Genomic DNA, 288,358 nt, shown 5'->3' on the forward strand with positions numbered 1-288,358 from the left:
CAATAGGATTTCCATGCAGTCTTGCAGAAGTAGTGTTGTCCTTCCAACGGAAAGACAGTGCTGACTCTTGACTTGCTGACAGGTAATGGGTCACAACAGAGCAAACCCACCGCAGAGTCAGTCGAAGTTTTGAAGAATATTGGTAGGTAGGTCATCACAGAGCATACCCACTGTAGTCCTGGTAGAGATTATGGTATTGGTGGGCCACCAGAGATGCAGACCCACTGCAGTCCTTGTAGAAATAATGGTATTGGTGGGCCATCAAAGATGCAGACCCACTGTAGTCCTTGTAGAGATGGCCAGCAGCCATCTGTTGCGACTGTGCAGGTGCACAATCACCATCAAAGAGTCTTGCGGACAATATAGAAAGTCCATGAAACACCACTTGTGCACTCACAATTTTTTTTAAATGTCCTTAGAACCAGCAATGCTGTTATCCAGTCCTTTGTTGAGTTATTAACACACATGCAAACACTATCAGTCCCTACTTCTCTCATATTGTCCTTATACTATGACCAACAGAAACGTTTGCAGTGAAATGTAACTTGATTTGAAGAACTGGTGTCTGTACAACTATAAATTTACAACATAAGAATACAATTACAAAGGTACAAAATACATCATTAAAGAACATAATAGTACAGATAACATTTGTAGTAATACAGGCTTTACAAAAGAATCGAAAGAACATGTACATCAGTGTTACAGGAATTATGACATAAGTACATACATAAAAGGTCAGAATAACTTTTGAAACCTCAAAACAAAACAGAACAAATAATGGCTAAACATTTTTACGAAGTAAATAACATTATTAATGCAAATTAGATTTGAGGATAACAGTATTCCTCATCATAGTGAATGTAGCTTAGTATTAGAAGAGAAAAAATTCTATGAAACAGTACACAGGGACAGGAAGAAAACAAATACACAAGAGTACACAAACACATAGTGGGATAACACAAATGAAAAGGACGGAGTTCGTTTTCAGTGTAACATTTGGTACTGCAGCCCAACCCAAAACTACATTCCATAGATCGTCCCTCTTATTTCAACATTTGCTCCAGCCAAAAAAAATCCTATCCAAGCATGCTTTCTGTATTTATATGTTCACACATTTCAATCCTACCTAAAACTGTTGTCCCTAAACCGTACTTTTTTGTTCATATCCTCTTTCAAATACTTTTTTGGCCAAACCATTTTCTAACAGCTTCTCAATGCATTTCTTTCCATTCATCACAACTTGTTCTCTTATATAGCCTACCCCATTTTAAGCTAACTTTAATCTACTGAGCTCAGATGCTAAACTAAGGGACGAGGTAATGCAGCAGCACAAAACAATTAATACAAACAGCAATGAAAAAAATGGAAATTGTCAAAGCAAGCAGCAGCAAATGCAATAACTTATATCTAACCATGACAAAGCTCAAGCAGAAAAAATATTACAGTAGAAACAACAATGCAGTTAAGGGAAATGTCTATTCACAGCTTAATGTCTATATAATTAAAGTGGCGCACCACAACTTATTCTATGAAATAAATTACCAAGTACTTGAAACGCTCCCTCATTTTTTGGAAGTATATCTCAAAATTAATATTTACTGGATCTGTAGACAGAAAACGTTTCTATTAGTTGTTATCGTTGTTGAGGTCTTCAGTCCCGAGGCTGTTTTGATGCAGCTCTCCATGCTACTCTATCCTGTGCAAGCTTTTTCATCTCCCAGTACCTACTGCAACCTACATCCTTCTGAATCTGCTTACTGTATTCATCTCTTGGTCTCCCTCTATGATTTTTACCCACCACGCTGCCTTCCAATACTAAATTGGTAATCCCTTGATGCCTCAGAACATGTCCTACCAACCGATCCCTTCTTCTAGTCAAGTTGTACCACAAAATTGTCTTCTCCCCAATCCTATTCAATACTTCCTCATTAGTTATGTGATCTACCCATCTAATCTTCAGCATTCTTCTGTAGCACCACATTTCGAAAGCTTCTATTCTCTTCTTGTCTAAACTATTTATCGTCCATTTTTCACTTCCATACATGGCTACACTCCATACAAATACTTTCAGAAAAGACTTCCTGACACGTAAATCTATACTCGATGTTAACAAATTTCTCTTCTTCAGAAATGCTTTCCTTGCCATTGTCAGTCTACATTTTATATCCTCTCTACTTCTACCATCATCAGTTATTTTGCTCCCCAAATAGCAAAACTCCTTTACTACTTTAAGTGTCTCATTTCCTAATCTAATTCCTCAGCATCACCCGAATTAATTCGACTACATTCCATTAACCTCGTTTTGCTCCTCTCAAGACGCTGTCCATTCCGCCGGCCGCGGTGGTCTCGCGGTTCTAGGCGCTCAGTCCGGAACCGTGCGACTGCTACGTTCACAGGTTCGAATCCTGCCTCGGGATGGATGTGTGTGATGTCCTTAGGTTAGTTAGGTTTAAGTAGTTCTACGTTCTAGGGGACTAATGACCACAGCAGTTGAGTCCCATAGTGCTCAGAGCCAACTGTCCATTCCATTAAACTGCTCTTCCATTCCATATTTCGGGGGCCTTGTTTCGACTCAGGTCTTTCAGTGCTCTGTCAAACTCTTCACGTATCTCCCATTTCATCTTCTACATCCTCTTCCATTTCCATAATATTGTCCTCAAGTACATCGCCCTTGTATAGACCCTCTATATACTCCTTCCACCTTTCTGCTTTCCCTTCTTTGGTTACAACTGGGTTTCCATCTGAGCTCTTTATGTTCATACAAGTGGTTCTCTTATCTCCAACGGTCTCTTTAATTTTCCTATCTGTCTTACCCCTAGTGAGATGTGCCTCTACATCCTTACATTTGTCCTCTAGCCATCCCTGCTTAGCCATTTTGCACTTCCTGTCGATCTCATTTTGAGACGTTTGTATTCCTTTTGCCTGCTTCATTTATTGCATTTTTGCATTTTCTCCTTTCATCAATTAAATTCAATATTTCTTCTGTTATCCCAGGATTTGTAGTAGCCCTCGTCTTTTTACCTACTTGATACTCTGCTGCCTTCACTACTTCATCCCTCAAAGCTACCCATTCTTCTTGTATTGTATTTTTTCCCCCCATTCCTGACAATTGTTCCCTTATACTCTCCCTGAAACTCTGTACAACCTCTGGTTTAGTCAGTTTATCCAGGTCCCATCTCCTTAAATTTCCACCTTTTTACTGTTTCTTCAGTTTTAACCTACAGTCAGAACCAATAGATTGTGGTCAGAGTCCACATCTGCCCCTGGAAATGTCTTACAATTTAAAACCTGTTTCCTAAATCTCTGTCTTACCATTATATAATCTATCTGATACATTTTAGTATCTCCACGGTTCTACGCTGTTTATAGTATCTTACCCGCACTCCTATTTTTTTATTCCTTATTAAACCTACTCCTGCATTACCCCTATTTGATTTTGTATTTATAACCCTGTATTCACCTGACCAGAGGTCTTGTTCTTCCTGCCACCGAACTTCACTAATTCCCACTATATCTAACTTTAACCTATCTATTTCCCTTTTTAAATTTTCTAACCTACCTGACCGATTAAGGGATCTGACATTCCACGCTCCGATCCGTAGAACGCCAGTTTTCTTTCTCCTGATAACGACATCCTCTTGAGTAGTCCCCGCCCGGAGAACCGAATGGGGGAATATTTTACCTCCGGAATATTTTACCCAAGAGGACGACATCATTTAATCATACAGTAAAGCTGCATGCCCTCGGGAAAAATTACGGTCGTGTTAGTACATCTATTAAATTTTAATTTAAACAATGCTGTGGTGCAACAAGAAACTAGTTATTAAACAAAAAGAGCAATCTCTCAACTGCAAAGACAATAGATATAAAATGTTTCTTATTTCATTAGGCATTTTAGTAAATATCATAAATTAAGAGCTCCACAGTGTAATAATATGTTTTTAAGTTTCAGCGTGTCGTATTTGCGATGCTTTCGACAAAGAAATGTCAATAGCGAAAATAATGGCCTCCTTTTTTTCCCACCTAATGGCTTTCTTTTGTCAGACAACTATCTCTCAGCTGGGCGCCCAAAACGCATTTCGTGCAGGTGGTCACTTAACTTTCTTACCGAAATATTTACGACAGCACTTTGCGCTACAGTGACAGTCTCACATAAATAATTTCACAGGTCGAGAATTTGCGTTTCAAATCTGTAGAAACAAAATCCTGTAAATATAACAGTGTCCAATTTTTCGCCAGCATAGTGATACATTCACGCATACACACACATTTCATCACTCTTAAAGTACGATTCTCGGTTTCCTACATCCTTTTTCACAAACCAGAGTCCTTAACCACTACTCATTATTCCTTGCTTTATTACACATATACATATTCGTAGACACTTCTTCAATATTTCATCATAATAAATACGTAGCATAATCAAATTCCTCATATAGCATCAGCTTATTGATCATAAACATATCGCAACAGCGTAATACACATCGTCATCATAGCATAATAAAACCTCAGCCAAATCTCCAAATCGTCGTTGCTTCCTCCAATAATTTCAAAACCTAAAAAATTCTCTGTTCATTTCAATAGTGTCATCTACCTCAAAAGTACTTTAAAAATCATGATCTCATACCAAATACAACATTCAGAGCTCTCATAGTATCACAATGGTTCCGAAAAAATATGACCATTTCTCAAAGGACAGACAAAATACAATTTCATAAGTGTGAAGTTATCCAACTGTGTAATTGCGTAAACATCTGTCACTGATGTAGTAAAATAAATGTTTGTCTCTCCCAGTTAAATGATCCGATATCTGTCTAATTTATGTGTTAGAGAAATATGGTACCGATGTGTAAAGTTGTATAAGCAAATACCATATTAGCTAGGGCTCCTTGTGCTTGCCAAACACATGGTACACAAAGTAAGCGTGTACCCCTCTGAGGATTAATGTAATTGTACCCTCAGGTGTTACAGATTACAGCAATGGAATGAATATCACGGAAAACTTTCTTTGTAATTCAAAAATCTTGAAAAATAAATGGTTCAAGTAAAAATAAATCACTCAAATGTGTGTCATGTAGTGCTAAATGTGCGTCTTGCTGTTAGATAAATCTGTGGAAATGTCTTAGTTATCGTCCTCCGAAAGCTAAGTTCTGCAGAAGTCAATGTACCTCCCTCATGATAAACAAAAGTGAAATGCTTTGCGTATAAATATCTTAGTTATTACGCTTATTGCCATGATGAAGAAAGTGCTGTGCTGTAACATATTGTTGTGCTACGGAAAAGGCTGTCTCATTGTAGGTATACCACTGAAGTTACTACTGGAACATATTTTCCTTTCCAGAAGAATTCAGAAAAACTGTGCAGATATAAAACAAACACCGCAAAAGCAACATTGTAAATTGTCACTCATCAGTAGGGTCGTGATAAAATCGTGTAGCTGTCAAATAAACCAAATACTAAGTCATCTTTAATGTCACAAAAACTACTTGACATAAGGAATGTCTTTTCAAGTAAACCAAAATGTTGCATTAAAATCTCATTAGGAGTATATGTTCTAAGTATGTAAGCCTTATAGTCGTTAGTAATCGTGCAACTATTAAGCAAGAATGTACACACACAGTAACACTGTGTCCTCTATTCACTATCACAATGCAGTGGTAATTACTATCTAAATATGTTCCGTAGGTTCTAGACTGGATAGTTAACTTCAAAATATTGTTGCAGGATAACAGTTTCAAAGTGTAACAACGCATACTAGTGACGTGAAGTGTAAAGTTTTATTGCAAAGACAAAGTTAAAAAGCAGATTATCTCTCAATAAACGGTTTTACGTGTGAAATGTGGTGTAAATCTTTACTCTTCCTAGTACGCAGAGTTTCAACGCCAACGCAATTATCATGTGGTATACGTTGGATTCTGTAAGGTCCATTGTAAATCAGAAAGAATTTGTGACTCAAGTGTTTCTTCTTATCTGACAATGAATGAGCTTTCATGAGAACTTTCTGTCCAATATATAATTTCTTTGCATTTGCTTTACCGTGTAGTCTTCTTGTGTCTGCTGCAGAATTTATATTTTTAATAGCCAAATCAATTATGTCTGTGTCAAAGTTTACGTGTATTCGGAAAAGGTACAAGCTCTCTGATTCTGTTCGGTGGTTCTTCATTCTTCAGTACAAGAATAGGTGGTAAAGCAGTGGAGTCATGAGGCATTTCATTCAGCATGTTTTGAAGTAAGTGTAAATATCTGTCCCAATGCTGATGCTTTCTGTGACAATAAAGTCTGCAAAGCTTATTGATTTCTTTCATAATCCGTTCACATGGGTTGCAATGTGGTGAGTACAATGAAATAAAAACAGGTTTGATTTTATTGTTCCGAAGCATGCGTGACCAAACACCAGATCTGAATTGTGGTCCGTTATCTGAAATTACTTTACTAACGTGTCCAACTTCATGTAAGATATTTTTAACAAATCAGACCGTGCAGTGGCTTTACGTAACGGAGTGAAAGAAACCAATTTTAAAGTAAGTTCAACAGCGACTAGAACGTACGAAAATCCATTCGATGTTCTGACAAGGGGTCCCAGGAGATCAACGGCAGCAAATTCTTTTAATCTAGAAGGAATGATAGGAAACAACGGAGCACGATGTGAGATAGTAGCTGGTTTCGCCTTTTGACAAAGTTTACAAATAGACAAGACTCTTCGAATTCTCTTTTCCATATTAGTAAAATAAGTCGTTCGAAGAATATGATAACATTTTCGTGGACCAAAATGTGCGTAGCTGAAATGAATGTACCAAATGAGCTTATTAACAAAACCGTATGGAATGCCAAGTGCCCATAGCTTGTCATCAACAGTGCACCTTGTAGTTTAATCTTACGTAATGGAAGTGTGGGGCCATCGTTCGATTTGTTGCATTTGCTAAAGGCTGTTTCACTAATTACTGAAATGGGACTGCCGGAATCAAGTACTGCCGTAAATTTTACGTCATTTACTGTAATGTGAATCACAGGATATGCAATGTTGTTATGTTTTACGTCGTGTTCCTGGAGTAAGATGTCCCTAATGTCTTCCATTTTTACGTAATTACTAGCTACGGCAGCTGCGTCGTCAGTATCATAAGTACGTTTTGTAGCTGCCAGCGGTATGAGTCATTGCCTATTGTGTCTTTGTTGGCGCGCGTCGTTATTGGGATTTTGAGACCTAACATCTACAAATTCACCTTGTCGAGAGGGCCCTGCTCTGTTTGAATCCCGCCAGTTCTGATGCAATTCAGGTCTGTCGTTACGATCATATCGTCTGTAGTCATGTCGGTAGATTCCATAGTTACTTTCTTGTCGGTCACGTGGTGGAGAATTTCTCTCTGAATGGTAACTGCACGCTGGTCCGTTGCGTCTAAAGGTTTTCTGTCTCCCTTGATAATATTTATTTTGGTTCCCATATTGTCTGTTTCTCTGATTGTCTCTGTGATAGTCACTACCATGGAGAGGTGATCTTTTCCTGTAATTGTTACTACTCTGCCAACGGTTGTCATACGGTTGGTGTCTGTTTTGGTCACGATTTGTGTTGTGAGAATAGCCTTGTCGTGTCCAGTTATTATTTCGTTCATCGCAGAATTGCGACGGATGTGACCTGTAATTGTTGTGTTCCTGTTTTCGCGTTCCGCGATTGTCAGTGTCAATTTATAATTCTTGTAACACTCCCTGAAAAGCTTCAATGTCGTCTTTGCAACGTCCTGCCAAAATAATATGTCGTAAATGTTCAGGTAATTTGACTAAACAAATGCGGATGAGTTCTGAGGGGCTGCTTGGGTTTGACATGTACTGATTCTTATGCAACATGTCCACAATTATTTCATGAGACTGGAAAATTCAGATTGTTCGAAATGTTTTATCATTATGATGCTATGTTTTACTCGGTCTTGTGTGGCTTGAGACCAATATGCTGAGAGGAAGGCATGGTAAAATTCTCCTTCACTGTGGAAATCGTGAATGACCGATCGCATTCTTACAGCTGTTTCATTCTCTAAGTAGCCACACAAATTCTAATCTGTGCTCTAATGACCAGTTGTTAGGGAAACAATGAGAGAATTGATGGAGCCATGCTTGTGGATGAATGTCGTTGCCAGAAATGTTTTGAATTTACGTGTAGTAATGAACAGCTTATAGTCAAAATCATCATGTCGGCGGCTCGCATGTCGGTCATTGTTACGTCGTTTCGGCGGTTCCATCTCAAAATTAAGTGTACCTTGCCAATTTCTTTAATAATTTTCGAAGTGCCCTGTGTTATTATTTTGTGGCTGTTCCGTATTTCTATGTCCCTCTTCCAGTATTGGAGCGCGAGTGTCCTCTGAAATACGTAATTCTTGTATTACCTACGTCAGCTGATCTTGTACTTCCCGGATTTCTCTTTGGTGTTGCGTATTAATTTGATTCTGATTTTGTTTGAATTTCCTAATTTGTTCGAACTCTACTGTGTCATTAAAGACTACCGGTTGTGTCATTCAGATTATCATTTACCTTCGTAGATATATTATTTAGCTGATCTGAAAGTACAACTACTTTCTCTGATAATGAACTGATTTCCTCCATGTGTCTTTCTGAACAAATTTTCAGAGTATCTACTGTGTCCTTTAAGTTTTCCTGCGTTTTTGCAAGTTGCGTAACCGAATCGGTAGATGCAACTGAGTCAATTTTAGCTTGCAAAGCCTCATGATTTTCATGAACAATAGTTTGCAGTTCTTTTATGGCTCCTTCGTGATTCTGTAATGCATTTTCATGTCGCGAATAAATAGTTTGGAAATGCTCACAAATTTGTGTTTTCACATCATCACAGACTTTTTGACATTTCGATTCGATTCTATGTAACTCAGTAGTTAAATCTTCACGTGTTTGTTTAAGCGTATGTTCCACCGAGTCTAACTTTTGAAACTTTTGTTTCATTGAGTCTCACTTTTGAAGCTTTTGCTGTGTTTGTTCTCTGGTGTTGTTCCATTGTGTCTAAATTTTGAAGCTTTTGCTGTGTTTGTTCTCTGGTGTTGTTCCATTGTGTCTAAATTTTGAAGCTTTTGCTGTGTTTGTCTCTGATTTTGTTGCATTTGCTGCATTAATTGCAATAATAATGTATTAGTGTCTGGAATCTGTTTCTCTATGCTTTTTGGCAGTGCATTTTCACCGGCAACATTCACATTTTGACAAGCAAAAAAATGTGTCTCGACTCATTTGAGAAAACGGTGAGAAACCAAAACATGAATCTACAGTATTTACAATATTATGTTCTGTTATTTCGGATTCCTGAGGCAAGCTGTTGCCGACCGATCGATCGATAATGCTTCCCTGTTCACTAATTGTTTCACTTCCTACAGCATTATTTGCTGCCCACTCCATTTCCCTATGCACATTTACCAAATTACTACTTTGAACATTAGTCAATTCATTACTCGGCGGCGCTAACACACTGCTTTCGTCTTCACTCATTTCTCAGTTTACTTTGAAGTCTAGTATTACGTTTTTCACACGCCATGATTGTCACAATATTTCACACAACAACACAGAAAAGCACAATTTGAAGAGCAAAATAACAAAACACATTAACATAGCATTGAAAATAATATCTAGTTAATTGCAAGCGCAGCTGCGAAATACTTGGTAGAAATCTACATGCTTGCCACAACTGTGACTGTACAACAGCGAAAAACTCCGACTCCAAAGGAAATTCTCTCTATAATTACGCGCTAGCAGTAAACAAAAGCTACACTAATTACACAAACTACAAGAAAAAATAAGATTCCAGTGAGGTATCCTCGGCTAAGGGTCGACATATGAAACGTCCCCTTAGAAAAATTATACAAGACTGTGCTTAAACTGACAATATTTTTTTAGCGCAACGCAATCTGACTTTCAGTAATCCCTACAAGAGAATGGTCCTAACTAACATTAACCTATACGTTTCACAAATCACTTACCTCACAAAAATCTTAGTTAGTCGAACTACTGCAGTACAGCGAGCGCCACTACTGCCAGCTAACTAAAAGATTCAAGGCCCTAACTACTGATAGGCATAGTTAGCAAATGAAAGATTTTGATAGAGAACAAACAATGTATTTACCTCAATAGTGTTCAAAAGTCATAATGTATGTAGCAGTTCATGAAATCCAGTTTTACAAATTTCTAAACTCCGCCATCTCTCCCCACATCCACCACTGCTAGCGGCTCACCTCCAACTGCGCAACGCTATGCGCTGTTAACATCCAGCTGCACAACACACTACAATGGCAGACAACAATGCAAACTAGCCACAGACTGCACACAGCACAGCCAGTGATTTTCACACAGAGCGTTACGGGGCGTTACCAATAAAAAAACCTAAACAGCCTACTTACACCTTCTACATCCTCATGCCGTTGATCATTCCTGATTCTTCCGTCTTAAAAGGGGCTGTTTTCCACCTCAAATGCAAGAGAGTGCCCTGAACCTCTCCTGTCCGATGCTCCATGCTCTGTGACAAGGCCGTTGGCAGAATGAGGGTGACTTCTTGTCCCGAACGTCTTCGGCCGTCATTGCTGTTGATTTTTATTCAAAATTTAAACGGTGGCGGGGTTCAAGGCTGTGGCCGAAGTGGTTTTGACCAATAATTTAATATATCACCACTAGTCTACAGGCTGTCTACATGCGCCGTAAAACAGCGTGTTGGTTTTGTGGCGTGGTGTAACGTTTTTTGAAGCAACTCCCTTTGGAATTTTGTGCATTATATATTCGTGTTTGATATCTGGAGTTCTGGTTGTACTTTTTCCATATATATATCGCGAACTTCGATGAAAGTCGGGTCATTTTGAAACTTTTTAAAATTTGAGCGTCATATCTTTTTGTGATACGTTCTTGGAGCACCGGATAAGTTGTAACGAAAACGATCGTTTTCAACATAGAACTTGGGCCATTCGCATTCGATAGTTGATATCTACATGAAGGCCAAATAAATAAATAAGAAATTGCTATCTGTGATACTGTCACGTTGTAAACAGAATCAACTGCAAATTCGAAAGCAGTGACGTCAATTATGTATGACACTTATCACTGAAAGCACGTTTATTACGGAAATTAACGTACAACCCGAACATAAAAATATTTAATTACTGGAGAGGGAGTGGTGTTACTCAGAAAAACATCGAGTATTCGATAATACATGACAATTGCAAAGATTAAAAATTTCAAGAACCTTTCAGAAAATGATAAATACGACGTAACATCTAACCCCTGCTTGGTGGCTTTGACCTATTACGTACAACACTCCAGGAAGGGACACTAACCGCTACGCCACGCTTATACGGCGTTGCGCCTGGCCATATGATCCTATTTATAGCGAATTCACAGAGTCGAACATCGAGGGTCAACTTTGCACTCAGTTGTTGACATCCGATTGCCATTAATGTAGGAGCGTAGCTGGTAGAAACTTTTCAGAGATCAATTTTAAGCTGAGAACATAATGAAAGCGCCGTGTCCTTTTTAGCTGGGGTATTGAGGTTTAAAATTACTTCAGCAGAAATTGTCGTTTGAAGCACTGACGTTGGCAGCACTTAAATTTACGGTCAGTTTTGAAAAATCGCAAATACCAATGCATCTAAAGAAGTAATCATTTCAAAACAGATTTGCAACACTGAAAACGCAATCTAATCCAATGAAAGTTGTATTTTGTGCAGAAGGGTCAATTAAGTCCGAGTGCTTTTCCATGTAAATGATGTTTCACGTGTTCGCGAATTTTGCAGCTGCTAACATAACGGAACAACATCCCAAGAGGGCTTTTTACCAATAAAACTACAAATGACCGGACGTGGTGTAATGAGTATGACCCAGAAACTAAGCAACGGTAGTGGTAGGAAGATGGGGTAACAGGTACAATTTTGATATCAAATTGATATGCAAATTAATTACTTTGATCAATTAATACCCCCCAACCATGTCCACCTCCACCCAGAGCACGCCCACCCCCATGCCTGGGTGACGTCATGTGTTTCTCAGCCTACATGTGAGCCCCAGCCGCCTCCCCCCCCCCCCCCCACCCCCAACTCATGGAAACTGTCCAGATGAAGGAGAGGAAGATTATGTTGTGGTTGGCAGGAGAGCAAACCGTGTTTTTCTAAAGGAGGCCGAAATGCACGCGTTTTAGCTCACGCAGGCTGGCGTGAGGTCTGGAACATGGCAAAGAATTAGAATTGAGAAAAACGGACGTAGCTGGTGGAATACTTAACTATAATCCATTAATGGAGAATGTCGCTCTTTATGGTACATGATTCACAATATCAATAATACGGATACTGGCGCCTTGCTAGGTCGTAACAAATAACGTAGCTGGAGGCTATGCTAACTATCGTCTAGGCAAATGAGAGCGTAGAAGTCAGTGAACCATCGCTGGCAAAGTCGGCCGTACAACTGGGCGGACTGCTTGGAAGTCTCTCTAGACCTGTAGTGTGGCGGCGCTCGGTCTGCAATCTGATAGTGGCGACACGCGGGTCCTACGTATACTACCGGACCGCGGCCGATGTAAAGGCTACCACCTAGCAAGTGTGGTGTCTGGCGGTGACCACATTCCTCCCCCGCAAATCGGCCTACGGTTGTGGCATAAGGCTTCCGCCCGCCGTTGGAAGGACCGCATGTTGACGCATGCGACGAGGTGGGGAGCCTAACAACAGGCGAGGCTGTGCCACCCGCACCCTGCCATTCGGACCGCGGGGAGCGAGGAAACGCCTGAAAACCAGCTCCAGGGTGCACGCCAACATGCGGTGTATGCGCCCGTAGAGAGACAGGAGCGGCCAAAGGGTCGACCTCCATCGGGCCGGGGCACCCGACGGGCTAAGACGACATATGGTCCGGAGCGGGAAAGAGTTCCATGTCGGAGGACAGCTGGTCACGGGAATCGGTCGGCGGCGCGTGACCCAGGGAGGCGCCCGGCGGTTGCATCGACGCGTCCACTGCGGACGTCGCCGGCGGGAGAACAGGCGGCGGCGGAGCGTCGCCATGGGGCAAAATGGAAGGCAGCGTCGGTAACACCTGGGGCTGAGGCGAGCCAGTAGATGGGTCCCCAGGACGGCACCGTCGCTGAAAGCAGACGGCGAGCGGCAGATCCCGTGCGACGACAGAGGCGCAGCAGATTGAGATGCCGACGCACCTCACCAGAGGCCCCAAAACCAGACACATAGCGCGTCCGTGGCAACGAAGAATGCGCCCTTTGAGCCAACGCCGGATGTAGCAAAGACATCAAGGTTCGATGAGGGCGACCGTGGAGCAACTTAGCCGGCGAGCGACCATCTCGGGGCTGAGAGCGATACCAGGACAAGAAGAGCAATAACGCGTCCTCCCGAGAATGCGACTCTTTCATCTTCAACATCTGTGACTTGAAAGTCCTGACCAATCGTTCAGCGGCACCGTTTGACTGGGGCGAAAACGGCGCGGACGTCAGATGTTGAATACCATTGGCCTTGCAGAATTGAAATTCTGCGGACATGAATTGTGGGCCATTGTCAGAAACAATAGTTTGTGGAAGAGCTTCAATGCAAAAGATAGCGGATAACGCTTGGATAGTGGGAGATCCCGTCATGGAAGACATCCGAACAACAAAAGGAAAATTACTGAATGAATCTTCCACAACCAACCATCGAGCATTCCAGAATGGACCAGCAAAATCGATGTGTAAGTGTTACAAGAGGAAGTGGCTTTTGGCCATGCAAAGAATTTCCGCGTTGGTGCTAATTGTTGTTCGACACACACGATGCAAGAAGAGCACATATTCGTAATCGCGGCATCGATTCCGAACCAAGTACCGTGCTGACGAGCAAGTTGTTTCGTTCTCACTATACCCCAACGTCCTTGGTGGAGAAGCTGTAAGACAGAGGACTGTAACGAACGTGGTACCACGACCGTGGACTGATCATTATCAGAACGCAACAGCAAAACACCATGTCGCTCAAAAAGTCTCTCCTTGTGAGCAAACAATCGGCGAACCAACGGGTCCCCGATCCGTGACTTTGACAAGGGCCATTGCGTACCAACAAAACGCAGAACGGTAGCAAGGACAGGGTCGGCAGCTGTGGCTGTAGCTACACGACGAAAAGCAATCGGAAACGATTCGACGACGTCTTCGGTTTCCGCATCAATGAACATGCAAGCAAGTTCGGAGGAATCGAATGCCCTATCCTCAGCAACAGGCAAGCGGGACAACGCATCGGCGTTTTCGTGCTTATCAGTGGACCGATACAAGATATCGTAGCGGTACAGCGAGAGGAAAATAGACCAGCGAATGAATTTCTGCGCTGTACGTGGAGGTACAGGCTTGGTCGGATGAAAAAGCGATGTCAAAGGTTTGTGGTCTGTGATTATGGTAAAGTGACGACCATACAAGAAATCATGAAACTTTGTAACACCAAATACGAGAGCCAATGCTTCTTTCTCGATCTTTGAATATTTTCTTTGCGCAGACGAGAGCAATTTGGATGCAAAGGCAATAGGGCGATCGTGCGATCCATCTTTGTGCGCAAGCACAGCACCGACCCCGAAATCCGATGCATCCACCATCAACAAGAGGGGCTTCTGGGGATCGAATGGCGTAAGGCAAGTATTGGAAAGCAACGCCGATTTCAACCTGCGAAAGGCGCGTTCGCATTCCGTCGTCCAGACGAACGGAACACCCTTACGGCGTAAGCGATGAAGCGGCACTGAAATGGAAGAGGCATGCAGCACATATTTATTGTAATACGTAATTTTTCCCAGCACACTCTGTAGCTGCTTCAAATTCTGCGGCGACGGCAAGTATTGTATGGCACGAAGGTGCGTGGGACTGGGACGTATGCCTTGGGCATTGATTACATGTCCCAGGTATGGCAAGTCCCGAGCAAAAAACACACATTTGTCCTTCCGCAAGCGAAGACCATTTTGTCGCAAGACCAGAAATAATGTTCTGAGACTGGCCAAATGTTGTTCATCCGTCTTTCCGGAGAGCACAATATCGTCCAGATAATTTGCTGCAGTAGGGACCGACGCACAAACAGTTTGTAGATATTGCTGAAACAGTGCAGGGTCGGATGTACACCAGAATGGCAGTCGTTTGAATCGATACAAACCAAGATGCGTGTTAACCATCAAAACGCGCTGGGATTCTTCGTCCACCAGTATTTGCATGTACGCATCTGCTAGGTCCAACTTCGAGAAATATTTACCCGGGCACAGTTTGTCAAAAAGACCTTCCGGGCGGGGTAAAGGAAAAGTTGCAACCACTAGTTGTGGGTTCACTGTTGCCTTTAAGTCCACACGAAGTCTCAATTTTCCGGATGGTTTTGGCAAAATTACTGAGGGTGATGCCCAGAGAGACGCCCGCGCACGTTCAATCACACCTTGTGATTCCAAATCGTGTAATGTTTTTGCGACCTCATTACGCAATGAGTGGGGAACATTGCGCGCTCTGAAAAATTTCAGTTGGGCGTTTACTTTCAGTTCTAAATGTGCTTTATAGTTCGTAGCGCAACAGAGGCCCGGTGCAAAAATGTCTGCAAATTCTTCACATAGACGAAAAACACTATCTGAAGGCACGGTCCGGTTCACTGATAGGATCTTGTTTAGTATAGATAAGTTAAACGACTGACATAAATCGAAAGAACGAAGGACGTAAAATGACACAAGTTTTGTTTGTCCTTTGTATGTTGCAAGAAGGCTGCACTGTCCTAACACAGGGATACGTTGCCCTGAGTATCCTTGGTTCGAATCCAGCGCGATGCAAAGGGCCTGGAACGGTTTTGAGCTTCCGATCTGAGATTTTTCTGGCAAACACTCTGAACATGTCCTTTCGTGTTACAATAAAAGCAAATAGCTTGGCGTGACGGGCAATTTTCACGCTAATGTTTAGTAGCACACCGCGGGCATGATTTGATCACTGCATTTGCTTGCCTGCGCGCCACACGTGGCTGAGAGCCTGGCGGCAGCGGCGCGGCCGGGCTCGAGGGCTGTTTATTGCTCCGTGCAGCTCGCCCGGCGGGCCGGTGAACCTGACAGGAGGGATTTACTAGTTTCAAAATCTGTTCCCTTATACGAAAATCAGAAACGTTCTGTGCAATTGCATCACGTACCATAGTATCTGAATAAGAGAGTCCACATTGACACTCAAAAGCACAATCCCTAGTAAGGCCTTGCTAGGTTGCAACCCACTCCCGATTAGTCTGACCTGCCGTACGTTTTGTACGAAAGAAGTTATACCTTTTTGCAACTACATTGACTGATTCTTTGAAATATGCGTCTAATGCAGACAAAATTTCTTCGTAGGACAGAGTTGCTACGTCGCGTCGGTGAAATAATTTGACTATCACACGGTATGTGGTCACCCCGACGGATGAAAGCAGAACAGGCTGCCGCCCGTTACCTTGAATTCTGTAGGCGGTGAGATGGAATCCAAATTGGCGTGACCACTCCGTCCAGCTTTCCAGTGCAGCATCAAAAGGTCAAAAAGTGGGTGCAACAGCGAGTTGTGGCTGCGTTAGCGGTGAAGTGGCTGCTGCCGCATCGTTTTGCATCGCACGTTGACCCTGGACGAGTTGTCCAAGGGCATCCAGTAAGGCCTGCGTCTGCTGATTCTGTAAGCGATAAAATTCGTACAGTACATCTGGAGATTGTGGCGAAGCCATTACACAAGTAAATCAGGGCAATATCGATAAGAACACTTTCACTCTCGTCGCCAATGTTGTGGTTGGCAGGAGAGCCAACCGTGTTTTTGTAAAGGAGGCCGAAATGCACGCGTTTTAGCTCACGCAGGCTGGCGTGAGGTCTGGAACATGACAAAGAATTAGAATTGAGAAAAACGGACGTAGATGGTGGAATACTTAACTTTAATCCATTAATGGACAACGTCGCTCTTTATGGTACATGATTCACAATATCAATAGCACGGATACTGGCGCCTTGCTAGGTCGTAGCAAATAATGTAGCTGAAGGCTATGCTAACTATCGTCTCGGCAAATGAGAGCGTATGTAGTCAGTGAACCATCGCTAGCAAAGTCGGCTGTACAACTGGGGCGAGTGCTAGGGAGTCTCTCTAGACTAGACCTGCCGTGTGTGGGCGCTCGGTCTGCAATCACTGATAGTTGCGACACGCGGGTCAGACGTATACTACCGGACCGCGGCCGACGTGAAGGCTACCACCTAGCAAGTGTGGTGTCTGGCGGTGACACCACAGATTATGTTAGTGAACTTTATTTATTTGGGTTTGGTAACTCGAAGTAAGGATCGGTCCTAATTACATAATTAATCACAAAGATCGGGCCTAATTACACAACTATGTGCATCGCGCTACACAAGCACTGCCTAAAATCGAAATACAGCTCAAAAATTGACGCTACCATACAACTGGTGTTACGCTGCTTGGAAAAACCTTCACAATACCACTCGAAACTAGTGACAGACATACTCAAACTCTACCCTTCACCTGGAAGCTGGCGGGAAAATAAAGGCTGAGGTGTCAGGTACTACCTCTATTCGTTTTGGCGAGAAATATGTTCAACTGAGGAGATGCTGGTGTTCGACAAAGAAGGGTTCAATAAATATATTAACTGTTAACATACAGCTGAGGACAGTGTGTATCATTGTTTGATGTCAGAGTTCGCTACAGACGCACTCAACCCACGTAATAGAAGCCAATACACGCTACCGCATCTGATGGACAAAATGCCTCGCTGTTCTAGTTACACTTGGAAATTGTAGTGAAAAAAAGAGAACTTGTAATGAATGGGACATAATGCCCAGGGGGTGGTAGCTGAACGTGTGTTTAGTTCAGAAACTGCCGAAATGAAGGTCGTCTTACACCCCCTCATCCCTCCCCTCCCTCCCTCCACCCATCCATCCATCCACCTATGTGGACAACACAAACTCTTTCAAACAGCCAACTGCTACAGCAGAGCGCCTCACCGGCACTGCCCCCACTGGGCCCTTCACCACAACCCTGTGGACGCTGTCCGCTTTGAGGCGATGGTCATTCACCAACGCAAAAGCAGCTGTGGTTAACTAAACAATAGCAGGTAAAACGACAGCCGCCCCACGGCAAGTTGTTTGTGTAAAGTATAGCGACACAGCCCGCACATGCCATCCGTTGGTCAGGGTGTGCCTGTGTCCAGCGACCACCCACAGTAGACCGCCTGTGTCTCCAGCAGCCCGGCGGTCTACAATGGAGAATTATTGTCTTTAACGTCAACACAACTCTTTCTTGCAATCTGTTAAACGTATTTCTCAGAAAGACTGGACCCCTCTGGAACAACAAAGAAATTCTGGAGAACGCTCCAGATGGCTTTTTCAAAAATCATCTGCTTGGGAAACAGTAAGCCTTCCGCCTAAAGCTACCTCAGCCTCACATCGCAGTGTCTTCAGTACAACGCGCCACCGCAAGCACGTTGCTGGGTGATGAGCATTATCGCCACCGTCAAAAGCTACACATACAATAATGTACGATTCCTTCATTCGTCAGAAGAAAACCTGATAAACGACGACAATCCTGACTGTGGGCTATTATTCTAAAGGGACAGCCCGACCTCTTACGGAACTCGGCCACCAAGCCGTTCTGAGCACTGGACTGTAACATTTGCATTTAGCAACAACACATCTCCTATAATAAAGCACCTATTAAAAAATGAAAACACTATCATGACGATAATAAATGTCCTCTTCCCACGAAAATAAGCGCATCCCTTTTCGCAACACACTACTCTTCGACAGCCAGCGAGGTGCATCGCCGCTGACCACACATGAATTCCACTATTTTGGTGCGGAAATTACCGATCACCGCAAAATGTCCTTGTTATTTCAAAACCATCATCAGGGTGAAGAAAAAGTGAGAATTTAAACTTTAAAGAAAAAACATCTATGTTGAGCAATTTCTTTCAGTGTGATGGACAAATTGCACGATCTGAGAGCGTCTCTTGCGTTTAGATCATTTTGTACACTATAGCATGTCTCGCTTTACCTATGCAATGCTACACCATACTAGCATTTACGAAAGAAACCGTGAGAGACTGTGTCGTCCTGTGTAGGTGGGAGTTTGATATTTCATTAGAAGATAACTCCGCAACGAAAGAAAAGAGATACGCCTGTCAAGAAACATGCTGTGATGCCCTAACCATCTCTTCCACCCACTAGGTGGCACGTTATAGTTACCAAATTGCTACACCAATTAATTAAACTGATCGAAGTGTCACTTTGCATGGCGCGTAAATTTATTTTATTTTTATTTATTTATTTATTTATTTATTTGTTTATTTATTTATTTCTTTTTTTTTGCAGTCGGATTACAAATAAACGACATTTGAAGCTGACCACAGAGGGATTCTACAGCCCACAACATACATGTGGAGTAATGACCGCGCTATTCAAAAACGATCGTAACGACTATGAAATAAAATGCAGTCTTGAGTCTAAAGGAACACACAGGTCGGTGATAGCTTTCTGCTTTCTGGTAGAAATTTTGTCTGGGATTTGGAATCAAGTCTATCCATTCAACCACGTACTTGTGTTGGATCCTGTAGAGACGTCTAGTAATGATTACAACCAATTGCGAATCATATTCATGCCACTCTCATATCTCCAATCAAGTGTGGTGTCACAAAGCTTAGGCCTGTCCTATCCTCATTAAATCGACCAACACTTACACGAATTATTGTAAGAACAGTTATTATTATTATTATTATATTCTACAAGTTTGTTTTGGGGTTTTCAGAAATACTGTGGGAAGAAAGTTTACTTATGTTGCAGATAACGTGGAGGACGTCGCCCAACGATCACCACACGAAAGTTCGACGTAGCGGCAAGTGGGCAAGGAATAAAACGAATGCTGCAAACTACCGCAAGCCATGGAAGAGCCTAGATCGTTGTTGGACGACGTCAAAGGAAGAGTCTGCTTTCTCTTTGTAAACAGATCGATCGAGTCCTGTAACAATTGCACAGTTATTAAAAAGTTGTTAAACGGCAAAACCAATGGTTCATCATTTATATAGATAAAAAGTAGTAAAGATATAGGAAAGGAAGAGTTGCGGCGTCAGAACGAAAAGTGATACATCGCTCAGCAACGTAGAAGGACCTAAACAGCGGGCGTTACGTGGTGAAAACAAATCAACTGATAAAATAGTTAGTCTGTAAGTAAGCATAAAGCCACGTAACAAAGAACAAGTCACTTTTTTCGAACTTACATGCTAAATATTCGATTTAGTAAAAACTCAAGCGCTGTTTTCTTAGACAGGCCCTCTGCGTCTTGTAACAGTTCCTCAGTTTCTGCCCAGCCCTCCCTGCAGTTACGTCCATGTGATCGTTCCAATTTCTGTCGGACCTGAGTGTAAGTCAAACAGCGCTATTCTAAGACCTTCTGCATTCTTGGAGAAACAAGATGAGCTGAGTTAACGCAACAGGACCGCGCTTTGACCCCTCGTTGGAAATGAGAACATATAGCTCTGTCAGTGTGTACAACGTATAAGGCCAGTGCCAAGCGAAGCTTTCCCTAGCAACACGAATTGGTAGAAAATAGGGTAAGAGCAGTTATGTTGGTGTTTCTTGTTGGGAAAATTAGGAAGACTCCACATCATTCAGGGCATGGAATAAGGATAGGGATTTTGCTGCCGCACTGCGCTACATCTCAGACTACATACTGGTACTGCATCCAAAGGAGATCTGGGTCTCTCAAGGTGCATTCATATCTGTCACCCAAATTGTTACGCCGTCGCCAAGGTAGCCCCTGCGGGCCGGCAACTCACCTAACACGACACAGGATTGAGTTTGCCTATGCCCAAAGGCGTAAGCAATGGCAAAGATCGGCTGTTTTGGAAACAGACATTCCGCTTACTACTTGATTCAGAGGGAGTTCGAGATGGCCTGCTGGAAGTATTACTACAGCAACATCTGATTGGCTGACCAATACTTTTTAAAGGCTAGAACCAACACCGGACGTCAGTTCACGCCGAATACCGACCTCAAGGACGTCTCCACGGAAGACTACGTCTTCGCCATCGAAATAGGACTTGGAATTAAGTGTATGTGTGTTATCTCAGACTCTTGCGGGAAACTTAGAAGTTATCTTTTGTTGGCTCTAGTAGGAAATTCTTACTGGCTTTGTGATTGTGACTTTTCGTTGTTATTCAGTCATTTCCCCGTAGAGTCACGTAAATAACCGTTGTGTTGTAAAAACTTAGAATTGTCAATTATAACAAAAGTATTCTCTCCCACCTCAGTATTTTGTGCCATCCAACAAAGAAAACTGACGAAATATAATATCTCCTCTAACTTCGTCTTCTGATAAATCCGAAACAAATGCAGTGTGCTTTCCGTCGTTGACCATATGTGGCGACCCTATTAAATATACACGTATCGGTTCATTGGGGAAGGTTGCTCGTGATCTAAGTGGGTTCTAAAGACCAATGTAAACGTTCGTGCAGCGCGGGATTCGCCGAGCGGTCTAAGGCGCTACAGTCACGGACTGTGCGTTTTTTCCCGGCGGAGGTTCGAGTCCTCCCTCGGGCATGGGTGTGTGTGTTTGTTCTTAGGATAATTTAGGTTCAGTAGTGTGTAAGGTTAGGGACTGATGACCTTAACAGTTAAGTTCCATAAGATTTCACACACATTTGACCATTTTTTTTTTTTTTTTTTTGTAAACGTTCGTCACATGTACTGTAGGAGGACCATATCCGGCAGACTATCAATCACACGAGAGGATTCGTGTATTGTTCCTTCATAAACACTGTAATACATTCGTTTGTCACACATCCAATCTGTGTACACCGCCATACACTTTGCTTTTTTCTAGAATGACTTGTAGATCTGTGTTACCTGCTGATAAACTGACCTTAACGCATTTCGATCCTTTGGCTCTCACAGAAAGATGAACATTACATGCCGTAAACTATACCGCTACCACAGACACGGGCTGGTAGAAATAAAACACAGTGGCGATGTTTCTCATTGACAAAAATGTGGAAGACATTGCAACATAGGGAAACTAGAAGAGCTTGTGGTATTGTAGAGAGCTTCCAACAGCTATCCGACTGTACAGTGAATCTCATCTTCTCCAGCGATAGGGTAGCGAATGTCTCGATCTTCCATTTGGAAGAGCATTGCTCCCTTATTCTGCAATAATGTACATGATTACTGTTTCAGTGTTGACCATCGCCGGAAGGTGCTGTTCACAACACGTGTGAGGTGGTAGAAATAAGGAGTAGTACTGTTATGATGTTGGCGAAAAACATAAAAGTAAAAACATGTGGAAGGCATCGCACCTTATGAAAACAGGACGAGTCTGCAGCGTCAAGAAACGCTTCCAAACAATTGTATGCTGCACAGCGACACGTAGCAGATATTCAGGGTTCTGCTAAGGCTCCCTCCATCTCAACCGAGTGTTGTCAGTCAATCATTATGCGGTACCCAGAGGACGAACGGGATGAGAAAGACATCGTTGATATGAGACGATGTTCTGTAACACAGACCATAGTTGATAGCTTGATTAATTTTAGCAATTTTACATGTTGTTCCGTAATTTCGACGTCAGTCAGTGACACGGTAGAACAATTCCCAGTTTCTGAATTACTGCTAAATCACCCCTCCACTACTTTGCAAGTTCCATACACTAGATTGCAGATGCAGGTAGATTACTGTGCAATACGTCCATACGACCATATACATCAAGGTATACCAGACGGCGTTCTATACCGATGCAAAGAGGTTATATACATAATTCAAGCACATCGAAAGTCAGTGTCCAGAAGCTAGAATAGTTTGGATAGTGACAGTGCTGCCATCATGAGGTACATTGACGAACTGACTGACGGAAGATGGCGTGGCGTTTTTATCTCCTACCCCACCCGCCAACCGGCGAGTCGCTCTGTCCACCATCGACGTTCAGCATATTCTCCCATAATTAGTTGGATACAAGTTTCTGACAAGAAAAATGTACAGAATAACGGAAAAGAAAATTGAGTAACCGTCAGATCACGATGGTATGGAGGGTAAAGGCACCAGAGGGGCAGGTATGATGTTGCGGTTGAAAACGGAAGCAAGACTGAAGGAAAACCAAGAAACGTTCATAGGATTTGTCGACCTGGAAAAGGCGTTCGACAATGTAAAATGGTTCAGGATGTTCGAAATTCTGAGGAAAATAGTGGTAAGCTGTAGGGAAAGACGGGTAATACTAAATATACATAAGAACCAAACTGGAACAATGAGACTGCAAGAACAAGAAGGAAGTGATCTCATTAAAAAGGGTGTAAGACAGGGATGTAGTATTTCACTGCTGTTGTTCAAGCCATATATTGAAGAGACAGTTACATAAATAAAAGGAAGTTTCTAGAATGGGACAAAGTTTATGTTGAAAGGATATCAATGATAAGATTTGCTGATGACATTACCATCTTCTGTGAAGGAGAAGAAGAATTACAGGATGTGCTGAATGGAATGAAGAGCATGACGAGTACAGAATATGTATTGAGAGTAAACCGAAGAAAGACGAAAGTGGGAAGTAGCAGAAATGCAAATAGCCAGACAGTTAACATCAGGGTTGATGATCACTAAGTAGAGGAAGGTAAGGAATTGTGCTGCCTGGGCAGCAAAATAGTCGGTGACGGAGCACAGCATTGGATGGTAATGAGACTTGGACTATGGGAGAACCCGAACAAAAGAGACTAGAAGCATTCGAGATGTGGTGCTACAGAATAACGTTGAAAATTAGGTGGACTGATAAAGTAAGAACTGAGGACGTTATGCGGAGAATCGGCGAGGAAAGGACTGTATCAGAAAAGCTTATAAGAAGAAGGGACGTCTGTTCCGACAACAGGGATTAACCTCCATGATACTAGAGAGAGCTGTAAAGGGTGAAAATTGTAGAAGACAGAGATATTGAAGCATCAGGCAAATAACTGCGCAAGTAGCTTACAAGTGCTACTCTGAGATGAAGATGTCGCCATAAGAGAGGAATTCGTGTCGGGTCGCATCACAGAAACCTGATGAACCCCCCCCCCCCCCATACACACACACAAAAAATAAAAAGTGCATAAGGCACACGGTGGGTACACTTGAAGGTCATTGCCGAGCACACTAACGGCATGCCAGCTTGAAGCAGCCTAACAAGCCGGCAGTCGCAGAACATGGCCTATCGGAATTACATGGAATGATTACGACCAGACCAAGGTTCTGACACAGATCTATAAGTTCTAAGACTGTGCAGTAATAGAATTTACAGAGGTTCGAATAAGGGAATTCGTCCGCAGCTCGTGGTCGGGCGGTAGCGTTCTCGCTTCCCGCGCCCGGGTTCCGGGGTTCGATTCCCGGCGGGGTCAGGGATTTTCTCTGCCTCGTGATGACTGGGTGTTGTGCGATGGATGTTCTTAGATTAGTTAGGTTTAAGTTGTTCTAAGTTCTAGGGGACTGATGACCATAGATGTTAAGTCCCATAGTGCTCAGAGCCATTTAAGGGAACTGATGATAAATAACGGTAGTGGCTACTGCCTAAGTTATGCACGGGAACCGGCCATTGATCTGATTGAGAAGAGGAAGGCTTCATCCCACAACAAACTTACTTTAGCGTACGTGGGAGGAACAGGAGAGGTACCTCAGTACTTATATCTGTGGACGAACCGAGGACGTAGCAACCTGTCTGTGGCAGAAGTGAGGGAGGAGATGTAGGGCACGGACGGATAGCAGAAAGGCGGAGGGAGGCGGTAAAAGACAGAAGCACCACGCTGTCGCCTCAGCAGTCAGTTCATCAGCGCATCTCATGATCACTTGTCGAGTGGGGCAGCCGCAGCTGTAGAGATACATTTGAATAAATAAATAACCGTAACAGCTGTCGTAAAAAGATTTATTGACTTCCTGCTGATTCACAACTAGTACCGTGACTATAAAGTCACATGTTCAGGTACCAAAAAATTGACCTTTTTTTAGATATGTAAGCCGTCCTTCAATAAAACACAGCTGCCCTCTGTCCCCATGCTGATCATAGCGTAAAGCCGCAGCCGTCCAAAAACTTGACAGTGGAGTACATGCAAATTGCATGACGAGCAGCAGTGGAAGAATGTATGCAGAGTGGCACGGCCCAGAGCACAGCAAGTAATTCACCTCCACCTAATGATGGCAAAGTGGTAGCTTGCTGAAATATTGTCTGTTGGACACTACATCCAGCCATTCACCTGTGAGCTATTTCGATACTTTGGTGCATACTACGTTAATTAATAACGTATTCACTTATTTCATCTTTACGTTGCTAGGGGAGTGCAGAAGTAGCGTTGTTCAGAAACGAACATAAATATCTTTCACCAGTTGCTGCAAGTTACAGCGCCGGAAAAAAAGGTGTACACCTGGAAAGAAGACGTCGGTTCTGATCCGATGGCAGCATATGCTACCTGAGACATAATAGATGTACTGATAATAGTTTCAACGCCGTCCTCCAACAGATAGCATAGCGGCATAGTTCTCAGAGCACCATCTGTGTCTACCCGATAAGACGGACTGCTCACAGATAAACCCCTTCCTCCTCACGAGTTATACGATCCTGTTAGACACCACCCGATCCTGCGCTCAATAGTGCCGAGAAAGGACCTAAATCTGATAAATCGCCACCCTGTCTCCACGCCCTCTGACTGGGAACACATTTTTGTGGTCTCAGCCAGGTGCGTGTCTGCAGGGGAGTCCAATTCCTGTACGCGGCGATCTCTGCAACTTGACTTACCACCAGACCCAGTCAGTCCCCAGGCTTCTGAGTCGATCTTAGAATTTATTAGGAATTCTCAACTCTTCCTGGACGCCTTGCTTCCACCAGATCCATCCAACCAATGAGTCCCACGTTTTCCCATCTACCTCAAGATCTGCAGGCACAGCGACTCAGTTTCGCTTATCCTGCTCAACGTGAGCTTTAGTTGCTCGTTCCAGACGTAGCCACAGCCGTAGCAGAAGGCTCAGTGTGGTGCAAACGTGTGAGGCAAGCAGGCGACTGTACCCTAAAGAGCACTCGTGCCTCATACAAGCAACTGAGCGAGTTTGAAAGGCGTCATATTATGGTTCTTTCATAGAAATGTCAAATAAGTTGGACATGCTGCATCAGTTGTGCAACGATGGTGGTATCAGTGGTCACGTGAACACTCTCACAGTTGTATATGAGGCCCTAGACATCCATGGAGAACAGACGCCTTCCAATTGTAAGGGCAACAATTATAGATCGTACAGCCACCGCAGCACAGATAAGAGTGGTTGTAAGTCCAGGCGTGTCAACACAAACTGTTGCGAACCGGTTACTACCAGTGGGACTACGGGCACGCACAACTCTAGCCCATTTTCCACTCACGCTATAGTATCAACATGCACAGTTCTACTGGTGCTGTGATGCTGTGTGTGTGTGTGTGTGTGTGTGTGTGTGTGTGTGTGTGTGTGTGTCAAATCTTTTTGGACTTAACTGCTAATGTCATCAGTCCCTAAGCTTACACACTACTTAACCTAAATTGTTCTAAGGACAAACACACACCCATGCCCGAGGGTGGACTGGAACTTCCACCGGCATCAGCCGCGCAGTCCATGACTGCAGCGCCTTAGACTGCTCGGCTAATCCCACGCGGCAATCAGATTTTACCTTCACGCAAGTGATGGTAGTTTGAGCCTGTAACATAGACATGCTGAGCGCTGTCTCTTAGAGTACATACGTCCAAGATACGCCGACGCCACCCCAGGCCTTAGGATCTGGGATGCGATAAGCCACAACTCTTGTTCATCTTTGGTGTTTCTGAAGGGGACGCTAACCAGTGCTCGGTATCTGCAGAAAGTTCTTACCCCGTTCTTTTGCCATTCTTGCAACAGGAAGGTGATATGTTGGTCCCACCGGATAAAGCTAGTCCACACAAGGCCTGTGAAACTCGGAAGCTCTCTATAAGTGGTGCAGCAAATTCCGTGTCAACCACGATTTCCAGGCTTGTCCTCAGTCGAGCATAAGTGAGATACCATTGGACGAGAAGTGATTTATGCGGCTCGTCAACCAACGATTCCTACAGAACTAACTGAACAGGTTGAGCAGGAGTGGTATAAAGTGTTTCAGGACAGTAGTTGCCATCTCTACGATGGACTGTATGCCACAGCCAGCGTCGCATTGCCACCCATGGAGGCTACACGTCGACGTAACATGGGTGCTAAATCATTGGTCGATACTGATACGTCATAACCGCTTGTCCTATTGATCTGTAGATGTAATCGTTTCATATTCTCTATAAACACTGCTGCAGCAATAAATTATGAGCGAATCGGAAACATCTGCAAGGTTGCAATAATTTTTTTTTCCAGCTGTGTCTTTATGAAAAGTCGTGTCAACTAAGCTCCAGAATTTTTAGTTCTGTAACTGTGCTGCACTCTGTAAGGATCGAGAAGTTACCAACATCTTGTGAGGACATCTTCCTGACCTACGTAAATGTCTGGGATACAAATCCTGATAGGTCCCAGGATTTCTATCTGTCATTTGTCACTATTTCTACCTTAGATGGTATTTTTAATTTGAAACCTACTGACCATTTGGTACGGGGTCAGAATTCTGCAGTTTCCATGTATAACTGGCTGGGTAAGTCAGTTAAAAGGCGGAGGAAGGCAAGGGCATACCACCTCCAACAGGACCATGTCTAATAAAGCATTGTGATGGCTTTGGGTTGATAACAAAGTTCTTAAAACTCCATACTTTCCTCCCTCCTCTCTGATACAGTTTGGGTCCATAGATATATCAGGGCACTTGGAAATTATCACAGTCGTGAGTGTTCTTCAGGGTCTACTACAATGGCTCTGGTGTGTTGAGATAAACATAGTCTCACCAAACCGCCATTTGTCTTATTAGTGCAAGTATACTAGTCTGATACACAAGTACTAAGCAATGAAGAGATACGCTTGAAGAGGAATAGACATCTCAAAAAGTCCAGTCAGTGAAGCTGGAAGGAAAACATTGGTACAAAGAAGTTAACTCTGAAGAAATCATGGGCAATGGAAGAAATACTTCAGTTGAACGACGAAAGGAAGAAATCCGAAAACGTGCAGTGAAATTCAGGAATACAGAAGTCAGTAAGAAACGAAATGAACAGGAACTGCAGGGACGCTAAGGCGAAATGGCTGCGTGAGAAATGTGAAGAAACCGAAAAGGAATGACTGTCGGAAGGAGAGACTCAGCATAAGAAAAGAAAAAAATTAACTTTCAATGAAATAAAAGCAAGGGCGGTAACATTAAGAATACAAGGGAACTTCCACTGTTAAATGCATGGGAAAGAGTAGATAGGTGGAATAAGTACACTGAAGACCTCTAAGAGAGAGGGAACTCGTCTGATGATGCGATAGGGGAAGAAACAAAAGTTGATAAGAAAGAGATAGGGGACCCATTATTAGAATCAAAATTTAAAAGAGCTATGAAAGACTCAAGATCAAATGAGGCAAAAGGGATATGTACCATTCTATTAGAAATTACAAAAGCATTGAGGGAAGTGGCAACAAAACGATGATTCGCGATGGTGTGTAGAATATACGAGTCTAACGATACATCATCAGACTTTCGAAAAATACATCATCCACACAATTCCGAAGACTGCAAGAGCCGACAAGTGCAAGAATTATAGCACAATCAGTTTAACAGCTCTTGCACATAAGTTGCTGACAAGAATAATACACAGAAAAAAAGGAAAAAAAAAGTTGAGGACCTGTCAGATGACGATCAGTTTGGCTTTAGAAAACGTAGAGGGACCAGAAAGGCAGTTCTGACGTTGCAGTTGAAAACTTAAGCAAGACTGAAGAAACACCAAGACACCTTCATAGGACTTGTTGACCTGCAAAAAGCGCTCGACAATGTAAAATGGAGCAAGATCTTTGAAATTCTGAGGAAAATAGCGGTTAAGCTGTAGGGAAAGGCGGGCAATGCACAATAAGTATAAGAACCAAACGGGAAAAATAAGACTGCAAGAACAAGAAGGAAGTGCTCGGATTAAGAAGGGTATAAGAGAGGGATGTGGTCTTTTGCTACTATTGTTCCCCCCATATATCGAAGAAGCAATTACAGAAATAAAAGGAAGGTTCTAGAATGGGAAAATATTTATGTTAAAAGGATATCAATGATAAGATTCGCTGATGACATTATTATCCTTTGTGAAAGAGAAGAAGAATTACATGATCTGATGAATGGCATGAAGAGTCTGACGAGTGCAGAATATGGATTGAGAGGCAAATCGAAGAAAGGCAAAAGTAAGAGATGTAGCAGAACTGCGAACAGCGAGAAATTTTTACATCAGATTTGCGGACTACGAAGTAGACAAGGTAAGGAATTCTGCTACCTAGACAGCAAAAGAACCCACGATCGAAGCAAGGAGGCCATAAAAAGCACACTAGCGCTGACAAGAAAGGCGCTCCTGGACAAGAGAAGTCTAAATCGGTTTTAATTTGAGGATGAAATATCTGAGAATGTACGTAGGGGGATACCATTGCATGGTAGTGAATCATGGACTGTGGAAAAACCGGTAAAAGAGAATGGAAGCAATTGAGATGTGGTTCTACAGAATAATGTTGAAAATTAGATGAAATAATAAGGTTATGAATGAGGAGGTTATCTGGAGAATCGGCGAGGAAAACACTACATGAGAAACACTTACAGGAAGAAGGGATAGGATGATAGGACGTCTCTTACGACAGCAGAAAATAACTTCTATGGTACAAGTAAGAGTGGTAGAGGGTAAAAACTGTAGAGGAGGACAGAGACTGGAATACATCCCGAAAATAATTAAGAACGAAGATTGCAGCTGCGACTCTGAGATGAAAAAATTGGCCCACGAGAGGAATTCGTGGCTGGCCACTACATTTCTGCCAGAGGCAGGTCTCCTATGGCCATGTTTAAATTCTTTAAATACTGCTGACGAGGGAGAAAAGAAGTATCTTGGTAACTGTCGTCAGACAATGTGCTACAGGGTACTGGACCGGTCCTATATGGCAGCTCAAATAGTTTGAATCGCGAAGCTAAAGAGAAAAGTACGGCAACTCTATTTCGACTATGTTCTACCAAAGTTCGCAGCCGCTTTGACTGCAGGATACCGCCGGAGCCGTCTTCTCGGTCCCGGGAAAATTCCACTTCACTAGTGTGAGTACCAAACAAACTGAAATTAAGTAGCGAATGCTAAAGACATAGTAGTTGTCCCTCACAGCAAAAATGAATCTTTACGTTCGTAGAATAGCAATCATTTGATAAATTTGTGATGAATTTAAAGTCTGTACATAAGATTCCAGGAAGGGGCAAGGGTCTGCCTTGCTTATCACATCCCTGCCTTTCGGATCCCTGTGGAAGCAGACCAAAAGTTTGATTGCAATCTGCTCCAGCATGGTGACTTAATCTGAGGCAATACTTCCTCCTCATTCTCCTTCCTTCTGGCTCTATTCTGGGTCTCCATAGGGTTAGCATGTTATATCGGATTTGGTTATCTTAGTGGCAGTGGGTGGTTGTATGCGCTTCCTGATACCGCCTCTCCCCCTCGTCCCCACCCACCCCCATAGCCAGGGACGGAATTTGTGAATCGCGTTACTGAGGCGGGACATGGGTACCAACCCAGTGTTTACCTAATTGGATGTGAGAAACCGTCTAAAAACCATATCAAGGCGTTCCGACACACAGACCCTTGCCGGTGATCTATCGTGTGGATTCTGTCTGCGGCTGGTGCGTCTCCCGGTGTCCAAGAAGTGGGCAGGTTACTTCCTTCTCATTGAACACTTTTTAGTTAGAGTACGTTGTAAATCTCATTTTGCAGGACAGATGTCACTACCTGTATATGTTGTGTTATCATTTTGTTCCTATTTTCTTTTGCCATTTTAGACAAAAATGCGGCTATGAGATCAATGTTCTTCCCAGGCGTATATGTTGCCTTATGGGTTTCAATAATTTTCTGAAAATTTACAGGAATTTTATTATAACATAAGGAAAAAATTACTATCTTAGAGAACACGATATTTATAACAGAGAAAATGTCATTCCGAAAAATTGCTGCAAGTTTTCCTTTTATATAGAATTGTGTGGCTTTTTAACAAACGTTTTCTTATCCGTAAACAGTCGTCTCATGACCACCAGAACTTCACTTGAAACAATGGTGGGAATCTGTTTTAAACATGTCCACAGGAGTGAGTTGGCGCACTGGTCGCGACACCGGATTCAAATCTGGGAGAGGTGGTGTTCAAAACCTCTCGTTTAACTTTTCCGTGGTTTTCTTTAATCACTTCAAGCGAATGTTAGGATGATTAAGCAACGAAACCACGATCGTTATCTTACTCCATTTTTTACCTTTTGAGATTATGTCCTGTCTCACTCGTTACATTGTCGTTTCACGTGGTTGGTTGCAAGACTTGAATCTACCTGTATTCTCTGCTAATCACTATGAAATGTGCAGTATATATCACTTTTAACTCTTGCATTCCAAGATAGAGTATGGGATAATGACTGCTAGTATGCCTCTTTTTTTCTTTGTTCTAATTTATTTCACTTTTAGGGCTGGCTGATAGTGGCTACTGCCGTCCATCAGCTGTACTGTTACAATTTAATGAGGAGATATATTAGTACTACTCAAGTATACAAAGTACAGGGTACGTCATCCTAGCTGATGTAACTGAAAGAGAAGGCATCAATGCAATACTACAAAAGATGCTACCAAAATATGTTTATAATAAAAACTCTTTCTCTAGAAGTGCGAAAATTCATCATTACATGGTTCAGCCAGAATGCACATATACATCAGAAACATTTACTTTACGAACAACAAAGAAAAAGAAGAAGTCAGAAAACACGGTTTTGAAGAAGATATTAGGAAATAGAACAACAGTAGAAACATTTAAATTAAAGTAACACAGTGACGACCGTGTTTACGAGTGTGGCTGTAGTGCACTGTTGTGGTTTGGTCTAGCTGTCGCAGTATCCGCATGTAGCGCTTGCTGCTATTGTTATTCTGCATTCGTCTCCGCAAGCAGACAAAGTGTAGTACACCGTGTTATCAGACGTCTGTGATAGTGTAGTGTTGCAGGAACTGTGACCATGGTGTATTCGAACTCTGAAAAGACGGAGATGATACTCATTTATGGCGAGTGTCGACGAAATGCATCTGAAGCGTGCAAGGTGTACGCAGAACGGTACCCGGACAGAGAGCATCCAACGTGCCGCACATTGCAAAACGTCTACCGCCAATGTACCGTCGTAGCACGCAAACGGGTCCGTAACAGGTCCGTCAGAGGGGAAGCGGGTGCAGTTGGTGTGTTAGCTGCTGTTGCCATGACCCACACATGAGTACACGGTACACTGCGAGAGCCGGTGGACTGAGTCAAAGTAGTGTCATGCGCATACTGCATCGTCACCGCTTTCACCCGTTTCATGTGTCGCTACATCAGCAATTACATGGTGATGACTTTAATCATTGAATGCAATTCTGTCAATGGGCATTAACAGAGAATGCGTTGCAGTTCTACCCGTTTACCGATGCAGCGGTTTTCACAAACCAAGGGGCAGTGAATCTACGGAACATGCGTTACTGGTCCGTGGACAATCCTCGCTGGCTCAGACAGGTAGAGCGACAGCGACCGTGGACTGTAAATGTATGGTGCGGAATCATTGGCGACCACCTAATTGGTCCTTATTTCATTGCAGGGGCCCACACAGCTGCAACATACATCGCGTTTCTACAGAATGATCTGCCAATGTTGCTCGAAAATGCCCCACTGGAAACGCGTCGACGTATGTGATATCAGCATGATGGTGCACCTGCACATTCCGCAATTAACACTAGGCTGATCCTTGACAGGATGTTCGACGGACGTTTCATAGGACGTGGAGGACGCATAAATTGGCCAGCCCGTTCTCCTGATCTTACACCTCGGGACTTCTTTCTGTGGGGTACGTTAAAGGAGAATGTGTACCGTGATGTGCCTACAACCCCAGAGGATATGAAACAACGTATTGTGGCAGCCTGCGGCGACATTACACCAGATGTACTGCGGCGTGTACGACATTCATTACGCCAGAGATTGCAATTGTGTGCAGCAAATGATGGCCGCCACATTCAACATCTATTGGCCTGACATGTCGGGACACTCTCTATTCCACTCCGTAATTGGAAACGGAAACCACGTGTGTACGTGTACCTCACCCCTCATGGTAATGTACATGTGCGTCAGTGAAAAAGACCAATAAAAAGGTGTTAGCATTTGGACGTAATGTGCTGTTCCAGTCTCTTTTGTACCTAAGGTCTATCACCGTTCCCTTCGGATCCCTACGTAATTCGGTGCTCTCCGATACACACGATCGAACAGCGGAGGAGTGGTACTCAAGCGTCAACTTTAGGTTACAATATCTCTGGATGTAATTAACATTTTACAATGCAACAAACGGTACTGATTACGTATTTGTTTGTATGTTCAGATGTGCTAACAAAACTAACGGGGTTCCATTTCAAAAAGCGTAGGTTTGTGTTAAAAAACTTACTTCCGTGCATTTTTTTATGGTTTGTATTAACCAATTAGACTAGCCCCTCTCCTCACGTTCGGTCTGTGGAATCGTTCGTCAGTATTTGATGTGGTTTACGAAATATATCCAGCGGTAATGTTAGGTATATACTGGGTGGTTCGCAAAGGTAGTCAAATATTCTAATATGTTATTCCACAAGTAAAACTAAAGAAAAAGTTCTTATAAACATACGTCCACAAATGTTTACTAACAGACTTACGGCTAATAAAAGATTTTGTCTGAAATTTAGCAACTTTGCTAATATCCATTGCAAAACTGTTCAAGATTACTTGGCCCAATTTGTTTTTTTAAATTCCAGACAATTTCACAATGCTTTCAACAGAAGTTGTAGAAAATTTAATCTTGGAAAAATGGTGTTAATAACGTTAACTGCAACTGTATGGATCTGTCAGATAATCTGTTAATACCACTGCACACGTGAATTATATTAAACCAGAAAAATGAAGGTCAGTGTTGAGGAAGTTGTACAGTGTACATACAGTTTCACTATACATTCACAATAAATGTTCAAACATGTCTCCACCGAGTTCAACGCATTTAACTGCACGTGTGTGACAGATTTTGTTGCTTGTTTCAGTCTCACAGTGTTGCTCTTTATTTCGTCTGTTGCATTCATAATGCGAGCAAGTAATGCCTCACGTCTAAATTCTTTGTCCTCATAAATTATGTCTTTCATCCATCCCCATACACAAAAATCCATTGGTGTTAAATTGAGCGATCAGCGTGGCCACGGACTTGTAGCACCACGACCAACACATTTCTGGGGAACATGTTCACTTAAATTTGTAGTAATGGAGTTGGTGAAATGTGGTGGCGCGCCGTCATGTTGAAAATGCATCCGCAGTCGCGTAGCAAGTGGAACATCTTCGAGCAAGTGGGGCATTTCTTCTTGATGGAATTGTAAGTACGTATGTCAGTTAGATGTCCTGGGAAAATGAAGGGTCCAATAAAGTGTGTGTTGATTGTATCATACCACATATTTATGCTAAATCGTTGCTCGAAATTGCGTTGCACTGCTACATGTGGGTTTGCTTCAGAACATATGTGTTCGTTATGTAAACTGTTTATACCATCTCGAGTAAACTGTGCCTCATCAGTAAATAAAATGTATTTGTGTAACTGCTGATTGGAATTTAACCAGATGCACAACTCCAAGCAAAGAATGTTTATGGTAAGGATACAGATTATTGTACTTTATTGTATGCCGTACCTTAGATACGTTGTGTACTGATACCCAGGCTACGTTGAACAGCATCCATAATATCTTCATCATCGTCTTCATGTATCAAGCACTCGTACTGAGTATGAACTCTAGGTAGAGGACCTGTCTCCCGTAACATAGGAAATACTTCGCTAATTGTTCGTGTATTCGGAATTCTCCGAGTTGGATAACGCACACGATATTCGTTAACTGCAGCCATAGCATAACTATCACATTTGCCATAAATAGGCACCATAACGGCGTATTCCTCTGTCGTAAATTTGAAAGGCATCCCTATTTTATAAATAATTTACAAACTACAACAGTTACTATGTGGTTTCACTTAAATACACTGTTGTTGCTATTCTTTCTCTGAACAATACAGAAGACTAACTCATTTCCAGGTTAGAAAACGACTGAAGCAATTCACTAACGTTTGCCAAGAATAGCATATACATATCTACATTCTTAATGGAAAGTAAACAAATTTACTTGTATAATAATCTTTGCTTCTCTGGATGTTCTGGAAAACTACTGCAGATTCACATCTGGGACATGTTTTATTAGATTCACCAGACCATTAACAAAAAATTAATGGAACTCATGCTTTACTTTAGTGTTGTAATCTTGTACAGTTTTGCAATGGATATTAGCAAAGTTGATAAATTTCAGACAAAATCTTTTATTAGCCATGAGCCTGTAAGTAAACATTTGTGGACGTACGTTTATATGAACTTTTTCTTTAGTTTTACTTGTGGGATAACATATTAGAATATTTGACTACCACCCAGTATATATATATATATATATATATATATATATATATATATATATATATATATATATATATATTTCTTTTGATATATATGGAATGAACATGAATACACAGACTGAAAATTATCTTGAAAATATCAGGTTACTGATAATTTTCAGTCTGTGTATTCATGTTCATTCCATATATATCAAAAGAAATAACAGAGAAATTCACCATTATGATACCAAAGATATAGCAAAATTTCCGTATAACGAGAGCCACATGGGAACCATACACAAAATAAGCACACCAGATCATTTCACAAATTCTCACTGTATCATCAGTGTCTGCATATCACAGTTTTAATAGAAAGTCATATTAACAGGCTATCAAGCAATAAATCTCGCAATTTAAAATAGTTTTTTGACATCCCAGTTACTGAGATTAGCTTCTGAGAATATTACTGCATTATACTATCCATACTTATTACATCAATGTGTAATATAACAATGACAACACCAGCTGTTAAGAAGTTTATAACTGTCCTTTACAATACGATTCTCCTATTCATTATTATTATGTGCTTAAGAAACCGTGACAGCAATTAAGTAACTTTAAAGGGACCCACTCGTGAAAAATGACAAAAAATGTTTCTGCACTATAGAAAAAGCATTTTATGTCGATTACAAAAATGTGGAGTTTATGAGCATTTTCATTTCCGTTTCATTGTGAATGTACTCTGACTGCAATGTTGCACGCCTCTGTCATTTTAAAGTGCATCGGAAGACATGACATATTCTACTTTTCCATAATTTTTCAGCTTCTATGTATGGATCGTAAACACTGGCGTAGTCTAAGAGGCTCACTCTTCTAGGAGTAAGTACAGGTGTATCTAGAAGGCTGTGCTTTAGCTGCTATCAAACATTTTGTTACGTATGTGTTTACTTACATATGTTTTGTAGTTATTGCTGTGTTGTTCTATTTCAGTGTTTGTGTTATCTGTGGTAGACATGCTAAGAGTAAAGAAATTTGTCAGCAAACAGAGGTTTTGAGACAACCAATTCAAAGCAATATTGAATAATACACATCATTTGGTTCAACAGTCATATGCAGTAATTGAGTGTACAAGCATACAGTACACTCTCAATCATTCCTGGCTGTTTTGAAAGCAAATTTTCTTACGAAATACCTCCATGATCTCTCATAGAATTCGATCAAAAGCTAAAACAGCTGCATAGGGGAGAAAATACTGAAAGCTGTACTGGTCAGGCTCACGGTGTTGAAGTCCGGTGAATGGATGCAGTAATAACTTTCAGAGATGTGCAATTTCTAGAATTAATGCTCTGAAAAGTTAGATGACCAGAGTGGAAGTAACTAAAGCGGAGAGAGCTGCAGAACCTGCTACCTAGGAAGCAAGGGTAAATAAAAGAATGAAGAAAAAGAGTATTTAGGATAAAAAACAGGTGCCTGACATGAATGTGCAACTAGAATGTTCTAAACCTGCCATTTTACAACAGATTTCTAACAAATTGTCTCATGGTATAAAAATATTGTTACAAATTGGACCATACATCATTAATAATAGCTGTATCAAAGTATTCCATAAAACCAAAAATTATAACAAATAGCACTATGGAGTCTCATGTTACTTTATAATTGTAGCAAGCTGCCCCATTCTATATAAAAATGTAAAAAAATTGCCCATGTATCAGCATATTTCTTCAGAGTTGTAACAAATTTCCCCATACATCAAAATGTTACATGAAACATTTAATGAATTTCCTCATGTTATAACAAACATGTAAAAGGAACGTCCAAACTTTACCATGTTACAACAAAATTATAGTAAATTGCCTGTGATACATAAAATGTAACAAAATACCGTATGTTGCAGTATAAATGTAAAAAATTTCTCCTGTTATAAAAAAAGTATAACAATTCCTTCATTCATTCAAGTATTACATTAAAATTTCAACTGTTTCTACCCCATGTTAGGGCAGAATCGTAACAAATTGCCCCATAAATCACTATTGTTACAGCAAAACCAACAAATGTTCCCACCACCATATCACAGTAAAAGTAATACAAATTAGCCCATACTGTTACAGCAAAATTATAAAAACTTCCCTCATCCATCATTATGCTACAGCAGAGTTGTAACCAACTGCATGCTACATCACATGGTGCAGTATCACATAGTCAAGCATTACATTCACCTTAACTGCATTATGTCACAATACAATGGTTGAATCCATGCTATCACAATGGTGTTATATCAGTTATGAACATGAAACAGCCAATCACAGTGCGACAAACACCCATGCTTTACAATAAATACCACAACAACTTCATGGATTCTGCCATCATGGATATTGGCGTTATGTGAATAAGGTCATAGATCCATGTCTGATACATGATGCTGTCATAGTAAAGAAGGTGTCGTCTGTGCTGTCACGGATTTCGTTATGATCTGGCAATGTGATGTTATGTACCTGGCTAGTCGTTTTATCTTGTTGGAACAAGCCTGAACTTCTGAAATAAGGGATATCAGTAAGTATCATTTTATTGACTGATTGGTTTTGATTACTGGAATAACTCGCAACTTAACAGAAGTGTATGAACTTGCTTGGTATACATCTAGCAGTTTGTTACAATTTTGTGTAACAATGACGATGTTTGGCCATTTTTTCTGCAATATTGCAATGCATGGGATAATTTGTTACAATTTTTGCTATAACAGGAATAATATTGTACAGTTTTTCTGTAAAATGGGCATTTCTTTTTACAGTTTCGATGCATGAGGCAATTTATTGCAATGTCATTAGCTGCTTATTTGTAACTAAATAAGTTGCTGGCATCTCCAGTAGCTGTATTTGAAACCTCCAGTAGCAGCCATCCCTGATAGCTGACACCACTGCCAGCAACTGCAGTCACACACTGCCAGATCGTAGTGTTACAATTTGTTTAAAAATTTTCATTGAACCACCCTGAAAGGTGACCATTATTGACCCACGCTGTAAACTGGTCATCAATGGCCGACCCCAGAAAATTACCATCATTGCACCATCCTGTGTTATCTGTTATGCTTGTACTCTTTTGTAATAACTTAGAAATGGATAGGACAATCTGCTACAGTTTTGCGGTAACAGCGATTATGGTACAGCCTGTCACAATTTGCTGCAATAAACTATGTAAGCAGGATTTTGTAACAATCTTGCATAACAATGATAATGTATGAGGCACATTATTACAGTTTTGCCGTAACATAGTGGTATACAGGGTGTCCCAGCTATCTTGTCCACCCAAAATATCTCTGGAACAACAACAGCTATTGGAAAACCGGTATCAACGTAGGGCTGGGGCCCATGAATGTACATATTTGGAAACATTCTAAAACGAAAGCGTATGTGTTTTTTAACACAAAATTATGTTTTTTTAAATGAACCTCCTATATTTTTTCTTCAGAAAGCCATAGTATGAGAAAGCACATACACAATGGCGTTGATTGCATCTCAATATTCCCATTACACACCGAGATATTACGACGTGAAGTTGACGCTTGAAACACCCGACATGCGCCTAGCGCACGTCCTGAGGCTCAGGCGTGAACCCCATGCTGCCCGTAATCGCCATGCGATTGACATGAGTAATCACACTTCCATACTTATCAAGAAGTCCGAAACGAATAATACGGTCTGCTGCCATCCTGCATTAACGTCGTACATTCCAGCAGGTATTTATCCCATAGGCTTGGGGTGATGCGGTTCTGTATCATATCTGTCTACCGCAACGTTAGTCACAAAGTTAACTTCGCTTATCGTTAATCCGTTACTAAAAAGGTAATGCCGTTCAACGTTAAAACTTTGACTGTCACTTGCGCTAGATCTACAGTAAAGTAATCATTCACTCGTAATAGTAAAATTCATGTTGATGGTTTTAGTGAAACGAGCAAGTGGTCTAAAAGTTTTACCGTTGTTTAGGTAAAAATGCTTTGATTTGGGAAGTTCAGGTAGGGCATATAAGATGAGTGTAAACATGTTTAACCAATTAGTTTTATTATCACATAATTATCAATGTTATGTTTATCTAATGCGTTAAATGACAAATTGTTGCATAAACAAATGTTTCTTACCATCACTGGGTAAAATGGCCCATTGCAGAAACTTCCACTGTGATACCAGCACTACGTACTAAACATAGCGTTCACATCTCATGCTCAAAGTGATGTCCGTGGCTTGCATACATAGGGTCACTCTGATGATGAAGGACGCCCTACTTCGTGCTGCTGTTTCCTCTTTGATGGCTGTACAGTCATCAATAATGCGTTGCTTCATGTCCTCTCGTGTTGTTGGTTCATGTTGATAAACAGCATCCTTCACTGTTCCCCAAAGAAAATAATCCAGCAGTGTAAGGTCCGGAGATCGGGCAGGCCATCTAACTGGGCCACTTCGTCCAATCCACCTACCAGGAAACTTACGGTTAAGAAGTCGTCGTGCTCGTAAGGCGTTAAGTGCAGGGCATCCGTCATACTGATACCACATGACCATTCTCCGGTTCAGAGGTACGGTGTCCAAGAGAACAGGAAGATTGTGTCGTATAAATCTGGAGTGTTGTCTGCCATTTTGGATACCATTTATAAAGAAAGGTCCGATAATGGTATCTCCAGTAATCCCACACCAAACATTAACTTTCCACGGGCGTTGATGCTCTACCTGACGGAGCTATTTTGGATTGTCTGCGGACCAATAGTGCATATTCCTCATATTGACAATTCCTTTGTTGGAGATGATGCCTCGTCGGTAAAGAGAACATCTGCAAAAACATTTGGATTAGTCAGAAGTATTTGCTGAGTCCACCGACAAAATGTTACCCTATAGCGGGAGTGATTTCCATGAAGACCCTGGTGTAAATGAACATGGTAAGGATGAAATTTATGACGTTTAAGAATACGCTGTGCACTTAATTTCGACACACCAACTTCACGTTCAATTTCACGTGTGCAGATTTGAGGATTCACAGCTATGGTAGCGAGCACAGCAACTTCTGCACGTTCATCTGTGCGTGTTCTAGGACGATGTCGAGGTCTTGGATTTAAGCTTCCCGTTTCACGTAGATGAGATGTGAGACGACCAAACATCCGGCGATGGCTTGTCAGGGAATCGTCTTCTGGACAATCGTTCTGCCTGAACAGCATTTCGTCCACCTACAACAGGGTACAGTACAGGTATGTAGAGTAGGGTAGAAAAAAGACATATTAACTTAATTATCATAATGTTCGCTAACAGCACTATCAACAAACAAACAATCTTATAACGAATTTCCCGTCAACGTACATTCTCCATAGATCAGCAGCATTTCTACCATATCTTCATGTGTGTACATTATACTGTATAGTATAAGTTCCTCAACACAACGTTTATTCACAATGTGTACTACCTCCGTGCCGTCACTAGATGACTCTGATGCACGACTACACTGGCAAGCGGTGTACTGCACGCCAAAGCAACAACAAATGGGATGTTCGGAGGGTGGTGGAGTGCAGGAGTTTGCATGGATCGCAAATCATAAACAAGGCGAAGTGGTAATTGTGGCAGAAGTGGGAACTACGTTGGCCACTTGACTAGGTACAGCGAGGCCCTCCACGACAGGCACAATAGATCATATAACGCATTAGATAAACCTTATTTTGAGTGTGCAGGATAAATAAGACAACCTGACGGGTGTACACCGATCAGTACTGGTTCATATTGTGTACGTAGATACGTAAAACGTGCAAGAGGGAAATCATTATGTGCTTATGAGAGTTGATGGCAGCAGACCATATTATTCGTTTTGGACCTCTTGATAAGTATGAAGTGTGATTACACATGTCAATCACATCGCGATTACGGGCAGCATGGGGTTCATGCCTGAGCCTCAGGACGTGCGCTAGCAGCGCATGTCGGGTGTTTCAAGCATCAACTTCGCATCTTAATATCTCGGGGTGTAATGGGAATATTGCGATGCAATCAACGCCATTGTGTATGTGCTTTGTCATGCTATGGCTTGCTGAAGAAAAAATGTAGGAGATCAATTAAAAAAAAAGTAATTTTGTGTTAAAAAAACACATATGCTTTCGTTTTAGAATGTTTCCAAATATGTACATTCATGGGCCCCAGCCCTACATTGATACCGGTGAAAGTCGTTTTCCAATAGCTACTATTTTTAGGTTTAATAGCACAATTTCTTATCAAGACAGTCCATTCTCCACCTATTCATGCAATAACTGAAGCTAAAATTGTGCTTAGAGAAATGAAGTGCTTAAATAAAAGAGTACAACTAAAACCAGTCATAAGTTGCAGATCTTACGTTTTTTTAATCACTCGATGACTAGTTTCAGGCTAAGACCCATTTTCAGATAATATTAGGAAGATGTGATAACTTAGGAATGGATGGGACAATTTGTTACTATCTTGCTGTAACAGCGATTATGCTTCAGTTTGTTTTAATTTGCTGCAATAAACTATGTATGAGGCATTTCGCGACAATCTTTATAACAGTGGGAATGTATGAGGCGCATTATTACAGTTTTGCTGTAAGGTTGAATCAAAAAAGTAAAATTTGCAATTTTGGATTAGTTGTCGTTGTACTTATTAAGAAGTTTCTGACCCAGAGCTATTCCAGCATGCTTGAAGTTCGTAAGTGAAAGAAATTTCTGTTTCTGGTTGGGGCAATCGCCATTTCATGAACCAGTAACATCCATTAACTGGTGGCAAGCAGTCAGATCGTACAGCTATGGTAATTCCAATACGTTTGATCAGTAGTTGTGCTTAAGCGAGTTTTGTAATGTTATGTGACAAATTTTAAATGTGCTTTGGTTTATGTTCTACAGATGTCCAACTGTGGTAACCGCTACTGTACCTTACCTATGAGTTTTATCAGTAGTGCCAAGATATAGTCATAGTATTGTTTTTAAAATCCTCTACAACAGTTAAGTTACGATAATAGTTCCACTTGTGTGTTGTACTCAAAATCGTACATATTTTGAGAAATTTTATTTTTGTGGAAAGTTCAAATTTTTGTTCAAAGTCAGAGGTCTTTAAGCAACCTTCATGTATTTTTGTGCTCTAAGTCTTTACTTATACAGATAAATAATTTTATTTTGGTCCAAAGATCGGATATTTGTTTTCAATCGGATATGAGGGGTGCAAAGATATGCCAAGTTCAATATCTGTGTGTGGAAATTTGTCCATCTGTTTTTTTTTTTTTTTTTTGGCTTTGTCACCTTGTACATGGTGCATTACGAAATTATATTTGTATATTGTGGAAACATGTAGTTCATATATAACAATGCTATAGAGATCTCAGCAAATCAACTTCTACGTTAATAAAATGTTGCTTGGCCATGTTGTGTGTTTTTAGTCTCGTATTTGGAGCAATACAATGAGGTTTTGGTATTATTTATTAATCGATAATGGATGTAAAGTCCGCAAAAGCTTTAGTAAGCCTTGGCACGATAGATCCAACCCGTAAATGTCGCTGCCTTTCTTGGAAGCTCTGTTTTTGTTCATAACCTTGAGTAGGCTTAGATGAAATGCAAAACATATCAATATCAGCCAGTGAATAAAAACGATTGTATTTTTATACTGTAGAAGTTGATTAATTTTGTTTCCCTCCACCCCCTAAAGATTTATTGGTGATGTGACACATTAGTGAAAAGCTTCTAAATGTTTTTGACTTATGTTTTTGATATAGAAATGCTATAAATTTAGCATTTGCTTATTTTGATCGAAATTTTGAATATGAAGTTAACATTGTGACACATGAGTTAAACTTTGTGTGTTTTGTTAACTTCTTCCCCTGAAGGTGGTACTTGGTAAGATTTCTTTAGTTCATACCTCCATTTATGTCTGGGATAAAATGTCAACTGCTTACTTAGCATACTAAATGTGTTTTCTGTTGGTATAATAAATTGAATGTGGAATTGGCGCTGTGACAATTGTTTACTAGCAGAAATACAGCTGCTTATTTGTTTGTGTATGTATTTGCCTGCTTGTTAGAGTATTTTAACCTATATGTGTTTTGTGTAATTATAGGCTTGGTAAGCCTCATTCACGCCTAAAAATAAAATGCCGAACTCCCTATGTAGGATGTTGATTTTCATCACATATATTATTAAACAATTTAGACATTGTTGTGGCACTGATGCAACTAATTTGAGAGGCCACAGTCATGTTATAGGCATCAAGTATGATGATTATTTTAGACTTGGAAGTGACACTGACATAACCATTTTACTGACGAATTGTATGTATTTTTGCTGACCTTTTAGGTGTGCAATTAATATTGCACTTCATGATAAGCTTCAAGTCTTTTACAGAACAATTAAGATGTGGAAACATTTAATTCAAGGGACATTCAACAAGTGCCGCTTAACCCACAAATAAGATACAATTGAAAGTTGAAAACGGTGCTGCCAAAATTTTTAAGTATTTTGATAAACAATAGAAGACTTGTAAACATGATTCCAATTTGTGCAATATTCAGAAGAATCTTAAGAATTGTTGAAAACGAAATGTTGCAGTATTATTAGGATCATATTTTTGGAAACATTACGTAAACTTCAAATAGTTAAGGTACTTTTAAATGTAGCATCTAATGGCTACTGCCACAAGTGAACTGGTTCCATCATTATAAATTATTTTCAGTTTTTATTTTTTTTAAATATCCCACTATAACAACTGAGTTAGCTCCGTTATGCTGCGTCTTTGACTTCCCCACCACTCCGATCTTGATGACATGTGTTGCAGGTCATTCATGAGTTTCTTTCCAGTGGCATATACGCAACGCACTCTAGCTCTTACACTTTTGAAGGCGCAAAGTGTGACAGGTAACAGGTGGCTATATTAATTATGGGATGGCAACTAGTTTTAGAACTTTGTTCTTTCCAGCTAAGTTCTAGCTAGCAATGAATGGAGACAAATGTGCTTTTTTATCTCTCAAGGTCTCTCATGTGTTCTGATATCATATTTCTTGTAGAGCTCAGTTCTTTTCCAGCAGAACATAAGGAGCTGGTACTTACGTAAAGAGGTTCCCATTTTGGAATATTTGGGAAGAGCACCGGTTTCGGTACCTTCCATGCACCAAGTAACCTTCTCCTAAATCTTGGTCTTTCCTTAGAGATTTTATGTAGTTTTGAAAAGGTTGTTTTAAAGTGAGGCACATTTTTATTGTGTTTGTGGGATAATATGTCTCAGAAAAAAAGAAATGAAGGCACAGTGGATATGCGTATAGCAGAGAATGAGTGAAACCGATACAACTCCACGATTTTCTCGATATACAGGAATGTTTCTTTATACTATCATAATACAATGCTTTCCTCCACCTTTTATTCAAACAGATGTTCAAACAACAGTCAGATCCTAGCCGGAGGGGGGGGGGGGGGGAATGGAAGTAAGGTAAAATGTCTTATTAGATTCACCAGACCAATAACAACAAAATATACGGAAATCGTGCTTTACTTTAAGCTTGTTCCGTTTTACGAAGGCTTAATATATTAGCGAAATCGCAAAATTTCAGGCAAAAACTCTGGAACTTAACAATGCTTATCTGACCGATTCTTATTTGAAAATTTTTCCTTTAGTTTACTTGTGGAATAACATATTAAAATATCTGCATATTTTGGTGAATCACCCTTCGTAAACATATATATTCCTTAGAAAGTTTAGGTTACTAACAATTTTCAGTCTGTGTATTCATGTTTGTACAGTTTACATACAAAATAATGGCTACACATATTAAATTATATATATATATATATATATATATATATATATATATATATATATATATATATATATATATAATTTTCAAAAGCAACCTGTTCATTCGTTATTTAGTATTTAGGATTGGTGGACTTTGTTGTGCCTTGTGAGGGTTGAACATTAATGTGTGTGTGTGTGTGTGTGTGTGTGTGTGTGTGTGTGTGTGTGTGTAAAGAGACAGAAATTGCTTTCGAATGGACATTTTGTCAAAGAATACATAGCTTTTGTACAACCGGCAACCTTTACACTTCGCTGCTGAAAGCTGGCAACACAAGTTTCTCTCGTCGTATGAAGGACATTTGCTCAAAAACATCACGTCACTGTACCTGCCAGAAAAGGTGTCAGATAATGGGAAAACTGAAGGATTCGAGCCCTCTTTTGCCTTCTACTCTCACATCTAAATAAATTTAGCTGGAAATCGTTAGAGCATACTATATCCGTAGATGAACATTTTACAGTCGTTCAGAGGAGGCATATACTGACTGAAACATTGTGTGGTAAAATGTGTGGAATTCTCAAAAGGTACAATTTAAAACAAAAAGCCCTTTTCAACTTCTAAAACCGTATTTCACTGCCAGTCTGTGAAATTTTTGTCCTTAAACCCAAAGTGGATACAGAGACATAAGTTTAATGAGACTTGAGTAGCAGAGTACTTACCAACAATTAGGCGCACGCCATCTCATTGAACTTTGTGATTGCATTGTAACCCGATGCCTCAGGCTGTATGAAACGCAAACATGGCATGGCGCTGAGTTTACCTCCAGCCATGTCGAAGGCGCGAGAACGCGCGTGAATGAGGTCAAGCAGCGTCTGCAGGTGCTGGTCACCGTGTGGGAGGCGGTATCCTGCACAGTGCGATGACCAAAGCTCAGTCTACCGTGTACTCAGCACTGACAGCAGTATTGTACTATTGTCATGCCATGTCTGTAGTACTGAAAATGTGCTCCTTTTATGCTCTTTTTAACATGTTGTTTCGAGCCTTATGGGTTGTAACTCACTTATTAATTAATTATCGAGGTATTCTGAAACTGAATGTGACTTCTTGGCTCAAAGGATAAGTGTCAAACACTAAAATGGCTGGTATGGGTTCATGGCGGTCAGCAGAAATTTAGCCAAGAGACAGGAAAGAATTGGTTTCGAACAATTTCAAGAGGGTATTTAATTAAGCTAACTGGATGTTTTATGGAATTCGTTTTGAAAATGGAAGGATAACTTCATGCAATTTCATTAATCGTAACCCAAAAGCTTTTGTATGTTAAAACTGCATTATAAATGAGAAGTATCCAAGAATGGAGGACTTAGCTGCAACGTGTTTCGTAAGGTAACGCACTTTCATCTGAATGAAAACTATCAACAAGAAAAAAAAATGCAAAGGCAGTAAGCGAACTGAGAGTGAACATAGACAAAAACTGAAAATAATGAAGAAGGTGTAACATAACTTCACGGAACAGACAAAGACTACCTATTAATACAATCAAAGAGCTTAATATGACATTATAATGGTTTCTCTGTTCTACAGGACAATGCGGTCTCAGTTTTTGTGAGCCCCATACCTCAGAAAAAAAGCAGTGCTCTCCAAGATGGTGAAAAACATTGACGTCCTTTGAGGTCTTTACACAAGCATTTCACCAACCATACCAAAAATATTCTAATGTAAACCTTAATAATAATATCGATAACAATAATTTACTAAAACATGGAAAATATCGATTGCATTCATACCTGCCTGTGAGTTAAACATATGTCCGCCATGTACCTATAAGCTTCAATGCTGTGCAGCGTGGCAAGGGGGTTTACCGTGACGTCTAGTGTCCGTCATTGTGTTACTTCACTGGGTGTTTAGTGTCGGAAAATTTATGTGGCGAGCCAAGCGCCAACCCCTGCACCAAACGTCAGTCCTCTGCAGGTCTTCCACCCTATTTCGCAACAGTTTTATAAAGAAGAACTTCTCTATATACGACAGCATTATGTGCGAACAGTAACGGCCGTGCAACACTTCGGTCACAGCCCACAGTTATTTTTATGTCTGAACACCTTGCTGAGAACTCTTGAGTCCAGTAACAATACTGATACGAGACGACTGTTGTCCAGATACAGTACGTAGCAGTATCAAAAGTGCTCCTAAAAGTCAAGGATGACATCATCAAGCTATGCACCAGTATTCGCTGTGTTCTTGGTCTCGTGGACGAGCTGAGCGACACGTTTTTCACACGATTGTTGTTTGCGAAATCTGTGTAAATTTTTACAGAGAAGATTTTCTATTAGATACATGAAAAGGAGATGAAGTACCACCACTTACGAGGTGCAACACAACATTTTCTAAAATTTTAATACTGCGCCCAAACAATCAGTAGCACAATCTTCTGCAGCTGAAACGCTCCGCATGCTAAAGGAGGCTGTTGGTGTGGAAGCCTTAAGCCAAGCAAGAAAATCTGTTTTAAGCGAATAAAGATGGCCGGGAGTCAACCCTCGGACCAACGTCATTATATCCGACTCCGGGAACAATCGCGAAAGTACCAGGTTGTTACAAGTAAGGTGCAGCTACTCGCAGAGATCCAGTGAGAGCTGTAATTGTCGCGTGACAGCAAAATTTGGGATATGTACCTTTGCGTTAATGTGGAATCGATTTACAAAGGAAAAATATTAGTTACAATTTTGGCCACTAGATGCAAACGTGGCGCTGGAACAAAACAGCAATGGAAGATACCATCCTCTTCACAACCTAAAAATTCGCGCCAAGTTCACAGCAACACCAAGTAAATGCTAATGTTTTTTTTTCTTTTTCTTTTGTAAGGTCCATGGAATTGAACATAAGGTATTTCTTCCATGTGGTCAGAGAGTCGCAGAGATGCTTTGATGAGATTAAGGGAAGATGTTACATGCAAACAGCCTGAGTGATGGGAGAACAAAGACTGGTTGCTGCTTCATGCACGCACCTCGCTCACTGTGAGGGAATTCCTGGCAAAATATAACAAGGCAACCGTCTCCCACATTTACTACTCGCCTGACCCAGAACCTTGTGTTTCTTCCTCTTCCAGAAAATAAAACAAAAGTTGAAAAGGCAGCTTTTTGATTAAATAGAACAGATTCCAATGGTATTGCAACAACTGAGTCCAATTCATCCAGCAGACTTCCAGCAATGCTTCCAGAAAGGGAAGTCGGCCACAGTGGCAGAGCGGTTCTAGGCGCTACAGTCTGGAACCGCGTGACCGCTGCGGTCGCAGGTTCGAGTCCTGCCTAGGGCAAGGCTGTGTGTGATGTCCCTAGGTTAGTTAGATTTCAGTAGTTCTAAGATCTAGGGGACTGATGATCGCAGAAGTTAAGTCCCACAGTCCTCAGAACCATTTGAACGAGAAAGGGAAAAATACCAGAAAGTACTACATACAAGCGGGTGGAGACTACTTTGAAGGTGACAGTGGATATTAAGATATGGTGCATGTTTTATGATTATTACAGGGGGTTCTCGAAATTTTTAGGCAGAACATCACAGAGACTAGTTAGCACTCCATGAGTGGACAGGTGTACTCACCAGCACAGAATTGGAGGATGACGTTGAGCACGGAGGGCGCCAGCACCTTCTTGAGCTGTGTTGGCCTTTCACAGTTGTTGTTTAGTACGTACAGCAGGGCACGCACCTCCTTCCCCACATGAGCCTGCATGTCAGCTCCACTGAAGTCCAGTGAGCGCAGCTGACGCATCACGAAAGCGCGTTGCTCCTGCCACAGCTTGCCGTCCACCACTGATACACCTCTGCAACCGACACACATATCGATCAGCAACTGTTTGACGTCAGTCAGACCCGAAATTCTGTATCAGGGCAAACAGATAAAGAAAGGAAAGAATAATGGGACAAATCGTGTGAGGACGTTGGAGGCACAGAACAAGCTCGGATAGCAGGGGAGTATTTGGACGTTATTTAGCTTGACATTTATTGATGGAGTCGTTTAATGTCGTCGTGAGAGGTACCATGCCAAATTCTGTCCAATTTACCCGTTATATAGTCAAAATCAGAAGCTTGCTGGAGTCCTCTGTCCATAATGCTCCAGAGGTTCTCAATTGGGGAGAGATCCAGCAACCTTGCTAACCAAGGCAGGGTTTGGCAAGCACCGACACAAGTAGTACAAACCCTCTCCATGTGAGAGTGGATATTATTTTGCCGATGTATAAGCCCAGGATGGTTTGCCACGAAGAGCAACAAAATGGGGCATGGAATATCGTCGACTTACGTCTCTGCTATAAGGGCGCCATGGACAGCAATCAACGTGGTCATGGTATGTAATGAAATGGCACCACAGAGAAGCAATCCTAGTTGTCAGGCCATATGGCCGGCGACAGTCAGGTTGGTATCCCACAGGTGTCCGGTGCTGCTTCAGACACGTCTTCACTGTTCATCGGGGTTCATTTCTAAGCAGGACTCATAACTGAAGACAATTCTACTCCGGTCAATGAGATTCCAGGGAAACTGAACCCGACACCAGTGCAAACGGGAGCGTTGGAGTACAGAGGTCAACAGTAGTCGGCTCAAGAGGCGCCATTAGTTCAGGATCTTCACTATAAGCTGTTTATTAATTGTCCTTGTGGTCACTGATGCATCAGACGCATGTCGGATTGTTGATAACAGTGATTCTAGGGCTCTGAGCACCTCCCTGACGATTGCTCTGTTCTCACGTTCTGTTTTCGCCGTAGGTTGTCCGCTTCCTTCTTGACATTGTGTTTAACCAAAGTTCACCCATTCCTGACAACATCGTCAGATAGTGGTATCGCTCCTTTTCAAATGTCGGGCGGTTGGACGATTGCTCTAAGCAGCTTCTTTGAACCTAGCTACTCGTCCTGTCTCAAACGCTGATACCTGTGTATATTATTCATGTGACTGTGTGTGACTAATAGTTACTGTCCAGCTGAGCACATGGAATAAAATTCGCAATAACATCATGTCCTAGTATTGATATGTCCCCTGTTCACTACCCATGTCAGGTATGCTGTGGAATTGGGCTGCAAAGTCATGTATTCGTCCACTGGTAACAGAGTTTGTAGTTTTGTGTTTTGGTCAATAACCGTATGAATATTAGTTTATGACCAATTTGCATACCTCCTTTTTCATGGGTTGTTCTTTTTTTGTCTTATAGTGTATGTAAAAAGAAAAATTAGCTCTGGTCAGTTACATTCAACGAAAACATCTGAGTGAAACTGAACTTCCAGTGGCTCATAGATAACTGTAACATTCACACAATGGAGAAAAACTATTTTCTTGTCCACTTTTTAGAAAAACTGCTACACATGAGATCTTCATTTTGACATAAAAAGTAAATCTTGAAAGTAATCAGTTATAATTTGCCAACACTCATATACTACTGTCTTACACCGAGCCAGATGGTGCAGTGGGTAGCGCATTCTGGAGGATAACGGTTCAAATTCATGTCCGGCCATCAAGATTTATGTTTCCCGTGATTTCCCTAAACATTTCCAGGGAAATCCTGTGCTATTTCCTTTGAAAGGGCATGGCCAAATTCCTTCCACATCCTAGAAACATTCCGAGCTTGTGCTTCATCTGTAATAACCTCTAAGTCGACAGAACGTTAAAGCCTATTTTTTCCTTCCTCCTATGTTCTTGCATTGTCCGTCCTGAGTGGCCGCTTGGTTCGAGGCGCCATGTCACGGATTGCGAAGCCCTCCCACGGGAGGTTCGAGTCCTCCCTCGGGCATGGATGTGTGTGTGTGTGTGTGTGTGTGTGTGTGTGTGTGTGTGTGTGTGTGTGTGCGCGTTTTTAGCATAAGTTAGTTAAAATAGTGTGTAAGTCTAGGGACCAGTCACCTCAGCAGTTTGCGAAGCCCTCCCACGGGAGGTTCGAGTCCTCCCTCGGGCATGGATGTGTGTGTGTGTGTGTGTGTGTGTGTGTGTGTGTGTGTGTGTGTGTCTGTGCGCGCGTTTTTAGCATAAGTTAGTTTAAATAGTGTGTAAGTCTAGGGACCAATCACCTCAGCAGTATGATCCCTTAGGAACTGGCTCAAATCAAATGGCTCAGAGCACTATGGGACTTAAGCTCTAAGGTCATCAGTCCCCTAGAACTTAGAACTGCTTAAACCTAACTAACCTAAGGACATCACACACATCCATGCCGGAGGCAGGATTCAAACCTACGACCGTAGTGGATGCGCGATTCCAGACTGTAGCGCCTAGAATCGCTCGGCCACTCTGACCAGCCCTTAGGAATTCACACACATTTGTTCTTGCAAGTTTACTACGCATGAATAATCTCTGTTGTCGTATCTGGATCCAATGATTGATTTTCCGTGTATTCACTTCAACATCTGTCACGCTAGTTTATCTTGCCTAAGATCTTCGAGAGGAGAACGGCATCAACCAATGACAACTGAGGGCGCTGAGACGCTCTACATGGCTTGCACGTCTGAAGGAGCGCAAAACCTTCTTTTGCGTGTGTGTTCCATTTGAGCTGTTCTGAAATGAAGGTGTGCATTTCCTTGTGTGCAATGGTGTTTGCTTTTGAGCGTGACTGTATTGAATCTTACTGAAAAATGTGGAGAGCGAAATATGAAAGTAGCTTACAATTCAAATTCACGGCATCATACTGAGAACTGTACACACTATTACTCCATACAACTAATCTGGAATACAAGATAATGTTTTTACTTTACTTATGATTTGGTGGCAACATCAGAAAAGTAATACTCCATGGTTATGAAAGCAGAATAAATAGCAGATTAATATTCTTGGTTACGATTAACATGTTGTTGTTGTTGTCTTCAGTCCTGAGACTGGTTTGATACAGCTCTCCATGCTACTCTATCCTGTGCAAGCTTCTTGATCTCCCAGTACCTACTGCAACCTACATCCTTCTGAATCTGCTTACTGTATTCATCTCTTGGTCTCCATCTACGATTTTTACCCTCCACGCTGCCCTCCAATGCTAAATTTGTGATCCCTTGATGCCTCAAAACATGTCCTACCAACCGATCCCTTTTTCTAGTCAAGTTGTGCCACAAACTCCTCTTCTCCCCAATCCTATTCAATACCTCCTCATTAGTTACGTGATCTATCCACCTTATCTTCAGCATTCTTCTCTAGCATCACATTTTGAAAGCTTCTATTCTCTTCTTGTCCAAACTAGTTATCGTCCATGTTTCACTTCCATACATGGCTACACTCCAAACAAATACTTTCATAAACGACTTCCTGATATATAAATCTATATTCAATGTTAACAAATTTCTCTTCTTCAGAAACGCTTTCCTTGCCATTGCCAGTCTACATTTTATATCCTCTCTACTTCGTCCAACATCAGTTATTTTACTTCCTAAATAGAAAAACTCGTTTACTACTTTAAGTGTCTCATTTCCTAATCTAATTCCCTCAGCATCACCCGATTTAATTTCACTACATTCCATTATCCTTGTTTTGCTTTTGTTGATGTTCATCTTATATCCTCCTTTCAAGACACTATCCATTCCGTTCAACTGCTCTTCCAAGTCCTTTGCCGTCTCTGACAGAATTACAATGTCATCGGCGAACCTCAAAGTTTTTACATCTTCTCCATGAATTTCAAGACCTACTCCAAATTTTTCTTTTGTTTCTTTTACTGCTTGCTCAATATACAGATTGAAAAACATCGGGGAGAGGCTAAAACCCTGTCTCACTCCTTTCCCAACCACTGCTTCCCTTTCATGCCCCTCGACTTTTATGACTGCCATCTGGTTTTTGTACAAATTGTATATAGCCCTTCTCTCCCTGTATTTTACCCCTGCCACCTTCAGAATTTGAAAGAGAGTATTCCAGTGAACATTGTCAAAAGCTTTCTCTAAGTCTACAAAAGCTAGAAACGTAGGTTTGCATTTTCTTAATCTTTCTTCTAAGATAAGTCGTAGGTTCAGTATTGCCTCTCGTGTTCCAACATTTCTACGGAATCCAAACTGATCCTCCTCGAGGTCCACATCTACCACTTTTTCCATTCGTCTGTAAAGAACTCGCGTTAATATTTTGCAGCTGTGACTTATTAAACTGATAGTTCGGCAATTTTCACATCTGTCACCACCTGCTTTCTTTGGGATTGGAATTATTATATTCTTCTTGAAGTCTGAGGGTATTTCGCCTGTCTCATGCATCTTGCTCACCAGCTGGTAGAGTTTTGACATGACTGGTTCTCCCAAGGCCGTCAGTAGTTCTAATGGAATGTTGTCTACTCCAGGGGCCTTGTTTCGACTCAGGTCTTTCAGTGCTCTGTCAAACTCTTCACGCAGTATCTTATCTCCCATCTCGTCTTCATCCTCTTCCATTTCCATAATATTGTCCTCAAGTACATCGCCCTTGTATAAACCTTCTATATACTCCTTCCACCTTCTTTGCTTAGAACTGGGTTTCCATCTGAGCTCTTGATATTCATACGCGTGGTTCTCTTCTCTCCAAAGGTCTCTTCCTGTAAGCAGTATCTATCATAACCCTAGTGAGATAAGCTTCTACATCCTTACATTTGTCCTCTAGCCATCCCTGCTTAGCCATTTTGCACTTCCTGCCGATCTCATTTTTGAGACGTTTATATTCCTTTTTGCCTGCTTCATTTACTGCATTTTTATATTTTCTCCTTTCATCAATTAAATTCAGTATTTCTTTTGTTACCGAAGGATTTGTAGCAGCCCTCGTCTTTTTACCTATTTGATCCTCTGCTGCCTTCACTACTTCATCCCTCAGAGCTACCCATTCTTCTTTTACTGTGTTTCTTTCCCCCATTCCTGTCAATTGTTCCCTTATGCTCTCCTTGAAACTCCGTACAACCTCTGATTCTTTCAGCTTATCCAGATCCCATGTCCTTAAATTCCCACCTTTTTGCAGTTTCTTCAGTTTTAACCTACAGGTCACATCTTCCCCTGGAAATGTCCTACAATTTAAAACCTGATTCCTAAATCTCTGTCTTACCATTATATAATCTATCTGATACCTTTTAGTATCTCCAGGATTCTTCCATGTATACAACCTTCTTTTATGATTCTTGAACCAAGTGTTAGCTATGATTAAGTTATGCTCTGTGCAAAATTCTACCAGAGGGATTCCACTTTCATTTCTTAGCCCCACTCCATAATCACCTACTATGTTTCCTTCTCTCCCTTTTGCTACTGACGAATTCCAGTCACCCATGACTATTAAATTTTCGTCTCCCTTCACTACCTGAATAATTTCCTTTATCTCGTCATACATTTCCTCAATTTCTTCATCATCTGCAGAGCTAGTTGGCATACAAACTTGTACTACTGTATTTGGGCATGGGCTTTGTGTCTATCGTGGCCACAATAATGGGTTCACTATGCTGTTTTGTAGTAGCTTTTTATTCATTATTAAACCTACTCCTGCATTACCCCTATTTGATTTTGTACTTATAACCCTGTATTCACCTGACCAAAAGTCTTGTTCCTCCTGCCATCGAACTTCACTAATTCGCACTATATCTAACTTTAACCTATCCATTTCCCTTCTTAAATTTTCTAACCTACCTGCCCGATTAAGGGATCTGACATTCCACGCTCCGATCCGTAGAACGCCAGTTATCTTTCTCCTGATAACGATGTCCTCCTGAGTAGTCCTCGCCCGGAGATCCGAATGGGGGCCTATTTTACCTCCGGAATATTTTACCCAAGAGGATGCCATCATCATTTAATCATACAGTAAAGCTGCATGTCCTCGGGAAAAATTACGGCTGTAGTTTCCCCTTGCTTTCAGCCGTTCGCAGTACCAGCACAGCAAGGCCGTTTTGGTTAATGTTGCAAGGCCAGATCAGTCAATCATCCAGACTGTTGCCCCTGCAACTACTGAAAAGGCTGCTGCCCCTCTTCAGAAACCGCATGTTTGTCTGGCCTCTCAACAGATACCCCTCCATTGTGGTTGCACCTATGGTACGGCCATATGTATCGCTGAGGCACGCAAGCCTCCCCACCAACGGCAAGGTCCATGGTTCATGGGGGAGATTAACATGGGGCAGCTTCAATTCTGCTTACGTACTGTATTGGTTCATAAATGAGCAAGCTAGTATTTTGTTCACCAAATCGTTTTTGCAGATTGTATATTTCTTGGCTATCCAGAAAAGTAAGTCTTTGTACGACAGCGGCGTGTACTCGTCTACGACATGACTCATGTAATGTTAATCATGTTGTTCTATGTAAAAAAAGATATATTCATTGGAAGCTAATAATCACAATTCAAAAGAGAATGTCATATCGATATTAATATTTTGTTTCTTCCTTCCGTTTGTCTGAAAGAAGTATACTTCCCATGAAGGTGGTAGTGAGTAACCATCGGTCTCTGCACCAGTGCCTTACACAGGATTAATAAGAGATAAGACCTTGTGGACGCAGCCTAATTATTAGTTTGGTAATAACCACTTCTCGTGTTGTACAGCCAGCAAGAACTTATATTGCTTTATTAACACATGGTTTTAGGTGTAGAATGTATAAGATATTTGTAAATGCAAAACGTTGAAGTGTTGCTGTCATTTTTTTTGCTTTCTGTACGTACGCCGAGATCTCGTGTGTTGAAACTGATAGGACTCTTGCTTTAACAAGTATATTTATTATAAACATCTATCAGAGAAATATATTCACAGATTTGTGTATCAGGAATGGAATGCCTTGATCGTGGAGGGGCATATGGCTGTAGACAAGAGGAATATTGTTCAACAAATAAAGGCAATGCAAAAGAATGACAAGAAGAATCATTACCTGACTGGGTGCACTGATATAACATTCTGCATATGCTGGAATCGTATACCCTTTTTAAAATGTCTGTCCAGGCCTCCACCACACAAGCAGCAAAAACAACAATATAACAAAATTGCATTACTTCGGAGGACCCTTGCTGCAATTGCTGTAAGTACTCATCCTTCTAAAACAATTATTAACATGATGTGTGCATAACGTTGTGCTTAAGTATGTTTTGTTGTCATTACGGAACTCTCAGAGCTACAACAGGAAAAGAAATGGAGGTGTTCCTCATGATACAGCAGCAGCAACAGTTCACAAGTGTGTATAGAATCAGGAGGAATATAGTGTAATTGTCGCTATGTAAATAATCGTATCGAAAAAAATTTGTGTTATTATTTTCAACCCAGTCAATCAATAACACCACACAAACACACCTGCACTCTATAAAATACCAACTGTGCACAGCCACTGCACAGACATCTTTGGGTGACACCCGCATCTGTACAGTATGTGTACATTTTTGATCTGAGCCCCATAAACTCCATGATATGCAAGCCATCCACCTCATCATTCATCAGGCCGATGACTTTCTTCATCTAAGATGTTAAGCTGCAAGGAATATCAGCTGCAAGTCCAGTAAGGTCGAATTCCTCAGGATTGTAGCTAATTACTTCATATGAATCATGACCTTTAGCCTAGTATATGAAATTGTATGAATCCTTATAAGGTAACACGAGAAAAGTTAGCAAACTCGTACTGGAATCCGTACATTTAGAGTTCGGAGAGGTCCATAATACACCTACCCATATAGATAGGCTTCGGTAACTCTACTTAAGCCTTAGCCATCTCCACAGTCACCAGTTCTCCATTGAAGATTGTGGCCCACTTAAAATTTGGCCTGGCAACGTAACCTATAGCGTCATGACGCCAGTCCTAAGAGTGAACTACATGAATCCCGTAACTGAATTAGTCACTAATTTATAAAAAAATTTCCCATAATCACTCTCTTCGTTATTAACATCAAAGTACTTCTTTAACCAGGCATGCTGGTCAAAGGAGATAACGTAGGTGATTCTAGCGAGTTGCATCCCCAACCTGAGACTCTACTGGATATTCCTGTAGTGCTGGTATAAGGAGATAATACAGATGATTGTAACAAGTTGCATCCCCAAGCTGAGACACTGCTGGAGATTTCTGAAGTGTAGATTTTATCTCTGCTTATTTCATAGCATTATCATGGGGCCAGAAGTATTTTGTGGGATTATTCACTCGAAACACAGTGTTAAGACGTGTGCAGATCATGCAAAGTGATGAGATACTCCATGTCTTCCTCGTGGAGATATTCATTGCCAGCATCAGTATCACAGTTTGGATCTCATCTTTCAATCTGACGACAGGTCGATTCAGTTGTATGTTTCTTTTCTAACAGTGCATGACACGAAAGTCCTGGCGCAGGTGAATAGAAGGCAGGATCCAGAGTGTATCCACCCAGATATACACTCTGGAATTTCTCAAAAACGATCTTCTAGAAATGATTCATTTGGAGAATGAAAATGCATTTTTTTACATTGTCAACAATAACACTGACCTGCCCAGCCTTCAACACAAAATCATGTTAAGTGCTCAACAATAAAATGAGAATCACAACTGCCAAAATTACGAAAAAAAAACTGTTTTCGTCGTGGCAGTTGGTACTTCAAGTAGCATGTACTGTTAGCTGCACTGCAGAACTTTCCCATTAGATGACAATGGTATCTACGTGCCGTTTCGTCTGTTATATCCAATGGCAGGCCACAAATATAAAATTCAACAGGGAGGGGGTGGGGGGGGGGGGGGGGAAGGAAAGGATAGTGGCACGGAAGTTATGGGTTTAAGAGAAGAGGGTTTTACATTGAAATTTCTAGAGGTCAATTATGTAAAAAAAAATCCTTGTCTAAAATACCAGAATGAATGTGTAAAAATGTGAAATGGAAATGCCGTGTGGCTAGGGCCTCCCGTCGCGTAGACAGTTCACCTTGTACAATTCTTTCGAGTTGACGCAACTTCGGCGGCTTGCGTGTCACTGGGGATGAAATGATGATGACAAGGACAGCACAACACCCAGTCGATGAGCGGAGAAAATCTCCGACCCAGCCAGGAATCGAACCCAGGCCGTTAGGTGTGACACCACTCAGCTACCAGTGGCGGGCTGTAAAAATGTAAAAAGGGGACAGATAGTAGATTACGAATGTGGAAATAAAGTAATGAAATCTGAATAGTATCGTAAGATATGTAGACTGTGAAAATAAATCTGTATAAAAATTTTATCTTCGTAATATTGCAAGTATAGGCTCACAAAAATGATTGGATATATAGCAGAAGACAAAAAGATCGTGAAATTACGTAAGTGGAATTATGTAAATGACCTAGAACTGTATGAAATGTCATAACAAATTTTTAAAAACATTAGAAGTATACAACCATAAAAGGTGTAAAACAATAAATTATGAAAATGAAACTGTGCTGCAACTGAAGTTACAGGGAACAAGGTGCGACAGTTTTGGTTAGTTGTATTTGTTTCGGCTTGGTGGCGTTGTTTGGTGTGAGTCTGCAGTACGTATGGAAGCCAGTCTGCATGCTGGCTAGGACGGTGGCTGAGCCAATGCGCTGCCAATACTCTTCTTGTTGGTGAGTGGGGCTGTTCATCATTTCTGCTCTGTAGTGAGGTGGGCGACTGAAAGACGCTTTCAAAGGTTCTAACAAATGCACTGTTAATAAAATGTTATGCTGACTTAATGTGCTGCTAGGCTGTTGCAGATGATCTGTAAAAATCTTTAGTTTCTCGAAATATTTTCAGTAAATGCCCTCGAACTCAATTTGCAGCACTTCCAAATGCATATCAGTAGTTCAAACAGCATTCTTTTGTGTTACCAAATTTTCACCAAATACTGTTTTATTATTCTGAACTGAAGTGTGATGTTTGAAGAGTATTTCAAACGTTCTGGCAGTCTGACCTACATAAACTTTTGGATAGTTAGATTATAGACACCTGCTGGCGTTAATTTCAAGGCTTTTCTATTCGCATGGTATCTGAATCTGAAGCGAGTAATTTCATTAGGCTTACAATTTACGAATTCGTACTGTGAAATTGCCTAGCACTAATTTCTGAAACCGGTCCTTTATAATTCATGGGCATGTAGAGGACTCTCCTGTTTTCATGTTCGCCTGTTAGTGTGGTGACGAGGAACCACTTCCAGCAGGGTATTTTTGTGAAACTTTCTGCACAGTTCGTCTGACAAATGTTGCGTTATATTTTTTTCCACATGCGTTTCATCGATTCTAGTGTACCAAAGAGCTGTCATGCATTTCCATCTGCGCGTGGAAAGCGATCCTGGTAAAACAATGATGCCATTCATTGTTTCGTGATCATGTGTACACAAGTGGAAAATGAAGACCAGCTCGAAAGAGCCTATGATGTTGTAAGACGACATCCTTGGTGGTACTGCTGTGCTGGGGGCAAACACGTGTGTTGCAGTGCTTATGGTACGTGATGCATGTGGATGACTCAGCAAGTTTCTTCCAGCTCTCGGCCAACTCCGCTTCAGACACAGCTGAACCACGAGAATTTGAGCCTGCTGGCCCAGGAGGCAAAGAGGCTACCAGGAGGACGCACAACATTTTTTAAATACTCATCTAAAGCCCATAAGTGAGGAAGTGAAAAAATATGAACTGAATAAATGAATACAAAGCTTATTAGAAAAAGAACAGTTTAATTATTGGTAAATAAATTAAATAGTAATTGTACATTTTTTGAAGCATTCAGAAACTCGTCCACATTTCAGCTGGTTGAGGTCTGGATATTCGGGTGTTTTGAAATTCTGAACAGATGCATTTTTATTACTGTCTTGGAACCAGGTCATCTTCTCACGACCTTTGACATAAACTATGCTGAATCTATTATCATTAGTCCGAAGCCATGACACCACACATTCACTCACCACTTCATCATCATCCCAGGGTTTTACATCTTAAAATCGTGCCACCCACACCTCTGTTTTCTGAAGTTTAGCACACGACACTGAACTAAACGATTTTGGGGGAGTTTAGATTGTAGAATACCATGTTAATACTTACCTGGTTCGGAGAATGTGATGAATGTAACATCTTCAATACAAACTGCTGTAACTCATCATAAAACCCTTGTGCATTTATGATGATGTTTGCAAATCGAGACGTCGTTGTAAAACACTCTACATGTGGGTAACCTCTACATTTACACTATACATTGCACAATTCCAATTAGGGACGAGTAGTTTATGAGGCTATCATGCAGAAGTAATCCGTACGCTATAGTGCCTGCAATGAAGTTCTGCAATGATTAGAATTCGATATGTACATTCAACTTCCAGTCTTCACGACCTCACATTGCTTTGAACAATTTATACATGATGAATCCTTAAACTTCTGTGTGCTGAGTTTGAATCCTAAACCATCATCAGACTTGTAGTAAGATGACTAAAACTTTGCTTATATGTCATACAACAAGCTATACACGTTTTTGTCCCAGAAAAACTTTAAGTTACCGAGTGGGAAAAAGGCTGGGAGTTGTCAGGTCACAGATTTTTTCCAGTCGACAGCAATTGTTCGAACATCTGTGTAACATCTTTCTTTGTCTTTACCTTCACAAGCAGAGCCTGCACGCGTTTAGGATATATGTCTACTGAACCAGCATTAAAATTTACTTGCAACCTTTATTTGATAATGAGTATTCTCACATTTCTATGAGATCAGCCTGTCATATCACCCAGTCCTTGTATATTACATGTCTACACGATAATGTATTGTGTACTAGCCTGTGGAGCTCAGTAACAACTGTCACCATAAGTACTAAATGCTACACCTTTCTTGAATCTCTGAAATGACTGATGTGACTTCCCTTATCTGAACTCTATTCCTTGCAGCAGTACAACAACAGGCGTTCTTTCAAATTACTCATTCCCAACTTGCTTTGCACTTTTGGTTAAACGTGTAGGGTGATTACCAAACATATACGATTCCCTTTTGATGACCCTGCACGTTCTGTCTAACGCACAATCACTGTGATGGATGGTGAAATTGTAATAGCACATCCTCCCTCTTCTTCTTCTTCTTTCCTACCTCCATCCATAGTGTTACTGGTTTAAACATTTAAGTGGGAGACTAAGCTTGTTACAACTGTCATAATTTTAACAACTGCAAGTTCGTTGAACAGCATTATGTTCTTCAATAACTTAATACTCTGTCCCTAAAATGCTGTTATGTGATATACGACGTGCATGTTCTCTGAGACTACTGGGGGCGTGCAGTGAAATTTCCTTAGATATTGGCTGTATAAAACTAAGGGCATCAATTGTTTCCCTGGAACAACGTTGAAATATGCTTTGACACATAGCATAGTTGACGTCTTTCACCTTGGATAATATTGCGTTTATGTCTTTAAGTGGAGATTTTCAAATGCCACCACTGGATAGAATTCCTGGATTTATATCACGCTGATACTGAGATGCTAACTGCCATTGGTGTTTAAACTGTAGGTTCGATTGAACAGCAATATTTCCATGCAGCATCCTCGCCTACAAGGAAATGAATTATTAGTTAAGCATATTTGTTTTGGCGCCGTCATAACCTATTCACCACAATCTGTGCTAATACTTAAAATGTCCCATGTCAGGGAGCCTTGATGTGTGTGTCTGCAACTTTACGCTTTGATGGTCCCCTCACAAGTGGGTGAACTACTTATCGATTGCTGTGAGTATATACTATTCGCAAATTTTTTAAAAAAAAATAATACTCTACCTATACTATCGGTTCATCATCAGCAAAATGCATAGAGCTATAATTATCTTTGATGCTAAATTCAGAGCGATCATGCTCATTGTCAAGCTTCCTGAGGACACAGTGCACCTGTTACCTAGAAGTGATGATGACATGTGCTGAGTGCTGAATATTGCAACTTGTGGTTGACAAGCATCTCAGAGTGAACGGTAGCACATTCACACAGCGCCATATTGACATGGCATCTAAAGTTATTATTATTACATCATCACAAGCATTGCACTGTGCAACGACAGTTGGTCATATCTATTAGTTAGCAAGTCCTACATCAGTGTGTTTATCAACAAGGCTCAGACATATTTAGAGGCAATTCAAATGTCGCCATTTTATAAACTGCAAGTTTGTGTGTGTGTGTGTGTGTGTGTGTGTGCTGTTAATTGCTTGGGTTGAAAACGAAAAAATAAATAAATAAATACATTTTTGTAGGACTTATCTATTTCCATAGTGACAATTTTACAGCATTGCTCTTGATTGCTATATACACCTGTTGACTGTTGCTACTGCTGTCAAATGTGGATTACCTCCATTTCTTGTTCCAGCTGCAGCCCTAGTGGCACTGTAATAATGATACAAAAACCAAAAGTATAATGTCATATACACTTCATAATAATTATTACAGATGGATGAAAATATACTGTAATCGCAGTCAGGGTCTTTCTAGGTAATTTATTTCTGTTATATTGTCATTACCGCCTCTTGCGTGGAGAAAGAATGAGCAGACATTTGAAAAAAGGTGTATAGTTCCAGCATATGAAGAATGTTGTGCTGGAGGACCTACTAAGGAAATCCATCGACTTGCCAATCTGTTGAATTGCCATTATTTGTTGAACAATATACCTTTTGTCTACATTCATACAATCCCACATTATCATACATTTCAAATCTTGATGCAGAAAGCTTTGAGAACATTTATCTGATAGATATTTACAACAAATAGACTTGTTAAAGCCTTTCTTGACCAAAAGAAGCGTCTCATCAATTGAACAAATGAGATCTAGACAGTGAGGAAATGACAGTGACAAGGTAGCATTATGTGTTAAGAAATATCATACATATCAAGTCATTCTTGTGATGGCCCAGTCATAGGCTTTGCCAGCAAACAGCTTTTCTACAGTAGAGCAGGAGCAAAACAGCACTGCACGCACATTGATTCTGCATTGAATGGGGGAGTAGGGGGAGGAGGTAACAGGTCATGGAGGTGCTGGGGGCTGCGGACCAGGGTGGTTGCCTTCACAGAGCAGTAACACAATGATGCTAGAATTCCAGAAGTGATTATGTCACCGCCTTGGGGGTGTGATTATGCCAGAATTCCTGGCACAGTGCTGAAACAGTCTTGGTGAATCTGTATGGATACGTTGATGTTATAATTCCAGGACTGTTGATGCCACTACCGTGCTGACTTTAGCATTTGTGACCACAGTGGCAAGTGATCCTCTACTATCTAGATTGTACCTTTGAGATCGAAGGTTCGATTCAGTATTCTAGGGGCCTGCGGGGAGACCCTTGCTGTTAGGATGGTGAAGCTTGGAGTGTGCAGTGGAGCAGGTAGGTCAGGGTGCTGGACATTAAGCGTACAACATTAACAGAACACGAATTTATTATTTTGACGTTGACAATCGTGCATTCCTCTGTGGCGGTGTCCAAGCAAACGGAAGTGCATTGGATGGCCCTGGAACATGCTTACACTGTCTTATCAATCTTTGGAGGACGTCGCCCCAGCAGCATCCATTCACATGAACTTGGTGTTAGGCAGCGACAGGTCTCACTGGCGGCCAGTGTAGACTGTAGAGTAGGTGTTGCTGTCCAGGACAGTGACTGTGTATCAACAGAGCACTCTCATGGACATTGAAGGAATGTGCGTGGGTAACCCCTCAGCAATTCTGCACAGTGTCACCCTTCCACCAAGGAGGGCCAGGGAAGTAAGTGACTGCTTACATATACTAGTCTGGAGCAGCAGCGTTTAGCATGACTCCCAATTTCTGGGACAGATGGATGAGGCATCAAAGACTATCAGTTTGGCTCAGCAGGCCAGAGGTAAAAATATCCTAGTCTTCTCATTAGAGGTTGCAACGTCAGCAGCTCACAACGACCAACTACGGCAGATCAGACAAGTATCAGTTTCGGAGTTGGAAGTCATCTTGGTGAATGGTGGCACCACATCACAAGCTCAGCCTCATAGCTGGTGTATTGCAACGCAATTTCTCGGATGGCTTGGGAGCTTGGTATTTGCTACTGATAGTCTGAAACAATGACGTCATGCTTGGTTGGCAATGACCAAATATGGTCTATTTCGCAAGAATGGCTTTCAGGCCTTCAGCCGTATCAGCAGGCTTATAGGTGTTGTTGTGAAGCTTTTACTGTCTCATGAAATCAGGCTGAGAAGTTAGAATAACGTTATGTCTTTTCCTTATTGAGGTCCTGTCGTTGAGTCAACGATTTACGCCTCTTGCTCACATGAGATGACACAATATCTTCCAGGTTTGTTACTCTGTTTTCAATGTCAGGTCTTTGGCTGTTTGTCGTTCTGATTGTCACATGGGCCTTGGAATCGCTTGCCTGACTGGAGGGGACACTGAAAAATTTTACTCCTTCTTAATATTATACATTCCCGCTGAGTAACGCAGGCATGTTGCATAGATAATTCCACACTGTACATTTTTACGTTATTTAAATATTTGAAAAATTTACTGAAAAAGTTTCTTCTCTTCTCAATCTTATATTGTGTCTGTCGAGTTCTATTTTCTAAGACAAATTTATATTTTTGCGTTATGTTACATTATTTTACTATGATACTAAATTTGGGCAGGTGTTTGGTGGATTGATGATTCCGGTGGAGTATTAATTTTATGTCCCAAACAAGAGCAGAATGCACGACTTGTTAGTAGAATCGTGAGAGTAATGTTGGCGAAAATGCTTATCGTCATGATGTACTGTTCTTTACCTGTATTGTTCTGAATATGTTGAAACATTTGTTCTGCCAAAATTCATCCTGTGTATGATGCTATTAGCTCAGCTACTGAGGGCAATAGGTCGGAATTTAACGTGTTGAGGAATGGGCGAGTAACACTTCTTGCGGTTTTTCCAGCCAATACAGAGTATGTTATAAGAACTGGATCGTGGTTGAGCCTATGGTAGTAGATGGAAGACGAAATTTTCTCTTGCTATATCACATGTTGTGCTATTTATGATCACCCCACTGTTTTGTAGTCTACTTTGGACATGACAGTAAGCTTTTCATTTTGGTAACAGTTTATGATGACAATTTCTAGTGAAAAAACTGACTATATTCAGTATGATAACACATTCTGGAAATGTGGTTGTGGGGCAAGCGCTTCTCATTGACACTTTGATACCGCAGTTTTCCTTAATAATAGTTCTACCTCAGATGCTTGTGCATTAGTCTGTATAGCTCTGGCTGGGCGAATCGTCGTGCTTTCCCTTGTACATCCGTGTAACTGTGCTATTGATGGAGGTTGCAAACTTCCCTTTGTTCTGTGATTAATAGTAGTTCTTGCGTTTGTTCTAGTGTACTATCTAGGTTTCATATGGTTTCGCTGTCTGCTATGCCAAATACGGTTTTCAGTATATTCCCTCTTGCAAACAACCATCTTATTTTCCTTTCTGATGAACGTGTGTTACTATATCCGTCAACTGGTTTGGATGTGTTCTCTCTCTCTCTCGTATCAGAGTCTTAGCTCGTGATACTCGTTTTCCATTTCCTTCAAACATTCGCTTCCTGCACTTCCTCATATCATATCGTCAACACCTTCTGTAACCTGCACACATCATTTCGGATTTCCCACATTTGAAAGTTTTATCGTAATCTTCACCGATGACTATTTAATCCATCCAATTGTCGGGACGACAATATTCCAGAATTGGGCAGCTCTTCCAAATTGTACTGAGTACTCTCCCCTTGACTAAGTTAAGTGTTATCAGGATAAAAATAACCTCCCTATATGCCCATGGTGGTATGGTATCTAATTAAAGAATGCTTCATCAGTTCCTGAACTCTTTCATGATACGTCAGTAAATACATAGCAACAATTAAACATAACGTATGTATAGTAAACTCTAAAACAATGCAAATATATCTGACCAAAATATTTTATTTCGCGATTTGCATGCATAAGGCATATTGTACATAACTTGGTAGTCATTAGACGCCTGTGTCCTAGCGTTTTTGGATGCTTTTTTGCAGACGTGTAACTGGTGGAACTTGTTGTAAAGCATCAGGAGCTCCATTGAATGGTTTAACCATATTAACGTGAACTACAGAGCTTGTAGTTGGCAACTGGAAATTAAAATTTGCAGTGAGGTCATTTCAATGACTTGTTACAGGCTGTGGTACTCAGTTAAAAATTTGTTGTTTTTGTTTTTTGGTGAATATGAGTTAGTTAATAATACTAATTGACCTACTCTGTGTTACTGTAGTTTTCCTATACGTTTCTCTGCCTGTTTCAGAGGTTCTAAAGCTTTTCTATTGGCCTGTTTTACTCTTTGCCACACTTCCCATAGACGTTTTGTGAATTCGTTTACTGACTCACTGCTGGCTTCAAGCTTGCATTTTATCGTTTCAAAAGGAGATGTTGTTTTCCAGCGCTATACCAACTTATATTGTGCAAGACTGGAACTGGAGTGAACTTTAGAATTGTTAGCTGAATTTATGAATTTATATTTCTCCCAATTATCATATTGTCTGTTAGCGTAGTGACTTAACATTTTGGAAATCGTCCTGTGAACCCTTTCTGTTTGTCCATTTCCTTGTGGATATAAGAGGTTTCTTCTTGCCAATGTAAAGCATTAGGCGTGATACAACATTTATGCCCTTGGTCTGTTATTATAGTCTCCAATACTCCAAACTGGAGGATCCTCTTATTTACTATGGCTTGCGCTACTGTGTTAGCTTGTTTGTCTGGATTTGTCTGGGTTTCTTTGTACCAGGAAAAGTGATCATTATTGTTAACATGTAGTTATTCTGTTCAGGAGTTACATGAAATAGTCCTAGGAAATCCTATCCAATCATTTAAAATGGTTTTTCGTTTTTGGCAATTTTTGCAATGAAACTTTTGGATGGCTAAGATTAGCCCTTTGTGCACAAAGTATACATTTTTATGTGCTCTTCCATATCAAGTTTCCTAGTTTTCCACAGCTTTTCCAGCAACTCTCCTAGCCACAATTTTGCGACTGTCATGACTTGTGTGCTCCTGCATTTGTTGCGAAACTTTGTCTCTGGACACAGCTCAACCTGCAATGTATGGTACACACTTTATTGATCTGCATAGGAAGCCATTTTTTTTTTTTTTTTTTTTTTTTTTTTTTTTTTTTTTGTCATCAGTCTACTGACTGGTTTGATGCGGCCCACCACGAATTCCTTTCCTGTGCTAACCTCTTCATCTCAGAGTAGCCCTTGCAACCTACGTCCTCAATTATTTGCTTGGCGTATTACAATCTCTGTTTTCCCCTACAGTTTTTGCCCTCTACAGTTCCCTCTAGAACCATGGAAGTCATTCTCTCATGTCTTAGCAGATGTCCTATCATCCTGTCCCTTCTCCTTATCAGTGTTTTCCACATATTCCTTTCCTCTCCGATTCTGCGTAGAACCTCTCCATTCCTTACCTTATCAGATAACCTAATTTTCAACATTCGTCTGTAGCGCCACATCTCAAATGCTTCGATTCTCTTCTGTTCCGGTTTTCCCACAGTCCATGTTTCACTACCATACAATGCTGTACTCCAGACGTACATCCTCAGAAATTTCTTCCTCAAATTAAGGCCGGTAATTGATATTAGTAGACTTCTCTTGGCCAGAAATGCCCTTTTTGCCATAGCGAGTCTGCTTTTGATGTCTTCCTTGCTCCTTCCGTCATCGATTATTTTACTGCCTAGGTAGCAGAATTCCTTAACTTCATTGATTTCGTGACCATCAATCCTGATGTTAAGTTTCTCGCTGTTCTCATTTCTACTACTTCTCATTACCTTCGTCTTTTTCCAATTTACTCTCAAACCATACTGTGTACTCATTAGACTGTTAATTCCGTTCAGCAGATCATTTAATTCTTCTTCACTTTCACTCAGGATAGCAATGTCATCAGCGAATCGCATCATTGATATCCTTTCACCTTGTATTTTAATTCCACTCCTGAACCTTTCTTTTATTTCCATCATTTCTTCCTCGATGAAGAGATTGAAGACTAGGGGCGAAAGCTACAGCCTTGTCTTACACCCTTCTTAATACGAGCACTTCGTTCGTGATCGTCCACTCTTATTATCCCCTCTTGGTTGTTGTACGTATTGTATATGATCCGTTTCTCCCTATAGCTTACCCCTACTTTTTTCAGAATCTTGAAGAGCTTGCACCATTTTATATTGTCGAAGGCTTTTTCCAGGTCGACAAATCCTATGAACGTGTCTTGATTTTTCTTTAGCATTGCTTGCATTATTAGCCGTAACGTCAGAATTTCCTCTCTCGTGCCTTTACTTTTCCTAAAGCCAAACTGATCGTCACCTAGCGCATTCTCAATTTTCTTTTCCATTCTTCTGTATATTATTCTTGTAAGCAGCTTCGATGCATGAGCTGTTAAGCTGATTGTGCGATAATTCTCGCACTTGTCATCTCTTGCCGTCTTCGGAATTGTGTGGATGATGCTTTTCCGAAAGTCAGATGGTATGTCGCCAGACTCGTATATTCTACACACCAACGTGAATAGTCGTTTTGTTGCCACTTCCCCTAGTGATTTTAGAAATTCTGATGGAATGTTATCTATCCCTTCTGCCTTATTTAACCGTAAGTCCTCCAAAGCTCTTTTAAATTCCGATTCTAATACTGGATCTCCTATCTCTTCTAAATCGACTCCTGTTTCTTCTTCTATCACATCAGACAAATCTTCACCCTCATAGAGGCTTTCAATGTATTCTTTCCACCTATCTGCTCTCTCCTCTGCATTTAACAGTGGAATTCCCGTTGCACTCTTAATGTTCCACCGTTGCTTTTAATGTCACCAAAGGTTGTTTTGACTTTCCTGTATGCTGAGTCTGTCCTTCCGACAATCATATCTTTTTCAATGTCTTCACATTTTTCCTGCAGCCATTTCGTCTTAGCTTCCCTGCACTTCCTATTTATTTCATTCCTCAGCGACTTGTATTTCTGTATTCCTGATTTTCCCGGAACATGTTTGTACTTCCTCCTTTCATCAATCAACTGAAGTATTTCTTCTGTCACCCATGGTTTCTTTGCAGCTACCTTCTTTGTACCTATGTTTTCCTTCCCAACTTCTGTGATGGCCCTTTTTAGTGATGTCCATTCCTCTTCAACTGTACTGCCTACTGCACTATTCCTTATTGCTGTATCTATAGAGTTAGAGAACTTCAAACGTATCTCGTCATTCCTTAGAACTTCCGTATCCCACTTCTTTGCGTATTGATTCTTCCTGACTAATGTCTTGAACTTCAGCGAACTCTTTATCACTACTATATTGTGATCTGAGTCTATATCTGCTCCTGGGTACGCCTTACAATCCAGTATCTGATTTCGGAATCTCTGTCAGACCATGATGTAATCTAATTGAAATCTTCCCGTATCTCCCGGCCTTTTCCAAGTATATCTCCTCCTCTTGTGACTCTTGAACGGGGTATTCGCTATTACTTGCTGAAACTTGTTACAGAACTCAATTAGTCTTTCTCCTCTTTCAATCCATGTCCCAAGCCCATATTCTCCTGTAACCTTTTCTTCTACTCCTTCCCCTACAACTGCATTCCAGTCGCCCATGACTATTAGATTTTCGTCCCCCTTTACATACTGCATTACCCTTTCAATATCCTCATACACTTTCTCTATCTGTTCATCTTCAGCTTGCGACGTCGGCATGTATACCTGAACTATCGTTGTCGGTGTTGGTCTGCTGTCGATTCTGATTAGAACAACCCGGTCACTGAACTGTTCACAGTAACACACCCTCTGCCCTACCTTCCTATTCATAACGAATCCTACACCTGTTATACCATTTTCTGCTGCTGTTGATATTACCCGATACTCATCTGACCAGAAATCGTTGTCTTCCTTCCACTTCACTTCACTGACCCCTACTATATCTAGATTGAGCCTTTGCATTTCCCTTTTCAGATTTTCTAGTTTCCCTACCACGTTCAAGCTTCTGACATTCCACGCCCCGACTCGTAGAACGTTATCCTTGCGTTAATTATTCAATCTGTTTCTCATGGTAATCTCCGCCTTGGCAGTCCCCTCCCGGAGATCCGAATGGGGGACTATTCCGGAATCTTTTGCCAATGGAGAGATCATCATGACACTACTTCAGCTACAGGCCACATTTCCTGTGGATACACGTTACGTGTCTTTAATGCAGTGGTTTCCATTGCCTTCTGCATCCTCATGTCGTTGATCATTGTTGATTCTTCCGCCTTTAGGGGCAATTTCCCACCCGTAGGACAAGAGAGTGCCCTGAACCTCTATCCGCTCCTCCACCCTCTTTGACAAGGCCGTTGGCAGAATGAGGCTGACTTCTTATGCCGGAAGTCTTCGGCCGCCAATGCTGATTATTTATCAAAATTTAGGCAGTGGCGGGGATCGAACCCGGGACCGAAGACGTTTTGATTATGAATCAAAATCCGGCCACACGCGACTTCGGGGATCTCACTTTTTTAAATTTAATTTTTTAATTTTTTTTATTATTTTAATTTTTTTAAGGAAGGGAAAATAAACATTTGCTCTGATTTGTAATGATAATAGAATGGACATAGTATATATCAGTTCTAGGCTGCTGTTGCGCAATATAAGAAGGGAAAGGAAATGTCTTCTTGAGGTGTACAAAAGACTATCTCTTCATTGTCGAAGGAAAGTTGCTCCGCTGCTCTGCGAGAGAAGGAAAATGTTGAGAGGAAAATAGGTAAGAAAAAAATGCCTTCTGCATTGGTGAGCATCTGAATAGTATCTTAAAATTCCGGCAAGAACCAAAGTCCCAGGAAGCAAATAGGATTCATACATACAGGCAACTGGCAACCTCTACTATCCAAATATTGTATTTGAGGCATTTAACCGTCAATTATGATTTTCAGCATATTTCCAAATATCCTCCAGTAGTCACAATGTTGACTTATTGTAAAGTGTTCAATTTCTATGTAAGAATAATACTTTAGGAAAGTAGCATGCGTATTCTGCATAATAAACGATGCTGTGTGGCCCATGATCCACGTTGAAGCGTTGTTTGTTGCTCATGGATACCTCAGTTTTTGTGGCTGAATGATCTCTAAAAGGTCTACACTACTGGGCGTTGACGAAGAAATGTTATAATTTCTTCTGCATGTCCGCACGTGAACCTATGAAGAAGCGTATCGACTCTTCCGCATGCGTCACAGTTGGGCGTTGGATGAAGGCCTATTTCACGTAGCTTTCCATTCGTTGCTACTTTATCGTTGACTGCGAGATACCAGTCGGTTATGACGCGTGATGGTAACATGTCGCTGTGCACATTCCGCCATATTATACTCCAATGTGTATGTGGATGTTTTTCTTCGAGACGATTCCTGTGGTTTGTTGTCATGAGAAGGTCATAAAGCTTCCTGTTCATCAGGCTTCCGTTATCGACGATGTTGTGTCGAATGTAGCTCATTTCCATGTACTACAGTCGCACATGTCGGTAAGAAAGTGGAATGCCGGCGATATTAACGGGTGGGTCAAAGCTATGAGGCTTCCACCGCTGGATGAGGTTTCTGATGAGAGTGGTCCTCCGGGTACGAAACTCCTTCCTGATGCGATTTAGGAGCAGGGTGACACATTTTTTGTGTACTTTAATGAGGTTAAGGCCACCTTTGGACGAAGGTAAGGTTAAGGTATTGAATTGAACTTTGAAAACATGCCCTCTAAAAATAAACCAACATAACGCTTGTTGTATACTCTTGGCTAGGTGGTCGGAGATTGGAAGAATTTGCGCCAAATAATTCATCTTGCTCGTAATGGCGATCTCGATGGTCTTAACTTTCTGTAGTATGTTCAAGTCACGGTCGGAGTGAAGCATCAAAGCAGCACGTAATTTATTAAGCATGTGTGACCAGGTCTTCGTCAGGAATTTGTCTGGTTTGGCCTCAGTGTGAGAATCCTTTATCTTGCACCAGGTAACATGGGATATGTCTCCGATACCGCCACCAATCTGCAAAACTGTGGTTTTGGTTCTATTGAGTATTTCTCCTGAAAGAAACGTGAATGTTTGTAGAAGAGTTGCTGCTGACAGAAGTTGTTGCGATGATGACACAGTTACGCATATATCGTCAGCATACGCAATGCATGGGATAGTGACAGACTCGACGCCAAGCCCGATCCCGCTATGCGCTAAGTTGTTCAGTACGGCTCTACTGCAACGGCGTACAAAATCATTGACAGAGGACATCCTTGGCGGATGGATTGCTCAATGGAAACTTCTTTTGTAAAATGGCCATTAATGAGAATCCGTGAAGAGGCGTTTGTAGTAAGTTTGCGAATTAATTCTATGAGATGAGGTCCAAATCCTAGTTTCTTCATGCTTTGAAAGAGGAAATCATGACGTACACGGTCATAAGCCTTCTCAAAATCTAGAAAAATCAGAGCGCCCTGTCCTTTAGTTTCAGCATATGAACAGATGATATCCCTCAAATCGCAGGCAGCTGAGATTGCACTTCGGCCTTGCACTGCACTGTACTGGTAACTGCCTAAAACCTTGTACATAACTGTTTGCATCCTTAGCTTAATCGATCTGGTGATGATTTTGAAGTCGGCATTCAGGAGTGTGATGGGTCGCATGTTTTCGACCTTCCTGCTGTTCCCTTTTTTCGGTAAGGGCAGGATGATACCTTCCGTAAATGCCTTGGGTATGACCTCCAGGTGCCAGAGTTCATTCGCTATCTCGAGGAGTGTCGGACCGAGGAGGTTCCAGTATCGCTGGTAAAACTCAGCGCTGGGACCATTGGGTCCTGGTGATTTCCCTTTCTTTGCACTGTGGACCGCCAGTCGGATTTCGTCCTGTGTGAAAACAGATTCCAGCTTTGCATTATCCTGTTGTGACAAGCGACAGCTCAAGGTCCTACGAAAATCCTCGCACGAGTGTTCATCAACGAGTTGCTTCTTGTAAAGTTGACTATAATAGTCATAGACGGGCGAGATGATGTCACGTTGCTTCGTGATGGCATTCTCAGCGTCATCAACGACGGCTTCAATCAACATGGCTTTACACCGTTTCGTCGTTCTCAGGATGTGGTACAGAGAGGCCCGTTCTTCGGCGGCAACGTCCTTGGGGTGGGCTCGCACAATGATGCCATGCATTCGTTGGCGTTGTATCGCCGTGATTTTCGCTTTATATCGTTTGATCTTTACGTCGATGTCGCGAGAAGGATTGTTAGTGCGACTGTACAGTTCTCTCCAACAGTAAAATTCAATAGTCTGTTTCTGCCAAAAGCTTTTTTGTCGGGCGTAGCTCTTGAGGGTCAGACATAATTTAGGCTTAGCACACTGAATCCACCGCTGTAGAACGCTAGCGTAACGACGTCGGTGCCGCTGGAGCTGTTGCCACGTTATGTTCACCTCCTCTTCAAGTTGGGCATCCTGCAGAAGGCTGACATTCAATTTCAAGTAGCCCTTCCCGCGATAAATTGGCTGGCGTTGTAGGTTGAGGTAACACTGATTTGCACAATGGTCGGAGATGTTGACAGGAGCTATGTCACAGTTCACAGTGTGTCGCTGGAGGGCTTCGGACACATAGATCCTATCCAGCCGACTGGCAGAATGACTGGTTACGAAGGTGTACGCTACCCGTTCACCGTGCAGTTGTTCCCATGTATCGTGAAGACGCATGTCATGAATTAAATGTTCAAGTTCGCTACATCTGTTCGTGTTAGGAGTTTGGTCTCTGTCGTTGAGCACACAATCGAAGTCACCACCAAGGATGAGATGTTCACGATAACCGCTAAGAAGAATGGGAACCTCGGTTTTATAAAATTTTGAACGATCTCTCTTATGAGTGCTACCTGAGGGGGCGTACACGTTAACAATCTGCACACCATTCACTCGAAGAGAAATGCCACGACCACTGGGCAGCCGCTGCACGTCCGTAAAGGGTATACCGTCGCGCAGAAGGATGGCAGTGCCTACAGCATCCTGAAGATTGATGTTATCAATAAGAACGTAACCGGGCACTTCTAAGGCTGTGACTACTTCCTGTAGGAGGGCACTGTCAACGCTGGTACCATACAAGAAATCAGTTAGCGAACGGAGTTTCACCGCACTTTGAATTCTATTGACGTTAAGTGTGGTAATGTTGTAGGTTTGGCTGTCACACATGATGGTTCAGAGGACAATGAGCTCTGAGTTTTGGATCGTCCTGCTCTCCGGCTTTGAACCAAACTCGTTGGTAACGTTTGGAGTACGAAACGAAATGTCAAAACCAATAACGGGTCAGGGAGGGGAAGGTCGCAGCGCGATGGTCATGCGCGAGAGCAACTACTGCTGCATCTCCTCGTTCTGCTGCTACCACGGCTCATACCTGTCGGGGTTCTGCGCGGTGCGCGCGCCGCCCTGCCCGCCACCGCCGGTTGAGTCTGTCAACGTGGTCGCATCCGCCTGGCAACCACGCGGGGCTGCGACTGACGTCAGCGAGTTCCTGCGGGAGCGCTGCTGCAGCTGCTCGCTGCTCTGCTCGCTCTTCCTCATAGCCGTTACGGTGCTCTGTTCCCTCTCAGCGCTAAATAGTGCCTTCAGGTGTCTGCTTTGTTCACGAATGCGTTCTTGCCTCGCGGTGTACTCGCAGCGCACGAAGATTGAGGTTCAGTCTCGCTGCCACTTTCTGACATGTGTACGGGTCTCAAATCATTCGACTTTTCCTCTTTGCTACTATTCCCTTTGCGTCTCCTTCGGCGGCCTTTCTTCGTGTCTGCTTCAGTCTCTACCAATAGGGGTTGTTCAGGCAAACTGATCTGCACCCGCTCCTGTATCTCACACGGCTTAGTTTCAGAGGTGGCTGGCGCATCGTTGGTATCCAGCGGTAACTGCCCCGCTGAGGATGACGGTGCCGAATCGACGTCCGTCCTACCGCGAATGTCTTTGGCCCTGCAGTCCCCCTGAACTGGCATCTGCGCCTCGCTAACATGTTCCGGTTGCCGGGGTGGTGGTACAGTCCCCGCGACCACCTCACTCAATAGTGGAACAAGCTTTTCACTACCGTCTGCAGGACGCTCCCGTGGAAGTTGAAATGGACGTCGACGTGTACAGTTCATCCGCAGATGTTCTGTTGAATGGCAGATCGAGCAGTTAGGGGGTTGTCCAATGTAAATTACCTGTGCACGACAGCCGCCAATGGCAACATACGAAGGTATATGCTTTTCCCAGTCTACACGTACACTTCGCACCCCGTTGTTAACTTGGTAGCGATAGGCACTCGACCATTTTTCATTTGTAACTGACAAAACAGCGCCGTACAGTGACAGAGAACGTGCAATCAGATCATTAGGGCACTCAGGTGGCACATTAAATACCCTGACGGTTCTCACCCCGTATCCCGAAGGCACGATTTGGACATTACTAATACTGCCATCATTATGACGGAATGGTCTCACACCAACATGCTCCTCAACGAATTTCTCATAAGTGTCACTCGAAATAAATTTGATAAGTAACGTGTACTGCACAAAGTCCAACTGGAACGTATCGACTATCTCTTCAGGCAATTGCAAATCCTCAAAGATCCACTCATGAATTTCAAACGCCGTCGGTCGCAAGGCAGCGCGATCGAAAACACACTGAACGCTGTTCGCTCTGTTAATTGTCGACATCTTACTTACAACAGTTATACAGAAACAAACGTTAACAGCGCTCGCACACGCTGCTTAGCTCTCCACCTCAGCAATGCTCGCGACGTAAACACTGGCCCGCGCTACCGCCCGTCACCGCGCGATGTGCTCAGACCACGGGTACGGGCTATCATGCATCAGAAAATGTTGCTTCTGTTTGAATGATTTATGTCTTACATCTCTTGCTTCTGCCACTCAGCTATATTTTGACTTACTGTTTGCAGTACTCCAAATTTTCTTATCATTGTGTCCATATTTGTACGCTAACTTCCTGGTTTATGAACTGCTTTGTAGTAAACTCACTCAGTTTAAGTGCCTGTCACGCTAATCTATCAGAACGATTCTGTAATCCGATTAACAATTTTAGTGCTGTGTATTATGTTACCACTTTGAACTTTTGGGCATTTGCATTAAACTGTGTAATGCCATAAATCACAGATAGCATCTCCTTTCCTGTTGCATAAAAATTCTGTTGGCACCCGTGGTTTAGGAAAAAAGAAAGTGGTTATGATATTTAAAAAAAAGGGGGAGCATCTTTGGTTCATAATCAAAAACGTCTTTGGTCCCAGGTTCGAATCCCGCTGCTGCTTAAATTTTGTTTAATCATCAGCATTGGCGGCCGAAGACTTTCAGCAGAAGAAGTCACCCTCATTCCGCCAACTGCCCTGTCAACGAGGGTGGACGTGCGGGCAGAGTTTCAGGGCACTATCTAGTCCTACGGGTAGCAAACTACCCCTAAAGGCGGATGAATCAGCAATGATCAACGGCATGAGGATGCAGAAGGCAATGGAAACCACTGCAATACAGACACGTAACGTGTATCCACAGGACATGTGGCCTGTAATTGAAGAAGTGTCACGATGATCTCTCCACTGGCAAAAGATTCCGGAATATTCCCTTATTCGGATCTCCGAGAGGGACTGCCAAAGGATAGGTTACCATGAGAAAAAGACTGAATCATCAACTGGGAGTGGAATGTCAGAAGCCTGAACGTGGTAGGGAAACCAGAAAATCTGAAAAGAGAAATGCAAAGGCTCAATCTAAATATAGAAGGGGAAAGAAGACAAAAGACTTCTGGTCAGAGGAGTATAGGGTAATATCAACAGCAGCAGAAAATGGTATAACTGGAATAGGATTTGTTGTCAATACTAAGGTAGGCACAGAGTATCTTATTGTGAACAGTTCAGTGATAGGGTTGTTATTATCAGAATCTACAGCAAACCAACACTGACAACGATAATTCAGGTATATATGCCTACGTCGCAAGCTGAAGATGAAGAGATAGAGAAATTGTAGAAAAAAAGGTTACATGAAAATATGGGCTTGGGACAAGAAATGAGAGAGGAGAAAGACTAATTGAGTTCTTAACAAGTTTCAGCTGGTGATAGCGAATACTCAGTTCAAGAATCACAAGAGAAGGAGGTACACTTGGAAAAGGCCGGGTGATAAGGGAAGATTTCATTTTGCATCATGGTCAGACACAGATTCAGAAATCAGATACTGGATTGTAAGATGGACCCAGGATCAGATGTAGACTCAGATCACAATGCAGTAGTGATGAAGTATAGGGTGAAGTTTAAGACATTAGCCAGGACGAATCAATACGCTAAGACGTGCGGTGCAGAAGTACTAAGGAATGGCGAGATACTGTTGAAGTTCTCCAAAGCTACAGATACGGCGATAAGGAATAGCGCAGTAGGCAGTGCAGTTGTAGAGCAATGGGCATCTCTAAAAAGGGTCATCACAAAGTTGAGAAAGAAAACATTGGTGCAAAGAAGCTAACTGCGAAGAAACCGTGGGTAGGTGGAATGAATACATTGAAAGCTTCTTTTAGGGGGAAGATTTGTCTGATATGATAGAAGAAAAAACAGGAGTCGACGTAGAAGAGAGAGGGTATCCAGTACTAAAATCAGAATTTAAAAGAGCTTTGGAGGATATAGGATCAATTAAAGCAAAATGCATATATAACATTCCAGTAGGATTTCTAAAATCATTGAGGGAAGTGGCAACAAAACGACTATTCACGTTGGTATGTAGAATGTATGAGTCTGGCGACATACCATCTGACTTTCGGAAAAGCATCATCCACACAGTTCCCAAGACGGCAAGAGCTGACAAGTGGGAGAATTATCGCACAATCAGCGTATCAGCTCATGCATCCAGTTGCTTACCAGCATAATACACAGAAGAATGTAGGAGAAAATTCAGGATGCCCTACATGACGATCAGTTTGGTTTTAGGTAAGGGAAAGGCACGAGTGAGGCGATTCTGACAGTCAACAATGGAAGCAAGATTAAAGAAAAATTAAGACACGTTCTTAGGATTTGTCGACATGGAAAAAGCATTTGACAATGTAAAATGGTGCAAGATGTTCGAAATTCTGAAAAAAGTAGGGGTACGCTATAGGGAGAGACTTGTCATATGCAATATGTACGACAAATATGAGGGAATAATAAGAGTGGACGACCAACAACGAAGTGCTCGTATGAAAAAGGGTGTAAGACAAGGATGTAGCCTTTCGCCCCTACTGTTCGATCTGTGTATCGAGGAAGCAATGATGGAAAGAAAAGGAAGTTCACGAGTGCAATTTAAATTCAAGGTGAAAGGGTATCAATGATACAATTCGATGATGACATTGCTATCTTGAATGGAAGTGAAGAAGAATTACGTGATTTGATGAACGGAATGAACAGTATAATGAGTACAGAGTATGGACTGAGAGTATATCGAAGGAAGAAAAAAGGTAATGAGAAGTAATAGAAATGAGAACAGCGAGAAACGCAACTTGAGGATTGATGGTCAAGAGGTAGATGAAGTTAAGGAATTCTGCTACGTAGGCAGTAAAATAACCAATGATGGATGGAGGAGAGCGGACATCAAAAGCAGCCGAGCAATGTCATAAAGGGCATTCCTGGCCAAGAGAAGTCTGCTAATATCATATGTCGGCCTTAATTTCTCGGAATGTACGTCTGAAGTATAGCATTCTATGGTAGTAAAACATGGACCATAGGAAAATTGGAACATAAGAGAATCAAAGCATTTGAGATATGGTGCTACAAACTAATGCTGAACATTAGGTGGCCTAATAAGGTGAGGAATAAGGAGGTTCTGTGCTGAATCGGAGAGGAAAGGAACATGTGGAAAGCACTGATGAGGAGAAGGGATAGGATGATAGGACATCTGTTAAGACATGAGGGAATGACTTCCATAGTACTAGAGGTAGCTGTAGAGGGCAAAGCTGTAGAGGAAGACAGAGATTGGAATACATCCAGCAAATAATTGAGGACGTAGGTTGCAAAGAAGAAAAAGCTGTGCCTTGCTGAGTTGGTTAGCCGCACAAGCCGTAAGACATTATTTACGTTCTAAATTCGGACTGAGAATACACCTGAGTTTACTACTATCAGTATCACAAGAAAAGATGAATTATTTTTTGAAATCTGTGAATATCAGCACTGGATATGATGTCACTCGTTTGTTCAGCATCTAAAATGCTGTTTGGCTATCTGTTGTCTATTCGAAATTTACAACATTTGCAACAACCGGTTCAATGATACAGTAAATTTTGCAAAATTTTTAGTGAATTTCCTATAATGTCTTTGTAGACCTAAGAAAGACTGAAGTTGTGTGATTGTTTGCGGTCTTATGATTTCACAGACAGCCAAAGGTAATCAGGTATTTGTTTTAAGCCATCGGCACTAATTACATGGCAAAGGTATTTAACTGTTGTTTATGCAAAATCGCATTAATCCGCACTGAGTATCAGATGTGCTGTCTGTAGTGTGTCGGACACTTATTCCAAACACTGGACTTATTCTTATATATGTCTCAAAAATATAATTATGTCATCCAAGTACATCATTCTTTTATTCATCATCCAATAGTCTTTGAAATGTTGCTGGTGCATTTTTCAAGATCACATGACATTCCGCAATACTGTTAATGGCCTGAGGGTGTGGTGAAGACAGTTTGTGACCTATCGTCTGGAACTACTTGTAGTTGATGATATCCAATTTTTAGGTCCGTTGTTGAAAAGTATAACCATTGACCCGGATTGTCCAACGTCTCTGTAATAATGGGAAAAGGATACATGTCAGTGACAGATTTGGTGTTCGAGTATCTGTATTCGCAACAGAATCTGTAGTTCTTAGCACCATCCAGAAATCTCTGTGGGAAAATGACGACATTTGCACTCCAAGGAATAACACTACGTTCTACTGTTCCTTGCGCCAGTTGCTGGTCAATGGAGTCTTCCATCAATAGTTGTCGACACTTGAGTACCTGATATGGTTCCCTAAAGACTGGAGCACTGTTACTTGTGGGCGTATGATGTTGTGTAACAGGCGTCGCTGGTAAAGGACCATTTATGTATAAATCTAAAAACCATTGTACCAAAACTTGCAGCCCTTGTCGGTCACTTCCTTGCAAGCAGTTCACTTTATTATGTAATGCAGACGCATTCATGATTTGCTGGTGATTCTATTTGACACATGACCTATCAATGTCTTCTTCATCTATAACATGTAAATAGCCAATCATTACCGCCCTTGGCAGACTGACATCATTCCTAGACTAATAGGAACCATGAACTCTCCATTTCTATTACTAAACTGTGGCACATACCTGCGCACAGGACAATGCATTTCATCTAACTCTTCTTTTCTTTGTAGTGGTTCTACCACAAACAAAACTTCTTGCGACACATCAGTTCAAAAATAGTTCGAATGGCTCTGAGCACTATGGGATTTAACTTATGAGGTCGTCAGTCGCCTAGAACTTAGAACTACTTAAACCTAACTAACCTAAGGGCATCACACACATCCATGCCCGAGGCAGGATTCGAGATTGCGACCATAGTGATCGCACCGTTCCAGACTGAAACGCCTAGAACTGCTCGGCCACACCGGCCAGCTGACACATCAAAATCTGCAGGAATTCAAACCAACATTCCTGTACCTGGTGGTATGTTAACATGGAAACCAATATCTAGCTGGCAGGTTCACAGTTTAGTTGGCAACATCTTCATGATTGGTGTATCTTGAAACATTCTCTCGCTTGCAATTGTTGTGCGTAGTGGAAAAAGTTCCAATGAGTTCAATTGTACACCACAAAAGATCGATTTTGGCATTATGTTTATCAAGAAAGCCTAGTACGAGGATTGCAAAATAATCTTCACCAACATTCCTCAACACTTCTATCTATTCTTGAAAACTCTTAGCTCCAATGTTAAAGTCAAATTGAGTTGTTCCTAATGGCTTCATGTCGTTGTCATCTGCTCCACATAAACTGTATCATGGAGACAAGTGTCTTGTTGCCTAAGTGATCCAGACTAATGACTGACCCGTGAGCATCTGTGTCTACCAAAACCCTATGTCACTTGCCCTGTACTAAGCCTAACAAACAGCACTCTATCTCTGCATATGTGTATGCAGTGCTAAATTCTAGGGGGAAAGCCTTCTGACAGGCGATGCATTCGCATTTGCGTTCAACAGAAGAATTTTCTGGTCATGTTACCCTTATTTTTTATTCCTACACCAACTCGACCACACTCATAACAATGTCGTTCGGGATATTGCTTCTGCAAATGACCCTTACATACACATCTGTAGCATCTTACTTCAGAAGTGAAGGCCCAATGGTCATTACCCCCTTTCATAGCAATATTGATTTCTTCCAGCTAATAACTTTGGTCAGGACTGACAGATTCTCCATCCTGACTCTGTGGTGTCAGGATGGAAAATCTGAGCCCTATTTTCAGCTTAACACAAGGTAACTGCATCAGCTTATACTCATTGTGTCAGATCATATGTTTATGCATTAGTCACCCACATCTCAACCATAAAAAAGTCTCATTTTCTCATTAGGCTTCTGCAATAAACTACTCAATTTCACTCTAAAAAATAGCACACTGTTTTCCTTTAGGTAGCGTTGACACAAAACATAATCAGCTCCTGGAACTTTCCTGCTTGCTAAGCCCCTTATAATACATTATACAGGGTGTTACAAAAAGGTACGGCCAAACTTTCAGGAAACATTCCTCACACACAAAGAAAGAAAATATGTAATTTGGAGATGTGTCCGGAAACGCTTACTTTTCATGATAGAGCTCAATTTATTACTTCTCTTCAAATAACATTAATCATGGAATGGAAACACACAGCAACAGAACGTACCAGCGTGACTTCAAACACTTTGTTACAGGAAATGTTCAAAATGTCCTCGGTTAGCGAGGATACATGCATCCATCCTCGGTCGCATGGAATCCCTGATGCGCTGATGCAGCCCTGGAGAATGGCGTATTGTATCACAGCCGTCCACAATACGAGCACGAAGAGTCTCTTCATTTGGTACCGGGGTTGCATAGACAATCCAGACACATGTCCACATAACATTTTTATTTTTTTTATTTGTGTGTGAGGAATGTTTCCTGAAAGTTTGGCTGCACCTTTTTGTAACATCCTGCATGTGTTTCAGCTTCACCCATCGACTGCAAGGTACCCATATGTAGTGCGCCGTGCGTGGCTCGTGTTCCCGCCTTCAACTATTTTACACCGTGCTTTTAACGTACTTCTGCCTCACTACGGGCCAGAGTGGCCGTGCGGTTCCAGGCGCTACAGCCTGGAACCGAGCGACCCCTACGGTCGCAGGTTCGAATCCTGCCTCGGGCATGGATGTGTGTGATGTCCTTAGGTTGATTAGGTTTAATTAGTTCTAAGTTTTAGGCGACTGATGACCTCAGAATTTAAGTCTCATAGTGCTCAGAGCAATTTGAACCATCTGAACCAAGCCTCACTACGTTAATTTAAAGTACTGCTGACACTGAGTTGCTGCTTTACCCAGCTGTGAGCGGCGTTAGCAGCTCGTATCAATATATACCCTCTCGTAGTATCTTTGCTGGACTGCTATTACTTCCCGGTCGTTGTCTGTTGTAAGCCAGTTCGTGTCGTGGGTTTGGGTTGCCAGTCAGTTGGAACGTGTTTGGAGAGTAGTACGAACCTGTCAGTCGGGGAGTTGTAATGGAGCACTAGTGCAGTCGAGCTGGAGCAGCAGTGAGGTCTGCGCCGACATCGCTCGCCCGACCATTGCCTCCACGCATCACTTGAGCTGGACCATGGTCTTGGTGGGTCGTCGGTCGGTCGTCCTACCGGACGACGCGTTTTGGCTCGCCGATCGTTCATGAGTCGGCTGTGTGTGTGTGTGTGTGTGTGTGTGTGTGTGTGTGTGTGTGTGTGGTGTGTGTGTGTGCGCGCGCGCATCGACTCCCGATTTGTCTTTGTGCACACTTAGGTACTGTTTTGTATCATTCAGGTCTTCATGCAAGTGTTTGTCAGGTTGTGCGTGTAGTTGGCATATGTCCACTGGAGACTATTTTCGATGTTGTCGGCATTCTGAGAGTCTGTCGGTTGCTGCAGACCAGGGAAGTTATTTCCGCGCAGTGCAGTCGGCTGGGTCCGCTGGTGGTCCCTGCGCAGTGTTGGAGCGTGTTTGGTGCGATCCGATTGCTACGAGTTTCGTGGTTCACCGAACCAGGACGTCAAAGTTGAGTAGTGGTTTCAACTACCCAAGCCATGTCCATTCATGTTGTGGTGGTTCGTTTCGGTGGTTCGCTGTTGGGGAGGTTTCCCTGTAAGCAACACCGAGTGTTTCTATTTCTGAAATTTAGCCGCAATGCGGTCCAATTAACTATATTGGTTGACTACAATTCGAGTACACCAGCGGAATTTTCTGTCCTGTGGCCGTTAGTGTTCTGGTTACCTGCCCGGGCCACTAACGTAATTCGTAATTTCAAGCAGTATCCTCTCCTCCTCTGTTGTCGCTGTCCAACATGGTGTGTAATTTTGACAACTAATATCTACTTCATTGTGGATTATGACGTTCTTAATCTTTTGTGTTTGAGTTCTCATGTACTAATTGATAGCAATCAAGTCGTTGTGTTGGTCGGTCCGTGGCTGCGCCCTGGTTGGGTTGCTATGGATCAAATGTAGTTGGGCTCACCACCTGTCTCACCTAAGTGAACGAGGCCAGACCGACCTCCCTGGAGGCTTCTGAGTGCCGTTGTCTTTATTGTCTTTCCCACTGGTGATTAATTATCTGTTTCCAGCTACTTAAAAATTAAGGATTACGGTTATATTTTTAAAAAATTTTGGAAAATTAATTTTGAGCCTTCAGCCTTGCACCTTTGTTCTTAAAATTATCTTTAAAGCTTAAACATTGCGTCCTTCTGCCTTTAAAAGATTATGGTAACATTTTTTAAAATTTTGAAATTCAATTGTGGCCTTCAACCGTTTGAATTGCACTTTGCATATGTTTATTCAATCTACCTTGCCTCGAGGCTTTCCACCTAGCTGTGATGTATGTTTTTAATTACTTTATTGCATTTTTATCTTGTTGATTTTAAGATTTCTTGTTTGGAGGTCGTCAGCCGTGAAAGAGTTACATTTGGTAAAGGTTCGGCTTTGTGCCACTTTTGTTGTAAATATGTAATTAAATTACAATTAGAAGGTGAAACTGACCCCAACCTTATTTGGCCCTTTCCACAATCCTAATTACCTGTTCTGGCCAGCGCGTTTAGCGGAGGTTTCATGGAGGCATGTTTCATTCATTCATTTGCACAATTTCGCAATAGCTAATATGTCTATAGTGAACAGTTACGTCCTGTACTGATTTTCGAGAAAAAGGCATTATTAAATTTGCTTCTGAAAAAAGGGGAGGGTGCACTTCACACTGTCTTAACTTCTCCTGACTGCTGTACCATAGCTTGTGAAGTGTCAGCTTGCTTATGTAGCTCTAAATAAAGACCTGCTGAAGGGGTTTTATTCGCTTCTTTAAAGTAGTGAAAGTTTCGCCCATATTAGCACCAAGTGTTTCGACCGCTCATCGATACAACAAATGAATATTTACCCCTCATCATAGCCCAATGTGACTGTGAGCACTCCTGCTCCAAGTGTTGAAACTGTGTACAATTACCACATGTAGCTGGTACAGATTTTGTACATGTCTACTCTGGACCTGATAAGTTATACAATTTGCACCTCACTGGTGTTGAATACATTTGCCTGGTATTTCATCTAAAGAATTAGAAATCTGCAGGTTCCTGAGGTTTAGCAAACGACACTCTGAGTGTGGAATTAATGTCCCTTCGATTCGACATGACCATAAACGATTAAACATTCAGAAAGCTCAACACGAATATGCTTCATTCACTGCACTGTGTAGCACGGGGGTGGAGATCCAGACGGTTATGACGATGATGGCGTAACGTGATCCTGCTATGGGCGGCGTCAACCGACTTAAACATTTCTAACGCTAATATGTTGGCGCCTGGATTAAGACCACGGCTGTTGTCGGGATGACGGAGCATAGAGTGCGGTGGAGCAAGACGACTGGCACGCTGAACAATAATTATGAAACATTAACGGCACATGAATTTATTAATTTAAAGTTATAATCGTGTATTCTTCTCTGTGGCGGCGCCCAGGCCAGCGGAAATGGCGCGGATGACCCCACAAGTGTCTACTCTGCCTCAACAACCTTTGGAGGTCATCGTCGCGGTGGCTTCCATTCACGTAAACATTGTTTTGGTCGGGCGGGCAGCGGGTGTTGGTGACGGACAGAGTAGCTCGTACAGCAGGCACTGCTGCCGACGACAGCGACGGCCTATTACCAGAGCACTCACGAGGACATCGAAGGGGTGTGTTCGAGTACTTTCTCAGCAGCTCTGATTGCAGCATCGGGCGTTAAATTGGCTCGTCTTGGCTTGGTGTTGGCAATAATAGATCTCTGTTGCCTAACAGTATGCCGAAATTTCCTCAGTTAATAACAGAAAATTATTTCAGATGACAAAGAATATCTGTTGCGCTACGCGTGTGTGCCTATACTGAATCATACCTGAAGGGCAGTCTGATCATATTCTTATATTATCCTTTTTGGGCTTTAATAAAAGGGGCATCTTTGTTCAGGTCATGCGAATCAGGCGAAATGCAATTCAAGTCGTTCTGATGCTTTTGAGCGCGACTGTACAACACATCTACGAACTTACTTCATGGTACATCGTTTTTTATTTGTCTTCAACTGTACTAGTACAGATTGGGATCTATACCCATTGGAGGTATTTATCCACTGAGCCACATCATTTGTGTTTTGTTTATTAAATCGCTACCAATAGGATGACTGCTATATCGATTCTGTATACCAGTTCGCTATTTGGTTGGTACCAGCTTTAGTCTCTGTTCGTATGTTTGTGATAACAGTGAACCTGAACACCTCATTTATCGGTTTACTTTTAACTACTTGTAGTAATGCTTCATTGCATGTAAAGCAGTGCAACTCACCCTTTGTCAGACCCAGATTGCGCAGGTATGCGAAGAAGTTCTGGGGCCGTCGTTCAAACTCTGGTCACATGGACACTTCTCGTATGAGGCTTCTGGTGGAGACGATGATGGTTAGGCCACTGCCCAGACGAGGGCCCACCACGGGCGACTTGTACTTCTGGGCGAGGTATGTGAACTCCTGGTACTGCGATCCCAGTGTCTTGCTCAGCTGGCGGACGCCAGGGTAGTTGCCCACCAGGGGAAACCACGTCGGACCTAAGGAGGCAACCAGTAATACATCCATAGAGGCGTCCAATAACAAGTGAATTTCAATGCCTCAGTGAAATGCCTGCTTAGTAGGTAGTCGATTTATACTGTCTAGCTAACCTACACTATGCGATCAAAAGTATCCGGACGCCTAGTTGAAAATGACTTCCGAGTACTTGGCATCCTCCATCGGTAATGCTGGAATTTTATATGGTGTTGGCTGATCCTTAGCCTTGATGACAGCTTCCATTCTCGCAGGCATACGTTCAGTCAGGTGCTGGAAGGTTTCTTGGGGAATGGCAGCCCATTCTTCGCGGAATGTTGCACTGAGGAGAGGTATCGATATCGGTCGGTGAGGCATGATACAAAGTCGGTGTTCTGAATCATCCAAAAGGTGTTCTATAGGATTCAGATCAGGATTCTGTGCAGGCCAGTCCATTACAGAGATGTTATTATCAAATAACCACTCCGCCACAGGCTGTATTATAAACAGGTGTTCGATCGCGTTGAAAGATGCAATCACCATCCCCGAATTGCTCTTCAATACTGGGAAGCAATAAGGTGCTTAAAACATCAGTGATAGTGCCACGCAAAACAACAAGGAGTGCAAGCCCCCTCCGTCAAAAACACAACCACGCCACAATACCACCGCCTCCGAATTTCGCTGTTGGAACTACACACGCTGGCAGATGACGTTCGCCGGGCGTTAGCCATACCCACACCCTGCCACAGGATCGCCACATTGTGTACCGTGATTCATCGCTTCATACAACCTTTTTCCACTGTTCAATCGTCCGATGTCCACGCTCCTTACACAATGTGAGGCGTCGATTCATACACACCGGTGTGATGTGTGGCTATGAGCAGCTACTCGACCATGAAATCCAAGTTTTGTCACCTTCTGCCTAACTGTCATGGTACTTGCAATGTATCCTGAAGCAGTTAGGAATTCCTGTGTCATAGTCTGGATAGATGTCTGTCTATTACACATTATGACCCTCTTCAACTGTCGGCTGACTCTGTCAGTCCAGAGACGAGGTCGGCCTTCACACTCTTGTGCTGTACGTGTCCCTTCAGGTTTCCACTTCATTATCACTTCGGAAACAGTGGACCTAGGGATGTTTAGAAGCGCCAAAATCTCGTGTACAGACGTATGACACAAGTGACACCCTATCACCTGACCACGTTCGAAGTCTGAGTCCAGAGGAGGGCCTCATTCGGTCCTCTCGGGATGTCTAATGGCTACTGAGGTCGCTGATATGGACTACCTTTCAGTAGTTGGCAGAACAATGCACCTAATATGATAAACGTATGTTTTTGGGGGTGTCTGGATACTTCTGGACATATAGTGTACGTTTTATCTTATACCGTTTTCGTATTGAAAATACAGTGTGTTAATGCACATTCGAGCCGAAATACACATCCAGTCACATTAATGTCATCAACGCTTATATTCGACACCAACATGCAATAACCACTCACAGACAGCAGGTGTCAGCTCTAGCAATGAAGGGTATATGAAGCGTGTCGCGGGGACACGGAAGACAAAACAGTCGTAGTCGCATTGCGAAAACGGAGCGATTTATTTGACGTCCAAAAGGGCATAATCGTTTGCTTTCGAGTCAGAGCTGGAAGTGTTTGTGAAACTGCTAAGTTTGTTAACTGTTAGCCTGTCGTAATGATTAAATTATTTCGTGAATAGCAAAATAGCGCTATCGATAACCAAAGTCGTGTTAGCTTAGGTGCACCAAGGGCCATAGATGACAGAGCTGAACAGTAGCTGCAGAGATGTGTAGGAGCGAAAAGACGTGAAACTGTTAAGCAACTGAGTGCAACTGAGTGAAACAAGAGCCCAAGAACCGTGTCTCCTGTACGAACGTTCGGCGAATGTTGCAGATTATGCACCTCCACAGCTGGCGTCCTGTTCAAGCACACACGTTGACTGCTGTTCATCAGAGACAAAGACGGCAATCTGAAATTCATTACCACAACTGGATGTCCACAGAGCAGCGACAGGTGACCTTTCCAAGTGAATCACGTCTTACGCTCCATCGGCCAGATGGCCGTTAGCATGCACTGGATGAAACTCCGAAAGGAAACACGCAGCAACCATCTTCAGATGGTTCCAAGCCGGAGGAAGGAGCTTTATGGTGACACTCCCTGAGTGACCTCGTCATTCTGGAAGGTACAATGGATCAACACAAGTATACATCTAACTTTAGGGAACTTGTCCGCCCCTGTAAGGAGCTTATTTCTCTCGGCACGATTGGCATCTACCAGCAGGACAGTGCAACATGTCACACAGATCCCAGTGTATGTGCCTGGTTGGAAGAACACCGAGATTAGTGTTCTGTATTCCTCTGGCCACCAAACTTCGAAGATGTGAACGGAATCGAGAATCTGAGTGTCTCACAATGGTCTGCTGTGCAAAAGGTACTTATTCAGTCTTGCGACAGGGGGTGATAATGTGACTTGACAGTGAATAAAATTTTGGGTTCAAATATGTATTCACTAATGAGTCTCCAGTAACCGTTCATCTACCTCTCCGTTGCACATATACAGGGCGAGTCAGGAGGAAAGGTACATGCTTTGAGACGCGATAGTATTAGTGATTCCGAAGAAAAAACTTCATACGGACATATGCCCTATTGCGAATGGTTTCCGAGATAGAATACGTTTAATATCACTTTTGTACGTTTTTCTTTAGTAACTCGAAAACCTCACGCTCCAACGAAAACGTGTCTCAGTACACAATTAAACTAAATAAATCTGCAACAGGAAAGATCCTGTTTATTTTTTGTCTAGGACTAACAATTTGCGCGAAGAGATCGCGAGAATATTGGAAATCTCCCGCGACGAGAGTGCGCAGCAGCGCAGGTGCTTTTTGTAGGCCAGTTTGAGATGGTTTTCTGAACTTGATAGACCAGACGAGTCCTCTATCACTATGTTCGTCTTAACGTCCTCTATACTACTGTGGTACGTTGTAAACAATGACAATGAATAATACAGAAAATAAATAGAAATCCACATTAAAAGTCTTCTGTCTCGGAAGCCTTTCGGAATAGGCCACATGTCCACATCACGTTTTCTGTTCAGGATCACTAATGCTATTACCCGTCAATACACGTACCGTTCCTCTTGACTCACCCTGTATATGACACTAAAACAAATGTTTCCTATATACAGGGCGTTTCATAGTACTTGCATCAAATGCCTATGGGTGACAGATCACGTCACAGGGAACATTTTTTTTTAGTAACACCATGTTCGCTGACGCTTCCCGGCTACACTTGACGCCCCTGAGACGTGGTATCGAGATGGCAATGTGGGGTGTGCGTTTGCAGCTTGTGTTGCCTATAAGCCAGTCAGCCGCTCTATACGTGAAAGGTGGTAGGCCGAGTAAAATTATAATTCCTGATTCGCTTCTAAAATTTCTCCTCACAGAGACACTAATTCTTAAGGTCTTCTTGAGAAATTTGCTCTGTCAATTTACCGGTTGGCAGACCCGATAATTCGATGAAATCTCACCTTCCCTGGACTGGCGAATACTAAAGGTGCCTAGTGTTGCCAGCAGCATCAGCGAACACCTTGTCTCCAACGAAAGTTGTTCCCACGATGTTCTGTGCCAGCTCTAGACGTTTCATGCAAAAACTTTGAAACACTCCGTGTAAAATCATTAATACTTCTCACAGTAAAGACGTTACCAGGCCGTGAAGGAAACCTATTAGACTGTACAGGGAATACGATCCAGAATAGCCCATTTGGTAGCTCATGTTAATCGATAATCTCTTTACTGTGACAGAAAAGCGCGAAACACATTTCTGTTTATCAGAAGATAAAGGAAGTCATGCACAGAATTACAGACCAGTATCGGTAATGTCCATTCTCTGTAGGACTTTAGACCATATTCTAAGCTTGGACATAATAAAGTAGCGGGTGGTTATAATTAAAGTAGAGCTAATCACAGAGATCCAATGTGGGCTGTAATTATCACGATGGTAGAGGAACTCGGTATATATTGTAATACGTTAGTGCGGAATCTGTTTACGGCGGAAAAAAGATTTTTGGACATCAGTAGTATATATGGTGCCGCGAATGCAAGAAAGACGTACAGAAACGTTTTTGTATGTGCATCCTTTTGGCAGGGCCGTTTACCATAGTGACAAAATAGAAAACCTACATTTTACTTTGTTGCAACCAGTTTCAACGCTTCAATACGTCATCTTCGGGCTGTTGTTGCTGCGGTACTGCTTGATATGATCTCTATATATATTCCATCAGTTGCCAGAATTACTGGATACCCAGATACTGTATCTGGCAGTTGATGGTTAGAGTGCTGACTCATTGTCTGTGTATCCAGTAATGCTGGCAACTGATGTAATATATACAGAGATAATATCAACCCGTACCGCATCAACACCAAACAGCCTGAAGATGATGCATTGAAGCGTGAAACTGGTAGCAACAAAATCTAATAAAATCATAAGGATGGCTGTAGGTGTTTTACTTTGTCACAAAAGTATAGAAATGTTTCCATATATAATGTAACGTGGGCAGAAAAGATCAAACACGTGAGAACCACGTAATGTTGATTTTATTATTAACTACAGCTTACACAGCTTTTCCAATATGAGTACCAGAGACGCAGACGAGTTTCTGCATCAGTAAAACGACGGGCTCAAGCACTGCTCGCAGCAGTCTCGGTGATATCTGAGCAACGCGTTCGTCTATACTTATCTTCAGATCACGCAGAGACCGAATGTCTCCCTTTCCTTTAGATATCCTAAGAGATGGTTTCATATCAGGTATTCTTGCAGGCTATGCATCTGGAAAACCTTTGGAGATAACAGGATCACGGAAAATGGCATTAATCGGATCTTGCACTGGGCGTGTGTCATGAGGTATTGCCCCATCTTGCATGGTAATAGTGGTTTCCATACAGTTGCGCTCTTCCAAATTAGGATGACATGATATGTAAAGCGACCCCAACAACATGCAGATGGGCGTGTGTCATGAGGTATTGCCCCATCTTGCATGGTAATAGTGGTTTCCATACAGTTGCGCTCTTCCAAATTAGGATGACATGATATGTAAAGCGACCCCAACAACATGCAGACGTCGCGGAACACCTGACAGGCCCTCTGGGTGTATACTCTTCAAAGGAGGTCGGACCGAAAATGAAGGTGCTTGTGAATTAGCGGAGGAGTTGGAGGAGGAGGTTCGTGTTTAACGTTCCGTCGACAACGAGATCATTAGATACGGAATACAAACTCGGATTAGAGAAGGATGGGGAAGGAAAGCAGCCGTGCCCTTTCAGAGGCCATCCTGGCATTTGCCTGAAGCGATTTAGGGAAATCGCGGAAAACCTAAATCAGGATGGCTGGACGCGGATTTGAACCGTCATCCTTCCGAATGCGGATCCAGTGTGCTAACCACTGCGCCACCATGCTCGGTGGAGGTGCTTGTGAATCCACACCACACGGTCACATATGACGAATGCAATGTCTCTTCGTTCACAACGTATGGGTTGACAGTACCCCAGATTCGGCAGTTCAGTGTATTCGTTACATATTGTAGCGTAAAAAGGGCCTCGTCGCGCCATATTATCTGGTCGCATGAGCTCACCATCGATCTATGCCAGAAAGCAAATAGTATATCCAGAATTTGCTGCGGATCATGAGGTATCAGCTGCTGCGTCTTGTACGGGTACCAGTGTAAAATAGGCCGCAAAATTTTCCATACTGTGGACCGTGGGATGGAGAAATCTGGCGACACTGACGGCTTGTAGCACTACCCAGGGCACGTGCTGCATGGTCAGGATCTCGTTGATAACTTCCACCATAGTACGACGCCTGCCTCTTCCAGATGTCACACAGAGCTCACCAGCGTGAGCGCGAATTATTCCAGCAAACTGCATCCCTCGAAGTCGTCCAGGGTGCTCTTTGTGTCTGGTGCAGCTGGCGGGATGAGGGAGGTGTCCTCTGCCGGCAGTGCTGTTCTTCGACAGACTATGTAGCGACACAGTAGGTCGTGGGAAGCACCGTTCTCGGAGGTGCCATAGCCCGCGGTCGGCGGCCTTCCAGGGCTATTGGCATCTTCATGTAGAGCTGCTCTTCCGACTTTTCTGTCGGCGACACTTTCTCAGTGAGATCACATAAACAGTTTCATTGACAGTGCACAGTCTCTCTTTCCGATAGCCACGCTGTACCCTCATGTTACAACTCGTCAAGCGACAGCGTGTCGTAATGCCACGCAAACAGTATACTGCGCCCGATTTGTACCTGTTCGCCAATATTGGAACTAACTTTTTGCCAGTATAAATCGATTCCGCATTAACACATTAGCTTATGTACCACGTCTCGCTACCATACGATAATTACAACCCACATTGTAGCTCCATGAGTAGCTGCACTTTGATTGTAAGAAGTTACACAGAAAGAATGAACTGGTACGCAGAACAAAAACACTCGTCTGAAACACTTTGTACATGACTGACGTCTGCTTCACGTCTGCTGTGCATCGAGCTACGTTAATTTAAGTATTATCTGGATTTTTCTTACTTGTCACTTCTTCTTCTGTGTGTTTTTGCTTTTAGGAAGCTTTAATTCTCGAGTGCTAGTAATAGTGTTCCATAAATTTCGTGTTTGTTTTGAATACAGTCAGAGAGAGTCCCTTTAGTCAACCATAGTGCCAGTAGTGCTAGTGTTTGTTTTCAATACAGTCCAGAGACAGGTAGTGCTATTTTCAATGTTTTCTACAAGAAGTGTCTTGTAACCACAGTTTAGTCACCTATCAGCCGCCTTTAGTGAATTAGCAGTCTAGTTAGAAGTTGATTAACTCTCTACAGTAATTTGATTTCTCAGGATGGATAGGATGTGTGACTGCTGTGTATGGACGCAGGAGGAGCTGGCCACTGTTCGCGAACAGCTGAGTGTGTTGATGACCGCGGTCAGCCGTCTTCAGGCTGCTGCCTCGGAGTGTAGCGGCGTCGCACGGTACACCCCAGGTGTTACATGCTTCACCCACTGTATCTCCTGTCGAGACATCTTCACGGGTACCGGGCACGGTTGGGCCACCCTCTCCCCAAGGATAGTGGCAGGTTCAGCGGCGTTCGCGGCGCACGAGGCGAAGGGTCAATGTGGAAGTTGGCCGTGTGGCATCGCCCGCTCTCCCTGTGAGTGGACATGTGGCCGCTCCTTCAGCGAGGTCCAAGCAGGCACACGGGGTGAGGGGTTTATTTTATTGGGAGCTCCAACGTTAGTCGGGTGATGGAGCCCCTTAGGGAAATAGCGGAAAGGTCGGGGAAGAAGGCCAGTGTTCACTCTGTCTGCTTGCCGGGGGGTCTCATCCGAGATGTGGAGGAGGCCCTGCCGGCGGCGATAGAGAGCACTGTGTGCACCCGAGTGCAAATTGTTGCTCATGTCGGCACCAATGACTCCTGCCGTCTGGGATCAGAGGTCATCCTCAGTTCGTACAGACGGTTGGTGGAGTTGTTGAAGGGGAAAAGCCTCGCTCGAGGGGTGGAATCTGAGCTAACTGTTTGTAGTATCGTTCCCAGAACCGATCGCGGTCCTCTGGTTTGGAGCCGAGTAGAAGTCTTAAACCAGAGGCTCTACGGAGATCGGCGCGCAGTCAGGAACCGTGCGACTGCTACGGTCGCAGGTTCGAATCCTGCCTCGGGCATGGATGTGTGTGATGTCCTTAGGTTAGTTAGGTTTAAGTAGTTCTAAGTTCTAGGGGACTAATGACCACAGCAGTTGAGTCCCATAGTGCTCAGAGCCATTTTTTTCTACGGAGATCTGGGGTGCAAATTTCTCGACCTCCGCTATCGGGTGGAGAAATAAAGGGTCCCCCTGAATAGGTCAGGCGTGCACTACACGCAGGAAGCGGCTAAAAGGGTAGCGGAGTACGTGTGGAGTGCACATGTGGTAAACTGCAGGAACGTCTATAGAAATGTTCCAGAACTGCTCTCGTTAATAAACGGTCACAATGCCCACATAGTACTAGGCACAGAAAGTTGGCTGATACCAGACATAAACAGTAATGAAATCCTAAACTCAGATTGGAATGTATACCGCAGAGACAGGCTGGACAGTGAAGGGGGAGGCGTGTTTATAACGATAAGAAGTGCAATAGTATCGAAGGAAATTGACGGAGATCCGAAATGTGAAATAATTTGGGTGAAGTTCACGGTTAAAGCAGGCTCAGACAGGTTAATTGGATGTTTCTATACGCCCCCTGGCTCAGCAGCTGTTGTGGCTGAGCACCTGAAGGATAGTTTGGAAAATATTTCGAGTAGATTTCCCCACCATGTTATAGTTCTGGGTAGAGATTTTAATTTGCCGGATAAAGACTGGGAGACTAAAACTTTCATAACGGGTGGCAGGGAAAAAGAATCCAGTGAATTTTTTAAGTGCGTTATCTGAAAACTACCTTTGGCAGTTGAACAGAGAACCGAGTCGTGGCGATAACATATTAGACCTTCTGGTGACAAACAGACCCGAAATATTTGAAACAGTTAACGCAGAACAGGGAATCAGCGATCCTAAAGCGGTTACTGCATCGATGATTTCAACCGTAAATAGAAATATTAAAAAAGGTGGGAAGATATTTCTGTTTAGCAAAAGTGACAAAAAGCATATTTCAGAGTACTTGACGGCTCAACACAAAAGTTTTGTCCCAAGTACAAATAGTGTTGAGGATCGGTGGACAAAGTTCAAAACCATCGTACAATATGCGGTAGATGAGTATGTGCCAAGTAAGATCGTAATAGATGGAAAAGAGCCACCTTGGTACAACAACCGAGTTAGAAAACTGCTGCGGAAGCAAAGGGAACTTCACAGCAAACATAAACATAGCCAAATCCTTGCAGACAAACAAAAATTACGCGAAGCGAAATGTAGTGTGAGGAGGGCTATGCGAGAGGCGTTCAATGAATTCGAAAGTAAAGTTCTATGTACTGACTTGGCAGAAAATTCTAAGAAATTTTGGTCTTATGTCAAAGCGGTAGGTGGATCAAAACAAATTGTCCATACACTCTGTGACCCAAATGGTACAGAAACAGAGGATGACAGACTATAGGCCAAAGTACTAAATGTCATTTTCCAAAGCCGTTTCGCAGAGGAAGACTGCACTGTAGTTCCTTCTCTAGATTGTCGCATAGATGACAAAATGGTAGATATCGAAATAGACGACAGAGGGGTAGAGAAACAATTAAAATAGCTCAAAAGAGAAAAGGCCGCTCGACCTGATGGGATACCAGTTCGATTATACACAGAGTACGCGGAGGAACTTGCCGCCCTTATTGCGGCGGTGTACCGTAGGTCTCTAGAAGAGCGTAGCGTTCCAAAGGATTGTAAAAGGGCACAGGTCATCCCCGTTTTCAAGAAGGGACGTCGAACAGATGTGCCGAACTATAGACCTATATCTCTAACGTCGATCGGTTGTAGAATTTTGGAACACGTAATTTGTTTGAATATAATGACTTTTCTGGAGACTAGAAATCTAATCTGTAGGAATCAGCATGGGTTTCGAAAAAGACGGTCGTGTGAAACCCAGTTCGCGCTATTCGTTACATGATCATTTAGTAACCGCTAAAGTGTTACGGATATGATAGATAAACTCCGGTGGAAGACTCTCCAGGAGAGACGCTCATTAGCTCGGTACGGGCTTTTGTTGAAGTTTCGAGAACATACCTTCACCGATGAGTCAAGCAGTATATTGCTCCCTCCTACGTATATCTCGCGAAGAGACTACGAGGATAAAATCAGAGAGATTAGAGCCCACATAGAGGCCTACCGACAATCCTTCTTTCCACAAACAATACGAGACTGGAATAGAAGGGAGCACCGATAGAGGTAGTCAAGGTACCCTCCGCCACACATCGTGAGGTGACTTGCGGAGTATGGATGTAGATGTAGATGATATGTTTGAAACAGATGCCGGGAAATTGGTAGATTCTGTGTGGCGAGATTTACGAAAGACGTTGGACACTACACCACACTGCAGGTTGACGACTAGCACATGTTCATGAGCGGATAGCTTCGCAGAGAAGTGACTGGCTCGAAGAATATTTCAGTAATAGAACCCACTACGTAGTCCTGAACTGCAAATGAGCAAAACAATTGACATCGGTGCGCACGATGTTAACTTAATACGAGCGGAGTTATTCTGAATATTCATATATGATTTAAGAACACTGCACAAAACTTAGTAACCCTTAGGAGACATCACGCTAATGCCGTATACCATCACCTCTACACCTAATAACGACTTCAGCGGAGAAAGGGAAAGTATCCTGAAGTTTCCCGAGGTACGCCGCATCCAGCTGGAGTCTTTCATAGTCAGTCCCATAGGTAAGCACTGCAGGTCGCGGCGCGACGAACTTCGAGCGCGCTGGATGTGAGGGGTGGGTGCGGGCCAAGGCTCTGCTTCCATCGGCTTTGCTCGTTCCTTCTTGGAAGTACTCCGTCCAGTGTGACATTTCATTTAGTATTCCAGTAGGGCATTTACCGGTCGGCACAGCTCTTTTCATTGCGGCAGAATCGTGGCGACAGCGCTGTTTAACCTTCAGTGCAGTATTTGTTCGTGGTATGCAGGAAGGTAACAGGTACAGTGGCTGTTTGCAGAAAAAGAAGCGATCTATCGTGGCAAGCATTCGAAAATGAGTGGGAATATCAAAACAGAGGGATAAGAATCTCAATACATATATTATGCAGACGCATAAAAGATGGGGTTTGCAGATTTGCTATGAAAAGAAATTACAAATCTTGCAGAAGGATTAGTTGACAGCGAAAGAGCAAAAATTACAAAGATCGACAGATCGAATTCATTGATCTGCACATCAAAAATCAATTTGTGCCAAATTTGCAGACATACAACACGAAGAATTTGGCGGTAGGACAGTAACTTTCCAGGAGTCGCATGCCTTGTTCCAGTGCCAGTCGCAACAGTTTCCTCTGCAACCGAACGAAGAATGGGGCGACTTTGTATATTATTATAAAGTACGTTGATTACGTCAAGAAGCTTGCCTGGTACAATTTTTCTATTTAAAACCTGCTATTGTTGAATTTATGAAGGAAAAAGTAGTGGAGGAACGAAAATTAGAACATCCAGAATGGACTGCAGACCCCGAATTTTCAGGGGACTTGACAGCACTTTCCACACAGTTAGACACTGCAAGGTAAGAAACAAGTTTTTTATGGGGCTTCATTCAAAAATAAAATCGCATTATAGAAAGGACACATCCCAACAAACGCAGGCCAGTTCTCTAAGCTCACTGCCGTCAAAAAAGCGAGGTTAGAGGAATTCATTGTGATCTTGAAAGATTTACAAGATTAGTTTTCTAAACGTTTGGGGACACTGACAACATTACATCTGTTTTAAAACTTTTGAAGAGACCGTTCGCCGCTTCGGTTGAAAGCGTCCTTTTTCATGTACAGATTACTAATTGATCTACAAGGTAATTTCTGTTTTAAAGTCGTTAAAACTGTTCAGAACTTCTACACTGCTTTCCTCAGGTAGAGTTTAAACGTCTCCATTGCGAGGTTGCAAAAGTGCTACAATATTTCGATCGACATATTTGTGTGAAAGACATTTTTTCGATTATGAAACTAAATAAATCAGGATTATGTGGGAAGCTGAGTGCTAAATTCTGTGAAACTGTCTGTGTCTGTCTGAATACTGACAGTTTGTACACATGAAAATTACATTATATCTTCAACGCCAAAAACTAATTAAATTTCTGTTCTCTATCTGTGTTGTTCGGAATGTCATTTTAAATGCGACGCCTTTGCAGTCTCCCCCGCTTCCCCTTCCTCACGGTCAGACAGCGCAGTGTGCAGCGAGGCTGGGCGCTGTGTCACTCTTCCCAGTCTTCCCAGGGCACAGCTCGTGAACCGAATTCTCCCTGGCCCTTGCGGATATGTTGATCGCTACATTTCACGTGCTGTTCGAAATAGATTCAGACATTTTCTATGCGATTAAGGCCAGGTGATTTAGTGGCCTGGTTGAGTTGTGGCAGGGTACATGAGCATTCGTCAAATCAAGACCAAATATGTCTGACCCTGTGAACACATCTGTAGTGACCTTCGGACTGTCTGCAGCGTCATGAAGTGTAAAAACTTGGTCGCGGAGAATGTTGACAATGATAATGGTCCTGGTTCATATTCACAGTAACCTGAATGAGGAAGCTCGAGTCATGGCACGAAAATAACCTCAAAACATCACAAACCACTTTGGGTCTGCACGACGCCCTCCAAACATTGCAGATTAAATGCCTCATTGGGCCGTTTGTGCTCTTGATACCTTGTATAATTAGAAAAAAGGTAAAACCGCGACTTCTCGGACCACACAAGACGCCTCCAGTCCACCATTGTCTCATTTCTGTGTCGTTTAGTCTACTGAATACGTGCAGCTTTACTAGCCTCCCTGAGCAATGGCCTCTTTCGAGGCATTCCAAGTGTCCACTGCGTAATGTTCTCTTCACAATCAAAGCGACATATTCGCAATTATGCTTCACAGCGAGTCAGGAGATATTTGTTTTGTTATAAATCTAACCACAACTAAGGGCATAGAGACAGTAGTCCAAGATCATGACTTAACATTCCCTATCGTGTTTCATAAAATCTATGTTTCACTGTATGTAATCTATAGATAAGCGAAGCTTGACGGGATTGCCATCGCATATCCCTGTACAGCTGTTTTTAACAATTACCTAATTTTTTTTTTCGGTAGCTAATCCCACACATTTTTTTAAAAGAATTAGCACCAATCAAACGTAAGAGACGTAAATAAAACGCCATAGTGAGGTTGTCTACCTTCTTCCAGACAATAATGAAATGTTACCAGGTGGAAACAGGTAAACATGTGTGAGTAAATTACCCTCACAAAGTTTCCTTATACAGGGTGTTCAGAAATTCCCATTACAGACCCTTAGGACTTGTAGAGGGGAGTGAGCAAATAATATTTTGAATAGGAACCCACGTCTGGAAACGTTCCGTTTAACGACGGTTTCAATTCAGACGTTTAACTCATCCACTTTTGCTTCAAGTATTGAATGAGGCGTGACGGAGTAGAATTAGTACATAACAATTCGAAAGGAAACATAACACATTTGTTTGCATTAACACATAAACATTACGTCTTTAAATCATTCCAAAACAATAAAGAACCCAGAATACTGTATACACAGAACACACGAACTGTCGTCTATGAAGACGACTGCCTCGCCAATATGCTGCCAATATGGTTGCACTATCGGCCGGAGGATGGCATCCACATATCGTACAGCCGTTATGGCGCCTTCCATGACCACCAGCGGCCTACGTCGGCCCCACATAATGCCACCCCAAAACAGCAGGGAACCTCCACCTTGCTGCACTCGCTGGACAACGTGTCTAAGGCGTTCAGCGTGACCGGTTTGCCTTCAAACATGTCTCTGACGATTGTCTGGTTGAAAGCATATGCGACACTCATCGGCGAAGAGAACGTGATGCGAATCCCGTGCGGCCGATTCGGCCTGAAGAGTCAGTCACCGCCCTAGAAACTTCGCGACATTGGCAAAAGCACCGAATAAGTACCTTCGACAAATGGGCGTGGGGTGGTCCTTTGGGAGGTTCTTTGAGGGGAGAAAGAAAACAGAGGGTTTGTCAGCGGATATCATACTTCGCTACAACGACTTAGCCGCTACCCTGCTTGACGGGAGAACATGTCGGCACCACGCCAATATGTCAACGCAGAAGATGCCATTCCAGATGTTATCAGAAAGAAATTCGTGTGGTATTTACCCAGGAGACTGCTGAGGACGAAGGGATTGCAGCCTCACCAAATGGGCCACCTGTGAACTTAGGGGTTGATGAACTGCGCTAGAAGATGCCGAGCCTGCGGGTCGCGGGTTCGATTCCAGGACGGAGAACTCTACGCCTCGTCGTAACCACTTGTTAATAACGGAACGAGCGTATTCAAAAGGAGGAGGCCATGCCGCCACCGCAGAGTCACGGACACGGCACTGAGGGAAGAATACGCCGTCGGCACGCCGCTTCAACACGCGCTGTCGCCGTGTACAACTCCGCCGACCCGCAGCTGCGAGGAATTGTGCGGGTTAAAACACATTGTATCTCTGTGTTTGTTCAAAGGGTCTTATGTCTCAATAAATAACTGTTAATGGAACCAACAATGTTTCACTCACCTCAGCCACTGTGCCAAGGAGAAATTCACTCCACCGTTCACAAAAAGTCGCTTTCCTTCCCGCCATCCCCGACAGCCGGCCGGGATGGCCAAGCGGTTCTGGCGCTGCAGTCTGGAACCGCGCGAAGGCTACGATCGCAGGTTCGAATCCAGCCTCGGGCACGGATGTGTGTGATGTCCTTAGGTTAATTAGGTTTAAGTAGTTCGAAGTTCTAGGGGACTGATGACCGTAGAAGTTATGTCCCATAGTGCTCAGAGCCATTTGAGCCATCACTGACAAAAAAAAAAAGACCTTTGCCCTCCTGTGCCACTTGAGAGGTGGCAGAAGCCATCCTCTCATATTTCTATCTTACTCTGAGTAATTCGATTTTCCACTCTAACTGCATGCGGTGAAAAGTTGCTATTCCTTCACACGCGGACTTCCCACGCAGCGTCTCTCGTCACCTGGGTAGTCCGGTGATAGGCGGTCTCTTGAATGGGTTAAGCCGACGGGTGTGGGGGAGTCGAGTGAATGCTTTCGAGACGCCGACATTGTCAGTAGAGCGGCGGAGACACGCCCGCAGGAGCCTGAAGGAGCAGCTGGGCTGGAGATTCCGTTACTTCGCAGAAACTTAGCGAAAACACTTTCTGGCGGACTACCAGCGAGGCGTGCGAATTACTTGTGTCCCCAGGCAGTCTTGGCACGCAAATTCCCGCGTTTTCTGCCAAATCGTAACTGTGATTGGTTTGCTCAGGACATAGCTCCGTGACGTAGCAAAATCAGGCAGAAATTGGCGTCAAGAATCTCCATTGGTGGAATGGTAGTGCTTCGGCAATAGAGTGGAATTTTCCGCCGGTTTTCGAGTTGCTGATTGGAACGTTTGACCACGGCTACTGTCTTGGGGGTGGGAATGTTCTGTGTTCGGTTTGTACGGGTGCTCTTGTGGTGGTCGGCTCTCGCCTTTCGGTCGGAGTAGGTTACGAGACAGCTCTCGCTGCTCTGGACAGCTTGCCTTCCGTTGGCTGTCTAATATACTTTTATTTGATTGTAACTTAACGAAGTTGCTGAAGTTTCGACTTCAACGTAACATTCCGAGCACAGTTGGCAATTGAGCGTCCTGCGTACAAGCGGCCTACGTTGTCTGTCTTGGGCAGTTTTGGCTAAAGTTGACTGTACCGGAGTTACTGTGTGACTTCGTTTGTTAAAATCAATCACTGTACCGTCAGTGATTGTGTGGCGAGCCTTCTTCGTCTCCCTCAGAGGCGCATTTGTATTGATAGGAAGTCTTTAGTCTGGAATAACCAGACCAGGACAATTTGTTTGGGGCTATACTCGTGACATTATCACCACCACGACGGGACGTCGAAGCAACGAGCCATCGCTTCCGGTACGCCAGATCGTGTCCTTGCACTTAAGAAGACAGCTTGGTAATGTATGTCCGCAGCACCGGCAGATTAGGAAATTTGCACTGTGATAATCAGAGCTCAGCAGAGCGCGCCTGTTCGTCTTTTTCTAACTTTGTTCTGTCTTGCGTGTTCATTGTCTGAGTTCTCATTACTGTAGCAGCAGTTAATGTTGGGTTGCTTCTGTGTTTTTCTCTTAAGATTTGAGTTGCAAGGGATTGGCACCACATACCACTTCGTCATAAATGTCACAGTCTAGTTTATGGACAACTTCATCTTCACAGCATTTATTTGAGTATCCAATTTGATCCAGTTTGATGTATTGTACATGTTTAATGCGTTTTTGTTTATTATTTTGTGTTTAGTCTTAATAAATCATATCGTTATTTTGGACAGAACGTTCATTCTTTTAATCGGTAGAGCAACCCTATCATTTCTCACTACGTTAGTGAAACCTTCCTTTATTTAACTGATTTACCAAATTAAATTATTGCAGGTGCCAAACTCTTTTCTACTCCACTTGCAGGGTCGATTGCAGTCAGTTCGCTTATCTTTTTAATCCATGTGCAACAGCAAGAGTCGGAGTTAGAATAGAGGGGCTTAGAGCATCATTTACATATGTAGATTCTAGCAGAATTTAGTGTTAAATACACTGCTAGCCCCGGCACCTCGCACACTGACGATCAACATCTAGTGTCACTAAAGCCCGACCCACTACATCTGATGTCGGATAACCTTGGCTTCATTATCAGGTGTACACGGTAGGTAATTTGTGTACAAGAAATTCTTGTCGCCATCGCCAGCGATGGGCCGCGAACAACCCGGAGACAACAGACGACAACCTGCAGCCAGCGGACAGTATTTCAGTACATTGGTCTTTGTGATCTTTCGAAAATCCATAGATATGGTAGCGAAACAACTTAACCCACTGAAGAGGTTGACAACGAAAGCTAGATTTCAAGTTTTCTTTGAGAAGATGCATTTTATGACTAACACAAATTCAGCATCAAGGGAAATGAACGTCGGAAAGGAAAAACTAAGCAGGCAGAAACTTTTAAATACCAAGGTGAATGGATAGAGCCTAACCTATCCGAGAAAGAAGCTTTCGTGTTACGCATTAACAAAATTGAAATGCCTTGTCAACTAACTAAAGTGGTCTACAAGAAGAATGCGAAATCCTTAAATGCCAAAATTATACACTACCTTCTCTGTTATTATATCGGAGGCTCTGTATGTGGCAGAAACCGTTGCAGTGAACAAGAGGAGTCTGATAGAGAGACTTGAGAACAAAGAAGGCATCACAACCACGAACTATAGAGATAGAGATAAATGGAGAATATAAATGACACTTTTCCAAATAGGCAGATGACCACGCAACAGGTATGTCTTGGAAGAATATCGAAACCTATTAACCCCTACTTTCAAAATAAGAATGCTAAAGGGGCATGGTTCACAGAAGTGAAGTCGAAATAGATCAACTAGAACTTTTCTTGTGAGTTTTTCATGCGCACCACTCCTACTTTTCAGACTTGTGCGAATCGGTTAAATTTTTTTAAGAATGTAGATAAATACATATAATTAACGCTCGTTCCGTTGTTTTGTGTTTCAAAGTTCTCGTAAAGATAGCCAGGAGCGTGATTCCCTTATGGAAAGGTTACAAACCCACAGACGTTTCCAGAAAAATCCTAAGCTGCAGAAAGAGACGTTGTGGAGACAAAATAGAAAATTACATCACCATAACGAAATGCAGGAGCACTGGGCAGCAATTAAAGCTCCGAAACAACAGTCAACTAAATACATGGGATCCCTGGTTGGCCAAGACGAAGAAGAAGAATATTATTAATAAATGTGGAAAAGGTTTAGCGGCGTTTCAGATCGAGTCTCAGTGTTTCGTATTTTGAATCATGCAATAATTTCCATTGGATAAGTACATATCGTAATCCTTAGACCTCGGAAGCGCCGTAACAAATGTCTGAAAAGGGCGCGCACAGAAACGCGGTTGAGGGGGAAGAGCGTGAGGGTATTGGTGCTCGGTTCATATTTGAGCTAGCAAGATCAGGTGAAAGTTTTTGGTGTAGCCCAGACCAGCAGTTTTGTATAGCCATTCCAACACCTGTCTCACTGTAGCTATGTTACAGTGCATTAAGCAAGGTTTGAATGACGAACCAGAGCTGGCACCCAGGAAAATTGTGCGAATCGATGAATTCCTTTAGAAAAAAACACTCCTGGAAATTGAAATAAGAACACCGTGAATTCATTGTCCCAGGAAGCGGAAACTTTAATGACACATTCCTGGGGTCAGATACATCACATGACCACACTGACAGATCCACAGGCACATAGACACTGGCAACAGAGCATGCACAATGTCGGCACTAGTACAGTGTATATCCACCTTTCGCAGCAATGCAGGCTGCTATTCTCCCATGAAGACGATCGTAGAGATGCTGGATGTAGTCCTGTGGAATGGCTTACCATGCCATTTCCACCTGGCGCCTCAGTTGGACCAGCGTTCGTGCTGGACGTGCAGACCGCGTGACCGCGTGAGACGACGCTTCACCCAGTCCCAAACATGCTCAATGGGGACAGATCCGGAGATCTTGCTGGCCAGGGTAGTTGACTTACACCTTCTAGAGCACGTTGGATGGCACGGGATAAATGCGGACGTGCATTGTCCTGTTGGAACAGCAAGTTCCCTTGCCGGTCTAGGAATGGTAGAACGATGGGTTCGATGACGGTTTGGATGTACCGTGCACTATTCAGTATCCCCTCGACGATCACCAGAGGTGTACAGCCAGTGTAGGAGATCGCTCCCCACACCATGATGCCGGGTGTTGGCCCTGTGTGCCTCGGTCGTATGCAGTCCTGATTGTGGCGCTCACCTGCACGGCGCCAAACACGCATACGACCATCATTGGCACCAAGGCAGAAGCGACTCTCATCGCTGAAGACGGCACGTCTCCATTCGTCCCTCCATTCACGCCTGTCGCGACACCACTGGAGGCGGCCTGCACGATGTTGGGGCGTGAGCGGAAGACGGCCTAACGGTGTGCGGGACCGTAGCCCAGCTTCATGGGGACGGTTGCGAATGGTCCTCGCCGATACCCCAGGAGCAACAGTGTCCCTAATTTGCTGGGAAGTGGCGGTGCGGTCCCCTACGGCACTGCGTAGGATCCTACGGTCTCGGCGTGAATCCGTGCGTCGCTGCGGTCCGGTCCCAGGTCGACGGGCACGTGCACCTTCCGCCGACCACTGGCGACAACATCGATGTACTGTGGAGACCGCACGCCCCACGTGTTGAGCAATTCGGCGGTACGTCCACCCGGCCTCCCGCATACGCCCTCGCTCAAAGTCCGTCAACTGCACATACGGTTGACGTCCACGCTGTCGCGGCATGCTACCAGTGTTAAAGACTGCGATGGAGCTCCGTATGCCACGGCAAACTGGCTGACACTGACGGCGGCGGTGCACAAATGCTGCGCAGATAGCGCCATTCGACGGCCAACACCTCGGTTCCTGGTGTGTCCGCTGTGCCGTGCGTGTGATCATTGCTTGTACAGCTCTCTCGCAGTGTCCGGAGCAAGTATGGTCGGTCTGACACACCGGTGTCAATGTGTTCTTTTTTCCATTTCCAGGAGTGTACTTTTATTATATTTCATGATCATTACTTCTTCTTATTATTATTATTCTTACATTAGATCTCGGTAAACTTGCTGCGTTTAAATTGCAAATTTCCAATTCTACTAATATTGCTTGGGATATAGATTTTGAGCTGTGTTGTGTATGCATATAAAATAACTGTTGTGGGTGAGAAGCACACCTGAGTGTGTCATGTTTTTCAGTTCCATTGCTATGAAGTGACCATTATTAATATTGCTTGATTTGTTGGATTTTGTAGTGATTGGAACTTCAGTTTGTGTGATTCTGTTTTGTAGAATGTTTTTCGTGGCAGCATTTGAGAATCAGTTGCTACAAGAAGTTGCTAGCTCTGAAATGCCACCTCGTTAATCAATCATTTATTGACGGATGTGTTTGTCTGTCTGTAGCAAGTAAGAGACAGCAACTGTAGCTTGTTAGTACAAAAACTGTTATGCAGAAATTTGAATGGGAAAAAGCTGTCATCTTTTATTATAATGTTGTTTTATAGTATGTTGGAAGACCATTATTTTGAGCTGTGTTTATTCTGTACCAATCAAATATTTAGGTAACACACAGCTGGCAGAAATTACTGTTGAGCTCGTAATAGACTGTATGTGTGAAACAATTCGTGTAGTTTTGTGAGTGATGCGTTAAATTATTTATTTGCAAGTTGTTTTGAAGAGCCGTCCGCTGTGGCCGTGCGGTTCTAGGCGCTGTAGTCCAGAACCGCGGGACTGCTACGGTCGCAGGTTCGAATCCTTCCTCGGGCATGGATGTATGTGATGTCCTTAGGTTAGTTAGGTTTAAGTAGTTCTAAGTTCTAGGGGACTGGTGACCTAAAATGATACGTTCCATAGTGCTCAGAGCCATTTGAACCATTTGTTTTGAAGATCTGCATTTTTAGTGTTTTCACCTTATGTTGAACCAAAACAGTATTCTTGAGATCTTGATGTCTGCACATGATATACCTTTTACTAACAGTACCTTTACGTAATGTTTCAGAGTGGGGCTGCATGTTCTTCTGGAGAAAAAACTTTTTTCATTGCTGAAATTTCCTTTAAACTGTTAATTTATTCACTTGGATGTATAACCAATTATTGTTAAATAATAAATTTGTGTCAACAAGGCTTGGACCAAATAAATGTGCCTACACCTTCCCCATCCTGGCTCTGCTACCGTTAGCACAACTCACTATTGTTCAGTTGTATAGAGTCCTTTCCATATTACCATGAACTGTGGCTAACAACCTGTGAATAATTATGTAATGACGCCATTTTTTCATCTTTAGGCTGTCAATATGGGTTAATAGCTGATTTCGTTTTCTGTACCCCTAGAGGCTGAAATCAGCTGATTGTGTTACACTAATAGACTTTAGTCTTATAATTGCATCTAGTAAAGGAAAAATGACGTCATTTAATAATCTTTATCAAGAAAACATAATAGAAGACATTAAACGGTTTCAGAGACGCTATGAAAGGATTGTAATAACTCTTCACAGCCCCTACGAAAGTTCAACTGAAGTGGGCAGGAAAATTCGAGGATGTCTTTGGAAGACAGGCAATGTCTCCCACGGAAGATAACCGACATTAGACGTAGTTTGTGCCAAAATTACACTGTCTTCATGGCGTATTTCGGGCAGGAACCGTGAGAATAAGACAGATTAAAACATACATCGAGACATGTGTATCATTTTGTTTTCTCTCTTCATTCAGGAATGGAATAGGTTAGAAAAATGATAATACTGGAGTTACGCACCCTCTATGTAGAAGCTTGAAAACTACGTCATAACGACACTAAACCTCCATTACTGCAATGTAATCCAATATCTTCGAGGACTTCACTTTGACAGTGATAAAGCGGTGCAAGCTAAGGTGAGGTTGTGGCTCTGTCAATAAAGTCAAACATACTACACTGATAATATCAACAAACTTGTCTTCGTCGCCTGGGCGATTGTACTGAGAAATTAATATGTAGACACGAAGGATAAAGATGTAGAATAGTAATAAAGTTTTTTTTATTTAATAATACTTTAAGATTTTTCACATTAAAAATTCGAAGATATTAGTCTTTAGCACGTCTCACGGCTTCACTGGTCTGTTATGTCTGTAAAAGTAGAGACTCGCGAAGAAATAAATTTCCGCCCTCTGTAATAGTTTTGGTGTCCCATCATACAGTCTATTCAATGTTCCTCGTATTTCCATTCATCTGAATATACGGGTTGTGCAAAAAGTCTCTCCGCAGTGCCGTATGATTGTTAGCCGCGCGTGCCATATGCCGCAGTGAGTATACCGAAATGAAATTCGGTCAAATACAAGTTATTAATTTACTGCATATTGATTTTTAGTTACAAATTTTCACATTAAATGTTGGAAGAGTCCCCCCTGTAATTTAATACACAATTCAAGTTTTCATCGATGGATTTTGGATGGTTCTTACAGACAGTTGCTTTCGCTGCTCCCCAGAAGAAAAAGTCAGGTGGCGTTTGGCCAGGCGATCGTGGAGGCCAAAATTCCTGTGAAATTATGCGATCACCAAAAACATCACCAAGCAGTGGCATTGAACGCGAGCTGTATGCGTGGTTGCACCATCTTGTTGAAAATAACCGTTCAGTATTTCACTTAACACAAGTTCTCGTATGAATGGGTAGAGAATATAACTGCAGTATCGTTGTGCGTTTACTGTCTCGTTGAAAAACCCAGGCAGGCGAACAGTCATGCGGCACGCGGAATAACAATCATACGGCACTGCAGAGAGACTTTTTGAACACCCCGTGCGATCAATAAACTCAGCTAATCGTCGTACTCAGCTGATTCCATTCCATTATTTTTGTCCGACCAGCTCGGACGGTTTTGATGTCAGTTGCAGCTTTAATCGTTTCGTTGTGGTTCTGGCTTGATTATCTACGCCGATGGAACAAAAATTCCACAACAGGAATACCCTGCATCTCCTTTTCTAAGCCCACAGCTCGAAGTCCTGGAAAGCCTTCAGACTGCCTAAGAGCGCTTCTATTTTACGGCAAAGACTTAGCCGTTATGAAAGATCTCAAGTTTATACTTTCAACTAACATCTCAAAGATATTAATAGTGCGGTCGCAGGTTCGAATCCTGCCTCAGGCATGGATGTGTGTGATGTCCTTAGGTTTAACTAGTTCTAAGTTCTAGGGGACTGATGACCTCAGAAGTTAAGACCCATAGTGCTCAGAGCCATTTTTTATTAATAGTGATTGATTCCCAGAGCGCCTTTAAAAACATTCATTACTGGAGGTGAGTAAAACAATCAACCGTTGCAGTCTGTCTGTGGCTTTGGAATACGTTAGCAGTAAGGGGTTGGGTACACCATCCATTTACTCATCCTGGTATGATGAGGACGTTGATGTATTAGCGAAGAAAGCTGCCGCTATAGGCGCTCTCTTTGATACTAAATTGCCTTTTAAGAATGAGGTTAAGAGCCATGGAAAACATCTGTAGCAAGAGATGTGGGACATGTCCCAACAAACGACAGGCTGTTATTATGCTATGTTAGAATGTCGAATTCCCGCGAAACCGTCGTTTATGAGCACAAATTTGGACCGATCAACGATATCCACTATCATTCGACTCAGCTTCAACTTCGCATCTTTTCCTCTCCATGTACATCGAATCCACGTTTACAGCATGAGAGTGTAATTCTGAATCGGAAGCTGATGCATCTTGTTTTCGTGTTCCACATTTTACTATGAAAGGTTGGGCTTTTTGACGACATTGCTTGGTAATGGATACCACTTCCCTCAATCAGCATCTTCTCTTTTGCCTACTAAAGACATTCGCCTTTATAAAGCGATTGTTAATATCCTTCAGGGTATTGGGAAAAGTCTATAGACTTTATGGAAGGTGTTCATCGTTTTTACGTTTTGCTTGTAAACAATTTCCATAATGGTGTGAGCTGATAAACCTCAACTGTCTAATTTACTTCAAAATCTGTTTGTTATCGATTTAGAGCGGGCACAGTTGTGACAGCTTGAGGTCTTATATCTGAAAAACTGAATTTATATATTCTATCCATACAATTCAGTGTACATTGTAACCATGTGGTTTAGATGGTTAAATAGACTAAGCGCTCTAGAGGCCAAATAAATAAAAAAAGCGAATACTAACTGCCGCTCTGACCGACAGGAGTCACGTGCAGACAATAGACGTCAATCGACAATAGTCAACAATGGACATTAACTGTTTGATGCACGAATGCTATTAGCATTGCGTAATACTATGTAAATCACCTTTCAAGAGAGTTAAACCGCTATGGGTATATTTAGAAAGATGGGAAAATAAATACCTGTAGTTAGCATGCGACAATAACAATTCATTCAAGACCAAAAGCCTAAGCTGACACTTACAATTTTCGGGGTATCTCTGAAATTGTTAAGAATGACAAGAAACGGTTGACTAAAGCAGACGAAATGAGTCAATTCGATTTTGTCAGAGATTAATCTCATGATGGATTGTATGCATTCCCTGAGAAGAAAAGTGAAGACCTCAGAAGAAATGGCTGGATATCAATGTGACTTCGTGCACATACACACCATCGGCGGGTATGTAAATGATTACAGTTGAAATTTTGGGCGATGGGTGCAACGGCCACCAGAATGTAGTAATGTTCTTCATGTTTAGTGTTGTTACCAGACTCGGTAGAACGCGGAAGGGGTGTGAGTAGCGTCATATGCGAGTGATCAGCACTTCACAACGTTTGAAAGCGGTCTCACTGTGGGTCTCCATTTGGTCAACAGGTCGAACAGTGCATTATCCAGATTTGCAGGGCATTGGGATGTAACAGGGGCCCGAAGTAGGACCGCGTGAGAAAGTGAGGGCAGGCAGTCATTATTAAGGGCCCAGTCTATCACGTTTGAGATCGCCGTACTCCAACAGCATCATCGTAACCCCTTCACATCCGCGCCTTTGATCCGAGAACAAGTGATGGACACCCTGCGGCATTCAGTCATCCTGCACCATTTGTCAGAGACTAGCAGTAGTTGGACGATGGAGTTACCGTACATGAACTAGGCAATGTAAATAATGCCGAAAGCTGGAAGAAATATATAGAAGGGCTATTTATATATATAAAGAAGGTGGAAGCCAATATTGTGGAAAGAGAAGCGAATGTCAACGATGTTGGGAAGGGGCTTCGATACAGCGAGAAGCATTTGACAAAGCAATGCAAGACCTAAGTAGAAAGAGGCACTTGGATCAGGAGATATCCTCAGATATATTGTCGCAGAAGAAGCTCGGAAGCGCAGTCACCATAGTCTCGTGGTTATGATACTACAATGCTGTAAGAAGGGTCATGATCTCAGAACTCACCTGAACTGATTAAAAACTTTAATTTCTATATTCAGTTCGGTTCGAGTACATTTTAGAAGTATCCACAAATGGCAAGAAGCACTGTACTGGAATGTTATGTAGCTCTATACATACCATATGTGTTCTGGCCAGAGGCAGTTCGCTCCGCGCTCTTTTACCAGCGGGTGCTGAATAAACCTTCGTCAAGTGAAGTTAGTGTTCGTCATTGATCTACTTACACCTTCATCTACGTAACATTATTCTCGTGGAGGCCCTGGGTATTGGAACTTAGGATACCGCACATTATCGACGGCCCAATGGCTCCCATCAGGCCACGACAGAGCCGCCGTTTACGTGGCGAGAAATCCGAGTTCGACCCATATTCAAAAGATCGCAATCTGTCGGAGACAGAAGAACAAGAGGACGTCGCAATGACAGCAACTATGAGCCACCACATGAGACATCCTTTCGATTTCTCTGGCGGCAATGGCCAAGATCCAAACAAGTGGCTGAAGGTATATGAGCGTATAGCCAGATTTAACAAATGGGATGACTCCGTGTATTTGGCTAACGTATGTTTCTACTTGGAGGGCACTGCCAAGGAGTGGTATGAGAACAATGAGGAGAATTTCACAAGCGGGGAAGTTTTCCAGGAGGAACTGCGCAAGTATTTCAGCGACACACAACGACAGAAGTGCAAGGCTGAAGGAAAATTAAAGTGCAGGGCACAGCTTCCACGAGAAACGACAGCGTTCTACATTCAAGACTTCTTGCAGCTTTGTAAAATAGTGGATCCTCGAATGAAGGAGCAAGGTAAGGTTGCACATCTCATGAAGGGTGTAGCAGAGGACATGTATCAAGCCCTACTCCTGAAGGAGGTTCCGACAGCAGACGACTTCATAATATGGTGCCAGTATATCGAGACAATTCCCCAAAAAAGAATCACATGAAGAAGTTTCAACGCTTTCCAAACGTCGTATCGATGTTTGTGATGGAGGAAGAAACTGATTTCACAAGTGTTCTTCGTCAGATAGTGAGAGAGGAATTTCAGAAGGCACTTGGATTGCACGTCGAGCAGGAAACCGAGACGATTCAAGAGGTCATAAGGGAGCAAGTGGAGCAGACATTGATCCCAATATCGACATTGATCCCAATCTCTCGTCCTTCATTTCCCTTTAAAACGGTAAAAAAAGTCGAGACCCAGGTGCAGTTACGTTCCTACAATGCAGCATGAGGAACCTGTTCGGACACTAAGGAAGACTGATGTCTGGAGGACCCAAGATAACAAAGCAGCACGTTTACGCTGCGGACGACCGGGACATGTGGTGCGCTATTGTCGAGAAAGACGGCGGATATTTGATGACGCTCGCGCCAGAAGACAGCAGACCAGTCTTAGCCGACGTCAACTCCGGGATGACGAAGATGAAGAAGAAGATGTGGGTGCAAGACGACTTAGGTCACCATCACCGCAAGCTAGCCGCTGGAGAGGCTGCTCCCCAACACGCCGATCAAGGTCTCCATCGCCGTTTAAAAGCTCCAGCCGATCACCTAGCCGCCGCAACCTGCAAAACTAAACGGTGCTACCTTTCTCGGAGGTGAGGCCACCGAAGATAAAAACCTTCCGTCGCCTATCACTACAAAAATGATAGGAGACTATGTCGATATCTTCATGGATGGCCCACGAGCCCGAGCTCTTGTGGACTCTGGAGCATCATATTCAGTGATTTCGGAGAAGTACCGTCGCCAGTTGCAGAAAAAAGTATTCTTAGACAGCAAAACACTCTGCTGAAGGTGCCTAATGGGAAATATGTAAAACCTACAGGAAAATGTGTCATTCGTGTGGGTATAAGTGGCCGTACACAGCCCTTAAAATTCAGTAGTAGTAGTACGTCATTCTCGGATGCGACTTTTTGAAAGCTTCTCAAGCAATTATAGAATGTGGTCGCTCGAAGATTATGCTAGATGAGATGAGAAACCGTGGACAGGAAGATGCGCATCTGCATCTGTGGAGACTATGTGTGCAGGATGAAGTGATCATTCCTGTAGTCGGCGCTAGAAAGGGAGCTGTCATGTGTCATGCCATGCAACAACCCAAGGATCTTGTAGTGGAATGTAAGAGAAGCATACCACTGAATAATATCTTGGTCATCCCAGCCTCTGTAGTCTCGTTTAAGAACGGATTCGGTGAATTGTGGGTAGTTAACTATCGCCAAGGACCGCAGATCCTTTCAAGACGCTTGTGCGTAGCAAATGCTGAGCTGTTAATTGTAGAACAGGTGAGCGTCATAGTTACCTCCCAAGTATGTGGGTGAAATTAGCGCTACCACTACGAGACAAGATCTTCTAGCTGGACTATCACCAGATCTCACTAAGGAACAACAGAAGAAGCTGCTTGCCATTTTTCAAGAGTTCTCTGAATGCTTCAATCCACAGGTAAAGAGCAAATTAGACAAATCGACGGTGAAGCACCGAATTAGCACTGGAGACCATCAGCGAGTAAGCCAGAGAGCATACGGTGAGTCAGCAACGGAACGTCGAAAAATTCGCGACTAGGTAGAGAAAATGATGAAGAATGACATCATTCGCCGGTCGCTGTGGCCGAGCGTTTCTAGGCGCTTCAGTCCGGAACCGCACTGCTGCTGCGGTCGCAGGTTCAACTCCTTCCTCGGGCAAGGACGTGTGTGATGTCCTGACGTTAGTTAGGTTTAAGTAGTTCTAAGTCTATGTGACTGATGGCCTCAGATGTTAAGTCCCATAGTGCTTAGAGCCATTGGAACCATTTGAATGACATCATTCAGCCTTCGCAGAGCCCATAGTCGTTACCAGCGGTTCTTGTCAGGAACAAGGATGGCAGTTGGCGCTTGTGCGGTGATTACAGGAAGCTTAATAAGATAACTAAATAGGACGTTTACCCTCTTCCACGAGTTGACGATACACTAGATTGTATGATGGGACTAAGTTTGTCTCAACCATGGACATCTACTAGGGATACTGGCAAATCGAAGCAGATGAGGCTGATCATAAGGAAACTGCATTCATCACCCCTGAGGGCCTGCATGAGTTTAAGGTAATGCCGTTTTGTTTGCGTAATGCACCAGCAAATTTTGAACGGATGATGGATAATCTTCTAAGGCACCTGAAGTGGACGATGTGTCTTTGTTATTTAGATGACATTATAGTGTTCTCAGGACATTTGATGAAAACATAAAAGGACTGAGAGCCGTTCTTAAATGTATCCAACAAGTCGGACTGAAACTTAATCCACGAAAGTATCAAAATACTTGGCCACCTTGTGTGAAATGAAGGTGTGCGGCCAAACCCAGAAAATGTGAGAGCTGTAACGGAATTTCCTATTCCTAAACGTATTAGAGATGTGAGAAGCTTCCTCGGATTGTATTCTTATTACCGTCGTTTTATCAAAGACTTTTGTATCAAAGCCAGGCCACTCCAAGAGTTGATAAAAGCCAATGCTAAATTTATCTGGGGTGGTGCTCAACAACATTCTTTCGATGTGCTGCGAAAAACTCTAACGATTGGCCCTGTACTTGGTCTGTATGATGAGAGAGCACCTTCAGAACTACACACAGATGCCAGTGGGTATGGGATCGGTGCTGTTCTGGTGCAGATTTCGGATGGAAAAGAGAAGTTTATAGCCTATGCTTTTAGGACACTTACAAAAGCCAAGAGAAACTACTCAACTACAGAAAGAGAATGTCTTGCTGTGATCTGGGCCATGTGAAAATTTCGACACTATCTCTATGGAAGGCCATTCACTCTTGTTACAGACGATCATTCACTTTGTTTTGTTACAGACGATCATTCACTTTGTTGGTTGACAGGTCTGAAGGATCCAACAGGACGACTCGCCAGGTGGGCACTACGTCTTCAAGAGTATGACATGACCATAGTGCACAAAAGTGGAAAAAAAAACACCAAGATGCCGACTGTCTCGCAAGAAACTCTGTGCAAGACCATCAAGACTTTGATGAAGATAATGACTGTCTCACTGCATTCCAGGATCTCTCTGCTGAGCAGAAGAAGGACGCCAAGATACCTCAAACTATGCTTGCCTTAAATCGGTCAGAGGATGTGAAAGGACAATTTAAGATAGTCAATGGATTACTTTGCAAGAAAAACTTAGATCCGTTTGGAAAGAGGTGGGTACCAGTGATTCCTAAACACATGCATTTAGATATTCTACAGAAATTCCATGACACACCTGAGGCAGGACATTTAGGATTTATTAAGAGATACAATAGGAACCGCAAGAGATTTTTCTTGCCAGTTTCTTTTAGGAGTGTCCGTCACTATGTGTCGCACTATCGAGAGTGCCAGAGGAGAAAGGCGGTTTCTCAGAAAGCACCTGGCCGACTCATACTAGTTTCACCAGCCGAAACGCCTTTCCAGTGAGTTGGGATTGACCTCCTCGGAAGATTTCCAACGTCTGCTAGTGGCAACAGATGGATTATTGTTTGCACTGATTATCTGACACGCTATGCCTTTACAAAATCTGTGAAAACAGCCGAAGCATCCGAGGTAGCCAAATTCATCGTGGAAGACATTGTATTAAAACACGGTGTTCCAAGGTCGTTAATTACGGATCGAGGGTAAAGTTTTTCAATCGAATCTTGTGACAGAGATAAACCGTCGGTGCAACATTACTCATCACATGACGATTGCCTACGTCCACTAACTAACGGGCTTATGAACGCCTTAATATGATCTTGGCTGACATGCTATCAATGTTCGTCAATGACAAGCAGAGCAACTGGGATGAGATTCTACCTTTCGTGACGTTTGCCTGCAAAACCGCCAAACAAGGCACCACAGGATTTACGCCATTATTCCTGGTGCATGGGAGTGAGGCGCCGACGACGATGGACACTGTGTTTCCGTTACATCCTAATGACGTGGACTACGACTACATCGGCCAGGTGTTAACCAGAGCTGAGGAAGCTCGGCAGTTAGCTCGACTCCGCACGCTGCAGGCTCAAGAAAACGATCGCCGACGGTATAACGGGAGCCACCGCCCTGTTGTGTACCAGCCTGGTGACCTCGTCTGGATCTTCACTCCTGCTCGTAAGGCCGGTGTCTCTGAGAAGCTCCTCAGGCGCTACTTTTAATTTCTATTTCCAGTTAGAGCATATTCTAGAAGTATCCACAAATGGCAAGAAGCATTGTACTGGAATGTTCTGTAGCTGTATATATGCCTTATGTGCTCTGGCCGGAGGCAGTTCGCTACGAGCTCTTGTATGTGCAAGTGCTGAATAAACCTTTGTTAAGTGAAATTAGTGTTCGTCATTCATCTGCTTACACCGTCATCTGCGTGACAATATTAATATCGCTCGGAGAACTTGTCATAACAAAAAAAAAGTCTTCAACTAAAGCGATATAATCCTAATACCAGAGAAGGCAGATCTTAGTTTGGCCCGTGTAAGTCTCCTCATCTCCACGTAACTACTGTAACTAAGGTGCACTTGAACCAGCTTACTGCAGTCAAGGCTTTGTCTCCTTCCCTCCATTATCAAACTAAATATTCCTTAGTGCCTCAGAGTGTTTCATATAAACCGTGCCCTCCTATGCTGTACAGCAATGGATCGTTACAGGTAACGAGCAAATGTCACACCCATGGACATACACTCCTGGAAATGGAAAAAAGAACACATCGACACCGGTGTGTCAGACCCACCATACTTGCTCCGGACACTGCGAGAGGGCTGTACAAGCAATGATCACACGCACGGCACAGCGGACACACCAGGAACCGCGGTGTTGGCCGTCGAATGGAACTAGCTGTGCAGCATTTGTGCACCGCCGCCGTCAGTGTCAGCCAGTTTGCCCTGGTATACGGAGCTCCATCGCAGTCTTTAACACTGGTAACATGCCGCGACAGCGTGGACGTGAACCGTATGTGCAGCTGACGGACTTTGAGCGAGGGTGTATAGTGGGCATGCGGGAGGCCGGGTGGACGTACCGCCGAATGGCTCAACACGTGGGGCGTGAGGTCTCCACAGTACATCGATGTTGTCACCACTGGTCTGCGGAAGGTGCACGTGCTTGTCGACCTGGGACCGGACCGCAGCGACGCACGGATGCACGCCGAGACCGTAGGATCCTACGCAGTGCCGTAGGGGACCGCACCGCCACTTCCCAACAAATTAGGGACACTGTTGCTCCTGGGGTATCGGCGAGGACCATTCGCAACCGTCTCCATGAAGCTGGGCTACGGTCCCGCACACCGTTAGGCCGTCTTCCGCTCACGCCCCAACATCGTGCAGCCCGCCTCCAGTGGTGTCGCGACAGGCGTGAGTGGAGGGACGAATGTGTCGTCTTCAGCGATGAGAGTCGCTTCTGCCTTGGTGCCAATGATGGTCGTATGCGTGTTTGGCGCCGTGCAGGTGAGCGCCACAATCAGGACTGCATACGACCGAGGCACACAGGGCCAACACCCGGCATCATGGTGTGGGGAGCGATCTCCTACACTGGCTGTACACCTCTGGTGATCGTCGAGGGGATACTGAATAGTGCACGGTACATCCAAACCGTCATGGAACCCATCGTTCTACCATTCCTAGACCGGCAAGGGAACTTGCTGTTCCAACAGGACAATGCACGTCCGCACGTATCCCGTGCCACCCAACGTGCTCTAGAAGGTGTAAGTCAACTACCCTGGCCAGCAAGATCTCCGGATCTGTCCCCCATTGAGCATGTTTGGGACTGGATGAAGCGTCGTCTCACGCGGTCTGCACGTCCAGCACGAACGCTGGTCCAACTGAGGCGCCAGGTGGAAATGGCATGGCAAGCCGTTTCACAGGACTACGATCGTCTCCATGGGAGAATAGCAGCCTGCATTGCTGCGAAAGGTGGATATACACTGTACTAGTGCCGACATTGTGCATGCTCTGTTGCCAGTGTGTATGTGCCTGTGGTTCTGTCAGTGTGATCATGTGATGTATCTTACCCCAGGAATGTGTCAATAAAGTTTCCCCTTCCTGGGACAATGAATTCACGGTGTTCTTATTTCAATTTCCAGGAGTGTATGAATCTAGAAGTGTAAAACGACAAAATGAGTGCACTAAATAAAGCTGAAATAAAATATACTGTTGTATTACTTCTTAAATATTTTGCGTGGTGTTACATCGACTTCCTGTTTGAAGCACAAAATTGTTTTACGTAGAAATGTGGTTTCTGGATATTATCTAACTCAGTGGAGTAAACAAATTTTTTTCAAGTCTGAATACTAATAAATGCTTTGACTCGGTATTTTTATACACTGAATTATGATAGTGATGGTCTTTTTTTTCTTACACGATGACCACTCCAAGCCAAAGTTCGAGTAACCTCGACTTGTGGAATTTCTTTGAAATTACGAAATGAATAATCACCATGTCGCCTGTAAAATAACTACTGGAATCCTTTAATGCAATTTGGAAGATGTGCAAATTCCGTTTTGCACATAAATTTCATTCAATGATTGGCTGTGAAGCCGACCAAAAATTCCTCCCACGAAAGCTTCAATTATTACAATGCTGACGGCCAGTTTTACTGATTATTTGAAGATGAAACACGACTCAGGATACGTAAATAATTCACACGACTCTCGGTGACTAATACTTTGTTTTAAAATCATATTTCCAACTTGAACATACTTGTACTAATCAGCAACGAATAATAAGTATAATAATCTCAGTAGGAATCACAAGCGAAGTGAATCATGTTACATAGTTTCGTCACATTTACACTTTTACGGAAGAAAAAAAATAAGCCGGTTACGACATATTCTGCGTCATGGATCTGGTTAACTTTTAGTTCTTTGCTTTGCTTAACCATCTCAGGCTCTTTGCCTCTTTATTCATTACATTTTCTTACTCCTAAGAAAGGAAACATGAATAAAAAATACCAAAAATAACTTAAGTCTAGAAAAGAGGTGCCACAAAATATGCTTCCGAACTTACTTAACAAAAGCAACCTGAAAATGGCCACATCTAAGCTTGCTAATAGCGTTTGTGTAATCAATACCAAGAAATGAAGAGCCGCCCGGAGTGGCCATGCGGTTCTCGGCGCTACAGTCTGGAGCCGAGCGACCGCTACGGTCGCAGGTTCGGATCCTGCCTCGGGCATGGATGTGTGTGATGTCCTTAGGTTAGGTACGTTTAAGTAGTTCTAAGTTCTAAGCGACTGATGACCTCAGAAGTTAAGTCTCATAGTGCTCAGAGCCATTTGAACCATTTAGAACTGAAGAGATTAGCACAGGACAGAAACAAGTGGAGTGGCAGCATAAAAAACAGCGGCACTTGACTATAAAAATTCTGGTCTGTCACTTATGTGTAAAATACGGATAGTGAAAGTCAACATTGCTCGTTTCTGTTTGTCATGAGTATGTTGCGTCAAGAAACACGCACTGCGTCAGACAGCAATAAATGTCATGTCGTAGCTGACCGCTCGGAAAATAGAAATAGGTTTATTGGATGTTTTCCAATTGGCACGAAGACTAATTGTTGGTGTTTACGTCATCCTAGTAACGAAGGGGTCTTGACGCAAACAAGAAGAACGTTAGCCATGTTGTTACGGCGAGTGAGTCGAAGGCCAAGATGTCGTAATGGCGAGGAACAAGAACTGTTAGTACTGTTTGCGCGTTGCTGACGTCACACGGGAGATGTAGTAGACACATGACATTCAGTTCATTGAGAGTTACCATTTCCTAACGAGGGTTGTTTGGAGATTTGGAAAATTAATAAACTGATTACTGTCAGGCAACAGAAGACACGCAAGTTTTTAGGGTTCCGTGCCTCAACTTGTAGAAATGGAACCCTTATAGTTCACTTTGTGGTTCTTCCGTCTGTCTGTCCATCCGGACACAGTGGTCGTAGCACCTGCACGGACTACCCTAGCACGCCTCAACGTAAGACCCAAATTCTCAACTTTTACACAAACTACTAATTCAGTGTCCTTCGCCCATTATCCCCTTTATTCACGGCATTTCGCCTATTATTTGGTGTGCATCGGCACTGAGGAGATCACTGGCCATCCTAGCCTCAGTTGTATATATATGGTGTCTCTTCTTCCACAAATGACTGATAATTCAGATATTTTCGAAATGCCTTTGCAGCAGCCGCTTCACTGACTGTCAATGTGCGAGGAGCGCTATTTTGCAAAAAAAATTATCGTACCCTCACATCCGCGTTGTTAAAGGGGTGGAATGACGTTGGTGCGCAAAAGACTTTTGTAGCCTTAACCAGGGACGGTGCAGGTAACGGGTCACATATGACTAATCTCCTCGAAAAATTCGTTCCTACGATAAACGATTCTGTCAACCCGCAACACACAGTCAAATTTGCAGAATGACGTGGTACTAGCTTATGTGTGTGCGGATCTTTCGTTGCCCATTTTATGCAGTTCTGCGTATTGACATGTCCCTGAGATGGAAATGGACATCGTATATCTACAGAATAATCCATGGGCATTCAATGTCCGATTCCATTCACGCCAGAAATTCCAGAGCGAACGGTTGTCTTGCTGGGAGGTCAGGAGGAAGCAACTCCTATATGTGAGTTATTTAGTATGGATAGAAATACAGAATGTTTTGTAAAATTTTATGCACCGAGCTAGTAGGCATGTCCAGTGTTGGGGCAATTCCCCGTGCTCTGCATGTTTGCACACCACCGCCCGACCCCTCCTGCAATGCTGTAGACATATCTTCGACAGACGTCAGATCGGCTGCTGTCTTCCCTCTCCAACATCGTACTTCAAAAGAAATGGAACCTCTCTTTTTGAATTCTGTGATCATCTTCTCTAGACGTTAGCGGACATAGGACGGATGCATTTATCATAGGCTTCAGCGTCCGGAACTTCTACAGAGCTACTGGGGCACAGTCACCATTCCCATAAAAGAACTTAAGCGGCTGCTCGCGATCCTTCATGGAGACAGTTATGTTGGACGTCTGGGACGCAAACAGAGGAACAGCCGTGTGCCGCGCAGCTGTTCGTGCTCTTATTCTGATGCTTACAGTGCATACATTGGTCAAATTTAGGTAAATTTTTCTTTTGTTCCATAACGTTTCCACATGCGTCAATAATATGCTCTTCCCATTTGACATAATTCTTAGCAGCTGTTCACTTTCTACAGGGTTTTGAAACTGGAATATTAATTGTGGACATACACCCACCATCCGAACAGGCCGCGGAAGACCCAGTGGTACCAACTGACCGCCGTGTCATCCTCTGACGAGAGGGGTTACTCGATGCGGATGTGGAGGGCTTGTGGTCAGCGCACCGCTCTCGCGACCTTTGTCAGTTTTCGTGACCGGAGTTACTACTTCTCATTCAAGTATCTCCTCAGTTGGGTTCACAAGGTGTGAGTGCAGCCCGTTGCCAACAGCGCTCGACACATCAAGACCGTCACCCATTCAAGTGGTAGCCAACTCGGACAGTACTTAACTTCGGTGATCTGATGAGAACCGGTGTTATCATTGCGGCAAGACCATTCGCAATTATGGACATCCTGTATTTCAGATTACTCATTTCAAGTTTTAAAGGTTTGTGACTTACCGCAGTGCTAGTCGTTTGATCAATCAGACAAAATAAAACTGTGCTTATGAGCTGGAGGGTCACACAAGGATGCATGGATGACAGAATCATTAACTGTGTGGTGTCACCGCCAGACACCATACTTGCTAGGTGGTAGCGTTTAAATCGGCCGCGGTCCGGTAGTATACGTCGGACCCGCTTGTCGCCACTATCAGTGATTGTAGACCGAACGCCGCCACACGGCAGGTCTAGAGTGACTTACTAGCACTCGCCCAGTTGTACAACCGACTTTGCTAGCGATGGTTCATGACAAAATACGCTCTCATTTGCCGAGACGATAGTTAGCATAGCCTTCAGCTACGTCATTTGCTACGACCTAGCAAGGCGCCATTATCAGTTACTATTGATATTCTTAAAATTGTACCGTCAAAACCGACGTTCGTCATTAATGGATTAAAGTTAAGTATTCCACCAGCTACGTCCATTTTCCTAAATTCTAATTTCCTTGTCCGTTTCCAGACCTCACGCCAGCCTGCGTGAGCTAAATCGCGTGCCTCCTCTAGTAACACAGTGTTGGCTCTCCTGCCAACCACAACAAACTGTGTTTTGAACAGTGTACTTAATGTGCCCTTCTACTAATTGAAGGCTTAAACTCAAGTAATTTAGACATATCCTTCCCTATTAAATAGGAGGAGTGGACCATAGCCGATAGGAATATTAAATTATTCAATGCTACGCTCGTAATAAATTTATTGGTAAGCGGTTTCGACGATACACTTCATCATCATTAAGGCCTAAAAGTAATACGTAAAAAAAACAAAAAAACAGTGAGCACGAGTGTCATATCAAAAACAAAATTGTATCTAGAGTTTAAACATACAGAGGTGACGAAATTCATAGGAGTGCGATATGGATGTATGCAGGTAGAGGTAGTATTGCGAACAGAAGACATAAAAGGGCAATGCATTGGCGGAGCTGTCATTTGTACTCAGGTGGTTCATGTAAAACGATGTCTGACATGATTGTGGCCGCAAGACGGAAATTAACACACTTTGAACGCTGAGTGCTAGTTATAACTGTAAACACGGGACATTCCATTTCGTAAATCAATTTTCCGAGGTCCACCGGGTCAAGAGCGTGCCAATAATACCAAATTTCAGGTATTATCTCTCACCACGGACAATGCAGTGACCTATGGCCTTCACTTAAAGACCGAGGGCAGAGGTGTATGTCAGTGCTAACAGACAAGCAACAATTCATGAAATAACTACAGAAATCAATGCGGGACCTACAACAAACGTATCCGTTAGGACAGTGCTGCGAAATTTGGCGTTAATGGGTTATGGCAACAGACGACAAAAGAGTGTCTTAGTAAACTGCACGACAATGCCTGCACCGCCTCTCCTGGGCTCGTGATCATATCGGTTGGATACAAGACAGCTGGAAAACCGTGGCCTGATCAGATGAGTCCCAATTTCAGTTGGTATGGGCTGCCAGGATTTCAATTTGGCGCAGGCCCCCAGAAGCCATGGACCCAAGTTGTCAACACGGTGCAGTACGAGCTGGTGTGGATCCATAATGGTGTAGGCTGTATTTACATGGAATGGACTGGATCTTCTATTCCGTAGGCTATTTAGAGATCATTCGCAGCCGTTCATGGACTTCATGTTCCCAAACAACGAAGAAATTTTTATGGATGATAATTCACCGTATCAACAGACCACAATTGTTCGCATTTCCTTTGAAGAACATTCTGGACAATTCGAGTGATCGGTTTAGCCATCCAGACCGCTCGACATTGATACCACCGAACAATTATGGGACATAATCGAGAGGTCAGTTGGTGCACAGAATCCTGCACTGGCAACACTTCCGTAATTATGGTCAGCTACAGGCTCAATGTTCCTGCATTGGACTTCCAACGACTTGTTGAGTCCATTTCACTAAGCTGGGAAAAAGGAGATCGGACGCGATATTAGGAGGTATCGCATAACTTTTGTCATCTCACTGTATGTAGAGTTCATACGGTACTGAGCTCCATTAGAGTTGACACTTTAGTAATTTGGTCATACGTATATGATCCACTGAGCTGTCATGACCCAAAAGAATGACTGTTTTGATGATTGGTTCCTTTTCTATTAACTGGTCCTCCCTGTCTTGTCTTCATGCAAACTTTTATAGGCTCATTATTGACCCTGTCCTCTATTTTTGTTTAGATCTTTCGGTGCTTTATTTTAGCTTTTATATTGCGTATGGAAATGAATTCTCATTTTTGTTGCTGATTACGACATAGACGAATTGTACATGTGTATGTACCTCATATCACTTCACTACGTTTGTAGTTATGTTGTATGCACGATCACGCCCAAGATTAGTGAATATTTATTTGTGTGATGGGTTGTTAACCACATGTCTTTAATTACGTCCTTATGTACTAGCTTCGATTGTTTTAGATTTCTAAGTATGTACATGATTTGTTTTGTAATGGGTCTTAATTGTATATAGGTACTCAGTTCTGTTTTCACGTTACACTGACTGCACGTTGATTGAGTTTTACTATATGCGACCGAGTGCATAGCAGTACCGACAGAGTACAACATGGTGATTGTACCCGTATATTTAACAATACACTTATTAAGTTCGAGTACAGTTTTATAAAAATGTAATTAGCTTTTCAGGCTTTCAGTTTGTATTTAACTATTGCAGTTATGACCCATTCAACATTACCTTATTGACTAGTGTGGTTTACGCCGCCCAAGGCAAATCTTTTTAATCAGTAGTTACTTAGCAGGGGCTGGAGAAGTCTGTTGTCATAACTTTATGTAATATATACTATGGAATTATGACGATGCACCCCTAGTGTGATATGCTTGAATTTTAAAATAAATACCTGCAGTAGAGGCTGCCTTTTATTTGAAATTTGGATTACTGTTGCTGAACGAGGCAGATATGTAGTGGAGAAACATATTTAAAAGTTTACCTTGTCGGGAATCGAATATGGCTGCTATTCTTCAGGCAACTAAATTTAAAATAACGAAAAAACTTTAGATGTTGCTTTTAGTAAACCATGTAACGATGATAAATTAATACCAGTATATTCGCATCAGTTCTTGATATTACGGAAAGGTTAGTTTCAACCATAATCAGTATTCAAGTGTACAGAGACGCTGCTACACTTTGAAATTAAGCACTTTTATTCTAAAAAGGATTCACACAATAAAACTTCTTATGATGCGTACCTTGGTTTGTCCTGAAAACTCTCAATTTGACGAATTCCTGATAGCGCTCAATAATTTCACAGGGGAATGTGCACAATTAGTTTTAAAAAAGGCATCGTCATAAACTCGTGTTTACACCATACTTGTCAAGAACCAAACTGAAGCTAATGGTATGATCTTTCCTTATGCAAAAAGAATAGTTAATCTAACATGTTTACAGTTCAACCACCAGGATATTGCTCTTCTAAATAAAGGTATCAAACAAAATGTTCAGCCACTAAAGAATGAATAACATGTCACTGACCTGATCGTTGAGTTAAAGCTAGCCCTTGACCGTGCTGTTGACGGCTACGTGGCAAAATTAAAAGTAGCACGTAAAACAAGGGACATAACAGAGAGATATATTAATTCAAAGAATATCAGTAATGAGCAGTCAGTTACTATAACTGTTAATAAAAGAGTAAGAGATCATGAGGCCTTGGTGATGGGGGTCGACAAAGGAAACATTGTTATTATAAGACAGACGACATGTCAAAAACAGAACAATTTTCCAAGGATAATGGCATCAATTCAGTAGATTATGAGTTGGAGAAAGCCTTCAGTAGAGAATTATATCACTACATCTTGTCAGGAAATAACATTATCATATCTGTGAATCAACAAAAATTACAAGTTATGAACCCTAGAGCGCAAATAAAACACACAAACTTGGTTTTCTGGTGCGCCCGATTTGTAACTGCTTTGAAAACACATGGAGAAATTTTCACTGCAAATGTAGGGTCAGTTTTACGTTTCTGATAAAAAATGTTCAATCAAAACAGGGAAACCCTTATTGATGATCTCCAATATAGAACATTCCCGCCATCAAGCAGGCTGGTTTCACTAGTGTGAAAAGCCTCTATACGAATGTACAGACGAAAATAAATAATTAAATAAAAATTATTGCTGAGAACATAGCAAACGAAAGTTTCCTTGTACAAGATGAAACTGAGAAGCTAATAGCTCTCTTTAGGATTCTCTCTTCCTACGACTATTCCTCATTTGTAAACCGCACATCTATGCAAAAAGACGGGTTAGCCATGAGACCATTGGGTGGCAAATGTCCACAACACATATGGAACTCAGCCGATCTTATCAACAGATTGGGGGCTCTCCACCTAAGTAGTCGGAATCTTTTAATGGGTTTTGATGTAGAATTTCTTTTCACAAAGGTGCCTCTTGCTGATTCCTTGGTACCAATTGGTAAACAGTTACAGATGGGCATCACTGCGTTAATTTGACACGCTCTTTCCTCAACCTTTATTATGTTAAACCAAGAACAGACTGACGGCGTTGGCATGGGCATGTCTCCCCTGGTGGCAAAGTTTTTTATGGAGAATTTTGAGGAAAGCTCACATGAATCAGCGGTTCTTAAATCAATTGTTTTTGGAGTCATATGGATAATACTTTCATAGTATGACACCACGGAGAATATAAGTTAATGGAAGTTTTACATTATCTTAACTACATTCATGAGACCATTCGATTGACTATTGAATTAGAGAAAGATGGTTGTTTTCCATTTCTGGATGTTTTGGTTAGACGGAAGAGTGACCACTCTCTTGTACAATCGGGAGCCCACTCATACTGAATTGTATTTGCAATCTTTGAGTTGCCAACATCCATCTCAAACAATGAGTGTTCTTAAAACTCTTGTGCACTGTGCCCATACAGTGTCAGATGCAGATAGTTTGCCTAAAGAGCTTGCATATTTAAGGACAGTGTTCAGAGGCAATTGATACTTGACCCGGAAAATTGACATGGCATTCTCAATCAATAACAAGAACTGGAAACTGGATAAAGAGGAGAACGTGCCAGCAAAGTTCCTATTTTTTATTCCCGCTACTGGAAAAATTTCGTTCAAAATAGCGAAAATCTTTAGTAATTTTCAGGTGAAAGTGTTTTTCCTCTCACCATCAAAGATTTCGTAACAGGTAGGATCAGTGAAGAATAATTTGTTATTGCGGAATGCAGGAATTTACAAAATACCTTGCCAGTGTGGTATGACGTATATAGGACAAACAACACGCACAGTGGAAGAACGTTGCACAGCACACAAACGTTGCTCTCGCCTTCTGCCACCCAGCAAGTGTGCAATTGCGGAACATTGTATCTCCAAAGCACATTCAACGCAGTATGACAGAACATTAGTTTTGGCCACAGCAACACCTTTTTGGAACTCCATTTCAAAAGAATCCGTTAAAATACGCATCCCGGAAAATCTAATGAACCGTGATAGCGGCTACTAGCTGGATAATGCGTGAAATCCCATCATCTCCGAGACGCCAGAATTCTCCGACCGCTGCCGCTAGCGGCAACGCCGAAGACACCTGATATTTGCAGTACCACCAGGGAGGGCGTTGCCGCCGAGCAGTGTGGTCCTTCTGTCACCGTCACTCTGACACATGCGCGCCTAAATACTCTCAGCGCGCTATATAAGTCAGAGCGGAGAATATCTTCGTCAGCCCTATAGCTTGCAGGCTGCCATGGTTTATTCTACGCCTGCACAAATCCAGGACAATCCATCAAGAGAGGCTCACTATCATCAACCAGAGAAGATTGAAGAGGAACGGCAGACTTCTGATTAGCCTGTAACATTTCGGACCAAATGATAGGTACGTATATCTTTCGACCTGCGACCTTCTTCGTCAGCCTTCGGTGGCGCATCTGAAGATGGCTGGCAGGTGACCAATCGAAATATCGTGGAAGTTTACGACGACTGGGTACTATCCTGAAATCTCTTGGAACACAGAAAACGCACGATTAGCAACAATTTTTAAAATCATCAAACAAATATACTGCCAGATTCTACAATGAGGTAAGTTCTGCCCTCTTGCCGACCAATATAACATGAGATGAAACTTCCTGGCAAATTAAAACTGTGTTCCGGACCGAGAGTCGAACTCGTGACCTTTGCCTTTCGTGGGCAAGAGATCCTATTAGACCACACTCCGCTGCAGAGTGAAAATCCTCATTCTGATGAGATGTACAGATAGGACATTCTTGCAACCATGATATTCTCTACGAATGTGACTTTGCCTGTTCTGAATCTAGTGAGAATCTATTAATTCCATTGTTTTATTCGGCAGACATACACCATGGTCATGTGGAATGATTAACAAGAATCCGCTTGTTGTCTGTTACTTTCCACAATTCTTCCCCCACTCACTGAGCGCGATGCAGTGATAAGACACTGGACTCACATTCTAGAGAACAGTGGTTCGAATTCTCTCCAAGCCATACAGATGTAGGCTCTCCATGGTTTCCATAAATCAGTTATGGTTTCCATAAATCGTAATCAAAGAGACAAGGTCGATTGCCTTCTCCATGCTTTTGCAATCAAGGTTTTATTTAATTTCCCAAACAAGGTTTTATTTAATTTCTATTTGACATTTCTAGTTATGTAGGGCGAAATTAAGTAGTGAATTTGCATGGTCATAAGACGAATCAGTACCTGAAATTAAAACAGATCAAATTTACACGAATCCTATGCAAGCGACAAGCTCCTGAGGAGATGCTAGCATAATCAACAATGTAACGCAGGAATTTGCTTAATTTTTTTCCAGAAACTCTCTGGCAGAGTAGGATGAGTGACTCCTATGCAAAATTCCTCAGTTTGAAATTGAAAATGCGTAAATTACTGCTAAGACTGTTTAATTCTGGTAATAGGTTAGATAAATGGAAGTAGCATAACACTGTGCGCTTTTTCACGAGAGTCAAGGAGATGCGATCCACATGCAGACTGACGTTCTCATTAATATTAACGGATTGAAAGCTGCTAATTCTTGGAAATATGTTCATGCTGCTAACAACAAACGGTACGAAAGAAAATATATGTATTTAGAGGCTAATGTCAGAATTCCCAGCCTCCTGGTCAGGGGTCGACGTGAGGTTCGCGAACTTACACCACGCATAACTCGAACTGTCCGCTTCTCAGCCAAACATTTGGAGAGTTACTTCAGAATATAGCGCTGTATGTGATAGGCGAATGACAATAACCAAAGTACACTAATTTCTATGTTGGACTATCACTTCTTGCAAACATTTATCTCATTCAGTTTTATGACAATGGATATGGTCGTTCTATGACAGATTGCCATCTATCTTAACATGTAGGAATTCGGATTGTTCAGGCTCTCTAGTCATATTCCCATTTCGTGTAATCCAAATCTCAGTTTTAGTTGAATTGTGGGTTAGAAACTGAGTCTTACTGTGATTTAGCATCAACTTAATTTATATTATCCATGAACTTATGTCTCAAGCTGCACTATTTGATACAGTGTCTGTGTTAGACTCAAAGACCTTCACTACCAAGCTAGTGACAGAAGCAAACAGAAATACAGGGTTACTCTAAATGATGGGCCCATTCTCAAAACTTCGTATTTATTCAAGTGCAAATCCGAAATGCACAAGCTTTATACAAAAGAAAAGAGGCAATTTCAAAGCTTTTTTCATACTGTTTGAAATTAATTTAATGAATTTAAAAATTTATAATAAATTGTAATTAATTCGTTTTTAAAAATTATTTAATAAATATAAATGTGATAAATGTTCAATGAGTCCACAATTTGCTGCACAGCAAACATCGACGCAGTAGCCAAACTCGTCTCACACACGCGAGAGCGTATCTGCTGTTACTGAGAGCACAGCAGCAGTGATCTAGTGCGTAGATCATTCAGAGTGGTTGGAAGAGGCGTGACGTAAACAGCTTTCTTCACATAACTCCATAAAAAATAATCGCAGGGTATGAGATTAGGAGGTCTCAGTGGCCAGAAGTGCAGAGCCAGGTCCTCAAGTCCCTGCGACCGATCCAGCACTGAGGAAGGGAGTCATTCAAAAAGCCTCATACATCACAATGCCAATGGGGCGGAGCTCAATACTTTTGGAAAATGAAGTCCTGGGAATCTTCTATAACTTGAGGGAACAGCCATGGTTCCAACTTGTCCGGGTACGTGATTCCTGTTACAGATCTTTCCGCAAAGAAGAGTTGTCCATAAACATTTGCATGAAATACGGCACAGAACACATTGATCTTCGGAGAGTCTATTTTGTGTTGTAATTCCCAGCTGTAGTAATGCGTCATCCTCCGTCTTTGCTAGCGCATAACCACAAAATATAAGGTGTTTCCCTTTGTCATTGTAGTTAAGAGCCTGCGCAAGCTGTAATCGGTAGGGCTTGTACATCAAGCACCGTCTCAGAACTTTCCACACAGTTAGTTGGAGTATTCAAAGTTCTCGACTGGTTCTATTGGTAGTCTTACTGGGACTGTGCACAAACCAGTCTTGAATCCGTCGGACATCGTCCTATGAGACACGCGGTCGGCCTGTGCTTCTTCCTTTGCACACACTCCTAGTTTGTTTAAATTGCCTTAACCAAAGGCTAATGCTTTTGCGAGTTGGTGGTTGAATACTGAATATGGTACGAAATTCCCGCTGCACTGCAATTTACGACTCACATTTTTACTTGAACACATAAGAATCTTTGAAGATTGACACATCATTTAGAATAACTCATTATTTTAGAATTACCTGTTATTAGAAGACATATCATTTATAAATGTAAAATACAGATGTGGTCCTAGCACCGATCCCTGAGAAACCCTTCACTTAACTGTACCGCAATCAGACTCTGTGTCAGAGCCATTATTATTATTGTGGATAATCACCTTTGGTGCCTGTTCTTCTAGTATGAGATTAGCTACTCCTCTCATTCCATTAATGGTCCAACTTCTGTAGTAATATTTTGTGATCAACATAATAAAACGCGTAAGTTAAATCGTGGGAGACGTCTAGTGTTCGCAACTTTTTGTTTAATCCATCTGGTAACTCACAGAGAAAAGCGCATATAGCATTTTCAGTTGTTAAACCACTTCTAAAACCAAACTGAATGTCTGACAGCAAATTATGGGCACTGAAATGATTAATTACCCATATTCAATAACTTTAGCGAAGAGCTATGGCACATAAATAGATCTCCAAATGTCTTCATTATCCTTTGATACATTTTAGGGTTTCGTACCTCAATTGGTAAACACGGAACTGTTATAGGATCACTTTGTTGTACATCTGTACGTCCATGTATCTGTCTGTCTGTTTGTCCAATTGTTAAGAACCCTTTTTCACTGGAATGTGTAGGTGTATCAAGTTGAAATTTGTATCACATGGTAAGGTCTACTGTCTCTTGGGAGTGCAAAACTTTAAGCTTCTATGACAACGCAACAAACAGATACGCCCATTTGTGTTTCATATTTTGGCTTCTTGTCAATATTGATATCGATAACAGCCATAAAACTTCGAAATTTCGATTCCTGGGATGCATGAACTCTAGGTGTACATAATTAAGTTTGTACTGAAGCCTCGATGCTTGAGTCCTACTCGCAAGTATACGGATTTTTCTTTTTAAGCTGGTTTCACTTGAGTACTTTAATCGTGCAGGAAGTTGATCATTCCCTAGGTTTCATCAGTTTGATTATTGATTCAATCTCACCATAGTTAGTAAAAGGAGGTGCATTTCAGATAGCAGTCTTGGAAAGCAATTTCTAAGAGTGTTATTTGATTACCTGGAGAAACTACGTTTTTATTTAATTCAAATTCTCGATTGGAATAATTTCAGTTTTTCAGTCATTCAGGTTGCATTTTAGTGCCATTACCCTGTTTTAAACCTAACGGGAAGCAGCCTTCGAAGTGCACGAGAAACTGTGTACAAAAAATGGCTCTGAGCACTATGGGACTTAACATCTTAGGTCATCAGTCCCCCAGAACTTAGAACTACTTAAACCTAACTAACCTAATGACATCACACAACACCCAGCCATCACGAGGCAGAGAAAATCACTGACCCCGCCGGGAATCGAACCCGGGAACCCGGGCGTGAGAAGCGAGAACGCTACCGCACGACTATCGTCTCTGTTATCACCATTGAAAAATACTGTCATTCTGAGTTTTAATGAGGCTTAAAAAGTCTCTCGATTAAAATTTATAAATAGTTTGCAATCGTCATTTACCATCTGACTATGGCTGAGGAGAGCTCGGTCGAAATCTCGTGGTATTTTAACAACTTGACGAGGCTGGAAGCCTGAAAAGATATTATTAGTTTGTAACTGGATTAAACACATGTATGAGCAAAAAACACTTTTAGTTTTAAAGGCTTTTGAACTATGACCGGAAAGGCCATTTACCCTTTTACTAACGCAATGCTCCTCTAGTAACGAAGTAGCAACAAGAACGTTGTCTATCGTTTCCTACCGTTTTCCTGCGCCTTGGATGGATAGAATGGATTCTGCAACATATGATATCAATTTAGGTAATCTTCTGGCACCCTTTCCCTTTGGCCAACATTTGTTTATGGCTCTCATTGGTTGGCCGAATCGGTTTCGAACGCAAAGCAGACCTCGAAATTATAGCACTTTTTTCAGCTTTCCGCTTACATCTCGAAAACTATACGTTTTTCGAAGATGACCACTCAGTCGAAATTTAAAGTAGACAAAATCTCCTACAAAATATTTTAGTCAGGATTGATTTTACGACGGACGGTATCGGTGCTGGAGCGCGCTGAAAAGCAGTGATTTCTTGGCTCTTCTGCGGAGCTATTGACTGCACAGAATGGAAAAAATCTTTTTCGAACAGATCTTGTTTGCTTTTCATAACTGTAAACACGTTAATCAGTACAGGAAAATTTGTGTCTCTAAGTGTGATGGTTAGTACTAGCTTCCCTAGCTCTCTGGTTCGTTGGGGTGTTTATGCTTCCTGATGGCACACCCATCTCGCTGGGAATGTTTGTGCTAACACTAACGTAAACTCCTATGGTCAACAAGGTGTAGATGTTAACGAATATTTTTAACATCGGTTGTATTAGGCATGGAAACCATACCCAATGGTAACACAGGAAAAATTTTGCCGGACCGGGATTCGAACCCAGGTTTCCCGTTTATCCCGAGAGGTCGCCTTAATCTCGGCTTATCCTGGTTTTAGAGGTCACCAGTTTACATTTCTATTAAGCACCGTCAGATGCTCGTCAACGACATCGCTATGACAAGCACGGTGTGGTACGTACAGCTTTCGACAGCCAAGGATCACCTTAGTACCCAAACTTTTCGGTTGCCTTAAGAATCCGAACGCAGCGAAACGCTGCAGTGTTCGTGGCACAAGGGATGTGCCCTTTTTAACAACAATTCGGCTGCTCATTAATGTCATTATGAGTCCAGAAAAAAGGACACTGAATAATTATATCTAAGAACTTGTATGAAAATTGTATGGTAATGCTGACGTTTGATATTGCATACGTCAGTCAGTATGAACCTCTGCTCTCTTATCATCCGAAGGAATCACGGATGTGGGTCTTTAAGAATCCAGTAGAGACTATGATTTGTAAGTTGATTATTCACTGCCGAAGCAGCATTCTCGTAGATCATGCAGGCATTATGTTCGACAACAACCACCTTTCGCATATAATTTGGGTTCAAGATTGAACTGCGTGAAAAATCGCACAGTTGACAACTACCTCAATGACTCACAGTGACTGAGGCATCCCCAGTGGGTCAGTCGCCAGCGTCGTCACCCAGATGGTGCCAACTCTGATGATGGTCCGTAACTAAAAGGCTGAAACCTGTCAGAATTTAGCATCGGCTGCCATATCAAGACCGCTTTTAAATAATTTTTATCACAGTTAGATCGCTGTTCTCCGATAATGTATTATAAAATTTTGACTCCTACTGTAGGTCATGTACGAAACTGCATGTTCTACCGAATAAAAGAATACGGGAGGGGGCATAAACAATCATGCACTTACTGCAACCCTACATGATGGAAAGCACTTCATATCAGCATGACATCAAGTTGTTTGCAGTATTGCTAATCCGTATGTTCTGAGACAAGTGTTCGATTGCAAAGATTGTTAGAAAAGTTTTCACAAAAAAATCAAGTCTATCTTCCAACCTGATTCACCAGAAATCATTGAACGTCAGTGTAATATCTCAAAGTACCTAGTCCCATCATAACTTGTCTTCTCTTCCCTCATCTACGTAATAAATTGATGCTTCCTAATTTTCTTTAATTATAGTTCAAAATACCGAAATAAAAGTCGATATAAAGACGTTCTGGGTAAGCAGTCTAGTCTGCAAATTAAGTAGACATCGAAGTGTAAATCCAAGGAATAATTTCATCTTTTATTTCCCTTTCCCAATACATGCAACGTAATCTTCCACCCAACATCGTTTCCTGCAGTTTGATTTAAATACACTGTAGTTACGCAATGTCACTAATTACTGCGTAATAATACACTTCTCATGGTCGGGGTTCACAGTCATCCCGAAACTTTTAAAGGACACTATATTCGCCGTTGACTGTAGAAACTATTTATTTCACAACTGAAATTTCTACTTCTCTGGCATTTTCTTGTGGTTCTGCAAAATATTTTGTTTCAGGTCATGTCATCGTCAAAACTAATCCTTTTCACTGTGCTGACGATGGCTTACATGTAGGAGGATTTTAAAGTCTGACATGAGCTGAAGCAAAATTTTTTTCCTTACCACTTGAAAAAGGGCCAAAAGTCGAAACTGCAATTGTGGAAAAAACAACTTTTACGGTCAACGACAAATATGATGTACCAAATAATGCACCTTCATTATATAACTTTTATTTTATTTGGAACAGTATGAATTAATTCAGTTCCGCCATGTCGTTCGCCTGCTTTTGCAAGAACTCAATCGAGCTTTATACTTATTTGGGAAGAAATTTCCTAGAAGATCATTCTTGTATATCAGGACTGGGATGCAGAAGCACGAATAAAGACGGTCAAACACAGCCTGAGATACCAAATGCCGTTAGTGTGTCCCCAAAGGCCATTAAACGACTGTGGACTCGCTTACAAACAACGATATATACGAAGATACGACCAAGGACATTCATCAGTCCAACCAGCCGTACGCCAGTACACAGTTTCAGGTAAATCAAGAGAACTGGAACACCGCAAACTTATAAATGCATCGATCTGCCACAAAATACCACTGACTTATTTAGCAGCAATATGTAAGAAGTACCACACACACTAAGTGCTTAGTTCAATTGATTAGAACGGTTTTTTCATCACCGTTTCACTACAGTGAATGGTCATATTTGAAATTGTTCCAGACACAAATTTCTTCCCGGCACGTGAGAGGGCAACCTTACTGCTTTCGTAATTGTTTTCACCAGCGCAGTTCTTATTGTTTCCGTGAGTCGCGTTTAGTGCTCGATCGAAGAAGTATTGTCTATTGTTCTTAAAAGTATCATTGACTGATTTTCTGCAAATGATCTCGCCTTCGATTTTAGAAAGACCCAACATATTCAGTTCTGCACCTGTAGAGATACTAAACCAATGATAAGTATAACACACGATAAGGAAATAACAAATAGGATGCAAATTTCCAAATTCTTAGGTGTTCATAATGATGAGAATTTAAATAGGAGAAAACACACTTTCGAACTCCTAAAACAACTTAGTTCAGCCGAATTAGCGCTTAGAATCTTGGCAAACCTTGGGGAGAGACAACTCATATTTTTGACATATTATGCACATGTTCATTCATTAATGTCATATGGAATAATGTTCTGGAGTAACTCATGTTTAAGAAAGGATGTCTTCATTGTCCAAAAAGGTGCTGTGAGAATAATATGCGGTGCTCAAGCCTGATCATCTTGTAGACATCTATTTAAGAAGTTAGGAATTCTGACTACTACTTCGCAGTGTATTTATTCCCTCATAAAGTTTGTTGTAAATAATCCACTACACTTCAAGAGGAACAGTGAGATAAATATTTAGAATAAAATAAGGAAAAATGATATTCATTTCTATAGATTAAGTTTGTATTTAGAATAAAAAGGGGTGCACAGTACTGCAACGAAACTTTTTCATATTGTCCCAGTGATGTAAAATGTCTAACAGAGGGTAATGTAAAATTTGATAACAAACTGAGAACGTTTATCCTTGACAACTCCTTCTATTCCACAGAAGAATTTCTAGTACTGCAATGTGTAAAAGGTGGTGGGTAGGAATTACTAAGTTACTTCAGTACATCTTTTTTTTCCTTTTTGAAAAAATGGAATGTTCGGAATGTAACCGTGTGTACAAATTAATTTGCGATGTGAATGTACAATGACTCCTTCCATACCGTTAGGATCTATCATGCAAAATGATCCATGGAACATGTTACTAACTAACCAAGCAACTAATGGCCCTGCTCACTGTTACACGTGGATAAATCTTTTTTCTTAGCAATAACTGCAACCAGAGGCAATTTTTACCTCTTATTCACAGCATGACGGAATGCAAAGACTACTTGATACTGTTTCTGCATTAATACTTATGTTGCGCATGATACCGATATTTCACCTTAGTCTCCAATCCATTGGAAATTTGAGTGTTAGGAAGGCTTTTCTGAATCTGTATGTGTAGATTGTAGCCTTGGGCGGAAGTGAATCTAGAGCGCTAAGCAGTTCCCACAAGAAAATAATAGAAGCATTTGAAATGTGGTGCTACAAAATAGTGCTGAAGATCAGATGAGCAGATCAAGTAATTAATGAGAAGGTACTGAATTGCAGTAAAAATAAATTTATGGCACACTTTGTCGATCTGTGTCATGAAAAACTGTAGACAAGAAGAATACCGTTGGTAGCCAATACCTTTTAGATTGAGCTTACATAGGAACAGTTGGCTTGAAAATTTGCATAAAACCTGTCTTCGAACTGAAGACCACAACTACTACAGCCTCCAAACAATACTGGATGGTGCGCAGAGCACATGACTGGAACAGCATTTTGTTCTTACGTTAGAAGAGCTGAAGAGGTGGTCAAACCTAAACAACAACGCTGTCCGAATGGCATTCACTAATGTACTACATTACTGACAGGAAAACAAGATACTGTGAGACACTGTGTGGTGCAGCAGGTGGAAAATAAAGTTTTTATTTATATTCTTTGTATGCCATTCTCAACACAGGCCCTGTAACTACAATGTTGGCAACCAGAAAGTGATTAGCAAAAACGTGATGCCTGTAATTAGAGTTCACTGTGCCCACACTGATGGAGAGTAAAAGTTGTTGATTATTAAAGTTCATTATTCTGAGGATTTAGGACGATGTCTGGGATTCATAGAAAATGCAGTTTACTATAACAGTTTTCACTATATTCTGAAAACGATAAAGCATAAATTTCCAGACAAATGATTACCCTTATCAGCTATTGCATTATCAGAGCTGTTCAGAGTCTATTGTGCGGATCTTGCTATCCATAGATAACAAAACTGTTCAATAACTTATCGATATAAATATTCAAAGTGAATGTTCGCCAAAATATGACGTTAATACTCATCAAACGTCATGCTAGTGATGATAGAAGATCTGTCCGGCGGCGACACGTGAAAATACGACATACGCTAATTGAGACTAAATCACTGGAGTCGCTTTGTAATTAACACTTTACCCCAATGCGCTCTCACTGGTAAGTGCATATCGAGTTAAGTAACACGGCATCCAAGGCTGTTCCTGGCAACTGCACAAACGCGGTGCGGCTTCTGACACGGAGTGCGCTCTGATACGAATCTAGAAGAGAAATGGGGCCTTACTCTAGCTCTCACGCTCTTATTTATATAGTCGCGGTGCAGACAGCTGAAGGCGCAGCCCACAACATTGCCTTACTGACTAGCCGCAGCGGCTAGCAGAACACCAAGTTACTAAATAATTAATTGATGCATTCGCTGAAGGCGAAGGCCTTTTCGAAACTTCTCACATCTTTGTTATCATAGCGTATCTCCATTCTACCTAAATCCTAACATCCTAGCTTTATTTAATCACTTACTTAATCTATCTTGCTTCTGTACTTTTAGGACACAAAAACAGAAAATCATGAATTTCAACCATAATATACTTTGTGATATCCAGCATGCTGTCTCCATTAAATTGCAGTGAAAAATAAATCCGAATATAAATTTTGAAGTTTCTAGTTCCTTCCTGTTGCGCCGATGATTTTTACGTAAAATGTCGAAATTTAAAAAACTGTTTCAGTTACCAAACTTAAACTTAACAATTATTATTTTAGTATCAGTCCTGACATGCTATCAACTTTTCATATAATTTGCTTTACTTTTAAGGCATTGCGCAACATTCGTGACGTCATAGCTAGTTACAGTGGACTAGGCTGGCACACAATGGAAAGCATATGAATTCTATATGGCGTGAGTAGGCTGCTCCCCTACAACAATGTCTTCGCAAACGTGTGTTTTGGTTAAGAGATTTTTAACTGAAAGAGCTGTGAGTTCGAAAGTCGTAAAGTGGTCCCTAAAGGAGCATAATGAAAGTACAAACGATCTCTGTATGCAGAGTGGTTATATTTAAACTTTCGCTACTTGTAAGGGCCTCCATGAAAAACGAGTGATCATAGGACAATGAATCTTTGTGGAAACATTTGTAAGCAAATACGGAAAAGAAATAACGAATAAACCGTTGAGAGAAACGCATTTTAACTTCTGTATGAGAGGGTAACATTTTTTAGTTGGGTACTGTGTTTACTTTAGATGCTACAAACGTTGCTCACTGTGACGACCATCATTGGCTGCCTCCCTTGCTCAGCTCATCTTTAGCCTCCACACTGCGTCCAGCATTCTCAATCATGGCTACAGTAACATCTCCAACAATTTGTGGCGCTATTGGTCGTCGGTCTCTTCGAAGAGCAATTCCACAAATCTTCAGTTAATTTGAAATTTTGAATCATGTTCTTCAACTCCAGTGCAGAAAGAAAACCTCCCCGTATTCATGTAACGCGTCGATAATCGCGAGGAGCAGAAGTACTATTAATATTGCTGAGATAAAACAGCTTGTCGGCCGCGGTGGTCTCGCGGTTCTAGGCGCGCAGTCCGGAACCGTGCGACTGCTACGGTCGCAGGTTCGAATCCTGCCTCGGGCATGGATGTGTGTGATGCCCTTAGGTTAGTTAGGTTTAAGTAGTTCTAAGTTCTAGGGGACTGATGACCTCAGATGTTAAGTCCCATAGTGCTCAGAGCCATTTCTTCTTCCGCGAAGTCAGACTCGGTATTCGAGGTAGGTTCCACAATAATTTTGTTGTCTACATCGAACGTCCCTCGTAAGGGTAATAACTAGATCAGAGACGTATTGAAGCCTAATGAAGGAAAGTGATAATAGGATTTAACGTACAGTGGACGACAAGGCCACTAGAGATGGATTATAATTCGGATTTGGAAGTATGGAAAAGAATTTGATCACATCCTTTTCAGTATAACAATCCTGACATTCACTTGAACGTTTTAGATAAGGTACTGATAACCGAAGTTTGGATAGGAAGACGGGATCTTAACTCTGATTCACTCAAAGATAACCCAGAATTCAGAATCTTAACTGCTGCGCCACAACACTCGGGGAGATTATAGGACATGCAATACCCTTTCGGTCTTTACTCGAATGGAATCGGTCAGAAAACTCATAATATTGGTTTCAAGTATCCTTCATCATACACCTCAAAGTTCTTTGAGGAGTATAGGTCAGGCGTATATGTCAATTTGTTTGGAAAGTTTGAGAGATAAAACATCCCTAGGCTTGTACTGGTGAACAAGAGTCAACATTGGCGGTCAGAAATATTTTGGGCAGAAATTATAAATTTATACTGCCGCATGCTAATGCCACTTACGCCTCTTTCATTTTAATGGGTGGTAGTGCTCATCTTCACAAAGCTCAGTTGGTGAAGACTTGCTACAAGGTCAGGATAATATTCGAATGCTGTGGTCAGTACATGAATCGTAAGGGAACATTTGAGGTTAGCTTGGAGATACACTGCAAATGGTTCAGCACCGTGCATTTTTGTTCCGTAATTACAGATTGCTCCTCTTAGTATGCTCGACATTTTTCTCAGAATTTCAACAATACTTATTTTGGGACCATATTACGCGATTAATAAGCGTAGTTCCCAATTCCCAAATCTCAAATTTCCTGTTACGGGACAGCAATGACTGTTGTTTTTCATGTCTCTTAGATATTCCATAGATGCACAGATTATCTTTCTAAAATTTTACTTCTGTTTTCAAGACTGTGTTCTGGACAAGGACCCGAATCTACAGATAGAGTAGACAGTGCTCCTCCGATCCAGCAACAATGCACAACTCCGGGATGGGTTGATGGTTTCAACCTTCCTTTGGAAGTTCCTAACACATTAAAACTGTGTGCCGTATCAGATTGTAACCTGGAACCTTTGCCTTCTGCTGGCCTGAGCCATCTAAGCACTCCTCACAAACCGCCCGCACCGCTTTACCTTTTTCTGTACCTCATCTCTCGACTTCCGTTGGGAGCAAAGGACTAGAGCCAGTGGTAAACTGAATCACTCAAATGGTCCGTGCCTGTAGCTTTGGCTGCTCAACTGAAATATCGCTGTAGGCAATAACAGTAATCCTGCAGTACTCAGTCATTATAACTGCAGCCAAGGAAACATGAATTTCACTTTTAACTGTCGTTTCAAGTCTTGTGTAACATATACAAAAATAACAGGCCGATATTACATATCCTTATTCCGCGCGTCAGTCCAAAGTTTTGTTTCATGCTGTTCTTCAGCCCTGTCGCTTCTCAGTTATCGTCTTAATTTCAGCATAACTGCTGCATTGTGCCATTAGTTCCCTCTTTGCAAGTGCGAGAGGACGCATTTCGTAAGATGCACCTAGCTGTCTCTCTCTTCGATTCATTACGTCCTCTATTATGCTTTTTAACACTGACATCTTGCAAGATGCATAGTGTCGGGCACGTGTGTGTCACCCAATCAGCTTCTTGTTTTATTGTAGCCGAGCCTACGTCATTCCCTGCAATCTCGTTGCTCGGATGTCCTTGTGCCATCAAACTAGTCCGTTACCGCACAACTTGGCGCAGTGGTTAGCACACTGGACTCGCATTCCAGAGGACGACGGTTCAAATCCACGTCCGGCCATCATGGTTTAGGTTTTCCGTGATTTCCCTAAATCTTGTCTAAGCACTATCTTACATGCCACATTGCAGCTGTTGTATAGTTCACAAAAAGTTCGAATATCCCGTTGCCAACTTCAGTGCTTTTGTGCAATTTGCAAAAAAAAGGTTCAATGGCTTTGAGCGCTATGGGACTTGACATCTGAGCTCATCAGTCCGATTTGCATAGAACATGTTGTGTTGCTTGTCTGAATGCCTCTACGTATTTCCAAATGAGGTCAGCATCCACGATGCAACCAAGCATTCCATATCTCGTATTCGCTTTTTGTTTGTTCACCTCAGACATCGTAGCCCTCAAACGAGAGGTCCGATTTTAATACAGTGTTTTTTTTTCTTTTCTTTTTAAATTTGAAAGCTGGTTTAACCTGGATTGTTTTTAGCTATGTTCCATGGAAGTATCAACTAAATCAAATAAAAAATTTTTCCATCAGTGCGCTCTCCAGCTCCTTAATACATAAGAGTTACGTAGTTACTTAGTGTGAAATTGTGGAACTAAAAAGATCTAAATAAAAGTCCGCGAGGATGTATGTTTGTCTTGCAGGTTTGAACAACAACGATGATTTTTGTCTTCTGAAGTCACCCGTTTCAGCACCTACAAAGCAGAAAAAGGGTGACTGTGAATCCACTGTCAAAGATAGACATACGCTCTCGCAGAGACTTTTTTATAGTTCTTTTTGAGGTCTACAATTGAGTACTGAATCAAATGATTTTGCACTAACAGATAAGGTAGCCTATTGCAAGAGAGGCAAATGGCAATCCACTTTCTTCCTACTTGATTAACTGACTAGAATTATCACTGCTTATTCCTTATGTTATCACCATTAGCTAAATATATACACGAAAAGATGTATATATGTGTCAATTAAAAAAAGAAAAACATAAATCGCATAAGTGAAAAAGACAACGCGTTCGCAATTTCGCGTTTCGTCCCGGAAAATACTTGTGTGAATGAGGGAATAGAGTGACCTCTCTATTTTGACCCCAAGCATCGGCGTGTCGGGGATCCACTAAGTAAATAAAAGCAGAATACATGTAAAAACTGATAAAGTACGAAATTTAAATACAAGTAAGCTTCTTAGGAAACGTAGGTAAATATCAGAACAACGATATCAGGTCGTTCAGTCTGAATTTTAATTAATTTACTAAGAAAATTCCCAATTGAGACACAACCGTCAACAACGCCTGCCTTCATCCGGCTGTCCCTTCGGGTCACCGCATCTGTCACGGTCCGCGCGCCGCACACTCGCTCTCACCGTTTAGTCAAGGGTGAGTTAGTACGCTGTCATCAGACGACTGTAGGAATTAGGCATCGCATGATAGATTAATGGAAGAAATTAAGTTCGTACGTAAGTACGTAAAATACGATATAAAAGAAATGCGTAACTCTTTTCTTTAACAGTGTGAGAGTAATAAGAAGGACCGATTTCACATTTTACGTAACAAGTATTTATGGTTTTACTAGCTATTTTGAGGTGTGGATGCGGGACGAGAAGGACTGGAAGAGATGCCACCAAACAGAAGAAGCTTATTCCCAGCAATTATGAAAGTATGCTGCTGCAGAAAGGATATCTGCTGTTAACTTCCTTTAAAAAAAAATGAGATGCCATCAAACACAAGAGGCTTATACCCAGCAATTATGAATGTATGCTGCTGCAGAAAGGATAGCTGTTGTTAACTTCTTAAAAAAAAAGAAAAAAAATCGCTTTGCGTTGCCCCGACTCGACGACGCTTGGATCAAAATATTACACATTAAACTTATGCCAACGGCCTTGGCGCAGTGGTATCACCGGTTCCCGTCAGATCACCGCTGTCGGGCTGGGCTAGCATTTGGATGGGTGACCATCCGGTCTGCCGAGCGCGGTTGGCAAGCGGGGTACACTCAGCCCTTGTGAGGCACACTGAGTAGCGGCTCCGATCTCGGAAACTGACATACGGCTGGGAGAGCGGTGGGCTGACCGCATGTCCCTCCATATCCGCACCCAGGACGCCTGCGGGCTGATGATGAGACGGCGGCCGTCGGTACCATTGGGCCTGTTAGGAGGGAGTTTATTTTTAAACTTGCAAGGGCACACAAGGTTTTTTTTACTTCTTAGAGATTTTTGTGTTGTGGTTTTTAATTTTTTTGTTTTGAAGGTGCAGTTCAAACAGGAACAGCTTCACGTTGTTGCAATGGGGCAGGGAAAGTGTACTACCAGCGCAAGGCGGCTTTCTACACGTAGCAGTGTCCCACGAAAACGTGTGTGGCGAACATTACATGCGAAAAACTTGTACGCATTTCACCAATTGCGTGTCCACAATCTTCACATTGACGTGAATCCCATACGACTCGAGTACTTCGCACTGTTTCAATGACAAGCCTCTCCCAGTAATACTATTCACCGATGAAGCACGTTAACACAGAATAGAATCACAACACACGTAATGATCATCGATAGTGGCAGGAAATTCTACACGATGCAGTGGAAATCAATTCCGAAGTCCATTCTTGGATCATTGTTTAGAGCGGCGAGTTCGAACATGTTGATAGTTCCAGTTGCTTTAGAGGAGAAAATGATGCTTCAGAATTATTGCATTTTTTGGAAAATTTGTTTGTTGAACACCTTGAGAAATTCTTTCGACCACGCGAAATAGATTGCACTTTCAGCTGGAAGGAACTCCTCCAAATTTTACCATACGTGTCAAGGAAGATCTCAAACGCACTTACCCTAATCGCTGTACTGGTCGTGTTAGTACTATTAATTGGCCACCAAGATCACCAGACGTTAATCCATTATATTTTTGTTCATGCGGTTGGATGAAGTCTGAGGTGAACAAACAAAAAGCGAATACGAGAGACGGAATGCTTGGTCGCATCGTGGACTCTGTCCTCAGTTGCAAATGAGTGGAGGCATTTAGACAAGCAACACAACATGTTCTATGAAAATGCACAAATGCACTGAAGTTGGCAATAGGATACTCGAACGTCTTCTGAACAATACAACAGCTGAAATGTGACGTGTACGATAATGCGTATACAAGAATGTGTTAAAACCATGTATTTTTCAATTGATGCTTCGTAGAACACACATTGTAATGTGTACTACCTGCTGTACATGTGTAAACCTGACAATGCATTGAATAATAATGCAAATAAACAGAAATGTGCATGAATTACGTTCTATCCTGGAAATCGTTCAGAGTAGGGCATACGTCCGTATAAAGATTTTTACTTCAAATCATCGTTCCTGCCATCCTGAGTGTTGATCATTCCTCCTGGGACTCCATGTATAAACTTACTTAAGCAATTGTTACCAATGTGCGTTACTTCAACTTTCGAAGAATGACGGGTACCTGCTTGTTTTATATGCTGTCTGCCATACGAAAGAGATCAATGTGTGAGAAAGCGATTGCTTACAACCGCTCCTAGGAACAGCGCTATCAGTATGAACTTAAATTTCCAGCAAAGTACTATGTTCTGCTTTTCAAAAATTCAGTACGTCATTCATTGATTGGAGATATTTAGGGTTCAGTGTCCTGTCGAAGCAACTTAAGGAAATCTCTGAAACCTAACCGGACAATGATCTGAACCACTGTGCTTCAGAAGGCGTGTCCGTTGCGCCTCTGTGCCAGCATCAAAAGATATCTTCACAGCACAGCAAAGAGCACCTCGAATCGTGAGTGGAGACTTCTTCTAACTCGTGGTGTAATCTTTACAAACATATATAATGACTACAGCATCTTCGTTCGTATACTACCAGATGTGTTCTGTAATTAACAGCCCTGCTCAGTAGGAAACTAACTGTTAACAACATGACCATAAACACCAGAAGAAAAGACGATCTCCACTCTGAGCTAAAACGTTCGATACTCGTACAGAATGGGGTAAAATGTTCAATTCACTCCCAAGTGATATGAGAGGCACAAAAAGTAACATATCTTTATTTAAAACTAATTTGAAGAAGTATCTGTTTGACACAGTATTTTAAACAATGAAATAATTCTTTTGAGTTAATAAATAGAAGCTTGTATATGTTGCACATAGCTTTTATATGTTGCACGTAGAATTGTAAATTGAGGTTAATTGTCGGCAACAACACATATTTTGATAGAAGATGGCAACGACAAAATAATTTATAGCTTATTACTTCTGCACAGTATGTACCCTACTGTTATTCGCAGAACATGTACGCAAACATTCCACATCAAGGGACTTGCTCGTTCATACGGATCTATGAAACATGTACATGTACACAAAAATAAAATGAAAAATACGCCGTTTCGTATTTCCTGATCTCATATTGATCATATTTATCCTTTGTGAAAAACTTAGTTTGCTTCACTTGTGCCACAACGTTCGAGATTCGAAGATTTTCGAAAATTCTTCAATACTCACTAAGAATATTGGTTCATTATTTCGTACGTCTTTCTAGGCTGTTTAATTTCCCAGATAGCATACAAAATGAATAACACGTTCACGGACGTTACCAAATTGGACAATAGGGGACACTTCTTGTTTCTAGATTCAGTGCTACGGACTTTCCATCGAACGCAGAATTATCACCCACTTCTAGAAGCTAACTTTCGGCGACTCTACTAAACCGCAGTTTCAGCATTGTCGGGTGCAATTATAGTAAATACTGTCTCTTTGGCTTGTTTGGTTGTCACACTATTCACGTTTCTTTGACGCGGTGGCGGTTTCTGCACTCTTTTGTAAACAAAGTGGATGTGAACCTTGACAGAAGAGTGCCGAGGTGGATTTACCAACCGTCTTACTGGCTTCTTCGTACGTGCCGTTATCGTGTTACAAATAAAGGACCAGTCCAACGCTCTGGCGTGCGGAGGTCGACGCCAAGTCCCTGGTCATCCCTCTCCTCTCTCACCAGCACGGTATAATTATGGCTGCAGTACACCTGGTCGACATACGAACCTCGCCTCCTCCCCCCCTCCCTCCCAGCTGCATAATAACTTAATCACCTCATTTAGTTTGTGCAGGAACAAATCCTCCGGCGGTTTTCTGAGACCACATTCAGTTTTACACGGAAGACCCATTTAGGCAGCCTCTGAAGAGCATAGACATCTATTTTTCATTCGGTTAGAAAAATATGGTTTTCCGTGTTAGATACGAGGAAAAAAAGTAGCGAAATTCAAAGATTCAAGAGTTTTCTTTGCCAGAAATTGGTATCTTCTCGATTTCCGCGGGTTGTTACACAGTGCAACATGACAGTCGTAGAGTTACAAATACTATAGTTTCGTTACTATGTCTGCACACTAAAGTCTCAAACTGGGGAGACGAAAAACCTCTTGGTTGAGTCCGACGAGTCACTTCTAAAGACCAGAGCGACTAAGGTTTGGGGTTCTCCTTATATGCATCTAGTCTAACACCGAACCTGCCTTACACTTATCAAAGTTATCACGAACAGGCTAACATACGTAACTTTCGAAACACACTTAATAAACTGAAATTAAACCGGTGGCATAAAAAATTAAAGAAAACGCGAAAATAATGCAATACATCAATTAAATTATCGGATCTTAATTTTTCCTAGTTAATAAATTCATATAGATATCAATGTAATTTTTAATTTTAATTTAATTTATTTCTTTCGGGACGTGCCCCTACAGCCATCTCAATTGTGGAACGTCAGTTACGACAATAGGGACGTAAGGACAACACAACACCAAGTCCTGGACCGGAGAAAATATCTAACCCTGCCGGAAATCGAATGCCGGACTCTTTAGGTTACAATTCGTCGCGCTGACCGCGCAGTTACCGAGGCGGACAAAATACCAACATCGAATAACTGTTTTTTCAAAGAAATATTTATATCCTGTTGCTTAAAGTTTCAAGCCTATTAATCAATGAAATAATATGTTGGTTATTCTTGTTGATGTGCAACAGCATTTTCTCAGTCACTCATATTACGTATTTATAGATTTATAATTTTTAGAGCAACTTAACATTATTGGCATATAAGAAAAATTTTGCTATGAATATTTTCTAGTTTCATTTCCTAGCGCGCTCGAAATAATCGATTTCATTATATGAGAAAGTAATTTTAGGACATTAGATCACAAAAGTGACTTCCATAGTAATATTGACAACATTGGTACACAGCACTCTTTGCGATGGAACATTGGTATGAAGCACCTTCCACCACGCAACATTTGTACGAAGCACATTTTGCCAGGACAGTAGGATATTTTGCATGTACTCCAAAAGGCATTCGTCTTATGTATAAGTTTATGTTTAAGGGTGTATAATAAAATGTCGTGTGGCTAGGGCCTTCCATAGGGGAGACCAGTCGCCTGGTGCATGTCTTCCGAGTTGACGTCACTTTCTTCTCTCATTTTGTTCGAAATTGTTTGGCGCATTAGGTCGTAGCGGACGTCAGATAACATTAGCTGAAGTTTGTTGTTCATACATTCACTCAGTTTTTTTTATTACACAGGGCAGCCAGTTAAATGAAATGTGTTGTTGTTGTTGTGGTCTTCAGTCCTGAAACTGGTTTGATGCAGCTCTCCATGCTACTCTATCCTGTGCAAGCTTCGTCATCTCCCAGTACCTACTGCAACCTACATCCTTCTGAATCTGCTTAGTGTAGTCATCTCTTGGTCTCCCTCTACGATTTTTACCCTCCACGCTGCCCTCCAGTACTAAATTGGTGATCCCTTGATGCCTCAGAACATGTCCTACCAACCGATCCCTTCTTCTGGTCAAGTTGTGCCACAAACTTCTCTTCTCCCCAATCCGATTCAATACTTCCTCATTAGGTATGTGATCTACCCATCTAATCTTCAGCATTCTTCTGTAGCGCCACATTTCGAAAGCTTCTATTCTCTTTTTGTCCAAACTATTTAACGTCCATGATTCACTTCCATACATGGCTACACTCCATACAAATACTTTCAGAACTGACTTCCTGACACTTAAATCTAGACTCGATGTTAACAAACTTCTCTTCTTCAGAAACGCTTTCCTTGCCATTGCCAGTCTACATTTTATACCCTCTCTACTTCGACCATCATCAGTTATTTTGCTCCCCAAATAGCAAAACTCCGTTACTACTTTAAGTGTCTCACTTCCTAATCTAATTCCCTCAGCATCACCCGACTTAATTCGACTACATTCCATTATCCTCGTTTTGGTTTTGTTGATGGTCATCTTATATCCTCCTTTCAAGACACTATCCATTCCGTTCAACTGCTCTTCCAAGTCCTTTGCTGTCTCTGACAGAATTACGATGTCATCGGCGAACCTCAAAGTTTTTATTTCTTCTCCATGGATTTTAATACCTACTCCGAATATTTTCTTTTGTTTCCTTCACTGCTTGCTCAATATACAGATTGAATAACATCGGGGATAGACTACAGTCCTGTCTCACTCCTTTCCCAACCACTTCTTCCCTTTCATGTCACTCGACTCTTATAGCTGCCATCTGGTTTCTGTACAAATTGTAAATAGCTTTTCGCTCCCTGTATTTTACCCCTGCCACCTTCAGAATTTGAGAGTATTCCAGTCAACATTGTCAAAAGCTTTCTCTAAGTCTACAAATGCTAGAAACGTAGGTTTGCCCTTCCTTAATCTAGCTTCTAAGATAAGTCGTAGGGTCAGTATTACCTCACGTGTTCCAACATTTCTACGGAATCGAAACTGATCTTCCCCGAGATCGGCTTCTACTAGTTTTTCCATTCGTCTGTAAAGAACTCGCGTTACTATTTTGCAACTGTGACTTATTAAACTGATAGTTCGGTAATTTTCACATCTGAAAACGCCTGCTTTCTTTGGGATTGGAATTATTATATTCTTCTTGAAGTCTGAGGGTATTTCGCCTGTCTCATACATCTTGCTCACCAGATGGTAGAGTTTTCTCAGGACTGGCTATCCCAAGGCCGTCAGTAGTTCCAATGGAATGTTGTCTACTCCAGGGACCTTGTTTCGACTCAGGTCTTTCAGTGCTCTGTCAAACTCTTCAAGCAGTATCGAATCTCCCATTTCATCTTCATCTACGTCCTCTTCCATTTCCATAATATTGTCCTCAAGTACATCGCCCTTGTATAAACCTTCTATATACTCCTTCCACCTTTCTGCTTTCCCTTCTTTGGTTAGAACTGGGTTTCCATCTGAGCTCTTAATATTCATACAAGTGGTCCTCTTTTCTAGAAAGGTCTCTTTAATTTTCCTGTAGGCAGTATCTATCTTACCCCTAGTGAGATAAGCCTCTACATCCTTACATTTGTCCTCTAGCCATCCCTGCTTAGCCATTTTGCACTTCCTGTCGATGTCATTTTTGAGACGTTTGTATTCCTTTTTGCCTGCTTCATTACCTGCATTTTTATATTTTCTCCTTTCATCAATTAAATTCAATATTTCTTCTGTTACCCAAGGATTTCTACTAGCCCTCGTCTTTTTACCTACTTAATCCTCTGCTGCCTTCACTACTTCATCCCTCAAAGCTACCTATTCTTTTTCTATTGTATTTCTTTCCCCCATTCCTGTCAATTGCTCCCTTATGCTCTCCTTGAAACTCCGTACAACCTCTGGTTCTTTTAGTTTATCCAGGTCCCATCTCCTTAAATTCCCACCTTTTTGCAGTTTCCTCAGTTTTAATCTACAGGTCATAACCAACATATTGTGGTCAGAGTCTACATCTGCCCCTGGAAATGTCTTACAATTTCAAACCTGGTTCCTAATTCTCTGTCGTACCATTATATAATCTATCTGAAACCTGTCAGTATCTCCTGGCTTCTTCCATGTATACAGCCTTCTTTTATGATTCTTGAACCAAGTGTTACCTATGATTAAGTTGTGCTCTGTGCAAAATTATTAAATTTTCGTCACCCTTCACTATCTGAATAATTTCTTTTATTTTATCATACATTTCTTCAATTTCTTCGTCATCTGCTGAGCTAGTTGGCATATAAACTTGTACTACTGTAGGAGGTGTGGGCTTCGTATCTGTCTTGCCCACAATAATGCGTTCACTATGTTGTTTGTAGTAGCTTACCCGCATTCCTATTTTCCTATTCATTATTAAACCTACTCCTTCATTACCGCAATTTGATTTTGTGTTTATAACCCTGTAGTCACCTGACCAGAGGTCTTGTTCCTCCTGCCACCGAACTTTACTAATTCCCACTATATCTAACTTTAACCTATCCATTTCCCTTCTTAAATTTTCTAACCTACTTGCCCGATTAAGGGATCTGACATTCCACGCTCCGATCCGTAGAACGCCAGTTTTCTTTCTCCTGATAACGACATCCTCTTAAGTAGTCCCCGACCGGAGATCCGAATGGGGGACTATTTTACCTCCGGAATATTTTACCCAAGAGGATGCCATCATCATTTAATCATACAGTAAAGCTGCATGCCCTCGGGAAAAATTACGGCTGTAGTTTCCCCTTGCTTTCAGCCGTTCGCAGTACCAACACAGCAAGGCTGTTTTGGTTAGTGTACAAGGCCAGATCAGTCAATCATCCAGCCTGTTGCCCCTGAAACTACTGAAAAGGCTGCTGCCCCTCTTGAGGAACCACATGTTTGTCTGGCCTCTCAACAGATACCCCTCGTTTGTGGTTGCACCTACGGTACGGCCATATGTATCGCTGAGGCACGCAAGCCTCCCCACCAACGGCAAGGTCCATGTTTCATGGGTGGAAATGAACTGAGAGTATGGTATTGTTGACTGCGAGGCCCCATCCGGGGAAGTTCGGCCGCCGACTGCAAGTCTTACTTCAGCCGACGCCACATTGAGCGACTTGCGTGCCGGTCATGGGGATGAAATTATGATGAGAACAACACAACACTCAGTCCACGAGCGGAGAAAATCTCCAACCTATCCGGGAATCGAACCCAGGCCCGCTGCATGGGAAATGCGGCAATCGAACCCGAGCCCCTTGGCATGGCATTCTGTCGCGCTGACCACTCAGCTATCGAGGCGGACAATGGTTTATAGATAGTGATAAATTGCCAGAAAGGAGTACATCATGGACATCGGCGTGTTTATTAATGAGTGAGAAAGAGAAAACAATAAGAAACACAGATTTTTATTTACATAATAATAGTTCAACCTTCAAAAGAAACACAAGCCATTTAGTATATAAAGTAATTATTCATCTGCAGTACTGAAAATGAAACCCTGATCATGAGATGTTATGTTGAATCGTTAGTAGTCCCTCTTATCCTCTTTATAATCTCTTAAATTCACATTGGCGCGAATTTCACCACAGATTCTGTTGTCTGTATTGCAATTTTGCAACATTCCCCTCGCAGAGCGTACTTTGGATCATTCCCATTGCATGTCTGATGATTCGTCATATAGTAAATTTCACAGATTCTCTGCAGGATTAATATCTAGGGATTGCATTGAGGTGGAATCCAGTGGGGAACCACAGTGGAAAAAAAAAGGCTCTGAGCACTGTGGGACTTAACTTCTGAGGTCATCGGTCCCCTAGAACTTAGAACTACTTAAACCTAACTAACCTAAGGCCGTCACACACCTAGGGACATCACACACAGCCTTGCCCTAGGCAGGATTTGAACCTGCGACCGTAGTGGTCGCGCAGTTCCAGACTGAAGCGCCTAGAACCACTCGACCACATCGGCCGGCCACAGCCTTGCATCTAGAGCGCATATTTTGTGTCATTACCCTGTGTGGAAATAAAATTCTTAGAAAGACGTGTACTATTCGCACTTGTGAATGGATGTGTTTAGGATGTTTATGTAAACCTTTGGGTTCATAATCCCATGAGTGAAACAAAAATTATCACAACATTTTGACTCATGCAGCCCCAGACAAGTACTCAATTTCCTTCATGTTTACCTGAGGCTGTTCTACTACTCTCTTCAAGTTAAAAATTCTTTTTTCTCCATGCTGTTACTCGCCCATTTGCCTTAAACAGCTTAATTCCACTCTCGTCAGTACACACAACCTTCTTTCAGAAATCAAACCAATCGGTTTTATGTTGCAAGTACAACTCGTTTCCTTCTGTTGATTTCACTGATGTATGGGTTTCTACGGCAGTTCAGCCTCATAAAGCACATTTCTTATAGTTTGCGCTGAAACAGACTTTCCTGGATGCATCTGAGTAGCAGTAGGAAGTTTTGGAGCGCTTACTTTCGGATTACTCTTGACTTGTCTAAGAAGCTGTCGCTTTTTCATCTCGGATAGAACTGCAGGGCGATCACTTCGTGATTGGTTCAAAAAGGAGAACAAACAGTCTCGACAGCAATAAGAGTTTTCAAATCGGTTACCACACCAGACCGCTGTTCACGAGATATTTTCTCAAAAATTACTTCATGACTGTTTTTCAAACAGTTTCGTTCTGATTAAATTCTGTATAGAAAAGTCTTCACTGTACTGGAATGCCTGCCAATGGTTTCTGCGATTTCTTGAAAAGATCTTCCCTTTCGAGGAAACTTTATTCAAATTTCTCCCTCTTCTTTTGTAGCTCCATGTGATTTTCGACACATATTACCTAAATATTGCGCAACAGCTTTGAAAACAGAGGGGTAACTATCGACAAGAGTGGATGAAATACAACTGTAAGGGAGAGGGGAGTGTGCCAGTACAGCACTATACCTAGGATCTTGTTTATTAGACGAGACTTATTCGACATTTATTAGGATACGACTTTAAATGTCGTAGACTTGTTAATAAAATTAAGCAACAGATGAATCCAAACAGCATTTTCTTTCTAAATATAGACCTTAACTGACGTAAGGAACTGATTATTGTTCGTTTCTTAGCTATATTTTTATGATTGTGCTGTTATACTCTATGCGCTAAGGTCGGACGAATAGTTTTAGAAGTGTGTAATATTGTTACCCTCTAGGTATTGAAATGATCTATCTGCAAAAATTTATTGAGTGGATTATGTCTCTAGAGATACTGTGAGTTTTGTGTCCCTCCCGTCAAACTTAGTCCGTGCACGCCGAAACATCACATTCACCGATTCAGTTATATCAAAATATGACATTTAAGGCAGCCGGAGTGGCCGAGAGGTTCTAGGCGCTACAGTCTGGAAGCGCGCGTGTGTGTGATGTCCTTAGGTTAGTTAGATTGAAGTAGTTCTAAATTCAAGGGGACTGATGACCCCAGAAGTTAAGTCCCATAGTGCTCAGAGCCATTTGAACCATTTTTTGATATTTTAGTATTTTTCCGCCTCTTGGATAAATGTGCACATCACATATGTTACGTGGTGACAAGCCGACTTGTGGGCAACTGCTAAGGCGTAGCTTTTGGGCAACTATGTACGCGTGTTAACAGGTGGCACCTTACCTGGTGGGAAGCCCGCAGGGCGCCTCAGCAGCCCCCACATCCATGCGGCCAGGGCGAGGGCGGCGAGCAGCAGGGGTAGCGCCAGCGGAGGCATGTCTTCCCGTGTCTGGCGGCTGGCCCGGCAGGCACTGAGCAACACCGAATCCGGCGACAGACCGCCTCTCTGCCTACAGCAGAGGTGCAGGGGAGGGGAGCTCAGACCTGGTCAGCCCAATACCGCTGCTGCTCTGCACGCCGACGCTGGTGGCGCGAGGACGGACAGCTCGTTCGCTCTACTTGTCCACATTTTACAATGTGCGTTCAACAAGTAATCCAACTTTTTCTTCAGGACGGTTTTATATAGAATCCCAATGCACCATATTATTCTTAACTCTTTTGGCTACAAAACCATATTCTTCAACATAGCCGGCCGGGTTGGCCGAGCGGTTCTAAGCGCTACAGTCTGAAACCGTGAGACCGCATCTGTCACAGGTTCGAATCCTGTGTGTGATGTCCTTAGGTTAGTTACGTTTAGGTGGTTCTAAGTTCAAGGGGACTGATGACTTCAGAAGTTAAGTCCAATAGTGCTCAGAGCCATTTGAACCATCTTCAACATAATCTCTGATCAATGCGCACGGCCTCACACTGCCTAACTAGGAAAACCTGTATACCAGCATGGTACCACTCTCCTCATCGATGTCTGAGCAAACGTCTTGCCGTATCAATAACTTCCGCGTCACCTACGTACTGCTTCCCGTGGAGTGCATCCTTCATTGGGCCCAACAGTTGGAAACCGGGAGAGGAAGAAAAGTCCAATGAAGATCTACGAGTTCCTCACGGGTGCGCAGACTTTGGTGAGACATTGCGCCGTCATGGAATTTTCTTTCATTTTTGTGGCAACGATGACGCTGAAGTTGTTTCTTCTGTTTCCTGAGAGTAGTACAATACACTTCAGAGTTGATCGTTGCACCATGCGGAAGGACATTAAACAGAAAAACCTCTTCACAGTCCCAAAAGAAAGTCGCAATGACTACCGGCTGACGATACGTCTTTAAACTTTTGGTTCGGGGGAGGGGGTGTGGCACCTCTCCAAGGATTGCCGTTTATTTCCGCTTTGAAGAGATGAACCCATGTTTAATCGCCTGTGACGATGTTCGTCAAAAAGTTGTCACGATCACATTCATAACGCGCAAGCAATTCCGCACAAATGGTCCTTCATTGCTCTTTTTGTTCTTGTGTCAAGCGGCGAGGAACCCAGCATGCATTCACACCTATGAGTACTCCAACTGGTGGACGAGTATTCCAGCATTATCGAGAGAGACGCCTAGTTGTGCAACGACGTCTTGGATAGTGATATGACGATTACCTCTAATCAGAGTACCGTGCGTCCCAACATTGCACGAATCACAGTCGCGTGCAGCCGGCTGGCACACGGGAGATCATATAACTCCTTGAATTTTTTCTCAGCTACATTGAGGTTTCGAAGAGTGTATTCCAGTCAACATTTTCGGAATCTCTCTGCAAGTCTACCTTCATACATATATTTGTGGTACCTCTCCTATTTTTTGTCAGATTGTTCTGTCTCCCAGTGTTCTGCCGAGTTATGGTTTCCAGTTTGTGCACAGTATTTCGACGACCGTCTTCCCCGGTTGCTCCGAGTTTTTCTGTTCAACGTATTTACTTCCTGGGTTCTAATTGGACTCTGAACTATTGTTAGTTCAAATGGTTCTAATGGCTCTGAGCACAACGGGACTCAACTGCTGCGGTCATCAGTCCCCTAGAACTTAGAACCTAACTCACCTAAGGACATCACACACATCCATGCCCGAGGCAGGATTCGAACCTGCGACCGTAGCAATCGCACAGCTCCGGACTGCGCGCCTAGAACCGCTAGACCACCGCGGCCAGCAACTATCGTTAGTTTCGCGAATTTATATACAGGGCGAACACTAATAAAACCGACAAACTAGGGACGGATTCCTGACTGGAAACTAAGGGAAAAAAGGTTCTATGAACGTGTGTCCGTAAATGCATTGTGCCACAGTGGATGGTGCTGCTGAATGAAAATTCCTCGGGCCATGTGCCTGCTCAAATGGTTCAAATGACTTTGACCACTATGGGTCTTAACATCTAAGGTCATTAGTCCCTTAGAACTTGGAACTACTTAAATCTAACTAACGTAAGGACATTACATACATCCATGCCCGAGGCAGGATTCGAACCTGCGACCGTAGCGGTTACGCAGCTCCAGACTGAAGCGCCTAGAACCGCTCGGCCACAACAGCCGGCGCCACGTGCCTGTCTATACCTCACAGATGACAATTAAGCAGACTGATTTTGCCAGATCCGGTAAAGGTTGCTTTTTCGGTAAAGAGTACTGTCGGCAGAAAACCCTTAATTGTGATGGTCTGTTGGTAAAACCATCGACAAAAAATTCTCGCAGAGGGAAGTCCGCCTCTGATAATCCTTGCACTTGTTTCAGGTTATAGGGATAGTAGCGGTAGTGATGCAAGATATATATAATCGTACAATCATACTTTGGCTTACACCGTGTTTTCTGGCCACTTGCCTGGATCTTGTACTAGGATTCATGTCAATATCTTGTAGAGTCCAGTCCTCTAAATTAGGAGGACGCACAGCCCGACTCGTCCCTGCACGTTCGTCTATCTAAAATGACCGACGCGCTCACATACGCCCAAATAGGGCTTAAAATGTTGTGTGGTGTGGTTAGTGTGTGTGAGGGTACCTGTTGTGATATAGCTGTGCCGACTCTCGACCGTTCCCATCTGCTTGGAAGCACACAAACACTATCTCGGACTGTTCCTGATATCAATACCGGACCATTCTGGTGCTTTCAATATGCTGCGTCAATCACACATCGTGCAAAACGCAAGGAACACACTGCTCTTGGTCACAGGGGCTTTCATTCGTCAGTACCATCTGCCGTGGCAACAGGGCATTTCCAGACACATGTTCACAGGACCTCTTTTCCTCCATTTCCAATCAGGAATCCGTCGCTGAAGGTTGTCGGTTTTATTAATGTTCACCCTGTATAGCCAAGTTCTACACGTAACGTTCTTTCTATATCTACATCTGACTCTACACGGTTACTCTGCAATTCACACTTAAGTGCCTGGCAGAGGGATCATAGAACCAGTTTCATACTCCTTCTCTACCATTCCGCTCTAGAATGGCGCGTGGGAACAAGGAGCACCTAAATCTTTCCGTTCGAGCTCTGGTTCCTCTTATTTTATTATGGTGATCATTTCTCCCTACGTAGGTGGATGCCAACAAATATTTACGCATTTGGAAGAGAAAGTTGATTGAAATTTCGTAAATAGATCTCGCCGCAAAGAAAACCGCCTTTGTTTCAGTGACTGCCACCCCAACTCGTGTATCTAATCAGTGACACTCTCAACCCTATTGCGCGATAACACGAAACGGGCTGCCCTTCTTGCACTTTTTCGATGTCCTCCGTCAATCCTACCTGGTAAGGATCCTATACCGCGCAGCAATATCCCAGCAGAGGACGGACAAGTGTAGCTTAGGCTGTCTCTTTAGTGAGTTTGTCGCATCTTCTAAATGTTCTGCCAACAAAGTACAGTCTTTGTTTCGCCTTCCCCACAATATTATCTATGTGGTCTTTCCAATTTAAGTTAATCGTAATTGTAATTCCAAGGTAATCAGTCCAGTTGACAGCCTTAGATTTGTGCGATTTATCGTATACCCAAAATTTATCGGATTTCTTTCAATATCCATGTCGATGACCTGGCACTTTTCTTTGTTTAGTGCTAATTGCCACTTTTCGCACCGTACAGAAATGCTCTGTAGATCGTTTTGTAATTGGAATTGATCGCCTGATGATTTTACTAGACGGTAAATTACAGCGTCACATGTAAACAATCTAAGCGGGCCTGTGTGATTATCACCTAGATCATTTATATAAATCAGGAACAGCAGCGGGCCTATGACACTACCTTGCGGAACGGCAGATATCACTTCCGTTCTACTCGATGATTTACCATCTATCACTACGAACTGTGACCTCTCTGAGAGGAAATCACGAATCCAGTCACATAACTGAGACGATACTCCACCCAATTTGATTAATAGTCACTTGTGAGGAACAGTATCAAAAGCCTTCTGGAAATCTAGGAATATGGAATCGATCTGATATCCCTTGTCGACAGCACTCACCACTTCAGGGGGACAAAAAGCTAGCTGTGTTGCACAAGAATGATATTTTCTAAATCCGTGTTGGTTATATATCAATAAGTCATTTTCTTCAAGGTGATTCATAATGTTCGAGTCCAGCATATGCTACTTCCCAGTGTTTAGGAACAGACCTTTCGTCAAGTGAGCGGTTGTGTATGATAGCTAAGAAAGGAGCTTCCGTGAAATTAAGCCAGTCTTGGGGAATTTTGCGTTTTTATGAATTTGGCATCGTTTTTTCTTTGCTTCTGCAACAGTGTTCTTACGTGTTTTGTGTACCATGGTGGATCAGTCCCGTCTCTTATTAACTTATGCAGTATGAATATGTCTATTGTCGTCGATACTGTATTTTTGAATTTGAGTCATATCTGATCTACACTTACATAATTAGCTTGGAAGGCCGCTCTTTTGCTTTTCAGAGCTCGCACTTATAATATCCTTAGAAGCGCAGGTTCTCTCTGCGTTTTCCTGCTCCGTCGGACGCGATGGCTAGCGAGGCAGTAAGATAAAGGGCGAACAAAAACTTTCCATTCGAAGTTGTACAGATGAAAGTCGGTATGCTAATCAGGCGAAATCGCCGTTAGCACTGAGGTAATCATACGACCGATGCACCAGGTTGAAGATAAACGTTTGGTAAGTGCTGCTGTGTAAAGACGTCTGTAACTGCTTGTTGCACGTCCCCGTCAGACAGGCGTCGTCGACCCTTCAAAGCCTTTTTTAAGAGACGGAAGGCCTGATAACAACATGGGGATATATCAGGACTATAGGGCGAGTGCTCGAGTGTCTCCCACTTGAGTTGGCGTCAACTTCTGCGTTACGACACTTATGGTGTGGCGATGTGCGTTATCATGAGGCACCACCACCACAGACGTACTGTCCCACACATATTCATCATTCTCCGATCGATCTCTACCGGTGTTTGTGTTTCGGTAGCCGAGAAAACAATAACAGCACGTTGATCCCGCCTGGACGCTTTTTGTAATAACGTCGTCATATTTCACGTTGCCGTATTAATGCACCCACGTTGGTAAGAGACGAATGCCACACAAATCCCTTGTCTACATGTCGGTGTTCATATAACAGCTTCGGAGTCACACTAAGTTGCATGTACGCAGCAGAAACGCACTCAGACGGAAACTTTTACAACATCCCCTCATAAACTGAGGTCCGAGCACTCTCCGTCTTCTGGCCACGAGTGGCCTACCGGGACCGTCAACCGCCGTGTCATCCTCAGTGGAGGATGCGGATAGGAGGGGCATGGGGTCAGCACACCGCTCTCCCAGTCGTTATGATGGCATTCTTGGCCGAAGCCGCTACTATTCGGTCGAGCAGCTCCTCAGTTGGCATCACGAGGCTGAGTGCACCCCGAAAAATGGCAACAGCGCATGGCGGCCCGGTTGGTCAAACATCCAAATGCCGACTACACCCGACAGTGCTTAACTTCGGTGATCTCACGGAAACCGGTGTATCCACTGCGGCAAGACCATTGCCTGAGGTGTTATTTAAACTGAAACCTCCATCGCTGTTTATTAGTTTTTCTGAATTCTTCATTTCGATACCCTCCTTAGTCAAGCTGTCCCAGAAACTTGGCTTTTACCCCACAATATAGTCTCACCGTATTTCATTTCATGGTTACATTCGAGGTTGTTGCTTGAGTCGGGAGTAAGATTGAACTGTGACGAAAGAAAGTTTTAAATACTTGCAACAGTGCTTACCTGTCGGCGATATCAAATCTCAAAATTTGTAGTTTTCTGTAGTCTATTAACATACCCTACTGAATTAGTATATTAACGTGTACTAGTGGAATTACACTAATACGCTGGTTGTTCTCTGCGATTTTGAGTTTAAGGGGCGCGAAACCACAGTTGAAACGCCCCCAAACGTGTTCGTTATATTCAATGAGAAAACTGACTTTCGCGCTAACGCTGAATTACTACTTCCACAGTAAATTAAAAATTTACGACGTACTGCAGCCTCTTGTTAATTTTTTGAAGATTAGGCTCCTTGTAAAAATTCTTAAAACTGAATACATTTCTAAGCATTTTAGAAATGAATGACATTTTTTCCGGAAAGATGTAAATAAATTACGTGAACGAAATATTATCAGAAAAGCGTTCAACTAGTGATGGTATGTGTGGCTTCATTTAGAAATATGGATCTGTGATATGCTTACATTATTGCATATTGTATGAACACTTCTGCATTGGTGGTATATTCCCTAACTCTGCGACATTTATCTCCATGGCTATGCTCAGCAGTTGTAGAGCGTAGGCTACGTCTCAATACACTAACACTGTTCAATTTGAAATTCCCTTCTGTTTCTGTACCCTAAGATCGCGAGGTGAATGGCTGTCTGTGTGCACCTGGAAATACCTCGATTGGGTTTCCTCACATTAAGTCACTGCCAGAAAAGTGCCAATGACGACCTTCGCTTTCAGATGATAAGTTATGCATCGGTAGACAAGACAAAGGTCTTCTTTCAATTTCTAGTGACCCGGCTCAAGTGAAAACAGACATACATTTTACACACTCTAATCACTATAGGCGCATGGAGCACTCCAGAAAATGTGTTCAGCTTGTTCTGACTCTTCTCTGTAAACTGCTAAACATGTAGTATGTTGCATACTTGACTGCCACATAAGAATAGCTCAGAAAAGATTTTCAGAAATACACTACTCGACAAAAAAGTAGAGGCATCCAAGTGGAGAGGAGGCAACGAAATGAAACTTCTTGGGTAGAGTGGGTATGTGCTGTTATTTTTGTGATTACAATATTGAGTCAAATTTATAAAGAATTTGGCAGTGTAAGCTCACTTATCAGTATCACGTTGCAACCCTCTCTGCCATGGATGCAAGCACTGTGTCGGTTGCGGAAGGTGTCATAAAGTCTTTGTATCCTCTCCTCAGGCGGGATGGCCCACAAATCTTGTAACTGGTCCTTGATATCCTGGCTACTGATTTGGGACTGAGTTGAGGTGCGATTCTACACTTGTTCTACTGGAGACAGATGTGGGGATCTTGATGGTCACTCAAGTACCTCAACATCACCCAGAATGTCTACAGAGACTAGTGCCATTTGTAGACGAGCATTGTCCTGTTAAAAAGACATACCATGATGCTAATGCACGAGAGGTAACACAGGAGGACGAAGAATGTTTGTGACTTACCACTGTGCCATCAGAGTTCTCGCAGACCAACCCTAACCTTAAGTCATACCCAATGGTTTCCACAAAGGACGTCAGGAGTACCACCGCAGTGCCCTTCCAACGCAATGGAGGAATAGGGGTTCTCACCGGGTCACCACCATTCCTGCCGAGAGGAGAACATCGGCCGGCCGCAGTGGCAGAGCGATTCTAGGCGCTTCAGTCTGCAACAGTGCGACCGCTACGGTCGAAGGTTCGAATCGTGCCTCGGGCATGGATGCGTGTGATGTCCTTAGGTTAGTTAGGTATAAGTAGTTGTAAGTTCTAGGGGCTGATGACCTCAGGTGTTAAGTCCCATACTACTCAAAGCAATTTGAATCATGTTGAGGAAATCTGGGGTGGTGCAGAATCGTGATTCCTCGCTGCATATGATGCGACGCCATTCATCAGCAGCCCATGATTCCCAGTCATGGCACCATTCAAAATACAGCCGTTTGTATTGTGATGTTCATGGCAGCCTACACATGGAAAGTAATTTCCCAGCCCACCTGCTGTTGGTTTCTGGTTAATGGTGCGAAATTATACAGAATGTTTCAGGGAATCCATTACTTGTTGTCGTTGTTCTCGGATGGTGAACGCAGATGTGAAGGGGTTACGCTGTGCTTTGTGCACAGTACTGTGATGCTACCCTGTGGCGGTCAGACGTGGTCGGCTGGAACCTTGACGACGAGTATGCCTACTCTCATGTTCCCATGCAGTCTAACAGTTTGCTGTTGTCATACTGGAATGTCCCACAGATTTGGATGTTGCATGAGTCAACCAACTGACTAAATGGAAACCGACAAGGAGGCTCCTTTGACACTCTGTCATGTACTAATAACGCTGAATCACCTGAGTACGCTGCATCTCCATCTTGTTCTCAGTGATTGCTGAACATCTGACGCTGTTCACAATCCTTATATACTGAACCACGCCTGCCAACAACACAAATCACAGACAACATTAGTGCACTCTGATGGCCTTTATACCCGTCACAGAGAATTGTAGCTCTAATTATTTACATACCCACAGGTGTTGTGTGCGTCTACAATGTTACGCCAGTCATCTTTCTGATGGCTCAATTTTTATTTCAAAATGACCGATTTCAAATTGCTTAGCGAATCATCATAAAATGGTGCACAGTTTATAGTGGTTGTCCCTAGGTCATGTGGGGAACGATTTGTAGCTGTGGCAAGAAAGAAAAAAAATGAAATACACTGATGGAAGAAAAACCGCTAGTAGCGCCACTGTGAGAATGAAAATCAGGTGTACTTTGAATACACGCTGTAGCGGTCTTGATCTTGAGTTACGTTTGAGAATGGACGTGGGTGAGTAGATGTTGGTCAAGAATGAAAGGTGATAAAGACGACTTTATCACCACTCACTGACTGTAAACAAGGTCATGTAAAAGAGCTAGGAGAAGCTGGATGTTCCTTATGTGGTACAGAATAAATATATGGCAGAAACGTAGCCACTATACATGCTTGCTGACGGCGATGGTCACGAGAATGTACAGGGTGTTTCAAAAATAACCGGTATATTTGAAACGGCAATACAAACTAAACGAGCAGCGATAGAAATACACCGTTTGTTGCAATATGCTTGGAACAACAGTACATTTTCAGGCGAACAAACTTTCGAAATTACAGTAGTTACAATTTTCAACAACACATGGCGCTGCAAGTGATGTGAAAGATATAGAAGACAACGCAGTCTGTGGGTGCGCCATTCTGTACATCGTCTTTCTGCTGTAAGCGTGTGCTGTTCACAACGTGCAAGTGTGCTGTGGACAACATGGTTTATTCCTTAGAACAGAGGATTTTTCTGGTGTTGGAATTCCGCCATCTAGAACACAGTGTTGTTGTGACAAGACGAAGTTTTCAATGGAGGTTTAATGTAACCAAAGGACCGAAAAGCGATACAATAAAGGATCTGTTTGAAAAATTTCAACGGACTGGGAACGTGACAGATGAACGTGCTGGAAAGGTAGGGCGACCGCGTACGGCAACCACAGAGGGCAACGCGCAGCTAGTGCAGCAGGTGATCCAACAGCGGCCTCGGGTTTCCGTTCGCCGTGTTGCAGCTGCGGTCCAAATGACGCCAACGTCCATGTATCGTCTCATGCGCCAGAGTTTACACCTCTATTCATACAAAATTCAAACGCGGCAACCCCTCAGCGCCGCTACCATTGTTGCACGAGAGACATTCGCTAACGATATAGTGCACAGGATTGATGACGGCGATGTGCATGTGGGCAGAATTTGGTTTACTGACGAAGCTTATTTTTACCTGGACGGCTTCGTCAATAAACAGAACTGGCGCATATGGGGAACCGAAAAGCCCCATGTTGCAGTCCCATCGTCCCTGCATCCTCAAAAAGTACTGGTCTGGGCCGCCATTTCTTCCAAAGGAATCATTGGCCCATTTTTGAGATCCGAAACGATTACTGCATCACGCTATCTGGACATTTTTCGTGAATTTGTGGTGGTACAAACTGCCTTAGACGACACTGTGGACACCTCGTGGTTTATGCAAGATGGTGCCCGGCCACATCGCACGGCCGACGTCTTTAATTTCCTGAATGAATATTTCGATGATCGTGTGATTGCTTTGGGCTATCCGAAACATACAGGAGGCGGTATGGATTGGCCTCCCTATTCACCAGACATGAACCCCTGTGACTTCTTTCTGTGGGGACTCTTGAAAGACCAGGTGTACCGCCAGAATCCGGAAACAATTGAACAGCTGAAGCAGTACATCTCATCTGCATGTGAAACCATTCCGCCAGACACGTTGTCAAAGGTTTCGGGTAATTTCATTCAGAGACTACGCCATATTATTGCTACGCATGGTGGATATGTGGAAAATATCGTACTATAGAGTTTCCCAGACCGCAGCCCCATCTGTTGTTGACAATTGTAACTACTGTAATTTCGAAAGTTTGTCTGCCTGAAAATGTACTGTTGTCCCAAGCATATTGCAACAAACGGCCACTTGGCGCATTTCACTGCGTTTTTGGAAACAATTTGAGCAACAGATAGCACTATTGTGACACAATGAACGGTTAAAAATGGGTTATTTCTTGGACAGCTCCGAACCAAACACTCGGTGGTGTACGTTCTAGTGACACGAAACCACCGCCATTTGCGACTACAGCGGTGTCAAGCCAAAGGTCGCTCCAGAATGGGTTTTTTTTGTGTGTTTCCTGATGAAAGCTGGCGCTGCCTCTGTGCCAGTGATTGCCGTGTGATAGATAGGAGGCGGCCAGTTAAAGCCCTGTAACCGACCTGTCTGTATGGTAGACCCACTGCACCTACACCTCGAGTTATTGTGTAGGGCGGTATTTCGTATGACAGCAGGAGCGCTCTCGTAGTTATCCCACGCAAATGAGTGCAGTTTTGTACGTCAGTCTGATGATTTCATCTGTTGGCTGTCAGTAATTAATAGCGCTTCCAGGTTTATTTTCCAACATGATAACGCTCGCCCACATACCGCTGTTTGCCGCGTGGTGTAGCAGTGCAGTCTCAGGCGCCATGCCACGGTTCGCCCCCCCCCCCCCCCCCCCACCTGTCGGAGGTTCGAGTCCTCCCTCGAGCATGGATGTATGTGATGTTCTTACTGTAAGGTAGCTTAAGTTAAATTACGTAGTTTGTAAGCCTAGGGACCGATGTCCTTAGCTGTTTGGTCCCATAGGACTAACCACAAATTGCCAAATTTCCACACCGCTGTTGTAACCCAACATGCTCTACAGAATGTCTACATGTTGCCTTGGCCTGCTTCATTACAAGGTCTGACTCCATTCGAGCACACGTGGCACATCATTGGACAACTCCAACGTCATCCACTAAAACCATTAAACGTCCCAGTAATGACCAACCAAGTGATATATGTGTCGGACTCCACCCCGCAAACTGATTTCCAGCACCTGTCCAACATAATGAATGCAACTTTGTATGCTTTCATTTAATATTCTGGTCGTTAAACTGTTTATTAATGTACTAGCATTTCACATTTGCAGTGGCTTATCCAACGCTTACATTAACCTGTGATCTTGCAATGTTAATCACTCAAATATGTTACCAAGACACATGTATTCCATAAATTTCATAAATATACATAAATTATTGTTTGCTGTTGCGATTTTTTTCTGTTAGAATACGTAAACACTGAATGTACCGAGGTATCAGGAATTAGTCACACAATAACGTCGAATAGAAGGCATTACTTAGTTATTAACATCTGTCTGTTTAATCCTGGAGCACACACAAATCACTTTGGGAAAAAGTCCTATGTACTTTAAAAGATGAAATTATCACCGTCACACTTAAGCAAAAGATCTGGCAGAGAATCCGGGAAAATTCTGATCGTATATAAAATCGCTAAGCAGCTCTAAGGCTTTTATTCAGTCCCTTGTTGACCAGTCTGGTGTGGCAGTTGAAGATACCAAAATGAAAGCCGAAGTTTTAAATTTCACTTTCAAAGAATAGTTCATAAAGGAGAATCGTCCAAACATACCGTCATTTGGCCGTCAGATCGGACCGTTCCATATATACGACATACTAATGCAAAAAAGCATCCCTCGCGCAGAGAAACGGCTCAAAAATTTGAAAGCAAATAAATCACCAGGTCCGGATGGAATTCCAATTTGGTTTTGCGAAGAGTACTCTACGGTGCTGGCCCCTTACCCAGCTTGCATTTGTCCTGAACATGTCGCCCAGCACAAAGTTACAGGCGACTGGGAAAAAGCGCAGGTGACTCCTGTATATAAGAAGGGTAAAAGAACGAACCTACAAAATTACAGACCAATCTCCCTAAATTAAGTTTGTTGCAGAATCCTTGAACATATTCTCATTTCGAGTATAATTAACTTTTTTGATACTAAGAATTTTACGTCAACGACTCAGCATGGTTTTAGAAAGCTTCGCTCGTCCGAAACTCAGCTTGCCTTTTCTCGAATGATATACTTCGAATTATAGATGAAGTGCAACAGCCTGAGTCCATATTCCTAGATTTCCAAAAAGCATCAGACTCAGTGCCCTATTTCAGGCTGTTAACGAAGGTACGAGCACATGGAGTTAGTTCACAGACATGTGAGTGGCTCAAAGACTTCTTAAGTAACAGATTCCAGTATGTTGTCCTCGAGGGCGTGTGTTCATCACAGACAAGCATGTCGTCAGGAGTGCCCCAGGGAAGAGTGATAGGACGGCTGTTGTTCTCTGTATACATACATGATTTGGTGGACAGGATGGGCAGCAATCTGCGGTTGTGGTGTGGTGTACGGTAAGGTGTCGATGTTGAGTGACTGTAGCCGGCAGGTGTGGCCGAGCGGTTCTAGGCGCTTCAGTCTGGAACCACGCGACCGCTACGGTTGCGGGTTCGAATGGTGCCTCGGGCATGGATGTGTGTGAAGTCCTTAGGTTAGTTAGGTTTAAGTAGCCTAGGGGACTGATGACCTCAGATGTTAAGTCCCATAGTGCTCAGAGCCATTTGAACCATTTGTTGAGTGACTATAGGAAGATACAAGACGACTTAGACAAAATTTCTAGTTGGTGTCATGAAGGACAGTCAGTGCTAAATGAGGAAAACGTAAGTTCGGACACAGTATTTACAGTGTCCTCCGCGAGACAGTGGAGTCTTTTAAATATCTGGGCGTAACGTTGCAAAGCGATGTGAAATGCAACGAATATGTGAAAACTGTAGTAGGGAAGGCGATGGTGCAATTCGATTTATTGGAAGAATTTTAGCAAAAAGTGTGGTTCACATGTAAAGAAGGCCGCGTACAGGACGCTGGTGCGACCTGTTCTTGAGTACTGCTCCAGTGTTTAGGATCCGTACCAGGTCGGAAGGAACACATCGAAGCAATTCAGAGACGGCCTGCTAGATTTATTACCGGTAGGTTCGAACAACACTTGTTACGGATATGTTTCTGGAATACAAATGGGAATTCCTGGAGGGAAAGCGTTGTTCTTTTCGAAGAACACTATTGTGAAAATTTAGAGAACCGGAATTTGAAGCTGACTGCCGAACGATTCTACTGCCGTCAACATACAATGCGTGTAAGGACCGAGAAGGTAAGATACGAGAAATTGGAGCTCATATGGAGGCATACAGTATGTAAAAAAACCAAAGAGCATGATTGTAACACTTATGTTAAACTCTGTTTCATAAGATGGTGCAATACTGCACAAGGCCTGGGCAGAAGATAAATGTGGCGTCTGTAAAGGAACTGAAAATATTGTGATTTAATCGCAGAGGTGCTGAAAAATTGTTCCAGTGACACACCAGAGAAATATCTGGTAAACTTTTTATCTTTGAGAGACATAGGGACAATTTCGACCTTCGTTTTTTATTTCTTGTATGAACGACTACCTTTTTGTTCTGATGGGCTGGTGGGATGTCGTACTGTCTAATTACTAGTGTGTGTGTGTGTGGTAAATGAATGAGTTAAAAGACGCAAGATGTGTTTTATATTATTTTCATCGCACAACAAGCCTTATTCCCATGCCTATGGAGTATTTATGTTAAGCAGAGAAGGCGAGTTTTAGATGGAACCGAAGATCTTCAAAACGGCGCTGCTCAACAATAGAGGTACGTGATTGTGCTCTCTACTTTCCTTTCGTGGCCGCTAAAATTACTTCCGATTCGTTTTGCCGAGACATTCAGAACCTGCAATCTTCTTTTTCTTATAAAAATACTAGTCCGATGCAAAAGAAATACTCTCAGATTTAAATAATTGCCATTCTTTTACCCAGGCCACGGGGAATGATAGAACGTACGTGCCTCTACTCTGAATGTACGTTCGCAATCTCCGAGTGTGTTACGACGAAATTATTTCACAATGAAAATTTCTCATCAGACCGCAACCACTCGCACGCGAATGTACGTACCCTCTGAATGTATCTAGTCAGTCACGCGCGTTGTTCAAAAGCTTTACTTTTAATATTCAGTGGGTTACATTTCCGAAATTAATTTTTGTTTATGCTGCAAATCGTACTTCACGCGAAGTATTTATTACGTAAGTTTCAGGCTCAAATTAAAAAAAAAAAGATTCCGAATAATAGAAATAAAGAATAACAATCAAACAAATCAAACCTAAATAAACAGAAAGAGGGAACGTTACACGTCCTGATGAGGCGGTGCTTCCTTCATGGAGTTAGCTCTGGGCACGATGTCACCCACCTGTTCACTAGTTATTGGCTGAAATCAGCCGAAACTAAGAAAAATCCAAGCCCCTGGTTGGCTGAACAATTTGAGGCAAGGGACGCTATTGTCACTGTGTAATGCCGGAAATGCATATCCTCCTATTTCCATCTATTGTACTATAATTTTTTTCCTTATTTTGTTACCTGAAGATATGACATTTCTGTGTCTTTATATATTGTAATTGTTTTACTATATATATATATATATATATATATATATATATATATATATATATATATATATATATATATATATGTGTGTGTGTGTGTGTGTGTGTGTGTGTGTGTGTCTATGTGTAATTGATTTGTTTTGTAAATATTATTTGTATTTTTATGCTGGGTCTTGCCTATGGAAAGCTATGCTATCGAACGATACACTGATAGGTCGTGTGGATAACCAAAGTGGAGCGCGGGCAGAGCAGAGTCTGTCTGGACTAGGGCGGTGGAGCAGGTGTGTTGCGTGACACTTCTCGAGTTGCCGCGCTTTTGGGGTTTGGCAGCATGTGATTGTGCTCGACTTGCTATGATAGTTTCTGGTACGGCGTCGCGGACGGGAAACATTAGCTGGCACACATCAAGAGCCCGTTTCGCCTGGTGACCATCTTGAGAAGAAGGCGCGCCAACATCCAGCTTCTGCAACAGCGGCGGCCAACATTAAGTGACTGTCGCCACCTCTTCGATCGACGACTTCAAACCTTCAATCAACCAACAAGGAAGACTGAAAGCACGTAATGTTTTAGAAATGTATGGCAGACCTCAGCTTTTCAAACTGTTCCATTTGCATCACTAAAATACAGTAACTTAGCATGAACCTTTGCTGCTCATTGTCCCAATGGCAAAACCAAGCAGGGTCTCTTCCTTTCCCGAAATGAACCCGAGTGTCATTGAAATTCAAACTCCAGCATTAAAGTAATATCATTCCATTTCACTGCTTTAATTTCAGTTAAAGTAAACATTAACTGGCTACAATGACAGAACAGAACTATATTTAGATTACACAAGCATAAATTAAGAGCGCGAGTTTTGTTACCATATTTTAGCTTACCTGTGACTGCAGCTCAGCTTGGGACGTACTAAATTTTAATACGGTTAATCGTTCAAAATCATTTAATTCAAGTTCAAAGTTAAATCTCTTACTTATAAATTGGGTAGATTCAGGTTGCTTTTGAGATGATTGTTGAGGTAGCCCGAGACTAATCTTGTTTTATTTAATTTCGTAGTGCTTCAGAAACAAAGTTCACTATTAATTTCAGTCACTAAATTAACGTTCAATTTTCCGGTTTTATCAATTCTTTTGCTAAATTAAGTCAGAGTGTAGCGAAATTTATTACTTTCGACAAACATTCAGTTTTCACACAACACGTGTCAACCTTCAGTTGCCATGATTTTAGTGCTAATGATATGTGTATTAACCTTTCTTTTCCAGTTACTACAGTAGTTGTCCATAGGACTGGCGACCGTAATTTCCCCAAATCTCAAATATCTAATTAACGACAGTTAATTGTTAATGCAACGACCGCACGTTTACCTTCTTTATTAACTTTACCCTTTTTCCAAATGAATTTCCATCAATTTCATTTGCATTTTTTCTTTCATTTAAATGTAACCATTCCTCCCTCTTTGCCGACAGATTACCTTCGGTGACGATTGCTTTTCCCAAGTTTCCATTAGGTACACGCTGTTTAATTTTTCACTGTCATTAAGGTCGATAAGTGAGGGGGAGGTTACAACTGCTATAGGAGACTCGCAGTGAGGCCCAAGCGGACGGTCGCGTGTCGGCCATGAGCCGTACAAACAGTTGAGGAATGGCTCAATTATCGCCAAAATTGTTCAAATGGCTCTGAGCACTATGGGACTTAACATCTGAGGTCATCAGTCCCCTAGAACTTAGAACTACTTAAACCTAACTTACCTAAGGACATCACAACCATCCGTGCCCCAGGCAGGATTCGAACCTGCGACCGTAGCGGCAGCGCGGTTCCAGACTGTAGCGCCTAGAAACGCTCGGCCACTCCGGCTGGCTGTCGCCAATTAAACTCAGAATCAAAAGCAACAGAAATGGTCATGAGAATGTTGACAATCGCAGTAATTAGATTGGACTTGAGTGTGATGATAGTGGATCATTGCATATTGGACATCATTAGATCGAAGAGCTGAGTGACAATTGCAAGTTGGCCACCACTGTAGTAAAGTGTCATATGACATCAATGATCGAGCGAGGTGGCGCAGTGGTTAGCACACTGGACTCGCATTCTGGAGAAGGGCGGTCCAAACCCGCGTCTGCCCGACCTGATTTACGTTTTCCGTGATTTCCCTGAATCGCTTGAGGCAATTGCCGGGATGGTTCCTTTCAAAGGGAACGGCCGCCTTCCTTTCCCATCCTTCGCTAATCCGATAGGACTTCTGACCTCACTGTTTGACCCCCTCCCCGAAATCAGTTAACCAACAACCAGAAGAAGACATCAGTGATTGTAATTGCTTTCATACTGTCCTGTGGCAGAAATAGCAGAGAATTATTGAAACTGGCATCCTTAAAATTTACTTGACGTATTCATTACTGAAGTCATGCTCCTCACTGCCCTACGATTTTCACTTAACGGTACTCTGACGTCTCACTGAGTCAGTGAGGTCACAAACTGGAGCCGTCAACTGCTGCAAAATGGACATCACCTGTAGAGGACGCCAGGTAGGAGATGTCTATATCTACTCTTGGCGAGGTTTCGTCGGATCTGCACATCACCAAACGAAACTCCGGCTTAGTTATTACAAATAGACATGTGAGCACATACTTACTACCGTAAGTGGAGTGTTGTGTGAGAGCAATTAATGGTCAACAAATTTTCGTTGGAGCAGAGATTTTATTTGTTCAACACTGGAAACTTCGAAAGTTGCACACTGGTAACAGTGGATATACGGGGTGGATCACCCAAAAAGTGCAACGCAAATATTGCGGGAACTGAAAGTGCTATTGATGTACAGTTTTCGCACAATGGATTGGTAGTCAGCGGTTCGCACTGTTGTCCAATGAACAGATTGTATTAATACTCAGGAAGTGTATTTTTTGTGCAAGCATACTCTTTTGAAATGGAACAATGCCTATTGACGTTAACAAATTAAAAGTAGGATAAATTAGAATGTCAGTGGCGTTTGTTGCAGGATTTTATTGAGAGTCGTTTACAGATACAAGAGTGAAAAGCTTCCACAGCTACTTTTGTTTGTGCCATTCGATCTGCATGGTTACTAGATATGACGTTATGTTTGCTTACAGTGTGATTCTGCGTTCCTTGAGTACATTGCGACTTACTAGTCAGTTAGTGTGTGAGAATCCAAGTAATAGGTCGCGATTGGAAGATGGGATTTACCAATGCAGAAAGAGCAGAAATGCTCATGGTCTATGGAAAGTATAGGAAGAGTACATTTCGTTCTTGTACGGTGTATGGGGCAAGATATCCCAATAGACGTCAGCCATCTTGGCTATTGCTAATCAATCTCATCAACCAGTTACGTGGAAGTGGTAGTATAACACCTACACAACACAGGGAACAAGCGAAGACAGAGGAGGGGAAAGTAAATGTTCCTGTTGATGTTGCAGGTGATTCGCACCTTAGCTACCGCGCAATCACACGATGAAGTGGCATGAGTCAGGCAAGTGTCCTCTGCATTCTCCATCGACGTAGGTTTCATCCCTCTCACATCTCTCTCCATCAAGAGTCGCATGGAAACGATTGTAAGAACCGTGTTAACTTCTGTACACGGACATTAAGACAGGATACTTCAGATTATCATGTCTGTTTAGTGATGAAGCCACATTTACCAATAATGGCCGGGAAAACCATCGAAAGTTGCACTATTGGTCTGTTGACGATCCCCATTGGCTTCGTCAGGTGGAACGTCAGCGTTCATTGAGTGTAAACGTGTCGTGTTGGACAGCGAACAATCAGACGGAACACTGAACGCGCACAAGTATCGCAGCTTCCTAACAGACTATCTTCCACGGATGGAAAACGTTCCTGTATAGACTAGGAGGAACCTGTGGTACCAACATGATGGCTGTGCAGTCCATGGTGCACAAAGTACTACGGCTTGTCTTTACGAATTGTTCCCAAATTGATGGACTGGACGCAGATGATCTGCGGTCCATACCCCGAATTTGACGCCTGCAGAATTTTTTCTGCGGCCAAAGCTGAAAGACACTGTGTACAAGGACATACCAACTACACCCGATGATATGCTACAACGTGTTACTGCAGCGTGCTCGGACATCTCCACTGAAATGCTGGTACGTGTGCAGCAGTCATTCCATACCAGACTGGAAGCGTGTATTGGCGCTGCTGGAGACCATTTTGAACAGAACTTGCCATGGTTAATAGTTTCGTTACTGATCGGAATCCACATAACTAGCGTATGCACTTGTGTTGTTCTTTAGTGGGCACTACCACAGGTATTGTAGTAGTGTCAGTATCGGAACGTTCAAAAATTCGATATCTCGTAAACTAGTGCACTAGAATTCTGCAACAAACACCACTGACATTCTAATTTACACTACTTTTAGTTTATTAATGTCACAGACATTGTTCCATTTATAAAAGCACATGTTTGCAGAAAAACTACAATTTCTAAATATTACTAAAATCTATTGATTGGCTAACAATACGAGCCCCTGATTACCAATAGGATTTTCCATTTATGCAATATTGCAGAGCAAGTTTTAGGCAACTCGAAAAAAATGTTCAAATTTGTGTGAAATCTAATGAGACTTAACTGCTAAGGTCATCAGTACCTAAGCTTACACACTACGTAACATAAATTATCCTAAGGACAAACATACACACCCATGGCCGAGGGAGGACTCGAACCTCCGCCGGGACCAGCCGCACATTCCATGATAGCAGCGCCATAGACCACTCCGCTAATCCCGCGCGGCTTAGGCAATTCGCCCTGTATAATCGATTTCACTTAAATTCATTATTACGAAGGTAACATGTACTCATTTTACACTTGCACAACTGCAAACAAGCACACAGACAATTGGTTACAGATGTGGTGAAAAAATTGTTTAAGAACGCATCAAACATGACACCCCTAAAAACTACAATATGGCCACATTCATTAATTCAGCATATCCACTGTTTCTGCTGTTGAAAAAACTCTGCAGTAATATGGAAACAACTATTTGTAGCTGTATTGCAGGTGATATGTTGTTAGGGCATAAAATGTTCATAGCACATCCCATTGTTAAAATCAAGTCTTAAGTGCTGTACCTTAAGACGTGTAATGACTTTTAATGTATACGAAGATATTCAAATGTCTTTGGTCTAAAATAATAATGAAGAACTTGAGTGACACATGTACCATATTTTATGGAAATAAAAAAAATACTACTGAGGATGGCACTCTATACCGAAAGACGTCTGATAAACAAAGAAAAGAACAGTATGGATACCGAAACATGCCCATCTAACAAAAGAGAAAAACAATGTTGGCGTTTCAGGATGTTATAAAAAAAATACTTAAGAGTACAAAAATTTCCGTAGGAAAATGAAATAGATCTGCAGTATTTTTAAGTACAATACTTAAATTTTTTCATTTATTTCCGAATGAACAGCTGTTGAAGACGCGTATTTTTCACCTATTGTCAAACCGAATCTTCCGTAGATTTCCCAACAGTTTTGTGCACAAAAAGCATTCTTAGTATAGATACATATATTTTGTGGTTTTTGCTGTTTTTTAGAGATGTCGATGGGTTTTTGAATACTGAAACCAAAATTTCCGTTAAGTTCCACTTCGTTTCACAACAGTGTTCAAGCGTTAGCGGACTTTGTGAAAATATTCAATGGTCATTTTTAAAGTGACAGGCGGCGACAGGATAATGTTTTGTATGGTAACGACGCACACGCTGTTGGTTTGGAAGGAGGAGAAGTACAAATGCGATATTCTGTAAAAGCACCTCGTGAGGCGTGAAAAATTATTCCTTAGTTTCTGTTTGTCATGAAGGAATCTCGCGCTAGTTGGAGATTTCCTATCACTACAGGCTAATGTTCTTCTTCCACAGAACGTCTGCCGCCGCATCAGTTGATGTTATTTCTTTTTCAGAAACTATAACCTTTGGAGGCCATTAAAAATCGATACGATGAAAGCGTGTGAATGGCCGTCTAGACTACTCGTCTATATTATTCCATATATATTAGTGACACGTATGCACCTAGTTATTTGGAATATACTACCAACGAGTAAATAAAATCACTGGCGTTGTCTTCTACCACGTATAGTAACCAAATCCTGCTTCAGGTATTACATCATCTGTAGAGATGGAGATTTAGATATTGAATTTAGTTAAGCTATTATTTAACACGTATTAGCATAACGTGCATCTCTTATGACTGAAAGATAACTCATTAATGATCGATTAATTTCATAGGCGTTGTTCTCTACTGAGTGAGTACCAAGAGTCGCAATCACATTTAACTATTCGAGCATTGGAACGGCCAAAGATTTATAAGACAAATATTGCATTTTATACGTTATTTCCCTTTAAAGTAGCTCAACCTTTCTTATATTTCTCATTCTGTTACAATTAAATGTTGTTAAAATTTGAGGACGGTGAAAAATATGGATGACAAACTAAATTTAAAAAAATGTGTTGATTGTCTCTCGTTACCCACATAAAAACCAATGACATCAGTTCTACGAATTTCTAGTTATAGTTCTCATTTTTTTAAGGTTTTTCGCTTTTTGCTTCCCTTTTTGCACTTGTAAATGTGAGAGTGGTTTAGTAAGTATACACAGTCGGCGACTGAAGTGCGACATACAGTGTGGTTTATTATTTAAGGAAAATGTCTCTAGATGCATTTCATAGTCAGCTGGTGGAAAGTTACAGAGTGATTATAATATAACGAAAACAGGTGTGGTTCAAGTCCCGGGAATATGATAAAGGTTGATGAGTCGTGCGAAGGCCAGGGTGACCAATATTGTCCACCTGCGATGACAAAGTGTGCCACATCGAAAGACTCGAAAGACTGATTCAAGCCTATCACTGCATTCATGTGAGGCAGACTGCACCCCAACCTAACACCTCTGTTGGCAGTGTGATGGATATCACATACAACAAAATGGCCTCCCGAAAAACGTGTGCACGCTTGGTATCACGGCAACTCTTACACGAGAATGAAGCCAAACGGATGGGGTTGGCTTCTAATGCTTAAGCTGTACACTGAGGTGACAGAAGTCATGGGACAGTGATATGCGCATATATAGATGGCGGTAGCATCACGTACACAAAATATAAAAGAGCAGTGCAATGGCGGATCTGTCATTTTTACACAGGTGATCCATGTGAAAGGATTTGCGACGTGATTATGGCAGCATGACGGGAATTAACAGAGTTTGAACGGGGAATGGAAGTTGCAGCTAGACGCCTGGGACATTCCATTTCGGAAATCGTTAGGGGATTCAATATCCCGAGATCCACAGTATGAAGAGTGTGCCGAAAGTAACAAATTTCAGGATTGACTCTTAACATGCTCAACACAGTGTCAGACTGTCTTCTCTAATGACTGAGACCAACCATGTTTGTATATGGTTGACAGTGCTAGCAGACAAGCAACACTGCGTGAAATAACAGCAGAAATCAATGTGGCACTTTCCCACTAGGACAGGGCGGCGAAATATGGCGTTAATGGGCTATGGCAGCAGACGACCGACACGAGTGCCTTTGTTGATAGCACGACATCGCCTACAGCGCCTTCTGGGCTCGTGCCCATGTCGGTTGGACCCTAGACAAATAGTAGTCTAGTCAGATGAGTCCAGATGTCAGTTGGTAAGAGCTGAGGCAGCGTTAGAGTGTGGCCCAGAGCCCACGAAACTGTGGACCCAAGCTCTCAGCAAGGCTTTGTGCAATTACGGAGTGCACTGTGCTCACATGGAATGGCCTGGCTCCTCTCGTCCAATTGAACCGATCATTGATTGGAAATGGTTATGTTCAGCTACTTGGAAGCCATTTTCAGCCATTCATGGACTATGTTTCCAAATAATGGTGGAATTTTTATTGATGACAATGCGCCATGTCACCAGACCATAATTGTTTGCGACTGGTCTGACGAAAATTCTGGATAGTTTGAGCGAATGATATGGTCACCCGTCTAACAATTATGGGACGCAACTGAGAGGTCAGTTCGTGCACAAAAATCTGCACTGGCAATGCTTTCGCAATTACGGACGGCCATAGAAGCAGCATTGCTCAGTACTTCTGCAGAGGGTTCCCAACGACTTGTTGAGTCCATGCCACGTTGAGTTGCTGAACTGCCGCAGGTAAAACGAGGTCCAACATGATATTAGATGGTATCCCATCTACGACTTTTCTCATCTCAGCGTGTATTGTTACAGGGAACGAACCATGGGTGGATCGTGCGGCACCTGAGACATAGCGGTCATCATTCACATGGAGATTCCGTTCGCCACCCCGTCCCCCTTTCCGCCATAAGAAGTTCAAACAGGGGGGAGAAAGTTATGTCCTCAATTTTAGGACACGCAGGGTGTGCTCCTCACTGATATCCTAAACCATGGTGTGATAGTGAATGCTGTTAGTTACTACGGCATACTGGGACGATTTCAAACAGCGATTCAGAGGAAACGAACCGTATTGCTATCAGAAGATAACAGTTTATTATACGGGAATGCCGGACTCTGCACCACGTTGGCTAGAGAGATTTTAACTGGCTATTCCAATGGCCTGTGTTGGAACACACTCCACACGGTCTGGATCCCGCACTAACTGATTTGCATCTCTTCGGGCCGTTCGCCATCGGTCGCCACTTCAGAAATGACGCCGATGTTCTGGTCGATATTGCTAAGTACCTCCCAGGCTTTGAGCTTGATTTCTTTTACGCCGTTTTCGAGAGATAGGTTTACCGATGGAACAAATGCTTAGGTAACCATGATTGCTATGTGGAAAAGTAATACGTATCAATTCAATACTTCGGTAGCTCTGAGTATTGAGTTATAAGTTCGCAATCTTACCACGCCCAAACTCAAGTATCAATGTAACAAGTAAACCATCCCCAGCGCATCACACAGATAAACGGCGCATGTTCATAAGTCGGTCGGTTGTTGAGAGCTGGACAATTAGCAACCACGTGCGCGCACGCACACACACAAACACGCAAGCGCGCTTGCTCGTGAGCGCAGTATTCTTTCGTCGCCTTTCCCTTCTATTGTTCATTACTGTCAGCATCTATATAGGTGCACTTCTGTCAGGCATGGTAAAATATGGACATAGGTCTATAATTTTTCTATAGTTAGAAGTATTAAATAATAATATTAAAATACAGTAAAATCAGCTCTTTCGAGGATTTACGAAAACACAGATAGCGATGGCGTTGCTAGTAGAAGATGATGATGATGATGATGATGAAGACGACGACGACCACACATCTGGGAAGTTCCTTTACAATAGATCCCAGTATGTACTGAGTGGATAGGTTAACTAAATAAAAGGATGGGAGACTGAGGAGGACGTATTAATGGGACACTGTATTATGGAAGTTGGAGAAGAGGAGGATAACGTTGGATTGGGAAGTGGTGAGAGCAGGAAGGAGTAAAACTGGGTCGTCAGGCTGGGATTTGTTATGGTGTCTTGATCTGAGGAAAGGATATTGGAGCTAGGGCTATAGCTAGTAGGTTGGGTAACTGTCAGGAAGTATTTCTAGATGAAGAAGAAGGAACCTGTTGAATTTGCTTTAGGATATGGGGTAGGGATGGCGGTTATAGCTGAAACTACCGGGTGCGGTTACATCAGTTTATTTCCACAGCAGTTTCACCTGACTTGAAACCACTCAAATTTGCCGGTTTCTCAAATAACTGATTTTTGGCTCTTTATTCCTGTTATTTACGTTAATAAAGGTACAAATCTGACAAAAATCGAAAAATTTTGACTCAGTTTCCAGAAAAATAGAAGCAAAAAATTAAACAGACAAAGAAAAGAAAACTTGGTCTGTCCACCGTTCGCTTCTTTTCTCGCAGAGTGATAAGCGGTTGAAGACTACAAAAAATCACCAGTATGCCCCTATTGACTCTGACGTTTTGAAAGCATGTTGTAATCAAGGATCATGCTACTACTTCTGCATTAAAGTAGTCAGTGATAAAGGATGAAAAATGAGATCGAAGAACTCTGTTTTTCTACGTTAATTTGTCGGATTTCAAGGGCTACAATCGGATAAAGGCATATTATGTATACACAGACAGGATATCAGATATTTTCTATTTTTATTGTATACTAAAAACGAATTGTTTTTGATTTATTACTATGCCAAAATTACCTTCCCCTTTTATTAATTCAGCAGAGGACCCATGCACAAGTTTCGCGCTTCTATAGTTTTCCAAAATGACAGTATTTGGAGTAAGTGTGGTATTGGGATAAGAGCAGCTGTGGGAATGAAGCCGGAACATACTTAAAATGAACCGAGCGATGTGAAATAATAATCGTGAATTTGTGATACATCCTTGTCAATGTATTACCGTGCATTATTGCTTATAATTCTTAAATTTCTATCGTTATGTTTAGATTTACTTGTTGATGGAGAGAAGTTTAATGAGAAACACGAATATTAAACAAATAAATTTAAATAAATTCAAGATGCATAGGTTAGAACGTAGTGTTCACTCCTTACTTGGTATATCACTAAGGCCACAATAACATGTAACAGTATTCTGAAAGTTTAATTGCTCTTTTTACTTTATGTAATCACATTAGTCCGCAATAGCAATAGGTAAATTACAATTCAAGGCGATAATGACAAATATGTTTGCCGTTTCGGAATCTATATGCGTTCAGGAAAGTCGCTATGCATGACGGCACTGATACTGAACCATCGCAGTAGTCAACTGTCATAATGTTGTATAGCAATTATCTAGTTAATTACTAGTTTCAAAAAAAGGCATCTGTAATAAGATAATATGTAATTATTAACTTAGATTCGTAAAATGTAGGTATGGGCTGGGATTCACAATGCTCCAACAAGTGAGAATCAGCTGAGGAAATTGTAAATAATGTCTTTCAGGAAATTATTAAGTGGTTCTCTGCAAATGGACTCTCACTAAATTTTGCGAAAACACAGTTTATACAGTTCTATACAGTAAATGGCACAACACCATTGATAAATATGACTGTGAACAGAAATCTGATGCTAAGGCAGATTCAGCTACTTATGCTGTTAGGGTTATTGCAAATTTTGGTGATAAACATGTTAGTAAATTAGCCTACAACGCCAATTTTCATTCACTGCTTCCATATGGCATCATATTTTGGGGCAATTCGTCAAGAGAGAAAGTATTCATTGTACAAAAGCATGTGATCATAATAATAGGTGGATTCCTCCCAAAATTACCTTGCTGACATTTATTTAAGGAACACAGGAGATTCACAGTATCTACGCAACACATATGTTCACTTACGTAATTTGTCATTAATACACCATCCCAATCCAAAAATAACAGTGGAATGCATAGCTACAACATTACAAGAAAGGATGATCTTCATTATTCTCCTTTAAATCTCACTCTGGCACAGAAAGGGATGAATTATGCTGCCTCATATATCTTTGATCACTAGCCAAATACCATTAAAAGTCTGACAGATAACCAACCAACATTTAAAAGCAAATTAAAAGAATTATTGAATGACAACTCCTTCTAGTCAACAGATGACTAATATACATATATATTGTGGGCCAACTGGTTTCAATATGGGTATGATTTATACAGTTCGCCATCTTTCTAACACGAGCCTGACAACTAATTTTGTGTCTGCCAGAAAGCGATGGAGAACATACTGACCTTAGTTTTCTGTCTGTATTACTACATTCTGGTCCAGGCCACTAAAAGAAATGTTCCTATTCTCTTTCTGTTCAGCGGGATGAGCACTGTGATTGTAAATGTAGGTATAAAGTTTTAGTTCAAACGTCTATTGAGTAAAATCTTTCACGTACAACACTTTGAAATTCACTATGTTTAATAGACTGTAAATGTGATTATCTTAAATAGCGCAACTAGCAGTTCAGAGGCGATCTCTATGGTACTTTTCTACCACCTTGTCTTCCGCCCTGACTAATAGTACTCAAATAAATGTCTGAAATAAATGCCCACCACAAAAGTGGAAATAATAGCCACCACTTGGCACGCAGATTTGTAATTATCACAAGCAGCACACTAACAGTTACTTTAGCGAAATGTAAGCGATCCAGGGCAGTGTACAGTACTCATGAGTTCACTATCTGTTTTTACCACAAATACGCGATTTGTCCCCGTCAGTCTCTGACGTCATCTGAGGCAGAGCGTGATCCAACGTTTAACAGATGAGGATCTTATGGTGTCTGAGTGCAAAGTGAACCTTCCTCCTGTTTTTTCCCTTTATTGTGATTTCATTGCTCTGCCCCATATGGGAAGGGGAAAGCTGGCAGTGGCACAATCCGCCACTCTTCAGCTGAGTGACATGATAGATAATAAAAGGAGAAAATTATACATATAAAGGCGTTAAAAAGGGGGACTTGAAAACAGAGTAAGGGGAGTCAATGGATGGAGACTATACACTGACTAGGAGACGTTTATGGGGGGGGGGGGGGGGGGATAATTAAATAAGTCTAAATAAAGTTAAAAAACACAGTTGGCGATTCGTAGAGCACCAGAAAGACACTGAAGTCACAAGCACAGGTTGACAGTTGGCCACAGTATTAATTCACTCCAGAACAAAGACAGCTTAAAACCATTTTATGAGATGATGCACACATGACAAAGAATAAAACCTTCTAGGAAGGACCTGCTGTGGGAGAGGCTTAAGGGAATGAAAAAAAGTGGGCAGAGCAAGGTGCAGCAGGGAAGGAGGTGGAATAAAGGGAATAAGGGGTCAGGGGTTGTATCAAGAGACAGGAGACTGGTGGGGAAGGAGATGAAGAGGAAAACAAGGTGGGAGGGAGTGCAGAGACAATGAAGGTGAGCACGAGAGAGGGAGGGGGTGTAGGTGGGGGATCAATAGAGAGGTGACTCAATAGAGACATCTTAACACCAAACAATTTGATAGGCAAGAACTGAGAACGAAAACATAACGGAAGTTTAGTACTATGTACGTTACCGCATAGTGCTTAATGGTGAAGCTCGTTCAACTGGAGAAAAACCTTTTACATCATGAGTAAAAGATACAGTGTCATGCTTTATTAATAAGCAAGTGCAAAAAAAATAGATGCGCTACAGTTACGTAATGATGACACATCACAGATCTTTCTGGTGCCATAAAGAAGGAATCAGTCATCGGCTTGGGATTTGCAGTATGTGCTGCAAACTGAGGAATTCACAGATGTCACAGGAACAACTGTACTAATGGTGATTGTTGGCTATAAAGGGTGTCCCACATAACACTGGTATGCCTCACGCACTGGTTAACCATCTCTAGTCAAATTTCTTGTGAAGCGCCAACAATGTCTCGAAAGTTGGCTACACTGCATTTTATCGGAAAGATGAGGGCAGCTGAGTGTTCATGTGTCACTTGTGAGAAACACCTATCGTTGAGTTGTTACTGAATGGGGCTGTATGCATTAGAACAGTGAATTGAAATTGTAGAATGTTACATAAAGACCGGCTCCACAAAGAATGCAAAGAAATGTTTCAAGGGAAGTATCCTGGCTGGAAATTCCTCACGACCAGCACTATTCAAGATCTTCCCAAGACACGAGGGCTGTAGGATCAGTTCAGAAAGTGCAGGGGAATAGGTGGCTGACAGTGAGAACCCCTGAAACTTTAGGCTAGATAGAATTTGCGTGGAGATTTCAAGAAGTCCCCACAAGTCAGTAAGGAGGTTATTGTATCAGTTTCGTGTATCTCGTACATTGTGTACTAAAAGGCATGAAATTAAAAGCTTATCATGTTAGCCTATGGTGCAAGGATTGAAATTTGAGGAGCAATAAAAAAGAGTTAATTGTTGGTACTGGTTATTAACATGATCTGCTAACGGTTACTTGGATCCCTTGCTATGCTTCGTATCAGATGAGGCCTGGTTTTATTTGCCAGGTTATGTAAACTCCCAGTTTACAGATACTGGTCGCAGGACATGCTCCATTAACAGATGCATCGAAGCTATATCCAATATTCCAATAAGATGGAGCAACCGCTCACACATCTAACCAAAGTAAGCCCCACATCACCAATGAAAACAGACTTGTCTATAGAGGCCTCTGACCCCTAAGGTCACTAGACATAACACCGTAAGATTTTTATTTATGGAGCACACCACGAGGCAAAGAGTATGTTGACAATCGTCGCACAACAGGCGATCTTAAACGGATCATTGCTAAAAAACCTAAAAACATCACACCTGCAGAATTTCAGGGTGCTGTCGGTAACGTCACTTCCAGCGTCTCTAATAAACAGGTAATGACATGTTTTCTGAAGTTACTATCATCTATTCTTTTTTAGTAAGTTCATTGTTACTTGAAACACGGACATGTGGCGTGCTCTTATATTTACATGAAAAATCAACAGGAAAAATTATATTCAATTGCATTAATGATTACATTTTAAAAACAAGGGATAGAATGAGAGAAGTGTGTTGATAATTGCACAGATGGTGCTACAGCCATGGTAGGAAAAACCAAGGGCGCTGTATCACTGCACTGCAGGTAGATATAAGAACCACCAGCAGTCATTGTATTGTGCACAGACGAGCTCTAGTAACGAAAAACACCTAATAATTTAAAATATGTTCGGAGGATGTGGTGAAAAGGATCACCTACGTAAAATCGCAGCCATAGCAGTCCAGAGTGCTGAAAAGTATGTGTAGCGAAATGGGCAGTAAAAACAACTTGCTTTCACTACATACAGAAGTGAGATGGCTATCCAAAGAATTAGCGCTATTGAGGCTTTATGAACATAGTAATGACTTTTACCTTCTTTAATATGCAAAAAATTCACAAAAATTTTTTTTTGAATTTTTAAGAAATCCTTCATGTGATAAAACTCGCATACTTCTCAGACACTTTTACAAAGTGCATCGAAGTTAACTTAACTTTCCAAGGAATGAATGATAATGATTTTAATACAACAGATAAAATTACGTGTTTTAGAGAAAATTTAAATTCTGGAATTCTTCAGATCAAGAAAACAATTTTAAATTTTTACTGGCTTTACATGAATGTTTCACTGAACATAATTTCCAGCTAGATGAAGAGGTGACTAAGTTTTTGGAAGAGCATTTAATGGACTTGAAAAAGATATTTATGCAATATTTTGTGAAGATTGTTGAGAATAATTCGTCGATTCGAAATCAATTTCTTGTTATAGCGAAAGCATGTGTGAAAGAGACTGTGAAAACTATTTGATTAGAGAACTGACAGATTTAAAGTAAAAGCACACAGATCAGTCATGTAATTTCTAGATGAATTTTTTGTAAGAATGTTTGAGTTCATCAGGACAAGCTGTAATTGTTTTCCTTCTGTTTGTCACCACATGTTTATGTGAAACAGAACTTTTTTTTAATATGCCGCAACGAGCACAAAGTTCAGGAACAGGCTTGATGCCGCACCATACGTCAGAATTCAACTTTCTGCAGCTGTACCTAACATCAAGAGGATTTGTAATTTAATGACTCGGAATCACTGGAACCTTAGAAAACTTTATTCTCCTTTGTTTTCATGTGTTAAGGAAAAAATTTACAAAATTTAAAATTAGTATGAAATAAATAGTTTTTATTATTTTTCAATTTTATTGTTATTCTTGTGTTATTAGTTATGATTGAAAACTAGAGGAATCACTCAACAAAACTACTGTTTTCAAAGTACTATTAATTTTATTACCTCAACATAAACAAGATGTTTTGTCAAAGTGCCAGTACTCTCAAAGTGTTCTGTTAGAGGAAAAGTTTAGAAACCCTGGTGTACAAAAGCAGTAACAGAACAAAAACGCACACGAGCAAATTTGGATACAAAAGTCACCTATGCCAAAATGATTTTAAGTTAACCGGGAAACAATGAAATCACTTGCAATTAACAAAAAACCAATAACGTTTACTAACTAGCAACACATCATGTGACGTCTGCTGAATGACGCTACTCACTGTAACCCTATAAGTCGTCAGATTTTGTGAAGCAAGTACCCATGATTAATCACTGTTTCGTAATAGTATTACATCAGAAAATTTCGGCAAGTCTTCAGTAACTAATAACTGACACATTTACAGTGCCATTGTTACGAAAGTCATAAATACATGATATACCAGAAGAAACATAAAAAAATTATGAAAAATGGGTATTCACTTTAGCTTGTTAGTTATTTGAAAGTCCTTTAACTTTGTACTGTCTTCACTTAGTTATTTATGGAACGCAGTAGGCACTAAAATGCAGAAAGAACAGTAAATTCATGCACTGTTTGATTCACATGAACTGTAAAAGTAATTAATTTCTTTTCCATTCAAATAACTATGCGTTTTTAATTTATGACAGTCTTGGTAATAATGATGAAAGGATAGGACCCTGCTGATAGTTAATGATTTGGGATAGTCTGCAGCAGTCACAATATTTAACAATGTTTACAGTTCAATTATGCACTGAATAACCAAACATCACCCATTGGGATATATTGTGATCTCTTAAAGGCTTTTGATTGTGTGAATCATGAAATTCTTTTAGATAAGCTTAAGTATTGTGGTATGAGTGGGACAGTGCACAAAAGGTTTAATTCATACATAACTGGAAGAATGCAGAAGGTTGAAATTAACAGTACTGATAGTCTGTAAAAATCAGCAGAAATGGTTCTTTGCGAATAGACTTTCAATAAATTTTGAGAAAACACAGTTTATACAATTCAGTACGGTAAATGGCGTAACACCATTGACAAATATAGCCTATGAACCCGAAGTCTGTTCCTAAGGCAGAATACTCAAAATTTCTGGGTGTGTGCATTGATGAGAAATTGAATTAGAAGAAACACATTGATGATCTGCTGAAATGGTTAGGATGAGCTATCACAAAACATAACTGCGAAAGTGTTACCTGTGCACGACTGATCTCTCGATTAAAACCCATAAATGTTCGATGGGGTTCAAGTCGTGCGATCTGGCTGGCCAAATCTTTCGCTCGAATTGATCAGAATGTGGTTCCAACCATTTGCGAACGATTGTGGCCCGGTGACATGATGCACTGTCACCCTTAAAAAAACGATCGTTGTTAAGGAATATGAAGTCCATGAATGGCTGCAAACTGTCTCCCAGTAGCCGAACGTAGCCATCTCCAGCCAATGGTTCATTAAGTTGGACCACAGGACGCAGTTCATTACATGTAAACATAACCCACACCATTATGGAGCCACGACCCAAATTGTCCATGGCTTTGTGGGGTCTGGGCCACACTCACATCCTGCCATCAGCTCTTACCAGCTCAACTCGCGACTCATCTGACTAGGCCACGATAGTCGTCTAGGGTTCAACCGATACAGTCACGATCCCAGTAGAGGCGCTGCAGGCGATGTCGTGCTTTTTGCAAAGGTACTCGCATCAGTCATCTGTTGCTATGGCTCATTAACGCTAAATATCGCCGCACTGTCCTAACGGTTACATTCGTCGCCTGTCCGACTTTGATTTCTGCGGTTATTTCATAGTGTTGCTTGTCTGTTAGTACTGTAATAACGTTTAGTACACTTCTAGGACAGGGATACTCATTACGTCAAATAGAAACAGCCCATAAAAAAGTAGGTTCTGCATCTGTCGTCTGCAATAAGCTCAATTATTTACCTAAATATACAGGTATCACTACAGTTTACATCATAAAACGAGTTTTAAATCCTAAAATATTCACCAAGACGTAAGTTGTATCTGAGCACGGTTTACAGTCGGCTGTTTAGGAAGTGATTGCTGGCTACATGCAGCTCCATAACGAGCATTACTAGTATTAACGCAGCGCAGTCGATTCAGTGGGGAACAGCCTGATGGAAATTGGCGGTCTGGAGAAAACACCTCCAGCGAGCTTGCTCCTCTAGTTTTGAGCCTGAGCAGAGCGGTGTCTACAGCTGCTCGTTGAAGTCATTGCTCCCGCTTTCACCCATTCAGGGAACAATCGGGAGTAGTCAACCAATAACGGAGATTGCTCCTCGTCCCTCGGTGCCCTGCATGTGGGACACCACGCTCGAAGAGAGGTGAAGTGCACTTCCTCTTAGCACAGTTCTGTAAATGCTTTCCTCATAATATTGCGACACCGCAGCTTGTTGTGGCGACCGGTAACTCCCAGGAACAGTGTTGCTCTTTCAATTTGAGGAGTTCGTCTGTAGTTATTTTTTTGCCTACACCATTATTCTGGTTGAGCTTAGATGCCATATTTAAAATGGCACTAGCGCATATCAATATCGGAATTAATGTTCAACACGAAGATATGCAGACGACTCAGTCTATTTGCTGAAAACGCTGAAAGCTTATAGTTCTTCTTAGATAAGCTGCATTTAGGATGATGAGGATAAAATCAGAGAGATTAGAGCCCAAACACAAACATACCGACAATCCATCTTTCCACGAACAATACGAGACTGGAATAGAAGGGAGAACCGATAGAGGTACTTAGGGTACACTCCGCCACACACCGTGAGGTGGCTTGCGGAGTACGGATGTAGATGTAGATGTAGTTGGACAAGAAGTTGGTCCTATAATGAATAAAAGGAGTGAGGGATACAAACCAGAAAAACCGACACATAATAACACAGAAATAGATTGTATATTGATTGTGGAATAATAAATTAATGAATTGATCCCAAAAAATAAAGAGAGGAATAGAAACAACAATTTCGACTTACCGTTGCGATGGTCGCATCGCTTTCTCGTTTCACTGATAATTACACCTCTCCTTGTTCATGATGGATTGTTTCATCATTAGTACCACCAGATGATCTAATGGGTGGAGTTCATCAACCACAATGGATTGAGATGCCAGTATTACTGTATTACAATGAAGTTCCCTCTCCAATTCATTAAAGAATTGAATTATCATGTATAAAACAGGTTCAAACCCATGATTAAAAATGAGTTAATGTGTGTTTTACGTCAAGCGTCTAAACCTTTATGGTTGAAGACAGAAAACTCTAGTTATGTTGGTTTTATCACTTTCCGAAAAATGGGGTTACTTGAAACACCACAGTAAACTGAAACGATAATAACGTTGTGCATAACAGAATTGTTAGTTTTGTGTGATTCTGGACAACCTTGCGATGAGTAGTAGTTTTAGCAAGAAACTGAAGTTAATGAAAGAACTTAGTATTCTCTGGATGTCGTTTATGTTGATGAGGATTTTCAACCTGAAATCTTCTCTTCGAAAAACTTCTTTTTTACAAGACAACATATGAACTGTGAGATGACTTCAATAAAACATAAGCATATCCTGTCTTGTTGCTGATGATGTCGCATTAATAATTCTTTGTTATCTTATGATGCTTATTTAAATTTCTTTTTTAAAAAAATCCATGTCTAAAATGGTACAATTTGGAACAGTTTTTTATTCATTCAACAACAATGATGAAGATGATCACTGTTTCTTTGCTGAGTGCACGACAGTAATAATCTATAATTGAGCTTAAAGATCACAGACGAAACAACGTGAGAAAAAATAATGTTTCAGAATTTCACAAGCTAAATGTGAATAATTTTATTATATCGACGGCAAGGTGCGGTGGAGGCTTAAAGAAGGAAGTTTCTAAGAGGTTTGTTTTTCATATTAAAAAAAAGGGAAAAAACGCTTTGTTCGCTTGTAGCTTTCTTTTGTCTTCAACGGTATGAAGCGGTTTAAAGCGCCTTATCTGTAACTGCAAGTGTCCAACCGCTACATTCTTAGATTCCTCAAATTTTATACTACAGTAATTAATAATTTCACTCCAAATTATTTTGGTACGTTTTTAAAAACGTTTGTACAGAGTTACTACTTACACTAGACAATTTCACCATGTGGTCTAAATGACATAAATAGTAATGTTTCAAGAAAACCCCTGCCAATGTGTAACTGAAAAAATCCAAATTTTCCTTACATATTGGAAAACGTCTCTCAAAGTTTGAATACTTTTTATTGTGCTTCCATTCATGTTGTGGTGCAGGATGGCTTCAATATCAAAAATGTTTCAGTATATCCTTTCTGGATGACGAACTGAGACTGACTTAAACTAGCATTTATATGGTAATAAGTATGCAACCAGTCGCTTTTTTAGGGTTTACAAACACAGTATGTAGCTACGGTTGGTAAAATCAAGTGTAGCTACATAGTGCGTTTATTTGTGTACATAGCTTAATAATGCACGTTTTGAGAAGCTATCTGATGTGAATACCATTAGGCAGTGCACTCACCAACACTCCATCTAGCTTCACGTGGTCCACAAGATAATATTCCTCTAATACCTCTATCTAAAGATGAGCCTGTAGTGGCTCAAAAACATGTTCATGGTTGAATAAATCGTAAAAAAACCGACAGGTTTCGTATTTATTGCCAGATGAACGCAAAAAATGTTTCAAGCAACGCCAAAAGAAAGTTCTCATTATTCTCCCATGGAATTAATGAAAATGTCTAGAAATGGTTTGAAATTATGTTTAAAGTTTGCTGGAATTCTCTAATCACCCTCATTATCAAAAATTTTAGATGGGCTAGTTTTTCACACGTCTCATTGTTATGACGTCGTATCTCGTACAGTGATATAATGTTGCAGGTACATTTAGTCGTATGTGTGGATACCGTCTGTAAAATGTGTAGCGACTAGAGTTAGTAGTAAAGAAGTAATAAATTAAAACGCCGTGAATGATGCTGAAGCTTTACTGTATGGGCATCGAAAATGTTGTAAGGGATGAACCTTATTTGTTTCCTTATTCTGTGAGAGTGTTAATGGGATATAGTTTCCAAATTATGTGTAAATTTTGTTGGAAGTCATTAAGCGTATAAAGAAACTTAATATTTTTTCTTCTTTATAAATTACTTTCATACCAAAGATTAACGTGAGAAGTATTCAACACTGATGGACAAAAGAAAGATTACTCTCTTCGTTTATTAGTTTTAGTATAAGTTACCTCTCGTTGTTCTCATGTCCTGGTGATAAGACGTACTGTGTAATTTTAAAGTGAAATTGTGTTGTAGAATGAAAGCAATTTATGAACAATATAATTTCATGATTGACGATACCATGGATCCTAGCTCCTGTAACACTGGAAGATTATTATTGTTTTAATTTTGTATGAAGATTTTAGATGAGAGGCGACGGTCTTCACGACAACGCTGCTCAACAATAGAGGTACGTGAATGTGTTCACCTCTTTCCCTTCGTGACCGCCAATTTCAGTTGCAATATTTAGGTCGTATCTTCCGTGACTTTTTTCATTTAATCACCAATTCCGGGTATTTTCTTTCTAATGTGAATAAATTCATTTAACCACAGTTCTTTTTACCCAGAGAATGAAACTAATTATAATGTACGTGCTTCTATCCAGATCGTACGTTCACATAAAACTCCGGGATGGGTTGATGGTTTCAACCTTCCTTTGGAAGTTCCTAACGCATTAAAACTGTGTGCCGTATCAGACTGTAACCTGGAAACTTTGCCTTCTGCTGGCCTCAGCCATCTAAGCCCTCCTCACAAACCGCCCGCACCGCTTTACCATTTCCTGTACCTCATCTCCCGACTTCCGGTGGGAGCAAAGGAGTAGAGCCAGTGGTAAACTGAATCACTCAAGTGGTCCGTGCCTGTAGCTTTGGCTGCTCAACTGAAATATCGCTGTAGGCAATAACAGTAATCCTGCAGTACTCAGTCATTATAACTGCAGCCAAGGAAACATGAATTTCACTTTTAACTGTCGTTTCAAGTCTTGTGTAACATAGACAAAAATAACAGGCCGATATTACATATCCTTATTCCGCGCGTCAGTCCTAAGCTATGTTTCATGCTGTTCTTCAGCCCTGTCGCTTCTCAGTTATCGTCTTAATTTCAGCATAACTGCTGCATTCTGCCATTAGTTCCCTGTTTGCAAGTGCGAGAGGACGCATTTCGTAAGATGCACCTAGCTGTCTCTCTCTTCGATTCATTACGTCTTCTATTATGCTTTTTAACACTGACATCTTGCAAGATGCCTAGTGTCGGGCACGTGTGTGTCACCCAATCAGCTTCTTGTTTTATTGTAGCCGAGCCTACGTCATTCCCTGCAATCTCGTTGCTCGGATGTCCTTGTGCCATCAAACTAGTCCGTTACCGCACAACTTGGCGCAGTGGTTAGCACACTGGACTCGCATTCCAGAGGACGACGGTTCAAACCCGCGTCCGGCCATCATGGTTTAGGTTTTCCGTGATTTCCCTAAATCTTGTCTAAGCACTATCTTACATGCCACATTGCAGCTGTTGTATAGTTCACAAAAAGTTCGAATATCCCGTTGCCAACTTCAGTGCATTTGTACAGTTTGCAAAAAAATGGTTCAAATGGCTTTGAGCGCTATGGGACTTGACATCTGAGCTCATCAGTCCGATTTGCATAGAACATGTTGTGTTGCTTGTCTGAATGCCTCTACGTATTTCCAAATGAGGTCAGCGTCCACGATGCAACCAAGCATTCCATATCTCGTATTCGCTTTTTGTTTGTTCACCTCAGACATCGTAGCCCTCAAACGAGAGGTCCGATTTTAATACAGTGTTTTTTTTTCTTTTCTTTTTAAATTTGAAAGCTGGTTTAACCTGGATTGTTTTTAGGTAAGTTCCATGGAAGTATCAACTAAATCAAATAAAATTTTTTTCCATCAGTGCGCTCTCCAGCTCCTTAATACATAAGAGTTACATAGTTACTTAGTGTGATATTGTGGAACTAAAAAGATCAAAATAAAAGTCCGCGAGGATGTATGTTTGTCTTGCAGGTTTGAACAACAACGATGATTTTTGTCTTCTGAAGTCGTCCGTTTCAGCACCTACAAAGCAGAAAAAGGGTGACTGTGAATCCACTGTCAAAGATAGACATACGCTCTCGCAGAGACTTCTTTATAGTTCTTTTTGAGGTCTAGAATTGAGTACTGAATCAAATAATTTTGCACTAACAGATAAGGTAGCCTATTGCAAGAGAGGCAAATGGCAATCCACTTTCTTCCTACTTGATTAACTGACTAGAATTATCACTGCTTATTCCTTATGTTATCACCATTAGCTAAATATATACACGAAAACATGTATATATGTGTCAATTAAAAAAAGAAAAACGTAAATCGCATAAGTGAAAAAGACAACGCGTTCGCAATTTCGCGTTTCGTCCCGGAAAATACTTGAGTGAATGAGGGAATAGAGTGACCTCTCTATTTTGACCCCAAGCATCGGCGTGTCGGGGATCCACTAAGTAAATAAAAGCAGAATACATGTAAAAACTGATGAAGTACGAAATTTAAATACAAGTAAGCTTCTTAGGAAACGTAGGTAAATATCAGAACAACGATATCAGGTCGTTCAGTCTGAATTTTAATTAATTTACTAAGAAAAATTCCCAATTGAGACACAACCGTCAACAACGCCTGCCTTCATCCGGCTGTCCCTTCGGGTCACCGCATCTGTCACGGTCCGCGCGCCGCACACTCGCTCTCACCGTTTAGTCAAGGGTGAGTTAGTACGCTGTCATCAGACGACTGTAGGAATTAGGCATCGCATGATAGATTAATGGAAGAAATTAAGTTCGTACGTAAGTACGTAAAATACGATATAAAAGAAATGCGTAACTCTTTTCTTCAACAGTGTGAGAGTAATAAGAAGGACCGATTTCACATTTTACGTAACAAGTATTTATGGTTTTACTAGCTATTTTGAGGTGTGGATGCGGGACGAGAAGGACTGGAAGAGATGCCACCAAACAGAAGAAGCTTATTCCCAGCAATTATGAAAGTATGCTGCTGCAGAAAGGATAGCTGCTGTTAACTTCCTTTAAAAAAAAAAAAAAATGAGATGCCATCAAACACAAGAGGCTTCTACCCAGCAATTATGAATGTATGCTACTGCGGAAAGGATAGCTGCTGTTAACTTCCTTTTAAAAAAAAATCGCTTTGCGTTGCCCCGACTCGACGACGCTTGGATCAAAATATTACACATTAAACTTATGCCAACGGCCTTGGCGCAGTGGTATCACCGGTTCCCGTCAGATCACCGCTGTCGGGCTGGGCTAGCATTTGGATGGGTGACCATCCGGTCTGCCGAGCGCGGTTGGCAAGCGGCGTACACTCAGCCCTTGTGAGGCACACTGAGTAGCGGCTCCGATCTCGGAAACTGACATACGGCTGGGAGAGCGGTGGGCTGACCGCATGTCCCTCCATATCCGCACCCAGGACGCCTGCGGGCTGATGATGAGACGGCGGCCGTCGGTACCATTGGGCCTGTTAGGAGGGAGTTTATTTTTAAACTTGCAAGGGCACACAAGGTTTTTTTTACTTCTTAGAGATTTTTGTGTTGTGGTTTTTAATTTTTTTGTTTTGAAGGTGCAGTTCAAACAGGAACAGCTTCACGTTGTTGCAATGGGGCAGGGAAAGTGTACTACCAGCGCAAGGCGGCTTTCTACACGTAGCAGTGTCCCACGAAAACGTGTGTGGCGAACATTACATGCGAAAAACTTGTACGCATTTCACCAATTGCGTGTCCACAATCTTCACATTGACGTGAATGCCATACGACTCGAGTACTTCGCACTGTTTCAATGACAAGCCTCTCCCAGTAATACTATTCACCGATGAAGCACGTTAACACAGAATAGAATCACAACACACGTAATGATCATCGATAGTGGCAGGTAATTCTACACGATGCAGTGGAAATCAATTCCGAAGTCCATTCTTGGATCATTGTTTAGAGCGGCGAGTTCAAACATGTTGATAGGTCCATTCGCTTTAGGGGAGAGAATGATGCGGCAGAATTATTGCATTTTTTGGAAAATTTGTTTGCTGACCACCTTGAGAAATTCTTTCGACCACGCAAAATGCCACCAAGATCGCCAGACGTTAACCTATTATATTTTTGTTCATGCGGTTGGATGAACTCTGAGGTGAACAAACAAAAAGCCAATACGAGAGACGGAATGCTTGGTCGTATCGTGGACGCTGTCCTCAGTTGCAAATGAGTGGAGGCATTTAGACAAGCAACCCAACATGTTCTATGCAAAATGCACAAATGCACTGAAGTTGGCAATGGGATACTCAAACGTCTTCTGAACAATACAACAGCTGAAATGTGACGTGTACGATAATGCGTATACACGAATGTGTTAAAACCATGTATTTTTCAATTGATGCTTCGTAGAACACACATTGTAATGTGTACTACCTGCTGTACATGTGTAAACCTGACAATGCATTGAATAATAATGCAAATAAACAGAAATGTGCATGAATTACGTTCTATCCTGGAAATCGTTCAGAGTAGGGCATACGTCCGTATAAAGATTTTTGCTTCGAATCATCTTTCCTGCCATAGTCCTGAGTGTTGATCATTCCTCCTGGGACTCCTTGTATAAACTTACTTAAGCAATTGTTACCAATGTGCGTTACTTCAACTTTCGAAGAATGACGGGTACCTGCTTGTTTTATATACTGTCTGCCATACGAGAGAGATCAATGTGTAAGAAAGGGATTGCTTACATCCGCTGCTAGGAACAGCGCTGGCAGTATGAATTTACATTTCCAGCAAAGTACTATGTTCTACTTTTCAAAAATTCAGTACGTCATTCATTGATTGGAGATATTTAGGGTTCAGTGTCCTGTCGAAGCAACTTAAGGAAATCTCTGAAACCTAACCGGACAATGATCTGAACCACTGTGCTTCAGAAGGCGTGTCCGTTGCGCCTCTGTGCCAGCATCAAAAGATATCTTCACAGCACAGCAAAGAGCACCTCGAATCGTGAGTGGAGACTTCTTCTAACTCGTGGTGTAATCTTTACAAACATATCATTATAATGACTACAGCATCTTCGTTCGTATACTACCAGATGTGTTCTGTAATTAACAGCCCTGCTCAGTAGGAAACTAACTGTTAACAACATGACCATAAACACCAGAAGAAAAGACGATCTCCACTCTGAGCTAAAACGTTCGATACTCGTGCAGAATGGGGTAAAATGTTCAATTCACTCCCAAGTGATATGAGAGGCACAAAAAGTAACCTATCTTTATTTAAAACCAATTTGAAGAAGTATCTGTTTGACACAGTATTTTAGACAATGAAATAATTCTTTTGATTTAATAAATAGAAGCTTGTATATATTGCACATAGCTTTTATATGTTGCACACAAAATTGTAAATTCAGGTTAATTGTCGGCAACAACACATATTTTGATAGAAGATGGCAACGACAAAATAATTTATAGCTTATTACTTCTGCACAGTATGTACCCTACTGTTATTCGCAGAACATGTACGCAAACATTCCACATCAAGGGACTTGCTCGTTCATACGGATCTATGAAACATGTACATGTACACAAAAATAAAATGAAAAATACGCCGTTTCGTATTTCCTGATCTCATATTGATCATATTTATCCTTTGTGAGAAACTTAGTTTGCTTCACTTGTGCCACAACGTTCGAGATTCGAAGATTTTCGAAAATTCTTCAATACTCACTAAGAATATTGGTTCATTATTTCGTACGTCTTTCTAGGCTGTTTAATTTCCCAGATAGCATACAAAATGAATAACACGTTCACGGACGTTACCAAATTGGACAATAGGGGACACTTCTTGTTTCTAGATTCAGTGCTACGGACTTTCCATCGAACGCAGAATTATCACCCACTTCTAGAAGCTAACTTTCGGCGACTCTACTAAACCGCAGTTTCAGCATTGTCGGGTGCAATTATAGTAAATACTGTCTCTTTGGCTTGTTTGGTTGTCACACTATTCACGTTTCTTTGACGCGGTGGCGGTTTCTGCACTCTTTTGTAAACAAAGTGGATGTGAACCTTGACAGAAGAGTGCCGAGGTGGATTTACCAACCGTCTTACTGGCTTCTTCGTACGTGCCGTTATCGTGTTACAAATAAAGGACCAGTCCAACGCTCTGGCGTGCGGAGGTCGACGCCAAGTCCCTGGTCATCCCTCTCCTCTCTCACCAGCACGGTATAATTATGGCTGCAGTACACCTGGTCGACATACGAACCTCGCCTCCTCCCCCCCCCCCCCTCCCAGCTGCATAATAACTTAATCACCTCATTTAGTTTGTGCAGGAACAAATCCTCCGGCGGTTTTCTGAGACCACATTCAGTTTTACACGGCAGACCCATTTAGGCAGCCTCTGAAGAGCATAGACATGTTAATCCGTAGTTGCGTTCATCTATTTTTCATTCGGTTAGAAAAATATGGTTTTCCGTGTTAGATACGAGGAAAAAAAGTAGCGAAATTCAAAGATTCAAGAGTTTTCTTTGCCAGAAATTGGTATCTTCTCGATTTCCGCGGGTTGTTACACAGTGCAACATGACAGTCGTAGAGTTACAAATACTATAGTTTCGTTACTATGTCTGCACACTAAAGTCTCAAACTGGGGAGACGAAAAACCTCTTTGTTGAGTCCGACGAGTCACTTCTAAAGACCAGAGCGACTAAGGTTTGGGGTTCTCCTTATATGCATCTAGTCTAACACCGAACCTGCCTTACACTTATCAAAGTTATCACGAACAGGCTAACATACGTAACTTTCGAAACACACTTAATAAACTGAAATTAAACCGGTGGCATAAAAAATTAAAGAAAACGCGAAAATAATGCAATACATCAATTAAATTATCGGATCTTAATTTTTCCTAGTTAATAAATTCATATAGATATCAATGTAATTTTTAATTTTAATTTAATTTATTTCTTTCGGGACGTGTCCCTACAGCCATCTCAATTGTGGAACGTCAGTTACGACAATAGGGACGTAAGGACAACACAACACCAAGTCCTGGACCGGAGAAAATATCTAACCCTGCCGGAAATCGAATGCCGGACTCTTTAGGTTACAATTCGTCGCGCTGACCGCGCAGTTACCGAGGCGGACAAAATACCAACATCGAATAACTGTTTTTTCAAAGAAATATTTATATCCTGTTGCTTAAAGTTTCAAGCCTATTAATCAATGAAATAATATGTTGGTTATTCTTGTTGATGTGCAACAGCATTTTCTCAGTCACTCATATTACGTATTTATAGATTTATAATTTTTAGAGCAACTTAACATTATTGGCATATAAGAAAAATTTTGCTATGAATATTTTCTAGTTTCATTTCCTAGCGGGCTCGAAATAATCGATTTCATTATATGAGAAAGTAATTTTAGGACATTAGATCACAAAAGTGACTTCCATAGTAATATTGACAACATTGGTACACAGCACTCTGCGATGGAACATTGGTATGAAGCATCTTCCACCACGCAACATTTGTACGAAGCACATTTTGCCAGGCCATATCAGTAGGATATTTTGCATGTACATCTACTCCAAAAGGCATTCGTCTAATGTGTAAGTTTATGTTTAAGGGTGTATAATAAAATGTCGTGTGGCTAGGGCCTTCCATCGGGCAGACCAGTCGCCTGGTGCATGTCTTCCGATTTGACGTCACTTTTTTCTCTCATTTTGTTCGAAACTATATGACGTATTTGGTCGTAGCGGACGTCAGATGACATCCGTTGAAGTTCGTTGTTGATCATTCACTCAGTTTTTTTTTATTACAGAGGCCAGCCAGTTAAATGAAATGACAGTATGGTATTGTTGACTGCGAGGCCCCATGCGGGGAAGTTCGGCCGCCGACTGCAAGTCTTACTTCAGCCGACGCCACACTGAGCGACTTGCGTGCCGGTGATGGGGATGAAATTATGATGAGAACAACACAACACTCAGTCCACGTGCAGAGAAAATCTCCAACCTGTCCGGGAATCGAACCCAGGCCCGCTGCATGGGAAATGCGGCAATCGAACCCGAGCCCCTTGGCATGGCATTCTGTCGCGCTGACCACTCAGCTATCGAGGCGGACAATGGTGTATAGATAGTGATAAATTGACAGAAAAGAGTACATCATGGACATCGGCGTGTTTATTAATGAGTGAAAAAGAGAAAACAATAAGAAACACAGATTTTTATTTACATTAAAATAGTTCAACATTCAAAAGAAACACAAGCCATTTAGTATATAAAGTAATTATTCATCTGCAGTACTGAAAATGAAACTCTGATCATGAGATGTTATGTTGAATCGTTAGTAGGCCCTCTTATCCTCTTTATAATCTCTTAAATTCACACTGGCGCGAATTTCACCACAGATTCTGTTGTCTGCATTGCAATTTTGCAACATTCCCCTCGCAGAGCGTACTTTGGATCATTCCCATTGCATGTCTGATGATTCGTCATATAGTAAATTTCACAGATTCTCTGCTGGATTAATATCTAGGGATTGCAGTGCTGTAGGAATCCAGTGGGGAGCCACAGTGGAAAAAAAGGCTCTGAGCACTGTGGGACTTAACATCTGGGGTCATCGGTCCCCTAGAACTTAGAACTACTTAAACGTAACTAACCTAAGGCCGTCACACACCTAGGGACATCACACACAGCCTTGCCCTAGGCAGGATTTGAACCTGCGACCGTAGTGGTCGCGCAGTTCCAGACTGAAGCGCCTAGAACCACTCGACCACATCGGCCGGCCACAGCCTTGCATCTAGAGCTGCATATTTTGTGTCATTACCCTGTGTGGAAATAAAATTCTTAGAAAGACGCGTACTATTCGCACTTGTGAATGGATGTGTTTAGGATGTTTATGTAAACCTTTGGGTTCATAATCCCATGAGTTATAAATTCTTTTTTCTCCATGCTGTTACTCGCCCATTTGCCTTAAACAGCTTAATTCCACTCTCGTCAGTACACACAACCTTCTTTCAGAAATCAAACCAATCGGTTTTATGTTGCAAGTACAACTCGTTTCCTTCTGTTGATTTCACTGATGTATGGTTTTCTACGGCAGTTCAGCCTCATAAAGCACATTTCTTATAGTTTGCGCTGAAACAGACTTTCCTGGATGCATCTGAGTAGCAGTAGGAAGTTTTGGAGCGCTTACTTTCGGATTATTCTTGACTTGTCTAAGAAGCTGTCGCTTTTTCATCTCGGATAGAACTGCAGGGCGATTACTTCGTGATTGGTTCAAAAAGGAGAACAAACAGTCTCGACAGCAATAAGAGGTTTCAAATCGGTTACCACACCAGACCGCTGTTCACGAGATATTTTCTCAAAAATTACTTCATGACTGATTTTCAAACAGTTTCGTTCTGATTAAATTCTGTATAGAAAAGTCTTCACTGTACTGGAGTGCCTGCCAATGGTTTCTGCGATTTCTTGAAAAGATCTTCCCTTTCGAGGAAACTTTATTCAAATTTCTCCCTCTCCTTTTGTAGCTCCATGTGATTTTCGACACATATTACCTAAATATCGCGCAACGTCTTTGAAAACAGAGGGGTAACTATCGACAAGAGTGGATAAATACAACTGCAAGGGAGAGGGGAGTGTGCCAGTACAGCACTATACCTAGGATCTTGTTTATTAGACGAGACTTATTCGACATTTATTAGGATACGACTTTAAATGTCGTAGACTTGTTAATAAAATTAAGCAACAGATGAATCCAAACAGCATTTTCTTCCTAAATATACACCTTAACTGACGTAAGGAACTGGTTATTGTTCGTTTCTTAGCTATATTTTTATGATTGTACTGTTATACTCTATGCGCTAAGGTCGGACGAAAGTTTTAGAAGTGTGTAATATTGTTACCCTCTAGGTATTGAAATGATCTATCTGCAAAAATTTATTGAGTGGATTATGTCTCTAGAGATACTGTGAGTTTTGTGTCCCTCCCGTCAAACTTAGTCCGTGCACGCCGAAACATCACATTCACCGATTCAGTTATATCAAAATATGACATTCAAGGCGCCGTAGTGGCCGAGCGGTTCTAGGCGCTACACTCTGGAACCGCGCGACTGCTACGGTCGAGGTTCGAATCCTGCCTCTGGCATGGGTGTGTGTGATGTCCTTAGGTTAGTTAGATTGAAGTAGTTCTAAATTCTAGGGGACTGATGACCCCAGAAGTTAAGTCCCATAGTGCTCAGGGCCATTTGAACCATTTTTTTGATATTTTAGTATTTTTCCGCCTCTTGGATAAATGTGCACATCACAGATGTTACGTGGCGACAAGCCGACTTGTCGGCAACTGCTAAGGCGTAGCTTTTGGGCAACTATGTACGCGTGTTAACAGGTGGCACCTTACCTGGTGGGAAGCCCGCAGGGCGCCTCAGCAGCCCCCACATCCATGCGGCCAGGGCGAGGGCGGCGAGCAGCAGGGGTAGCGGCAGCGGAGGCATGTCTTCCCGTGTCTGGCGGCTGGCCCGGCAGGCACTGAGCAACACCGAATCCGGCGACAGACCGCCTCTCTGCCTACAGCAGAAGTGCAGGGGAGGGGAGCTCAGACCTGGTCAGCCCAATACCGCTGCTGCTCTGCACGCCGACGCTGGTGGCGCGAGGACGGACAGCTCGTTCGCTCTACTTGTCCATATTTTACAATGTGCGTTCAACAAGTAATCCAACTTTTTCTTCAGGACGGTTTTATATAGAATCCCAATGCACCATATTATTCTCGACTCTTTTGGTTAGAAAACCATATTCTTCAACATAGCCGGCCGGGTTGGCGAGCGGTTCTAGGCGCTACAGTCTGAAACCGTGAGACCGCTGCTGTCACAGGTTCGACTCCTGTGTGTGATGTCCTTAGGTTAGTTACGTTTTGGTAGTTCTAAGTTCAAGGGGACTGATGACCTCAGAAGTTAAGTCCCATAGTGCTCAGAGCCATTTGAACCATCTTCAACATAATCTCTGTTCAATGCGCACGGCCTCACACTGCATTACTAGGAGAACCTGTATACCAGCATGGTACCACTCTCCTCATAGATGTCGGAGCAAACGTCTTGCCGCATCAATAACTACCGCGTCATCCACGTACTGCTTCCCGTGGAGTGCATCCTTCATTAGGCCCAACAAAGCCGGGAGAGGAAGAAAAGTCCAATGAAGATCTACGAGCTCCTCACGGGTGCGCAGACTTTGGTGAGACCTTGCGCCGTCATGGAATTTTCTTTCATTTTTGTGGCAACGATGACACTGAAGTTGTTTCTTCTATTTCCTGAGAGTAGCACAATACACTTCAGAGTTGATCGTAGCACCATGCGAAAGGACATTAAACAGAAAAACCTCTTCACAGTCCCAAAAGAAAGTCGCAATGACTACCGGCTGACGATACGTCTTTAAACTTTTTGTTCGGGGGAGGGGGTGCGGCACCACTCAAAGGATTTATTTCCGCTTCGAAGAGATGAACCCATGTTTTATCGCCTGTGACGATGTTCGTCAAAAAGATGTCACTATCACATTCATAACGCGCAAGCAATTCCGCACAAATTGTCCTTCATTGCTCTTTTTGTTCTTGTGTTAAGCGGCGAGGAACCCAGCATGCATACACACCTATGAGTACTCCAACTGGTGGACGAGTATTCCAGCATTATCGAGAGAGACGCCTAGTTGTGCAACGATGTCTTGGATAGTGATATGACGATTACCTCTAATCAGAGTTCCGTGCGTCCCAACATTGCAGGAATTACAGTCGCGTGCAGCCGGCTGGCACACGGGAGATCAGATAACTCCTTGAATTTTATCTCAGCTACCTTGAGGTTTCGAAGAGTGTATTCCAGTCAACATTTTCGGAATGTCTCTGCAAGTCTACCTTTATCCATATAGTTGCGGGACCTCTCCTATTTTTTGTCAGATTGTTGTGTTTCCCAGTGTTCTGCCGAGTTATGGTTTCCAGTTTGTGCACAGTATTTCGACGACCGTCTTCCCCGGTTGCTCCGAGTTTTTCTGTTCTACGTATTTACTTCCTGGGTTCTAATTGGACTCTGAACTATTGTTAGTTCAAATGGTTCTAATGGCTCTGAGCACAACGGGACTCAACTGCTGCGGTCATCAGTCCCCTAGAACTTAGAACTACTTAAACCTAACTCACCTAAGGACATCACACACAACCATGCCCGAGGCAGGATTCGAACCTGCGACCGTAGCAATCGCACAGCTCCGGACTGCGCGCCTAGAGCCGCTAGACCACCGCGGCCAGCAACTATCGTTAGTTTCGCGAATTTATATACAGGACGAACACTAATAAAACCGAGAAACTAGGGACGGATTCCTGACTGGAAACTAAGGGAAAAAAGGTCCTATGAACGTGTGTCCGTAAATGCATCGTGCCACAGTGGATGGTGCTGGCGAATGAAAATTCCTCGGGCCATGTGCCTGCTCAAATGGTTCAAATGACTCTGACCACTATGGGTCTTAACATCTAAGGTCATCAGTCCCTTAGAACTTGGAACTACTTAAATCTAACAAACGTAATGACATTACACACATCCATGCACGAGGCAGGATTCGGACCTGCGACCGTAGCGGTCACGCAGCTCCAGACTGAAGCGCCTAGAACCGCTCGGCCACAACAGCCGGCGCCACGTGCCTGTCTATATCTCACGGATGACAATTAAGCAGACTGATGATGCCAGTTCCGGTAAAGGTTGATTCGTCGGTAAAGTGTACTGACGGCAGAAAACCCTTAATTGTGATGGTCTGTTGGTAAAACCATCGACAAAAAATTCTCGCAGAGGGAAGTCCGCCTCTGATAATCCTTGCACTTGTTTCAGGTTATAGGGATAGTAGCGGTAGTAATGCAAGATATATATAATCGTACAATCATACTTTGGCTTACACCGTGTTTTCTGGCCACTTGCCTGGATCTTGTACTAGGATTCATGTCAATATCTTGTAGAGTCCAGTCCTCTAAATTAGGAGGACGCACAGCCCGACTCGTCCCTGCACGTTCGTCTATCTAAAATGACCGACGCGCTCACATACGCCCAAATAGGGCTTAAAATGTTGTGTGGTGTGGTTAGTGTGTGTGAGGGTACCTGTTGTGATATAGCTATGCCGACTCTCGACCGTTTCCATCTGCTTGGAAGCACACAAACACTATCTCGGACTGTTCCTGATATCAATACCGGACCATTCTGGTGCTTTCAATATGCTGCGTCAATCACACATCGTGCAAAACGCAAGGAACACACTGCTCTTGGTCACAGGGGCTTTCATTCGTCAGTACCATCTGCCGTGGCAACAGGGCATTTCCAGACACATGTTCACAGGACCTTTTTTCCTCCATTTCCAATCAGGAATCCGTCGCTGAAGTTTGTCGGTTTTATTAATGTTCACCCTGTATAGCCAAGTTCTACACGTAACGTTCTTTCTATATCTACATCTAACTCTACACGGTTACTCTGCAATTCACACTTAAGTGCCTGGCAGAGGGATCATAGAACCAGTTTCATACTCCTTCTCTACCATTCCACTCTAGAATGGCGCGTGGGAACAAGGAGCACCTAAATCTTTCCGTTCGAGCTCTGGTTTCTCTTATTTTATTATGGTGATTATTTCTCCCTACATAGGTGGATGTCAACAAATATTTACGCATTTGGAAGAGAAAGTTGATTGAAATTTCGTAAATAGATCTCGCCGCAAAGAAAACCGCCTTTGTTTCAGTGACTGCCACCCCAACTCGTGTATCTAATCAGTGACACTCTCAACCCTATTGCGCGATAACACGAAACGGGCTGCCCTTCTTTGCACTTTTTCGATGTCCTCCGTCAATCCTACCTGGTAAGGATCCTATACCGCACAGCAATATCCCAGCAGAGGACGGACAAGTGTAACGTAGGCTGTCTCTTTAGTGAGTTTGTCGCATCTTCTAAATGTTCTGCCAACCAAGTACAGTCTTTGTTTCGCCTTCCCCACAATATTATCTATGTGGTCTTTCCAATTTAAGTTAATCGTAATTGTAATTCCAAGGTAATCAGTCCAGTTGACAGCCTCAGATTTGTACGATTTATCGTATACCCAAAATTTATCGGATTTCTTTCAATATCCATGTGGATGACCTGGCACTTTTCTTTGTTTAGTGCTAATTGCCGCTTTTCGCACCATACAGAAATTCTCTGTAGATGGTTTTGTAATTGGAATTGATCGCCTGATGATTTTACTAGATGGTAAATTACAGCGTCATATGTAAACAACATAAGCGGGCTGCTCAGATTATCACCTAGATCATTTATACAAATCAGGAACAGCAGCGGGCCTATGACACTACCTTGCGGAACGCCAGATATCACTTACGTTCTATTCGATGATTTACCATCTACCACTACGAACTGTGATCTCTCTGAGAGGAAATCATGAATCCAGTCACACAACTGAGACGATACTCCACCCAATTTGATTAATAGTCACTTGTGAGGAACAGTATCGAAAGCCTTCTGGAAATCTAGGAATATGGAATCGATCTGAGATCCCTTGTCGACAGCACTCATCACTCCAGGGGGACAAAAAGCTAGCTGTGTTGCACAAGAACGATATTTTCTGAATCCGTGTTGGTTATGTATCAATAAGTCATTTTCTTCAAGGTGATTCACAATGTTCGAGTACAGCATATGCTCCAGAATCCTACTGCAAATTGAGGTCAGTGATATGGGTCTGTAATTCAACGGATTACTCCTATTTCCTTTCTTGAATATTGGTGTGACGTGTGCTACTTTCCAGTGTTTAGGAACAGACCTTTCGTCAAGTGAGCAGTTGTATATGATAGCTAAGAAAGGAGCTTCAGTGAAATTAAGCCAGTCTTGGGGGATTTTGCGTTTTTATGAATTTGGCATCCTTTTTTCCTTGCTTCTGCAACAGTGTTCTGACGTGTTTTGTGTACCATGGTGGATCAGTCGATACTGTATCTTTGAATTTGAGTCATATGTGATCTACACTTACATAATTAGCTTGGAAGGCCGCTCTTTTGCTTTTCAGAGCTCGCACTTATAATATCCTTAGAAGCGCAGATTCTCTCTGCGTTTTCCTGCTCCGTCGGACGCGATGGCTAGCGAGGCAGTAAGATAAAGGGCGAACAAAAACTTTCCATTCGAAGCTGTACAGATGAAAGTCGGTATGCTAATCAGGCGAAATCGCCGTTAGCACTGAGGTAATCATACGACCGATGCACCAGGTTGAAGATAAACGTTTGGTAAGTGCTGCTGTGTAAAGACGTCTGTAACTGCTTGTTGCACGTCCCCGTCAGACAGGCGTCGTCGACCCTTCAAAGCCTTTTTTAAGAGACGGAAGGCCTGATAACAACATGGGGATATATCAAGACTGTAGGGCGAGTGCTCGAGTGTCTCCCACTTGAGTAGGCGTCAACTTCTGCGTTACGACACTTATGGTGTGGCGATGTGCGTTATCATGAGGCACCACCACCACAGACGTACTGTCCCACACACATTCATCATTCTCCGATGGATCTCTACCGGTGTTTGTCCTTCGGTAGCCGAGAATAGAATAACAGCACGTTGATCCCGCTTGGACGCTTTTTGTAATAACGTCGTCATATTTCACGTTGCCGTATTAATGCACCCACATTGGTAAGAGACGAATGCCACACAAATCCCTTGTCTACATGTCGGTGTTCATATAACAGCTTCGGAGTCACACTAAGTTGCATGTACGCAGCAGAAACGCACTCAGACGGAAACTTTTACAACATCCCCTCATAAACTGAGGTCCGAGCACTCTCCGTCTTCTGGCCACGAGTGGCCTACCGGGACCGTCAACCTCCGTGTCATCCTCAGTGGAGGATGCGGATAGGAGGGGCGTGGGGTCAGCACACTGCTCTCCCGGTCGTTATGATGGCATTCTTGGCCGAAGCCGCTACTATTCGGTCGAGCAGCTCCTTAGTTGGCATCACGAGGCTGAGTGCACCCCGAAAAATGGCAACAGCGCATGGCGGCCCGGTTGGTCAAACATCCAAATGCCGACTACACCCGACAGTGCTTAACTTCGGTGATCTCACGGAAACCGGTGTATCCACTGCGGCAAGACCATTGCCTGAGGTGTTATTTAAACTGAAACCTCCATCGCTGTTTATTAGTTTTTCTGAATTCTTCATTTCGATACCCTCCTTAGTCAAGCTGTCCCAGAAACTTGGCTTTTACCCCACAATATAGTCTCACCGTATTTCATTTCATGGTTACATTCGAGGTTGTTGCTTGAGTCGGGAGTAAGATTGAACTGTGACGAAAGAAAGTTTTAAATACTTGCAACAGTGCTTACCTGTCGGCGATCTCAAATCTCAAAATTTGTAGTTTTCTGTAGTCTATTAACATACCCTACTGAATTAGTATATTAACGTGTACTAGTGGAATTGCACTAATTCGCTGGTAGTTCTCTGCGATTTTGAGTTTAAGGGGCGCCAAACCACAGTTCAAACGCCCCCAAACATGTTCGTTATAATCAAGGAGAAAACTGACTTTCGCGCTAATGCTGAATTACTACTTCCACAGTAAATTAAAAATTTACGACATACTGCTGTCTCTTGTTAATTTTTTGAAGATTAGGCTCCTTGTAAAATTTCTTAAAACTGAATACATTTCTAAGCATTTTAGAAATGAATGACATTTTTTCAGGAAAGATATAAATAAATTATGTGAACGAAATATTATCAGAAAAGCGTTTAACTAGTGATGGTATGTGTGGCTTCATTTAAAAATATGGATCTGTGATATGCTTACATTATTGCACATTGTATGAACACTTCTGCATTGGTGGTATATTCCCTAACTCTGCTGCATTTATCTCCATGGCTGTGCTCAGCAGTTGCAGAGCGTAGTTTACGTCTCAATACACTAACACTGTTAAATTCGAAATTCCCTTCTGTTTCTGTACCCTAAGATCGCGAGGTGAATGGCTGCCTGTGTGCACCTGGAAATACCTCGATTGGGTTTCGACATATTAAGTCACTGCCAGAACTCGGAGTTATCCAGAAAAGTGCTAATGACGACCTTCGCTTTCAGATGATAAGTTACGCATCGGTAGACAAGAAAAAGGTCATCTTTCAATTGCTAGTGACCCGGCTAAAGTGAAAACAGACTTACATTTTACACACTCTAATCACTATAGGCGCATGGAGCACTCCAGAAAATGTGTTCAGCTTGTTCTGACTCTTCTCTGTAAACTGCTAAGCATGTAGTATGTTGCATACTTGACTGCCACATAAGAATAGCTCAGAAAAGATTTTCAGAAATACACTACTCGACAAAAAAGTAGAGGCATCCAAGTGGAGAGGAGGCAACGAAATGAAACTTCATGGGTAGAGTGGGTATGTGCTGTTATTTTTGTGATTACAATATTGAGTCAAATTTATAAAGAATTTGGCAGTGTAAGCTCACTTATCAGTATCACGTTGCAACCCTCTCTGCCATGGATGCAAGCACTGTGTCGGTTGCGGAAGGTGTCATAAAGCCTTTGTATCCTCTCCTGAGGCGGGATGGCCCACAAATCTTGTAACTGGTCCTTGATATCCTGGCTACTGATTTGGGACTGAGTTGAGGTGCGATTCTACACTTGTTCTACTGGAGACAGATGTGGGGATCTTGATGGTCACTCAAGTACCTCAACATCACCCAGAATGTCTACAGAAACTAGTGCCATATGTAGACGAGCATTGTCCTGTTAAAAAGAGATACCATGATGCTAATGCACGAGAGGTAACACAGGAGGACGAAGAATGTTTGTGACTTACCACTGTGCCATCAGAGTTCTCGCAGACCAACCCTAACCTTAAGTCATACCCAATGGTTCCCACAAAGGATGTCAGGAGTACCACCGCAGTGCCCTTCCAACGCAATGGAGCAATAGGGGTTCTCACCGGGTCACCGCCATTCCTGCCGAGAGGAGAACATCGGCCGGCAGCAGTGGCAGAGCGATTCTAGGCGGTTCAGTCTGCAACAGTGTGATCGCTACGGTCGCAGGTTCGAATCGTGCCTCGGGCATGGATGCGTGTGATGTCCTTAGGTTAGTTAGGTATAAGTAGTTGTAAGTTCTAGGGGGCTGATGACCTCAGGTGTTAAGTCCCATACTACTCAAAGCAATTTGAATCATGTGGAGGAAATCTGGGGTGGTGCAGAATCGTGATTCCTCGCTGCATATGATGTAACGCCATTCATCAACAGCCCATGATTCCCAGTCGTGGCACCATTCAAAATACAGCCGTTTGTATTGTGATGTTCATGGCAGCCATTCTGGTCCATCACACTGAAAGAAATATTCCTATTCTCTTTCTGTTCAGCGGGATGAGGACTGTGATTGTAAATGAAGGTATAAAGTTTTAGTTCAAACGTCTATTGAGTAAAATCTTTCACGTACAACACTTTGAAATTCACTATGTTTAATAGACTATAAATGTGATTATCTTAAATAGCGCAACTAGCAGTTCAGAGGCGATCTCTATGGTACTTTTCTACCACCTTGTCTTTCGCCCTGACTAATAGTACTCAAATAAATGTCTGAAATAAATGCCCACCACAAAAGTGGAAATAATAGCCACCACTTGGCACGCAGATTTGTAATTATCACAAGCAGCACACTAACAGTTACTTTAGCGAAATGTAAGCGATCCAGGGCAGTGTACAGTTCTCATGATTTCACTATCCCTTTTTACCACAAATACGCGATTTGTCCCCGTCAGTCTCTGACGTCATCTGAGGCAGAGCGCGATCCAACGTTTAACAGATGAGGATCTTATGGTGTCTGAGTGCAAAGTGAACCTTCCTCCTGTTTTTTCCCTTTATTGTGATTTCATTGCTCTGCCCCATATGGGAAGGGGAAAGCTGGCAGTGGCACAATCCGCCACTCTTCAGCTGAGTGACATGATAGCTAATAAAAGGAGAAAATTATACATATAAAGGCGTTAAAAAGGGGGACATGAAAACAGAGTAAGGGGAGTCAATGTATGGAGACTATACACTGACAAGGAGACGTTTATGGGGGGGGGGGATAATTAAATAAGTCTACATAAATTTAAAAAACACAGTTGGCGATTCATAGAGCACAAGAAAGACACTGAAGTCACATGCACAGGTTGACTGTTGGCCACAGTATTAATTCACTCCAGAACAAAGACAGTTTAAAACCATTTTACGAGATGAAGCACACATGACAAAGAATAAAACCTTCTAGGAAGGACCTGCTGTGGGAGAGGCCTAAGGGAATGAAAAAAAGTGGGCAGAGCAAGGTGCAGCAGGGAAGGAGGTGGGATAAAGGGAATAAGGGGTCAGGGGGTGTATCAAGAGAAAGGAGACTGGTGGGGAAGGAGATGAAGAGGAAAACAAGGTGGGAGGGAGTGCAGAGACAATGAAGGTGAGCACGAGAGAGGGAGGGGGTGTAGGTGGGGGACTCAATAGAGAGGTGACTCAATAGACACATCTTAACACCAAACAATTTGATAGGCAAGAACTGAGAACGAAAACATAACGGAAGTTTAGTACTATGTACGTTACCGCATAGTGAAAAATGGTGAAGTTCGTTCAACTGGAGAAAAACCTTTTACATCATGAGTAAAAGATACAGTGTCATGCTTTATTAATAAGCAAGTGCAAAAAAAATAGATGCGCTACAGTTACGTAATGATGACACATCACAGATCTTTCTGCTGCCATAAAGAAGCAATCAGTCATCGGCTTGGGATTTGCAGTATGTGTTGCAAACTGAGGAATTCACAGATGCCACAGGAACAACTGTACTAATGGTGATTGTTAGCTATAAAGGGTGTCCCACATAACACTGGTATGCCTCACGCACTGGTTAACCATCTCTAGTCAAATTTCTTGTAAAGCGCCAACAATGTCTCGAAAGTTGGCTACACTGCATTTTATCGGAAAGATGAGGGCAGCTGAGTGTTCATGTGTCACTTGTGAGAAACACCTATCGTTGAGTTGTTACTGAATGGGGCTGTATGCATTAGAACAGTGAATTGAAATTGTAGAATGTTACATAAAGACAGGCTCCACAAAGAATGCAAAGAAATGTTTCAAGCGAAGTATCCTGGCTGGAAATTCCTTACGACCAGCACTATTCAAGATCCTCCCAAGACACGAGGGCTGTAGGAACAGTTCAGAAAGTGCATGGGAATAGGCGGCTGACAGTGAGAACCCCTGAAACTTTAGGCTAGATAGAATTTGCGTGGAGATTTCAAGAAGTCCCCACAAGTCAGTAAGGAGGTTATTGTATCAGTTTCGTGTATTTCGTACATTGTGTACTAAAAGGTATGACATTGAAAGCTTATCATGTTAGCCTGTGGTGTAAGGATTGAAATTTGAGGAGCAGTAAAAAAGAGTTAATTGTTGGTACTGGTTATTAACATGATCTGCTAACGGTTACTTGGACCCCTTGCTATGCTTCGTATCAAATGAGGCCTGGTTTTATTTGCCAGGTTATGTAAACTCCCAGATTACAGATACTGGTCGCAGGACATGCTCCATTAACAGATGCATCGAAGCTGTATCCAATATTCCAATAAGATGGAGCAACAGCTCACACATCTAACCAAAGTAAGCCCCACATCACCAATGAAAACAGACTTGTCTATAGAGGATTCTGGCCCCTAAGGTCACCAGACATAACACTGTAAGATTTTCATTTATGGAGCATACCACGAAGCAAAGAGTATTTTGACAATCGTCGCACAACAGGCGATCTTAAATGGATCATTGCTAAAAAACCTAAAAACATCACACCTGCAGAATTTCAGGGTGCTGTCGGTAATGTCACTTCCAGCGTCTCTAATAAACAGAGAATGACATGTTTTCTGAAGTTACTATCATCTATTCTTTTTTAGTAAGTTCATTGTTACTTGAAACACGGACATGTGGCGTGCTCTTATATTTACATGAAAAATCAACAGGAAAAATTATATTCAATTGCATTAATGATTACATTTTAAAAACAAGGGATCGACTGGGAGAAGTGTGTTGATAATTGCACAGATGGTGCTACAACCATGGTAGGAAAAACCAAGGGCGCTGTATCACTCCACTGCAGGTAAATATAAGAACCACCAGCAGTCATTGTATTGGGCACAGACGAGCTCTAGTAACGAAAAACGCCTAATAATTTAAAATATGTTGGGAGGACGTGGTCGAAAGGATCACCTATGTAAAATCGCAGCCATAGCAGTCCAGAGTGCTGAAAAATATGTGCAGCGAAATGGGCAGTAAAAACAACTTGCTTTCACTACATACAGAAGTGAGATGGCTATCCAAAGAATTAGCGCTATTGAGGCTTTATGAACATAGTAATGACTTTTACCTTCTTTAATATTCAAAATAATTCACAAAATTTTTTTTTGAATTTTTAAGAAATCCTTCATAGTGATACTTCTCAGACACTTTTACAAAGTGCATCGAAGTTAACTTAACTTTCCAAGGAAAGAATGATAATAATTTTAATACAACATACAAAATTACGTGTTTTAGAGAAAATTTAAATTCTGGAATTCTTCAGATGAAGAAAACAATTTTAAATTATTACTGGCTTTACATGAATGTTTCACTGAAGATAATTTCCAGCTAGATGAAGAGGTGACTAAGCTTTTGGAAGAGCATTTAATGGACTTGAAAAAGATACTTCTGCAAGATTTTTGTGAAGATTGTTAAGAATAATTTGTGGATTTGAAATCAATTTTTTGTTATAGCGAAAGCATGTGTGAAAGAGACTGTGAAAACTATGTGATTAGAGAACTGACAGATTTAAAGTAAAAGCACAAAGATCAGTCATGTAATTTCTAGATGAATTTATTGTAAGAATGTTTGAGTTCATCAGGACAAGCTGTAATTGTTTTCCTTCTATTTGTCACCACAAGTTTATGTGAAACAGGATTTCTTTTAATATGCCGCAACGAGCACCAAGTTCAGGAACAGGCTTGATGCCGCATCATATGTCGGAATTCAACTTTCTGCAGCTGTACCAAACATGAAGAGGATTTGTAATTTAATAACTTGGAATCACTGAAGCCTTAGAAAACTTTATTCTCCTTTGTTTTCATGTGTTAAGGAAAAAAATTTAAAAAAATTTAAGTTAGTTTGAAATAAATAGTTTTTATTATTTTTTTTTATTTTATTGTTATTCTTGTGTTATTAGTTATGATTGAAAACTAGAGGAATCACTCAACAAAACTACTGTTTTCAAAGTACTATTAATTTTATTACCTCAACATAAACAAGGTGTTTTGTCAAAGTGCCAGTACTCAAAGTGTTCTGTTAGAGGAAAAGTTTAGAAACCCTGGCGTACAAAAACAGTAACAGAATAAAAACGCACATGAGCAAATTTGGATACAAAAGTCACCTATGCCAGAATGATTTTAAGTTAACCAGGAAACAATGAAATCACTTGCAATTAACAAAAAACCAATAACATTTACTAACAAGCAACACATCATGTGACGTCTGCTGAATGACGCTACTCACTGTAATCCTATAAGTCGTCATATTTTGTGAAGCAAGTACCCATGATTAATCACTGTTTCGTAATAGTATTACATCAGAAAATTTCGGCAAGCCTTCACTAACTAATAACTAACACTTTTGCAGTGCCATTGTTACGAAAGTCATAAACACATGAATTACCAGAAAATACATAAAAAATTATTAAATTGGGGTATTGATATTTGTTTGTCAGTTATTTAAAGTTCTTTTACTTTGTACTTTCTTCACTTAGTTATTTATGGAACGCAGTAGGCACTAAAATGCAGAAAGAACAGTAAATTCATGCACTGTTTGATTCACTTGAACTGTAAATGTAATTATTTTCCTTTCCAATCAAATAACTATGCGTTTTCAATTTATGACTGTCTTGGTAATAATGATGAAAGGATAGGACCCTGCTAATAGTTAATGAATAGGGATAATCTGTCTCAGTCACTATATTTAACAATGTTTACAGTTCAACTAGGCACTGAATAACCAAACATCACCCATTGGGATATTTTGTGATCTCTCAAAGGCTTTTGATTGTGTGAATCATGAAACTCTTTTAGATAAGTTTATGTATTGTGGTATGAGTGGGACAGTGCACAAATGGTTTAATTCATACTTAACTGGAAGAATGCAGAAGGTTGAAATTAACAGTACTGATAGTCAGTAAAAACCAGCAGAGTCCTCTAACTGGGGGAGGTATCAAGGTGTCCCACAGGGTTCAGTCTTGGGTCCATTATTGTTCTTAATGTATATCAATGATTTGCCACTCTATATTCATAAAGAGGTAAAGCTAGCTAGTTCTTTCCTGATGATACAAGTACAGTACTCACAACCAACAAGCGATAATCAGCTGACGAAATTGCAAATAACGTCTTTCAGAAAATTATTAAATGGTTCTTTGAGAATAGACTTTCACTAAATTTTGAGAAAACACAGTTTATACAATTCAGTACGGTAAATTGCATAACACAATCGATAAACATAGCCTATGAACCCAAAGTCTGTTGCTAAGGCAGAATACTCAAAATTTCTGGGTGTGTGCATTGATGAGAAATTGAATTAGAAGAAACACATTGATGATCTGCTGAAATGGTTAGGATGAGCTATTATAAATTTTGGTGATAAATATGTTAGTAAATTAGCCTACAATGCCAATTTTCATTCACTGCTTTTATTTGGCAACATATTTTGGAGGAATTCGTCATTAAGAGAGAAAGTATTCATTGCGAAAAAGCGTGTAGTCAGAATAATAGCTGGAGCCCAACCAAGATCACCTTATAGAAATTTATTTAACGAACTCGAGATATTCGCAATTCCTTCGCAGTATGTGTACCCACTTACGAAATTTGTCTTTGATAACCCATCCCAATTCAAAAATAACAGCAAACTGCATAGCTACAACACTAGAAGAAAATCTCACTTTGGCGCGGAAAGGGTGAATTATGCTGCCACAAAAGTCTTTGTTCGTTTGCCAAATAGTATTAAAAGTCTGACAGATAGCCAACCAACATTTAAAAGAAATGTCGTAGTCATGATCTGTGGAACAAGGATTAATGTATATAATGTATGTATATATGTACTAAAAAAACTAAATAATGTTCGAAGTGCTGCATCTACGCAAAAGGTAAGCCGTGTATATAACTTAAAAGATAATTGGCTTGATCTTAATCTGAGGCGAGTTGCAGGTTGTATGACTTTAAGCAATTTGTACCGATAATTATTGGCAACGAGCACTTCTTTGACAATGAGCAATTTTCAGCAATTGTGGTACAATAACATTCCTCAATCACCACTTCTTATTACAAAATGAGGTGAAAAAAGTCGTGGACTACTTCCTAATATCATGTCTGACCTGTTTCTGCCTGGTGTAGTGCAGCAACTGGACAAGACATGGACTCAACTAGTTGGTGGAAGTCTCCTGCAGAAACATTGACCCATGCTGACTCTGTGTCCGCCCATAATGCTGTATCCACAGACCCAAACAGCCAACCAACCAACTCGCGCACGCGCGCCCTGACCGCGACATCGCTGGCCACAGTTCCTGTCGCGGCCGTCCGAGTCTCAGGGCGTTACCGCCGACGCAAGAGGTGGCGCCATGGCTGAGCTCGGGTGCGCAGCGCCATCTGCCTTTTGCATGTAAGGAAGAGCGCTGGCCCAGAGACGGACAGTCTATTGTCGATTTCTATTGCTAGCATTTCGTGGAGTTTATAGCGGAGCCATTGCAGTCTGATATTTGCTATTGTATTCGACTAGTCTCAGTACACGGATTACTCTAGGATATTACTTGTACTTGTATTGATGGTGCACGTTTCGTCAGAAATAAAGATAAGTTATCTCTTCGTTCCAGCTGGCGCAATTCTTGTCTTTTTCGGCCAACAGACATAGCTTCATTCTGGTCAGTACCCACGCTTTATACAATTTGTGGTGGCTGCCCTAAAAGGACTGCCGAGGACCTTGGGTTTGGGAGCCATCACAAAACATAACTGCAAAAGTGTTACCTGTGCACGATTGATCTCTCGATTACAACCTATAAATGTTCGATGGCGTTCAAGTCGTGCACTCTGGCTGACCAAATCTTTCGCTCGAATTGACCAGAATGTGGTTAAAACCATTCGCGAACGTTTGTGGCCCGGTGACATGATGCACTGTCTGCATTAAAAATTCAATCGTTGTTTAGGAATATGAAGTCCATGAATGGCTGCAAACTGTCTCCCAGTAGCCGAACGTAGCCATCTCCAGCCATTGGTTCATTAAGTTGGACTACAGTACGCAGTTCAATACATGTAAACACTGCCCACACCATTATGGAGCCACGACCCAAATTGTCCATGGCTTTGTGGGGTCTGGGCCACACTCACATCCTGCCATCAGCTCTTACCAGCTCAACTCGCGACTCACCTGACTAGGCCACGATAGTCGTCTAGGGTTCAACCGATATATTCACGAACCCAGCAGAGGCCCTGCAGGCGATGTCGTGCTTTTTGCAAAGGTACTCGCATCAGTCATCTGTTGCTATGGCTCATTAACGCTAAATATCGCCGCACAGTCCTAACGCTTACATTCGTCGCCTGTCCGACATTGATTTCTGCGGTTATTTCATAGTGTTGCTTGTCTGTTAGTACTGTAATAACGTTTAGTATACTTCTAGGACAGGAATACTCATTACGTCAAATAGAAACAGCCCATAAAAAACTAGGTTCTGCATCTGTCGTCTGCAATAAGCTGAAACGCATAACCTGAACTATTTACCTAAATATACAGGTATCACTACAGTTTACATCATAAAACGAGTTTTAAATCCTAAAATATTCACCAAGACGTAAGTTGTATCTGAGCACGGTTTACAGTCGGCTGTTTAGGAAGTGATTTCTGGGTACATGCAGCTCCATAACGAGCATTACTAGTATTAACGGCAGCGCAGTCGATTCAGTGGGGAACAGCCTGATGGAAATTGGCGGTCTGGAGAAAACACCTCCAGCGAGCTTGCTCCTCTAGTTTTGAGCCTGAGCAGAGCGATGTCTACAGATGCTCGCTGAGGTCATTGCTCCCGCTTTCATTCATTCAAGGAACAATCGGGAGTAGTCAACCAATAACGGAGATTGCTCCTCGTCCCTCGGTGCCCTGCATGTGGGACACCACGCTTGAAGAGAGGTGAATTGCACTTCCTCTTAGCACAGTTCTGTAAATGCTTTCCTCATAATATTGCGACACCGCAGCTTGTTGTGGCGACCGGTAACTCCCAGGAACAGTGTTGCTCTTTCAATTTGAGGAGTTCGTCTGTAGTTATTTTTTTGCCTACACCATTATTCTGGTTGAGCTTAGATGCCATATTTAAAATGGCACTAGCGCATATCGATATCGGAATTAATGTTCAACACGAAGATATGCAGACGACTCAGTCGTATTTGCTGAAAACGCTGAAAGCTTATAGTTCTTCTTAGAGAAGCAGCTTTTAGGATGATGAGGATAAAATCAGAGAGATTAGAGCCCACACAGAAGCATACCGACAATCCATCTTTCCACGAACAATACGAGACTGGAATAGAAGGGAGAACGGATAGAGGTACTTAGGGTACACTCCGCCACACACCGCGAGGTGGCTTGCGGAGTACGGATGTAGATGTAGATGTAGTTGGACAAGAAGTTGGTCCTATAATGAATAAAAGGAGTGAGGGATACAAACCAGAAAAACCGACAGATAATAACACAGAAATAGATTGTATATTGATTGTGGAATAATAAATTAATGAATTGATCCCAAAAAATAAAGAGCCGAATAGAAACAACAATTTCGACTTACCGTTTCGACGGTCGCATCGCTTTCTGGCTTCACTGGTAATTACACCTCTCCTTGTTCATGATGGATTGTTTCATCATTAGTACCACCAGATGATCTAATGGTTGGAGTTCATTAACCACAATAAATTGAAATGCCAGTATTACTGTATTACAATGAAGCTCCCTCTCCAATTCATTAAAGAATCGAATTATCATGTATGAAACAGGTTCAAACTCCTGATTACAAATGAGTTAATGTGTGTTTTACGTCAAGCGTGTAAACTTTTATGGTTGAAGACACAAAACCCTAGTTATGTTGGTTTTATCACTTTCCGTATTACGGGGTTACTTGAAACACCACAGTAAACTGAAACGATAATAGCGTTGTGCATAACAGAATTGTTAGTTTTGTGTGATTCTGGACAACCTTGCGATGAGTAGTAGTTTAAGTAAGAAACTGAAGTTAATGAAAGAACTTAGTATTCTCTAGACGTCGTTTATGTTGATGAGGATTTTCGACTTGAAATCTTCTCTTCGAAAAACTTCTTTTTTACAAGACAACATATGAACTGTGAGATGACTTCAATACAACATAAGCATATCCTGTCTTGTTGCTGATGATGTCGCATTAATAATTCTTTGTTATCTTATGATGCTTATTTAAATTTCTTTTTTAAAAAAATCCATGTCTAAAATGGTACAATTTGGAACAGTTTTTTATTCATTCAACAACAATGATGAAGATGATCACTGTTTCTTTGCTGAGTGCACGACAGTAATAATCTATAATTGAGCTTAAAGATCACAGACGAAACAACGTGAGAAAAAATAATGTTTCAGAATTTCACAAGCTAAATGTGAATAATTTTATTATATCGACGGTAAGGTGCGGTGGAGGCTCAAAGAAGGAAGTTTCAAAGAGGTTTGTTTTTCATATTAAAAAAAGGGAAAAAACGCTTTGGTCGCTTGTAGCTTTCTTTTGTCTTCAACGGTATGAAGCAGTTTAAAGCGCCTTATCTGTCACTGCAAGTGTCCAACCACTACATTCTTAGATTCCTCAAATTTTATACTACAGTAATTAATAATTTCACTCCAAATTATTTTGGTAGGTTTTTAAAAACGTTTGTACAGAGTTACTACTTATACTAGACAATTTTACCATGTGATCTAAATGACACAAATAGTAATGTTTCAAGAAAACCCCTGCCAATGTGTAACTGAAAAAAATCCAAATTTTCCTTACTTATTGGTAAACATGTCTCAAAGTTTGAATACTTTTTATTGTGCTTCCATTCATGTTGTGGTGCAGGATGGCTTCAATATCAAAAATGTTTCAGTATATCCTTTGTGGATGACGAACTAAGCTAGCGTTTATCTGGTAATAAGTATGCAACCAGTCGCTTTTACAGGATTTAAACAGTATGTAGCTACGCTTGGTAAAACCAAGTGTAGCTACATAGTGCGTTTATTTGTGTACATAGTTTAATAATGCACGTTTTGAGAAGCTATCTGATGTGAATACGATAAGGCAGTGCACTCACCAACACTCCATCTAGCTTCACGTGGTCCACAAGATGATGTTCCTCTAATACCTCCATCTGAAGATGAGTCTGTAGTGGCTCAAAAACATGTTCATGGTTGAATAAATCGTAAAAAAAGCGACAGGTTTCGTATTTATTGCCAGATGAACGCAAAAAATGTTTCAAGCGACACCAAAAGAAAGTTCCCATTATTCACCCATGGAATTAATGAAAATGTCTAGAAATGGTTTGAAATTATGTTTAAAGTTTGCTGGAAGTCTCTAATCACCCTCATTATCAAAATTTCAGATGGGCTAGTTTTTCACACGTCTCATTGTTATGACGTCGTATCTCGTACAGTGATATAATGATGCAGGTACATTTAGTGGTATGTGTGGATACTGTCTGTAAAATGTCTAGCGACTAGAGTTAGTAGTAAAGAGGTAATAAATTAAAACGCCGTGAATGATGCTGAAGCTTTACTGTATTGGCATCGAAAATGTTGTAAGAGATGAACCTTATTTCTTTCCTTATTATGTGAGAGTGTTAATGGGATATAGTTTCCAAATTATGTGTAAGTTTTGTTGGAAGTCATTAAGCGTATAAAGAAACTTAATATTTTTTCTTATCGATAAATTACTTTCATACCAAAGATTAATGTGAAAAGTGTTTAACACTGATGGACAAAAGAAGGTTTACGCTCTTCGTTTATTAGTTTCAGTATAAGTTACCCCTCGTTGTTCTCATGTCCTGGTGATAAGACGTTTTGTGTAATTTTAAAGTGAAATTGTGTTGTAGAATGAAAGCAATTTATGAACAATATAGTTTCCTGATTGACGATACCATGGATCCTAGCTCCTGTAATTCTGGAAGATTATTATTGTTTTAATTTTGTATGAAGAATTTAGATGGGAGGCGACGGTCTTCACGACAACGCTACTCAACAATAGAGGTACGTGAATGTGTTCACCTCTTTCCCTTCGTGACCGCCAATGTCAGTTGCAATATTTAGGTCGTATCTTCCGTGACATTCAGAACCTGCAGTCTTTTTTCATTTATTCACCAATTCCGGGTATTTTCTTTCTAATGTGAATAAATTAATTTTAAGTACAGTTCTTTTTACCCAGTGAATGAAACTAATTATAATGTATGTGCTTCTATCCCGATCGTACGTTCACATAAAACTGTCTACCGACGTAACTATATTTATGACCCATTTCCTTTGCTGTATTAATTCTTATTTTGAGCCACTCACTCCCGAATGTACGTGCCCTCATATTTTGTGTAGTAAGTAGGGCGTATTCTTTAATAACATTACTTGTAATATTCAGTGGCTTGGTTTCCACAGCTGACCTTTTCCTGTGTCGCAAAGGCGCTTTACTCCAAGTAATTATTACGCAACATTCATTACAACTCTCATTCCAAAATTACGACAATTTAACAGGGTGGTTACAAGTGCTCTCATTCCCAAATACTAGATGAATAAAATTTGGGTAATTTGTGCGTAGTGACTTATGTTGCCTGTAGTCATATTCACAGTGTTAAAACCTTAACATGAGATTATACCTCTTAGTGAGTAGATTATAACAGAATTTGAAATCTTTACATTCGATCAATAATTGTAAGAAATACTGAAATTCAAATTTTTGTTCCCCTTGCATTTCTTTAGACAGGTCATCTACGACTGGACTCAGGTGACCGGATGACTGTTTTGACTACATGGTAATACTGAGAGCCTTTAACAAAAGATATTGTAGCATTCCAGTAACAAAATCATGCCACGATATCCAAATAAAACTTCAACCTCCTTGAATGCTTCAGTCTTCGACAACTTTCCCTACTGTTCAATATTCTTCCAATATTCTACAGTGAAATTCGGTACACTACTTGGCGTTCTTTCGAATACTTGCTTCGACAGAGTGTTCGCGACCAAGCACATAAGTTAGTAGACTGCAACACCTGCCGCACTGGAGTGCCGTCAGAAACAACTGTGTAACTGACACTTAACATATGTTGTAGTTATCCGTTCACGTAACGCTCGAGATTCAGGAACGATGACCTCTCACGATATATGCACATCTCAAATCAGCATTTACATCTAAACTACACAAGCCACTGTTGTTTTGTATTGGGTGAGTACCTGATAGGCTATACTAAAACCATTTTCCTCCCTTCTATGATATTCCGGAGGGCATTTGTGTACGCCCAAATGTCTCTAAGTCTGCCTTCGTCGTCATTACGTGCGGTGTAGGTTGGAGGAAGAATGGTGCACAACGTCTTAACTTGTAGCGTCACTCCTTTCAGACTGTTAAAGCGGTACTGTGATGCTCTCGCACTGACTAAACGAATCCGAGGCGAGACACAATGCGTTTGTTTGTGTTTTTTCTATCTACAGCAAGCAGTACTCTAGAATTCTTCGATTGAAGGTTTTGTTAGCGACTTCCTTCGTGGCTGAATTATTTTCTTAGGATTATTTCCACAAATGTGAATCTGGCGTCTGCCATCATATAGTTAATGTAGCCATTCCATCTTAAATGGCTTGAGACAGATACTACACCTACATCTACTTCTACATAATTATGTACTCCCCAGGCCAATATGCAGCGCATGGTGGCGAGTACATCTCGCCAATATTATCGCTTTTCTTTCCTATTCCTTTCACTTATTGAGTGAGGAGAAAAATAGCTGACTCTGTACATCCCTGATCCCTCCTACCATAATCTTATGATTCCTACATGAGCTATATATTGGTAGTACCATACTTCTTCCACAGCGTTCGTCTGACATTCGTTAGACATTATCCAACAGACTTTTTGTGAGAGGTACATCATCTTACTTCCAAGAGTTCCTTTTAATTTTGCAGGCATTTTTGTTACACTTTACTGTGGACTGTATTGACCTGTTAGGATCCTAGCAGCGTATTTCTGAATTTGTTCTTCTGTTAGGCAGGTACTAGATGATCTTGACCTTGAGGAATGAGGCCACTGATAGGACCCCTACCCCCCCCCCCCCTCCCATCACCGACATCCAGTGAGATCATCGAACCATAGGACTGGTAGTAGATGAGGGAGGTAGGGGAGAGAGAAAGCAGGAGTGGGAGAGAGGGGGATTAATCTCGGAGTTGCTTCTCTTGGAATGAAACAGGGCAGATAGGATGATGTGTACTGTTTCTGACAGTCAGTTGATGTCACTTAATTTCTGACTTTCTGTGAGACAGGGGAAGATCTACTGTAACACGTTCTGGCCACTGTATTAGAAATTGAAGAGACACCAGTTGGGATGGAGACTGTTGCACCAGAACATGCTTCATTGGTACACTGTCTGTAACAATGTCGGTGGCTGACACGTCAAGCTGCTGTTGTAATGCATCAGTACAGTTCTGTAAGTTCAGTATGTGGGGTTCATTTTCCTTTTAGAGTAATGTAAGTATGTAAATGCCTTGGTTGATGACTATTCTCCGGAATCCCAATACTTCCAAACAGACAGACAGCTGCTCCTTGGGAAATTCAGGGAGATAACAGCATGAATATCAGTAGTGAATTTTTGCTAGAGTCAGGGGGTTACCATAATATGGAACACGATAATTCTCCATATGGACTGGCTACCCTGTTGTGTATAAAGCAACATTCTTCGCATGGCTGGGGCTTCAGTAAAAATGTTGAAAAAGTGTAAGTCAAACCTAGATGTAACGAATGAACATGAGGTTCTATAAAATAAAGAAACAAAGTGAGGAGGGAGTTAGTTCCCACAGTATCTTCAATTTTGCTTTTCTCCCATGGCATGCCGAAGGCACTGAAGAATTTCGATTGTTCTGTAGAGACTGCCTGAGTTATATAATCGCCAGGTGATAATTTAGTTCTTTTCATGGTGCCTTTTCACATGTTAGTCACATTTCCATACCAATGGCCATCTGGCTTGATGGCCCTTTCCTGGAGTCCCCCCCCCCCCCCCCAAATGGACAGGCCTTTACTCCTTGATGTGTGTAAGGAGGTAACTGCTCAGGCATCAGTAGTGTGTTCCCTTCAAATTCAGGAGGCTACCATGGTATGGGTACCTGAAAACCCCCCATCCCCCATATGGTCTGGCTAACAAACTGGGTATTGGGCAGAGTTCTCCCCATGGCCTGTGGGCAGAGTTGTCCCCATGGCCTGCACTTCCATAAAAATTGTAAGTTGGTAGTCAAACCCCAGTATGGCTTGAGGCCCCATGCTCACCATATAAAATCTCAGAAAAGAGTTGTCAACATTATATAGAAAACCAGAGATACAGATAAACTGGTAGTGGTAAGACCCGGTAGAATGTAAATAATTTAAAGAGTAAAGATAACAACTCATCAAATCAATACGACTGAGAACCTTGCTAACTTTTCGATAAAACCTCATTTAGAGCTATTCATTATGCATACGTATAAAAAAACACATACCTGTACATTTTCCAGGTGACTACATTGTGCTGGCACCTGAAATGTCACTCACAATTCCCAGTTGGAATCTGATAAGTACTATCATGCATTGCATGATATTAAGACAATAAACTCCAAATATCTGAGAAAAGTTCGAGTAAGTTCAATGAAGAATGTACTTAGCTTTTATCGAGTAGATCTAATATGCAATTGGAATGCATTGTTGATTGCCACATGATCCAATTCTGTTTTCTGCATATATTGTATAATAGGTTCTTATGAAACTTCAAATAAAATTATCAGCATGTTATTCATTTACTGACTTCCATTTTGTCTGCTGGTAGACTAACACAAATTCATACAAAGAAAACATTTCACAATGGCAGCCATAACTGCATAATACTTGACATAGAAGGGTACATCACAAATATGTCTGTTCAGCATTACAGCAAAAACCAACTATATTTTTGTGTCTCAGTGTCCAAAATAGCTGATTTAGTCCTTATACCACATGACTGATAACAGTTGGCCCTACTTATGCAAACAATAAATGGAAAACAATACTCATGATAAAATGGATCAGATGTTAATTACTTCTAAGAAATATTTTTTTGCATTTAGTAGTACAGATAATGCAAATGTTTTGACACTTGCTAGGTAAATGTACATTTTAAAGCTTGTTTTCCTCAAAACACGTCTTTCTTTCCTTTTATACATTAAATTGAAACAAAATGTGTTTTATTAATGGGGACCTATTTCATTTGACACAGATCATCTTGAGAGCATAAGATATTTCTGAAAATTTAAGATGAGTTTTCTTAGAGAGAGATTGCAAACTTTTAAACACATAAGCAGTATACAGAAAAAAGAACACAAATTACAATAAAATACAAAAATATTTATACACTCCAATAATCCACATAGAGACTGAGTCAAGCCTATCTATTTGCCAAAAGATAAGTTTGTCAATTACTAAACAGCATAGAACTGCTATGAGTTAAAGGAAAAGCTCAGTCCATCATACAGCAATCACCAACCAGAGGAAAATGCAATGATAATGTATGCAAATATGTTGAAAAATATAAGTGAGAAATTTAAAAAATAAAAAAGTGTAAATAAGTGTGTTGAAATACATTATTATTAACTATCAGATTCACTAAACATTTGTAGTAAAATGACTGAAGAATGAAAAGGACAATCAATAGAAATCAACTACTGTAATGGGAATTGTCACTTAGTGAAACAAATAGAAATAGTAGATTGTTAAGTCTTTGTCAAAGATTGCAGGGAAGTAGACATTTGTGCAAAGATGTATTCAAATGACGCCACCAGTCACCATGAAGACAAGTGCCTAGAGTCCGCTGATGAAATATGTCTGTGGCAGGTCAGACATCCGTTCAAAGATGTACTGACAGCAGACCTCCCACCGTGGAGAGGAGCAGCCAAGAGTCCATCGATGAAACATATCTGCAGCAGGCAGACATCCATCCGAAAATGTACCCACAGAGGACACCTACATTCACCACAAAGACAAAAGCACCATAATGAGGCAACACCATCTGTTACCATAGAGGTAGCTGGCCAGAAACTCAATAATAAACATAATTGTCTACTCAAAGACATGGCACCAAGAGATACCAGCAGTCATTATGGACATGAAAGGTATCATAGATTATTGACTTAGGACGATAACATAAGTGCAACTCTAGTAAAACATCATGCCATTTTATGAAATAATCAAGCAGTAACTGATCAGAAAAAATAGTTAATTGACTAATGTCAGTTGTGCAGGGTGGGGCAGATAAAGGTGGCACAGAGAGGAGGTCTAGATGGAATATTTGTCCACGTGATCTACATGACATGCCAGTCTCTTGTGACAGGCATCAGGTTGATTTGATAGAACTCAAAAAATTTTCTCATTGACTACAGACAAATTTTCTGTTGTGGGAGCTCATTTCAGAATGTTTTTTGACTTGTTCGAAACAGATCCTGTCTGACATCAGTTTTGGACTATGTGTTGCATGGCGCTCTTCATTGGCACTTTGACACCATTAAACTTCTCAGTGAACAACTGACCACACCATTTCCTTGACTTTGTTTTCACACAATTTTCTGCAAAGAACACCCACTCCTCCAACGTGAGTACCATCATCCTGTTTGCAGTGCTACACTCACACTGACAAAGCCCACACTCTGCTATGAACTGGTGTGAATCATGTGGTGGGCATACACATAGTGTGTGCATCACAGGGTGTGCTTATATGCAGACATCAAATGGTACATGAAGAAAACATCAGGATTTTTTTAAATAATAAAAGTACAAAAAACAGTAATTTTTTATATCAAATTGTCCAGTATACAGTAAAATTGTTTATCTTTTAAATTCTAAGGTGACTTATGCATCCCCTGTCAGAACATCTTTTGATGGACATCTGCTCTGCCATGGATGTGTTTCATTGGTGGACTCTAGTCCTCTCATCTCCATGGGGACAGGTGGCATTCTCTGTTGGTACATCTTTCAATGGATGTCTGCCCTGTCATGGATGTATTTCATCACAAAAGTTGACAATGATTTCACAGTCTATTATTTTCATGTGTTGTCTGTAGAAGGCATTTGCCTATACAATACTATTATTGATTATCCTTTTTATTCTTCTGTTATTTTATTACAAATGTTCAGTGTGTCTGACAATTAATACTGACATATTTGAACATACTTGTGTATATCTCCTAATTTTTTAAATTACTCAGTTATTTTTTAGTGTGTTCACATGTATTACCATTCAGTTTCCTTGTCACTGGTGCCTTCAGTGATCATGCACTGTATGGCAGGTGGAACTTTGCCTCTATAATTCATAGTGTTTTTACACTATTCTGTTGATGATGAATGTACCTTTCAGCACACAGTATGGCTCCACTCTGTGTCTCTGTGGATCACTGAAGGGAATGAGTGTTTTTGCACTTTATTGTAATTTTCATTGACTTTTAAGTATACTATTTATGTACCGGTATTTAAAAGTTTCCAATCTCTCTATAGGAAAATTTTTGCTAACTTTCCAGATATGTGTTATGGTCTGAAAAAGACCTATCTAGGGTGGAACCAGACATCATTAATAGTACATCATCTATTTACTGTGGTCAAGACTGTTTATTTTGTCACAATTTAATTTAGATCACTGTTATTCAAGATTCATTATAAAAATCTGAACTTCATATATCAGTAACAACTCAATTCAACAAGCTTGACAAGAAATGAAATTTAATCTGGACACTCTGCCTTCCAAGCTTCGTGATTGACTATAATTTCTTAACAAGGCAATTATTTTTTGTACTAAGAAAATTTGCAATTCGTGTTCCTGTAATGAATAAGTGGCCTTTCTGTTTCGTATACTAATAGTGGTAGTTATCAAACTAAAGTGAGTGCTACTCTTAATTAAATTGCTTAACAGTGTATTGGTTTTGGATACTTGTATATTACATAAAATTTTTACAGTTACAGCCATTAAACAAACTTTGTTTCCTTTGCTAACTGTAGAACTATAAATCAACTAATATAGTATAATTGTGTAGGCTTCCGTGGCTAGAGTCACTCGACATTAAAAATTTCTGGGTTTGGTACTGTGTCATAATATAAAAAGCTACTGCTGCTGGAGAAAACCAACGTTTTGGCCATGACTGCACCGACCTTCTTCTGGATCTAATGGTGAATTAGACCCAGAAGAAGGTCACTGCAATCATGGCTGAAATTTTGGTTTTTCTTCAGTAGCAGTGGTTTTTTACATTATGACGCGGTACAAAACACAGAAATTTTTTTGTCAACTAATATAGTACTGTGCAATTATAGGTATCAAAGAATGTGTCCTAATGTTTGTTAACTAGATTACAAATTTTATAGGCCACCAGCAGAATGTAAAACGTGTTAGTGAAGAGCTCAGTGTTCAGCACAGTTAACACAGTGGTTGATCCCTTTCAGAATGTACTGAGTTCACCAGTGCTCTGTTTAAGACTTTATACACTGTAGTTCAACTGGGATGAACCTGAAACATATGGCAGGTGGAGGGTGTGAGTGGAGAAATGACATGGGGAGCAGAACTGAGTGCTTGGAAAGGATGGCTGAAAGCTGGGAGTGAGAAGTAGCAGATGTGTGATGCATAAATGTGGCATTGGTGCGCGTGTTCTGGGCACAGACAGAGTGAGATGTGCATAGCACTAACAATGTGAAAGAGTGGAGTTGTAGGAACTGTGGGGAAGAGTGTGTGGGTGCAGGACGGGCGAAAGTATGGACTCGGGTTGGTGTGGGGCAGGGCCAAACAAGGAGTATTACAGAATCAAGAGATGTGCTGCAAGTATATGTTCCACATACGTCATTCAGAGAATCTAATGGTGGATCCATGTGACATGGGTTGTGAAGCAGCCATTGATCACTAGTGTGTTCTCCCATTGGGTTGTCTGCTCTGATCTTTGCCACAGTTTGGAGGGGCACATATATTGAACATTACGCCTCATTTTTTCTCCCACTAGGTACTCTACTCTGCTCTCTGCCATGGTTTGAATGGAAATATACATTGGTTGTTATGACCATGTAAAATTTTATTGAAAATTTACGTCAGAGGTGGTGTATTATGTGACTACTTTTACGAGAGGCCCTGTGTCTGCCGAGACAGGATAAATGTCTTGACACATCTGGAGTAGGATGTGATGGATGGCGGTATCAGCTACATCTTTCACCTGGCTAAACTTTACCTATTGACTTTCATTCACTTGTTATGTACTCTAGTCGAAAGATACTCAACAAGTTTCAGTTTAACATAAACAAGGAAAAAGAGAAAAGACCTCATGAAGCAATCTTGCTATTAGCTATCCAAGTATCTAGATCCAGGATTGAAAAATTCTATTAGCTACATACCAAGTCATAGTGTTTGTTGTAAAGCTTTATGACAAGTTATAATATGCTTTAAATATGAATCATTTTCTTTGAGAATTGACAATGCAATCAACTAATATTAAGCTACAAACAATAGTTAAACAACAACTATATAGTATAGTATTTGTTATCAAATGTGCAACTGCCTCACTAATTTACTCTACCAAATTTGCTTTTAATACAGCATTCAGATTAAGTTTCTATCATTTCCTATTCTTTTATCGATGGCCACCGTGGCTTGTTCAACAGCCCTGAAAGACATTTCTTCATGTGATGTACAGAACACTATAAATGAATGAATAAATCTCCAACAAGAGTACGATCCACATGCCAAGAGACTGCAAGTATGTGTGGTGTAAAGATAGACTAGGATATTCTGTGGATTGATATGGTGGTAGAATGTCACATTGAGAGAGGTGGGAAGGATTGCAGATAAGATGTTCCTCATTTCTGGGCACAATGATAAATAGTCAAAATGTTGGTGAATGCTATAGTTTAGATATTCTTGTCCATGATGACAAGTTCATGAAAGGGTGCTGTTTTGCAGCTCCTTCCTGCAGTGGTCAGATGATTAGGGCTGGGTGTGGATATGGCAAGGAAAATCTATCTATAACCTAGGGTGAGGAGACATACTCCTGTCTGTGAATACCTTATTAAGTCCTTAAATGTACTGGGCAATGAGCTGCTCGTCACTGCAGATGAACTGCCCATGAATCGTAGACCATCTGGGACTGCCTTTTCTGTGGAGGCCAAGGAAGTTAACAATATGTAGTATTGCCTCAATGTCCACTAGCCAGTGGCCTCCAAGATGGCCACCGAGTGAGATCACGGGTATTTTCTTCGTCTGCTTAAAGATCTTATTGTATACTTGCTGTAGTGTCCGTTCTTGTCTCACAATATTAGTGTCCCAGCAGGGCTTGTTCTTGGAAAAACTTGTTCTTTAGCTGAAGTACCGTACCGATAATCGTAAAATAACCCTAAATTTTCCATGACATAAACACAAAAAATTCTATCCAAGTTTTCTTGATAGTGCAAAATTCGTTTAAAAAAAACCTGCCACTAGTTTCATCAGTGACAATTTCACAATAAAGGTGTTATTGAACGTTTCTAAATCGTATTTAACTAACACATTTCGTATTGTTTACTAGTTAGATAGACGCGATCTAGGCCTAAATTATCCGAGTTATAAGCGTTTAAAAACATGACCAAACACGCCAGATAATGTAAATTCTCTAAAAGCAAATTAATAACAAATTCATTCTTCTGTCTTTGTATCTCTAAAACAGTACAAAAAAAGAAAGAAGAAAACCACCGCACATAAAACCTTTGTGTCGTTTATTGTTTACACACAGCCAATCACGCGTCCTTGACAAATTTAAAAAATTCTTTAAACTTAATTATTCTTTCCAAACTGACCATGAGTGAGAAATGTGGGAGCTGTTATAGGGTAGTGAGTAGAGGGATTTGTTGCCAATCTTGTAGGGAATATTTTCATTGGGGGGGATGCAGTGGGAAGAGTGTTGGGAGAACAGAAGGAGGTCTCTCCTGGAACTGCAGAGTATGCAGTAGGAATATTTTGATAGGGGAACAGGAAAGCAAGCAAGGAAGGATCTCACAAGGATCAAGGGAGATAGGGAGGAGGAGGGTGGTTGGGAACTGGCAGCTGGTAGGAGGATAGGAAAAAAGACAACACGATCTGACAATTTTATCATCAACACCACAAACAGGTATCTACCGCTGCCAGAGTGGAGTTCAATGGAGGAGAGCCTCAGGTAGAACGAGGAGTAGGAAATGTGCAGCACACTTCAACTGAAGCCAAGAAGCCTAGGACCATACAAACTCTTAGGAAGAAGAAAGTGCTTCTGTTAGGTAGTAGCCATGGGCGATGTGTAGGCCCTCAGTTACAGGAAAGTTTAGGGGCAGCGCACCAGGCCACCTGTATCTTCAAGCCAAATGCAGGACTAAGTCATGTGATAGAGGACCTAGGGTCTTTATGTAAGAACTTTACAAAAGAGGACCATGTAGTGATAGTGGGTGGGGTGGGAAACAGTTTGGACAGGGATGGAGCATATGACATAGGTGGTGACCTGGACAAGATAGCTTCCCTGACTCATGGCACCAATGTAGACTTTGTTGAGATGTTCCAGCATCATCTTCGGCCGCATCTTAATGGAATTTTGAGGCGAATCAATGTGGGGTTGGGGATGGATCTTAGGACAGCGAACTTTGCTCATGTTTCTGCCCATAGGGACTATCAACAGATGGCGCTTCACTAGGCATGGTCTACACCTAAACAGGACTGGGAAGGGAAGATTGGTACAGCTGATTCATGAAAGTATAGGGGATGGATCTCAGGCCACACATGGCTAAATACCTGTTATCATCGGTAGGAAAAGTAGGTCTTTTTAGGATAAATCCAGACAACAGGTTCTCCTGTCTGAAGAACACCTCCAGCACTTTAAAAAATACTGAAACAGTCACTCATAAGACAAATTTTCAACACCTCAAATATCACATATACCAGATGTCACAAAGAAAAACAAACCATTGGAAAGAGTAACATGGGGCATTTCACAGACTTAACAATCCTCCATCAAAACATGCAATCACACAACTATTAGAAGTTGAGCTCCAATCGTTGAACTGCACAGTAGTTTGTATTACTGAGCACTGACGTAGAGACAAAGAAATCCAACATGTAGTATTATCATTGTATGAAAAGCAAACTCTTACTGTAGTACCACTTCAAGTGGTGGAGGATCATGTATTTGTATCAGAAAAGGAACACAGTTCAAATCAAAACATGACCTCAGTACCGGTAAGTGAAGACAAACCCTTTGAAATACCAGCTATTAACGGGGCTTTATATCACCAAGAGATTAATCATTCTGTATGTGTATAGATCTCCCAGAGGTAGTACGGACACTTTTTTCAATAAGTTAACAGAAGTTCTAGAGAAAGTCTCAAGTACAAAGGTCAACATAATTCTGTGTGGGGACATTAACATCAACACTAACATCATAAATGAATCCAGCAGCACCTTCGTCTACATCCTTCAAAGTTTTAGCACATCCCTACTGGTCAATAATGCAACAAGTGTTACCACAATGACTTCATCAGTAACTGGCCATGTGGCCACAAATATGGACAGGGAGAAATGTGATGTAGCTGTAAAAGATCTCAGACTATTATACCATCTCTGTCAAATAATAACAGTAAAGTCAGGAATCGAATCATTCCATAAACTACAAGCCTCAAACGAATCTATCAGAAAACAAAATAAAAGATTTTTCAAAAGAAATAGAAAAGCAAAGCTGGGATGAAGTGTATAAGGAAACCAATGTGAATACGAAATTCTCTAAATTCTCCACATTGTTTAAATTGAACTTTGAAAAGGCATTTCAAAACAAAGTATGCATGTCTGTATCAACATTTTACAAAAACAAATGGATAACAGCAGGCATTAAGAAGTCCTCCCAAACACTTAAACACCTCAGTTCCATGAAAAAGATTTGCAATGATGCAGACTTCTTAAATTTCTATCATAGATAGAAAAAGATCTATAGGAAAGTGCTGAGTGCTGCAAAAAAGTAATTTAATGACAAAGTAATATATAATGCAGAGAATAAAAGCAAAGCAGTCTGTAATGTTATAAAAAGGAAACGGGGAGAGGCAAACAAATAGAAAATAAGATACTGCTAAGGGAGGAGGATAAAGTAATAAATGATCTGCAGCACTTAGCAAAGTATGTAAACGAGCTTTTTTCAATTATTGCAGAGAAATTACAGCAAAAATTCCCCAAAATAAATATAATAACTGTAAATAATGTTGTACTAAAAACAATGATGTTACTTCCAACCACAGAGAATTAAATCAGTAAAACAATTCAAAAAGTAAAAAATGAAAAGCCAGTAGGCTTAGGTGAAGCACTAATGTGTGTACTGAAAAAATGCATAGGGACTATACAAGGCCCTTTAACAAATGTAATAAATGAGTCCTTCACATCAGGGACATTTCAAGAGAAGTTGAAGCAGGCAAGAGTTGTACTTTTGCTTAAGAAAGGTAATGCAGAAGACATTGAAAATTATCTGTCCATTTCCCTGCTGTCAGCATTCTCAAAAATAATGGAAGCAGTTGTGAAAGACAGATCAATGAATTAACTGAATAAATACAATCTTTTAAGCAAATCACAGTTTGGATTCCCAAGTGGCAAAAATGCGGAATCAGCCATAGTAGAATTCACAACAGTTGTACTTGATGCTCTTGATAAAGATGAGTGTGACACAGGCATATTTTTGGATCTTTCTAAAGTGTTTGATACAGTCAACCACAAGATTGTATTAAATAAATTAGAAGCATTAGGAATAAGAGGGGTATCTAATGACTGGTTTCGATCATACGTAACAGATATGGTACAAAGAGTAAAGATATAACATACTTCAAATAGATCTAAACATTTAGTAAAACACTTATCAGAGCCAAAATACATTAATATAGGGGTTCTGCAATGTAGCATATTAGGACCAATAATGCCCTGATCTACATCTGGCCCAGCGTTTCTAGGCGCTACAGTCTGGAACCGGGCGACCGCTATGGTCACAGGTTCGAATCCTGCCTCGGGCATGGGTGTGTGTGATATCCTTAGGTTAGTTAGATTTAAGTAGTTCTAGGGGACTGATGACCTTAGATGTTAAGTCCCATAGTGCTCAGAGCCATTTGAACCATTTTTTATATACATCAAAGACTTTCCCAGTAGTGTTACTCATGGTGAAAAAATCCTCTTCACTGATGACAGCAATATTATAGTCACTGAGAAAACAAAAGAATTCTTTGCTGAGAAAGCAGATGAAACTCTCAAGGAAGTTTATGATTGGTCAATAAGTAGTAAAGTGACATTGCATGCTCATGGACAGAGTTGTTTGTGCGGTAATTACCAATGTTATTTTTGATGTGTACAACTGACTGGTAAATGTATTCACATGGAGCAGTTAAAGTCCCCAGTGTTCTGAACATATCTTTACAATGAGCTCGACTAGTACTTTTGGTTATTATTCTTGTGGCTCTTTTCTGGAGTTTGAAAATTGTGTTCATATTTTGTGCATTTGTTCCCCAAAAAAGAATGCCATAGCTAAGAAATGAGGGTACATATGAATAATGTAACTAAAAGGCACTGCATGTTACACACTGATGATAGGATTCTAAGGGCATAACATGCTGATGGCATTCTGTTTGCAAGTACCTTTGTGTGTTCAAACCACTTAAAGTGAGAATCAATACTCATTCCTAGAAGTTTTGCATTTGTCACATAGTCTATAGAGGTGCCATCTTCATTTAATTTAACATTATCATTTTTTCTATTCAAACTGAAATTCATGGCATTAGTTTTCTTTATGTTCAGTGTCACTTTATTACTTATACAATCAGTTCTTAGTTATGGTATCCTTTTTTGGGGAACAAATGCACAAAATATGAACACAATTTTCAAACTCCAGAAAAGAGCCATTAGAATAATAACCAAAAGTACTAGCTGAGCTCATTGAAAAGATATATTCAGAACACTGGGGACTTTAACTGCTCCATGTGAATACATTTACCAATCAGTTGTACACATCAAAAATAACATTGGTAATTACGGCAGAATAGAGCACTGCTGTTGGCAATGCCTGTATAAGACAACAAGTGTCTGGCACAGTTCTTAGATTGGTTACTGCTGCTACAGTGGCAGGTTATCAAGATTTAAGAGAGTTTGAGTGTGGTGTTATAGGTGGCACACGAGTGATGGGAAACACCACCTCTGACATAGTGATGAAGTGTGAATTTCCCTGTTTCAACATTTCACAGGTGTATCATGAATATTAGAAATCTGGTCAAACATCAGATCTCTGACATTGCTGTGGTTGGAAAAGGATCCTTCAAGAATGAGGCCAACAATGACTGAAGAAAATTGTTAAACATGACAGAAGTGCAACCAGTCAGCAAATATCTGCAGATTTCAATGCTCAGCCATCAACAAGTGTCAGCGTGTGAATCATTCAATGAGACATCATCAATATGGGCTTTTAGGGCTGAAGGCTCACTCATGTACCCTTGATGACTGCACAACAGAAAGCTTTATGCCTTGCCTGTACCTGTTGACACTGACATTGGGCTGTTGACCACTGGAAACACATTCCTGGTAAGACTGGTCTCATTTCAAATTGTATTAAGGGGACGGGCATTTACGAGCATGGAGACAACCTCAAGAATCCATGGGCCATGTGTGTCAGCAGGGGTCTGTTCCAGCTGGTGGAGGCTCTGTAATGAAGTGAAATATGTGCTTTTGGAGTGATAAGGGACACCTGATATGTCGAGATATGACTCTTACAGTGACAAGTACGTAAACATCCTGTCTGAACACCTGCATCCATTCATGTGATGATGGTATCTGTTCTTTCGGACATGTCGGTGACCAGGCAGCTCTCTAGAATGAAATGATAATTAAATCAAGACCTTAAGCTACCAACAGGTGTTCATATACATCAAAGGGGACAGTTGGTGCCACGACTGGGACTCGAACCTAGGATCTTCTGCTTAACTGGCAGACGCTCTATACATCTGAGAATTTGAGGGCACAGAGGATTGTGCTACTGCAGAGATTTATCTCTTGCATGCTCCCTGTAAGACACACATTTCCAACTTAATGTCCATAGACTACATTCAGTGTGCCCCTGCCCATTACACTCAATACTTGCGCCAGACAATCTTATGGAGTCCCGTAAGAGTTTGGGCAATGCATGTGCATCCGGATCTTATGGATTTATGGACAGCTGTGGAGGATTCATGTTGTCAGTTCCCTCCCACATTACTTCAGACATTAGTCGAGTCCATGCCACATCATGTTGGAGCACTTCTGTATGCTTGCAGAGTCCATACACAATATTAGGCAGATGTGCCAATTTCTTTGGCTCTTCAGTGTCATTTGGTGATTGCTTTGTTTATAGTTACCACTGATCTGCTTTGTATTAACACTACTACACTCTAGCACTGTTATGAGTACTTCTTGACTAAGCAGTTCAAATGTGGACCATATCCTCATGCTGTACTCCTTCAGTCCCATTCCCTGTTGCCATTAGCAGCAAATATTGTGGTTGCATGGTGGACAGTATGTGGGGAATCGAATGCCATAAACATCATTAGCCCTTTTCGACCTCACACTCAAAGGCTTCCTCGTAAGTGTAGGCTAAATGTTTTCACAGAATTCTGGCATGAGAGACCAAGAATTTTGTCATATTTGATTCAAGATGCAGCTGCAACACTCTTAATAGCATCATTGGCTATTTGAATTTTGATGTAATGCTAGTGACAAGGACGGGTTTGTGAACATTTTTCAACACAAGTAACATATTATTTGCCACCCCTTCACCCTTCATTTACCAAACAAGTGACTTATCCTTTCATTTTTTTAATCCCTCCCTCTCATCTTAGCTGCCATTTTTGTGCTCTTAGTAAGATCTTTAAAAAGGGATCTAATCCTAGTGGGTGCAGAAATTTGTTGGTTACGTTAATAAGTATGACTTGGGCAAATCTTTGAAATTCTCAGCTTGGCCCCCCAAACAGCCACTTGTGTCACTTGGAACTTAGAGCAGCCCTCCTTGAAACTACCCACCTAATTCCATTTGTTCTGGGAACCAATAGAGGTGATAGCTACAAAACCCACAATTATTGAGCATCCTTGTGTGCTAGATTAGTGCATTCCAAGAAAATCCAGTATTTGTGTATATACAGTGTATTAAAACAAGAAAAACTACATAGCAATGAGTATCTTTTGTGGGAAGGCACACTGATCAGTCTGCAATAACAAACAAATATCCAGGAAAGCATGGCATGGCTACTGAAGAATTTAGAAGTCTGAGATAGGTGTGCATTTCACATTATGTTCCAAATGTGAGTAGGACATTGCACTGTCTACATTACAAATAGGCTTCAAACTTCATACCATCCACATCAATGTAAAGCCTACATTGGTGGTACCAAGAGTCATGCACATGAGTCAACACATGCAATTGTCTTTGAAGAATTTCCATTTTTCCATTGCTGCATGGACTCGAGCAATAAGGTCCTCCACTTACATTACAGGTATACCATAGATTGTACTCTTCATACCACTCCATAGAAAAAAGAAAAGTGGTGTCAGATCTGGTGACAGTGCTCGCTGCAACACTGGTCCATCCCTACCAATCCCTTGATTAGGATACAGTGTGATAGGAAGTGTTACCTGTGTCACAGCCACATGTCCACCTGAACATTTAGTGGCACTACATCTAAAAGGATACGTAAAACATCTCTAACAGATAGGCGACAGATTAGTCCTCTTAGTCTGTTTGGCAGTAGATAGTAGCCAGTGATATGGTCACTAATTATCCTGGTCAGGATGTTAATACCGACCCCGTATTGGCGGTTTTCTGTCACTGATGTAAGTGGATTTTAGTCTGCCCAAACACTGTGCAAGTTTAATATGCCATTCCTAGTACAAGTGCATGCATCCATCCATGAACAACACCAAGTTCAGGAATTGTAGCTGGAGTATGCACTGTTGTAACTACCACTGCACAAACTGTTCCTGTTGTGGGTACTCTCTGCCTCATAATGCATGGAATTTCTGCAGATGGTATGGATGGAGCGGTTGATCATTAACAAGATACCACATGGCCCTTTCACCTGTGTGCAGCACCTGTGTCACCTGTCGAGTTCTGGTGGCTGGATCCTATTCCAGCGATACGTGGATGTAACATTGTGAAGTGATATAAATAGGAAGCATGTAAGAAATGTGGAAGGGTGTATATTGGTAGTATTTTAGAAAAGAGTGGTTCAATGAGACCTATTCTTGTGTTCTGCTTGAGGGTCTGGGAAAGTAGTCATTGATAACCCATCCCAATTCAAAAATAACAGCAAAGTGCATACCTACAATACTAGAAGAACGGATGATCTTCACTATTCTAGTTTAAATCTCACTTTGGCACAGAAACGGTGAATTATGCTGCCACAAAAATCTTTGTTCATTAGCCAAATAGTATTAAAAGTCTGGCAGATAGCCAACCAACATTTAAAAGCAAATTAAAAGAATTTCTGAATGACAACTCCTTCTACTCATAGATGAAGTCTTAGATATGAAGAAGTAACTGAAAAAAATAATTATATTGTGCAAAGAAAATTTATTTTAAAGTGACACGTTCCACATCATTACGTCATTTCGTAGTCATGATCTGTGGAACAAGGATTAATGTATGTAATGAATGTATATATGTACTAAAAAAAAAAAAATTATGTTCAAAGTGCTGGAACTACGAGAACGTAAGCCGTGTATATAACTAAAAAGGTAAATGGCTTGATCTTAATCTGAGGCGAGTTGCAGATTGCGTTACATAATGCATTTTGTACTGATCATTGTGGGCAACAAGCGCTTCTTTGACAACGACCAATTTTCAGCAATTGTGATACAATTATCTTCCTCAGTCACCACTTCTTATAAAATAATGAAGTAAAAAAGGTCGTGGACTACTTCCTAATATCATGTCTGACCTGTTTCTGCCTGGTGTAGTGCAGCAACTGGACAAGGCATGGACTCAACTAATTGGTGGAAGTCTCCTGCAGAAATATTAAGCCATGATGACTCTGTGTCCGTCCATAATGTTGTATCCACGGACCCAACCAACTAACCAAAGCGCGCACACGCACCCTGATTGTGACATCGCTGGCCACAGTTCCTGTAGCGGCCGCCGGGGTCTCAGGGCGTTACCGCCGACGGAAGAGGTCGCGCCATGGCTGAGCTCGGGTCCTCTGCGCCTTCTGCCTTTTGCATATAAGGAGGAGCACTGGCCCCGAGACGGACAGTCTATTGTCGATTGTATATTGCTAGCCTTTCGTGGAGTTTATAGCGGAGCCATTGCATTGTGATAATTGACTTTGTATTCGACTAGTCGCAGTACACGGATTACTCTTGGATATTACTTGTACTTGAATTGCTGGTGCACGTTTCTTCAGAAATAAAGATAAGCTATCTCTTCATTCCAGCTGGCGCAATTCTTGTCATTAATTATTTTTCAGCCAACAGACGTAGCTACATCCTGGTCACTACCCACACTTTATACGGTTTGTGGTGACTGCCCGAAAAGGACATCCGAGGACCTTGGGTTTCGGAGCCGTCACAAAACATAACTGCAAAAGTGTTACCTGTGCACGATTGATCTCTCGATTACAACCCATAAATGTTCGATGGGTTTCATGTCGAGCGATCTGGTTGACCAAAACTTTCGGTCAAATTGTCCAGAATGTGGTTCAAACCAATCCGTGAACGATTGTGGCCCGGTCGCCTGCCGCATTTTCACCCTTAAAACTGCGATCGTTGTTTGGGAATATGAAGTACATGATAGGGTGCAAAATGTCTCCCAATAGTCGAATGTAGCCATCTCCAGCCAATGGTTTATTCAGTTGGACCAAAGGACCTAGTTCATTACAATTAAGTACAGCCCACACCATGATGGAGCCACAACCAGCTTTTACAGCGCGTTGTTGACAACTTGGGTCCATGGCTTTGTGGGGTCTGGGCCACACTCACATCCTGCGAGCAGCTCTTACCAGCTTAACTCGCGACTCATCTGACTAGTCCGCGATAGTCGTCTAGGATTCAACCGACATGGTCACGAGCGCAGTAGTGGCGTTGCAGGCTATGTCGTGCTTTTTTCAAAGGTACTCGCATCAGTCATCAGCTGCTATGGCCCATTAACGCAAAATTTCTCCGCACTGTCCTAATGGTTACATTTGTCGTGTGCTCCACATTGATTCCTGCGGTTATTTCATACAGTGTTGCTTGTGTGTTAGCACTAAATTAACGTCTAGTACACTCATTACATCAAATAGAAACTGACTGTAAAAAATTTAGGTTCTGCATCTATCATCCGAAACCGCAGGGCAATAAGCTCAAACAGACAACCTCGAAATTTTCGACTTATGAACTGTTTATCTAAATATACAGGTATCACTACAGTTCACATTATAAAAAGAGTTCTAAATCCTAAAATATTGACCAAGACATAAGTTGTATCTCAGCACGGTTTACAGGTGGCTGCTTCGGGAGTGATTACTGGGTACATGCTGCTCCATAACGAGCATTACTAGTATTAACGGCAGCGCAGTCGATTCAGTGGGGAACAGCTTGATGGAAATTTGCGATCTGTAGAAAACACCTCCAGCGAGCTTGCTCCTCTAGTTTTGAGCCTGAGCAGAGCGGTGTCTACAGATGCTCGGTGAGGTCATTGCTCCCGCTTTCCTCCATTCAGGGAACAATCGGGAATAGTTAACCAATGACGAAGACTGCGTCTCGTTCCTCGGTGCCCTGCGTGTGGGACACCACGCTCGAAGAGAGGCGAAGTGCATCTTCCTCTTAACATAGTTCTCTGAATTCTTTCCTCATAATATTGTGACTCCGCAGATTGTTGTGACGACCGGTAACTTCCAGGAACAGCAGATTATGGTGTCGTATAGTGTTGCTCTTTCAATTTCAGGAGTTCGTATGTAGTTATTGTTTTGCCTACAGTGTTATTTGGGTTGAGCTTAGACGCCATATTTAAGGTGGCACTAGTGGATATCGATATCGGAATTAATGTTTAACACGAAGACATGTGGACGACACAGTCGTATTTGCTGAAAACGCTGAAAGCTTGTAGTTCTTCTTGTAGAAGCTGCATTAATAGGAGAAGAAGTTGGTCCGACAATGAATAAAAGGAGTGAGGGATAAAAACTATTCTGAATTTAGATACCAAGGCTGTATATTGGTTGTGGAATAATAAATTAATGAATTGATCCAAAAAATTAAAAACCGAATAGAAACAACAATTTCAACGATCTGTTGCGATGCTCGCGTTGCTTTCTCGCTTCACTGATAATTACACCTCTCCTTGTTCATGATGAATTGTTCCATCATTAGTACTACCTGATGACCTAATGGGTGGTGTTCATTAACCACAATGGATTGAGATGCCAGTATTAGCGCATCATTATTAAGTTCCCTGTCCAATTCATCAAAGAATCAAATTCTCATGTATAAAACAGGTTCAAACCCCTGATTACTTTACAAATGAGTTAATGTGTATTTGACGTCAAGCATGTAAAACTTCACGGTTGAAGACACAAAACCCTAGCTATGTTGGTTTTATCACTTTCCGTAAAATCGAGTTATACTTGAAACACCACGATAAACAGAAACAATTTGCAGTGATCATGTTTTTAACGTTAGCGTCATGGTGTGCATAACATAATTGCTACTTTTGTGTGATTCTGGACAAATCTGCAATGAGTAGTAGTTTTAGCAAGAAACGGAAGTTAATGAAAGAACTTAGAATTCTCTAGAGATCGTTTACGTTGATGAGGATTTTAGACCTGAAATCTTATCTTCGAAAACTTCTGTTCTACAAGACAACATATGAACTGCGAGGTGACATCATGAAAACATAAGCCTGTCTTTTTGCTGATGATGTCGCATTAATAATTCTTTGTTATCTTATCATGCTTATTAAATTTCTATTTTTTTTAAATTCAATCTCTAAAATGGTACAATTTGGAACAGTTTTATATACACTCAACAACAATGATGAAGATGATCACTGTTGCGTTGCTCAGTGCACGACAGTAATAATTTATAATTGAGCCTAAACATCACAGACGGAAAAAAGTCAGAAAAAATAAATTTTCAGAATTTCACAAGCTAAATGTGAACAATTTTATCGTTTCGACCGTAAGTTACGATGAAGGCTCAAAGAAGGAAGTTTCAAAGAGGTTTGTTGCTCATATTAAAAACAAGAAAAAAACACTTTGTAGACTTGTGACTTTCTTTTGTCTTCAACGATATGAAGCAATTTAAAGCGCCTTAGCTGTCACTGCATGTGACAAACTTACTGAAGTGTCCTACAGCTACATTCTTAGATTCCTCAAATTTTATAGTACAATAATTAATAATTTCACAGCTAAATTATTTTGGTAGGTTTTTAAAAACGTTTCTACAGTGTTACTACTTACACCTGGGATATTTACCATGTGATGTAAACGACACAAATAGAAATGTTTCAAGAAATCCCCTGCCAGTGTGTGACTGAAAACACATTTTCCTAACCTTTGTAATAGTTAAGATGACCTATAATATTTTTAGTTATTGGAAAACGTGTAGTTTGGAATACATTTTATTGTGCTTCTATTCATTGTTGTGATGCAGGATGGCTTCACAGATCAAAAATGTTTCAGTGTATCCATTGTGGATGACGAACTGCGACTGCGATTTAAATTTGAGTTTATCTGGTAATAAATATGCAACCAGTAGGTTTTTTACGGTTTATAAACAGTATGTACTACACTTGGTTTTACCAACCAAGGGTAGCTACATACTGTGTTTATTTGTGTATAGCTAAATAATACATGTCATAAGAAGCAATCTGATGTGGCACTGCATCTACCTTCACTTGGTCCACAAGATAATGTTTCTCTAAGACGTCCATCTGAAGATGAACCTGAAGTGGCTCGAAAACATATTTATGTTTGAAGAAATCGTAAAAAAGCGACTTGTTGCATATTTATTACCAGATGATCGACAAAAATGCCTCAAGCAACGCCAAAAGAAACTTCTCATTATTCATCCATGAATTTATGAAAACGTCTAGAAAAGGTGTGAAATTATGTTTAAAGTTTGCTGGAACTGGCTAAGTACGCTGAGTATCAAAAATTTTTGTTGGGTGTACTCTGGATGATTCGGGTTAGTTTTTCACGCGTCTCAGTGTTATGACGTCATATCTCCTGAATTGAGTATCGTACAATGACATAATGGTGCAGGTACATTTAGTGGTGTGTGCCGATACCGTAAATAAAATGTCTGCCGACTAGAGTTAGTAGTAAAGAAGTAATAAATTAAAATGTCATGCATGATGTCGAAGCTTTACTGTATGGGCATCGAAAATATTGTAAGGGCTAAACCTTTTTTCTTTCCTTATTCTGTGAGACTGTGAACGAGAGATAGTTTCCAAATTATGTGTAAATTTTGTTGGAACTCTTTAAGTGTATAAAGGAACTTAATTTTTTTTCTTATACCAAAGATTAATGTGGAAAGTATTTAACAATGATGGACAAAAGAAGATTTCCGCTCTTCGTTTATTAGTTTTAGTGTTAGCTACCTTTCGTTGTTCTCATGTCCTGGTGATAAGACGTTCTGTGTAATTTTAAAGTGAAATTGTGTTATATAATGAAAGCAACTTATAAACAATATAATTTCCTGATTGACGATACTATGGATCCCAGCTCCTGTAACCCTGGAAGATTATTATTACTTTAATATTGTATGAAGAGTTTAGATGGAGGCCACGATCCTCACGACGGCGCTGTCAACAATAGAGGAATAGAGGTACGTGAATGTGTTCAGCTCTTTCCCTTCATGGCCGCCAATGTCAGTTGCAATATTTAGGTCATATCTTCCGCGACATTCAGAACCTGCTATCTTTCTTTTCATTTCATTTCATTACGATTTCTGATTATTTTCTTTCTCGGGTGAATAAATGCATTTTAACCATAATTCTTTTTACCCTGGCCATGGAGAATGAAAGTACCGGGTGATCAAAAAGTCAGTATAAATTGAAAACTGAACAAATAACGGAATAATGTAGATAGAGAGGTAGAAATTGATACACATGCTTGGAATGACATGGGTTTTTATTAGAACGAAAAAAATACAAAGTTCAAAAAATGTCCGACAGTTGGCGCTTCATCTGATCAGAATACCAATAATTAGCATAACAAAGTAAGACAAAGCAAAAGATGATGTTCTTTACAGAAAATGCTCAATATGTCCACCATCATTCCCCAACAATAGCTGTAGTCGAGGAATAATGTTGTGAACAGCACTGTAAAGCATGTCCGAAGTTATGGTGAGGCATTGGCTTCGGATGTTGTCTTTCAGCATCCCTAGAGATGTCAGTCGATCACGATACACTTGCGACTTCAGGTAACCCCAAAGCCAATAATCGCTCGGACTCAGGTCTGGGGACCTGGGAGGCCCAGCATGACGAAAGTGGCGGCTGAACACACGACCATTACCAAACCACGCACGCAAGAGATCTTTCACGCGTCTAGCAATAGGGGGTGGTTCTAATAAAACCCCATGTCATTCCAAACATGTGTGTCAATTTTTACCTCTCTGTTTACATTATTCTGTGGTTTATTAAATTTTCAAATTTATACTTACTTTTTGATCACCCAGTATTTAGAACGTACGTGCTTCTATCCCAATCGTATGTTTACATAGAACTGAATGTGTACCGGCGTAACTATATTTATGACCATTTTCCTTTGGTATGGTATTAATTCTTATTTTGAGCGTCTCACTCGCGAATGTACGTGCCCTCATATTTTCTGTAGTCAGTAGGGCGTATTCTTTAATAACCTTACTTATCATATTAAGTGGCTTGATTTCCACAATTGACCTTTGCCTCTGTCGCAACGGCGCTTCAGGCGAAATAATACGGAACATTAATAATAACTCATTCCAAAATTACAACACCGGCTGACTAAGATTCTAACAATTTAACAGGATGGTTACAAGTGCTCTCATTCCCAAATATTAGATGAATAAAATGTGGGTAATTTGTGCACCGTGACTTATGCTGCCTCAAGACTTATTCACAGAGTTAAAACTTTAACACTAGATTATACCTCTGAGTGAGTATATTATAATAGAATTTTAAATATTTACATTCGGTCAATAATTGTATGAAATACTGAAATTCACATTTTTGTTCCCCTTGGAAGTCTTTAGATAGGCAATCTACAACTGGATGCTGTTGACTGGATGACTGTTTTGACTACTTGGTAATACTGAGATTATTTGTCAAAAGGTATTGTAGCATTGCAGTAACAGAACCATGCCACGATATCTGAATAAAACTTTAACCTGCTTGAATGCTTCAGTCTTCGTCAACTTTCCCTGGAGTTCAATATTCGTCCGTTATTCGACAGTAAAATTCAGTACACTGCTTGGCTTTCTTTTGAATTCTTACTTCGACTAGTGTTCGAGACCAAGCACATCAGTTAGTAGACTGCAATGCCTGTCTCGCTGGCGTGTGCTCAGAAACAAGCAACTGTATAACTCACACTTCACGTCTGCTGTAGTTATTCATTCACGTAACGCTCGAGATTCAGGACCTCACACAATACATGTACATCTCAAATCAGCATTTACATTTAAACTACATAAGCCATTGTGTGGTGTAATGGTATGGGGTGAGTACTTGATGTAGGTACTAAAACCATTTACCTCTCTTCTATGCTACTCATGGAGGGCGTTTGTATACGCACCAATGTGTCCAAGTCTGCCTCCGACGTCATTACACGCAGTGTAACTTGGAGGAAGAAGTATGTTTATTGACGCGGAATTGTAGTTTCGAATGGTCAGACTGTTAAAGAATTACTGTGATGCTCTCGCACCGACTAAACGATTTCGAGACGAGACACGATGCGTTTGTCTGTATCTTTTCTATCTACAGTGAGCAGTACTCAAGAATTGATCTAGTGAAGGTTTTGTTGAAGACTTTCTTCGTAGCTGAATTATTTTCTTTGGGTTATTTCCACAAATGTGAATCTGGCATCTGCCATCCATATAGTTAATGCAGCCATTCCATCTGAAATGGCTTGAGACAGATACTACAGACCTACATTTACTTCTACATATGTACTCTCCAGGCCAATCTGCAGCGCATGGTGGACAGTATATCTTGCCTATATTGTCGCTTTTCTTTCATATTCCCTTCACTTATTGAGTGAGGAGACAAGCAGCTGACTCTGTATATGTCCTAATCCCTCTTACTGTAATCTCATGTTTCCTGCATGAAGTATATATAGGTAGTACCATGGTTGTTCCACTGCATTCGTTGGACATATGATATCTAAATTTACCCAACAGATTTTTTGTGAGAAGTAAGAGGGAGATTGGGGAGAGAGAAAGCAGGAGTGGGAGAGTGGGGGTTAGGGAGAGATTGAGGGTTTAGAGGGAGAGAGGTAGTAGGGAGAGAGGGGGTGGGAAGAGAGAAAGAAGTGGGGAGAGGGAAGTGGGGAGAGGGAAGTGGGGGAGAGAAAGGTGGGGGGAGGGCGGAGTGGAGAGTGGGATGATGGTGCACTGGAAGAGAGGAGGGATGGAGGAGAGGGGGAGGGGAGAAAGAAGTAGGTGGGAGAGAGGAAGGAGGGGAGAGTGATGAGGGGCTATGTGAGATGGGTAACAGGGGGAGAGAAGATAGGTTTTGTGTGTGGAATGGGAAATGGGAGGGTACAGGGGAGGAGGGGAGAGGGAGAGTGGTTGGGGCAGAGGGGTGAAGGAAGAGAGAGGAAGGAGGGAGGGGGACATGGGGAAGGGGGAGGGAGGGAGGGGGAGGAATGACATGCAGCAATTTCTAATCTACATATAAAGAGCAAATAAGAAGCTGGAAGTATGAAAATGGCATTCTAACTTTGCTGAACATGTGATAAAAATGGACAAGAACCATCAAACATGGAAATGGACATCAAATTTTTTATATGAATAACAACAAAATGGGACTCCTGCCATTATAGGAAAACGTTCATACACACGGAGCCCTTCCAATGAAAAAGCAAGTACTTAATGACTAAACCAATGCAAGGAATAACTCTCTAATGATGTTAGCCCCTCAAACAATGGCACTCAGATATGTGAAACGTAACCAGACTAATTAATTAAGCAGAGGGAAGTGGGATTGAGAAGGGTATGGTGAGGCAACAGTAGGGAAGACAGAGAGAGGTATAGGGAGGGAGGTGGAGGGGTGATGGAGGGGGGAGGGGGAGGAGAGTGACAGTGGGTTGTGAAGCAGCCATTGATCAGCAGTGCATTCTGCCATTGGGTTGCCTGCTCTGCTCTTTGCCACAGTTTGTAGGGGAACATACACTGATCGTTATGCCCCAGGTTTTCTGGCACTAGGTGGTCTACTCTGCCCTCAGCCGTGGTTTGAATGGGAATATACATTGATTGTTATGAACATATAACATTTTATGCAAAAATTACCTCAGAGGTGGTATATGATGTGCCTACCTTTACAGGTGGTCCTGTCTCTGCTGAGACAGGATAAATATGTGACACATCTGGAGTAGGATGTGATGGATGGGGATATCAGCTACGTCTTGCACGTGGGTAAACTTTGGCTCCTGACTTTCATACAGTTGTTATGTACTCAAGTGGAAATATATTCAACAAGTTTCAGTTTAACACAAAACATGTAAAAAGAGAAAAGATGTCATGAGGCACTCTTGCTACTGACTATCCAAGTATCTAGATCCAGGGATTGAAAAATTCTGTTCGCTGAATAGCAAGTCATAATATTTGCTATAAAGCTTTATGACAAGTAATCATATGCTGTATATATGACTCATTTTCTTTGAGAAATGACAATGTAATCAATTAATATTAATCCATCAACAGCAGTTAAATAACAGCTATACCATATAGTATTTGTTATCAAAGTAGCAATTGCCTCACTAATTTACTTTACCAAATTTGCTTTTAAATCAGTATTCAGATTGTTTCTATGATTTCCTAGTCTTTTAGTGATCTTAACATTGGCTTGTTCCACAGTCCTGAAAAATCTTTCTTCATGTGATCTACAGAACATATAATGAATGAATCTTCCAAAAGAATATGGCCCATATGCTAAGAGACTGCAAGTATGTGTGGTTTAAAGATGGACTAGGATATTCTGTGGATTGAGATGCTGGTAGAATACCACATTGAGAGAGATGGGCAGGATTGCAGATAGGATGTTCCTCATTTCTGGGCACAATGACAAATAGTCAAAATGTTAGTGAAGGGTATAGTTCTAATATTCTTGTCCATGATGAAAAGCTAATGAAAGGCTGCTCCTTTGCACCTCCTTCCTGGAGTGGTCAGATGATTAGTGCTGGATGTGGATATGACAAAGAAAGTCTGTCTGTAACCTAGGATGAGGAGACAGATACCTATCTGTGAGTACCTTATTAAGGCCTTATGTATACTAGGCAATGAACTGCTTATCAATGCAGATGAACTGCCCGTGGGTTGTATGCTATCTGGGACTGCATTTTTGTGTGGAAGTTATGGCAGTATTGCCTCAGTGTCTACACCTACTTCCTGCTCTGTGTGTGTGTGTGTGTGTGTGTGTGTGTGTGTGTGTGTGTGTGTGTGTGTGTGTGCGTGTGTGTGTGTGTGTGTGTGTGTGTGTGTGAGTGAGTATGTTGTGAGTCAGTTTGATATACTTAATTTCTATTATTATGTAGAAAATGTCAACAACAAATAATTGTGTGGCATCTAGTATGTCCAAAGTTTTTAAAAAAGTTATTTGATATTGTTTCATCTTTGTTCTTGAGAAGATTTTGCAAATGTTTTTTGTGGTGTATAACTCATACCTTTATTTTGTGGCCTTTGTTCAACTAAAAATAATAAATTATGTGAAGAGTTAGGAGTCTTCATGCATATCAAGAAAAATGGGCAGGACCTTCTCAGCAATGAAGATGTTACAACAACAATGCTTTTCTTATGCGTAGACATCCACATCAAACATCAAGTAAGGGCATTCCCCTCTTTCTGGAATGTAAAGAACAGAGATTTTATTCATTTCAGAATTCTCATACACTTCTATAAGTGATTTCCCATTATTCCACTAAACTTCAATTTTTTGCATCACCTATAAAATTTAGTTCTTGTGCCACGACACTTCTAAAAATCGGTCAATTCATTTGCCTAAAAACTTTCAATTTTAGAGTTTTGTTGCCCCCCCCTTCCACCCCTCTCCTCAACCCAACCCAAACCCAATCTACCTTACCCTACCCAACTCCATATCACCCCCCCCCCAGACAAATTACTGTGGAGCTGTTATGTAACTGAATAACTGAAAGATGTGTAGACAACATGCCTTCATAGATAACAGAGAGGGACCCAATAATGCATATGATATGGTTACAGCTAAATATATGTAATTGCATCATGAAATAAAAGAGAAACATGTCAGTGATGAGAATTGTAATAGATGTCCACACAGATGTGAGAAAATTTGAATTGAAGTTCATTTTATGTTATCCATCATCTGGTAGTCTGAATAAACATACTATGCATTCTTGCAAAATATCTGACTTAGGATTTGTATAATTATTTCTCATTGTAATTGTAATTACATAGTCTGTCACTGTCTACAAAATTTTAAGGTGCACTTGTTACAGAATTGTACCAATGATGCCACAACAATTACAGAATGTTCGAGAATATAATTCTTTTGTTTCATTACATGTTTCACAGTTAAAATAATATTGTTCTTTATAGTTTTAGCAGTCTAGAACTTTAATGGTCATCTAAAAGATTGCCAACTTCACTAATTGACTGCATCAGCAAAAGGTGATTCATTTCTTACAAGCATGTATTCTTGCTAGTTCCATAGCCAGTTCATAGTGTTAATCATCAGGCTACTAACAAGGAACCCCTAGAGGGTGAGGTTGCAAGAGCAATCTTTAGGAAGGACCATTTGAAATTGTTGTGTTAACAATTATGGTGGGATAAATATTAGCTGCTAATGATTCGCTGAATGCATCAGGAGGGCTACAGCAAATGAGTGTCCAGCAGGTGCAGCGATCAACCTTCTATGGGATATATATATTACACTTCACAAAATATTTGTTGTCAACATTCAAAAAATGTTCAAAATGAACCATTAACTTGCACCATGAACACCAAATGAAACAAGGCACACCACAGTGATCACACAGGTTTGCACCAATGAGACTGAAGGCAAACTTTGTTGATTTACAAACTGTGCAGGACATTCAGCTACATATCCACTTTTAAGGCACGTATTGTAACACTGGTGTAACACGGTGCTGAGAACTGATGGAATATGATGATATGCAATCAAATGTGAAACAGTCTGTTGTGGAATTTATCATGAAACTGGCTATCCTTTAAGGTGTAGTTGCCAATGATGTGATTATATGTTTTGTAGGTACAGAAGAAACAAACATCCAGAGGCTGAATTTGTTCAGAGGTTCCAAGTGGTATGAATTACAATGTCACACACTTTTCATGTGGTTTAGTTTTCTCTACAAGAGTATGATTTTTATATGTAGAGCAAGAATCAATGAAAAGCAAGATATTTTGATGAGCTATGTGCTGAAAGCAGGGCTCATACCATAGTTATAGTTCTCTTATACTCATTATTCCACTTTCATTTGCTGTGAAGTAAATATTCCCTACTGCCCTTGCAAGATCATGTCCATGAGGAAGAATCATAGTGGGTAGAGCACCTTCAACTTCTTGAAGCACAATACTTATCTTTCTACCCACTTAACCACCCAGATTAACATTCAGAGTAATTGTTTATGAAAGTGTTAAGGCATTGATGTTAATTCATCTCAATAATACTTTCTTGGTACCTCTAATTTCCAAGGTTCCATTCATATGCATTTCCTCTTCAAATCAAAATTGGTAGGAGTTGAAATCATATTCCTTACTGAACGATGGGAAAAGTTTGTTTACCTCATCTATGATTTTTGGGGCAAATTCCAAAGTTTGCTGTGCATTGTCAAGTTGACATTTGTTTGAAATTTTGCTATCTTACATCTTCCAATCTGTAGCACTGTTTGACATTGTGCAAACATCCACTGCTTCCCTAGGAAACACTGTAATTTGTTATGTGGAGTTTGATGTGCATATTGTAGTAGGTCAGTATTCTGTAAATTATATCTAGAATACTTGAAATATGCAAACACCAGTTTTATAACAAGAGCACCTTGTCCTTATGAATATTGAAACGTAATAGCCCATTGAGGCCTATTTAAAAGAACAATTCCTAGTCTAATTCAGGATTGCACATGTTAACAAAATATGTAACTCATCCAGAAAAACTTATAACTGAGAAAATAACTGTTTAATCTACTTCAGATCAAAGTGTAGAAGCTCTGTAAATGAAGGGAATAATTTCTGTGAAGGGAGTCTCCAGTAATTAATAGAAAATAAAAATGTATTATTGTAATTTCTTATTTGAGAGTACATTCTCGAAAGAATTAACATATATGTACTAATGCCGTAGTGTACTTACTGTACTGAGCAGACATACATTTATATATGTATTTTCAGTTATTTTGTAAAAATTTTAATTTTTAATTAATGAAATGTTTATCTTAAAGAATGCTGAGGATTGTTCAGAAAGTATAAAGGGTGGCTGCCATATTGGCAGAGGGGTCTGTCTGGTTTTACTTTTTGGGCAGTGAGCATGTAGCTGCTCCTTTTGTGTTGTTTGACTTTGGAATAATACTTTAACTCTGTTTTGAAAGTATAATAAATGTATTTAAAATAACATAATACAAGATGATTTTTAATTTTAACATTTCATAAGTTGGAATTTTACAGTAACTGTCTCCAGGAGACAGATTGCCTGATACAATGAGTAAAACAACCCCTAAGAATGTTACAATTGATGGAGGAGCTGGGATACAGTGTAAATGTGTAAAATGATCTTGTATTTTGTTTCAGTCTTAACCCGATTGTTGAAATAATATTCCATTTTTTACGAGTATAGGACAAAGAAGAACGTGAATAACAACAAAGTATCTATCTATATCCGAATCCCGCTCCAGATACTGACGGGTCTGGGTGCTGATGAGTCCTTTCCATTTGGCTCGGTCCTCCCACCACTTTTCTTCCTCCACTTGCTGCCAGGTCACAACTCTCCTTTCTACAGATATTCTCACTCCCATTTTTCCCCTTGTTCTTGGGCATCCTCTAGGTCTTTTCCCATCCGTCTTTAGTTCTTCCATAATTTTGGGGAGTCTTTGCCCATGCATTCTCTTAACATGCCCATAATGCCCATACCATCTTAATCTCTTTCCTTCAATTTCTTCTCACATACTTTCTTGTTTGAGGTCCTTTCTAATCTCTACATTGCTTACTACGTCCATTCTTTGTGAAAACGCAACTTTGAGAACCAACTGTTTGTAAGCACAAAATTTAGTTTTAGTTTACTTTTGGGAACTGTTTTTTTTGTCTGCTTTGTCATTATGCACGATAATAGAGAGGTTAATAACAATAGGCAAGTTGATAATAATGGGAAGGTTAACAGCAACTTGGTAAACAGTGTAGATATTACTGCTAATAATGTAGTTAATTGGGACAATGAAATCGCTGAGGATAGTGACTACAGTAGTATATGTACACCCTTTCGTGGATTTGAATTAAATGTATCTGCCTTATATAGGCTAATGCAGTTAATCGAAGAGCGAAAAAGATCAATTGATGAACAGAAAATTTTTCTTGATTCTATCGATAAAAAATTAGGCAGTCATGGAACCCAAAATTGCGAGACAAGAGTTTAGGGAAGTACCGTGAAAAAGTGAATGAAAATTCCAGAAACGTGTCGAGTACAGAAGGGGAATTGTCACCTTAAAACAGGAAAACCAAAAATTCAAAGAGACGCTAGATTTAGTGAAAAATTTTGAAAAAGTTGCTACTGCAGAAGTGTTACAATTGAAAAACCTCAACAAAGATTTCGTAAAGAAATTCACAGAAACGGATTAGAATATACAAAATTTCACTAAAATTGCAAATGATACTTTCACAGAATTAAAAAAAGACGTAGGCACTTGTTTAGGCAAAATTTCGAACTTCAAATCTAAATTTCAAGATATCGAAGATTCTGTTGCTGTGAAATCTTAGTGTAGCTACAGTCCATTTTGGAGCAACGTTAACATAAAAAAATTTTCAGGGGAAGGCAGTATACCGGGTGATCAAAAAGTCAGTATAAACTTGAAAACTAAATAAACTATGGAATAAAGTAGATAGAGAGGTAAAAATTGACACGCTTGCTTGGAATGACATGGAGTTTGGATTTTTTTTAAAAAAGTATTGCTAGGTGAGTAAAAGATCACTTGCACGCGTTGTTTGGTGGTGATCGTGTGCTCAGGCGCCACTTTCGTCATGCTTGGCCTCCCAGGTCCCCAGACATCAATCTGTGCAATTATTGGCTTTGGGGTTACCTGAAGTCATAAGTTATCGTGATCGACCGACATCTCCAGAGATGCTAAAAGACAACATCCGACGCCAATGCCTCACCATGACCCCGAACATGCTATAAAGTGCTGTTCACAACATTATTCTTTGACTACAGCTATTTTTGAGGAATGATGGTGGACATATTGAGCATTTCCTGTAAAGAACATCATCTTTGCTTTGTCTTACTTTGTTATGCTAATGATTGCTTTTCTGATTAGATGATGCACCATCTGTCAAACATTTTTTGAACTTTGTAATTTTTTCGTTCTAATAAAACCCCATGTCATTTTAAGCATTTGTGTCAATTTGTACCTCTCTATCTACATTATTCCTTGATTTATTCAGTTTTCACATTTATACTCACTTTTTGATCACCCAGTACATCCAGTTGATATCATGTTCCAGACTGAAGACTACATGACTGATAAAATGAGCAGTAGTTTGAAGATTAATTTTTTTAGAAAGTTGGATGGGGAGGCTTTGTCATGGGTGAATCAAGCAATCACCCTTAAATGTAGATTACCAAATAGGGTTCAGTGGAGTCTTGTCTATAGACCTTATGATACAATTGAACAATTCCTTAGATATATAGATAAATTGGATTTAGCATGGGAAAAAATGGCAGATGTAATGACAGACTGTTGTGTACATAGTTCCGCGTAGTCAGCATGTACACAAGTTTCCTACTAGAGCGCACCCCACTGAGCACAACACCGCAGGCAGAGCTTTTGTCCATCTCCACACTATGAGATGGTGCTGCCTTAGAGATGGACCAAATTTGGCTTCCGCCGATCCGCGTATTAATATGTAACGCAGCCAATGAGATCGCTGCTAATGTACAACCTTTTCTCCTCGCGGATCACACTCGAGCAGGGATACCTGAATGTGCGAGGTATTATAACGAGTGTAGAGACTTCTGATTAGTCAGTCAGTCAGTCTGCATTAGTCTGCATTGGTCTGTACCAGTCTATAGTCAAGTTTCAGTCTGCGCCTAATAAGAATACCAAATTCCTGTACATAGTCATGAAGATAAATGAATAGACACTTGGTCAAGTATCAGAGATATGTGAGAATAAGATTAACGTAACAAGACCAAAGGAACTTCAGATTGTCAATTGTAAACAGCATCCAGAATCAAGTTGCATTATGTCTATGCTTTTTATTAATTTAATAAATGTGTGTGAAAATTAATCAAGTTCTGTTTGAAGTTGGTCACCGTCAATCTGCTACTCTAAGTGTGAACGTGGCATTTCTATCTTCTGACCTAACGGCAGAAGATATGCACGCCACAATAAGACCACGAGACATATTGCTGACACTCACCTACTTCATTAGAGCGACAAGTCAAATAATCTGATGGTGTATGTATGGAAGGTCTTACAGTATGCAGACCACACAGACCTGATGATAGCAGGAATAACAATAACAGAGCTTTCAATGATCATTTCAATAGCAGATTCAGAAATGATGATAAAAGAAATGCGGAGAGGAATGATAGAGACCCGAGAACAGGAATTTCCAACCAAGAATTAGGCAGTGGGGGCAAAATTAGGGAAATAATAGTAACAATTTTGAAAACAGGAAAAATGGCCTCTTTCGGAGCCTGGCGAAATGGGGCAAATAGATATGGGAATTACAATCAGGCACATTGGAGTCATTTCAGAAGGGGGAGGGGGAGAACAAATAGAATTTACCAAAATTTTGTACCCAGATTACAACCTGAAGTAAGAAGAATTAAGTTTCATAGCGAATTTTGGGAAATTTTTTTATCTGAAAACAATGGTGAACAAAAATGTAAAAAATCTGATTTGAATTAGAAGAAAACACTTTGACAAATTTCTTTTACAATAGGAATGCAGTAGTAGCTGTTGATAGTGATGAGAACAGGTCTGATGAGTATGGTTTAGTGAGAATGTCAAGTGAATGTGAAATGAGTGAAAATGCTGACATTGATGTTGTATGTGTGGAATATGATGTTCATGTGTTAGGCAATGGAAGTGAGAATGATAGAGTAATTATAGATGGAATTACAGTAGATAATACACAGTAAAATGAGGATGTGGTGGAAAAGAGTAGTTGAAGCAAAGCAAGCGCTGTATCATGTATAAGATACAGAGGCGAGCGAGTGCACGGGACTTACCCTAGTTCACTGCTAGTAGCGTCACGTCATCGTAACGCGCCTGCATATAGTATTGCACCACATTTAACATAAAAGTAAAAATTAAGATTTGTGTGTAAAACTTTGTTAAAGTATAGTTCTATGTAATAATGTTTCAGGTAACAAATCTTAATGTTATAAAATTAGTAGTTTACGTAAAATTCACGTTTTGAAAGAAAAATAGGAGGCGCTAAATAATGACGCTAGGAAGCCAAAATTTGGTGAGAAGGTGCAGTAAGAAGTCATTAATGAGTGGTGCTGGTTTCCAAAACCATAAAACTAAAATTGACTCCAGAATCCCCATTTTTCGGACAAATCAGAGGTGCGAAATAATAGAGCTACAATATTGAAAATTGGTAGGATGCTTCAGTTCACCCTAATAATAATAATGGAAATACCACAATCAGTTACCTCTTCTAGTTTTTTAGTAATTTAGTAAAAACTACTTTTGTGAGTAAAATGTACATAAGCATTATAGATTAAGTACTTTAAATTTTAATGATAAAACAAATTCTTTAAGACCAATGATCAGATAGGACAATTAACAAAGCTACACCAAGTTTTAGTCTTGTAGCATAATTAACAGCTGATACAAGTCTTGATAAAGCTATAGTTCAGAGGTAACAATCTACCGTTAGTTCCATTGTAAAAATTCTAGAGAGTAAAGTTTTAATTTTAGCGGGCTGAGATTTTCTACGTGCTTTTGTACTGCTCAGATGTATGTATACAAAAATTGAGAAGTTTGTAAAGCTATTATTAAATGTGATATTTAAGATTATGTGCCTGAGATAGCGATCATTTGGAGGCTGCAGGCATCTGCATAGGAACGGAAAGAACAGATGCTCTCTTGGCGGTACGCGCCGGAGCTATATAAAAAGAGCGGCAGAGGCAGTAGGAAGCTCACTCCGCATTAGACCAACGCCTAGTCCACGCGAGCTTAACGTCCGATCGCGCCTCGCCTCGGGTGACGTCATAGCGGGCTGTGACATGCGCGTACTTAGCAATGTAAACGGACATTGAAAATCGCGAGGACTGTACACCGTCCTGGATCGTTTAGACTTCGGTAACAAACTGTTATTGTGCCGTCCGTGTGAAGTATAATTCCGCGTGGCAAGTGGTGACTAACTCCACTTTTAAGGCGAGCATTAATCTTTTTTTTTAACATTATTGCGAACTATTAATAGAGCACCGTTAGTTAGAGTGATGAACTATTCGGGAGGAACTTGCTGTAGAAGTCGCCTCTGAACTATTAAACGATTGGCTGAATTAACAATATTTAATGTCTTTAGCATTTTCAGAAGTTTCGAGTAATTTGTGTGAGCCTTTAAGATAATAAAATCTTGTTTGGAACTTTAAATTTTATTGAAGCAGCCCTAATCCCATGAAGAACTATGGATATTTTTCGTTTAGCTGGGCTGTACAGGAATGTGGCCGTGCAGACTGGGAACTAAGGTCAGTAAGTTTCCCTTCGCTTTCTGACTGGCTACCAAATTAGTTGCCAGGCTCGCGTGATTTAAGGTGGCAATGTTCAACTTTCATTCAACATTAAACAACGACTTCTTCGCCGTCCCACATATGTTGCATCGGCAATAGTCTGTTACGTGAAATGAACATTCAAACAACTCATTCGACAACTTCTTCGCCGCCCCACATAGTCACAGTGTTGAGGTTGTTGAAGAAGTGTGTGAAGGGAGAAATGAGTTTGGTGTCGAAAATATTAAATATGATGATAATGTTTCTAATGAGAATGATTGAGATGATGATGATAATAATGATGTTGATTATGAAATGTTACTTACAGTATTAGATGGGATAGTATATAAAGAAGTTAAACTTGATGATTTGATGCTCAGTGATACTGGAATTTCTGGTATGTATTCGAGTAATGATTTAGAAACCAGTAGAGCAGTGCCTGATAGATTAATGTTACCAGTTGATGTCAGTGATATTGTGTCTGAATGTGTTTGTGAAAATGGAAAGGAAGATCTAATTAGTGATAGAGTACTAAGTGTAGTCAGTGACTATGGTAGTAAATGTCAGTATGGTGATCAAAAGTGTAAGGTCTTAAGTGAAATTTGTCGAAGTGTGCACTCAGATGTTAAATTGTCATGAAATTGTGGAACAGTCTCTAGGTGGTAATGAGATTAGTAAATGTGTAAAATCTGTAATAAAAGGTAGTGATTGAGATAAAGTGGTGAAAATAGTTAGTGACTATGATGACAGATGTAACCATAGTGGCCAAAAGTTTGAAACGATAAATGAAATTTGTCAAAATGTGCATTTAGGAACGGAAAATTGTTTTGGAAATTTGGATCAGGCATCTAATAGTAACTCAATTAGTGAATGTGTACAAGTAGTGAGGGAAGGGAGTTTGTGAGTTGAAATCAGTTGCTTGCAGACAGGTTTGAGGGAAACTTCCTGGCAGATTAAAATTGTGTGCCCGACCGAGACTTGAACTCGGGACCTTTGCCAATGTTCATATTATGTGAAGCACTTTCTTATGCATCACTATATTTGCTTAACATCACAGAGCCAAGTGTGACAATAACAAAAGATTTTTTTCTCTCACATTTTCAAAATTAAAACAAGAGGTAGGTCTGAGATAAGAAATTAAAGTTACTGGAATCTCAGGCAAGTGATTTAGAATTTCCTTTTCAAAATGTCATGGCATATGTAAGTCTTACATTAAGTTCACGGACAATTTCATGTGTTTATAATGTTACAAGTTTTATATAAAGCAAAGACAGAATATTACTGGGACAAGAAAGCAGTTTACCACAAATACAATTAATAATTGCAGAGAATAGAGTTGCCTGTGACAGCATATCATAGTATATGTCAACATATCAGTAGTTCTAATTTTGTGCCTGTAAGTTGTAGATTAATTATATAAATGCATTTCTTTTGAAAAGAAAAGAGTATTGATGATAAGTGATTGCTGAGAACCGTATATCATTGTAATAAGCATAGACAGAAAATATTACATGCAGCAGTGCATATGAATAAATATTCAAAGTTTGAAATTACATTGACAATAGGTGATTATAAAGCAATATATTGCATGTAACAATTGTATATCATTGTATTGATTCTAGATAGACCAGATTAAACAGATGATTATAGTATGCATAGTATCGTATAGATAGTTGTCAAGCAATTTGCAAGAAACAGTAATTGTTAGTCATTCAGACATCTATTTTCATAGAAAAATTATGTCAGTTTTCATGTGTTGAAATGCACATGGATACAATGACTATACCACTTGTAGGACCAAATGTCGCTTATTTTTTTACAACTCAAACTCCGACTTTAGAACAAATGAACCAGCATGAACATCTCAGTTCAGGAAACCACAAGGATGGATAAAGGGATTTGCTAACAATAACTGTTGAAGGCACCTTGTTCTCATAGTGTGAATGACCTCATCCCAAATTTCCTCAGCATCTTCTTGTAGAGACTGAGAGCCACCATGACCACATGTCACTGTAGAATCAGACTTACATTGGCAAATTAAGTACCAGTAGGTTACTTTCAGGACACATACTGCTCAACAACTAGGTGACAGATTTCTCATTGGTCATCACCATATTAGACATGATGTAGCAACATCAGATCAGACAGTAATTAACATAGGGCACAGATAAAGTAAATTCCAACATAGGCAACGGATAAAGTACTAGTGATTAAATATGAATGGGTTAATACTAGGAGTAAAATGGTTAGTTTAGTCACTCTAAAGGTATGGTAAATATATTTATATTTCCTCATCAGCTACATATTAATGAATCAACTAGTCTTCAATTGAACGTAGATGTCTGCAAGAACCATAACTATATCATGAATACTAATCCTCAGTCTTTAGTTTTTCCTTCGCTACTCATTACATATGAATTATTTGTGGTCATCAGAGTATTTTCGAAAGACATTGGAGATAATTAACCTGTTTTCACTAATAATCAGACAATAAGCTAACATTTGTATGTAGTGGAAAGCATGGACTTGCTGTAACATACAGCAGTATTGAAAAGTTCAGATTTGTGTAGAAATTGTGACAAAGAACATCTCGTATCTATACCTAGGAGATAGTATGACTTTTACAGATACCAGACATATCTTATAGTATTAAGACGGCAAAAGAATAATAAAATAAGACTACCAATGGTTTGATTATTGAATTGGTAGAAATTACATGAAAATAAAGCAATGTGAATCTTAAACCCTGGAAATCAGAACACTTCTGTCTCAACTATTTCCAACACAAAATTCAATTTTCCTTATGTTTCATAGATTAATTACATAAGTAATACAAATATAACTTTTTTCCATTTTTTTCTGATAAATGTTCCTTTTCCAAATACATATTAAATCTAACTCGTGTTAAGGACAAGATCATGACAAAGTATTTTCATATTTGATAGTAAATCCACATCTCTCTATTGACTGTCACATAATAGGTATAGTACTAAGTGAAACCAGATGAAAACACATATATAAGGCTACAAACAGTCACACTAATTCCAAACATATTCTTAACTTTTCACAAAATCAACCGTTACGGGTAAAACCCAATGGGGCTCGGGGCAAGTAAGGCTAGCAACCTGCTTCCCTGGTACTTTAAATATGATGCTGGCAACAATCAGAGCAAAATGCCTCAGAACTTTGGAGATGACAGAGTCCCACCTCTAACTGACAAACCAGGGACTCCTAAGATCCGACTTGGCAAAGAAATGGTAGTGAGATGGGGAGCTATTAATATCAATGAGGGCTACTCTGGGAAGAAGGTAGAGCTGGCAGAGGCTACAAGTAAGATGGGGCTGGACTTTTTAGCTGTTAGTGACATTCGGGTAAGGGGTGAGGAAGAAGAGGAAGTGGGAGAATACAAGGTCTACCTGTCAGGAGTCAAAGCAGGAATAGCACAATGGGGTGTAGGGCTTTACATCAGGAAAGAAATGGAACCGAACGTAGTTGCAATAAGGTATGTAAACGAACGACCGATGTGGATAGATTTTACAGTGTCTAGCAAGAAAATTAGGATTGTGACAGTATATTTGCATTGTGAAGGGACAGATCAAGATAAGATGGACAGTTTTTATGAGGCACTCACTGATGTAGTTGTTAGAGTAAAGGACAAGGACAGTGTTCTGCTCATGGGGGATTTTAATGCCAGGATTGGAAATCGAACAGAAGGGAATGAAAAGGTTATGGGTAAATTTGGAGAGGGTATGGAGGCCAACAGGAATGGGAAACAACTCCTGGATTTCTATGCCAGTATGGGCGTAGTAATCACAAACTCCTTTTTTAAACATAAGAACATTCACCCGTATACTTGGGAAGGCAGGGGAACCAGATCTGTCATTGACTATATAATAACAGGTCAGGAATTGAGCAAGGCTGTGAGGGACACACGTGTATTCAGGGGATTCTTTGATGACACTGATCATTATTTAATCTGCAGTGAAATAGGGATTGTGAGACCGAAAGTGCAGGAGGTCAGGTCCATATGTAGGAGAATAAGAGTGGAGAAACTTCAGGATAAGGAAACCAGGCACAAGTACATGACAGCAATCTCAGAAAGGTACCAGTTAGTTGAATGTAGTCAGTTACAGTCATTGGAAAAAGAATGGACAAGGTACAGGGACACAGCACTAGAAGTGGATAAAGAATGTCTTGGAACAGTAGTGTGTAAAAGTAGGATGAAGCAAACAGCATGGTGGAATGACACAGTCAAGGAAGCCTGTAAAAGGAAAAAGAAGGCGAATCAAAAATGGCTACATACTAGAACTCATGTAGACAGAGAAAGTTATGTTGAAGAAAGAAACAAAGCCAAACAGATAATTGCAGCATCCAAGAAGAAATCTTGGGAAGACTTTGGAAACAGGTTGGAGACTATGGGTCAAGCTGCTGGAAAACCATTCTGGAGTGTAATTAGCAGTCTTCGAAAGGGAGGTAAGAAGGAAATGACAAGTATTTTGGACAGGTCAGGAAAACTACTGGTGGATCCTGTGGATGCCTTGGGCAGATGGAGGTGAAAATACGATCAGTAATGTTTCAGATTTCGAGGTAGAATGGGATAGGAATGATGATGGAAATAGGATCACATTTGAGGAAGTGGAGAAAATGGTCAATAGATTGCAGTGCAATAAAGCAGCTGAGATGGATGAAATTAAGTCAGAACTCATCAAATACAGTGGAATGGCAGGTCTTAAATGGCTACACAGGATAACTGAAATGGTCTGGGAGTCGGGACAGGTTCCATCAGACTGGACAAAAGCAGTAATCACACCAGTCTTTAAACATGGAAACAGAAAAGATTGTAACAACTACAGAGGTATTTCTTTAATCAGCATTGTGGGTAAAATCTTCTCAGGTATTGTTGAAAGGAAAGTGCAAGTATTAGTTGAGGACCAACTGGATGAAAATCAGTGTGGGTTTAGGCCTTTTAGAGGTTGTCAGGACCAGATCTTTAGCTTATGGCAAATAATGCAGAAGTGTTATGAGTGGAACAGGGAATTGTATCTATGCTATGTAGATCTATAAAAGGCATATGACCGGGTTCCTAGGAGGAAGTTATTGTCTGTTCTACGAGATTATGGAATAAGAGGAAAAATTTTGCAAGCAATTAAAGGTCTTTGCATGGATAGTCAGGCAGCAGTTAGAGTTGACAGTAAATTGAGTTCATGGTTCAGAGTAGTTTCAGGGGTAAGACAAGGCTGAAACCTGTCTCCACTATTGTTCATATTATTTATGGATCATATGTTGAAAAAGATAGACTGGCTGGATGAGACTAAGATATGTGAACACAAAATAAGCAGTCTTGCATATGCAGATGACTTAGTTGTGATGGCAGATTAGATTGAAAGTTTGCAAAGTAAGATTTCAGAGCTAGATCAGAAATGTGAGGACTATGGTATGAAGATTAGCAACTCCAAAACGAAAGTAACGTCAGTGGGAAAGGAATATAAACGGATTGAGTGCCAAATAGGAGGAACAAAGTTAGAACAGGTGGGCGGTTTCAAGTACTTAGGATGCATATTCTCACAGGATGGCAACATAGTGAAAGAACTGGAAGCAAGGTGTAGCAAAGCCAATGCAGTAAGCGCTGAGCTACGATCTACTCTCTTCTGCAAGAAGGAAGTCAGTACCAAGACTAAGTTATCTGTGCAACGTTCAATCTTTTGACAAACTTTGTTGTATGGGAGCGAAAGCTGTGTGGATTCTGGTTACCTTGTCAACAAGGTTGAGGTTACGGATATGAAAGTAGCTAGGATGATTGCAGGTATTAGTAGATGGGAACAATGGCAGGAGGGTGTCCACAATGACGAAATCAAAGAAAAACTGGGCATGAACTATATAGATGTAGCAGTCAGGGCGAACAGGCTTAGATGGTGGGGTCATGTTAGACGCATGGGAGAAGCAAGGTTACCCAAGAGACGCATGGGTTCAGCATTAGAGGGTAGGAGGAGTCGAGGCAGACCAAGGAGAAGATACCTGGATTCGGTTAGGAATGATTTTGAAGTAATAGGTTTAGCATCAGAAGAGGCACCAATGTTAGCACTGAATAGGGGAACATGGAGGAATTTTATAAGGGGGCTATGCTCCAGACTGAACGCTGAAAGGCATAATCAGTCTTAAATGATGATGATGATGATTCACAAAATCAAATGAGATTGTAACTTTATCAGCTCAATGAAAATAACTGCACAGTCATAATGAGAAAATATTACAACAACTCTCCTCAAAATTCATAATCTAGTTGTATTATTAAACTATACATTATTATATATGCCCAAAGTTTGTACTCGTCTCCAGATAACCAGAAAAAGGCAGCTTGCCCAGTATAAAATATGTGCACCAGTTCCTTAAGTATTCGTCCGAATCAGACAGTGGAAGAAGGTGAGTTTCTACAAATAAGTAAGAGAGGATGTGACTTGAAAAGGAAAGAGTCACACCAGCTCAGAGCCTTGGGTTTGCCACACCCAAATTGCAAAAAGAGCTTGCAACCCTCTGAGGAATGTTTCCGTTAAATCTAGATAACAACAAATTCAAATGGTCCTACATAAAATTCAAACAATGTAGTTAACAACAAATTGAAATGGTCCTACATAAAATTCAAACAACCCCCAATCTATGCCGGGAAAAACATACACAAATGTTCAAATATACCCTTTTCAACCCCCACTCTATGAATGGACAAAATATATGTGAAAATATGCAAATATTCACACCAAAAAGAAATATGAATACAAAATGCAAAAAATATTATACAGTACTAGCTTCATATGTGTTAAGTTATCCGATTTCTCACTTGTCAGTGTTTGCATTTGCAAAAAGCAGCTTTTTATGAGTTGTAATTTTCATTCAATTAGTATTTTTATAATTATTGCGTCAGAATATTCATAATGTGTCGTAACAAGGTGTACAGCATGGGTTAGTCTGTGTAGCACAGAGTATACATTCTTCAACAAAAGTTTAGTATTTGCTGGTTGTTTATACACTTTTATGGGACTTTCATTAACTAGGTAATTTTCTTTGCAAAACTCCCTCAAACCTGAATGAGATTTTCACTCTGCAGCGGAGTGTGCGCTGATATGAAACTTCCTAGCAGATTAAAACTGCGTGCCCGACTGTGACTCACACTTGGACCTTTGCGTTTCGTGGGCAAGTGCTCTACCATCTGAGCTACCTAAGAATGACTCATGCCCTGTCCTCACAGCTTTACTTTTGCCAGTATGTCGTCTCCTACCTTCCAGACCCAGCGATGCAGTTGAATTTGTCCATTTTTTTATATGATATATACTGTATTCAGTGCATTTTGCTACCTTATTTCTATATTGTTAAATTTATATAATAATTTATGTTTGAGCACCAACAGATGTAAGAGAAACACAGTAATTCTGTACCTCGCATTAGTAATTTTCATGAATATGACTCAGATATGTCACAGGTTTCAAAATTATGTGTTCAGCTAATTGATTATGTTTCATCAAACCCAGATAATAGAGTGACTGCTTATAAGTCAGCTCTTGGATCTAACGTTTATTACTTGGTTAACCAATACAGCATTGTATTTGTCATTTACTCTGTCCAGCAGAATGCTATTCGTTTGCACTTCGTTGATCAATCAATAGGGAGTGTTGGGGTTAACTTTCGGGGACTGTGAAGGTGAAGCTGTGGCTAGTCTGTTCTACAGGGAACGTCGAACACTCTTCTCCCTCTGGAGCCACAGTGAAGTACTGGAACAGTGGGAGTCCTAGGTAGGGGGCTAGGGTGTTTTCCTGTCTTTGAAGTCTGTCGTCTTTTCTTCTTCAACTCTAACAGTCCAAACCTTCTATTTCATTTCTTACTTCTCATTAGAGTACCAAGATATCCTTTCCCTCTGTCCATATGCATATGTCTCTATTGCTGACACACTTCTTATTTACTGTGTCAACTTTATTAAGTGACTTTACAGGAGGATCTGGGCAACAAGCTAGCATTTCTGCATTATTGGATAAAACCATACTCTGCCATACTATATTATTTATTTATGTCTTATTTTGTTGTATGTTATCACCAAATTGATAAACATTTTACTTCTGAATTTATTTTGCTACATACCAGCGCTCAAAGTTGTGAACACTCATTAATATTTGTAATTATCATGAGGAATGGCTCACTCATTAATATCTGTAATTACTCTATGTATTTATCAATGTCCAAGATTGTTGAATGTAATTTTTTTCATATGTACCAGCACTCAAAATTGTGAACTCGCTTATACGGAAATCTTCTTCAACTCTAACACTCCGAATTTTCTATTTCGTTTCTTACTTTTCATTGAAGTACAAAGCCTATTTTATAGGAGAGTATTCCCTTTAATTGTTGGTATGTCTGGTCTTCAAAAGTGAAGAAGTTGTGGGTCAGGATGAAGCTGGCTAAGGTAATGAGGAAAGCGGTTTTAGGTAGGGTGGCAGGTGATCGGCATGAAAGGAAGTGCTCCATCGCAGCGAGTTCCTGGACGTGTGGGACATTTGTGTGTAAGGAAGTGGCAGCAATGGTAACAAGGATGGTTTCCGGGGGTAACAGACTGGGTAAGGATTCCAGGTGTTCGAGAAAGTGGTTGGTGTCTTTTATGAAGGATGGGAGACTGCATGTAATGGGTTGAAGGTGTTGATCTATGTAGGCAGAGATATGTTCTGTGGGGGCTTGGTAGCCAGCTACAATGGGGCGGCCAGGATGATTGGGTTTGTGAATTTTAGGAAGAAGGTAGAACGTGGGGGTACAGGGTGTCAGTAGGTTCAGGAGGTTGATGGAGTCAGGTGAAAGGTTTTGTAGAGGGTCTAAGGTTCTGCGGATTCCTTGAAGCTCCGCCTGGACATCAGGAATGGGATTACCTTGCAAACTTTGTATGTGGTGTTGTCTGAAAGCTGACACAGTCCCTCAGCCACATACTCTCGACGATCAAGTCGTGGAACCCTTGTCCGCCGGAAGAATGACGATGGATCGGTCAGTCTTCAGACCACGGATAGCTTGGGCTTCAGCAGTGGTGATGTTGGGAGTAGGATTGAGGTTTTATAAGAAGGATTGAGAGGCAAGGCTGGGAGTCAGAAATTCCTGGAAGGTTTGGAGAGGGTGATTTTGAGGGAGAGGAGGTGGGTCCCGCTGTGATGGAGGACGGAACTGTTCCAGGCAGGGTTCAATTTGGATAGTGTCTTGGGGAGTTGGATCATTAGGAGTAGGTTTAGGATCATTTCTCTTCGTGACAAAGTGATATTTCCAGCAGAGAGTATGAGTGTAAGACAGTAAATCTTTGACGAGGGCTGTTTGGTTGAATCTGGGAGTGGGGCTGAAGATGAGGCTTTTGGATAGGACAAAGGTTTCGGATTTGGAGAGAGGTTTAGAGGAAAGGTTAACTACTGAATTAGGGTTTTGTGGTTCCAGATTGTGTTGACTGGAATTTTGAGGTTTTGGAGGGAGTGGAGCTGGAAGTCGGGAGGGTAGTTGTGGGATGCGAAAGCTGTTTGGTGGTTGTTGGTGTAATGGTTCAAGGATTCCAGACTGGAGAAGATTCGTTTGCCATGAAGACCTAGGCTGTAGGGAAGGGACCGTTTGATGTGGAATGGGTGGCAGCTGTCATAATGGAGATACTGTTGCTTGTTGGTGGGTTTGATGTGGACGGGCGTGTGAAGCTGTCCATTGGACAGATGGAGGTCGATGTCAAGGAAAGTGGCATGGGTTTTGGAGTAGGACCAGGTGAATCTGATGGAACCAAAGGAGTTGAGGTTGGAGAGGAAATTCTGGAGTTCTTCTTCACTGTGAGTCCAGATCATGAACATGCCATCAATAAATCTGTACCAAACTGTCTGCAACACTTCTTTCCATTAGTCCCTATACCAGTTCCAAACTGAACAATTCATTGCCCTCACCCACCTAAGCCTTCACCTACACATCAACTCAGCCAATGAACACACCCGTCAACTCCTATCCTTAACAAAAGTCCTTAATCTTATATATATATATATATATATATATATATATATATATATATATATATATATATATCGTTAATTCCCCATTAAAGAGAGTGTTAAAGCACAATATTCACAATGACAATATGGTACATAAATTGGTATGTTTCAAATTCATGGCACTTCTTTCTGTCTCTTTCTTTTCTCTTCCCAAAAACCTCTCATAAATTCACTGTGCTTCTTCTTCCTCTCTTCTGTCAACTTCTTTCCTGATTTCTTCTCTTTTGGTGTTTCTTCGGATTTCTGTTTGTTTTTTTCTCTGTATTTTCCTCTGTTTGATATTTCTTCTGTGGAGATGTTTACATTTTCGAGGTCTTCCATGGTTTCCTTTACCCAGTTAGTTTTCACCTTATTCGTCACCCCTATATTAAAAATCTTCTTGGTCAGCCTATTTCCATACATCCTATGAATGTGCCCATAGAATTTTGCCCTTCGTTTTCTGATATTGTCTGTAATTGTCTGCCTGTTTGTACAGTTCCTTTGTTGGTCTCTTTTTCCAGATCCCCTGTCTCTGAACTGGCCCATAGATCTTTCTCTGAATTTTCCCCTCTTGCTTTTCCATTTCCTTGATTTTAGTTCTTCCTCTGATTACTGTTGTTCCTGAGGCATACAAGGCCTCAGGTAAGACTACTGTTTTGTAATGTCTTAATTTGACATTGACAGAAAGATTTCTTTTATTGTAATGGTTCCATGTAAGTCTGTATGCTTTTTGTAGTTTTGTAACCCTTTCTTCATTGGCTGTTGAATTGAGTCCTGTTTTCTGTATAATCGCTCCCAGGTATTTGAAACTTTCTACTTGTGTTATCTTTCTGTACTTTGTTATCAATGGGCTTCTGTCTGTAGATTTTGTGTCCACATACTGGTTTTTTTCATATGATATTTGTAGTCCTGTTCTGGCTGCGATTACATGCAATATCTCTAGGGCTTCTCTGGCTTCTTTTCTGACATTTGTAATGATGGCTATATCGTCGGCAAAGGCCAGATTTTATGTTGACGGTTCTATTATTCTCTCTCCCCATCTTTACTCCATTGACTCCTTTTTCTCACATCCTGATTATTTTCTCTAAAACAGCGTTAAATAAAATGGGTGATAGGCCATCTCCCTGTCTCACTCCTGTCTTGATTTCGAAAGATTCTGAGATCTCGCCCATGAACTTCACTTTTGACTTTGTTAGTGTTTCCTGGATTAGTTTTCTGGTCTTATTGTCTATCTTCATTTCTTCTAGTGTATTAAAAAGTGTTTCTCTGTCTATGGAATCGTAAGACTTCTTGAAATCAACAGATGTTACTGTGGTGTTTCTGGACACCGTTAATAATGTTCTCAGACACCAGATCTGCTCGCTGCATGATCTTCCCTTCCTGAACCCTCCTTGGTATTCTCCGATCTGTGGATCTATCTGAGGTTCTAGTCGATTTAACAGAGCATTTGATAGAATTTGGCATGCCACCGGCAGTAACGAATTTCCTCTATAGTAATTAAGGTCTGTTTTGTCTCCTTTCTTGTGGAGGGGGTGCATTAGGGCTGACTTGTATTCTTCTGGTATCTTTTCTGTTTCCCAGATGTTTTTGTTTATACTATGAATTTTGGGTGTAATGTTTTCATGGTCTATTTTCCAGATTTCTGCAATCAGTCCATCTTCACCTGGTGCTCTGTTATTTTTCAATGATTTTATTATTTTCACGATTTCTTCATATGTTGGGGGATCGGAGTCCCGGTTGGGTTCTGGTTTTGTAAACTGTAATCTCTGTTTTGGTTTATTACAGTTAAGTAACGTGTCAAAGTTTCTGGCTAATATTTCACAGTTTTTCTTCGGATTTGTCTCCAGTGGTCCATCTTGTCTTTTGAAGCATAAGCTTGGCTGCTAATATCCTGTCATATTATCTCGGAATACTCTGTAAAAATTTCATGTGTTGTTTCTGGTGAAGTCTTCTATTATCTCCTTCAACCTGCTGTTTTTGTAACCTCTTTTTTCTCTACGGATTATTTTTGAAGTGTTTTTCTGTGTCCTGTTGATGTCCTCCCATTTTTCTTGTGTTTTATGGCTGTTAAATTTTTTCCAGGTCTTCTATTCTGTCTTCTATGGCCTTGTCGCATGTCATGTTCCGCCATCGGTGTTTCCTGTATGTATGGTGTCCCAGCATTCTTGTGCACCAAAAGTATCTCTGGAACAATAACAGACATTGAAAACGACTTTCACCGGTATCAATGTAGGGCTGGCGCCCATGAATGTACATATTTGGAAACATTCTAAAACGAAAGCATATGTGTTTTGTAACACAAACTTACGTTTTTTTTTAAATGGACGTCCTATATTTTTTCTTCAGCAATCCTTAGCATGTCAAAGCACATACACAATGGCGTCGATTGCATTGAAATATTTCTATTACATCCCGAGGTATTGAGACGCGAAGTTGACTCTTGAAACACCCAACATGCGCTGCTAGCTCACGTCCTGAGGCTCAGGAGTGTACCCCATGCTGCCCGTAATCGCGATGTGATTGACATGTGTAATCACACCTCCATACTTATCAAGAGGTCCGAAACGAGTAATACGGTCTGCTGCCATCAACTCTCATAAGCACATAAGGGTTTCCCTCTTGAACATTTTAAGTATCTACGTACACAATATGAACCAGTACCAATTGGTGTACACCCGTCGGGTTGTCTTATTTATCCTGAACACCCAAAATAAGTTTATCTAATGCGTTATATGACCCATTGTGTCTGTTGCGCAGGGCTTGGCTCTACCTAGTCAAGTGTCCAACGTAGTTCCCACTACTGCCACAGTTACCGCTTCACCTTTTTTTTATGATTTGCGACCCATGCAAACTTCTGTACTCCACCACCCTCTGAGCATCCCATTTGTTGTTGCTTTGGCGTGCAGTACACCGCTTGCAGTGTAGTCCTGCGTCAGAGTAATCTAGTGATGGCACGGAGGTAGTACACATTGTGAATAAACGTTGTGTTGTGGAACTTATATTGTAGAGTATAATGTACACACATGAAGGTATGGTAGAAATGCTGCTGATCTATGGAGAATGTACGTTGACGGGAAACACGTTATGAGATTGCTTGTTTGTTGATAGTACTGTTAGCGAACATTATGATTATTAAGTTAATATGTATGTTTTCTACTCTACTCTACATACCTGTACTGTACCCTGTCGTAGGTGGACGAAATGCTGGTCAGGCAGAACGACTGTACGGAAGACGATTCCCTGACAAGCCATCACCTTCGCCCCAGATGTTTGGTCGTCTCACATCCCGTCTACGTGAAACGGGAAGCTTAAATCCAAGACCTCGACATCGTCCTAGAACATGCACAGATGAACGTGCTGAAGTTGCTGTCCTTGCTACCATAGCTGTGAATCCTCGAATCAGCACACGTCAAACTGAACGTGAAGTTGGTGTGTCGAAATCAAGTGCACAGCGTATTCTTAAACGTCATAAATTTCATCCTTACCATGTTCATTTACACCAGGATCTTCATGGAAACGACTTCCGCAATAGGGTAACATTTTGTCAGTGGGCTCGGAAAAAACTGCTGACTAATCCAAATTTTTGCAGATGTTCTCTTTACTGACGAGGCATCATTCTCCAACAAAGGAATTGTCAATATGAGGAATATGCATTATTAGTCCACAGACAATCCAAAATCAGGTAGAGCATCAAGGTCCGCGGAAAGTTAATGTTTGGTTTGGGATTATTGGAGATACCATTATCGGACCTTTCTTTATAAATGTCAGACAATACTCCAGATTTATACGACACAATCTTCCTGTTCTCTTGGACACCGTACCTCTGAACCGGAGAATGGTCATGTGGTATCAGTATGACGGATGCCCTGCACTTAACGCCTTACGAGCACGACGACTTCTTAACCGTAAGTTTCCTGGTAGGTGGATAGGACGAGGTGGCCCAGTTAGGTGGCCTGCCAGATCTCCGGTCCTTACACCACTGGATTATTTTCTTTGGGGAGCAGTGAAGGATGCTGTTTACCAACATGAACCAACAACACCAGAGGACATGAAGCAACGCATTATTGACGCTTGTACAGCCATCAAAGAGGAAACAGTAGCACGAAGTAGGGCATCCTTTATATGCAGAGTGACCCTATGTGAACGCTATGTTTAGTATGTAGTGCTGGTATCACAGTGGAAGTTTCTACAAAGGGCCATTTTACCCCGTGACGTTAAGAAATATTCGTTTGCAACAATTTGTCATTTAACGCATTAGATAAACTTAACACTGATAATTATGTGATAATAAAATTAATTGGTTAAACATGTTTACATTCATCTTCTATGTCCTACCTGAACTACCCAAATCAAAACATTTTTACCTGAACAACGGTTAAACTTTTAGTCCACTTGCTCGTTTCACTAAAACCATCAACATGAATTTTATTATTACGAGTGAATGATTAACTGTCACTTGCGCTGGATCTACAGTAAAGTAAGGTTTTAGCGTTGAACGGCATTACATTTTTAGTAACGTTGCGGTACACAGATACGTTACAGAACTGCATCACCCCTAGCCTATGGGATAAATACCGTTAATGCAGGATGGCAGGCCGTATTATTCATTTCGGACATCTTTATAAGAATGAAAGTGTGATTACGCATTTCAATCACATCGCGATTACGGGCAGCATGGGGTTCACGCCTGAGCCTCAGGACGTGCGCTAGCAGCGCATGTCGGGTGTTTCAAGAGTCAACTTCGCGTCTTAATATCTCGGGATGTAATGGGAATATTGCGATGCAATCAACGCCATTGCGTATGTGCTTTGTCATGCTATGGATTGCTGAAGAAAAAATATAGGAGGCCCATTTAAAAAACCATAAGTTTGTGTTATAAAACACATATGCTTTCGTTTTAGAATGTTTCCAAATATGTACGTTCATGGACCCCAGCCCTACATTGATACCGGTGAAAGTCGTTTTCCAATATCTGTTATTGTTCCAGAGATATTTTTGGTGGACTAGATAGCTGGGACACTCTCTCTCTCTCTCTCTCTCTCTCTCTCTCTCTCTCTCTCTCTCTCTCTCTATATATATATATATATATATATATATATATATATATATATTGACTCCTTACCCGCTCTCTTAAAACCCACATCCTTTCGTATTTCCCTCTCCTTCCCTCTTTCCTGAAGAAACAACTGTTGGTCGCGAAAGCTTTTGAATTTTGTGTGTATGTTCATGTTCGTGTTTGTGTATCTATCGACCTGCCAGCGCTCTTGTTTGGTAAATCACATCAACTTTATATATATATGGGAAACATTCCATGTGGGAAAAATATATCTAAAAACACAGATGATGTAACTTACCAAACGAAAGTGCTGGCATATTGATAGACACACAAACAAACAAAAACATACACACATAATTTAAGCTTACACAAGCACCAAATGCTTCATCAGCAAGGATGAAGCAATCGTTGGTTGCGAAAGCTTCAATTTTGTGTGTCTATCAACATGCCAGCGCTATATATATAACCAAAGATGATGTAACTCACCAAACAAAAGCGTTGGTATGTTGATAGACACACAAACACACACACAAATGTGTATGAATATGTGCTAATGGATATGTGTGTGTGTGTGTGTGTGTGTGCGCGAGTATATACCTGTACTTTTTCCCCCCTAAGGTAAGTCTTTCCACTCCCAGAATTGGAATGACTCCTTACCCTCTCCATTGAAACGTACATCCTTTCGTCTTTCCCTCTCCTTCCCTCTTCCCGGATGAAGCAACCGTGGGTTGCGAAAGCCTGAATTTTGTGCATGTTTGTGTTTGTTTGTGTGTCTATCAACATACCAATGCTTTCCTTTGGTAAGTTACATCATCTTTGTTTTTAGATGTAATATAATATATATATATATATATATATATATATATATATATATATATATATACTTCAATATGATATATTAGCCACTCAGAGATATACGTAACTGCACACTTATGTATCATGTTTGAATTATTATAAAGGTGGGAAAGTGGTGTTGGAAGTGTCTTGACAAATGAAAAATAGTAAAAATGGTAATTGGTTAGACCCTTCATCTTAAACAGCAGTCTGCATTCATTTCAAAGCTTAGAAGCTCTGTACATGAAGGGAATAATTCCCATGAATGGAGTCTCCAGTAATTAATAGAAAATATAAATGTATTATTGTAATTTTTTATTTGAGAGTATATTCTCGAAAGAATTATCAGACATGTACTAATATCGTAGTGTACTTACTGTACTGAGCAGACATACATTTAAATATGTATTTTCACTTATTTTTTAAAAAAATTGTTAATTAATCAAATGTTTATCTTAAAGAATTCCGAGGATTGTTCGGGATTGTTAAAAAAGTATAAACAGTAGCTGCCATATTGGCAGTGGGAGTCAGTCTGGTTTTAGTTTTTGAGCAGTGAGCATGTAGCTGCTCCTTTTGTATTGTAAGTATTGTTTGCTTTTGTAATAATACTTTAACTCTGTTTTGAAAGTATAATAAATGTATTTAAAATAAGATAATACAAGATGATTTTTAATTTTGACTTTTCTGAAGTTGGAATTTTACAGTAACTGTCTCCAGGAGTTATGCAGCGACAGATTGCCTGATACGATGAGTAATACAACCCCTAAGAATGTTATAATATCCACAGCTTTTTATATGGACTACAGGGTAATATTGCTGCGTACTTATTGAAAATCTGTTCACAATTATATTTTTACTATGCTCTGTATGGTCTTCTATTTATGTAGCTATGCTTAGTACCCGCTCTTGAGACAATGATCGTCCTTTACTACATTTCACTGTAGATGGGATTTGTGGCTCCCTGTCTGACGTGGGTGATGAACTACATGGATCATCACCCGTTTCAGTATCATTTTCACTTGTTAAGCTCATATCATCATCATTGTACTCCTCATGCGCAATGTCTGCACAGCCGAGAGTATACTTCACTGCACTTCCAACTGATTCATCTTGCAGAAATGCTAATATTTCATTGTCACTTCTTTCTCACTCTGCAAAATTCCTTGGGCACCTGTGTAATGAAATCTGATCGTTGGAAACTGTTGTTCTAGATATACACTGAAGTGCCAAAGAAACTGGTATAGTCATGTATATTCAAATACAGAGATATGTAAACAGGCAGAATATGGCACTGCTGTTGGCAATACCTGTATAAGACAACAAGTGTCTGCCACAGTTGTTAGATTGGTTACTGTTGCTACAGTGTCAGGTTATCAAGATTTAAGTGAGTTTGAGTCTGGTTTATAGTTGGCACACAAGCAGTGGGACACAGCATCTCTGAAGTAGTGATGAAGTGGGGATTTTCCTGTACCATGAATATCAGGAATCCGGATAAAACATCAAATCTCCGACACTCCTGTCGCTGGAAAAGTATCCTGCAAGAATGATACCAACATTAACTGAAGAGAATTGTTTAACATGGTAGAGGTGCAACCACTCCACGAAATGCAGGAGATTTCAATGCTGGGCCGTCATCAAGTGTCAGTGTGCGAATCATTCAATGAAACATCATCAGTATGGGCTTTTAGGGCTGAAGGCCTGTTCATGTACCCTTGATGACTGCACGACAGCAAGCTTTACACATTGCCTGAGCCTGTTGACATTGGCATTGGGCTGTTGATCACTGGAAACATGTTGCCTGCTAAGACTGGTCTCATTTCACATTGTATCAAGTGGATGGGCATTTACAAGTATGGACACAACCTCGTGAATCCCTGGACCATGTAGGTCAGCAAGGGACTGTTCCAGCTGGTGGAGGCTATTAATGATGTGGAGCATGTGTGGTTGAGTGATAATTGACCCCTGATATGTCGAAATACAACTCTTGACAGGTGACACGTACATAAGCATCCTGTCTGATCACCTGCATCCATTCATATGAAAATGGTATCCGTTCTTTTGGACATGTTGGTGACCATGCAGCTCTCTAGAATGAAATGATAATTAAATCAAGACCATAAGCAGCTGACAGGTGTTTAAATACATAAACGGGGACTACTGAAAATGTGTGCCCTGACAAGGACTCGAACCCAAGATCTCTTGCTTACATAGAATACACTCTATCCATCTGAGCCACCGATGGCACAGAGGATAGTGCGATTGCAGCGATTTATCCCTTGCATGCTCCACATGAGACCCACATTCCCAACTTCATCTCCACACACTACATTCATAATGCCCCTGCCCATTACACTCAATACTTGCGGCAGACAATCTTAGCAAGTCTTGTAAGATTTTGGGCAATGCATGTGCATCTGCACATGAGTGTAATGGGCAGGGGCACTTTGAATGTAGTGTGTGGACATTAAGTTGGGAATGTGGGTCTCACAGGGAGCATGCAAGGGATAAATCACTGCAGTCACACTATCCTCTGTGTCCTCGGTGGCTCAGATGGATAGAGTGTCTGCCATGCAAGCAGGAGATCCCGGGTTCGGATTCCCTGTTTGGGCACACATTTTCAACTGACTCTGTTGATGTATATCAATGGCTGTCAGCAGCTTATGGTCTTCATTTAATCATCATTTTATGCATCCATTCATGTCAGTTGTACATTCCCATGGATTTGGGCAATTCCAGCAGGACAGTGCAACATCCCATACATCCGGAATTGCTACAGAGTGGCTCCAGAAACACTTTTATGAGTTTAAATACTTCCACTGGCCACCAAACTCCACAGAAATGAACATTGTTGAGCATATCTGGGATCCCTTGCAACATGTTGTTCAGAAGAGATCTCCACCTCCTTGTACTCTTACAGATTTATGGACAGCCCTGGAGGTTTCATGGTGTCAGTTCCCTCCAGCATTACTTCAGACACTAGTCGAGTCCATACCACATCATGTTTGAACATTTATGCATGGTTGCTGGGTCCCGACACTATATTAGGCAGATGTACCAGTTTCTTTGGTTCTTCATGTCATGTGATGATTGCTTTGTTTATAGTTACCATTGCTCTGCTTTGTACTAACACTACTTCATGCTAGCACTGTTATGAGTACTCCTTGACTAAGTAGTTCAAATGCTGTGATCCTTCCATCCCAATCCCTGTTGCCATTAGCAGCAAATATTGTGGTTGCATGGTAGAAAGTATACGGGGCATCAAATGTCATATATATCATTGGCCTTTTGCGACCTCACACTCAAAGGGTTCCTTGTAAGTGTAGGCTAAATATATTCACAGCGTTCTTGCATGAGAAACCAAGAATTTGGTCATATGTGAATCAAGGTACAGCAGCCACACTCTTAATAGCAACATTAGCTAATTGAATTTAGATGCATTGCTAGTGACAAGAACAGGTTCTTGAACTTTTTTCAACACAAGTGACAAATTATTTGCCACCCCTTCACCCTTCATTTACCAAACAAGTGACCTATCTTTTCATTTTGTAATCCCTCCCTCACAAATTAGCTGCCATTTTTGGTCTATTGATAAGATCTTTAAAAAGGGATCTGAATCTAGTGGGTGCAGAAATTTGTTGGTTTCGTTAATAATTATGACTTGTGCAAATCTTAGAAATTCTCAGTGTGGCCTCCCACACAGCCACTTGTGTCACTTGGACATCAAAGCAGTCCTGCTTGAAACTACCCACCTAATTACACATGCGCTGGGAATCACTAGAGGTGATACAAAACACACAACTATTGAATATTCTTGTATGCTAGATTACAGCATTCTGAGAAAATCCAGTATTTGTGTATATACAGAGTGGAGTGTTTTGTGGGAAGGAACACTGATCAGTCTGCAAGAACAAAGAAATATCCAGAAAAGCATAGCATGGGCGCTGAAGAATTTAGAAGTCTGAGATATGTGTGCATTTCATATTATGTTCCAAATGTGAGTAGGACATTGCACTGTCTACATTACAATTAGGCTTCAAACTTTGTACCATCCACATCTACGTAAAGCCTACATTGGCAGTGCTGAGAGTTATGTGCATGAGACAATACATGCAACTGTCTTTGAAGTATTTCCATTTTTCCATTGCTGCATGGACTTGAGCTATAAGGTCCTCCACTTACATTATAGATATACCATACATTGTACTCTTCATACCACTCCATAGAAAAAAGTCAAGAGGTGTCAGACCTGGTGACAGAGCTGGTTGCTGGTTGCGTATCCCTTGATGGGGATACGCAATGTTAAGATGATTCCACATGTCAACATCAATATGTGCTGTGGCTCCATTGTGTCACAGACACATGTCCATTTGAACATTTAGTGGCTCTATATCTAGAAGGATAGGCAAAAATCTCTAACAGATGTGATATAGATTAGTCCTGTTAGTCTGCTTGGCAGTAGATAGTCGCCAATGATATGGTCACCAATTATCCTGATCCACAAGATGCCATATGGCACTTTTACCTGTGTACAGCACCTGTGCCATCTGTCAAGTGCTGGTTGGATAATATTCTACATACAATCGTGTAGCAGTTCAATCATTGCAATCCACTTTGCTGTATGCAAGCACCATGTTGGTTATTTCCACAGCCTATTATGAAAGAGACAGTTCTTTGTCACCCTGAGTGAACAAGAAAAGTCAGTGGAGAATCCTGAAGAACAATATTTCTCAAGGCAGTGTGCTGACAGCACTGTTGAGCATCCTGTCAGAAGAAACACAAGATCTTTCGTTTATGCTGATGACTCAGCAGTTGCAGCCTTAGGAAGAACATTTGAAGAGGTAGAAACAAGACTGACTGCAGTGCCCTGTGTTGGTGATTTTCAGTTACTGATGCAAGTGGATTTTTGTCCGCCCAAACACTGTGCAAGTTTAATATGCCATCTCTAGTCAAAGTTCATTCATCCATGAATAACACCAAGCTCAGGAATTGTCGCTGGAGTATGCATTGTTGTAAATACCAACACAAAAACTGTACCTGTTGTGGGTAGTCTCTGTCTCGTAATGCTTGGACTTCTGCAGCTGGTATGGATGGAGCCAGTGATCATGAACTAGATGCCACATGGCACTTCTATCTGTGTACAGCACCTGTGTCACCTGCCGGGTACTGGTGGTTGGACCCTATTCCAGCATTACCTGGATGTAACATTGTAAAATGATAAGAAATAGATAGCATGTAAGAAATGTGGTAGGGAAGGCGAATGATCGACTTCTGTATACTGGGAGAATTTTAGAAAAGAGTGGTTCCGTGAGGCCTGTTCTTGGGTACTGCTTGAGGGTCTGGGATACATACCAGGTCGGATTGAAGGGAGACATCAAAACATTTCGTAAGTGGGCTGCTAGATTTGTTATTGGTATGTTTGTACAATATGTAAGTGTTATGGAGATGCTTTAGGAGCTCAAACGAGATCCCTGGAGGGAAGGCAGTGTACTTTTTGAGAAGCCTTATTGAGAAAACTTAGAGAATTGGCGTTTGAAGCTGAATGCTGAACGATTCTACTGCCGCCAACATACATTGCGCATAAGGATCACGAACATATGATTTGAGAAATAGTTCAAATGGCTCTGCACACTATGTGACTTAACTTCTGAGGTCATCATTCCCCTCCAACTTAGAATTACTTGAACCTAACTAACCTAAGGACATCAGACACATCCATGCCCAAGGCAGGATTCGAACCTGCAACTGCAGCTGTTGCGCGGTTCCAGACTGTATCACCTAGAACCGCTCGGCAACCACGACTGGCTGATTTGAGAAATTAGAGCTTATGCAGGGACATATAGATAGCACGTTTTCTCTTGCTCTATTTGTGAGTGGAGTAAGAAAGGAAATGACTAGTGATGGTACAGGGTAACCAGGAACTGTACGGTGGCTTGCGGAATATCTGTATAGATGTAGATAGTAGCACGTCCTTCAACTATAGTATCCAAGCTGAGTGTGAATTACCTGCATTACATTTCAGGACCTACCAAGGGACAAACAATAGACTGGGGCTAGTATTTGCATGTACCAAGCACAAAATACTACTTCTTTACTGTACAATACTGTACACCTTGGACAGAAAATACCTACATGCATCTATCTGGCTTCTCCAAGTGTCTTTTGATGGGTGTGAATTTGGAATGAGATGGTATGGATGGAGCCAGTGATCATGAACAAGATGCCATATGGCACTTTTACCTGTGTACAGCACCTGTGCCATCTGTCAAGTGCTGGTTGGATAATATTCTACATACAATCGTGTAGCAGTTCAATCATTGCAATCCACTTTGCTGTATGCAAGCACCATGTTGGTTATTTCCACAGCCTATTATGAAAGAGACAGTTCTTTGTCACCCTGAGTGAACAAGAAAAGTCAGTGGAGAATCCTGAAGAACAATATTTCTCAAGGCAGTGTGCTGACAGCACTGTTGAGCATCCTGTCAGAAGAAACACAAGATCTTTCGTTTATGCTGATGACTCAGCAGTTGCAGCCTTAGGAAGAACATTTGAAGAGGTAGAAACAAGACTGACTGCAGTGCTTAAACATTTGGCAGAATACTATGATAATAGCCACCTAAAGCCACAACACGGGTCTGTACATTTCACTTGATAAGTAGACAAGCCAGGAAAAAACTGGAAGTAACTTGGAGGGGAAAGAAACTACAGAACTGGGACTGCCTACATACCTCAGAGTAAAGCTTGACCATACCCTTATTTTCAGAGACCACTGCAAGAACATGAAGCTCGAAGTCTACAGTCAAAATAATATTGTATGCAAGCTCGCTAACAGCACATGAGGGGCACAACTAAAGGTTCTGTGTATCTCGGCCCTTGTATATATTTCTTCGTAGCAAAATATGTGGCACCAGTCTAGCAGAACTCTGCACACACTAGGCTTGATGACATTGCTCTTAACAAGACAGACCATATTATAAAAGGTTGCATATGACCATCTCCAATTAACAAAATCTACTATCTCAAAGGGAGAGCACCCTTGCTTGTTAGTTAAATAATAGCAGCAGAGGTTGAGACGAAAACAAACAGTACAACAATTCCCAGCATCACATCTACATCTACATCTACATGACTACTCTGCAATTCACATTTAAGTGCTTGGCAGAGGGTTCATCGAACCACAATCATACTATCTCTCTACTATTCCACTTCCGAACAGCGAGCGGGAAAAACGAACACCTAAACCTTTCTGTTCGAGCTCTGATTTCTCTTATTTTATTTTGATGATCATGCCTACCTACGTAGGTTGGGCTCAACAAAATATTTTCGCATTTGGAAGAGAAAGTTGGTGACTGAAATTTCGTAAAAAGGTCTCGCCGCGAGGAAAAATGTCTATGCTGTAATGACTTCCATCCCAACTCGTGTATCATATCTGCCACACTCTCTCCCCTATAACGTGATAATACAAAACGAGCTGCCCTTTTTTGCACCCTTTCGATGTCCTCCGTCAATCCCACCTGGTAAGGATCCCACACCGCGCAGCAATATTCTAACAGAGGACGAACGAGTGTAGTGTAAGCTGTCTCTTTAGTGGACTTGTTGCATCTTCTATGTGTCCTGCCAATGAAACGCAACCTTTGGCTCGCCTTCCCGACAATATTATCTATGTGGTCCTTCCAACTGAAGTTGTTCGTAATTTTAACACCCAGGTACTTAGTTGAATTGACAGCCTTGAGAATTGTACTATTTATCGAGTAATCGAATTCCAACGGATTTCTATTGGAACTCATGTGGATCACCTCACACTTTTCGTTATTTAGCGTCAACTGCCACCTGACACACCATACAGCAATCTTTTCTAAATCGCTTTGCAACTGATACTGGTCGTCGGATGACCTTACTAGACTGTAAATTACAGCATCATCTGCGATCAGTCTAAGGGAACTGCTCAGATTGTCACCCCGGTCATTTATATAGATCAGGAACGGTAGAGGTCCCAGGACGCTTCCCTGGGGAACACCTGATATCACTTCAGTTTTACTCGATGATTTGCCGTCTATTACTACGAACTGCGACCTTCCTGACAGGAAATCACGAATCCAGTTGCACAACTAAGACGATACCCAATAGCTCCGCAGCTTGATTAGAAGTCGCTTGTGAGGAACGATGTCAAAAGCTTTCCGGAAATCTAGAAATACGGAATCAACTTGAGATCCCCTGTCGATAGCGGCCATTACTTCGTGCGAATAAAGAGCATGTTCGGAAGCAAAGCATCATGTCCTGAACTTAAATTAAGAATGAGCTTTCTTTGATTAAATGAAACAATTACATCACCATCTGTTTGCTGAGTAGAATTGTTGCGAAATAAGGCAACTCGCAGTTATGCCAAACCTAAAATAAGAGCCTGCTACTGTCTTCCAATTACTGTATAAGATGTAGAAAACTTTGAACAGACTGTGAATTGGAGTGACCTTGTGCAAACAAAGGAGATGCAATCTGTGAATGTGAACAATTTCCAGATTCTGGACACCTTTTGGTGTTCCCAGAGTTGCCTGAAGCATGCACCCTGGATGAACTGATTTCAGCAAATGTTCTAGCAATCAAGACTCAATATCATGCTACCACAGATAAAAACTTAAAAGTCAATGAATTTTCAAATGATAACGTGGTAGATATTCTATGTTAAAGTGAACACTGGTGTAAAGGGGATGAGCTCGGTTACAAAGTATTAGATGATTATGCACTACCTATACTTATTTGCTATTGCAGAAAACAGCAGTTACATGGTGGGGTAGCAATATATGCAAAAACACCTCTAGTGCCCATCTGTGGCAGGATAGATCTCAATACCCTTTGTGATGAAATGCATTTTGAAATATCAGGTCTAGTAATTGAGAGCCTGAAGCTAATGGTAGTAGTAGCGTACAGGCCACCTAGTGGTGACCTCCATATCTTTTTGGAGAAACTTAAGGAACTCTTAAGGTACATATGTATACCGAAATAGAAAAAATACAATATTGTCATTGGAGGGGATACCAATTCAAGTTTTGATGTCCTGCAGGACAGAAAAACTGTGACAGAGCTCAAAAATATGATTCAACAATTTAACCTGTACTATGTTAACTGCAAACCTACCAGAGGCACATCCTGTCTAGACAATATAGTTACAAATATTAAGAGATCTTGTATGTCCACTGATGTAATTAGTATCCCTTATTCAGACCATGATGCAGTATATCTTAGTCTTATTAATGTAACTTCAGACTGCTCCAAACCAGAATCAAAATTTGTGTTTACTAGACCAGTGAGCAGAGAGAGAGGATGGATAAGTTTAATCATGCCCTCACCTATTTCAGTTGCGAGACGCGTTTTATTAGGCTTCAACACTGTTCAGCTGATATTGTTGTCATCAAGTTTTTCTCCATATTTTTAAATATAACATCCCTCTGAAAAAATTTACAGTGAATATTAGTAGTAATTACAAGAAAAGGGAAACGAAGGAATGGTCTACTCCACAGTTAGGGCAACTGAAAAGTACTGTTATTCTTTTTTCTTGTCTGTACAAAACTAGTGAATCAGAACTGCATACTGAAGCCTAACATAAGTATAGGAAAGCAATAAATGAAGCAAAGAATCTGCATAACATAGTAAACATTGAAAAATCTAACAAGAAATGCAAAAAGGCCTGGAGTGTAACGAACTCCATTGCAAACACCAAACACAAAGAGGAAATCGCCATTACCCCAGAAGAATTTAATAAATATAGCATTCAGTCAATTGATGAAATTAGTAGCTCAATAAACAAACCCCTAGAAATGCACTTAATATTATGGACAGCTGCTTTTTAAGCTTCCCCCAAACACCTTCACTTTCATAGAAGTTAGCCAAATAATATCCTAAAAATAGTGAAAAATTTCAAACCTTCAGTTAGTGTTGACTACTATGATATGTAATGTAATTTTTTGTAAGATGTTATTGATTGTGTGATTTATCCTTTAACTTTTTGTGTTAACAAATACCTAGATGAAAGTTAGTTCCCCAACAAACTAAAAATTTCTAGAGTTATGCCCATATATAAAAAAGGGGAAAAGAACTGTTCTGCTAGTTACAGACCTATATCCATAACTCCAGTTTTTTTCAAAAATTTTAGAAACAATTATGTATAAACAAGTTACTCTCTACTTGGGTAAACTAAATATAATTAGTGATAAACAGTCTGGATTTAGGAAAGGTAAATCCACAACAGATGCAATAGATTCCCTCACGAAATTAGTGATAGATGTATTCAAGGCTAAGGATTATGCCCAGGCTACATTTTGTGACCTGAGCAGAGCCTTTGACTGTGTAGAGTATAGCACTGTGCTGAATAAGCTAGTTTTACTATGGTTTTGATGACACCAGTATAAATATATTCAGGTCTTTTCTAGAGAACCGTCAACAAGTTGTGTGCATTGGTTAATGTTAGGTATGGAGTGCCTCAAGTGTCGGTGCTTGGACCTTTACTGTTTATACTAATGATTGATGACCTGCCCTCATTCATAAATTCTCAGACAACATTGTATGCTGACAACACAACTTTTCTACATAAAAGCTCTGATCTAGGTACACTGAAAACACTGACTGAAAATTATGGTTCAAAGCTAATGGCTTCTTACTAAATAAATAAAAGACCCAGGCACTTTAATTTAGCCTCAGAGAGATTCCTAACTACCAAGAATTAGAAACTGTAAAATTTTTAGGTGTTACTATCGACAATAAACTGACATAGGAACCACACATTAAAAATAAATTGGCTAGGATTTCAAGAGTTATTTAACTAATTAGAAATTTAAAAAGAAATGTTCCCATTGACTATGTGAGATCAGCATATTTTACATTCTTCCAAAGCATCATCTCTTATGGAAACTTACTGTGTGGTAGTAGCTATCATGTAAATGACATTTTACTTTTACAGAGGAAAGTAATAAGAATAATAAGGAATTCTGATAAAACAGACCATTGTAAACATCTGTTTCTTAAATTTTAGTGTCTTACAGGAGTAAACTTATTCATCTACAATGTTATATTGTCATTAGAAACAATGTCTCTAATTTTGTGTTGAGAAGTGATATTCATAGCCATAATACTAGAAACAGAAAATCTGTGATGTGCCATATCATAGATTATCAAAATTGCAGAACTCCTCCCTAGTTCTTGGACTAAGGATGTTTAATAGACTAAGTGCTGACTTTAAAGAACTGCCTGTAAATATTTTTAAAGCTAAATTATACAAGCTACTAGTGAAAAATCTGTTTTACATCATTAACGAATTTTTTGAAGATGAAAATACTGTATTATAGTGTGTACCTATTTTATGTAAACCAATATACATCATTATAGTAGTTTATGTAGAAATATATGCTCTTGACTGTGTCGTACTGTAATCAGCCGAATGACAAGAAAATAATAATAATTATTATTATTATTATTACTATTATTATTAGTAGTACTGGTGAATTGTGGGTCTCAAAATCAATTTTTCATACACAAAATCTTGTCTGTTTCTTGCAGGTATATTTTTAATGTGTTAATAACTATACAGCACTATCCTGGATACAAAAGTAATAATAATAATAATAATAATTAGTATAATAATATAATATAATATAATATTGATACAGGTCCTGGACTTTTTCAGTTGCATATTTGAGGTGGAATAGGTTTTGTACTTTTCATATGAGTTTCACCATCCATGTTGTGTAATTTCCTCTGTTATTGACAATTTTCCAATAACTTACTTGCTAATCACAACAATTATTGCCTTGCAACTACTTGTTTGTCAAACAATGCTTCACAACTGTCCAGACTCTTGCTGACAGCCGGCCTTATATACACTAACAGAAAAAATGGCAGCACCAACAAGGAGTTGTGTGACATGAACAAAAGTCAGCAGGTGTGTTTACACATGTGAAAGGCGATGCTTTACAAGTTTTTCACTAGTCATGTAAGAGTGGAGCTAGCAGTACCTCTGTGAGGATGCAAATCAGGTTTGCTATCAATGTATGCTTTAACACTCATGAGCATTTGTCACCTTTGAGTTTGGACTTCGTGAATTGATATTAGCCAAGAACACTATTAAAATGACAAAGACACCATTATCAACACCTCACTGAGTTTGAACAAGATCATGTAATAGAGCTACAAGAACATGGGTATTCCCTCAGTGATATTGAGAAAATCTTGGCAGGAATGTAACCACTTTACATGACTGTTGGCAGCAGTGGTCACAAGAATGTAGGTTGCAACATGACTGGGCTCCTGACATCCACATGGCACTACCGAGAGGGAAAACCATTGTGCTCAGCGAATGGATCTGGTGCATAATACTGCATCTGCAGCAGCAATCTGAGCAGCAGTTGGCATCACAGTGACACAATGAACTGTTATGTATCAGTTACTTCAAGAACAACTGTGAGCCAGATGTCTTGTAGTGTGTATTCCACTGACCCCAAACCATTGAGATTTATGACTCCAGTGGTGTCAAGCGACAGCTGATACGAGGGCAAGGTGAGGTGTGTTGTTTTCTGGTGAAAACTGGTTCTGCATTAGTGCCAGTGTGTTCGTTATATTGAGGCAAGTTGACTGCCTGCAACCACCCCATCTGCATGCTATACACATTGGCCATACACCAGGAGTTATGGTCTGTGATGTGATTTCAAATGACAGCAGGAGCACTTGCGTGATTCGCCCATGGACAATGATTGTAAATTCTTACATCGGTCTGGTGATCTAACCTGTAGTGCTGCATTCATGAACTGCATCCCAGGGGTCTTTTGAAACAGGACAGTGTTCACCCACATACCTCTGTATAATCCTACAAGCTCTGCAGAATGTTGATATGCTGCTTTGGCCCACTGATTCACCCGATCTGTCTCCAAACGAGCACATATTGGGATACCATCAGATGGCAACTTCAGTGTCATCCACAATCTGAATTAACTGTCCAAGTAATGATCAACCAAGTGCACCAGGTATGGAACTGCATCCCACAAACTGACGTCCAGTACCTACAAAACACAATGCTTACATGTCTGCATGTTTGTTCAACATTCTAGTAGTTACACTAATTATTGCTGTACCAGCATTTCACATTCACAATGGCTTATCTCGCACTTACGTTAACCTATGATCACGCAATGTTAATCATTTAAATATTATTTTTCCAAAATTTCATTACCCTACATTAATTATTTTTTGGTGTTGTGACATTTATTCCATCAGTGTGGATTTATGACAACTGACAGTCGCTTTTGTATTGATAACATTACAGTTTTTCACAATTTACAGTGACAACAATAGTTGAAATTCATTTAAATGTGAAAACATATTCAGCAGGAATATATAACAGATTTAAAATATATTGGTGTGTGAAACGCAAAGCTTTTCTGTAATAAAGGGAGGGGGAGGTGTTTTGCTATTTGGGAAGCAAAATAACTGATGATGGTTGAAGTAGAGAGGATATAAAACGTAGGCTAGCAATGGCAAGGAAAGCTTTTCTGAAACTTGTTAATATAGAGTATAGATTTAAGTGCCAGGAAGATTTTTCTGGAAGTCTTTGTATGGATTGCAGCCATGTATGGAAGTGAAACATGGACAATAAATAGTTTGGACAATAAGAGAATAGAAGCTTTCGAAATGTGGTGCTACAGAAGAATGCTGAAGATTAAATGGGTAGATAATGAGGAAGTACTGAATAGGACTGGGGAGAAGAGAAGATTGTGGCACAACTTGACTAGAAGAAGGGATCGGTTGGTCGGACATGTTCTGAGGCATTAAGGGATCATCAATTTCCACTCCTGGAAATTGAAATAAGAACACCGTGAATTCATTGTCCCAGGAAGGGGAAACTTTATTGACACATTCCTGGGGTCAGATACATCACATGATCACACTGACAGAACCACAGGCACATAGACACAGGCAACAGAGCATGCACAATGTCGGCATTAGTACAGTGTATATCCACCTTTCGCAGCAATGCAGGCTGCTATTCTCCCATGGAGACGATCGTAGAGATGCTGGACATGCATTGTCCTGTTGGAACAGCAAGTTTCCTTGCCGGTATAGGAATGGTAGAACGATGGGTTCGATGACGGTTTGGATGTACCGTGCACTATTCAGTGTCCCCTCGACGATCACCAGAGGTGTACGGCCAGTGTAGGAGATCGCTCCCCACACCATGATGCCGGGTGTTGGCCCTGTGTGCCTCGATCGTATGCAATCCTGATTGTAGCGCTCACCTGCACGGCGCCAAACACGCATACGACCATCATTGGCACCAAGGCAGAAGCGACTCTCATCGCTGAAGACGACATGTCTCCATTCGTCCCTCCATTCACGCCTGTCGCGACACCACTGGAGGCGGGCTGCACGATGTTGGGGCGTGAGCGGAAGACGGCCTAACGGCGTGCGGGACCGTAGCCCAGCTTCATGGAGACGGTTGCGAATGGTCCTCGCCGATACCCCAGGAGCAACAGTGTCCCTAATTTGCTGAGAAGTGGCGGTGCGGTCCCCTACGGCACTGCGTAGGATCCTACAGTCTTGGCGTGCATCCGTGTGTCGCTGCGGTCCGATCCCAGGTCGACGGGCACGTGCACCTTCCGCCGACCACTGGCGACAACATCGATGTACTGTGGAGACCTCACGCTTCACGTGTTGAGCAATTCGGCAGTACGTCCACCCAGCCTCCCACATGGCCACTATACGCCCTCACTCAAAGTCCGTCAACTGCACATACGGTTCACGTCCACGCCGTCGCGGCATGCTACCAGTGTTAAAGACTGTGATGGAGGTCCGTATGCCACGGCAAACTGGCTGACACTGACGGCGGCGGTGCACAATGCTGCACAGCTAGCACCATTCGACGGCCTATACCGCGGTTCCTGGTGTGTCCGCTGTGCCGTGCGTGTGATCATTGCTTGTACAGCCCTCTCGCAGTGTCCGGAGCAAGTATGGTGGGTCTGACACACCGGTGTCAATGTGTTCTTTTTTCCATTTCCAGGAGTGTAGTATCGAAGGGCAGCATGGAGGGTAAAAATCATAGAGGGCAACCAAGAGATGAATGCATTAAGTAGATTCAAAAGGATTTAGGTTGCAGTAGTTACTTGGAGATGAAGAAGCGTGTACAGGATACAGAAGCATGGAGAGCTGCATAAAACTAGTCTCTGGACTGAAGACCTCAACAAAAACAACAGTTAGTAGAAATAACAGCGAATTCATTGAATGATATATTTTAAATATTGATTTCTCTGCAGTAATACTCCCAACAAGTATAGAAAGACATAATATTGTACTAGGTGAAAGTATATACTTTGGCAACAAATGAATCACCGTTGCATGGTTAGGAAGTGGTGGATCACATTGAAAAGTGAGACTATGGGGGGAAAATTAAAATGGGAATGAGGGAATTAATACATTTGATGTCCTACAAGGATCAGTACCTGTCCCATTCCTATTCATTACCAAAACGAAATGACCCATATAAAACAGTGACATTTTCTGAGGGCGTAAGTTTGTTATAATGACGCCCAAATACATTAACCCCTCAACCATGCTGTTTGTTGTGCCGAAGAGTGCCCAGTCGCAGGCTATTGTCAGGTGCTGCAACACTGCTCAGGTGGAGAGTTTTGACACCTAGAACTGTTCCCTCATGTGTAATTCTTTCCACGCCTCTAGCACTTATTATAGCAGCACATATTTGACATGCTTATGTGCGATTGTTGTGAGGGCACGTGATTATCTAACAACTGAACAGCTAACAATTTGAAGGTTTTCACAGTAGTAATGCTGCTGCTGAAATAAACATTATTTATTATTCATTTTTATATTCTGAGGAAGGGTTTTAGCGGTAGAGCTAAAGGAAACACAGTTTCTTGCAGAATATTTATCAAAAGTTACTCTTTGTATGATACAGCTCAAAGCGTGGTATTACACACAGTCCAACATCACACTCTTCACAATACACATGCGTTTCTCCTCTTATTTTTTTCCCGTTGTCATCCAGTTTGCTGCAACACACTCGGCATTTTTATTTTAGCACCTAGAATTCAGTACCTGGAATGCGTTTGGGTAAGTGCCAGCCTACCAAATGTGTTGGGGCTGAAACTTAGCAGGGCCATCCAACCTTACTGTGCTGAGAGGATGAAACAACATGTGCACTGTATTCTTCCAGTAAACTTTCGATTAAACGAATTTGAAAGTCACGTTATCCCAGTTTTCCACCAAGCTCATTATATACCTTTATAAGTTAGGAATTGAGCACTATCACTTGCATGAAATGGCAAAACTGATTCATATAACATTTTTGCAGGCAGTTTCTTGTGGCAGTATAATTTGTCATGTACTGGTCAGCCAGATCAACGCCGCCCATTCTGTCATTGTATTTCAGTATAACTTCAGGTTTTGTTTTTACTGTTCTCCTCTTCTCAGTTCATTAGTATAGACACTTGATAGAGTGTACACATTTCTTTTATATTGCCATCGCATTGCCATCAACTTTCCTCTATAAAAGGTCTTAACTTGACTCTTCTCGAGTTTTCCCTCCCTCAAGCTAGCATTTCCTTTCTGTTCACCATAAGTGTTACAATAGAGTCGGTGCTTTTAGGTATAAGAAAATCTAACAGCTGGGGTTCTGAATAGGATCGAACAGTAAAAACCGTGTATCCCTTTTCAAAATACCCTTTGAGTAACAACAAAACAACTTTCGATGCTAAAGGATATTCAGTGTATTGTGGCTCAAACACTGTGTCTTTTCCAGTGTAAATGATTTAGCACCAGAAATAGCCTCATTTTGCTCATTTTGCTTCACACAGCCAAGTGACTTAATTACAAAACAACCACATTTCAATGGAATACACTGCTTTATAGATGGCCGCCCTTTCCACAGTAGGAGGAATTCATTAATTGACAATTCTTGTTCTGGAGTATAAGCCTCTCCAAATTTCTTTTGTAAATTGTCAATGACAGGTTTGAATTTGAACGGTTTGGAAGGAATTCCACAGTCTTGCAAATACAAAGTATTGTCACTAAAATAAAGGGACTTCAAGAGAACACTAAATTTGCTTTCAGACATAAGTTTTCAGGTAACTGGAGTTTCAACAAATTCTTTTCTCAAATAATACGTTTTGAATTTGGGTTTTTGCACACTTGGAGAAATAGCAATGCAGACAACAAACAGAGATCTCCATTATTTGTAGGTAACCACTTGTGCACACGAGATCATTGTTTCAATTTGTCTGCATATGAACTTTTAAATTGTTCAACATATTTTTTGTTTCCCTTGATATAATTGTTTACAAGCTCTCATCAAAACAGAAGGTAAAAATATGTAATGGATCTGGAGGATTGTCAAAACTAACTTTTACTTCTATAGTGCCTGTGAAAGGAAGCTTACTCTTATCAGCCGTATGTTTAACTGAGTAAAATCTTGGAGAACTAGTGTCAGCAGTTAACACTTCTTCTGCAACGTTCTCTTCCACACTTGACGTTTCTGTATCACTATTGCTGAAATTGTTATTACTGTCTTCACCACCACTTGAAAAACTGTCACTAGACCATTCATTATCACTTCAGTTTAATAATACTTCAATGTCTTCATCGCGCAAAGATGAAGATGTGCACTTTGACATGTTTGCACTTGGAAAATTCTACTGTCTCACAAAACAGGTTGCAGAACTCAATTCGATGAGCACACCTGGCAAGACAGCACAGCTGGACACACACAGTTTGTTGAGTATGATGACAGCACATCAATGGCTTCCGAGCCCAGTTTGCCGAGCACAGTCAATGGGTTAATATCAGGCACAACCATGAGAAAGCAAAACAGGCTAACAACTTATTCACAGCAAACTGATGAACTCCAATCTTACAAAAACTCCATACTATGCAGTTTAGGTAAGGAAAACTGAGTTGCAGTTACCACAAGTAGAGATAAATGGGCAGACCACAAAGGGAACTCACTGCATGGATAAACTGATCAGAAAACTCACTTTGCTAACCTTCAGACGTCAATAGTATGAATTTATGGTGAGCTCTACAATCAACAACCACATTAATGGAAGTAAAAAGAGTTTTCATATTAGCAACACAATTTTCTCTAGGGCTCAGAATTGAGTTTTGCACTTTGGTGCAAAGTCTATAATGGGTTGCTGGTAAATATTGGTAGAAAACTGCAAATTCTCAATATTCAAAAACAAAGTGAAATTATATCTCTGATAATGAGTGAAGGAATAAACAAAGACTGGTAGAAGATATGGATGAATGCAGTTTGTGTGATTTGAGAGACTCCTGTAAGATGATGCCAAATTTATGTTCTAGCCAATCCAGTGATAGAAGACATGCTTTCGATAATGGACAGTGAATTACATTCACTGACACACATGTTATTAAAAGAACAAACGATTTCTGGGACAGAATTATAAAAGTAAATGACTGAGCTAAAATATTCTGACAACACTCACAATAAAGACAGTTGCCTACAGCTAAGCACTGCTTGAAACTCACTGTCGAAAATGTGAAGTGAGCGTGGAAGATGTGTGAAAAAACATTTGTATATAGTGCTGGAGTGGGTAACTGATGTCACAGAAGGGAATGTGGCTACACAAGGATGACGCAGCACTTCGACTACAGTCATCAATTGATGATGGTCATGGAACACCCAGCCACAAGCTCATGGAGATTTAACCAATTGACATTGAAGGAAGATAACTATAATCTTATCAGTACATATCATCATGAAATCATGCATTCATACTCAAGCCTAACTGTAGTACATTAAAATGTGAGTATTGGAATAG

General features: G+C 41.3%; 1 protein-coding gene across 1 annotated transcript; it reads right to left on the reverse strand.

Moving 5' to 3' along the window:
- Positions 1-45,956: 45,956 nt before the first annotated feature.
- On the reverse strand, positions 45,957-152,892 carry LOC126267727 (probable cytochrome P450 305a1). Its single transcript, XM_049973029.1, has 4 exons — positions 152,799-152,892; positions 86,071-86,257; positions 48,823-49,043; positions 45,957-46,138 (listed from the first exon to the last, which is right to left on the reverse strand). The coding sequence occupies exons 1-4, from the start codon at positions 152,890-152,892 to the stop codon at positions 45,957-45,959; spliced, it is 684 nt and encodes a 227-aa protein (XP_049828986.1).
- Between the last annotated feature and the right edge of the window lie 135,466 nt (positions 152,893-288,358).

Source organism: Schistocerca gregaria, chromosome 4 (genome assembly GCF_023897955.1).
Source record: "Schistocerca gregaria isolate iqSchGreg1 chromosome 4, iqSchGreg1.2, whole genome shotgun sequence".
In the NCBI taxonomy this organism is placed as follows: Eukaryota; Metazoa; Arthropoda; class Insecta; order Orthoptera; family Acrididae; genus Schistocerca; species Schistocerca gregaria.

What these genes read in the sequence shown, in the direction of transcription:
- LOC126267727 (XM_049973029.1), bottom strand. Translation starts at nt 152,892, where the DNA reads ATGCCTCCGCTGGCGCTACCCCTGCTGCTCGCCGCCCTCGCCCTGGCC. An exon ending in CTCATACGAGAAGTGTCCAT is followed by an intron (nt 49,044 to 86,070) that starts GTGACCAGAGTT and finishes TGTCGGTTGCAG; the next exon opens with AGGTGTATCAGTGGTGGACG. An exon ending in CATCCTCCAATTCTGTGCTG is followed by an intron (nt 46,139 to 48,822) that starts GTGAGTACACCT and finishes CGCACTGTGCAG; the next exon opens with GATACCGCCTCCCACACGGT.